Below are 288,358 nucleotides of genomic sequence, written 5' to 3'. Positions count from 1 at the left end.
ATAGCACATGGGACAGCTTTGAAGTTTGCAGGTAGAGTAAACGAAGGTCATGCATTCTATGTTACACTAACTGCTGGATGTTCATTCTGTTCCAGTACAAGATCCACATTTGTGTGCATTCCTTGTATAAACATTAACTGACCACCACAGTAGTCACAGAGAAAGTGAGAGTGACATACTTTGTGGCATTGTAATGCTGATGGACATATTTCTATCTAATGAACATTTCTTTGCACAAAATGTTTTAGAACATTTTTTGTTGTTTTTTTCAAAACAAAAACACAAATTACTTCCAAATCATAGTTCCATTTTACCAGTCTACTGGTCTTCAAATAAAGTATATGCAGACAAAAGACAATTTTTGTAATAGTATCAGAGAGGCAGGCCTTTGTAAGCGTCATCCAATGTAATTTGGGGGGAGTTTTAAGCCATAACAAGTCAGTCATCCCTGTATAAAGCCTTTGTAAAATCATCTTTGGCAGCACGTGCATCACACCATAAAAACAGGTGCACCTAGGGAGTATTAACTTTTTTATCAAATGCAATACAACCAATAAGTGTTCTTACATGAGTGTCTTCTTTTTCATGGTCAATATTGTTGCCGTGATCTTATTTTTTGGCATGTCTACAAACATTCAAGAATGCTTTTGGAAAAGTTGGGGCTCTTTACAAGTAAATACCATTGTAATGCAGAGGAACAATGCTTCGAAGAATATTAAAGAGTTTGGATGGTTTAAAAAGCTCCTTTTCAGGACAGTCTTTGAAATATTTGACTATTTAGGCGAAACAGCATTGACTATGCCTTCAAATTTACAATTTAGCACCATTTTATTATGTTAAACAAAATGTTGCATGGGGCCTGGCCTGTCCTTTGCAATCATCACATAGTAGTGGTAGCTTGTGCTTACATAATGGTTAACCTCAATGTGCTGCTGTCCACACGGCGGAAAAATTGTGCCCACAAGCATTCCATTGCTGCACACACAGGAAAATAATTAGACGAAACATTTGTTTTAATTATGACCTGGAGTTAAAAGACATTCTGGCTATTGATCAATAAAGCAGAAATGTCAGAAAGGTATCTTAAGGCCCCGAAGGCAGAACCATCTATCCAAGCTAAAGTTTCTGAGGTAGAGAAAGTGAATGGAAATTACTTCTTAAAAGGGAACATGCAGGTGGGCAGAATAAGCAAGGATGTGAAAAGAATCAAATGTGTTAACAGGTGCAATCAACTGGCCTACAGCAAATTCTTCCCAGGTATGAAGTCAATTTGTGTGGATTGACTTGTCACTATTCCAAGTTTTTTGAAAGAAGGAAAGTTAACGTTAAAAATGTGGGTGTAAAAGAAGTGTAAAAGAAGAATTGTCATCTAGTGAAGATGAACATTCAAATGAAAGGAATGTGCTAAATCAAGGAGAGTATTTTTCTTTAAATGTGAAAGGGGAAAAAATAAAAAGGAAACAAAAATTGTTACATGAGAACAGGTGGTATTGGTATGCATGTTGTTTTAGCTTCTGGGTCCCGGTGTACTACAGTAGAGGAAGAAGCGTGGAGAAACAGTTTTGAAGGAATCATTAGCAGCAAACTATTTGAGTCAGAAATAGGGTCAGAGGATTAAATTGATGAGGCAACCTATATGATATGGTACAGAATGCTGGTATTTAGATGCACAAATATTAAGGCTGCAGGAAAGTTAAGTGAAGTGTGATTAAGAAGTGTTCTTGCAAACCTCTTCATTGAAACCATAAGATATAACAGCACATCAACAGTTCTGTTTCAAACCTGCTTCTCCCATTACACCCACCACTCCATGCTGCTTCCCACAGTGGTCATCCTTCACACCCCTGTCTATTTAAGACCTCACCACCATCATCAGCTCCCTCAAACCGCCACCTGTGAAGATGATGTCTTACCCTTAACCATCTTTGAGTTCTCTATTGAGAAGCTCTCTCATCCACACGCACCATTGTCAGTGCCTCACTCACTCAAGATATCTTCTCAACACAGGCCAGATCCTCCTTCTCTTGAGGTAACCAACACTAGACCCTGATGATGGATACTCAACACTGGCTCACCCTTCAATGACTTCATGCACAACTCCAAGATCACATCAGTATTAAACATTTCCTCCATGACATTTACCCCTACTTTAGATAAAGCTGTGGCATGGAACTGCTTCTTTACAAATTGTGGACTCGCCCTCCTGACCAGAGGTAAAGATGACACTTGGCTTTATAGCTTACTAGATCCACAAGCCACCTTTGAGATATCGACAATCTCACCCTCATTTCCACTCTGATGTCTCAATTAGGGTCCTTGTGTGACAGCCTCCACTGGTTCTCCTACTACCGCTTTAAATAACAACAGTTTGTTCACATCACAACTTGCAGATCCAATAAGAGTATGATCACTTATGGAGCTCCCAAGGATCCATGGTGTTTCCTATCATCTTCAGCTTCCATACGGAGCTCCTTGGAGCTTTACTCACCAATAAAAGTGTCAAAGTCTATCACAAGGCAGAGAAACGCAACTCTTCATATTTTCTTCTGCTTTAAACACTAAAAACCTCAAGCACTGCCGGCTTGGATGAATATTTTTAACTGCACATTCCTCACATTTTGAATCCTCCCAACCACCCTGAAAGGTGGCCGAATTGGCCTCTGTGGTGCTCTGTCCCACATCATGACAAGGAGCCTTATATAGGTGCAACCAATGCTTATTATGTAAGTACCTCTTTTTCTGAGGGTCTGGAGCTCTGCTCCTAACTTTTTTGGTGTGTTTAATTGATTTACCCGTACAGGGATTTTCTCATCCTAAAATCATGAAATTCAAACCATTGTGCACCTGTTAGAAAAAGATGTTGGTCACAGACTGGTGCCAGTCTTTCTTTTGTCCTTTAGCTCCAAAGATGACTTATACTCTATGTTGCATCCAATGTCCATCAGGGAGCCTGAAGCCAAACTACAACACCAAACATAAGTTGCAACAGTCCCTGTTTGCGGTCTCAAGCCCTCTTCTAGTCCCAGTGACCCTCCTCAAGTAAATCCAAGTCAAATTTGGAAGACAAGTCTGAAAGTGATTTCTCTGCAGCACAAGCCTTTTCTTGGAAACCCATCCTTCCTGTTGCAACATCTGACACCAAGGCTTGTTGTTAAGGCTGTGGCAAACAAGATAATTCATAATGGTATCACCAAATTAATGCTGTGTAGACAGAAAAGTAATCCAAGCAAATGATTGCTGTCGGCAATAAAGTTTTTTAATCTGCCAATTCGGCCCTGTATTCATTAAACACTGTTGCCCCATGAACCGTAATACTGACACTCTTTGAGACATGGCAAGTAAGATCTTGCACACGCTTCCTGAGGACTTTGGGGCCCTGTTTCCTCAACCTGTGGCTAATGGACAGGATGTAGCTAAAGGCATCCTTAATGTTGGTCTGGAATCTACAGACTTTGTTGTCCTTGCCATGGGTATTAAAGACATTGTTAGATGCACGCTTCCGGGTTCTCCAGAGCTGTCCAGGCTTCACTGATGTGTATATCTTTTAACTGAGCCAGGCTGTTTAAAGAAAAGGTGGATTCTGCACTGGAGCACATTAAGGTTAGCCAGGCCATGACCCACTATCTGGAATTACTTAATCCAGCTCATCACTTAAACCAGCAGGATTAGAATTTCCAGGGTTACTCGGAGGACCCTGCGTACTGTCAAATGGTAGTCCTTTTGTGACTTCAAATACATGTTTTAGTACAAGAAGATAAATGACCATGCTATGAAAAATGATAGATGGTTAAAATAAAACAAAAATCAAAATGATTAGCATCAATTGACAGCCACTCAAATGTATCTATATCTCCATGGTAATTGCGTGGTACAGGAAGATCTGTGCAATGTTGCCGCAAGAAAGTAATCCTAAACTCTCATATCATAAGTGTCAGTATGATTTCTCTCATCAGATCCAATTTTTACGACTCTCTTAATGTTCCACCACCGACCCCCCTCAAACTCTGACTGCATTACCACAGACCGTCTCTATAACCACTGGACTACCAAAACTTTCTTCCTGTATTTATATAACAACAGATTTTTTGATACGTACAACATTTACATCAACTCGTTTAGACATCCACGCCAGAAAGAGGACAGACATGGGTTTGCTACTTCTCAGCAATTCAAACGGAGAGTGGGCAACCCTGTCAGGTGCCTCTCGTTGGTGGAAAAGCTTCAGAGAGTGTGCCATTTAGCCATAGGCGCGCCAAAGAAGCTTCATAAAGCATCAAAATTAGATCTCTAAACTCCCTGGGAATACCCAGCTTTATCAATGTGGCTCAGAGGAAGGACCATTCAAGGGAGTCAAATGCTTTTTATCATCTAAGCGGGTGACCGCAGCAGGGGTAGTAGGTAAAATCTGACTGATTACCGCAAACAACGTGCAGAGGTTGGTTGAGGTGGAGTGGTGTGGTACAAATCCCGACTCCTAAGGAAATATGGTAGCCACTTAGGGATTACCTCTTAATGGTGGACTCTCCAATGGACCCTGAAAATACGAATTAACACTTCCTATTAGAAATTGGTGCTCTGTATGCTATGTGAAATGTCTACTGACATGTCTACACAGTCCTTCTGTATAATGAATAGCATGCAGATAATGCCCCTCAAACTGTGACATCTCTATGTGCCGCCCCCAGTTTTTCCTCTTTCCTCTTTCTCTGCCTCCCCCTTTGCTTTATTATTCTCACCCTTTTTTGGAATGTCCGCATTACTTACCTAAATTGACAGAAAATGTAAAGCTGTTAGGTTCTCTTTATTGGAAAATGTGCTAAATAAAGTTTAAAAAAAATACACCAGGGGCCGTGGCTTGAGCGTCAAGATGGCGGCCGCACCCTAAAGGTGCTCCGGACCCCTCCGTCAAAGGAGAAGGGAGACAGCGGAAGGCTATGGGCAGCTCCTGGGACGTCTGATCTGCGTCCCGGAGCCCGCAGACCCAAGAGGAGCCAAAAACAAACGGAGCGCCTCGCATTCAAAATGGCGGGCGCACCGAACGCATAGAAGGCGGCCGGCGGACTGGCGGTGACTGGGCACCGCGGGCGGCCTTCCTGAAAAGAGGGGGAACCGCAGAGACAGCACGCGGGACCGGTGACACCTGGTCCGTGCTGCAAACCCGAAAACTGAGGGGGAAAGAAGAGATTCTCCGCATGGGGCATCCCGCGCACAAAATGGCGGACGCACCGATGGCGAGAAGCGACAGAACCTAGCGGCCGCGGCTAGGTGAGGCCTGTGCTCCCGTGGACAGGAGGGGAGAGAGGGCGACGCCGGACCAGAGAGAGGCGCGGGCGGCACTGAGGCTGGGGCGAAGCCGACGGCCCGGTGAGCACCAAGGAGCGCCCGAAGGGCGAGGACAGGTCGCGGTGGCCTCCCTGATCCTTCCCCCCCGCGCTGGTGAGTAACTGCTGCCCCTGGCCCCCCCCTTCCTGGAGGACACAGCGGAGATGACGCCGGGGCCCTGAGAGACAGAGGGAGCGATTTCTGCTCCTCCCACCCCCCGTGACTAATAACCTTTGGACACCGGGGGCCCCAGGACCTGGGGGCGTGAGGTGCACGAGGAGGGGAGCAGGCCCTACTGGGGATGCTGGCGTGACAGGAGACGGGGATCCCGGTGGTCAGAGGTGAGGAGTGTTCCCCCCTCCCCTTATCTGTGCCACGAGAGGGGAATTACTGCCAAAGACACATCGGCAGAGGTGGGCATTTCAGCAGAAGTTGATAAAAAACGCGGCATGGGGGTAATCTACAAGGAGGCCCCAGAAGGCAGTTAAAATGGGCAAAGATAGACAAACCCGCCCACCGCAGATGCGCATCGACCAATTCGCCACGGGCCCCGGTGACCGAAGGGCAGAGAGTGGCGAAGGGAAGCAGGCTGGGAACAGCGACCTGGCGGCTATCCTTCAAGCAATACAGTCATCCCAAGAAGCGGTGGAAGCCAAAATTGGAGAAGTGAGGGTGGATGTGGCCCTAGTGCGCGAGGATTGCGGAAACGGAGTCCAGAATCTCCACAGTGGAGGACGATCTGGCTGCCCTCAAAACACAGGTATCAACGCTAACAACCCGGACAGCAGAACTATACTGAAGGGCTGAAGATGCCGAAAACAGATCCCGTCGCAACAACCTCAGAATTGTGGGATTGCCCGAAAACACCGCCGCCTCCTCCCTGGCCATATTCCTGGAGGACTGGTTCCGATCCTGGATGCCCCGGGATCTTCTGACACCCTGGTTTGCGATTGAACGCGCCCATCGGGCCTTGCAGGCTAGACCCCCCCCCCCGGGCTCTCCACCGAGGCCAGTGATCCTTAGACTTTTCAACTTCAGAGACAGGGATGCGATACTCCAAGCGGCAAGATCAAAAGGAGACCTGCACTGTGATGGAACCAAAGTCATGGTGTTCCCAGACTATACAAAAGACGTTCAAATGCAACGCCGCTCGTTCACAGAAGTTAAACAAAAGCTGAGGGCGATGGAGGTGCCGTACCGCCTTCTCTTCCCGGCCAAACTAAGGATGGTTCACAACAACAAGACCTACTTCTTTGAATCCCCCGATCAGGCTTGGAAATGGCTAACCGAAGAGGTCCCGATGGGCCTTGGTGGGGAGGAGCAGCGGCTGGCACTCACTGGTCAGCAAAGGAACAGCCAGTTGCGACGACCGGAGGGGGGGTCCCGCCGGAGAACTCGTTCCAGAAGGCGCAAGGAGGGGAGACTCAATCTCAGGCTCCCCCCAAGGATCCGCGGAGGAGACAACCCAGGGGCCTGCGCAGAGGAGAGACTGAGAGACACGAGAGGGGACCGGCGACCCGGAGATTCTGGGGAACTGCAGAAGACACCGACCTCTCATGAAGCCCAGTGTTGTGAATCCCTCCCTGGAGAGGGGAAAGCTGGGCCAAGAGGGCCAGATACCAAGACGAGGTCACGGCGCTTATGTTTAAGCGTAACAAAACATAACACTTCTTAATCCGCAAGTATGGAGGGGTCCACCATAGCTCAGACACCAAAAGTTATCAGCTCGTTATGTTCGGGAATGAGCTGTTGGTATTGGGCGAAAGATGCTTCTGGGGAGAAGTATGGGGTGGGCGGGGAGTTGGGGGACATGTTTGGTTCTACCCAGCCAGCAGGCTGTTGTTATTGTTCTTTACAGTTAATGTAGGTCTATGGTCTCCACTACCGGCTGGAATTAATAATAGTAGGTCACTCCGACAAAGAATGCACACAGGCCGAGCTGAATTCTGTCAGCCCGGGTTCGCACGGAAGGAACCGAGGGAAAGATTAATGAGGTCAGTTTATGGATGGACGGGGGGGAGGAATGGGGACGACTCACATAATATCATGGAACGTTAATGGGCTCCGCGATAAGATAAAAAGGTCAGCGGTGCTTGCTTACATTCACAGACATAAACCCAATATACTCCTGATGCAGGAGACACATCTCATGGGGAATCAATGCCCCTTCTTAGCCCGTAAGGGATTTGACAGGGTATTTCACGCAGGGTTTATGAGAGGCTCAAGAGGGGTTGCAGTATTGCTGCATCACTCACTACCTCTGGTGGTGAGACCCTCAAGGGAGATACGTGGCAGTCTCAGGTACGGTAGAGGGTCAGACAATGAACATTGTGAGCGCATATGCTCCCCCGAACATGGTGCGTAAGACTGTAGGAGATCTGACAAGACTATTAGCGGAACTGCCCCCTGGGAACACGGTAATAGGGGGCAACTTCAACGCAGTCCCAAACCCAGGGTTGGATACGAGTGGAGGACCCTCAGCCCAGAGACAGGCCTTGGCCACTAGTTTGGAAGGATGGATGACATCAACTGGGCTTTGTGACGCCTGGAGGGCGTGGCACCCTAGACGCAAACAATTCACCCATATTTCGGCAGCCCACAGCACACAATCCAGGATAGACCTGGTGTTCATGTCGGCCAGGGACTGTGGACACCTTTCCCACATCGAGATTCTACCACGTGGGATCTCGGACCATGCGCCGGTTCGGCTCAAGATGGGCCTCACAGAACCGCTGATCCGCCCCATATGGAGGCTAAACGCATGGTCTTTACAGGACGAAGGAGTTGTTGATAGCTTGAGGGAGTCGTTACTCGATTACTCTAATCTTAATGAGGGCTCGGTGAGATCACCCGGAACCCTATGGGCGGCAAGCAAGGTGGTGCTGAGAGGGACAGTTAAGGGCCTAATCCGTGCACGGGAACGCGCCCGGGACTCCCGAATCGCCCAACTGGAGGCTCGCACCACTCTTCTTGAAACAGAGCAAGAAACACACTCGAACGAATGGATAACCAGACACCTCTTGCTGATTCAGGAGGAGATTCGTAGTTTATCCCTAGAGGCGGCAAAACACATGTGGCGCGCCTCCACGGCACGAGTGTACGGTTGGGGCAACAAGACAGGGAAACTACAATATTGGTTGATTTCCCAACAACTGGCTCCCCGAATCGTCCCTGAGATAAGCAACGAGCAAGGGGAACGGTTGGTTGAACTCCAAGAGGTGGCCGAAACGTTCGCTGAATTCTATAAGGCCTTATACCGAGCGAAAAGTCCAGAGAATACGGGCTCCCCAGACCGGTTCCTGGCAAATTCTTCACTCCCGGTTCTACCCACGGCAGACGTACGGGCATTGGAGGAACCGTTCACGGAGGTGGAGATCGGCGAGGCCATAGCGGCGATGGGAGTTGGGAAAACTCCCAGGCCTGATGGGTTTCCTCCAGAATACTATAAGAGATTTAAGGAGGAGCTGGTCCCACACCTAATGAATCTCTATGCCGAGGTAGATCAGAAAGGCCTCTTCCCGGACGGGCTAGATGTTGCCACCATTGTCGTACTGCCTAAGACCCAACCCCCCTCCCTTTCCTGCGCAGATTATAGACCCATATCACTGATCAACAGTGAAGTAAAGATCTACGCCACAATGCTGGCCTCCCGCCTCAAGAGGGTGGTGCCCATACTAGTGCACCCGGATCAATGTGGATTCATGACCGGACGTAGCACGCGCCACTGTATACGAAGGCTCCAGGTGGCCCTCGCAAGGCGACATCGATTGCCCCAGCACTTGGCTCTCCTATTTATCGACTTCGAAAAGGCGTTCGACTCAGTTAATTGGGAATTCCTTTTTGCAGTGCTCCGGTGCGCCGGTTTCGGTCCAAGATTCCGCAGACTGGTCCAGGCCTTGTATACCAAGCCCATGGCGTGGGTGCGGGTCAATGGAGTCTTGTCCTCGGCCTTTCCGATTCATCGGGGAACCCGGCAGGGTTGCCCCCTCTCTCCTCTCCTTTTTGCCCTGGCCATTGAGCCATTGGCGGGAATGATGAGAGAAGACCCGATTTACCAGGGTTGGAGGTGGGGCCTCTCTTGCGAAGACCGAGTGGCCTTATATGCGGACGATGTCCTGTTATACATGGCAAACCCGGGAGTGACCGGACCCCGAAGCTTCCATCTACTGCGGCACTTCGAGGAGGCCTCGGGGCTCAAAATGAACCCGTCCAAATCAGTACTGGTCCCTCTGACGTGATCACGAGACTGCTTCGACTGGCAGAAGGTGATCCCACTGCGCCGGCTAAGTTTTAAATATTTAGGGATATGGGTCGCACTGCTCCCTGATTTATCCTGGTCCCTGAACCTCAATCCACTGGTGTCTCGCGTACGGGAAGACCTTAAGCACTGGCATTGCCACTGAATATTTTGGGCCGTTTAGCTCTGTACAAGATGATGGTCCTACCACGTCTCTTGTATGTGGTCCAGAACTTGCCATTCATGATCCTGCGCTCGTGGTTTCGAAAACTGGATGGAATTACCACCTCCTTTATGTGGGGAGGAGCGAGACATAGAGTAGCGTCCCGGAGCTGCCGAAGAGAGGTATATGATGGGGGACTGGGCATGGCTGATCCTTACCTGTATTACCTGGCGACACAACTCCTGGTGGTGCACGACTGGTTCAATGGGGGTTGGTCAGACCCAGCATATCAGGTAGAATTAGACGCTTTGGGGTACTCCCGTATCCTGGATGTGTTATACGGGGCTCCGATCCCCAAAGAATTGGAGTCCATCACCAAGGCGGTCTTCTTAGCATGGAGAGCGGCTCTAAGGCACACTGGCTGGAACAAAGTGGTTACCCGGCAAACACCATTGTGGCACGGTAGCTGGCTGAGAGAGACAGCCAAATTGGAGGGATTCGGGAAATGGGACACACTGGGCATATCCTTGGTGGGGGATGTGTGGAAAGGAAGTTTGATGAAGTCCTTTCAAGAAATGCAGCAAGAGTTCCAACGAAGCAATTCTTTATATATCTCCAGCTCCGTTACGCCCTTGCTAGGCACCTGAGAAACGTCCCTTGTACCGGAGTTTAATCCATTCGAGGCTAAAACACTCATGGGCAGCCTGGGGAAAAAAGGTGTCTCCCAGATCTATAAAATGCTGGTCACAAATGCACCCGGGGACCTAGGCCACCTTAGGAAGGGATGGGAGAAGTGGGTAGGACCACTTGAGGAAGAAGACTGGACGGAGGTACTGATTGCTCCCCGGACGCTGGTGGTGTTGACGAGGCTGAGGGTGACACAATTCTATTTTTTACATAAAGCATATCTATCTCCAGATAGACTGTACAAGATGGGTGCCCTCGGTTCTGCTCAATGCCCACGATGCAGGGAGGACCAGGCCGATTTCTTTCATATGATATGGTCCTGCCCCGTGATTCGAAAGTTCTGGGAGGGAGTAAATCACGAGCTGAACAATGCCTTGGGATCATCACAGGTACTGACCTCCAAAATGGTACTACTGGGAGTGGTGAATGACATGGTGGGATCTAGAGCAAATAAGATGTTGGTCGGAACTGCGACTATGGTGGCCAAGAGAGACATAGCGGCCGCTTGGAAAACCGCCAGGGGCCCCTTCCTTCAGAAATGGAGACGGGGGTGGACTGGTGTGCAGCCCAAGAAAAAGTGGTGTATGAATCAAGGGGATGTCCCCATAAATATGAGAAAATATGGGGTAAATGGGCGGGACTGCTAAGCAAAAGGGGCTCAGACAAATGTGTACACATGCTCCTCTTTCCTTTCTCTCTGTACTGCCAAATTATGGTACTTTGGAACTTCCTAGGTATCCTGAACACAGAAATGCTAGACCAGAATTAACTGTCCTGTCAGTGTCAAATAGACAAAGGTTTGTAAGTTACTTGTATATTTTACCTGTACCTTCTTTAAAAACAATAAAATTTGGTTATAAAAAAAAAACAAATACACCAACTGAAGATTACAACACAGTGGGTCCTTCAAACTGGTCAGTCTGGTTACACCTTCCCTGTCTGTCCATCCTTCCATATATCCCTCCAGTTTGGGCTCATAGATTAGTAAAGCATCCTACCATCCTAATCAGAGACGTTCAGACCATGCTTGCCATGGGTGTGATTGAAATGGTACCCAAGGCAGAGAGGGGCACAGGATGTTGGTCCCTGAACTTCATGGTCTCCAAAAAGGGCAGGGGTTTGAGACTGATATTGGTTCTCAGTCCCCTGCACAGCTTCTTCAGGAAGAACAAGTTCAAAATGCTGATATTGGCTCAGGTCCTAGAGGTCTTAGATCCTGGAAACTTGATGGTTTCTTTGGCGTTACAGGATATATACTTTCAAGTAGTAATCCTGCATTCCAATGGATGTTTACTCTGGTTTGTCATGGGAGTTGAAGCACTTACAGTTCATCATCCTATCCTTTGACCTTACAACTGTCCCACGGGTGTTCGGAAAGTGATGTCAGTGGTTGTAGCTCATCTTCGCAGGTGTTAGACCTGGCATCCGTAGGGTGGTCTTACCCCAGACTTTTTGCCTTTACCTCCTCTTTTGTTGCTGTATCTTTTTGTTGGCCTTAAGACTCTGAGCATGTTACCACTGCTAACCAGTGCTAACTTGCATGTCCTTCTCCCCTAAACATGGTAACATTGGTGTATCCACAATTGGCATACTTAATTTATGTGTAAGTCCCTTGTACACCAGGTATTGTATACCACATACCTAGGGCAAGTAAATTAAATGCTACTAGTGGGCCTGCAGCACTGATTGTGCCACCCACTCAAGTAGCCTGGTAAACATATCTCAGGCCTGCCACTGCAGAGCCTGTGCGCAGTCTCACTGCCACCCGACTTGGCATTTAAAAACCCTTGCCAAGCCTTAGACTTCCCTTTTCGTACATAAAAGTCACCCCTAAATTAGGCCCAAGGTAGACCATAGGGCAGAGCTCCATGTAAGTAAAAGGCAGGCCATGTACTTTTAAGTTTTTCATGTTCTGGTAAGAAAAAAACACTCCCAAAGTCGTTTTTCATTACTGTGAGACATGCCCCTCTCATAGGCCAGCATTGGGAATTCCTTAAAATACCCTTAAGCTGTAATTCCTGATCAGAGAGGAGTTGCTGCATCATGTTTAGTATCATTGGAATGGTAAAGATAAATCCTCTTTAATGATAACATTGGATTTATTATTACTATTTTAGAAATTGGACTTTTAGAAAGTGGGCATTTCTCTGCTGTCACTGTCCTGTGTGTCTACAGCCTATCTCCAGCACACATCTGACCTGGGCAAGGTGACAGCTAGACTTGTGAAGTCCCTTCAGACACCAACAATACAGGATATTCAGCTGCATCTGCATTAGTCTGCATATTGATAGGGCTTCCTCAAAAGGAACTTGTGAAGGGCTCCCACTTACATCTCAAAGGGCAGTGGCCAGAGCCCACACAAGGGGGCTGATTAGCTCCCCCCACTCATAGTCTGGAGCTGGGACTGAGCTGAAAGGGGGACCTGTGCACTTCACAGAAACCTTTTGAAGTCATCCCCCACATCAGAGGCACTTTCTAGTATAAGTACTGGGTCTCTTACCCACTCAAATCAGTACTAAAGGGAACTCTGCTTGAGTCAAGACTACTGTGTGCCACAATCGCTACTCTACCAGATTTTACTATTCTCAGGAACTGCTGCTCTGCCCTGTTGTGCTGCCTTGCTGTCTGCTGATTTCTGCCCTGCACCCTAAGGTCTCAAAGGCCATCTCCTTGGAACTTAGGGTGTGCTGGTCTGCCCTCCCTGACAAAGGAATCTTGGGGACTTGAAAGACAATGATCTGTGACCCACGGCATTAATTCTTGCACTTTCATAACCTGTCTTAGCCAGCACTTCTTGTTGTGCGCTGCCTGAGTCCCAGCTTTACGGAGACACCACCTGTCGCATTTCCTGGTTGCTTGCACATCGGAGACACTTCTGGACCTGGTCAAAGACCATCGCTGCGCTCAGGGACAATCCTTCCTAGTACGTCCCCTTCACCGAACGAAGCATGCACCCCGGCCCAGATCGCGAGGAAACAGCTGCTGCCCGTAGGAAGAACTTCGGCACAGCCCCTTCATTGAACGAAGTGTGTAGCGCGGCTCGGATCACAAGGACACAACTGCCGCTCGCAAAGAGAACCTCAGCGCGGCCCCCACACTCTGACTGTAGCTCCCCCTCGTCAGAGCATATGCAACGACCAGTGTCATTGGAGCCGACACCGTACTGCAGAGCCCGTGCGCTCGACACCGGCAGCTCTAGAATAAATTCAGTACTGAAGGCTGTGGGGCTTATAGGATAATAACTACTGGTCCGCTTTTCTTTACCTACGGCCGTATTGCCACCTCACCCCAGTCTAAATGACTGGACTCGCATGCAAGGGACATCAGTAACTTGCTAACGAGCCCTTTAACTGACAATTCCAATTGAGACAACGCCGTAGTGATTTTAAAAACCGCTGTGATGGTAAGCAGATCACAGTACAAAGTCAGTAGTGATTTGACAGCAATGTGGTGATCATAATAATCCTAAAATTGCATAGCTCATCTTTCACTGATTAGATTTTTGTCATTTTGGTCCTCTTTTAAACAGATAAATATCATCAATTTTTCCAATCCTGTGTGGAGTCTCTTTGTGGTGTTTTTCATTGTATCATTGTTTGTGTGTTGCACAGATATTTTACACATTGCCTTTTAAGTTAAGCCGGCCTGCCTTTTTCCAAGCTACCAGGGGGTGAGCACAGGTTAATTTAAGTTTTGTATCCGACTTACCCTGACTAAGATTGTGGTCCCTCTGCCAACTAGAGACCAAATTTTGAATAGCAAGTCAGGAACACATGTATTCCTGTACCTCAAGTCTAGCTGTTGAAGCTCACCTTGTCCAGTGCTGGGCCACCTAAAAGCAACACTTTCATTGTTATCCACCCGTTGGTTTTCAGTCAATGAGCCAGAATACCATTTTAGTCTGTGCAGAGGATTCCCTGTGTAGGAACCGTCCTAGACACAGTGAATTTGAAGATGTTTCTGTGTTTGCAACCAATCCAGGCCATTAATGCTAGAGTCCATACGTATCAAGCTTGTGCCTTGGTTCTGACCCAAATGGTTCCGAGGCATCTTGGCCTTCAGACTTTGTGTATACTGCCTGTATCTCATGCCTACTGACATATGCTCTTCAGTGGAACCGTTTGCTTTCAGGGGTTCCAAATCTGGGAATGTCTATTAGACAGCATCTGCATATTGTACTTGATAGCTCACGACCTTCAAAGATAAATTACGGAGATCAGCCAGACGCACAATAGACCATTGAGCCTGCTTTATCCAGAGCTCATGATAGTGAAGGATGCATCCTTTCGAGCTGGGGAGTTCACCTGGATGATGTGGAGCACAGAGGCCTCTGGTCCCCAATGAAGCAGCGTCACCATATCTACCTCTGGGAGCTATGTGACATACACCTGGCTTTCAAGGGCTTTCTGCCTTCCTCCCAGGGCCGGTCAGTCCGGGTCCTGACAGACACCACAGCAGTCATGTTGTAGTGGGACAAGCAGGGCAGAGTACAGTTACGTCCCCTTTGGAAGGGCTATGGCTGTGTCTGAGCCCACACAGGTTATCCTGACAGTCACCTGGTAGTTTACTTGAAATTCAGGGCGGACAAACTCATCTGAGCTGATGTCATCTTGCTGATCATGAAAAGCTTCTACTCGCAGAAGTAGTTCAGAACGCCTTTGCACAATATGGCACACCCGCCATAGATATTTCACTACTGTCAAGAACACTCTTTGTCCAGCCTTTTGCATCCTTAAGCTCCTTCAAGAAACACATTCTGCTGCTGATCCCACTGGTCCTGAAGAACGTCAGGGCGGTCTGGGCACACTTTATTATGACAGCCCCATTAAGGCTTGGTGAGTTTGGTACACCGACTTGCTGGATCAGGCTGTTTGCCATCCACTATGCCTGCCACTTTGGGAGGATCCCCTGTCCCAAAAGGAGGGCAGAGTTCTGCACCTGAATCTCCACAACTTACACCTCAATGTATGGAAATTGAACAGAAACATCTGAGTGTCTTTGACCTCTCTCAAGAGATGGCATATGTGATTTTGGCTGCTCACTGCCCATCACAAAATCCATCCACTCTGGCTGCTAGTCTAAGCTTGTCACCGAACACAGGGACAGACAGGTTGATCCTCTTCAAAGCAAACTTTCTGGTCTTCTTTTTTGTATTTTGTCTGTGAGCTTTGGAAGGTTTTGCAGTGGGCACAGTTAAGGGTTACTTATTAGCCCTTTCAGCCATTCTAAATTTCCTGATCAGCCTCATTGTTCAAGTCACCTGTTGTGATTTGTTTCCTAAAAGGGCTTCCCCAAGCTCTGTTTATCATGTCACAGTGGAACTTTAATTTGGTCCTTACCTCTCAGGGGTTACACTCTGGCTATGGGCAGTTTTCGCACCCATTGGTTTACCAGAAAGGAGTGAAGAGACACATTGGTCATTGGCTGGCACCACTATGGGTGGCAGCCTTGAGGCAGATGCCATCGGAGCCCGCTGAGGGCCAAAGCATGGCAGCCCTAGCTCCAGAACTAAGTATTAGATCACAGGTCTACAAGTCCTAATGGGCCAAATGTGGTCACCATCTTAAACATGGCTCCATTATAAAAGGAACCGCACCCTGGGCTCAGGTGCACAGTATTAAAGATCCTTTCCAGAGTGAGGATGGGAGTGGTAAGAGTACTCACCGGAATTCTGTAAAAGAAGGTCTTCAGACTTGTATTTGGTGAAAGGTGGAAAGCAGGTAGAAACTACCAGAAGTTTCAAAGCTACAAAAGATCACAGACCTTACATTAAGGAAAGTGTAATAGGAGAATTTTAGTCCCAGGCAGTGTGATTTGTTTAAAGAAAGAAAAAGTGTCCTGAAACTTTAGACTATGAGTTAAAATGTTTGAAACTTGCCAGAAATGTGTATTTGGAAAGGCACAGTACCAACAATAATTTGCGGTAAAGGAAAATAAAGCAAATGTGGAAAGAAATCACTGTGCAGGAAAACTTTCAAGCAATACATAACTCTGAGCATAGAATCGTTTATGTGTATTGACATTTCTTGCCCTGAAAAACCTCCGACGTTTGGCAGTTGAGTCTTAAATTACAGAGTGAAGGAAATATTTATTGGTAGCTACAGTTAATTTAAATGTAATTTCTGTGTTTCTGTTTGTGACCAGTGTCTAAACTCTCAATCCTCAGCAACTGCAGAGGTTGAAGGAGTCTGCATATCAAGTGATTGTTTGCTGACGTTAGTTGAGTTTCTGTTTGAATGCATGAGAGTCCAAAGCCCAGTATAAAGTTGTTCTTGTCACTTGCAGGTCTCCTTCCCCTTAGATTTGTTTCCAAACCTATTTCCCCTTAATAAGGGCTCCATAGGCTGTGAATTGCAAAGTGCAGACTTGTAGCAGGCCGTTTTGAACATCAAACCAATCCCGAGGTATTGGAGACACACAAACAACGCTAAAATTACCTTTTAGATATGTTCACCATTTGAACCTATGGAGAACTGCACCTTGAGACTTTTGATTCCTAAAGTATTTTTCTTATTGCCATCAGCTCTGCGCATTGCATCGGTGGATTGTAGGCTTTGTCAGTACTGCTGCCATATACCACCTTTTCGCCATAAAGTTGGTGCTTCAGACTCAAGCCTTTTGTGACAAAAGTAATGTTGCATTTTCAAGTAGGGCAGCTCATCATATGCCCAACATTCTTCTCCCTGCTACGTCTCCTTATTGAGAAGGGGAAAAGGCTGCACAGGCTGGATCTCATGTGAGCCATTAGTTTCTACATAGAAGTAAGGAGCACTGGGTAGACAATCAATTCTTGATTGGCTCGCCAGTGCAAAGAAAGGAAAGGTTGTCCAGAAATAGAACTCCTTGAGAAGGATTGTCAGCTGTATTAAGCTGCGCTATACTAGAGGCTGTGTGCTCATTTTACCAGGGCAAAAGCTCCAGTTGGTGCCTTGGATAGAGGCATTCCAGTGCCAGACATCTGTCCGTCTGCGATGGACGTTTGACTTTACCTTCACCAAGCACAACTATATGAACTATCACATTAGCAGGGATGATAATTTTGTCCACTTCTCAGACTCACCGTTTTTCGGAGGGCACTGCTTTTTAATATAATGTCAAAAAGTGAGGATTATACAGTTAGAAGTATCTGTAAGAAGATCATGCTGCTTATTTTGGTAACCCTCTTTCTGGTGCAGATTCCTCACTGCCCGCTAGCCTCCCCATTCTGCATGAAGGGGGCTTCTGGTCATAAGGTTCCAAGCTACAGATCATACACTGTTGACATTTCAGTGTGTCAGTACCCCACGTCTGACGCTGTGGAAGTAATGGATGAATTAACGGATGTTAGTTCTCATGGGTGGCACTTATATGCATCTCCATTTCGTAACTTTCAGAGGTGAAACAGAAATCCCATATAGTTTTATGGTACCACCTATCAGTGACCAGGACACATTGCAGGAAAATATTACTGATCCAGTCTGGTGTTGGGGAGTCTGCAAAGGGTGAGGAATCTGATATCCACCATAGAACCTGCATTTATAAGGAGTACCCAGCATACAGTGCATCACCAACTTGTTCTACTTCTCCATACCTGATGGTCCAGCACCTACAGAACCTTTATCCACTCAAAAGTGAATTCCTCCTGTTTGCCAAAAAAAACAAGTTACAACTATTTCAAACCTGGCTCAGCAACAGATTTTGTTCAACACCCAGTCACTCAGATTCATCATTGACACCAACCTCATCCTCATGAAACGCATCAACAAGAAAACCAAGATGGCTTAGTACCAACTATGTCTACTAAAATCTACTAAAGAAAGTAAAACTATCCTTCCCAATAAGTAAATTCGGAATTTCGTTACAAGCATTCAAATATTTGTATGTGAATACCACCCCAGGCCCTGCTCTCCTTCTTCTCAGATTCCATTGTGGCCTCCCTTAAAGGCATCCAACATGCAAAAGAATTCTTGATCAAAGCCATGAAAAAATATGAAAACATCACCACCACACTAATGAAACTCCACTGGCTCCCGCAACAAGCCTGCACTACCTTCAAAGCCAGCTGACCGTCTATCAAGCCATCTCAGTCAGGGTCACTATCTCCAGTGCCTCTCAGCACACCCTCACGCACGTGTCTAGGCCAGTTGCAAAGTGAGTGATCTAGAGGCAGAATCAGCATAAATCCCCCCACTACTACTGGAGAATGCTCCTGGAACATCTGAAGGCTTGCTAGTGCATGCCAAGGTGAAAGGAGGGATCAAAGCAAGAGAAAGGGGTGAAGGCTGTACTCGTCATTGACTGGTATTGGGTGGTATCAGCTCTTAACTCAAAGCGGGCCTTCGCTAAGTCTCGTCTGGTAATCTATGCACCCTGGAGCACAAGACCTGACCCGTATATAGTGAAGAATGTCAATAATGAAAGAGTTAAACACAGGGTACTAGTTCACTCACCACTTTGCCGTATAGTCTGACTCTGACAAACCTGTGGAGTACCAGGACACCTCCTGGAATCTAGGAGCTGCTGAAAAACACCTACAGTGTGGATGACAAAGACAGCACAAACCCAACCGACCAACCGTAGCTACGAAACGAGAAACACAAGGGACCGAGAATGGACCCAAACAAACAAGATGTAGGAATGGAAAAGCTTTGTAAAGGATCAGGAACTACTACTTCCTGGAACGTACTTGTCTTTCCCTCAAATGTCATCAGCATATTCTCCAAAGCTGCCAGCTCTTGGGTCTCAGTCTTTTTTCTCATTTTACTCCTTGACTAATGTATCTGTAGGCCTAATGCTTTGGTTATCATCCCTATTTCTGCCCTCCTCATCCTCTCCTCATGTTCAAATGCGGGTGCACGACTCCCGCTCTCACTGTATATGTGTGATGTTTGTCTTGCAGCAGATTCCTTGACAGAAAACCACCAGACCAGAGTCCAATAATTAGGCTACAGCCTTCTCCATCTGTGCTTCTGTAATGACATCCCTATTTCAATTAGGCCAGCTCAATCCTTCTTCATGTTAACAAAGATACGAAGACACACTTCTTTAAAGAATGTTTTATCGAGCATATTAAATAGCCCACCTTGCAGCACCTATGCTATATTCATGCTTTAACTGTGTCTCCACCCTAAGTTCTGCACAATACTCTGCTGCTTTTCAGCTAGGTTATGCTACACAATATTGCATGAATACATAAATACATGCTGAATAATTTCACTGGGGTGGAGGAGGGTCTAGAATTTGATAGGAGATCTGAAGTTATCTTGTAATTCTTTAGTAGGTTTTCTTGTATGCGACTTTGAATGGCTAATTGCACAAGTAAATGAACATATTCTTCCTTCTAATACCTTTATTTGCAAGTGGCCCAGTTTTATGTCCAGGGGGTACGTGTTTATTGGTAAATAAATATCACCAATTTAAATATCCTTGATAAAATGGGAATAGCATGCAGATTTTAATGCTTTTTGTACCTAATTGCACTGTCCTTTGTGAATGAGGGTGTAAACATTTTTTAAGAGCAGGCAGTGATCCCACGGATTACTGCCTACTGTTAAAAAAATGAAAAAAAAAACTTTTCATTTTTCTTTTTGTAATGCATCCCGTTTTCCTTTAAATGGGCTACATTAAAAAAAACAAAAAACAGATTGCTTTATTTAAAAGCAATCACAGACATGGTAGTCTGCTGTCTCCAGCAGGTCACCGCCCCTGTGACTAACCACAATATTGATGAGGCAGGTCCCTTTGCGACCCACTGTGAATCACAACGAGTGTTGAAGACACTGTTGCACATTTGGTATTGCGACTTGCAATTTGCGAATTGCAGAAATTTGCAAATTGTGAGCCGCAATACCAAATGGTCGTACATCTGGCCCAGAGAGTGCAGAGACCTTTAAGATGTTAGTGGACTCTGAAGACTGTCAAAAGCTATAGTTTCGACTTATTTGCTTGACACTTATTTTTAGAATCCGTACCTCCAGTCCTTTCCCTTTGCTGTTTTTATCATTTATCGGTTTCCTCTCTGACCATGGATATCGGTTCGGTTGTAGTTTTACAGGGACTCATGACTTTCCTTGTACCTGGCTAATGATTTTCCCTTTTTGGTTTGGCTACTATGATTCTCCCTTCCAGTAGAGAGATGTGCATCTTATCTCCGGTTTGCGGGCAAGCTTCTTGGTTTGCATGGGGGGCTAGTTACAGTGATGCCGCCTCTCATAGGATTGAATGGTAGTGTACTTTTGTAACACTGTACCATCCTGAACTTTGGAGTGTCCAGTCCAGATTTTTTAATATCCATTGTGCTGGAAATTAGTGCCTTGCTCTATTTCTCTCTCTCTCTCTTATCCCTCTCTCCTTCCCCATCTTTTCAAAACAGGTGCTTCCTACTGTCATGGAGACTGATACAGGGAGTGAAACCATCTCTAAGGGGAGAAGGTGGGATTAACCTTACTATTCTTCGAGCCACATTACATAAGGGTCGTGATAGTCACCTAGTGATGAGACAAAAGGCTCCACATTGAATTTTGTGGTGGCGAATCCTTCTTCTATGCCACTGCAGTATCATGCTTCCACTCCAGTTTTTCGTAAGCTTAAAGTTTCTTCTGTGCATCCTTATAGGGAATTTTATTCTGCTACATCTCAGTGCCCAGAAACCCCCCGGATGTCGCTATATTAAAGTCACACTAAAAGATGCTATATCAGCCAAGGGTTCAGAGATTATACTCAACCTTTGGTCGCACCCCTCGCATGGATCAGGAATGCAGTTTAAAGCATTCGCTCAAACCTGTTTGAGTTCATAGGCGACCAAAGACACAAATCTTCGTTCCTAGGCTTCAACCCATGTTCTAAAAGAATCCTATTGAGAAGGGTTTGTAGCCTTACAAAATAATGTGGATTTTCTGACAATACAATTGCCATACACCATGCTTGAGGGACACTGCAGGCTCATCAACAACTAATGCACCCAGAAATAGGGCGTAAATATCTGAATTAAATATCACTTTTTACAGCATACTTTCTGGTTTTACATATTTCCCGATGGCAATTTCAGCCTGTAGTATTTTGTATAAAAACGCCCTTGATATTCCAGTGATTCCCTGTAAATTCCATGCTAGTCCTAACATTCAATGTATTACCACCAACTCCAGTTCTATAGGAGCGACTGGAGGAAGCTGCCGAAGAGTCACAGTGAAGCCTCAGTATGCCTCACCGACAAATGTTTCTATGATTAGCCGGAATATATTGGGTTTAAAATTAAAGTTGTCTGACACTGACTGGGGCATTTTGATAGAGACTTTAGATTTTTGTATTTTACAGGAAACATGGGCCTCTATACTGCATAGCGGGCTGTAGATATCTTCAAATCTTAGCTGAAAAACATGGGGTCGGTGAGTCATCGGGTGGCGTGCGCGTGCGTGCGCGCGCTCTCAAACATCTCTATCCTGTAATAATATAAAGCAAATTCAAACAGGTTAATTAGATTTGGTAATGCTAAAGATTATGCCGGGCTTCTGAGAAAGGTAGGAAAGACGAGGATGCCCTTTGGGGCATACCAGAACTAGCTGCACCCCTCAACCCACGAATTTATTCCTCTAGGTCGGCCCAGCAGCTAGTTGACATCTCACTATCCAATGGCCTTCGTGTGTATAACAGACGGCGCCTCCCCCCAAATACAAAGCAACACCAACTCCAAAACAAGCGCCTACAGGATCAACATTGACCATTGACTATGTGTTACTTGATGTACAGTTATGGTGGCAAAATGATCGACATGATGGTTACGTCGAGCCATGAGAGTGACCACGAATATTTGATCCTTCCTTTAACAGGCCATTTGATTCTCGACCTAGATTGGTAGTTCTAGTACAGAGAATAGACTCATAGTTATTACTAATGATAGAAAGAATGTTACATAGATAAGTATTGTTTACAGCCCCAAGGCCATTAGATGCGTTTACGATACTATCATTCCTGTATTAGATCTTAGATTAGTAACATCAGATTAGTAACATTTTAGATTCCCGTTCTTTGTTTCTTGAAGTGCCCAGCTTTCTATTTAGTGCCCTAAAATAATTATTTGCCAAGAACTGCAAGAAGGGCACTAGCAAACAAAGAGACAGTGAGTGGTTTAATTCTGAGCTAAGAAGTCCCATCATATGACTGCAATTAAATCGAGCTAGAATAAGACTGCTCAGGGTGCTGTCCTGAGAAACCATTGTGGAAACAAAGAGTAAGTGGAAAACAGGGAACTGGAAAGACTTATTAGAAGCAGCAAAAAGTAACGATCAAAACTTTTTGGTACACAAAAGGATGAAATAAGCCAACAAGACTAGACGTTCAGGCTAATGATTGTGTCACACCTCGAGTCTCTCTGTAATGATTATTCAGTGAATGGTATTTTAGACACCTCAGCAACCCCACACCCCCAGACCGAGTTTAAAGACTTTAGTTCTTATAACTTCTTATGAAACCTTTTATCCTGTCCTATACTACTAACGCTATTAGTGCCCAAAATTGTACAAAGTCCATGGCCTAGATAAAATTCCAACAGACTTTTCTTTCTCTCTGAACCTATTTGGGAGTCCCTATATAAATTCCCTATCCAATGCAGTAGCAGGAGGTGCAGTGATACCTGACAGGTGGGAGGGCAGCGAAGATACTCCCCATACATAAAAAGGGATGTTGTACTGTTCCTCCTATTTAGCATCCTAGTAGCCTGATTGACAACCTGCAGAATATATCCCGCAGGCCTGTTGTCTACAGGCTTATGGCCTAGTTGACCAAAAATGACAAGCCAATGCAGCAAGTGCACTTCCACTGTCAAGGGAAGCTGTTCTACCCTCAGTCTTTGGCATGCTAAAACAGGGGGTCATTCAAAATATATCCCTCTCGTCCCAGTACTCAGAATCTCACCACACTCAGTCCTACTATGTGCATGCAATCCTTCCTGTCCTGCCTGCTTCTCTTCACACATCCAATCTTCACTGTACTTCTTTGCACTGCTTGGTTAGTGTCAGACCCAAGCTTAGTCGTCAGATCTCCCTATCAAGTTCAAGCGTCCCTTTCAGTATTTTTTTAGGTCTGACCTGCTGCTTTTCAGTCATAATCACACTCTTAGCTCTACTGTGGAAAAAGCTCAACAATTACAAAAACTCATTAGTGAACTTAAAGTTGACCCACTTGGTATCACTGCAAAATGGGATATCAACAACCCTGTCTTAGTTCTTAACCAGTTCTCCTGCTGTTGTATCAAGGCCCCTCAATCAGCCGTACCAACAAAAGATGTGGTGGTGTGAACCTAATATTTTCTGACAATATCTATAGCAACCCTTCATGCCACTAACATGCAAACCCTGCTTCTCCCTTGAACACCAAATGCTTGACAGACAATTACTGTTCATACATAATATCTGTAACATACAGACCATCTCAACACAATAACCGCTTCAAGGAATTTCAGGAACACTGTAAAGATCAACAAAACATGTCTAATAGCTTCCTAATTCTAGGTTACTTCAACATCCATTTCAAAAGCAGTTCATATCAAACACTCAGTATGCTTGACATCATGACTGAAAAGTATTAGATTTTTTTATCAAGAAAAAAAGCCATGTACACTTGTACAAGAGCATTTTTTTGCATAGATATAGTCAAATTTCACATTTTTTACAACATTATTAACATTACAGATGAGCATCTAAGTACAACACAAATGTTTTGTCGGTTCAGTGCATCTTAGGGGGTCATTCCGAATCCCGCCGGCGGCGGTAACCGCACGCTCGGCGGGAGCCGCCAGAAGACCGTACCGCGGTCAAAAGACCGCGGCGGTCATTCTGAGTTTCCCGCTGGGCTGGCGGGCGACCGCCAGTAGGCCGCCCGCCAGCCCAGCGGGAAACCCCCTTCCATGAGGATGCCGGCTCCGAATGGCTCGGAGTGGAAGGGGTGCGACGGGTGCAGTTGCACCCGTCGCGATTTTCAGTGTCTGCTTGGCAGACACTGAAAATCATAGTGGGTGCCCTATCGGAACCAACAAAACTTGAAGCAGCGTGACCAGGACCTTGCAATTCAGCCTAAGTACACCCAGATACAGTGTCCAGCAGGCAGACCTCTATCCTGTACTCGGCCTGCGCCCAATTAGTGTCACCTGAACTTGTGACTTTGTCTCAGTCCAAAACGACTAGATAACGACAAGTGACGCTTTGCGCTTTTTGAATGCTACTTTTACTTAAGTCTTTTAAATTGCACCTCTCCAGTTTTAATGATAGGGTTTTTGTTGTTCTGGTATCATTGTATTTACTACAGTTCACACTATTTTTCTAGATTGGTGTGGGATTTTTCTTGTATTGTGTTTTCATTTTATTACTGTCTGAGTGCGCATTAATACTTTACACATTGCCTCTAAGTTAAGCCTGACTGCTTTTGTGCCAAGCTACCATAGAGTTAAGCACAGGATAATTTAGTGACTTTTTGTGGTTTACCTTGACAAGGATTGTGGTCAGTGGTCGAGAAGTGTTTCACCCCTGTTAATCAATGACCCAGTTACTCACAATGCAGATCCTAGTTGACCGTCACCAAGAAAACCTTGATTACTCAACTTTCAGTCGTTTCTCAGTGGCAACAAAAGATTAAATTGACAAAAATGCCCCCTGACTGCATACAGATAAAACAGAAATTCTATGTCAGACCTGGAGGTGAGGAGTATGCATCAAACGTCTTTTATTTCAACTCCTGCAAAATTCAAAATATCATTAATTACAAAAACAGTATTCTCACAAAGGTCAACGTGAATAATTTAGAAGCAAGCTACAAATTCCTGAACAGCTTGCTTTAAATCCTCAACAGTCAGGAGCCAACACTCCCCATAACAGCCACAGATTTTTCCCAGATGTCTTTCTTTCTTCCTGCTCTGGCAGCAAGATAAGTACTTCTTGGGGATGTTGTAGTTTGTATACCAGTTTGGACTCTCCCTACTGGATTTACTTGTGCCTATGTTCTTTTGCTTAGAGAAGGGAGTGTCTGTTCATTCATATACCCTGACCATCCCCAGCTGCAGCAGCCCCTTGTGAAGTTTGGAGATAAACCTGTGATAGCTGGATAATCTGTAGACATGGCAATGCTGCTCTTTTGTTTGTAGTGAATTATTCACTGGGGTATCCTCAAGGCAGGAGAAGGTCTCTGATTCCCAAATCCCATAAAGGGCTTGCCCCCAGTAAAAGAGCCTATCCCTAGTGCCAAGTTACTCCTAGTGAAATTTCAAGGAGAGGCTTTAGAAAGGTAGCAGCCCTCCAAGTTTTCCCGGGTTAACATTTGAAGCCTGAGTACCCTTCTATAAGTGCTCTGAGTACTATGGCTGAGATTTTAGATAGAAGATGACCTTGCAGTAGACAGGATCAGGGGCCGACTAAAAGCGGAGTCCCTCCTTAAAAGGGAAGTTAGCAGCTATTCAGGAGATCTGTGGTAAAGCTGCCACTTTTCTGTCCATATTTGGGAAGATCTCAAAAAGGGGATCAACAGGTCCTGGAGATCATGTTGGTGCAAGCCATTTCACTAAAATTGAAAACATGATGGAGGAAACCAATGTGATGGGTGATGCCATTGCTTTGCAGGTCTTATCTGGTTGGGCACAGCAGGCAATTTACCTGTTAGACAATGTGAGCTGTGCTCTCCCTGTCTAGCACAGATGATCCCTTCTAAAAAAAAGTGATCTTAGTTTAGGGTAGTTCTCTTCCAGGGGATCCTCATCAATAGTCATAAACATTGAATATTCCCGCCCTTGTGCGGGGACCCCGGAGCATACATATATAAAATACATACATATTATCATGTGTAAAACAGCAATGCAGGCTATAATCATAAATAGGCTAAAATGCTTTATTTCTATGCAAGTTTTTTTTTTTTTTTTTTTTTTTTTTTTTTATATTATAAAATCACAATAGATCATAAATATCTACCTAAGCCCCAAAAACTGGACTTAGGGAAGTAAACAGCAGTAAATATCAGAGAAAAATAGAAAAAAACACATTGAAAAACAATGAAGCATTCTTAGCCAATAGGCTGCATGCAGGTTAACACAGGAGAACCATAAAAACTTTGGCACCGTGCCTTTAAGACCCTGAGCACCTCCAGTATCCCACCATGCCTCAGGGGTGAAGGGAAGGTGACAGTTGGTTCACAGTTAGGTCAGTTCTTTTTTCCGGCTTCTTCTGAGAGGATCCTGGAGCATTGAGCTCTCAGTTTTTCTGAGTTTTTTCTTCAGAAAAATTCCTAAAAATAGTGTTTTTCCTGTTTACTCGACAGATAACATCTTTTGTCTGAGTTTGGCAGTCTTTTCTGACAGAAAATGCCATCTCTTTTTGTAAAATGTCCTTCTTGTGGGAAGAAGAAAGCCCAGTCAGACCCACACTCTCTGTGTATTGTCTGCCTGCCACAGAGTCACTGTCCTGACACCTGCAAGTATTGTAAGAAGATGTCGAGGAGGACACTCAAGGACAGAGAGAAAATCAGGCTACATGGGCTTCAGGAGAGGAAAAAGTCAACATCCTCTTCACTTCCTAGACCTACAACAGAAGGAATGGCCAGATCGACGTCGACAGGTAGGATTGTGCCTGTTTGTTCTCCATCGACGTCATCGGCGCCACCGTCTCACCGGCATAGATCGCCGTCGACGGTGACCAGACCGGCGTCAAGGGACAAAGCGTCGAAGCATTAACAGCACAGGGGTACATCTCCGTCGACGGCAGGCCGCCGTTCGGCGTCGAGCCATCTCCGGCGCTCCCGTTCGCCGTCGAGAACATCTCGCCCCTTGGCGTCGAAGGACACGACGCCAAAAACACCACGACGGCATGAACATCCGCCGTCGACCACTCGCCACTCAACGTCGAGACACACGACGGCGAGTAGGTCCAGGTCCAGGTCCCGCGATCGGCGTCAAGACATTCAACGTCGAGGCCTTCGACGTCAAGACCTTCGACGTCGAGAACAGACCAGCCAGCGCAGCTTTCGACGTCGAGGATGCAATCGACGTCGACACAACCTTCAGCTGTGTCACAGGCAGTAGAGCCAGCGGAAAAAGCTCCCTCACCGGTGGTCTCTATACGGAGTCCATCATCCCATTCTAGAGCGGGCTCATCGGGGCATGTTTCTCCCATCACTCTATCACCTAGTTGGTTAGAGAGCCTGAATAGACCGGCAGCATCCCCGGATTCCCAATACTCTAGGATGTATTCTCCTACTGCCTCATTGCCTAGAACGCCATCGCCTACAGCTAGAGCAGGACGGGCTCGTTCTGCTTCTCGTCAGCCGACCACAAGACCTGCACACTCTGCTACAGCTTCTCGTAGCAGGTCTCGTTCCCGAAGGAGAACCAGGTCGCGAACACCACACAGAAGATCACCTTCTTGGTCTTCTTCAGGATCGTCTGTTGGGCGCTACTCCCCCACACTGACAGATTCTCCACCTGCTAGGATCTCACCGGTGGATGATATCACCACTTTTAATGAGGTTCTTTTAAGGGGAGCGCAGAAACTAAATATTGAGGTACCGGAGCCGGCCACCTCATCCTCAGTTATCTTTGAGACCCTACAACACAGATCAGTCTCGAGAAAACTGCTGCCACTAGTACCGGGTTTGCTGCAACCTACTATGGACACCTTTCTGACTCCAGCCACTCTCAAGTCTGCCCCGGCTAGGATTCAAAAGAAGTACAAAGCTCCGGAGCAAGATCCTTTATTCCTGCGGAAGGATCCGCCACCGGACTCTGTTATTTTAGCCGCAGCCAGAAAAACACACTCTGTGGCATCATCTTCCACAGTCCCCCCGGATAAGGAGAGCAGACACCTAGACTCCCTGGGGAGAAAGATGTGCGGTACGGCGGCATCTGCTATGAAGGTCTCCAGCGCCTCAGCACTTCTGGGCAGATATGACCGCTCTCTGTGGGACTCACTCCACAGATTTACAGAAAAGTTGCCCAGGGAAGATAGACAGGACTTCCAAGAAATCTTGCAGGAAGGGGGCCTAGTATCTAACCAGGTCATCAGCGCGGCGGCGGACGGGGCAGATTTGGCTGCGCATGGGTATGCGCACGGAATCTGCGCTAGGAGGTCTTCCTGGCTACGGCTCACGGGTCTGAAACAGGAAGCACAGCAACGCATTTTAAACCTTCCATTCAGCGGGAATTCGTTGTTCGGTACCCACGCGGATGAAGAGATGGCCCGAATGAAAACGGTGGTGGACACTATGAGGGCAGTGGGTCTGGAACGTAAGAAAGACTTCAGGCGGAGGTACAGGCCGTACGACAGACGACCATTCCAGCAGAGGGTTCAAACCCCTCACTGGTCTCAGAGGCCACAACAACGACAGGGACGTCCCCTGTTTCAGGCACGTAGACCCACAAGAGACCGAGGGGCAAGTAGACCTCAACAGTCTACAGCAAAGACACCAACAAAGCAATGAAGCATTGCTTCCCTCAACACTGTGCTCCACTCCGGTGGGGGGAAGTATTACGCATCATCTTCACGAGTGGCACTCCATCACAAGAGACAAATGGGTGCTCAATATTGTCGAACATGGCTATTCTCTCCTTTTCAAAAAACCTCCGCCACACTTGCCGCCAGCAAGATGTTTTCCTTCTCATCTCAGCCTGCTACGCAAGGAAGTTCTTGCACTCCTACAAAAGAAAGCGGTAGAAAAGGTTCCTCCGGCACAAAAAGGAAAAGGGGTGTACTCCCGTTACTTTCTGGTGGCGAAAAAAGGTCAACAGGGCATCTTCAGGCCAATTCTGGACCTACGGCTCCTGAACAAATACATAAGAAAACAGAAGTTCAGGATGCTAGCCCTTCACCAGATTGTTCCGCAACTGCATCAGGGAGACTGGATGTGCTCCATCGACCTACAGGATGCATATTTTCACATCCCAATAGCATCCAAACATCGGAAATTCTTACGTTTCCAGATAGCGTCACAGCACTACCAATTCAGAGTCCTACCATTCGGCCTGAAGTCTGCACCCCGAGTCTTTTCAAAATGTGTAGCAGTGGTAGCGGCACATCTTCGAAGGCAAAAAATATTCGTCTACCCCTACCTGGACGACTGGCTATTGAAGGCTTCCTCTCCGGATCAGGCGAGAAAACATCGAGACATTGTACTAAGAACTTTCGAGTCTCTAGGTCTTCAAATCAACCACAACAAGTCAACCTTGATTCCAACACAAAACCTCCACTACCTGGGAGCTATACTAAACACAGAGCTCCAAAGAGTGTATCCTTCGGAGGAACGACTTTTATCAATCCACAGGAAGTGTCAACAACTATTAACAGCCGATGCACCTACTGCTCGTCAGGTGACATCGCTTCTGGGCTCCATGGCTTCATGCATCTTCATAGTCCCGAATGCCAGGCTACACATGAGGCCCCTTCAGGAGGCATTAGAGAACAACTGGAGCCAAAAGACTGGTCGCTGGGAGGACAGAGTACGACTACCAACAGCGGCTTTTCAATCACTACAATGGTGGATGCACAGACCTCACCTGTCGATAGGTTCTCCGTTTCACCAGACAATTCCAGCCGACACTCTGGTAACGGATGCGTCTCTTCAGGGTTGGGGTGCTCATCTGGGTTCCTTCCAAGCTCAGGGTCTGTGGTCCGACAAGGAAAAGAACTATCACATAAATCTACTGGAGCTCAGAGCGGTCCATCTGGCTCTCAAATCTTTCTCTCCATTGGTTCAGGGGAAATCTCTCCTAATTCAGACAGACAATACAACCACAATGTATTACCTGAACAAACAGGGGGGAACAAGATCACTACCTCTGTCTCGAGAGTCCCAAACGATATGGCATTGGCTCCTGGCCAGGGGAATGTCTATCACAGCGGTACACCTGCCAGGTCAGCAAAACATAGAGGCAGATTTCCTGAGCAGACATCTAGAAGACGCGCACAACTGGGTCCTACACGACGAAGTCGTCGAGGACATCTTCGGTCAATGGGGTCGACCCCAGTTGGATCTCTTTGCAGACGAAGCAAACAAGAAATGCCCAGACTTCGCATCCAGGTTCTGCCGTCCGGGATCTCAAGGGAATGCCCTGTTGATCAACTGGTCAGGGATATTTCTCTACGCCTTTCCACCGATTCCCCTCATACCGGCAGTAATCAACAAATTTTACAACTCCAGAACCAGAATGATTCTGATAGCACCACAATGGCCCCGCCAATTCTGGTACACGGATCTACTCAACTTATCGGAAAAACCTCACAGGAGGTTGCCGTGCAGACCGGATCTCCTGAGCAGAATGGAAGGCAGAATCCTACATCCCAACCTTCCCTCTCTGAGCTTGACAGCATGGCTCCTGAATTCCTACAGTATGGGCACCTAGGGCTCTCACAGGAGTGTATGAACATCTTGAAAGAGTCAAAACGACCTTCCACGAGGCGTTCTTACGCTTTTAAGTGGAAGAGATTTTACATCTGGTGCTCTCAACAAGGTATAAATCCCATACGAGCTCAGGAGGATGTCATACTGTCCTATTTGCTTCATCTGGCGAAGTCTGGTCTGCAGGTATCTTCTATTAAGGTTCATTTGTCTGCAATTACAGCGTATCGTAAGTCGCCTTCTCAGGAATCCTTCTTTACGATACCTGTAGTCAAGGATTTCTTAGAAGGCTTGAAAAAGGTTTTTCCTCCCATTCGGAGACCTTCTCCTCCATGGGAACTGAATGTAGTCCTGTCAAAACTTATGGGCCCTCCCTTTGAACCTATTCACAAGGCCTCTTTACAGCACCTTACGTGGAAGACGGCTTTTTTGGTGGCCATTACTTCGGCGAGGAGGGTCAGCGAAATTCAGGCTCTGTCTTGCAGAGAACCGTACACGGTTTTTCACGATAATAGAGTGGTTCTGCGAACTCACCCATCTTTCCTTCCGAAGGTGGTGTCAGAATTCCATATCAATCAGACTATATCTTTACCGACTTTCTTTCCCAATCCGGAGACTCCGGCTGAGAAAGCATTGCATTCTTTAGACTTAAAAAGAGTGCTGAAATTCTATTTGGACAAAACAAAACCGATTAGACATTCTAACCATTTGTTTCTGAATTATGGTCATTTAAGAACAGGAGAGGCAGCGTCTAAACGAACGATATCAAGATGGATTGTGTCTTGTATTGTTAACACTTACCAACTGGCTAATAAGCAATTACTGGCTAGGCCAAAAGCGCATTCCACAAGGGGAAAAGCGGCTACTGCTGCCCTCCTTAACAATGTACCAATTTCCGAGATTTGTAAGGCTGCTACATGGAAGTCTGTGCATACCTTTACTAAGCATTACTGTTTAGACTCGGATGCAAGAGCGGATGCCCAGGTGGGGCAGGCCTCTCTTAGAAATCTATTTGCATGAATATGTATTCTTTCCTGCACTTCTTTCGGACAGTCCGCAGAGTTTAGGGATGGGCTTGCTAATCTATTCAATGTTTATGACTATTGATGAGGATCCCCTGGAAGAGAAAGATTAGTTACTTACCTGTAAATCCTAGTTCTCTTCCAGGGGTATCCTCATCAAAGTCATAAACAACCCACCCTCCTCCCCGGACTCAAGTCTCCTAGAAGTGCAGGACAGATTATCTTTCTGATCAGTTACACAGATTGTCACCGTAAAAAAGTACTGACCTAACTGTGAACCAACTGTCACCTTCCCTTCACCCCTGAGGCATGGTGGGATACTGGAGGTGCTCAGGGTCTTAAAGGCACGGTGCCAAAGTTTTTATGGTTCTCCTGTGTTAACCTGCATGCAGCCTATTGGCTAAGAATGCTTCATTGTTTTTCAATGTGTTTTTTTCTATTTTTCTCTGATATTTACTGCTGTTTACTTCCCTAAGTCCAGTTTTTGGGGCTTAGGTAGATATTTATGATCTATTGTGATTTTATAATATAAAAAAAAAAAAAAAAAAAAAAAAAAAAAACTTGCATAGAAATAAAGCATTTTAGCCTATTTATGATTATAGCCTGCATTGCTGTTTTACACATGATAATATGTATGTATTTTATATATGTATGCTCCGGGGTCCCCGCACAAGGGCGGGAATATTCAATGTTTATGACTTTGATGAGGATACCCCTGGAAGAGAACTAGGATTTACAGGTAAGTAACTAATCCTTAGCGACCTTCGGGCGTCTCTTTGAGGAACCTTTTCTGAGGGAGTTCAGCAGATTTCCCACTACTTCTGTCTTCCTTGGGTAATGCGCCATCATCAATTAAGTGAGTCTTTGCACCTAAGATTTTTGTGTGGGCTAGCAGAGATAAATAGTGCTCAGATGGCCACCAGTTCTCTCCGTGCATCCAAAGAGTTCAGCTGACCAGAAGATCTGCCAGCTACAGGTTTGACTGTTTTTCCCCTCCAGAGGAAGTCAAGATAGAGGCGGTCATGGCTCCACAGGAAAGAGTGACACCACAGGAATTTTGGTCAGACTTATCCCTTCTTTTCAACTTGCAATAGGTAGGATGCTAGACAATTTCACCCTGCCTGCTGGGATTTTACTTAGATTGCTTGGGTCCTAAAGACTGTGATGGGGTTCTGAATGGAATTCTCTGCTACCCTAATGCAAAAAGTTGCCCTGTACACTGATATTTTCGGAATCTCTTTTTGGTGCAGAAGAAGAAGGGAAAGTTTTAGCCAATGTTGAGCCTTCATTGGTTGGCTGGGCTATCTGCATTTTGAAATGCAGGGGATTCACCCCCTCAGGTATATTCCTCTGCCAAATGATTGGATGGCCGCCTTCCTTACTGTTTGATATTCAGTCCTCAATGACATTTTCTGCAGTTTTCTTGGCATGGTCAGTTTATCAAATTTACAGTTTTTCCCTTTGGGCTCTTCTTGGCTTCTTGGTGCTTCACTAAGCTTGTGAGGCCAGTGGTAGAGTTCTTGAAAACAGGAGAAGAATGGCTGATTGTGTAGCTAGATGCCTTGCTCCTTAGCCACGGGAACAGCTGCTATCCCATCTGGGAATCACAACTACTCTACTTCAGAGTCTTGGCTTTGTGATCAACGAAGATAAATCATATCTGATTCCCACCAGTACATTACCTTTTTAGTATTCATGATCAGGCCGAGTGCTCACTCTTTACATCTTCAGAGAGCCAAGATTCTGGCCATCAGGAAAGAACTGCAGAATGCTCGATCTCTGTACAAACGCCTGCTGTACAAGGAAGCGTACCTCGTGTGTCTTCTCTCATTCTCCGTTCAGACGATATTCGCCTGCCCTCTACACTACAGGGCCCTTCAGAGGTAGAAGGCTGCCCACATTCGAAGTGGCTTGGGATATGTGAAGCTGGTTCGCTTTTTTGGAAGAGGCCAGAACGGAGATCCAGTGGTGGCTCGACCATATGGAGGCCTGGAATTGTAGAGCGATCTTTGCAATGCCCTGAATCTCATCATGGATTAGGATGCCAGCTGTTGAGGCTGGGTCAGCCTGGTGTGGTTACCTTCCAAAGGTGATCAGTAGCCAGGGGAGGAGTTGGATTTGCACATCCGCCTCCTTGTGAACTGTTGTCAGGTTCCTTTTCAGTGGAAACACATGCAAAGTACTGCTCCACATGCTGTGTTCTGTTGCGGTTGGACAACATTTCCATTGCCTACTTCATCAAAAGACTTAGGGGCATATTTATACTCTGTTTGCGCCGAATGTGCGTCATAAATTTTGACGCACAATCGGCGCAAACCCTGCCCCATATTTATACTTTGACGTCCGACCCCGCTGGCGTCAAAATTCCACCATGTGCGTCATTTTTTGGAAGGGGGAACCAGCCTTGCATTAATTATATGCAAGGTAGGCGTTCCCTTCCAAAAAATGACTTTAAGGCCTGTGCCCCATATTTATACTCTGATGTCATTTTGACGCACACGAGGGGGTGGGCCTTAAAAAACGACGCACAGCCTGATGGGCACCGTTTTTTAACGCCTAGGTCAGGGCAGATGTTAAGGGACCTGTGGGCTCGGAAGGAGCCCAGAGGTGCCCTCCCCTGCCCCCAGGGACACCCCCTGCCACCCTTGCCCACCCCAGGAGGACACCCAAGGATGGAGGGACCCATCCCAGGGAAGGAAAGGTAAGTTCGGGTAAGTATTTTTTTCAGATTTTTTTTGTGGCATAGGGGGGCCTGATTTGGGCCCCCCTACATGCCACTATGCCCAATGGCCATGCCCAGGGGACATGAGTCCCCTGGGCATGGCCATTGGGCAAGGGGGCATGACTCCTGTCTTTGCTAAGACAGGAGTCATGTCAATTGAGGTTGGGCGTAAAAAAAAATGGCGCAAATCCGGTTTGAGGCCTGAATTTTGCCTCAGACCTGACTTGCCCCATTTTTTGACGCCCAGCCTCCATTTTCCCATACGCTGGCACTGCCTGGTGTGAGTCATTTTTTTTTACGCACACCAGTCCGCAGCGCCGGCTAACGTCATTCCATAAATAAGGCGCCTGCATGGTGCGTTGGAATGGCGTTAGCCGGCGGTAAAAGTTTTGACGCACAACTGCGTTGGCGCAGTTGTGCGTCAAAAAGTATAAATATGGGCCTTAGTGGGACAAAGACCCGGGCACTGATGGAGTTGGCCAATATTTTTTGTCATCATTGTCTAGCCAGCAGAATTTCAGTAGTGGGAGAACATCTCTCAAGGTCTTCCAGTGTGGCGTGGCTGGGAATTCCAGATGCCTGGACAATCCCATTGATTGGATGTTAGCTTGTTCTTTCTTCCTGAGGCCGATAGACAGGTAGGGACCTTTCCAGATAAATCTCTTTGGGCCAGATGTAGAAAGCTGTTTGCATGGTGCAAACTGTGAAAATCGCAGTTTGCGCCATGCAAAAAGCCTTTTGCAATGCACATTCACAATTTGCGAGTCGGTACCGACTCGCAAATTGTGAATGCGACTCACAAATAGGAAGGAGTGTTCTCTTCCTATTTGCGACTTGCATCTCAATTCGCAGTTACCACCAGTGTCACACTGGTGGTAACCCATTCGCAAAAGGGAAGGGGTCCCCATGGGACGCTTTCCCCTTTGTGAATGTTGCCAAAAAGGGTTTTTCAGAGCAGGCAGTGGTCCAGTGGACCACTGCCTGCTCTGAAAAACCGAAACCAAAAGGTTTCGTTATTTTTTTTTATTTTGCAACTCGTTTTCCTTTAGGGAAAACGGGCTGCAAAATAAAATAAAAAAAACTGCTTTATTTAAAAAGCAGTCACAGACTTCAGCAGGCCACCATCCCTGTGAGTGCAGGGACTCGCTATGGGGTCGCAAAATGCGACCCACCTCATTAATATTAGTGAGGTGGGTCTTTGCGACCCCATAGCGAGTCGCAGACGGTGTCTGAGACACCGTTCTGCATCAGGATTTGCGATTCTGACATTGCTACATCTGGCCCTATGTTTCTTGACTAAATTGTCAACTAGAAAATGTCTTCAGGTGGCATCCAGATCCAAACACCTGGGACATGGATGCATTTCTTCAGCATTGGCAGAAGATGCACAACTATGGCTTTCTCTGTGATCACAATGGACAGCGGGCCCAAATCAACGCTGGCAGAGGTGACCCTAGTGATGCCTGTTTGATGCCCCTGGTTGGGTTTCCAGTTCTTATGGAACTTTTTGGGGATTCTTCAATCTTTCTCCCCCATGAGCCGAACATTCTGCTGAATCATTGAGGACACCCATGCCATCTAGTCAGTCAAGCTTGTCTCTGCTTCATGCCAGGGAGAATTTCCGGGTGCGTTGGTTGATACCAGGCATTTTGAGATAACCTGAGGTCATCATCTCCAGAGCATGGGCCAACAGTATCATCAAACGCTACAGTTCTGTGTGGCAAATGTGGTCTAGTTGGTGCCTGGGAATGTTTGGATCCTGTGGGGGCAGGACTTGCCCACATCGTGAACTTTCTGGCCACACTAGCGGAGGAGGGCTTGGCTTACAATTCGGGCAATGTCTCTCGTTCAGCCATCGGGGGACATTAGCCTCTGCAGGGATTCCATGTGGTGGCACACCACCTGGTGTGTATGCTGCTGCTAGGAATTTGTCTTTCCATATCCCAAACGTCAGAATTACTGTTTCAGATATAGTCAGGCACTCAGCTCAGGTTAGGATTGCCACCTGGCTGATGTTTTAGATGGCTGGCCTGTATTTTTAAGTCCAGGCCCAAATAAATATTGGGAATGAGGGCGAAATCTGGTATTTTTCCCCGTCTAATTCATAGACCTAAAACGGCAAACACATTACGGAATGACTTAAAATATTTCAGAATGGTGTAAATCATTTCAGAGAGATTTTTAGAGCCAAAATAGGGATATTTACCATGAAGGGCTGGCATGTTTGCCAGAGAAAAACGTCAGTCATCTGTTCACGTTTTAAGATTCTGCAAAGGACTGGACCTGTTTCTTAAATAGAACATTATATGAAATTGTTTGTATTTATTTTTAACGTGGTTGTTATGTCTGTGTTCACTTTAATTATCAATCAAGGGTCAATAAGGCAGCTATAGAACACATTTTTATTTTTAACCCCTTCGCTGCCAGGCCTTTTCCACCTCAGGTGCCAGGCCTTTTTTGGCTGTTTGGGGCAGTTTGTGCTTATAACTTTTTGTCCACATAAGCTACCCATGCCAAATGTGCGTCCTTTTTTTCCAACATCCTAGGGATTCTAGGTACCCAGAGTTTGTGGCTTCCCCTGGAGGAGACCAAGAAATCAGCCAAAATACAGTGAAAATTTAGTTTTAGAAAAAAGAAATGGGATAAGAGGGCTGCAGAAGATGGCTTGTGTTTTTTTTCCTGAAAATGACATCAACAAAGGATTTGAACAAAATCACCATCTTCCCTGCTTTCAGGAACAGGCAGACTTGAATCAGAAAACCACATTTTTCAACACAATTTTGGCATTTTACTGGGACATAACCCATGTTTTACTCTTTTTTGTGCTTTTAGCCTCCTTCCAGGTAGTGACAGAAATGGGTGTGAAACCAATGCTGGATCCCGGACAGCTAAACATTTCTGAAAAGTAGACAAAATTCTGAATTCAGCAAGGGGTAGATCCTACAAGGTTTTCCCACAGAAAATAACAGCTGATATAAAAAAAAATATACTGTTACGTCTGCTGGACTCTTCTGGCTGCGGGGACATATATAGGGCTTGTAGGTTCATCAAGAACCCTAGGTACCCAGAGCCAATAAAGGAGCTGCACCTTGCAATGGGTTTTCATTGTATACCGGGTATGCAGCAATTCATTTGGTGAAATATAAAGAGTGAAAAATAGGTATCAAGGAAACCTTTGTATTTCCAATATGGGCACAAGATAAGGTGTTAAAAAGCAGTGGTTATTTGCGCATCTCTGAATTCCGAGGTCCCCATACTGCCATGTGAATTACAGGGCATTTCTCAAATAGATTTCTTTTTTACACACTGTCTTACATTTGGAAGGAAAAAATGTAGAGTACGACAAGGGGCAATAACACTTGTTCTTCTATTCTGTATTACCCCAAGTCTCCCGATAAAAATGGTACCTCACTTGCGTGGGTTGGCCTAATGCCCGCGACAGGAAATGCAACATGGACACATCACATTTTTACATTAAAATCTGACGTGTTTTTTTCAAGGTGCCTAGTTGTGGATTTTGGCCTCTAGCTCAGCAGGCACCTAGGGAAACCTACCAAACCTGTGCATTTTTTAAAACTAAACACCTAGGGGAATCCAGGATGGGTAAACTTTTGCGCGGTTCTCACCAGGTTCTGTTACCCAGAATCCTTTGCAAACCTCAAAATGTAGTAAAAAACAAACTTTTTCCATACATTTCGGTGACAGAAAGTTCTGGAATCTGAGAGGAGCCACAAATTTCCTTCCATCCAGCATTCCCCCAGGTCTCCCAATAAAAATGGTACCTCACTTGTGTGGGTACGACAGGAAATTCCCCAAACTGACCTGTTTTTTGCAAAGTGCCTAGCAGTGGATTTTGCCCTCTAGCTAAGCTGGCATCTAGGGAAAGCTACCAAACATGTGCATTTTTTAAAACGAGACACCTAGGAGAATCCAAGATGGGGTAACTTGTGGGCCTCTCACCATGTTCTGTTACCCAGAATCCTTTGCAAACCTCAAAATTTGGCCCAAAAAACACTTTTTCCCCACATTTCGGTGACAGAAAGTTCTAGAAACTGAGAGGAGCATTTGATAAGATATGGTCAGTATGAGGTGAATATAGAGGACTGTAAGGGAGGGGCCTAGAGCCTAAGATGGTGTTGGGAAACAGGGAAGGGAGGAACCACTGCGTGGGGATAGTGGCTACAAGCAGAGATATGAGGCATACTACGAATAATAGAATCAAAAACTGCGATGAGATACTGTGTAGACATGATTGTTCTAATGAAAATGATACCTGTGACTAAGGTGTGTTTGTTGAGCATATTCGTTCATGCTGTACTGCACCGAGCCATGATTTAATAAAAAGATGTTTTAAAAAAAATAGAAACTGAGAGGAGCCACAAATTTCCTTCCACCCAGTTTTCCCCCAAGCCTTTTGATAAAAATTGTACCTCACTTGTGAGGGTAGGCCTAGTGCTCGTGACAGGAAATGCCCCAAAACACTATGTGGACACATCAAAATTATCAAATACAAAACGACCTGTTTTTGCGGGGAAGGGCAGCTGCGTTTTTGATCCTGGGCTCAGCAGCCATCTAGGGAAACCTACCAAACCCAGACTTTCTGAAAACTAGACACCGAGGGAGTTCAGGGAGGTGTGACTTGCGTGGATCTCCCAGAGTTTCCTTACCCAGAATCCTCAGCAAACCTCAAATTTAGCTAAGAAATCACATTCTTCCCACATTTCTGTGTGGGATCACTGCACCAGCACAAATTTCCTACCACCCAACATTCCCCTCAGTCTCTTGATAAAAATGATATCTCACTTGTGTAGGTGGGCCAAGTGCCTGTGACAGGGAAGAGCCAAAAACATGTCGAAAATGAGGGGAAACCAAAGCGGGTCCAAAAGGGCAGTTTGGAAAAAAGGTTTTTAGGCTGACAAGTGGGGCAGAATTTTTATTGGTATAGATGCGACAATGCTGGGTGGTAGGAATTTTGTGGAATCCTGCAGATTCCGGAAAGTTCCATCCTAAAAATCTCTGATAAATGTGTGATTTCAAGCAAAGTTGGAGGTTTGCAGGGCATTGTGGGTAAGAAAATTGTGCAGGGTGCATGTGAAGCACTCCACCCCAGACTCACCCAGATGTTTAGTTTCCAGATGTGTCTAGGTCTCGTACATTTTTCTACATGGCAGCATCCCAAAGTCTAAAAAGTGTAGCCCTCACCATTACAAGTGGGATGATTTTATTTTGAGAGTTAGACAAGCTCTCATGGCCCAATTGTAAAACCAAAACCCAAAATAATCAAATGTCCTCTTGCTTGCCATTGGAAAATATGTTTTACTGTGCGGGGTGGGGCATAACCATGCCCATACTGAGTGGTAGCCACCACCCCACTATTTTTTTTTTTTATTCCATGGCATCTAGTAGGCTTTCTGCCCCCCGGGGAGTGGATCAGGGGTAATTGCCCCATATGCCCACCGGTGGGCAGAACAACATTTCCTCATTTATTTTGGGTGGGGGTATGGCCATACCCCTACCCTCTTTTTTAAAAGAAATCTTCCCTGGTCTCTGGTGGGCTTTCTGCCCCCCCCCCCCGGGGGCAGATGGGCCTTCCAAAAATAGTCCGATCTGCCACCAAGGGGGGCAGAAATGGCCAACAGTAATGTGCCCCCATGGGGAGAGACCCTTGCCCAAAGGGCTACCCCACCCCCCAAACAAAACACATACACATGCCAATCCCTGGTGCCTAAGTGGTTTCTGCCCCCAAAGGGGGCAAAAATGGCCTAAAATACATTTACCCCCTCAGGGGAGCGACCCATCTGTGAAAAAAATAAATACAAATTCCTGGTGCCTAGTGGTTTCTGCCACCCTTGGGGGCAGATCGGCCTAAGACAAATAGGCCAATCCCCCCCCCCAGGGGAATGACCCTTGCCTGAGGGGTCGCTCCCCATTAGTAAAAAAATAAAAATCCCTGGTGCTTAGTGGTTTCTGCCCCCTTAGAGACAGATCTGCCTAATTAAAATAGGCCAATCTGCCCCCAAGTCGGGCAGAAATGGCCTAAAATAAATTTGCCCCCCAGGGGAGCGACCCTTGCCTAAGGGGTCACTCTCCTTTAGTGAAATTGTCATTAAAAAAAATGCCTGGTGTCTAGTGGTTTCTGCACACCTTGGGGGCAGATTGGCCTAATTAAAATAGGCCGATCTGCTCCCAAGGGAGGCAGAAATGGCCTAATAACAATTTGCCCACCCAGGGGAGCGACCCTTGCCTAAGGGGTCTCTCTCCACATGTATAAAAGTAAAAAAAGAATTATCCCTGATGTCTATCGGCCTAATTAAAATAGGCTGATCTGCCCACAGAGGGGAAGAAAAGGCCTAATAATAAATTTCCACCCTGAGGAGCGGCCCTTCCGAAAGGGACCCCTCCCCTTAGACATAAATTTTAAAAAACATCCTTGGTGTCTAATGGGCATTTCTGCAGCCCCATCGCTTCACGTTCGGGCTGCAGGAATGCTCAAAGAGACATCAAAGGAAAGGAAAGGCCTTTCCTTTCCTTTGATGCCTCTGCCTGCCCACAGCCCCTAATCAGAAGAGAAATGGATCTGCGCTGGAAGCTGAGCTTCCAGCGAGGTGGGAGTGGCCTCTGATGAGGTCAGCTCGTGATTGCATGCTGACGTCATCAGATGTCACTGGGAGGGGTTTGGGGTGAAATGGGAAGCGATTCCCTTTCCACCCCTGCCGATGGGAGGGGGGTGTGAGGCCCTCAGGGGGAGCGCTACCACTTCCCCCGAGGGCCGGTACCAGGATGAGGTGGTTATGTCCCTGGTGCCTGAGCGCCACGGCAGAGGACCAGACCACCTCATCCTGGGCACCCAAGGGGTTAAACGTCTTACGTTTACTATTTAAAGTGTGTACTGATAAGGGGAAAAAACTGCTTAAGGTGATTTTCCACAATTTATACCGGCTAGGGCATTAAAATACCGACTGGTCATGCCGGTATAAAACTAGCCAGATGTCAACCCTATTGCCATGTTACAAAAGAATCCTCAGAGTTTTACACAAATAGCACAATATAAACAAATATCCAGTATTTATTTCTATGAATGGTGCCAAAGCTCATGCTTGCTTACTAGGGAAGCGAAAATGCACTAACACAAAACATAGGTGGAATTACTCAAATACTGTTGTGTCAGGCTCTGTCAAGTACAGGACTCTAGTTTATGATGTAGACCCCAGTTACACATCTGTACATGATAGCTTTGTATTTGCTTTCTTTCCTTAACTTCAGTGTAGGTTTAATGGACAATCACAGTCCCATGATTTGTTTCATACATTTCATTGGGTCCTTAATTAGTAGCAAAATGAATCACGTGTAGGCACTGTATTCCCCAGCAAATAGATATTTGCTATACAAAATTATGATAACATTGGATGAGAGTACCTTTTCATCTGTCTTTAATATTATTCTCTCTGTAAAAGGGAGTGGTTCAAAGCAATTGTAATATATCGTTGTTGAAAAGACAAACCAATAAATCATTGTTCCTTGTGGAATAGCTTAATTTTCAGCTATGCCTCTACATGTTACAGAAGTAACACCAAATATAGCTGTCAGCGTACATCATGTGTGACCTAACATTGGTAATGTAAAGTGAAACCTCAAACCTTATTATTGAAGGTACATTTGCTGTAGGTCAGTGTTTCCCAACCTTTTGACTCCCGAGGACCCCCACTGAATCACTACTGGAAGCCGGGGACCCCCAAGAAATTTGTACGATTTAAATTTCAAACATTAAAACTGTAATTTGCAAAAAATACACGCCAAACAAATACTCAAATTAGTAAAGATATCATTATTTTATATTGGAAAAAATTGCTCAAATTGGAAAACTTTAATGGGATGGTTGGTGCTGCATCTCGGCGACTAACTTTTCAATGTTTGGTTTTATTTAGGAAAGCTGAATCCTCAAGTCAGATTCTACATTTCCGAAGCAAATTTTGTTCTTAATATTTTAGATACATAAACTTTTGAATTAAATGTGTGGTGGGCAAAGGAAGTAAAACCATAAAGGCCTCTCATCTCTCCATAGCCTCTCTGTCACATGTATTTAGTTTGATTATAGCACCTCTCATACTAGGGTGTCGAAACACTTTACAGGGGACTACAAGGTGTAGGATTCACCTCATCCATACTGTTACGCATATTCTAAGAGTTCGTGGTCTGGAAAACCACAAACTCAGGATTCAGAACATAACACAGTGGCTAGCCTTGACTTTAATAATAGCGTACTCCTATGCAATCAAACCTTTTTTTTAGCAGTAGTGAAAGAATTCGAAAAAATATAATTTTCTAATTTGTTCCATGTAGTTCTTTATTGGCAGTTCATAACTCACTGTGCTAGATTATGATTGTGAGTTATGAACTGCACAATAACAAAAGAATCTTTGTGACAAAAGCGGTAACCCACTGTGCTATGCACCTAAAATGTGGTTCTCTTTGCATGATGCACGTTTTTTGCATCTGGCATATTAACCATCTGCACTACCTCCAATGGGTCAAAACTGCCACTATTAGAGAAACTCCCATCTCCCCAGTAGGTACATTAATTACCAGAGTTATCTTGTCACTTTCATTCATGTGGGAAAGCTTACACTGAACTTTGCAGTGCTTTTAAAGCTGCCACACAACTGAATAAACAGATAAAAAAGCACGTTTCTGTAGAGGGCCCAGCTGGGGGAAGTGCCTTTTATGCCAGTCCAGGCCTGCGGACCCCCTGGGAATGTGTCTCGGATCCCTGGGGGTCCGCGGACCACAGGTTGGGAAACGCTGTAGTAGACAGAAAGAAGAGATATTAATAATACAAGGGAACAATTTACATATTTGCATATTTACAAAACTGCAAGAGGCCCGTGCCTGTTGTTAGAGGATATGTGAATGAAGGGGGAGGCACCTTTTCAGTACACAAGCGGGCTATTGTGTTGGCCTGTACTGCTAACTCCCTATGTAGCTTTTAATATTGCAATTTTTGCAATTACTAAACGAATGCAATGGCAATCCGTTAACCTCGGAGAGATAACAGGCTGGCTTGGCCAGAGAATTCAGTGCCCATTTCGACAGATTTTGGGAATCACGTAGGAGATAATGTTGGTTAAGCAAAAGACTAACAGGAGAGGTATTCCGCAAGGTAGTAGGATAGGTATTAGAGTTTCGTATATACGAGCGTGCTCCAATGTTTGAATTTAACTTTAGCTTGATGATTTGTGGTTATTCACGTTTACACTTATACTCTGATGTATTGCATTTACTGAATAGGCATTTCATTTGTAGTCATGGGTTTACTTATTCATGTTTGAGTTTATTTTAACATCATGTTAGAGTGATCAAGTTTAAAAGAGTGAGCATTAAAAAAGTTAATGTGACTAGGCAGTTTTGATTAACGTGGAACATATTTTTCCTCGCTTCTTGTTTTGTTTTTCTTTGCAGGTGCACATTCCTAATTGCTTCTCTAGTGAGCGGAGTATTGTGTATGTGTAAGCAAGGTCGGAGCAAGAAAATCTTGGCACAGATTGGATGATTTAGTGTACATTCTGTTCATTGTGTATCTGGGAAAAAACCACCCAACGTCGACCTGTTTGTTTGCGTTCCGCGGGATAGGAGAATCGCTTCATTTTGCAAGTGTGATCTGTGAGAAGGAGAAATAATTGTGTCCTGGTGATGTGTTCAGAAGATATGGATGTCCCTGGAACTTTCCACATTAATTTAATACTGACACTGTTAAAATGACGACGGAAATCCTTTAGACCCCAAGAGGTGCAGATCTCTTAGACCTTTTGTCCAGTGCATAGCTTCATGCTAGCATTGAATTATTTATTTCTCACAGACTTCTACTGAGGTCTTTGCAATACTGATACCCGCTTTACTTTGTCCCAGACTTGTTAACTTTATTTAGTCCAGTTGAGCCTAGAATTTAGCTGGATTGCCCACTTATATTCTTGCTGACTAGAAAAAATCGGAATTCTTTGCCGAATGCCAATTGCTATAGTTAAGTTTTTGCATTGTTGTGACGGTAACCTCCATATGCCTTATACTGAAGGGATTGAATTTGTTTCAGTGTTTTAGCTTGCCTATCTTGATTTTATATCTTTATAACCTGATTTTGATATCTTTATATATTCGACTGATTACTAATTTGTAAGAAATCTACTAAACTTCAGTATTGATTATTGGACCTTTTTGTGTAGCCAAATGGGCTTCACTGTATTGTAATGTGGATTTGACACTAACTGCTTTGCCCCCGCCAAAACTATGAAAAAAAGATCAAAAATACTGACCGCCGTTTCAAGGTGAGCTCCTGCACTTAGACTTGTATGTCCTACATTTAATATTTGCTACAAAATTAATCACATTTATGCCCCAGCAGATAGATATTTACTGTACAAAATGATGGTAATATTGGACAAGAGAAGCATTTCATCTGTTTTTAAAGTTATTTTCTCTGTAAAAGGGAAGAATATGTTAAAAGAATTGAAATATATAATTGTTGAAAAGACAAACCATGAAATCCTCGATCCTTAGAACCCTAGTATGTCCTAAATGTAATTTTTTTTTTTTTTAACTGCAGAGGTGCCACTGCAGAATACCGTGTTCACTGTTTACTTTTTTGGAATACAACTTGAATGCCTACGCGCATGCGCGGCACGCAGTGAAATACGTTGGTAGAGTATTCTTCAAAATTAAATGCAATCTCCGCTTCGCTTTGTCCAGCGCTGACAGGATGGTTTAGGGCGCCGTTAAAAGAAAACGACGAGTAGAGTATTATACAGTACCGTTTTATTTTAAACTATTTTTAAGATACCCGGTGTACGTCTATCTGGTTTTCAAAGAATCTGCACTAGCTATGGCCATATTCTGTCTAAACATATGCTACTGAACTCGTTGACATAGCGTCCTGTTTATCGGTGAATCTCTTGGCAGTTGGGCTTCAAGATGTCACTTTACAATGGCTGAGTATTTAGCGTGGAATCCGAGGATGGCGCCCTATCAGTGCCCGTCTTCAACTTCCACGATTCTGTAGGGGCGGAAGAGGAAGAGTGTTCGTAGGAAGCCACCGCGCATGTGCGAAAAGTCAATGTCAGTTGCTGTACTGAGGTTAGGTGCTATATGTTAACCTTGTATGTTTTTCTGCCGCATGGCAAGACTATGGGGCTGCCTTGTTTCGTGTCGCTGGTTGTCATGACAGCGCTTTCTGCCCACAAATGCCTTGCTATTTATATCTTTGTTTCCTGGCCTCTTCGTGTCTTGGGCTCCCCAGGATCTCCCCTCTGTGAAACAATTTAAAGGGGCATTTTGAAAACAAATATATATGAACTGTCCTGAGATGCGTGTGGAATGATTTGCGAAAACAGCTTTGCACTGCTGAGTCTTAGGTCACCTGCACGCTTAGAGACGTGTAAATCAAGTTCACCACATTATTGCTGATGCTCCGGATCACAAACAAATCATAGCTTTAGTACGCCTTGCTTGTAATGCAGTGCGATCCGTGGAAAGAAGCCAGAGATCATCACACTCCTATTTGATTCTGAATACAAAAAACAGGGATATGTCCTAAAAGATAAATTACAATATTTAGCAAATATATGTTTTACAATTCATGTGTCGTATAGAAACTGCAAATGGCTGTCCTTTGGTATTAATTTGCTAATACTAAAACATGAAGTCTATCCAGCCGGTGCCCACATATATTCAAGCCTGCACCGTTCACCGAGTAGTAGTACGCAAAGAACACAAGAGAAACTAATTACAACTTTAAGAGCTGATCAGTTGTTGCAAAGAGATGTACAACCTACTGGCTACCCGTGAAATCCCAATAGGCTAACACAGGGGTTTAAGCATCACGAGAGATGTGATTAGTAGATCAGAGGTAACCAGATACGAGTAAAGCAACGTGACTGTGTAAATGCATCTGGCCAAGATGTACTTGTTTGTAACCAGCAGACTGCGTTTTGTAATCCTGGCAAAATAATATACATACTGGAATATAGGAATTATTTTACATCTGATAGGTTCCTATCCCTGTAGGGTGGGGGTTTCCTACTGCTTGTAACTGCTGCTATCTGAAAGTGGCCAGTTACACACCCAGTTTAACTACTGAGTGGTTCACCTTGCAGAGATTTTTCATAGCCCGCAGAACATCGGTTTGAATCGCTGCAGGACTAACTCAGACTTTCACACCTGAGATTGCTAAAATAACCCCATTCGGTTGTGGTCAAAGAACAGCTTTTTTTTTTTTTTTTTTAGTTTAAATTAGGACTACGGAACACGTGTGTATTTAGCCTCTCCTTTATTGCTTATTAAAATATGAATGGAATTAAGTAATGCACACTCCGCTCCTCTACCCAAAAGAACAGAAGAGCTATAGAAAACAGAAGTGGTTGTAACTCTCACTGCAGCTGTGCAATTCCCTTCACTTTCAATACAGTCTGACTTGTTTATATCATTTTTAACATGGAAACTCCTCTGCCCCACTCTAATTTGTGGTGTTGGACTATGACCCCCTTTTGCTTTTGATAAGTGGACGGCTATGTGTTGGGCGAGAAGGGTAATATTCTGTCAAAGTCAGGGACTGCCGCAAAAGAGACAGGAGAAGTACTTAGCCCTGAATGACACTTTTAGATAGATTAGAGCCATTCACTTTTTTAAAATCATGAAAGATAGCAACCTTTTCCCTTGTTAATCACTGACCCCTTAGGACTGTTATTTAATAATCAGTGAAGGAAGGGACCACCTGGAGATGTTCCTTAGTAGTAGTGGGGCTTTCTTCCTTTATGTAGGTGTATAATTTGGTGTATAGAGTTTGTTTGTTTTGAGGAAATGTAGCAGGGGAAAGTGTTTTGCAGACAGGAGGTTCTTGTTGAAAGGATGGATCTCGCCAGGTGTGCTGTGTGTATTCTGTAAAAGAGCAGAATGAAGAGTGACGTGGTCTGGCCTGTCAGCGATGGTTGGGTGCTCCAGAAATTTACCCCCAGGAAATATATCTCCTATTTTAACTAATCCTTAGGTTAGTAGTTGCCGAAAAACCTTGTGCTTTATTGTGAGTGGTTGAAGCCGGTGGTGACTAAGCGATTGTTCTGGGCATATAGGATGAGATAAGTGACCCCAAGCAAGTTGAGTACATGTTACTGAGTTTATGTTACTTTAGCTACGCTCTAGGCGTCTCCAAGTAGAGCGTCGATTAACGTTGGACCTGCTGTGTCTTCCTTTATTGCCACATCAACCAGTAATGGGTGGGAATTTGCAGCAGAGGAAGACACAGCAGGTCCAGCATTCATCAGCATAACTCACTGCATATGTGAATTATGCTCACTTGCAATCATAGTATAATTCAAACGCAGGTACTGCAAAACCTCCAGGATCAATTGGCGGGGTGAGAACCCCCCACCGAATCCTGGGCCGCCTTCCAGCCCATGTCAGGTTCACCTTGAAAGACTGCAAGCTCTTAAAAAGTGTTCATTCAGGCGAGTTAGGATATTATAGAAAAGATAAAGCATTTTGTGGAGATTAATCGTTTCATCAAGGCTAATCTGCCCGCTAGTGATAATGGAAGTGAAATCCAATATTTATCCTGCTCTTCAGTTTTTACCCTCGCCACCATAGAGTTCCAGTATAATGGTGTTTTTATTCTGACTATCCGAAATATCAAGGTATTTTACTGAGGATGTGCACCAGTGAAAGAAATATTCCAATACACATCGTAGTGTGCCAGCTGTAAGTAGGAATATCCCATATTTATTCCAGGTCATGGAGAGCTCTGACAAGACCCCAAATGGAAAATTATATGATGACCGGGCTAATATTTATGGCTGGATTGTTAAGAAATACTTGGATATTATAAGTACATAGAGATATATTTAGATTGCGATATGAGAAATTAAGCCCTCTGGTAGCATGCTCCTATCTGACCTCACAAGTGAGAGGTTCAAAAATACTGGCAAACAAAATTGGGGCCGGAAGCAGCTGTGCCGAGTGCCTCTCTTACTTAGGTGAGGCCACTAAGGTGAATTTTTTGGGCAGTCTTAGAGCATAATAATCAGACCCAACTCGTAAACCTCGATGGTACCCCCATTCTGACCAGATTAGCGAATGGAACACCCCATTTCAATTAAACAAATGCCTTGGTGGCATCAAGGAATACCACTGCAGCATCAAGTTGTCTGGTGTAGTAGAGCAAATAAACTGTGCAGGTTGAGAACCTTTGACCCCCTCGGAATAAACCATGCCTGGTCTGGTAAGAATATGTCCGGTAACTTGCAACGTACTTATACACTACTCATCCTTGACCTAAAGCACTTCTGCTGTTTCATTAGTGAGAACCATGTTTTTAACTGCCAGCGCACCTCAGCTCTGGCCTGCAGCATCCCTGTCATTCCCAGATCCTGAAGCTGGTGTACAGCACCACCACCCACACTTGCAGTACTGGAACCCACAAAAACCCTCAATGTCTGGTAATTATGTTCTTTAGCATCAGTGCTGGCTTGTTGTCAATATCGCTTCATTGATTCTTACGCACTTTCATATGGGCCTACAAAAAACCCTGGGGTTGTAGGCTTGCGGCTCAAATGACCCCTTCGTACACGGTTTCAGAGGCAGACGTAGTGTAGATTTGAGTTTTCCTGGTAGAATGTTGGTTCTGTAAGTCAGTAGTTCATGGGGCAGGAGTTTTCATATTAGTCTTCCAAAGCACTTGTGCTTTATGTTATAATTTCTGCTTTGGTCAGCCAGCCCCCTTTGCCCAGAGCCGCCAATCCAACTTTAAGTAGCAGCACAATATGGAGCCATTTTAAGTTGTGACTCATAGTAAATGTATGTCGAATACAATATCATTGCTTATTGACATTTGAAAAGGATCTTTAAAATGAATTGTATCTATTTTATATCGCATATTATCCTTGTAAATGTATATTCGAGATTATACATGACGTAAGGGAAAATCGTTTAAAAACAAAAAAGTGGAAGTAAATTTGAGAGGTAAGCTTAGTCATTGTTGGATTCTATTTCCATAGCTTTCTCTGACAAAGCTGCAGCATGGCCTATGTGGCCTGGGCCTACCGTGTGGCCTGGGTAGGGGTGTCCAGGCCACCTGTCCGCTGCATGAGCACTTTATCTACCAAGATTGCAGAGTACCGCAAAATGTGGAAGCCAACACAACCCAGGGACTGGGACACGCAGTACAAAGAGAGATTCATCCCCTTCTCCAAAAGCCAGCTTGTGAGCACGCTGCTTCAGGTAGGAAGGGAAAGTTGGGTCAGTGGAAGGAAAGTGACAACGAAGACCAGGGTACACACCCATTTGGTGGATGTTGTTCGGGCACTTTGTTGCCGAAATTCTAAGACTATTTTAATTCTAAATCTTAGTGCTAAATGATCCTTCATAATTCTGAATTTGAATATTCATAGCAGTTAAATATGTGATTATGTACACAATGAGACAATATTATTTTAATTCAGCAATTTACATTTGAAACACACCAAATAGGGAGCTACCCTAGTTGTCCTTATAACCAAATATTTTGGGTGAACTGTGTTTTCCGAGTCTAATTTCACAGGTTATTAACTCTTATACTATTCGGTCTTTTGATACGTCAGCATGTGTAATACTGTAAGATGTTTGTCCATTTCAGAGATGAGTGCCACGCGTGGCATTCATCTGACCAAAATTAACATTGGGGTCTGTATTGCCAATGTTTTGACTCCTCATGTGTACAACAGCCTTTATTTAACTTTTACTTTCCAACTCAACCAAATACGTGTCTTACATTATTATATCAAATTAAAAAACGTTGATGGTTAACCATTCTGCTTTCAGGAATATTTCTCATTAAAAGTAATAATGTTCCTAAATTGGCTGTAAAGTAAAAGGTTTTGTCACTAAAATTGGGCATGTGCCATCGATCAAACACAATTGTATTCTTTATTCTGAACTTGCTTCATTAGAAGAATACATTTAATTTAATTATAATCAGCACACCATAGTGTATCTCTGCAGAACGTCTTGGAAGCTTTTCTTCCAGAAATTCAAGTACAAGTGATGCCCCAGCTATAAAAAGTCTCACTGCAAAATGCTTACTCAGAATATTTGCTGTTGACTGAAAAAATGACAATGAAAAATATCCTGTGTTGTTCCTGATTTAGGGTTGGACATGTCATTAAATATGGTGGCTTGACATTGCTTGATTTTAAATTTCATTTCTGGGCAGCCTGAATATTCACTTTCATTTAGCCATGCCTATTCTGATACCGGACACTGAAATGCAGACAAATTCAATATTACACTTTTTTTGGGAACAGGTTGGAACTGCATCAGAATATTGCTGGATTTTAAATGCTGTTGTTGCATAGTTATGTGTCCTTTTCTGCTCTTCCTTGAAGAATTGCTGTTTGACCTGCAAGCTTTGGCCTTGAAATATTTGAAATTGTTCTTTTACAGTCAGCTGCTGAGAGATCTTCGAGTGGCAGCTGTGCAGGCACTATGATACAAAATAAATGCCTTGATATTCTACTAATTGGGCACATGATTTCAATTAGTGGAAACGAATTCAAGCAGTGGTAGTTTTCTGTCCTACCGACCTAAGGACAGGTGTAGTGATAGCTGTGCAAACCCTTTTCCCACCTGTGAGTCTCTGTATTACGCCAGAATTTCTCGTACTCTTCCTGTAGGTAGTTTTTTTTACAGGGTTTGGATTATTAGCATTATTGCTACCTATCATTGCCTGCTATTAGTTGGATCTTTGTGTACCATTTGACTCATCGAGCCTCATTCAAAAATTGCACTTCTTGGGAAAGTTTGCTACTTTTGGTATTCATAAACTGCACTTTAGTTGTAACTTACACTTTTGTAGTAAGTCCAGCACTACACATGGCCAACCACTGGTATTGCAACACCATCCCATAGAAAATAATAGTGGTAGAGATATAAAATAAAACCCCATAGGAAATAATGTTAGATTAAATTATTTAAAATAGTTATATTTTAACTATATATTCATGTTAAGCTATATATCAAAATAGTATGTATTTCTCATTAAAGTTTAACATATTTTTATAAGCCATGTTAAATTTAAGAAATAATGTAACAATACGTTCTGTTAAAGAATATATTTTTCCTATTTCTATAACTCACATTCAACTATTAAAATGCATAAAAAATATTGTTGATCTTCTTTAGGTGAGACTTTTTTCAATTTAAACTTCAGAAATAGAGTTTAATTCACTATTTTTCAATTTCAAGATTTAATTCAGAATTAATTTAATAGTGCTGTAGCATTTTTTAACTTATGTTGGACATTTAAAGTAATATTGAAAACGAATTTACATTAATACTGAACATAAAATATTTGTAATATTCATTTTAGAGTTAAATAATTTTCAATATATGTTACCATAGAGAAATTCCGTAGTTGAGGCAGAGTATTTCAGCCTCACATGGAAGGGTGTGCAAAAAGAGATAGATGAACCTTCTGTTAGAGTCTACCTTTATTTGATCTCTCACAGTCTATTGATACGTTGTTCACTCGGTTGCACATTTCATTTCTGAATGCACCTCAAATGTCCTGGGGTCTTTGTCTTGGGCGCACTAAGCAGTGAAAACATTACTTGGCATCACTATTGAAAGTTAAGTCAAACAACTAATTTGGAAAATCAGGAGAGTGCCCCACCTTGGAGTACTTCTCCTTTTAGTGCAAATAGGGATCGGTTTTTCAAACTTGGAGTTGGTGCGAAACCAGCAAACCTTCCAACTAAAGCATTCATAGGTTTACAGCAAATAACATCTTTAAAAATTGACATACAAAATGACAACCCAAGATTAAATGGATTAGATCAGCTTCTTACAATTGAGCAGGTAGGCCAGTTGAGTTTATATGTTGAATCTGTGTTGAGTGGCTTAATTATAAAACTTGTTACTTCGGGCCAGATATACGAAAACATATGTTTCGCAATTTCCTAAATGCAAATTTTTGTGGTTCGGGATCAGTAAATCGGAAACAGCAATGTACAAATGTGTCACATTTAGCAATTCCCACTGGGTCGCAAATAGACCTACCTTATTAATATTCATGAGGTAGGTCACAATTTGCGACCCATTTGAAATGTCCAGATATCACGGGGATGGTGGCCTGCTGAAGTCACCAGACCACCATATCTGTGATTGCTTTAAAAAAAAAAAAAATTTCAATTATTTTGTAATGCAGCCTGTTTGCTTGAAAGGAAAACGTGATGCGTTTCAAAAAGAAACGTACAAGTTTTCTTTTCATTTTTGAAGAATAGGCAGTGGTCCATGGGACCTCTGGCTGCTCTTACAAAATGTTGTCATCCATTCACAAAGGGAAAGCGGTCTCTTGGAGACCCGTTCCTATTTGCGAATGGGTTACCAACTCCTTCAAGGAGTCGGTAAAATGTGACTGTTTTGTGACCGCATTTCAGTCACAAAACATTAACACATAACACTGCCAGTCAATATTAGGAAGGGATGCCCTTGACATGCCTCATCCTAATACCAAATCAAAAAATAGGGTTTTGTAGGTTCCATAAGGCTTTTTAGTTCTCGCAAACGGCCCGATTCTGCGAATTGGATCGCTTGCGACTGCTAAAATGTTTTGTACATCTGGCCTTAGTTAGCAATCTTTGATATTTTTAGAAACAAATGAGCAGGGAATTTTAATTAGGAACTACACAAAGTCAAGATCCATCTGTCAACATTGCTTGTAATTAGGCATAAAGCACTGTCATTAAAAGTGACATATACATTTATTTTTAGACTACTCCCTTAGTGTCAAAATGCCCTTCAACAAAGAGATTCCACAGGAGCTGAAAGGCCCTATTTACCCTTCAGACACTGTACAAGGATTGACAGAAGCAGAAATGAGAGGGTTGCACCAGATTATCAGATGCAAGCTATATCACAAGTAATCCCATACTCAAAGCCAGCATCTTTGTATGCACTTTACGCTTCACATCCAAACTCCGCACAAATTTGTGAGTTAGGAGGAATGCTGATTTGTTGATCACTCGTGAACCCAGTAAACTATGCCCTAATCATAACTGTACGAGGGCTGCCTGCACAAGACTAGCCATCCAACATGTCCCTATCCAAAGATTCCTTATAAAGCACTAAAAAGTCGGAAGGCACCCAAGTGCTGACAAAAGTAATAATAGTGTGATCAGGCATGTCTCTAGAAGTGAAAAGCTTTCATTTATTTAAAAAGATCATATAGTTCTGGTAGAATCCATTTCTATGTCAGGACCGGAGGATTCAGATTATTCTTTTCTCTCTCTTTCATAAGTCTTCAAAAGTCAGGGCAAAGCCCATTTCCACACCCCGTCTAGCATAGTGTCCGCTGAATTCAAAAGCGGATCTCAAAATCGAGCGCTACTACCGCAATCGTAACCAAAAGGAAACGATCTAACGCACGTAACGCTGACAAAAGAATTTGAAGCACCACAACGCTCTTCAAGCCCCGCTCCACGCACCTAGCATGAATAAATGTATAATACAATTGTCACAACAGAATAAAAGAAGGAACACTTATCCATAGGCTGCGAGCAGCAAAGAAAGAGGAAAGACTGTGTTAGCAGAGATAGATATACAGGGAGCAGACCTGTGATTGGTGGACATTATGTACTACAGAGGTTATGGGAAATGTAGTTTTTTGTTCTCACGTGTTTTAATTTGCTGCTGTTTGTTTGAAGTAAAGAGAGAGAAAAGCATAATCCTCGCCTCTGTGTACTTAGTAGAATTGAAAATTCTTGATGTGTAAGCTAGAATTTTTTTATTCATCATTCCAAATCCGTGTGGCATGAACAGAGACACCATCTGTTTTGCCTTTAAAAAGTGTTAGAATATACAAGAGGCTGATGATCTGTCTAAATATCTTGGCTTAGGAGTTGGGAGATCGGATTTCAACTTGTTCTTGACAGGGCATGAATTGTACATGTGTCCTCATAATAGCCAAGAGTTTAAAGATAGGCAGGCTGCTGTCTCTAAACATTTGAGAAATGCAGTCAAAATAATACTTTAGTTGAAATATGTCCTGTCTGATTTTGAACCATTTACAGATTGTGCAACCTGCCCTGGGGAATACATGTAAATAAAATAGAGCAGTAGTTCGATTTGATACCCCCAATGGTCCTAGCAATTGTATCTGACATAAACCTGCATGGTTTTGACCATGGATGCAGGGATAATATAAACACCGTTAAACTTAAATAAAGAGTAACAGATATTCAGTCATATAATTTTTTATCAGAAGATCACATCAAGTGTGGTTTTAGTGTCTTTTATTTTAAACTGACTGTATCTCACCCTGAATACATACAGAATGTTTCACGACAGCCTAAAGATATCTTTGTCATCCATGCAGTGTGGAAATGCAGCCGGAGACCCCCTAACGTCTTATGTAAAAGCAATGCTCAATCATTGAAAAGGGTAGGCAGAAGACAGGAACCCGATCGGACTTGAATTGAAATGTTGCCCATACTTCATTGTGTTCATGGGAATACTGCTCTTGTAATCCAGCAAAAAAAGCAAACAATGCTTTTTCTGCCGAGATCCCGCTGTAAGGTGCTCTAAAAAACCAAGTGGTCAAAGATATCAAAGGCAGTAAGTATATTATGTTCAATAATATAAAATAGCAACTTCCCTGACCAGGATCTCCTGCAGATTATTTTGCACTTTTGAAAGTGCCAGTCCTGTACCATGTCCCAGCCTAAAGCCTGACAAAAATTCGCCTATTATATGTTTGCCAGGAGATTGTGAAATGATTTTGCCACTACCATTTTGTGGATTTGCAATGGGCAAATGCTTGATGGGATCTGGTGATACAAACCGCAAGAGTAGAATCCATGAAGTTGACATAATCTACAGATGCTAGGTCAAAGGCAGCAAAATAATGACTCGGCTGTTCCAGCAGTTATGAGGATAAGAAGCACCTTTTCAGTGTGTGCAATATTAATAAAGTGAATCTGCAGTTGTATGTTCAAACTTACAAGAGCTTTTGGCAGCCATTTTCCATTGGAGCCCAATTCTCATGCTAGACATATCCGGCCATGTAGTGAAACAGTCTTGATAGAATAAATTGCTTCATTAACCGTGACTCTTACGTCAGTTATTTTATGTGACATACATTTTACTGTATTCTCAGCCCATTTCTGGGCTATCATGGCTAAAGTATCTCTTGGGCTTTCCATTTTACGAATATTCTCAAAGAAAGCCTTTGAAGTAAGAGCAACCTCAGTCTTGCCCTCAGATGGTTACAGAGGAAACATAATTTTCATAGTTATTGCAAAGTCCGGCTGCACTGTAGAGTATTTCTTACTACTTGTGGAGCCCCTTGATATTAATCCAGCTAGAGAGTTAGACAGAGAGATCAAACTTATGTATTAGGGAAGATACCTTGGCTACATGCACCTCTGCAACAGTTTTACTGTAATGTACAAGTCAATTTTCGAACATACTTTATTTTAGTTGAAATATAACTACATGGCCCAATGATATAAATGTACCAATAATATCATATATTCAGAAAAAACGCACCTACATTTTTAAATGCCTAATCAACTTAGCTTAGGCATAAACGTATAAACATTTTGAATTAATAGGAAAATTCATATTCTATTCTAGAGGTGTTTCTAGCAGCTTAGGCTGATAGAATGTAGCTATGGCAAAGCAGCTTAGGCTGAACTAGGAGACATGCAAAGCTCCTACTATACCACTTATATCATATAGCACAATATCATAAGAAAACACAATACTCGGAGTTACTAAAAATAAAGGTACTTTATTTTTATGGCAATATGCCAAAAGTATCTCAGTGAGTACCCTCAGTTAGAAGGTAAGTAATATACACAAGTTATATGTACACAAACCTAAAACAGGTAAGTAACAGTAAGAAAAATAGTGCAAATAATGTAGAATCACAATAGGATGCTATAGGCAAACATAGGTCTAGGGGCAACACAAACCATATACTCCAAAAGTGGAATGCGAATCACAAATGGACAGAAGACCTATGGACCTTGTAGAGGATCGCTGAGACTGTAAGAAAACCGTCAGGGTGTCCAAGATACCCCACCCCAAGACCCTAGAAAGTAGGAGTAAAGTTACCCTACTACCTCAGAAAGACACAATGGTTGTGATAGGGGGATTCTGCAAGAACCACAAGCACCAGCAAAACACTGAAGACGGATTCCTGGACATGAGGACCTGCAAGGCAAGGGGACCAAGTCCAAGAGTCGCGATAGTGTCCGGGGGGGGGCAGGAGCCCAGGAAACCCCGGATGAAGGTGCAAAAGGGCTGCCTTGGGGTGGAAGAAGCCGAAGATTCTGTAACAACTAAAAGGGCTAGGAACTTCTCCTTTGGATGGAAGATGTCCCACGGCGTGCTGGATGTTGCAGAAGTGTTTCCACGCAGAAATACAGCAAACAAGCCTTGCTAGCTGCAAGGGTCGCGATAGAGGTTTTTGAGTGCTGCTGGGGACCAGGAAGGACCAGGATGTCGCCCCTTGGAGGAGGAGACAGAGGGGGCGCTCAGCAATTCAGAGAGCCCCCGCAGAAGCAGGCAGCACCCGCAGAAGTACCAGAGCAGGCACTTAGAAGATTTGTGAAACCGGAGTCACAAAAGGAGGGTCCCACGATGTCAGAGTCCCACTCAGAGGGTTGATCACTGCAGGACGGAGTGCTGGGGACTCAGGCTAGGCTGTGCACAAAGGAATCCTTGGAGAAGTGCACAGAAGCCGGAGTAGCTGCAAATCACGCAGTACACAGGTTTGCAGTCTGGCGTGTGGAGGCAAGGACTTACCTCCACCAAACTTGGACTGAAGGATCACTGGACTGTGGGGGTCACTTGGATCTAGCTCCTGTGTTCCAGGGACAACACTTTTCAGGATGAGAGGGGACCCAGAGGACCGGTGATGCAGTCTTTTGGTGCCTGCGGTAGCAGGGGGAAGATTCTGTCGACCCACGGGAGATTTCTTCTTGGCTTCCAGTGCAGGGTGAAGGCAGACAACCCTCAGAGCATGCACCACCAGGAAACAGTCGAGAAAGGCGGCAGGATGAGGTGTTACAATGTTGCTGGTAGTCGTCTTGCTACTTTGTTGCGGTTTTGCAGGCGTCCTTTAGCAGTCAGTGGTCGATCTTTGGCAGAAGTCGAAGAGGGAAGTTCAGAGGAACTCTGGTGAGCTCTTGCATTCGTTACCCTAGAGGAGAGACCCTAAATAGCCAGAAAAGGAGGTTTGGCTCCCAAGAAAGGAGGTTTGGCTACCAAGAGAGGTAAGAACCTACCAGAGGGGGTCTCTGACGTCACCTGCTGGCACTGGCCACTCAGAGCAGTCCAGTGTGCCCCCAACACCTCTGAATCAAAGATGGCAGAGGTCTGGGACACACTGGAGGAGCTCTGGGCACCTCCCCTGGGAGGTACTGGTCAGGGGAGTGGTCACTCCCCTTTCCTTTGTCCAGTTTCCCGCCAGAGTAGGGCTGGGAGATCCGTGAACCGGTATAGACTGGCTTATGCAGAGATGGGCACCATCTGTGCCCATCAAAGCATTTCCAGAGGCTGGGTGAGGCTACTCCTCCCCAGCCCTTCACACCTATTTCCAAAGGGAGAGGGTGTAACACCCTCTCTCAGAGGAAATCCTTTGTTCTGCCTTCCTGGTCCAGGGCTGCCCAGACCCCAGGAGGGCAGAATCCTGTCTGAGGGGTTGGCAGTGGAAACCCCGGAAAGGCAGTTTGGCAGCACCCGGGTTCTGTGCTAGAGACCCGGGGGGTCATGGAATTGTCACCCCCAATACCAAAATGGTATTGGGGGTGACAATTCCATGATCTTAGACATGTTACATGGCCATGTTCAGAGTTACCATTGTGACGCTATACATAGGTAGTGACCTATGTATAGTGCACGCGTGTAATGGTGTCCCCGCACTCACAACTTTCGGGGAATTTGCCCTGAACAATGTGGGGACACCTTGGCTAGTGCCAGGGTGCCCACACAACTAAGTAACTTGACACTAGACATATAGGTGACTTATAAGTTACTTATGTGCAGTGAAAAATGGCTGTGAAATAACGTGGACGTTATTTCACTCAGGCTGCAGTGGCAGGCCGTGTAAGAATTGCCTGAGCTCCCTATGGGTGGCAAAAGAAATGCTGCAGCCCATAGGGATCTCCTGGAGCCCCAATACCCTGGGTACCTAAGTACCATATACAATGGGATTATATGGGTGTACCAGTGTGCCAATGAGAATTGTTAAAATTGGTCACTAGCCTGCAGTGACAATTTTAGAAAGCAGAGAGAGCATAAACACTGAGGTTCTGGTTAGCAGAGCCTCAGTGATACAGTTAGGCACCACACAGGGAACACATACAGGGCATACATATAAGCAGTGGGGTCCTGCCTGGCAGGATCCCAGTGACAGAAGGGCAAAAACAAACATACACACAGTGAAAATGGGGGTAACATGCCAGGCAAGATGGTTCTTTCCTACATGTACCACGTCTTGTGGGATTATTTGCACTTATGCCAGTTGCACTGGAGTGCCTCAGGATATCTTCAGCCATGGTCAATACATGTAGCTACTGGGTTGCAATATAAAATGTGAATTAGAAGAGAACAGCTAGTCCACTCCTAGACTCAAGTTTGGCAGAGTAACTATTTTAATCTTCATGGGTTTTCTCCAGTCGGATCAGTACACATGGCCAACGACACTATATATAACTTTTTGCAGTGTATAATGGTTTTGCAGAGGGTAATTCTCCGGTGAGATAATTGGAATTTGTTTCTATTTATATAGCTTCCTATAAAAAGTACAATATGTTGCTTTTGAGATACATTGCCCTCTCTAGTTCTGAGAATATCAGTGTCCACATTTTTGGGGTTTTAGGTCCACTTGAAAGGAAAGCATGGGCTGCAGCAGAGAAAGGAATCATTCGTTGGAAAATTTGTGATTTACCATAGGAATGGCAAACCATGAATCGAATATTTCGGCAAACATTTCTGAAGCAACGTGGATCGATCACTTCTTGAGAACTTTCAAAGATTATCCCTTTTCCTGCTAGCAATTGAAAATGCAGGGTGGAATATGTCCTAGCTCTAAATACTAAAATGGAGGAACCTCGACAGAGGAAAACCTATGCAGCTGTCCATTTTATATGATCACACAAGGAAAGCAGAATGTCGGCATCCACCAGAAAAAGCCCCAGGACCAAATAATGTTATTTTCTCTACCACCAGTGTGGATACCAGTTTTAAAGGTTTGCTTTATTTAAATAACAGCCAATGCTGGCTTTTCTAAATCCTGGCTATGTATACCATTATAGTTCCTCTATACGTGAAGAGTGTGAATTCCGATGCCTAAATGTTAAGGCCAGTCAGATTGACGTAGTTTGCAGGTGAATAATCATGAACAATCTGAAGACTTCAATCAAAATAGAGTATAGTGGAGGCAAGATCTCACGTACCTGTTCAGAATTTTTTTTTGCTAAATATCATCATGGCGTTGTATTCAGAAACCTCAAGCCAAGTGCGGATAGGCAGGAATGGAAAAATTACAAATACCAGACAAGGTGGGCCAAACAAGGATGTTTGTATATTTATAAGCAGAAATGACTGAGGGACAGCAGTCTCCACAAGAAAGTAATGGCTGCCACCAAAATGTTCCCATTATGCAAGATACCTCCTGTGCTCTCTACTCCTTTTTGTAGACAGTTCTGTGATTTTTGCTGGTGGAAGATGGTGGAGGTCTACGGCAAACCAAATGACCACTAGATAAATACCCTCAAATTAAAAGTGATGGATTTTGGTGACACCACTGATGCAAGTCCATGCTTATGTTGGAGAACAATTGGAGGAAATCTATGTGTACCCAAGCGTAGGGATTCAAGGAGCTAACTCCTTAAGCTGGTGCTGAAAGCAGAAGAAGTAGAAAACACAGCCAGACAATTTGTAATGGCAGTATTCTCTTCATTTTGAAAGCTATTGTCAGCAATATATGCCGACTTATGGTTATGGTCAGGAAGTGTGTGTGCTATACCCCAGTACCTTTTTAAATGGGGCTGAACCATTTGGAAAAAAACTCATGCTGTTTCCAAAACACTTTCCATCAATTACACTTGAAGCATACCTGGGGCACAAGTGGAAATTAACTGTCCAGCATAGTTTGAGGCAAGCAGAATGCACCCTCAAAATATTACCTGGTTTATAAGGGGTGGACAGACTGTTTGAAAAATCCACTGAAATATATGACACTCAAAGGAATCCAACATGAATCCCAGAAAGAGAGAGCAATATAGCACTACAAAAATTTGGAATCGATTTTCTATAGAAGAGCGAAAGAAGAAACACATTTGAAACAATTTGGCAAATCTTGGATGGCGGGCACTTTTATAATGAAAAAAGCTGGCAACGGCTTTTGTGAAGATGCACATAGACACCCAGTAAATGTCTTTTTGTCATGGTGAGATAAAATGTGTTGCTTGTAGCAATGAATCTGTCAAGGTAGGATGTGACCAAGTATTAAACATTCAGATGCCATATAAAGCAACTCGGAAGTGTGCAGCACTTCACCATAACTTATAATATTAAGCACTGTTGGGAAAAAGGATTTGTCATTTTGCTGATGAGAATCATCAATATCACTAGTACATCTGTTGTTCAACCAGGATAGTTCTGTGACATGGATGGGGGAATGTTTCCTGCTACTTCAATGGAGAATGTGTGTGAGAATCCATGATACTTTCCTGACACTGCACTAAGAAGTGACCTAAAGGACAAATAATCAGGTGCAGTATGGATGGGGTAGTTTAATCAAGTTCATAGTCTTCTCTTATGAAATTTAAAAATAAGTGATGATTCAGTGGAGATCTGAGCTGAATTACATTGTTCTGTAGTGTTTTGTTTTTGCTTGATATTTAATCAGACATTTTAATCTGTGTTATATTTAAGAATTTACATTGTTCTCCCAATATTATTGTGGTTTATGCATGATTCATAGAGTGAAAGTTTCCATTGTTTTGAAGGATACAACTACCTGTGGATTCCTCACCTCATAAATTCTCCCAATGCGCCAGCTTTCAACTGAATTTTTTTCTTAGCTCTCCACGTTGACGAGGATGTCACAATTGCTTGACTCGGCACGTGACTCCTTCTGACATCATCGGAGTCATAAGAAGTCCTCGCCGACGTGCTGACATCAGTTCCCCTTTTTCAACACCTTCGATGCTAACGGTTTTCTACCTCTGGTTTGTATCTCAGCTGTATTGAGGGAATTATTTTGTAGTGCTACTCTGTCTCCACCGAAGAAATCAGGATTGAAACCTTGTAGCCATACGTCAGTGACAGATCCGCATGAGAACTGCCTCTTGTGTTTGAGCTCCGATCACGACGTGGCAGGTTCCTTGTCCTGTCAACGCATGAACCCGGACGCTATGAAAGAGAGAGAGAGGCAAAGCTCTTTCTGTCAAAGGATAAGAAGGAAAAAAGAGATTGGCGAAGAATTCTCTATCAACGCCGTGTTTGGAGTCTAGACTGAGGTGTAGAAGGAATTCCTTCAGACTTCTGGAAGAGCAGCAGTATCTAGAGGAACAACAACGACAATGACGACAACAACAACAACAACAACAGTTGGAAGAAGAAGAAATCACTGGGCCCTCGGATGATTTCCAGGGATTAGATTCTGCTAGTGGGTTGGATATGTCGGTTGAGTGGGAGCTTTTATCCCCTGGAGGTGAACTCTCGGCAGAAGTGACTACCTACCATGGGATGATAAGGGAGGCAGGCACATTTTTGGACTTGCCACTGCCTGTGTCAGAGTTAAAAAAACAATATTCGGACAGAGGTTTTACATCCATCAGCTTCCTCTTCAGAGCCCCTGCTCCCATTCAATGACACTTTAACAGAGCCCATATTAGAGATATGGAAGAACCCGGTTACTACACCTGCGGTTTCAAAGACTGTATCCAGAAGGTATAAGGTTGCTCCAGGTGAACTTCAATTTTTGTCCCATCACCCAGTGCTGGAAAGCTTGGTGGTACAAGCTTCGTGTTCTTCAAGATCGGCTCCAGGATCATTCCCTACAACACCATCTGATAGGGAGTCAAAGCGCATGGAGCAATCAGCAAAGAAGTGCTTCTCCTTGGGAAGCATGGCCTTAAAATTGCTGTATGCAACTTGTGTACTGGGGATATACATTTATGCCCTGATGGATACGGCGAGGGAGGTAGTCCCTAAATTGCCGCCGGAAGTTCAGGAACATATTAGTGAACTGTTGCAGGACAGCCAAGCGGCAGCTAAGCAGGTGATTCGGTCAGTGCTGGACACTTTGGACTATTGAACTAAGAAGAAGACTGCATAGTCGAAACGCGTTGTTCTTTTTCTTTTTGCACCGAATAAACCACTTAAATTTATTCTGTGGCTGAGCGGAGTGCGTGGCATTCATTTCTTTTGTTTTTCATATATATATATATATATATATATAGTTGTGCTTGTAATGTCGGTATTCACCTATGTGCCTCGAAGGCACGGTAAAAAATTGTGAAACTGACGTCAGCACGCCTGCGAGGACTTCATATGGTTCTGATGACATCAGAGGAAGTCGCGTGCGAAGCACAGCAATTGTCCTCGTCGACGTGGAGAGCTAGAAATTTCTGTTGAATGCTGGCGCATTGGGAGAATTCATAAGGTGAGGAATTCTCAGGAATCCACCAGAAAAAGCATTACCGAAGGTTAGTAACTTGTTCTTTAAAGCATTAAAAAGATTTCATATGGGATTTGAGATATTTCTTATATCCCCTACAAGGCCATTATATATTCCATCCCATGCACTGCAAGCCCGCATCCACTGTGGTCTTTCTGCTCCATGGAAGTCACAAACTCCTCTAACCCTGAAAGCAAAGTAGAGAAGAGACAGCACTGCAGACAGCCATTTTACCAAGGAAAGACTTATGAAAGTATGCCAGTTGTGACTACAACAGCCCTGACATCAAATAGAATAGTGCGATAAAGCTGTTACATAGGAAACATAATTTTCATATCTTTGAAGCTGTCGTTGCTAAGCCCACCCACATTGTAGAGCTTATTTTTTGCATGTGCAGAGTTTCTTGTTATTAATCCAGCTTCAAGTGTATTTATTAGGGAAGAGATCTTGTCTACATTCATCTCAGCAACGTTTTTACTATCAATGCTCAATTCCATTTTCAAACATATTTTATTTTAGTTGAAATAAAGCTACATAGTCCAATAATATGACTGTATCAATACCTTCATATAATCAGAAACCCCACCTACATTTTAAGATGCCTAGTGAACTAAGCTTAGTCTTAGAATTATAAACAGTTTCAATTTCTAGTCCTCAAAAGTTAGAAAATTATGTTTTCATCCAATATTTCATAATTTTGTATAACCTCACTAAACCAGAATTATCTGATGTGGCATATCTTAACATATTTCTGAACTACATGCATAAGTATGCTACTTAGCCACACAACCTTACAGCTGCACTCTATCCTTAATGTGTTGATCCAGCAAATACTGATAGCTGATTGACCTAAATTTAACATATGTTTCATGCTGGTCATGGCCATTATTTACTGCAAGATACTGCTGTATTTTCTCTGGTCTATATTGTACAATCAAACTAACTTGATGTGGGCCATTTCTTTATCAAGGCTTCATTCTCTTTGTATGGCAAGCAGTTTGTCTTTTGAATGGCCTTTTAAAAGCAGAGTTTGCCATCTTACTGTCTGATATGATATTGTCATGACTACCAGTTTCAATGTAGCTTTCACACTGGTATATTAATTTAGCCTACCATCTATTTGTCCAAGTACCTCAAAAAGATATCCCTCAGATGCATATATGAGCTCTCACAACCACCCCATCACTGCTTCTGCCAAACCCAACTTAGCCTCATCACAGTTAGCATGCTGGTGGGGAGGGCCTTGAGTGATGATGGCCCATAAGCGTCCATCATATCATCAGCATAGTGAACATTACAAATACACTCAGCTTAAGGTGAAATTTTCTTGCCAGCAGAAAAAATATGTTCCCCCAGATCTGAGATAAACAGCAGTGGTACAAGGATATACTTCTATTTTACTCTTCGTTGCACGCCTAACAGTATAAAAGTAATGGCCTATTTTGACAGTAATCCAAGTGTTACTGTAAGTTCTGTGATCATATGTAGCAGTCTACCATATTATATCTTGCTTCCCCTGTATTCTTTGCATCACTGCTCCACTAGGAGTATGATACTACATTGAATGTTGGTATGCCATTTGGTGTGCTGCTTTGACATTTATAGCAGTTGAGACCAAAGGCATAGCAAGAAAGTTTTGAGCTCCTAGCATATTATCCTGTACAGATATATGTGTATCCAGCAACTGATCCTGATATTCAAGACATCCAGATACTCAAACACTGCTTGAACATTATCCAGACCTAGATCTTCAGTGCCTCCTTGAAACTCAGCCCAACAAAGACAGAATTTATGTTATTTGTCAAGAACAATAACAATAAGATACAGTACAAACCTGGCTGAATGATGTGAACCTTGACGGCTTCCAACCCCAACTTCCACCAAATGTCAAGTAACTTGGATTCACCCTGGACACCAACCTCACTCTAAAGGTGCACATTGCCAACAAATCAAAGACGGACCAGTACCACCTATTTCTTTGAACGAAAGTCAAATCATTTTTTCCAGATAGCAACTTCTGAACTGTTGTTCAAGCCCTCTGTACCCTTACACCTGGATGGTGATAATACTCTACTCCATGGCCTCCTAGACTTCATACTGACACTGGCATCTACAGCCGGAAGAGATATGATCACATCACTCCCATCCTGACAGAACTCCATTGGCTTCTTTTGCCAGCCAATACTATCTTTAAAGCATCCTGCCTATCTTGCAGAGGAACTCACAATATCTGGTGGATCGTGGCACACCAGCAGACAGGATATCATCAGACAACAGACTAAGAAGTGTATAAAAGAAAAAAACAGAAGAGCAGGCCTTTTTGTTTTTATTCACCAAGGATCTGGAACAGCATTGCTGCATCCAACAGGACTGCCCCAATGTTTCTCCAATTTAGGAAAGAGATGAAGACGTACCTCTCTAAAAAGCACTACATCTCAATGCATTAACAAAACACAGCCCTGCTTCTTCTTCTCTTACTGGTCAACTTGATGATTGTCTTTTACCATGTACAGCGCTTCATTGCCTTTTGGCTAGGTCTGCGCTATAGAAATGCCATATACACACATACCTTTTCTGAGCCCACCCTGAAATATAGATTAAGAAGATACCTACTTGTAATATAGCGACCAGACTTCTTACCATGTAGAAATGACTCCCTTTACACTGGCGATAAGGATGGAATCAGGAAACCAGTTATCCTTTAGCTCAGCAGTTTAGCCCACAGGCCTGCATGATCCACTTTACTGGAAACAGTTTTAAAATACACAAGTACACAGCCTAATGCTGTGGTTCTAGAGGACAACTTTCTTGCTACCACCACCAGTGCCCCTGGATTGTGTGCCATGACTCTTTGCAATGACTAGTCTGTATTCTGAGTGTTTAATTTTATCGCAGGACTGTGGTTTATCTGAGATTATGTTTTTCTGCATCCATGTTGTGTTTCAGTAATACATTATGTGTTAAGTTCATATTCTATGGCAGTTGTATAAGTTGTTAATATGGTACTTAGAGATACCTCCTCTTATTGATAGATGGACTGTAAGATAGAAGCACAATCATACCAGCGCCTGATCTGAAAAACGAAATGAGAGGGGAATGATGTGATACCTCACATAAGATTTCTCTCCGTTACTGTGATACAGTCTGGAGAGTAATTGACCATAGCTAAATAGAAGAAAAGAGGCTAAGCGTGTGTCCTAAGGACAAAATTATTAATACCTGATATTTATGATGCACAGAAATAGTTATTGTTAGCTATCACAGAAGACAAATCTTTCTATGGAACATATTGTGCTGTAGAGCTATACCCTAAGGCAATAGGATCTCACTCTGGTTCATGATGTTTATGAAAGGACATGCTCTAAACTGGGGTGACATGCCTTTAAAGGCCTGTAGCATAGCTTTGCAGGAGGGGGCTGGGGTTATGGTGTGTGTTAACTTGCTTTGTTAAATGTCAGTACATAGTTTAGATGAAATGATATTAGACTTAATGGGGTTGCCTTCTCCCACAAGCTATGCTGTCAACATAGCAGATCCTAAGCCAAAGCTAATTGGGATACTCTCCTGGAATGTCAGTGGCCTAGCAAATAGTATAAAGAGATGAATTGTATAAGATATTCTTCAAGGCCAGGGCCTAGATATAATTTTTCTACAACAAATCCACAGGAAATGTAACCACTGTGGTTTTCAGGTTATGGTGAATTTTAATTTGATGACTTTTGCTGGCTATACCTCTTATTGTAGGTGGCAGCCTTTTTTGATAAAAAATAAAATAAAAAAAAAGAATTGTAATAACTGAGACTTGGTGCGACCCCCAAGGTTGCTGTGCGACCACTAAAGGTACCACAGTTGGAAGGAAATTAGCTTTAATGTCTGTCTTTCTCCACCCAGGACTCCAAGTAGCTACATTGGTAAAATTGGCACAATAATGTTATCCCAAAGCTGTGTACAGATGGGCAGGCATTAGGGTTAAGACTTTTGCCAAGGCCGTTGAACTGGAAGACACACAGAGATTGGCCAGTATAGGAGGACATACGTTTTCTTTCTATTCTGGGGCCTATGATTTATTTTTCAGCTATATGGTCACTGATAGAGATAACTTATTTAGATTCTGTAACACTAGATTGGGCTGTTTCGGTCCATTCACCATTGTGGACTACATTTCAGTTAAGGAGACAAGAAGATGCAAGAGAATGTAGCTTGGACGTGTGGCTGTTGAATGACAGAGGCCTCCGAGGTTTTGGATGATCACTATTTTTAAAAGAAAATGTTGAGTCAGTGAAACCCTCATTAACTATTGCAGACATACAGAACAATAATGGATTAGAATGCTACCCCGAGTGATTGTCAGTGGTTAGACTTTTCTGATGGATACAACTACCTGTGGAGTCCTTACCTTATGAATTCTCCCAATGCGCCAGCATTCGCGGGAAATTTTCTTCCCAGCTCTGCACGTCGACGAGGACGTCACAATTGCCTGACTCTGTCTGACATCATCGTGGCAATAAAAGGTCCTCGCTGGTGTTCCGTGCCTTCGAAGCAGAACGCTTTTCTCCTAGCTCTTGGGAAAGGCTACTGTTGTCGAAGGTGTTGATTGTTGTTACAATGTCTCCCCCTAGGAAATCCGGTTTTAAACCTTGTCGGGAGTGCGGGGTTGCATGTCTGTGACCGATCCACACAATGATTGCCTGTGGTGCTTGAGTTCTGAGCACGACGTGGAGGAGTGTGGGTCCTGCCAGAAAATGAACCCGAAGGCGCTCAAGGAGAGGGAGGCCAAATAATTTTTGGCCAAGGCGAAGAAGGACAGGAGTCATCTGAGGTCTTCTTCCGGAAAATCCTCGAAGTCGCACAAGAAACAACGTCAACATCATTCCCGGCGCCGTTCGGATAGAGGTCGGTCTCGGTCGAGATCTCCATCCAGTCGGCGTCGTGCGACGTGGGAGGTGAGTCGGACGGTGACTCTGCAGTAGAGTCCTCCAGCCCGGTCAGTCTTCAAGGTGGTTGAGCCTCAGGGAAGACCTCGCTTCTCGCCTGGAGTGCAGTCAGATGTTCCGGATCCGGCACCGATGCCACAAGAAGAGCAGCATTATCCTGCCTTCCCCACTCCGGGAGCGGATCCAGCGGCATTTCTGAATGCCATGTTTAATATCTTTAACACCATGGCTCCTGGTGGTACACCTGCTGTTCCCACAGGTCCTTTGGCCTTTACATTGGGCGCTCCGGCTCCTTACAGGCCGACGCCGTTTATGCCCTTTTATCCTGCGGAGGGTGTTGGTCCAGCGCCGATACCGATGGTATTGCCTGGAAGACCTTTGGACGAAGGAGAAATTGCTGAGCTTCCGGGGGACTATCAGGGCTTGGACTCGGCAAGTGGTTTAGACACTTCCCCTGAGTGGGATCTAGCCTCTCCAGGAAAATACACAGAAGAGGCGGGCTCTTTTCATTGGTGGTACGAAGGCAGCAGAGTTCCTGGACCTCCGACTACCTGCTGCAGAGGTTAAGACCAACATCTTGACTGAGGTCCTGCATCCAGCTTCAGCTGCTGCAGAACCACTACTTCCTTTTAACAATGCTCTTACGAAGCCCATTCTGAAACTCTGGAAGAAGCCTGTGACATCAGCTGTCAACAAATCAGTGGCAAGAAGGTACAAGGTGGCTCCGGGCGATCCGGGGTTCCTGTCACAACATCTGACTCCGGAGAGTTTGGTAGCTTCTTGCTCCTCTCGTTCGGCTCCGGGTTCCTCCCTGCTACACCTTCAGATAGGGAGTCCAAGAGGATGGAGGATGGAGCAGTCAGCCAAAAAGACCTTTTCATCCTGCAGCATAATCTGCCAATGCGACTTGTGTATTGGGCAGGTACATTGATACCCTGATGGACGCAGCTAAAACTGTGGTACCTGATCTGCCTCTGGAATTGCAGGGACTTCTGTCGGAGGCGCAGGCTGCAGCTAGGCAAGTCATCCAGTCGGGCCTTGATACTACAGACTCTGTGGCCAGGGCGATGGGCACTTCCATTGTCACCAGGAGGCATGTGTGGTTGAGATATTCAGGATTCTCTACCGATGTCCAGATGACCCTTTTGGACCTACCTTTGTGATGGGGACAAATTATTTGGAGCTAATGCTGACTCAGCCTTACAGCATTTTAAGGAAAGCAGGGCTATTGCCAAGTCCTTGGGCCTACAGGCGCCCACTATCACCCCACTTAGGTCTTTCAGAAGTTTTAGGGGGTTTGGGAGAGGAACTTCCTTTCATGGGAGACCTGTCACCAGCCCAGCAGCCTTCAAGTCTGCCCTATAGGTCCTTTAGAGGGCAGTGAAGGGCTAGAACAAGAGGGTCCACCGAGCAGCACACTGCCTCCTCCTCTTCCTCAGGGGGGACGCAAGGAAAGCAGCCTTAGTTCTCCGCCCAATATGTCTCATGCTTCTCCTGTAGGGGGAAGGTTATTTAATTTTCTCCACGAGTGGGAGTTAGTCCCATCGGACTCCTGGGTTCTCAACCTTATGAGGAAAGGTTATGCCCTTCCTTTTGGGGAGTTTCCTCCTCCTTTCCCTCCCCCTCCATCTCCTGTTGTTGCAGCAGGAAGTTCTAGTCCTTTTATCGAAAGGGGCAGTGGAGTTGGTTCCGGAGCAGAAAAGGGGTCAGGGTTGTTATTCAAGATATTTCCTGATCCCCAAGACGGATGGTCGTTTGAGACCTATCCTGGACCTGAGGGTTTTTAATTGGTTCTTCAAACAGGAGAAAATCAAAATGCTGACCCTAGCACAGGTGCTTCAGGCGTTGAACAAATAGGATTGGATGGTGTCTGTCGACTTACAGGATGCTTACTTTCATATCCCTATTCTGAAGTCGCGCAGGAAGTGTCTTTGTGGTTTGTGGTGGGGTCGCAACACTACCAGTTTGCGGTCCTTGCTTTTGGTCTTACTTCAGCACCTCGAGTCTTCACAAAGGTGGTGGCGGTGGTTGCAGCAAATCTCAGGAAGAAGGCAATATCAGTATTCCCTTACCTGGACAACTGGTTGATCGAAGCCAAGTCTCCAGAGCTTGTGCTGCATCACCTGCAGATGACAACCCAGTTGTTGTTCGATCTGGGTTTTTCAGTAAACGTGCCCAAATCTCACCTAGAGCCCTCTCAGCGCCTCCTGTTCATACGAGCAGTACTGGACACAACGTTGGATTAGGCCTATCCTCCACCTCAGCGGATTCAGGACATTCAGGCGTTGATTCCAATGTTTCGAAATTAAGCGGTTGTTCCAGTCCTCAAGGTCCTATGTCTGCTCAGTCTGTTCGGTTCTTGCATTCTGTTGGTCACTTATGCACGCTGGCACACGAGGGATCTTCAGTGGTGCCTCCGCAGGCAGTGGTTTCAACACAAAAGGGATCTCAACGAGTCGATAACGATTTCTAGAGATGCTGCAGCAGATCTACGATGTTGGGCTGTGGACGGCAATCATTCACAAGGAAGGCCGTTTTTACTACCGCCTCCGGTGGCCACGGATGCTTCCACTGTAGGGTGGGGAGCACATCTGGGGGACCTGGAGGTCAAAGGTCATTGGTCTCCAGTGGAACAGATGTTTCATATCAATCTGTTGGAATTACGGGCGATATGTCTGGCTCTCAAGGCCTTCCTCCCCTCCCTTTGCGGTCAGTCGGTCCAAGTCCTGACGGACAACACTACCGCGATGTAGTACATCAACAAGCAGGGAGGAGTAGGGTCGTACCTTCTCTGCAGAGAGGCTCTGCGACTCTGCTCCTGGGCTCAGGACCATTGGATTTACTTAGTAGCAAACCATCTGGCTGAAGTTCTAAACGTGCGTGCGTGCGGACAGTCTCAGTCGGCATTTCTCGGCCGATCACGAGTGGCGTCTTCATCCAGACCTGATCCATTACATCTTCCAGATGTGGGTGTTTCCTCAGGAAGACCTGTTTGCCACTCGGGAGAATGCGCACTGCCCGTCGTTCTGCAGCCTCCAGTATCCGGTGCAAGGAGCGTTGGGGGACGCGTTTCAGATGTCCTGGAACGGCCAGTTGCTTCACGCGTTTTCCCCATACCCTTGATTCCTCGGGTTCCGAGGAAGATTTGCCAAGACCGGGCCCAAGTTATCTTAATAGCTCCGGATTGGCCAAGAAGGGTGTGGTACACAGACCTTCTCCAACTCTCACTGTGCCCTCCGCTCTGTCTCCCTCACAGGGTAGACCTCCTCTTGCAGTTGCAGTGGCAGGTTCTACACCCCCAGCTCTAGAGCCTGCACTTATATGCCTGGAGATTGAACAGGGCAATCTGAATTCATTTTCTCTCCCGCCAGAAGTGGTGGACGTTATTTTATCGGCGAGGTGACACTCCACCAAGACCGTCTATGCCGGTAGAAGGGTGAAATTTGTTACTTGGTGTGGAGAGAGACAAATTGATCCCTTAAAGGCCCATTTATCTGATATTTTGCTTTTTGCACTTTCATTGGCACAGAAGGGTTGCGCAGTTGCAACAGTGAAAGGCTATTTATCAGCGCTCTCGGCTTTTCTTTGCCTTCCTGATCAACCTTCCTTATTTAAGTCCCCTATAGTTCTTAGGTTCCTTAAAGGGTTAACTAACAAGTTTCCTCCCACTCCGTTTGTTATGCCTCAGTGGGATTTGAATTTAGTTCTCACCTTTCTGATGGGTTCATCGTTTGAACCTTTGCATTCTTGCCTGTTAAGGCTATTGGCTTTGAAGACAGTTTTCCTCACAGCCATCACGTCTGCCTGGCGTGTGAGTGAGCTACAGGCTTTTAGTGTAAAACCCCTTTTCACATCCTTAATTGCAGACAAGGTGGTGCTGAGAACCAGGGCAGCTTTCCTATCAAAGGTAGTTACTCCATTTCGTATGGGGCAATCCATAACACTCTTGTCCTTTTACCCTCCTCCCCATCCATTGAAAGAGGAGGAGAGACTGCATCGACTGGACACAAGGAGGGCTTTAAGCTTTTATATTGAAAGGACCAGAGAGTTTCGAGTGGACGATCAACTCTTCATTGGCTATGTGGGGAAGAGGAAAGGAATGGCTGTCTACAAGAGAACACTGTTCAGGTGGGTCATTCTTTGCATTAAACTCTATTATTCTTTGGCAAAGAAGGTTCCTCCTGTTGGTATTAGGGTCCCTTCCACCAGGGCTAAATCTGGCACTTCAGCCTTGGCAAGAGGTGTCCCGGTTGCTGAGATGTGTAAGGCTGCAACTTGGGCTTCCCTCCACACTTTCGCAAAGCATTATTGCTGGGATTCGGAAGTGAGGAGGGATGGCCATTTTGCACGTTCTGTGCTGCAGGATTTCTTGGTGTAACCATTCAGACACCCGCCTCGGAGTGCAGTACTGCTTTGAGACTCTATTCATAAGGTGAGGAATCCACAGGTAGTTGTATCCATTAGAAGAACAAGTTACTTACCTTTGGTAACACCTTTTCTGGTGGATACACTAGCTACCTCTGGATTCCTCACAGTCCCACCCGCCTCCCCGTCGCCAGTCTGGTCATACCAAGATTTCGTTGGGTGTATATGTATATTCGTTTTTGCTTGTTTTATTTGAATAAATACTATGTATTATATTTGATTGATGTGTATATATATATTGAGTTTGTGAAGTCGGTGCTCACCTGTTCACCTCAAAGGCACGTAAAAAGAAATGGTGAAAACTGACGTCAGCACGCCGGCGAGGACCTTTTATTGCCACAATGACGTCTGATGGAGTCACGTGGAGTCGGGCAATTGTGATGTCCTTGTCAACGTGCAGAGCTGGGAAGAAAATTTCAGTTGAATGCTGGCTTCTGGGAGAATTCATAAGGTGAGGAATCCACAGGTAGCTAGTGTATCCACCAGAAAAGGCGTTACCGAAGGTAGGCAACTTGTTCTTTGCAAACATTTCTCCATACCTTTTGTGTGGTTGGCTTTATGCTGTAAGGCGCTAAGGGCATGCCTAGACATGGGTCTGTTTCTCACTGTGCCATATGATCCATGCTATAGCTCACTAACAAGGCCTACAAGGCCGAAACTGGTCTGAGGTTGCTTGTGTTTCCTTCTGGAGTGGGCCTTGTCTGGCAGTTCAAGGTGGACTGTTCTATAGTGCGGACCTTTGTTTAGAGTGGCATAGTGGGTGAGAAACAATGGGTTGGAATGTTGCCCTAAGCATTTCCTAGTGGTTAGACTTTTTGCAAGCATTCCTCCCATCATCTTTTAAGCGGTTGATGTTATACCCTAAGTGGCCAGGAGTAGGCCTATATTTGGGTTCCTTGCTCACTGTGCCTTAGGGTCCAAGCTATACTTCACTGATGAGGCCTAACAAGGCCGAAACCGGTCTGGGGTTCCGTGTCTTCCCTTTTGGAGAGGGCCTTGTCTTACTGGTCAGGAATGACTGTTCCTATGAGGATTAGGGTCTGGATAGATTTGCATAATGCAGCCCTTTGCCTAAAGTGCCACAATGGGGGAAAAACAATGTGTGGAAATGCTAACTTGAGCAGTTGCCAATGGGTTGACGTTTTGCAGGCATTCCTCCCATCACATTTTTCTGTGATAGACATTCAGAACATAAGAGCTCAATCCATCGTCAGTGCTGAGGGTAAAAATAAATATTAGTTCAAGTGAGCATGGAAGATAGAGCAAGAGCTACTGGCTCCAGATGAAAATTACCTTCTTTAAAAGTTATTGAAGAAAAAAAAATAGAACTTACATCTCTGCTCGAAAACGAGACGAAAGCTCCATATCTGAATATTAAAAAATGATTAAATGAAGTAGGAAATATGGCAGGAAAACCTTTGGCCTGGCTTAGCAGGCAGTATGAAGGAAGTAGATAGATGAACACCAAGTAGGTACATCACTGTAAAACACCAAGTAGGTACATCACTGTAACAATGAGATAGCTTGTACGCTTGTTGATTAGCTTCAATAATTCCAGGGTCTTGAAACCTTCACAGGTGATTTGTCGCCCTTTATAAATCCTGATTGATTGATTCAGTCTTTTTTATGCATCCTATTTGACGGCAGGAGAGTTTAATCTGGATACTTTTGTGACAGAGTTATGAATGCCTAGCTTGTGAGAGACTGAATGATTAGCATAGTAATCCTTATGACAGAAGACGTAACAGAGATGATTAGTCAGATACCGACTAGTGAGGCTCCTAGGCCGAATGACATGTCTTTATAAGACATTTCCTGGACCGCTGGTAAGTACATATTGCATATGCACAAGAAAGCAAACTTAGAGGGGTGACTTCTATATTATGTACACCTGGCCATAATGTGTGTAATGTATTAAATGGATAAACTAACACCAGACTGCACCTCCTGTATAGCCCATATCTGTTGCTGCTCCTGAAGCCAGAATATTGGCAAAGTTGTTAATACATATGATTGCAGGTGTTATAACATCATTTGTTCCACAGGATCAATTGGGCTTCATGCCAAATCATTCCATGAGGCTCAATGTATGAAGTCTGCATCATTGCCAGGAATACTAACAGTCCTTAGATAAACCTATTATTGCCATTACCTTGGATGTAACCAGAGCCTTTAATTCTAATGAATGGTCTATTGGTTCTCGGTACTACAAAAAAAAGGCCGGACCCATATTCATATCTTAGATCCACTTACTGTATGTGGAACGACTTGCAGGGGTTATTATGAATGGAGTCTTGTCAAACAGTTGAGAAGAGGTATAGGGCAGGGTCGTTCTCCATCACCACTGCTGTTCACCTTGTCATATAAGCCATTGACATGTTTGAAAAGTGGAGCACACTTATCATAATTCTTAGATGTGCTTCAGCATGGGACAAAAGAATTTCTATATATATGCAGATGATATACTCCTATAATTAACTCACCCCATTTCCACCTTCACAGGATCCTTCACGTTTTCAAGATATTTTGGATTCAAGGTTACTTCATCGAAATCTCTAATATTTCTCTTAAGGAGATGCCACCCTGCACTCAACTGCAAATGTCCTTTTAGGATCACGCTAGAGCGATTTCACTGCATGGGTATGTGTTAGAAATGGGGTCTCTGGTTGGCAATCAGTTTGCACTCTGTCCAAAGAGGGTTAGGCAATGGAGATACCCCCTTAAGATAACCCCTGCTCATCCCCTTGGTAGCTTGGCACAAGCAGTCAGGCTTATCTCAAAGGCACAGTGTAAAGTATTTGTACAGTCACACATAGTAACACAGTGAAAACACCACAAAGGGACTCAACACCAGGTTTGAAAAATAGCTAATATTTAGCTGAGTAAAACAAGACCAAAACGACAAAAGTCCAACATACAGAAGCAAAGTTATGAATTTTTGTTAAGATTAAACTTTAATATACTGTCTAGATACACAAATGCTTTGAATTGTTGATATCACAGCGTCGTAACAGATTAATTCCCAACATTCCGATGCCAATGGCGCCGGTCACGGAGTCGCACGGACCACCAGGTATAGTACCTATTGAAAATAAGGAAACAAGCCGGTGCACAAAGTTGGTGATCGAGGTGTTGCTTGATCTGATGCGGCATTGGTTGCGGTCCTGGAGAGTGCTGGTGAGAGGAGTAAGGTCCTTGCACTTCCAGCTGGGTTGATATCCGGTTGGCCCTGGCGTGGGTGACATGGCACAGAGTCATGGACTTCAGCAAGGCTGCATCGGGCCAGCAGGGTCGTCACACTTCAGCGAGGACCATGGCCTCAGTTGCAGGTGGTGTTCCGGGATCCGGCGGCAGCGTCAGTTTGGAGTCATTCTTGATTTTTCACCACCTTATCCTTTCAAGGGCCCAGGGGCTGGATTAGGCACCACTTGGCAGGGTAGAAGTCTCAAAAGAGTTGCTGGCAGAAGAAGTATTTGATGGCCCTGAGACTCCAGAACAGGGGGACAAGCTTAGTCCAATCCCTTAGAGAAACTTCACAAGCAGGATACACAGCAAAGTCCAGTCTTTGTCCTCTCTAAGGCAGATGCAGCAACTGAAGGCCAACCCAGCAAAGCACACACAGCCAAAGGTCAGTACTCCTCCGCCAGCTCTTCAGCTCTTCTCCTTGGTAGAGGTTCCTCTTCGTTCCAGAAGCATTCTGAAAATCTGGGTTTTTGGGTCCACCACTTATACACCTTTCTGCCTTTGAAATAGGCAAACTTCAAGGGAAAGTCCCTGTTGTTAACAAGATCCTAGCTTGCCCAGGCCTGGCCACAGACACACCCCAGGGGGTTGGAGACTGCATTGTGTGAGGACAGGCAGTGCCCAGTCAGGTGTAAGTGTCAGCTCCACCCTCCCCACTCTAGCCCACTGAAGCAGTCTAGTTTACAGAGCTACTCATGGGTGGTACAATCAGTGCTTTAGGCCCACTAGTAGCATTTGATATACAGACCATGGGCACCTCTAGTGCACTTGGGACTTACTAATAAATCAAATATGCCAATCAGGGATAAACCAATCACCAATACAGTTTACACAGAGAACAGGTGCACTTTATCACTGGTTAGTAGTGGCCAGAGTCCTAAAACCAACCGAAACTGGTCATAACAAAATAAGAAAAAGGAGGCAAAATGTTTGAGGATAACCCTGCAAAAAGTGCCAGGTCCAACAGTATATATATATATTTATTTATTTTTATATATATATATATATATATATATATATATATAACATATTTGTTACGGACAATATAATAGCTAGAGGGATGTATGCTGGAAGCATAGCAATAGCAGACTTGCAAAAGTATTACTGAGCTTCCCGCTAGGTATTTGCAAATGTCAGGGGCATTAAGGCCAATACAATAATCATCATAGAGGATAGACGGGCATGCACTAAATAAGGAGGGCTACCTGGGAGCCTTTTATGATGACTGAATATCCCCACACCTGCCTTCACACATGGACAGTAATTCAGAATGGGCACTACACCAACAAAACGAGAGAGAGAGATGGGCACTACACCAACAAAACGAGAGAGAGAGAGAGGGGCACTACACCAACAAAACGAGAGAGAGACGCTCTCTCTCTCTCTCTCTCTCTCTGTCTCTCTGTGTGTGTGTGTATATGTATATATATATATATATATATATATATATATATATATATATATATATCCCTCCTTCTCATGTTAAAAAGACTACTGGATTTAAAAAATAGGTCATGAGAGGCATATTGTCTCTGGGAGATGTCTGGAGTCCAGCAAGCCCAGAACATGATTTGAACGGGAAGGACGTTTTTTGCTGTATCTGATTCGGACAAACGTAGCAGTACTTTAAAAAAATATCAGAACAGCGGCATGAATATACACCCATTAAAAATTAACAATTGGTTGTACAGTCATACCATAAGGGCCTGTCAGATGGTGATGCACTTGTAGAGGGAACTTTAGAATCAGATATAACTGATCTATTCGGAATGCATCTTGATAGAATCTACCATTATGATCCTGTTCAAGATCTCCACATGATAGCTGTGATTAGCAAAACATTTACATTGGACTCCTATCTGTGATTCAATTCCACTGGTTTTGACATCTACACATCTTGTAAATTGATACAAAGAAATATTTTACATGTATTTGTATACGTGACCTGGGTTTCTATTTGGTACGTAATATTTTGAATTAGAGTCCTTCTAGGCACTCTTCATTTTAATAATGTAAGTGAATTGAGGAGAAAGGTAATACAATGATTTAACTAAGGACTCTGGGTTACTTTTAAAGGAATTTTATTCCTTATGATTTTACTAAGTGTCTCCTGTTTACTCCATATTATTGTGCTGTTACTTTATAATAATACATTTAATAGAGTTGTGTGCAGAATGTGAACAAAATCCAAATGCGTTTTTCATTTTATGTAATGTTTATTCAAAAGTGTATGCTAAAAACGAAAGTTACTGTTGTGTAATCAATGTGGTGGCAATACTAGATAGTATTCATCATGTGGGAGAGAGTGTTGTTCCTCCTTCTCCTTGAAATACCAGTTGTTCATCAAATCATGAATCATACGTCCCTCACGCTGAGCATGGTTCACAAATAGTTATCTGCTCCTGATTTCAACTCCAGGACGAACAGAAGCAATCTGAAATTCTGACTTTCAGAATCGCCGAACTGGGATTAGTGGAATTTAAGAACCATTTAGAATCAGCATGAAAAGCACATTTTTACCATCTAAGTTTAGGGACGAAAAGTTGAGCATTGGATGGGTAAGTCATCCCAGCAGTATGCAATGAATACCATCAACTCATAAAGTTGCATAATTTTTCAAATGTTTGTGCAGGAGACAGAGTATCTCAACAGGGAAATTAAAATTTTAAAATAGTAAATGTACAGATGCACATTCTTTATTATTGCATGTTTTTCCTCTAGCGAGAAATATGCATGAGTAATGTTTGCACACTAGGAATACTCTTACTACTGGAAATCTAGGACCATTGTACTTCAAGACTGCTTCCTTGTATTCTTTGTGAATCCACAGAAACCCATAAATCTATTCCATATTTAGCATGAAACCTATAAGGGTAGATTTCTAAAGGCCTGCTTTGTCAGTTGGGCCCTGGCAAGTATGTTTGTCTTTACAAGTGATTGTGGGAAAGAAAATATGGCTACAAAACAGTCCTTTCATACATATCACAAACCATAATAGAGGACGTTTGCTAGAATAATGACTTGGCACTATTGTGCGCCTCAAGAGTTTGTCCTCTACTCAGTATGGTTTAGTATCTCAGTACTATTCGAGGCACCTAGAAAACGTTATCTGCATGTGTAAGCATCCACTCCAGCTGACTCTCAGCTTTGCATCAGGCTGCCTCCCAGGACGTCTTTTTGGACATAAAAGACTTTTAACTGAAACAAAATGCTACTAAAAATGTGTGATCCTTTTCAGTAAAAATACTTCTCAGTTCAAGTGAAGCACAACTTCACAATTCGGGCATGCGAGTTGTAAGTCACCTGCTAAGAGCTGTTGTCTGGCATCTACACATCACTGTGGCCAACAAATAGTAGAAGATTAAAACTGTGCAGTGACCAAAGTCAGTTTTTATAAACTCAACACCCACATGATTAATGAGAACAGTAAAATTAAAGTAAGCAAACAGATGAATCTGGGGACATATTGCATATACTCCAGAAATTAACATGAACCTTTGTTGCAGTGAGCTGCAGATCACACAACATTATTCCAGTGTTCAAACCATACTAGGGCCCAAGCAGGGCAGTGCTTCAATTTAATGTTTCAGTTTAATCAACAAGATACACAATTCCGAGGTGCTATGCTACCCTACCTCACATATTCTGCATCGCTCATCAACCAACAGGTATCTTTGCAGTTCATTAAAACTGACTCTGTGGATGGAATGACATTCTCGAGACAGGATCAGTCAACATGAACCCTACTCAAATGTAATTTCTATCCATACAGATATATGACAATATCCCTCCGCAAGGGGTGTTTTGGCAGTTTCATCCACCTCAATAAACTAAAACTCACCTGCTATATTCCTTCCCGATGGGTAGGCGTTGTATGGACCATCTACTGTACAAGATGATTGAACTTTAACTATTCCTCTCTCTCTCTAGTGCCAGTGTTTTATTTGTGCTACATGTGGAAACTGTATCCAAGCAAACACTTGTGATGTCATTCACCATTGTTAAAGATGGAACCTTGCAAAGCTCCTGCTGCAGTATTGCATGTCCAGGTTGCAGGTTTAAATTCTGGCAGGACAGGCTCTTAGAATTCTAAATGAGGAAGAGCAGGCTGCAATGTTGGGCACAGTGCCCCTGTTCATGAAGCACTTCTGTCTTGATAGCCTTGTCTTGCGATAGGGGTACTATGCCTGCTTGGTCCTGCAGAACTGTTTGGTCTGTGTCCACTCCACTAGCCATCAATGTGAGGAGTTACTGCTTTGGTTTCTATTCTGAGTTAAAGAATCTGCTGTTAGAGGCATTCATCCGAAAACAAGTTACTTTTGGTAACACTCTTTCTGGTGGATACTCTATCTAATCTTACTGCCCTGCCATCTCCCCGTTCTGTGGAGAGGCCTCTTTAAACATCTAAGAAGTTCACAAGTTAGTATTCAGCACAGTATTACCACCAATTATTCACGCTCCACATCGGAGGGCACAGAAAAGGTAAAGGTAAAGTCAGCACCCAGGGGTGTCGCTTGTATCCAGTTTTGGCCTGTCACTTCTGAAACAGTATGGCGCCAACGTGCGGGAGCAGTAATGGTAAATAGTGTTCCTTAGTCTGGCACCTGGAGAGTATTGTAGGGTAAGGACTCTGTGGGTTAGATAACAGTATGCACTCGAAACAGTGTTACCAAAGGTAAGTATCTTGTTCATGTGATCACGTACTTTTATTTTTTTGTGTCCCTAAGGTAAGCTCTTGCTTTTCAAGTGGTTGTGCACTTATCATACCTGACTATCAGTGGCTCTGAGTTGATTTTAGTGGTTTATAATTTTTTTGTTATCCCTCTCTAATTCATCTTAAAATACACTATTTTTTCACCGCTACCCTTTTTCTTACCCTTTCCTGGTGAATGTGTAATCAAATGGTCCAAGTGAAAGAAAGTATTTTCTTACTATAAAAAAGTATGTGGAACAAATTATTAGCAGAAAGAAAGAACTCCTTGTTAATGCATTGTTTAGGACGAGTGATAAGAGGGTTTTGATAATTTACCAGATCTGAGTGAAGATGAGACATTTATTTTGAAAAACTGTGAAGTATGCGTTATATGAACAACTTTAAAGCACCTGAAAAAGTTACAGTTCATCGAACGAAAGAATTAGGACGATTAAGTTTAAAAAAAAAAAAAAAAAAAAAAAAGGTATTGTCAACACCAGAAGTTGACAAATGTGTAAAAAACCTAAGCGTTTGTGGTTTGCTATGTGGGTGCAAACCTGAAGCAGCAAGAGGTGGATCCCTCTGCTTTGTCTTCAGTGGCATATGGCATGTATGAGAGTAAAGACCTTCTGGGAATTTGTTCCAAGGGACTTCTCCAGGAGCTACCAGATGTCTTGTGACGAATTGTGTAGTAGGATTTTTAGGTAGAGTCAGTAGTCTCTGATTTATGAACCAGTGTCTGAGCTTACTAAGTGAATCCCTTGCAGGATGCTCCAGACCTGGGCTCATGAAGGACTGACTGCCATACATGTTGTTTTAAAAAAAATATTAAATTGAAACAGGTTTGACATTTCAACCTTGGAAACAAGACATCCACTTCCTATAACACCCATAAGAATCACTTCCAGTATATATTGCACAGTAATCTGCAACAAGAAGAGCACACAAAATAAGTGAAAAGTAGAAAAGTAAATTGTAATGTTGAAAAAGGTGGGAACATGAAAGAATGTAATGAAGTGGGGGAGTTGGGGCAGTAGAAAAGAAGAACCCCTACAAGAAAAGAAACACAGCTGACCCCACGTCATAGAAGTAATATGCAGATTTTTGAGGAAAAATCAAAAGTACTAATGAGTTTAGAGGAAAGTGACACTGATATCACAGTAAGATAAAAAAAACACCAAATTTTAAAAGTCAGCAATAATTAAATATTATTCCAAAAGGGGCAAGTACTCATTCCAGCCAAGTCAAATTTGTTCAAAGATGGGGATTTTGTCCTGCAGCCTAAGACTGAGGGCCATAGATAAGTCTCTCATACTATTCCAAGCACTTTGCTTACACAAATCAGTCTGTATGGTTTGGTGGCTCTTGTATTTTCCATCACCTTTGGATCTTTGTCTTGGCTGTGGCCAAGGATAAAAGCTGGCCATTGTCTCCAATTGTTGGATGTGTCACGAAGGATAGCCACTGAGTCCAAAAACTGGATTTTCTCTCTAGTAGTTTCACTCTGTGCTGACCAGCACACATCCAGTTTTTTATTTATTGCAACATGTAGACAAGCTTGCCAAAAGAATCTTCACGACCCACGACCTAGGCTAAGAGCTGTCAGGTATAGCCATGCAGCAGCCCAATTCCAGCTGTATGTAACTTTAAAGACTAAAAAGAAATCTATCACCAAATTCTGAATGCCTGTAGCAACATATTAGGCTATAGTTGAGTGTACTGCCAAAGTTGTGAGACTTCTAAGTGGTAATCTGTGTGCATCATTCTGAAGGATTTAAACCTTCCTTTGCAGATAATGCCTCATATTTTACAGATATCCATGATAGACCATTAATCTGGTGTGCAGTTCCCCTTATCGTGCTGGGTCTAGGTTCTCATTGGTGATCAGAAAGAGGGATTTAGCTACCCTGTCCACCCTGTAAATGTATGTGGTAACCCTTCTATTGCAAAGTGAAAGTCTAGCCTAGCGTAGGCTAGCATTGAAGCCTGATAGTAACTTTGTTCTAATAGCCTGTCAAAGCATCCACCCTGGGATCCAAGGATCCCTCCTTGCTTCTGATGGCAGCAGGGCTCCAGCTGGGAACACACAGATAACTCCAAATGTCTTGAGCTGGAGAAGCATATGTGAAATAATGGGCTCCAAATTACAGTTCAGACTAGCCTGGACCAAAGGTTGTGTATGCTGTCTGTAGGCTTTTGATTGATACTGGGCGTGTCGTCCCCAAACCCAAGCCTATCTGTGACTAGGAATATAAAGTAAGTTTAATTCCTGGTTTTATCCATTGGGCCTAGAAAGATTATCTACTTTGGTGCCTTGGATACACTGCCTAAGCTCCCCTTCAATGACATGAAGCTGGAGGTTTCGTGTCCCCATAAAATGTTAGCCAGGAAGTAGGTGGGCAGTCATGTAGAACGTCTAAACTGAAGAAGGTAGAAAGGAGGAAGCAGTGATTAGAGGAGGAAGAACTTTGTTGAAAGGATAGACTCCATGCAGGTAGGTTTGGGTATGTGGATAAGTATTAAAGATAAGATACTCCTAAGCAGCGGTGCCAGCATGACCATCAGGAAGACCTTCACAACCCCAACTACCCTCCCCAACCGCCATACACAGACCATTCAAAAGCATTCTATTTTCCACCCCGACGTTCTACCCTCCTGTGTCCCACACACTTTGCCCCCAATACAATAACACAATAACAAAATACACGAAAAGATAAAAATAAATGAATAAAACCTCTTTAGGCAAAACAAGGCATAACTAATATGATAATTTGGACCCCCAGTGACCCAGGATCAACAATTATCTTAATTGATAATCATCAAAATGTACTGGTAGTTTCCTCACTCTTGTACTGCAACGCACAGATCAATTCATGCCACCATCATTGTTCTGCACATTCACACCACATCAACCATTTCTTCCACCACCACTTCCGTTACACAACACATCCACATCCTGCGCAACATCATACTCCATCATACCGCACCTTCCCATCTTCAGCGCTTCCCAAAAACCTTAATCACCTTCAAAGGTTCAGACCATCAAGCTGCCCTTTTCAACAAAAGCCAACTTCCTCACATGCAGATATTGACCCACCTCCATGTAGGAAAGTACCATCTTGCCTGGCATGTTACCCCCATTTTTACTTGTGTGTCAGTTTGTTTTTGCCTGTCTCACTGGGATCCTGCTAGCCAGGATCCCAGTGCTCATAGTTTGTGGCCTGAATGTGTGTCCCTGTGTAGTCACTAACTGTGTCACTGAGGCTCTGCTAATCAGAACCTCAGTGCTTATGCTCTCTCTGTCTTTAAAATTGTCACTATAGGCTAGTGACCATTTTCACCCATTCTAATTGGCACACTTGAGCACCCTTATAATTCCCTTGTATATGGTACCTAGGTACCCAGGGTATTGGGGTTCCAGGAGATCCCTATGGGCTGCAGCATTTCTTTTGCCACCCATAGGGAGCTCAGACAATTCTTACACAGGACTGCCACTGCAGCCTGAGTGAAATAACATCCACGTTATTTCAGTCATTTACCATTGCACATAAGTAACTTATAAGTCACCTATATGTCTAACCCTCACTTGGTGAAGGTTAGGTGCAAAGTTAGTAAGTGTGGGGGCACCCTGGCACTAGCCAAGGTGCCCCCACATAGTTCAGGGCAATGTCCCCGGACTTTGTGAGTGCGGGGACACCATTACACGCGTGCACTACATATAGGTCAATACCTATGTGCAGCCTCACAATGGTAACTCCGAATATGGCCATGTAACATGTCTAAGATCATGGAATTGTCCCCCCCATGCCAAATCTGGTATTGGGGTGCCAATCCCATGCATCCCCGGGACTCCAGCATGGACCCCGGGTATTGCCAAACCAGCTCTCTGGGGTTTTCACTGCAGCTGCGGCTGCTGCCACCCCACAGACAGGCTTCTGCCCTCCTGGGGTCTGGGCAGCCCAGTCCCAGGACGATAGATCAAAGGTTACATCCTCTCCCTTTGGAAATAGGAGTTAAGGGCCTGAGAGGAGTAGCCTCTCCTGGCCTCTGGAAATGCTTTGAAGGGCACAGATGGTGCCCTCCTTGCATAAACCAGTCTACACCGGTTCAGGGAACCCCCAGCCCTGCTCTGTCAGGAAACTGGATAAAGGAAAGGGGAGTGACCACTCCCCTGTCCTTCACCACCCCAGGGGTGGTGCCCAGAGCTCCTCCAGTGTGCCCCAGACCTCTGCCATCTTGAATCCAGAGGTGAGAGGGCACAATGGAGTCCTCTGAGTGGCCAGTGCCAGCAGGTAAGGTCAGAGACCCCTCCTGATAGGTGCTTACCTGACTAGGTGGCCAATCCTCCTCTGAGGGCTATTTAGGGTCTCTCCTGGGGGCTTTTCCTCAGATAACGAATGCAAGCGCTCACCAGAGTTCCTCTGCATCTCCCTCTTTGACTTCTGGCAAGGATTGACCGCTGACTGCTCCGGGATGCCTGCAAAACTGTAACAAAGTAGCAAGAAGACTACCAGCGACATTGTAGCGCCTAATCCTGCCGGCTTTCTCGACTGTTTCCTGGTGGTGCATGCTCTGGGGGCTGTCTGCCTTCACCCTGCACTGCAAGCCAAGAAGAAATCTCCCGTGGGTTGACGGAATCTTCCCCCTGCTACCACAGGCACCAAACGTTTACTTCATCGGTCCTCTGGGTCCACTCTCATTGTGACGACCGTGGTCCCTGGAACACAGGAGCTGGACCCAAGTGACCCCAACTGTCCAGTGGTCCATCTGTCCAAATTTGGCGGAGGTAAGTCCTTGCCTCCCCTCGCCAGACAGTAATCCTGTGTACTGCGTGAACTGCAGCTTCTAGGGCTTCTGTGCACTTTTGCAAGGAATCCTTAGTGCACTGCACAGCCCAGGTCCCCAGCACCCCGTCTTGCATTGCTCAACTCGCTGAGTTGAACACCGGCTTTGTGGGACCCTCCTTTGTAGTGTTGAGACGACCGCTGTGCCCAGTTTTTGTGAACCCGTGTTCAAGTACTTCTACGGGTGCTACCTTCTTCTGGGTAGGCTCTCTGTGTTGCTGAGGGCCCCCTCTGTCTCCTCTTCCAAGTGGCGACCTCCTGGTCCTTCCGGGGCCCAGGCAGCACCCATTTTCTTCAACCGCGACCTTTGCAGCTAGCAAGGATTATTTGCGGTCTTTCTGCAAGGAAACAGCTCTGCATCCTCCAGCATTCCGTGGGACATCTTCTTTGCAAAGGAGAAGTTCCTGGCATCTTCCATTGTTGCAGAATCTTCAGCTTCTTCCACCCGGAGGCAGCCATTTTGCACCTTCATCCGGGGTTTAGTGGGCTCCTGCCCCACTGGACACTTTCGTGACTCTTGGACTTGGTTCCCTTCTTTTACAGGTCCTCAGGTCCAGGAATCCGTCTTCAGTGCTTTGCAGTCAGATGTGGTCTTTGCAGAATCCCCTATCACGACTTTAGTGTGTTTCTGGGGAAATAGGGTAACTTTACTCCTACTTTTCAGGGTCTTGGGGTGGGGTATCTTGGACACCCTTAGTGTTTTCTTACACTGCCAGCGACCCTCTACACACTACACTAGGCCAAGGGTCCCTAAGTGGTTCACATTCCACTTTCTTAGTATATGATTTGTGTTGCCCCTAGGCTTATTGCAGCCTATTGTATTCTACAGTGTTTGCACTACTTTTCTAACTGTTTACTTACCTGATTTTGGTTTGTGTGTATATTTGGTGTATTTTACTTACCTCCTAAGGGAGTATATCCTCGGAGATATTTTTGGCACATTGTCACTAAAATAAAGTACCTGTATTTGTAGTAACTGATATAGTGCTATATGATATAAGTGGTAAAGTAGGAGCTTTGCATGTCTCCTAGTTCAGTCTAAGCTGCTCTGCTATAGCCACCTCTATCAGCCTAACCTGCTAGAACACAACTAATCTACTAATAAGGGATAACTGGACCTGGCACAAGGTGTAAGTACCATCAGGTACCCACTATAAGCCAGACCAGCCTCCTAAACTCCACAGCAGGAAATGTTTACATGAAAATAACACCCAACCATGGTTTTTCTGTATCCCTTCCACGATCTTCCTCATACGCCAAATAATTTCTTATTATTTCTCCTCAACCACCATGACATCAGCTTTGTAGAGGGTTTCCTTCCTCTCAGTAACTCAAAAAGCATCTTGCCTGTCGCAAAATGGGGAGTGACCTGATGTTAAAACTAACTGAATGTCTTCCTTTATTACTCTATTTAAAAGTTACAATTGGCCATTTCTTTCGGGATGGTACAAGGATGCTTTCACATGTTTAACACAGGAATTCCTCAAAAACAATTGCATTTTCTCAGAAGCGAGTTGCATGCCATTGTCCGAAACCACCACTTCCGGAATGCCTTCATGTGAAAAGACATCCTCAAGGAATTCTTCGGCAACATCCATGGCCACATTACTCACCATGCGTACCTCTGGCCACTTAGAATAATAATCAATGAGTATTATGGCTTAATTTTCAGTAGAAGATAGGATAGAAAAATGCCCCATGACGTCTATGGCCAATTTACGCCAAGGACCATCTGGCAATTCCACCACTGTCAAAGGTATACTCAGAGTGTAAACCACCTTATCGCTTAGACTGCATTCCCCACAATTCCTTACCCGATAGTCAACCGTAGCATCCAATCCTGACCACCAAAGGTTTTCCTCAATTTTCCTGCTTGTACTAGACATTCCTCCATGCCCCTCATATCCAAGTTTGATAATACTCTCCCGCACTCCACACAGTGGTACAATTCTGTCCCGTCTCAAAACTGTTCCCTTGCACACAAAAAGTTGTTCCTTGATCTTCCAAAATGCATTGCATTCTCCTCACAATTGCCCTTTTCTAGGCCAGCCGCCTGAAATGTACTCTCTAATATTCTTCAGTGTCACGTCCTTTTCCATTTCCTGTATCCACACAGTTTGTGCCAGTTTTTGCTTACATCTGTTTTCTTTGTCTCCACACATAACAACATCCTCATAGGTAAATACCACCTCAAACTCTTCTTCATTGGCTAAACACTCATCCATGTGATCAGAGGGTAATCGTGATAAGCAATCAGCAACAGTGTTGTTTTTTTAGGTACATACTCTTTCATTTGAAATGTTTGTAATTTAGATGACAATCTTGCCAGCCTGGCAGTAAGATTCCTTCCCCACCTGGTTTCAATATGTTGACCCAGAGCATATGTTCCGTACATATATTGAATTATTTTTCTCCGCACATACATTCTGAACCATTCCGCTGCCCATGCAAGAAGTTCCTTCTCAGTAACTGAGTAATTACGCTCAGTTTGCGTTAATGTGCGTGATGCATACGCCACAATCCATGCTGCACCATTGTTTTTTTTTTAGATAGAACAGCACCAACTCCATAACCACTTGCATCCACAGATATCATACATTCTGCCCCCATGACAAATGATTTTAAGCAAGGTTCCAAAGATATTTCTTCCTTAATCTCATTAAAACATGTTTGCTCTTGAGACCAACAAACCTTTGCATTCTCCTTCAACAAACTCTGCAACTGTTCCACTTTAGAAGCATAGTTTTCCACAAAACAAGAATAAAACTCATCAGCCACATAGTTCTGGTGCTTTAACAATTGAATTGCTTCAATAGGCCAAATTTCTTCTAGAAATCATGTGACCTAAATATTCTACCTTTTTGTTTTCCAAAGATGCATTTCTCATCTTTCACTGTCTACTGTTGAGTGCCACCATGACCAAATTGAAAGCAATGTCATGATCACATTGATATTTACCAAGAATTATAATATCATCCTAGAATACTTTGACACCTTTTATTCCAAGTAAAATTCTGGTCACCTCTCTTTGGAAAACTGCAGAGGCACTCGCAAGCCCAAGTGACATTCTTTTGTAGTAGGATATTCTTTTGGGAGTTATGAAAGCTGTACAGTGCTTGGATTCCTCCTCTAACTTAGGGACTGATTCAAGCCTCATCCTATCACAGCCACTGACACAGCCTCAGTTTCATCCTCCAGAGGACATCTTTTTTCCTCGCTGCTTCTACATTTGTTTTCATTAGCAGGACTATCTTAACTTCATTTTCTTAATGATGGCAATCGTCCTATCACTGTTATATACCTAACTGTTTTTACATGTTACTTTTTGGTTGTCACATGTTTGACTTTAGGGTGGCTCTACTCAGCAAACATCAGCTCTTCAATTAATCAGACACATAGGGGGCCATTCCGACCCTGGCGGTCCATGACCACCAGGGCCGGGGACCGCGGAAGCACCGCCAACAGGCTGGCGGTGCTTCCTGGGCCATTCTGACCGCGGCGGTAAAGCCGCGGTCAGAAAAGGGCAACCGGCGGTTTCCCGCCGGTTTACCCCAGGCCCAAGGAATCCTCCATGGCGGCGCTGCTTGCAGCGCCGCCATGGGGATTCCGACCCCCTTCCCGCCATCCTGGTCCTGGCGGTAAAAACCGCCAGGAACAGGATTGCGGGAACGGGTGTCGTGGGGCCCCCTCACAGGGCCCCATAATGATTTTCAGTGTCTGCAAAGCAGACACTGAAAATCGCGACGGGTGCCACTGCACCCGTCGCACCCCAGCAACTCCGCCGGCTCCATTCGGAGCCGGCTTAATCGTTGCTGGGTCTTTCCCGCTGGGCCGGCGGGCGGCCTTTTGGCGGTCACCCACCGGCCCAGCGGGAAAGCCAGAATGGCCGCCGTGGTCTTTTGACCGCGGTGCGGTCATTCGGTGGTAACGCATGGCGGGCGGCTACTGCCGCCCGCCGCGGTTGGAATGCCTGCCATAATCAATTCCCTGATTAGTGATGCACTGTAACATTGTACTATTTGATTGAGCCTAGACACTGTTACCCCTGCTACATGCCTTAGATGTTTGAAATGTCTGTTTTATCTTCTGCTACATAACGAATGCTTGGTCAACAGTATTCTGTGCAAATTAACACCCCAAAGGGCATTTCTAGTTGCTTCAATAATTGTGAACCAAGACCAGTTGACCGGAGCTGTGAGTGAGTCTCCCAACTCTCAACTCTGATTCCGAAACCCAATTGCTTCCTACCCTTCCACTATGCCAAATAACCCCCCCCCTCTCTCCCTGGCTGCCTTGTCCCACCAACCACCTTCCGAAGCTCTCACAGAATGGTTCTGTAGCAACCACTACCTTGCTTTCAATCTTGGCATGGGATTTTCTTTTTAATTTCTTCTCTCCTTGATTTCCTGTTCCTGGTCTTATTTCCTTTCTACCCTCTTACCCTCCTCTCTTACCCCAGGCTATCCCAAGCCTAATCTTCCAAGCCCTCTGCCCCAGACATCATACATGACGTGCTGTATCCTCAAGTATACCTCTCATGTCTCAGAACCCCTCTTACTCTACTGAAACCCCCAAACCATTCACTATGCTTAACAGTACTCTTAAGGTTCTTTCATTAAGCATGAAAGGGCTAAATCACCCTGTCAGAAGGTGGAAAATCATAAAGTACTGCCATAAACCGAAAAGTGATCTCCTTCTACTCCAAGAGACAAGAATAGATAGTGACATTGGCCCTAATTTCCTACACTACTGGTACTTGGAAATGACTTACTTCCATTACAGATCGGCAGGAATTAAAGTCATTAAAAAATGTACAGGACAAAGAAAGTAGATTGGTTATCCCTCAAATAACCAAACAGAATCAGGAAATTTTCATTGTGAACATTTATGTGCCCACTTTAGACTCTCCCCTCATTCTGGATCGATCTAAATAAGACTAAATCAAATCCTGAATGGCTCTAATATTCTACTAGGAGGAGACTTTATTTTCTCTGTGAACCTGTTGTTAGATAGATTATCCCCCTACAAATTTAGACCAGGGAAATTCCACAATCAAATGAAAAACCTATGCCTGTCACATAACCTAAAAGACACATAGAGGCTATTCAACTCCACAGGCAGCGCGTTCACTTTTCACTCCCACCCACAGAGCTCCCCCTCAAGGATTGATTACATTCTAACTAATTAGAAACCTAACACCTCCTGCTCCAATCTCATGTTTGATCCCCTGTGTCTCACTAGACATTACATTATCCAGAAACTCTCTTGGAAGCCATGAAAGCAACAGTCTGGGGCAGAATGATCAATATCACACTCATCAAGGAGGTTGTTTGTGTGTGTGTGTGTGTGTGTGTGTGTGTGTGTGTGTGTATATGTGTGAATGCGGAGGGGGGAAGGGGGCGTCAGTTTGAGTGTGTGCATGCAAGTGTATGTGTCTGCTTGAGTGACTGCATGCGAGTGTATGTGTCCGAGTGCGTGTGTGAGGTGTGAATGGGTGTGTTCGTGTGCATGTGTGTGGGTGAATGGGTGTATCTGAGTGCGTGTTTGGGTGCAAGTGTGTGGGGATGTATGCAAACGAATGCGTGGGTGCGTGAATGTAGGTGTGTGGGAGTGTTTCTGCCGGCAACAGGAATGGAAATTCATGTCGCCGGGTGAATGACCGCCAACATTTTCGAGGCAGTGCGACCGCCACGAAAATGCTGGTGGTCTGCCAAGTTGTAATACCAATGGCAGTGCTCACTTTCGGCTCGTCGGTCCGACCCGCCCCCCCCATCTCCCTCCCTGGCAGTATGGGAGTTGTAATGTGGCGGTCTTTACTACCGGCACGGTGGCAGTAAGACTACCACCCGAGTCTGGCGGTTTAAGGATGACCAGACTCCTAATGAGGGCCTTGGCCTCCCAAACACATGATCTGGTGGGTTAAACTGGATTGCACCAAAATGCGAATTGCACCGCAGACTTCATAACCGGCATGTTCCCTCTACAGCTTTCTGCTACTTTTTTCTGCAATGACAAAACTATCATCCAATTTATTTGGTGCAGTAAAAAGCCAAGAATTTCAGCGAACGTTCTATTACTGGACAAAGAGAAAGGTGGGGTCGGTCTCCCAGACTTCAGCAAACTACAAATGGTGTTAATTCTCAAATAATCCCTACATTGGAATTACTCGTACTTGTTGCTAACTCCACTTTTATGAGCTGACATTGAAAGAGGACACTTTTACCCATTTACCCCCATAGCTGCTATCTCAATGAAACACTTTAAACCTCTACCCTCCTCAAATATAATCAGAGACACAATATTGGCAGTTAAGCACAATAGACAATAAAAACAATGTCAACCCCAAACATTCTTCCTATGCCTCGTTATGTTGCAACCCATTAATAAAAATTGAGGGTAAAACTCTCCACTGGCATATCTGGTCATGATGTACCATTATATACATTAATGATGTGATTAATAGAGCCAATTCAATTCCCTTCTCACTCTTGCAGATAGCCTTTAATATCCTTGGCAAGGAATTCTCCAACTTTCTCCAACCCAGAGCTCCAATTAACCGCAACCAAACCTTCCTGAACCTGCACATCCCAATCATTTTAAAGAAGTAAACTACCTTAGTCACATCTCAAGGCCCCAAACTAGATAAAATTCTCCAAGAACATGCTCCCAATTACATACAAAATTCTCAAAACAAGTGGTCCACCTCCTGCCTTAAAGAACAATACATGAATCTTGATTAAAAACAAAATGGTCACATATATAGAAATATGTAACTAATCTCAAAATTTCCCCCATCATCACACAGTGTAAATACTGTCTGCTGCACAGATCCTTCTGGACCCCGGAAAAACTTTCTAGACTGGGACTCGTAAACTCAGATAAATGCTGGAGCTGCCTAACTGAGGTTGGAGACCTTGCACGCATGATTGTTTTCTTGCCCTGTGCTTCTGTACTGCGAAGAAATCAATTAAACATAAAAAACATTTTTGCATTGCAAGTTAACTCTGGACCCGGTCCTAACATGCTTAGGCCCCTGGATTATATCTAACCCCCACTTCACAAAGCAGAACTTCTACTTTTGGACTTACTACTCACCCTAGGAGTCAAAACAATCCTTTGTGATTGTAACAATATCAAATCTATTTCATACCATACTTGGTGAGCCTGGGTATGCTTTCTCAGGAGCTCAGACAACATTATTCTCAACCAAAACTTAACCACAGCAGATCCAGGCTGCTTTGGCTACCCCCAGACGCTTACTTACAGACCATCACACCCCTGAATGGAGGGGGTGGAATGCGCGCCATTTTTTTCCACCTGTTTTTTTTTCCCTTTAAGTATACACAACAGCAGACACAATGTACACCTCAATACGCCACCTCACGTCTCACCCACCACCAGTCTACACTTGAAGCATGCGTTACAAATTATCATCACCACCAGTAAATAATTGTATTGCAACCTATAAGCAACCTGAAGTGAATACTATAAAATGTCAAAGAAATATCACAGATATTACTGAAATGTTATGTATGAGTAGCTGTAAAGCTTTGACTCACAAGGATTTTGTGTGCTGATCACTGTGAAACCAGAACACAATGGGTGTGCCCAACACCGAAAAAAAAACTGCTGTGCCAATCTAGGAACCAGAAACAATCAAATGTGTGCTGATCATCGAAAACTGACGATAGGTGTTCCAGTCACAGAAGAACAGATGTGCCACGCAGATACTAGCAGCAGTATTTAGATGCACTCTTCCCCAGGAAAACTGGTCATGAGGGACCAGCACCCCAACAGGCGCCAATCCTGGACTCCACACACCTTACAAGTTCACACATTCAACTGACAAGAGTCCGTGTGACTTTAATAATGTATACCCACTTTGGCAACCAACGTCTCAATATATCCACCCAGTGTTACACCGTGACTCAGCTTCAAGGACTAGATTGTCACACCTGATGCTCTCAGAACAAAAGTACTCCTCGTAATGTGCTCCAACAGCACCCAATGGTTTCAGAATACAATAAGACATCACGAAAACTAGACCAGCAACTCACAATGGCTGCCCAGCGTGAGAGAGCGGCACTGTACACAACAATGGCCGCAAATGCAGCAGGATGTCACCTCGTAATGGCAGTCACCACCAATATGACCAACACTCAGGATGACACCAGGGAACTAGACCGGCAATTCAAGCATAGGCCGCACTTGCACTGTGCTACTCCTTTGGATTTCAATCAGCAATACGTCACCAAATGCAGACCGGACTCACCTCACATAGGACATTCCGAACACCCTCACAGACGGACCAGCGGGCCATATCGGCTTCTTGTGGAAGTCAGGTAAAAAATACAGAAACACACCAGAATATCACAATGCGATCTGACCGCCAGCACCACTCCATCTCATCCTCGTCACCATTTCTGAAAAGATGGAGTCCACACAGGTAGGTTTGGGTATGTGGTTATTTAATATAGATAAGACCCTCAAAAGGAGTGGTGCCAATGTGACCATCATGAAGATCTTCACATCTCCAACCATCAAACACAGCACACCATTTTCGAACATTCCATGTTCCACCCCAACATTCTACCTACCTATGTCCCATAAGCTTATTGATACAAGGGATAGGATAGGCTATTTTTCTCAAAACAAGGAAAGTGTTTATTTATGCAGTAATCATTTCTGTAGCCTAAAGCCTCAGTTCAACAAGTCACTGGTAGCTAAAAACCTCAACTCTGTGGACTTGCCCTGATGTCCCTCTACCTTTCATGGTTTATATATTTTGTCGTAAAGAGTTCCATTTCTCTTTTTGTCATAATTATTTATCTCAATTTTGTGGTTTATTCAAATAATTATTTGCTTGCTAAAATTCGTTTCTTTGTTATGTTCAGCAAGTTAATTCAGTCTCCTTTAATATTCTGGTCAGTTTCATTTCAGAGCTTCTACCTGAGGGATAAACTTTACACTTGTTATATCCTACAAGATTATCACTATTTCATTAACATATTTTACCAAAGAAACTTCTTTATGGATATATCTAAATTAATCCAAAAAGTTGTGTTTAGTATATCAGATTGTCTGTGTTTCATTCCAGTCATTCTGTGGCTGGCGTAGAAACAAAGCCAAAGCTGGTTCCCAAAAATTTGTAGAAAAGGCCAAAACTATTGTTGACAATACATTATCTACCAGTGATATCTCTGCACATGCTCATATTAAATACATACAGTGCTATAGGCAAATACTAAGTAGCAAGGATATTTATAAGATTTTGAGGCAGTGGAGGCTCTTAATTACTGTAGAATATAAGGGTGCTCCACTTATATGTGATTTATTACACACTGGCTCTAAGATGTGCAATTGTACCTACCTCAGAAATGTGTGTTGTGTATTTTATTAAACTACCAACGTTGTCGCTAGTGACTAGCAGAAGGTGTCTTTTCAGTGGAAAAAATATATCTGTCAACCTCTTAACTTAAAATTGTAGATCATGTTATGCCTTTAAGAGCATAATCCCATTTCAGTGAATGGAACATTTTCCACAGGTGTAGCCTGTTGAATTACTTTAAGTCCACAAACATGATAGGACTGTGTCACAATGACTTCATGATGACTGTATAATGTCGTCAGTGATATTGTCAATGATGTCATTTGAGATGTCATCAGTGACTTACCAGGCCATGATACACAGCTTGGGTTGGTCACTAATGGTGGTTTGGGTGCTGAGCCTGGAGTTATGGCATGGAAAGAGAAAGAGCGTGAGAGATCGATTATGGGTCCAGAGCAAGAGGGCCAAGTACACCTTTTGCACTTGACTCTCTGTGGTAGTGCAGGTCGAGCAGCCCAATGCTTCTCAGGAAGGGGGGCGGGAGTGGAGGTAGTGAACAAAGGCTCATAACTCAAAATACGTCCAATAGCAGCAATACAATAAGAGACTGAGCAGCCAAAAACTTGCTTTTAAGAAAAAAGAGTATTTATATACAAACACAAAGTGAAATACGGCTTACACAAATCAGTACTCTAGTGTTGGTAGCCAAGCCCCTGAGTCTCACTTCCATTTCCCTATAATGGTAGTGGTTATTCCCCATTCATGATAAACGATATTTAGGTTAGGCCTCACTAACATTCTGAGTCTTATGAGTCCCAATCCGACTCTTTCAAAGTCAAAGGTGAGGTGTTCCAGCATCTAAAGCATTATGAGGCAGAAGAAGTTCCTCTGGGCCCTTTGGCCCTGCAGTCATTCATACCTGATTCTGCAGGGGTTGCTCTACTGGAGTCTCTGGGAGCCTTCCACACTCAAATATCGTGGAGGACTGCAGACGCTGCTGATGGTGAGTAAAACTATCTGCTTTGTTAGTGCAGTGGCTGGTCATTCACAGCTCTTCCTCTGATGACACAATAAGTTCCTCTGACCCTTCTCACAGGTAGGAGGAGGATTGGTCGGGTTCTGATACTTTAGTTGGGGCTTAAGCACGCACAGGTCATCACGGCGTCGTTACCTCTTGAGGTCACTAAAACCAGGCAATGATTCTTGCTCCTCATGGTTCTGGAATATGGGGTCTCCAACTGTACTCTGCACACGGGATACGGTGCGATCAGCAAAGTTGTAATGCAATCTTCAATGCGGGGAAGCCACCTTTACTCCACACATGGGCTATCGCCTGATTGGCACTGCTCAAATGCAATCCTCAAAGTGCCCACCTCTGGCACACAGGCTTATTACCCTGTACACTGGTGATGGCCCAGTCAGTGCAGCAACTACCTCCTCACACCAACCAGTGGGGATCCAGCCACCAGGATCGGCCACTGGGCCTTGCTCTCTCTAAGCACTCTCCCCTTTCTCACAGTGCACACTGGTCTTAGCAAGCAGGCAGGTGCTGACGCTCCAGGTTCCAGGGCAGGCATTCTTGGTTTTCTGTGAGTGATATCCAGTCACCCAGCTGGGAGACTGGTATACCTTAGCCCCCAGTCCTAGTTGCAGGTAGAAGTCTTGCAGATATCTGCGGCCTGTCCTAAATGTCAAAGGGGCTACATCCCCTCACCTTTTTCTTGAAAAGAAGAGTGTCTGTCAGGCTGAGCAAAGGGCAGCCTGACACACTCTATTTTTAGGTCAGGCAGCCAGGAGCCAAACATCCGCTACATGTGCAGGCTTCTGGCTGCCTGAGCTAAACTTTGCTGGGCTGAAGAAGTCACATCTCCTGTGGGCGTGACATCACCTGCCAAGCAAAGGACCTCAAGGCCATCCTTTCATGACAAGGGGCAGCGTCACTAATTTCCTCGGACCTTGGTGCTTCAGTTCTAATCCCTGAAATGCCCAGGGCCCAGCGCTAGTCAGTGACAGATTGTCACAGAGTAGGGTGGAGTCGGCAACTCTCACTGATCCCATCTCACTCTGTGACGAGTAGGGACTGCTGCCTTCCCTCATTGGGGTCAGCCAATGAGGGAAGGCAGAGGTCCAAACCTTCATGGGACCTCTGAGGCAGATCTGCAGGCAAGTGTGATATTTTTGTTTTTTAGTGTTTGGTGCATGTGTGCATGAATATTTGTGAGTGAATGTTGTGAATGGGTGGTGTGTGCTTGTGTGTGAATGCATGGGTGTGAGTCAGTGTTTGTGTGCTTTTGTGTCCGTCCGCCCCCCTCCCTGCTATGTGTACTGGCCGCTGTTGCTTGCAGAGCTTCTCTTCCTTGACATACAGCCCTACTGGCTGCTTGACAGTTGACAATTTTTAGGGCCTCGAACTAACCTTCTTAGAACGTTTCCAGACATAAAATGTGATTTAGTTTGTGAATCTTTGAAGTTTGTGTTGTGTATTCTGTTATCTTTTGAAGTGCCCACTTCTCTGCCTTGCCTTTCCTCCAGAAAGCAGTCTGTCACAGCAGGAACGACTTCAAATCTTTTATTCCCACACACACAGGCCATGGGAGTGACGAGAGGGTCCCACTTGAATATCAACTACAGTGATTAGCACATCAAAGGGCTATCCGGGGGCATCAGCCCTACTCTCTAAGATGTGCTGAGGCCCCTCCCCAATGACCACTCTCTGAATCAAAGATCAAGTGCTGCATACTAACTTGATGTAGGCCAAGGGTGAGTTAAGCATACAGCAGCAGGACTTTACGTGAGTGGGCCTGTAGGCCTGTCTCCAGTGACACAGGTAAAAAGGCCTGATGCTGCCACCAACTTGCTCGTACTACTTAATGTCTGGTAAAGCCAGTAGCCTTTCTCCATCATGAGGGTAGCGCTGTGGACACCACTCTCTTTCCAACAAGACTGAATTTGTGAGATAGGCTTAAGTCATGTTGCAAACGCATGAGCCATGTTCGCCCATGACAACAAACATCAGCACCAGGGTTCCAGGTGTCTTTGTAGCTGTGGCTCTCTGGGCAGAGGGACTTTTCAGTCTCAACAGACACCTCTCTCAGATCAGACTACCTGAACCAGGTACTAACCTGGAGAGGTTGGGTGGTCAGAACAGCAAAACCGGCGGGAAAGTCAATTGCCATTCCTGTGGCTCAATCCACTCTGCCCTCCACTACAAAGTCTAACCCTTGAAGAGAAATAGACCATCTCAGCAACTTGGAATTCTCTCTCTTCATAGCGATCAGCCACTTCTGTGTTTATGATACATTTGCACTACAAACTTATGGGGTGATTTAGATATTGACGTTGAGGGAACTCTGTTGCAACAGTGACGGTGTTCCCTCCGCCCCCACCAGCACAGTAGTCAGCACACCTGATTTAAGTCTTATTGGGCCGTAGGTTTGACTACGGTGGCAACTACTCCATCACTGCCGTAGCCAGACTTCCCCAACAGAGTCCTAGAATGGCTCTCACTTCAGTCTGGGTAGTAGGCACCTCCCACTCCACTACAAAGTGAATCTTGGCATTCAGTGGGCAAATCTTCCCTGTCCCCACCTCATGCCCAAGGAAGACCATAGAGCACTGCCCGACCTGACAGTTTGATTTGTCTTGATGGTTAATTCCACCTCCTGTAAGCTTGGCAACACCTTGCCAAAGTGTTTCAGTTGTTTCTGCCGTTAATTGCTGAACACTGCGGTGTCATTCCAAGTAGGTCACACAGAACTCGTCCGTCCCTTTCGAAAACATGGTTCACCAGGTGCTGAAGTGGCTGGAATATTCTTTAAGCCAAAGGTCATCACCTTAAATTTGTATAGCTTGTCTGGTGTAGATAATGGGGGTGATTCTAACTCTGGCGGGCGGCGGAGGCCGCCCGCCAGAGTTCCCCCTCCAGAATACCACTCCGCGGTCGGAAGACCGCTGCGGTGATTCTGGGTTTTACACTGGGCTGGCGGGCGACCGCCAAAAGGCCGCCCGCCAGCCCAGTGTAAAACAACCGTCCCACGAGGACGCCGGCTCCGAATGGAGCCGGCGGAGTGGGAAGGTGCGACGGGTGCAGTGGCACCCATCGCGAATTTCACTGTCTGCAATGCAGACAGTGAAATTCTTTGTGGGGCCCTCTTACGGGGGCCCCTGCAGTGCCCATGCCATTGGCATGGTCACTGCAGGGGCCCCCAGGGGCTCCACGACACCCCATACCGCCATCCTGTTCCTGGCGGGCGAACCGCCAGGAACAGGATGGCGGTATGGGGTGTGTGAATCCCCATGGCGGCGCAGCGAGCTGCGCCGCCATGGAGGATTCAAAAGGGCAGCGGAAAACCGGCGGGAGACCGCCGGTTTTCCACTTCTGACCGCGGCCGAACCGCCGCGGTCAGAATGCCCTGCGGGGCACCGCCAGCCTGTTGGCGGTGCCCCCGTCATTTTAGCCCTGGCGGTCGACGACCGCCAGGGTTAGAATGACCCCCAATGTGTTTTTTCTTGGATATCTCATGCTAAGGCAGTCTGCCAGTGTTCACTGGTCAGATCGAAGGTGCTCAAGTACTTTGCAGAACCTAACCAATCCACAAGCTTATCTACTCTCTGGGATTGGTTGGCATTGGTTCTGGTTACCTTATTGAATGCTTGGTAGTCCACACAGAACCACATGTCAGTAGATCCTTGCTTAGGTACTAGCACCACCGGTCTAGACCACGGACAACAAGATTTTTCAGTTACCTTGGGATCCAACATTTTGTCAGCTTCCCTACTAATGCATCTCACAAACCAGTGAGATATTTTGTACACCATGCCCTTCACTTGCCGACTATTTTCTTTGTCATGTACACAGATAGGTGTCAACCCTGGAGCCAGTGAGAAGAGGTTGGAAACTGTCCATACACTGCTCTACACTCTCTCTGCTACTCAGGCATTAACTCACAGACTAACTGAACCCCTTCCACAGTGCCATCTCTCATGTCACTATGCAACAATTCAGGAAGAGGCTCACTGACTTCCTCCACTTCCTCTGCCATTGCCATGGATATTCACTGTGTAATCTCTCCAGAGGTGAGGCTTAATCCTATTCATATGAAATATATCATCTTGGGTTCCCATGTGTCATCTTTGTCCACCACGTAATTTACCAGAGAAACATGAACTACCTTGGCGGCACACATGATTTGTCGTCCATAGCCCAAGTACAAATAGGCTTTAGTACCAACACCTCCTGATATTTCCTCATGGCTTAGGTTTTAGAGCATACCGCTCCTTCAGCTCTAGGCTAACCTTAAGGGTTTCCTCTGTCTGAGCCATGTATTGCACCATCAACATCCTAAAGCCAATCACATAGCCTGTAATATCCTTCTGTGGAGACTCAGAGGTTCCTTTCCACCTTTCTCTGACTAAGTTGAGTAGACCATGAGCCAGGTGTCTATATAGAAACTGAAAGGGACTGAACTCTACCCTTATTCTGCAGAATCTCTCAGTAAGCAAAGAAGGCTGGAGAAGATCCAACTTCTTCCTGAGGTTCTCCTTCAGAGTTCCATCATGCTCTTCAGAATTTTGTTAAACGCCTCCATCAAACCAATTGTTTGTGGGTGATATGATTTAGAGAAGTAGTATGTCACACTAGCTTCCTCTGACATCTCTCTCCTGTAAGACAAGATGAAATTGGTTCCCTGGTATGAAATTGACGTGATCCACCACAAACAAAATATATTTGATTCCTGGCTTTGGAGCGTCACATGAATCAACTACGTCTATTCCCACCCACTCAAATGGAATACCTTCAATTGGTAGAGGCATTAACGACGCCAGAGTCCTCCTTCCTGACTTAACCATACACCTGGCAAGCAGGTCAGGTTTTACAGAACCGATCTGTATCTCTGCGCATCTCTGGTCAGTAGAACATATGTTCCAATCTGTCCTAGGTTTTCCTAATGCCCAAGTGTTGTGCCAAGGACACTTTATGGGCCAATGACACAAGAACTTCCTGTGCACCAACAGAACCACTAGCCTCTTGCTAGATCGTGGCTCATGATTCACTGGCTCACAGTACAGTAGGCCATCCTTCCAGCCAACATAGTCTTTTTTCCAACCAGTCTATTGCTGACCTGCTCCTGAGTGTGCTTCAGAAGTACCACATTTATAGGGCACACATCCTGTGGCCTGCGGAAATCTGCCCGGGTAGGCCCTCACTGTATCTAACAACTGTTGCAGCTCTGGATGTGCCGCAGACAACACCACCTGACCCGCTTCAGAAGCCTCATCCTCCTCTCCCTTGGAGCAGAAGCTATGACATCCAAAGCCAGTGCCTTCACCAGAGTCTGTCCTTTCTTGCAAACTACCTTATTCCAGTCCCTGCAAATCTGTAATGGTTATAGTCTCCTCAAGAGACTGATGTGCAGCCTATCTTCTGGTCAACGCACCTGATATGGTCGAAGCCATAAAGGCTTCTTGTCCTGGCACCAAGCCGTGGGCAATCAAATCATTGCCCAGGAGACAACAGCACCTTGCTTTTCCCTTAACCCAGCAGTGACCAGGGCGTCTTTGCCATTGAGCTTAATCTCAGTTCGGGCAAGTGGGTATTCCATGCCCTCTTCACTGGCTACCAAAAGCCAGGAAGAATATCCTCAGTCTTAAGTTATTTCCTCTCAACCATCGTACAGAAGGCTCCAGTATCCATCAGGGCAGAAGTTTTCCTACCATTGATCCTAACTTTCTGCACAACCCCACTGTGTTAGGATGAATGTGCTATAGAGCATCTGAGTCCTTCTCTCAAATGCCCATAGTAAAAGGTTGAGCGCAACCTAAACCCTTGGGTTTCTTTACCCACATGAAGCATACTAGCAATTATCGGTGGAGCTGATGCTAGGTCTTTCACCTCACAGCCTCCTTTAAAGTGTCCCACCCTATGATACTTGTAGCAAGTCACAATCTTGGACATTGAAGAATTTCCTTCTCCTCCTTTCTCATGATGCTCCACACTGGACACGCCATTACCATTTTTCCTGTGCCTTCCTCGGGCCCCATTAAAATTACCCTGGCCCTTTGATTTGGCACCAGACTGGGGAGAGCTCTTGCTCCCCTTCCGCTTACAACCTTGCTGTTCCAGCCTTTTGTTCTCCCTGTTAGCTAACCACTTGGTATTCAGCATGCAAGCTTCTCTGAATCCTTCTCTGTGTGATCTTACAGGTATTGCCTAAGTGTGGGAAAGCACTCCTCTTTGAGTCACTCTGTGACCATCATCTGGTTGAGGGACTGAAAAACCATGGCCTTCATCCCCGTCGCCCATTGATTTCACTCTTACAATACTCCATGAAATCATGTGGCAAATGGAACATCATCTGCTCTCTTTCATTCCTTTTAAGTTTAAAGAAAAAATGTATTGAATATTCATAGTATTATATCAAAATACTATACATCTTAGAAAACATTATAAGTATGAGTATCATAAAATAGGAAGGTGAAATACCAAAACAAAGTATAGAAAGGAGAAAATAAAAAGAGTAGAATAAAAAGAAAAAAAAAAATATTTGAGTGTATCTTAGTAAAAATTTGATAAAAACAACTTCATTGCTTAGAAGGGAAAAAAGTTTAAATTAATATCAACAAATTAAGAGCAACATTAGTTATATATAAGAATTCAAGGGGGTGTGGGGTACCTCCTTAATTTGTGAGTTATGTAAATTGACAAACTGTGTAGAGGAATCTAGAAAAATCACTGGTACCAGAGAATGACTCTTTTGATAGCAAGGGAGAGAAGACTGATATGCCCTCTTTCAGGTCTACGATTATAACTAGGGCTCCCATGAGAGATCATGAATTCATTCCAGGCCATCAGCTGATGAGAGAGACAGCATGGGGAGTTAAAAATTAGGATGATATTTCCTTAAAGGCAGGCATATTTAAACAGATATTTGTATGTAATGCTAATATTTACCTAAGGGTGTAGTGTTTTGCTGTATTGGCTGTTTAATTTGCTAAAATGCAGCAGGCATCAACGTATGAGTGCATGTTTTTCAGTTAAATAAATGTGGAACTATACCATTTTACTACTCCGTTTGTTCTTAAAACACAAAACAAATATGAGTAAATACCAATAAGGTAGGCATAAATTAACATGATAAATACAGACGGAAATGTTTAAAAAAATAACATAAATCTGGGAGCCCTAATTATAACAAACACCTTACCACCAGGATTGAAATTAGATATTGGAGAAATCCTTCCAGGGTTTAGTTATTTGTTGAGAGGCATCTGCAAGTAGTAATTGTAAATATTTACTTTTACTGAATGACAAGGCTAGTCATCGGACAAACTGCCTAGAAATATAATTTTAAAATGAAAGGGTACTTGGGAATGAAAAATTGTGTTTATCAGTTTCCAAAACGTCACCCAAAATTGATAAGTGGAAGGACATTCAAACAAAATACGCTTTAGGTCAGAAGACCTGACATTTCATAATCAACAAGAGGAAGGGTTATTCGATTTAATTTTTTGCAGAAGAGCTGGCGTGACCAGGAGTCTATTGTTAAAAAAAAAAAAAAAAAAAGTTTGAGGATCTCTGTATTTTAAGTCAAATTGTATTCTGTAAAGGAATTGGAAAATACAAATTTAAATATTTTTCCTATTGTAGTTCAACATCTGTCTTATCTTAGTTATCTAGAGGAGTAGTGGTATTAATAAGGCATGCTGAAGGGAATGAAGACAATAATGTTGTTAATTGAGGAATACTGTTATTATATGAGTGATTGGAGTAAAGTTGGTAATATGCTGTGGAAATTGTAGAGATCAGTAAAACATAATTAGTGTTATAAGAGGAAGAAAGAGAAAAACGTGATTGAAGTTGAGTGAATGAAAGGCAGGAAGCTTTATCAATCAGTTAATGTACCCATAGTAAGCCTTTCTCATTCCAGGTCCTCCAAAAATAGTTCTGTTGATCTTCTTAATATGTTTGTTGAACCATATGAGAAAATAAAGAAATTAAGCTTTATCTGGAAGATAAGATTAGAACATAGCACATAGGAATTTACATGCAATTTAAGAATACGGAGGGACATAGATAGAGGTTTCCGATTAAAGGATACAAATTCTTGAAAAGAAAAAGGATGAATGAAAGAGGCCTAAAATTCTACCCATAAAGAAGGGGAGATAGATTCGTCTTCAGATGTGGAAAACAGGCTTTTTTCATAAAAAGTGCAATGTGAAAAGAGAGAGAGGCAGGAAAATTGACTACTCTTAATTGTTTATGTCATTTTAGTTTTGAAAGGCCATTCAAGCTTTTTGTTATTCCACAAGAAGGTTGAGAGAATAGAAGACTTTTGTTTTTAAAAATGTAGACATGAACTATTCATAGGAATGTGGAGATATAAAAAAAGTATCACAGGTACCAACATCATCTTGAGTGTACCTAATCTTCCCACCAGGATAAGGAGTTCCATCTAGTTGTAAGGGTTGTTAAAGTCAAGAGAACCACTTTCATACTAGTCAAAGCAATTTATTTTATTGAATCAGTTAACCAAATACCTAGGCATTTGACTTTATCCTTATTCCAATGACAATGAGAGGAGATGAAATCTGAGTGAAAACACCATTTATTGAGCGGAAGTATTTCACATTTATCTGAATTTAGTTTATACCCCGTGTGAGAAATGGGATCTCTAGTTGGCAGAGGTATGCACCCTGTCCAAGTAGGGACCACAATCCTAATCAGGGTAAGTCGGATGCACACCCTAAATTAACCTGTGCTCACCTTCTGGTAGCTTGGCATAGAGCAGTCAGGCTTAACTTAAGAGGCAATGTGTGAAGTATTTGTGCAACACATAAAATACAGTAACTTAATGAAAATACCACAAAAATACACCACACTTGTTTGGTAAAATAGAGAATATTTTTCTGAGTAACACCAGACCAAAACAACAAAAATCCAATCATTAGAAATCGAGATACTGATTTTAAAACATTAAATGTGAAGTAGTGCTTACAAGTCACTACCAGTCAAAAGGTTACTTGAGATTGTGAGGGACCAGTGCAAATCCAAAGTTTCGGCCTGACTGTGATGGAGGGTAGCCTTGCTACAGAACCCACGTAGGGTTTGCTGAGAAAGTACCTTGTATGGAACAGAGCATTGACGCCGAGGCACAATGTGTCAGTTTTCTCCATGCAGTTGGGTTATTGCGTTGTTGTCGGGCTCCATAGAGATGAATGCAATGCATTTTCGTCAAGCCGCGCTGAGCATTGTCGTCTGGCCGCGCAGGCTGTGGATCTGATATTGTCGACTAGCCTCTGTGTCAGCATTAAAGGGCGATGTGGCAACATTTTACACACACATGAGGCGATGCATCAGTTTTTCGCACGAATCAGCTGCAGAACACACCTATGAGGTCCAGGACTGGAGAGGGGCACCTCAGGCAAGGGAGGCAGAGTCCAGCAGCACCACATGAGTTGAAAGGAGTCTTTGATACTCCTGAGACTGCAGAAGAACAGGGGGCAAACCAGCAAGCCATAGGTGACACTCTGGTTCAGTAGGATGGGTCCAGTTCTTGTCCTCACCAGGGTAGAGATCATCAGGCAACAGCGGAGTTCAGCAATGCTGAGAAGCTGTTCCTTGGACCAGTCAGTCCAGGCAAAGATGCAAATCCTTACAGCACAGCAGTCTTTACTTGCAGAGTTCTTCCCAAGTCCAGTAGTGATCTGATTTCAGGGGATCAGAGCCCCAATATTTATACCGAAAAGTGCTTTTGATATGGGGGATTACTTCAAAGGATCTCTCTGAAGTGCGCAGCTCCCCCTTTCATCCCAGCCCTGGCTCTCGATTATCAGCAGGGGTAATCAGCCCTTTGTGTGGAGACAGGCACTTCCCTATTGAAGTGTAAGTGTAAGCTCCCCTCCACCCTTAAAGCCCAGGAAGAGACATCAGTATGCAGATAAATGCAGATACAGTTGAGTGTTGTGGGTGTCTAGAGGAATGCACAAATGTAGCTGTCGCCCAGACCAGAGGTGTATTTGAGACAGGCTGTCAGGCACGCAGAACAGTGAGAGCAGAGAAATTACCACTTTCTAAAAGTGGCATTTCTAAAATAGTAATAATAAATTTGACTTTACCAGTAAAGAGGATTTATCATTAACATTCCAATGATATAAAACATGATGTAGCTACTCCTTTCTGATCCGGAATTACAGCTTTAATATATATTAAGGAATTCCCATTGGTAACCTATGAGAGAAGCAGGCCTCACACTAATGAAAAACACCTTTGTGAGTTTTTCATTACCGGGACATGTAAAACTTAAAAGTACATGTCCTGCCTTTTGCTTGCACAGCACCTTGCCCTATGGACTACTCAGGGCCTACAAAGGGGTGACTTATATCTAATGAAGGGGGGGGGGTTACAGCTTTGCAAGAGGTTTTAAATGCCAGGTTGAAGTGGCAGTGAAACTACACACAGGCTGTGCAGTGGCAGGTCTGAGGCTTGTTTACCCGACTATTTAAGTGGGTGGCACAATCAGTGCTGCAGGCCCACTAGTAGCATTTAATGTATAGGCCCTGGGTATATGGTATACCACATTAGAAAGGACTTACATGTAATTTAAATATGGCAATTGTGGATACCTATGTTACCATGTTTAGGGGAAAAGCACATGCACTTTAGCACTGGTTAACAGTGGTAAAATACCCAAAATCCTAAGGCCCACAAAAAGATACAGCAACAAAAAAGGAGGTGAAAAGTGAAAACTCTGGGATAAGACCACTCTGAGGATGCCAAATTTAACACTCCGAAAGAAAAAGGCTAAATTAGTGAGTTCTACCAGAATAGATGGCGAAGAGGTTTATGGATGAGACACGAATAAAAGAATATCATCTGCGTGTACAGAGTATTTTACCTGTTTGTCACCATATTAGAAGCCACAAATGTCTTTATTTCCTTTGGAGATGAGACAGATTAAGGCATCTTTAAAGGAATCCCTAGCTTAACCAGAGGTCGTAAAATATGTGAGAAGTTGACGTAGTCTCAGAATTTAAATGTTTGAGAAATGGAGATGTCATTCAATAGGAAATCCATCAGGACCTGAAGCATTTTGCTTTTTAATGGATTGTACGGTAGTAAGGGTATATTGAATGGTAATAAAGAAAAATCCACATCTATATTAAGAGCCATCATGTTGGTGGATAAATAGGGAAGAATAGTCTCTTGATAAGGGTTTAAATCAGGAATATAAAGAGTATGATAATAATAAGTACATTCTACTAAAATATCTTTATCTCTACGCACTATATTTTTATCTCATAAAATAGAGTCAACCTTGAGGTCATCTTTCTTAACTTTTAGAAATGTTTCCCAGCTTTGTTTTGACCTCTGTAATACTCTGTGCTGGGTGTAAGAAGGTAAGAGACAGCTTCCTTTGTTGAGACCCTATTATAATCATATATAGGGGCTCATTAAGAGATTGGCGGTCCTAGGACTGCCAATGCCACAGTGGCGGTTGGTCAACCTCACTCCAGGCGGTCCGACCACCACATTACGTCCCTGGCAGTCGGACCGCCATCCCTGCCAGGAACATGGTTCCCGTCAGGCTGACGGCGGTCGGAGTTGTGGTCAGCCACGGGGGCGTTGAGTTCAGTTTCCGTCAATCTTTTCATTGTGGGGACTCCGCCATGAAAAGGCTGGTGGGAACACAGTGCAGGGGGCCACAGCGGGGCCCCTACATTGCCCACGACGATGTTGTGGGCAGTGCAGGGTCCTCTGTGCCCCAAACTCTTGCAGACAGTGCGCATTCCGAGGGTGCTGGTGTGCGCCAAGACCAATATCATAGCACTGTTCCCGCTGAGCTGACCAAAGGGAACGTCATAATATGATGTTCCCACTGGTCAGCCCAGTGGGAACTTCGTAATACGACAGTGGATGAGGCAGCCAGGTTGATGGCCACCTCATCCCTGCAAGTTTGGCAGTCGGCTCATCCAAACTCGTAATGAGCCCCTGTGCTTTAATCAACTCATCCAAATATTTTAGATTTAGAAGTGTAGTATATGTGTTTCAGTTGTTTAAAATGATTCATGATCTGTAGCGATTTTGTGGAATAAAGTCACCTTTCATTAAAAGCAAAAGAAAAATTTAATCTCTAGAGGCAGCCTTGAACGTGCCTTGTACAAACTGGGGGGAATCATCTGGTGTTTCTTTAACTTGAAAAAAATAATAATTATAAAATCTCAAAACTATGTGTGAAAATGGGATCAAGCAAAACAGAACTATTAAATCTCCATCGTTTGTTACTATGACTTACAGGGAGAAAGCCTGTATCTAATGTGACAGTGGCAAGATCAGATATTAATATAGCAAATTTCTGCATGTAAAATATGTTGGGAGAGAGAGGTTTGGAAACAAACAAATAATCCTGGATTTGGGGATTTGTGCAGGAGAGAAACATGTATACTCTTGTAGAATAGGATTAAATATCTCTAAGTGTCAACTAAAGATCTATGGATTGTAGTGAATGTGACTTGTGAATGCATAGGTAAAGGAATATATGTAGATTTGGATTTGCGATCGATAAAGGGGTCCATAATCATATTACAATCTCCACAAAAAATGACATATTCATCAGTAATTGACACTAATTTAGACAAAATATTGGTTCGGAATGACCTGTCTGAATGTGAGGGCGCATAAACATTAAAAATACCAAAAGTTATGTTATTTATAGTAAGAGATACTGATTCCTAGCTTCCCTCATAATCAGAGTCTTGGGAAATAACTTGAATATAAAAGGTTTTGTTGCAGAGAATGACCACACCATTGTTTTCCCTTGTTCTTGGGGAAGCATAGTTACAACTATCCCAATTCCTTTTAAGCTTGTTGACCTCTTTCTTTAAGATATATGTTTCTTGTGACAAAACAATATCAGCTTTCAATGTGGATAGATGAGACAATACCCTTGGCTATTTTATAGGAGACCCCAAACCTTTAATATTCCATGAAATAACTCTGAATCCTATAAGAAGTAAAACAATATTGAACATGTTGTCTATTAGAGTAACAGGTAAGACCAAAATGTTAGTATAGGTTATAAAGAGTAACGAAAAAGGGCAACAGAAGAATATAAAGGGGAAAACTGGTTGATTTGAATAAGAAAGAAAGTAGGAAAGATGAAAATAAAGAGAAACGAGGTAAAGGAAGAAAAAATTAAGAAAACAGAAAACATAAATGACAAAAAAAACAAAAAAGACATACCTCGATGACAAACAGATAGTTGAAGGTAATGCAGCTACATGAAGCAGATGATGCAAAGGAAACCAAACATCAAAAATGGAGACCGTACCACATAAAACGGTATTGTTGTACACTCCAAGACATAGAAACAATGCCTTAAGGGAAGTAAAAATGAATTAGCCTCACAGGGTCGTACAATAGGGAAAAAGTAGAAGATAAGGTACAAACTGTGGCTATAATGTGACCAACTGACCAATGCGAAAGTATAGAACAAGGTTTACATAAATCCACAAATTCAAGTGACAGAATCATCTTGAAGTATCTACTGGTTCTCCTTTACAGTTGTCTAAAAATTTTTGCTAAAGCGCAGGATCCTCATAGGTCATAGTTTTGTTCTTATGAGTCACCTTTTATCCTTCCCTGAGTAAACAAGGAAGGATGAAAGAAAGCAAATTTGGCATTCAAAGAGCAATGAGCTGGTCACATATCAAAGAATCGCTTTGGTCGGTCAGCTGTAGATTTGACAAAGTCTTGAGCAAAAAAATAGGTTTTTACCAGACCATGAATTATGATCTTTGGTTTAGCTGCGTTAATACTTTCAAGGAGGTCAGCGTACTCTGAACAGAAAATGATGGTTCCTCTAGGTTTTTTGAGAAGACGATGGATGACCAGAAGAGAGGTTGAGTCTCTGCGTCCATTGTATATTTAAAAGAGGGGAGGCTGGCGTATCCAGAGCTTTAGGTATGAATAATTGAAAGAAAGAGATGAGATCCGAGCCTTCTAGCCCTCTGTCGGACCATAAATGGGAAGGTTGTTTCTTCTGTTATGTTTTTCCAAGTTTTCAGTATGTTTTTTCAAGTGCTATACTTGAGATTGAATGTTTGAGTCTTTGTAGTATCCTGGAGATCATTGAACCTTTGTTCCACTTGAGTAACTCTATCTTCGGTAAGTGACCATAAATCATCAAGAATCAGAAGTTTTTCCTCAAGTATAAGTTCCATTGAAATAGTAGCAGGAGCCTTTGTGGGAGACTGAGGATCTTTTTTTAGCTCTTTTACTAGTTGGGATGTGTCAAATTAAGTTTTGCAGTTATTTTAAAAGTACCAGATGGTATCAAACCAACTGTGGAAGTAGGAGAGTCCTGACAAGTGCCCTTAGGACCCTCTATGGTATTGTTCAATGTGGAGGAAGAGTTTGAAGTGTCAATTTTGAAACTATTAGAGGAAACAGGTCTGGTTGGTTGTGAAGTTTAAAGCTTCTAGCTTTCCCCATAAGGTGAACTGTAGGTAAGTGATGTGCGCGCAGTAGTTGTCTGAAGGCAGCAGTGTGTAAATGACAGAGAGCAGTCACTATGATAGACAAATAGAATAGTTTAGCGGAGGAATGCCAGAATTAGTGGAGAACCATCGCCTTATATTTTCCTATAGGACGTCTGAAAAACATGAGGTGCTGCAGGGGCGAGCATGTGGAATACCATTGCAGTTTCATAAACAAAATGCTGGTAGCGACATTTCTGTCAGAAAGCCCGCCATCCATGAAGAGAAAAAAACTACACCGTGTGTAGCAGCGGACTAAAAAATTTACCTGGTTCTAGAGAAGAGGTTCTCCCCACATGTGCAGCTGAGTAGGCGTTCCGGTTAGTGTCCTGGTAGACAACTGCTGGGCCCCTTCCCAGCCACACTGCAGCTCCTCAGGTGACGGCCATCTCAGTCCGGCGTCAAGCCACACCCCGCGAGGAGAACCTATTCTACATGCATGTGATCCAATTATGCTACATACTGTCCCAGACTCCATTTACCCTTAAATTTAGTTAGTTTGCAGTTATTATGCAGCACAATAACGTTGTGAAAAAGTATGGTTCACTTTGTTTACCTTCCGGATGGCTTTGAGCTGTACTACTACATGAATTTTCGATGACCTCAGCATTGGATTACTTCAATGCTAAATTAATAATTTCACTATCAGGACCCCATTAAACCTATGAACAGTTTTTCACCCTCAAACATTCTCTAGCACTTCCCCAGGGCATCACCTCCTTCGGATATATAATAGTTTAGCCATGCTCACAGCATGCTTACATGCCTGGTACGATCCCCACCTCCCCCCATCAAAGCTGGTACCTCACTCCTTCAGTTTTGCAAGAAACTCAAGAACTGTGCCTTTGACAAGGTCCTAGCCAGGACCCGCAGGCCTACACCCCTGGGTGACGTGCAACGTACAAATACTTTTAACATAACGTAACAACCTCAATTCGTTATTTTTTGGGAAATCCATCACTTCTTTTGAACCCCAACCTGAGCAGTATATTTGCGCACCAAGGTATGCCCGATTATTCTTTATTATTTAACACAAACAGATAAAAATTAGTACCGCACTGATTACATATTCCGATGTATGCAGTTTGGAAATGACGCACACATACTCACTGGCTGGATTCAGGACAGAGTGACATTGTTTCCTGTTTTTGAGTTGTCATTGCTAAAGGTTAAGCAGTAGATATCTCCTAAATTCATTAAGCAGAACCCCTGAAAGTCTTGGCCTTGCTGGGGCATAGTTTAACAACTTGTTGCATAATTGGCCGAAGACCTTAGGCCCGCCCAAAAGACTCATTACCTCACTACAGTTGTGAACAATCGTTATATGAACACTGATTATGAGCTATCGTTGTCCAAATAGGTGTCCTTGCTACTGCTTTTTCTCAACTCCCATATCTTGGATATCCCCTCTGCTTCAGTTTGCCCTCCCTGTAACGTTGGCAAAAAACGTAGTCATGCCAATAAATCATTTTTTCATATTTGAAGAATCAGTAGTGCCCTACAAGTTTATTATTGAATTCGAACTTTAAGCCATATTTCAGCAGCTTAGACAGCGCTGTACTCTTTGTTTTCCATGTTAAGGTGTCCGATGAGCTCGGGCTCTTTCTTTCAGGAGAGCCTTGGAAATCCACTCGATTGTTAAGAGTTTAGTCATTTTACCTATCTTAGGTCATAGCATCACATTTCTGGTCCTTGGGTAGGACATCGAGTTGGTCAACAGTAGCACTTGTCCAGAAAACAATCTGTAAGTCAAAGTCTCTGATTTCTAATGCGTGAAAGCCATTCAGTATTCGGCGAGTTCAGCACATTCTTGATGCCATAATTGGAAGTTTGGGTGTGGATCTTCATTATTAAATGTTATGCAGGTATTTGGAATGTTGGGAACTCTCCTTCACAAAATTACTTTTATTTAATTATTTTCAGTAAGTAACCCCTTCATGTTGTTGTGTATACATGTTTAATTACGTTTTAGATTAGTTTTCCTGTGATCTACATTCACATTCTTGGATCTTGCTTTCCTCTTCTTTCCACTATATGCCAGTAGGTTTCATGATGTTATTTACAAGCCACCTATTCCTGTATATTCCTCTATTAAATGAGTTTCCTGTGTTATATTGCTAAAATCTCTCCGGAAGTTTGGTCGAGTATTTTATTGTTTTTTTAGGTTTGGGAGAATGGAAAGGGGCTGAGGAAATATACGATTAGTAAGGGCGCAGATCTTTAGACGTATTTCTACCTAGCAGGTTAAACATTTGCTGACTTTTTTGTGCATTTTCATCGAGTCAAATAGGGGAGATTGATGCATGTCCTCTCTCACATTCCCCACTCACCTGCAGTCTATTCTGGCTTCTGTGACAGACTACAAGAGCTAGAGCTGTTCCTGCACCAGGGCTGAAGGTGATTTGCCTGATCCTTCCAATTGAGAAAGATTACCACAATATGTGTGGGTTCCTGGGCTGCCCTCTCTTTACTCGTCTATGTCCATCCCACTGATAGATTGTAAAAGTGGGACATAAACTCCAGGAGGTGCTCAGGTAACCGACAATGAAGCCCTTCTCGTGCCTCGGATAGCCATGCTTTACGGCATGGTTGTCATTTAGTGGTGAGTAGTGGTAAGTACTATTCAGTTAGCATTTGCATGATTCATCTTAGTCACTTTGAAGTGCCACTTGCTGTGATGTAACCAAGGTCATAGGTCATGAGAGATCACAATTTATGTCATACGAGTTAAAGTCATTTAATGTCACCCCAGGTCAGAGTGCCTTAATGTTAACTATCATGCCGCAATTATTTATTTGTTTAAAAATATCTGAAGTTTTTTTATATTTAATTGATGCTACTGGATACATTTTTAAATAATATTCCGCGTACTGCATTATATTGAACATGCTCTGACTCTGTTTCCAGGAACTCCACTCGTCGAATGAGGCTGACAAACACTCCTTCTTGTCCTTTGTGGAGCATCTTGATGCCGCCCTTCTCCCTCCCTATCACTCTATCATGGAGCGCCTACAGGTAATTGCTTTCATTGTGAGGGCCACCTTTTTACCTAAGTTGGTGTTCCAAACCACCTAGGCTCACTACCTTGTCCTCTTTTCTCTAAGGGTCACAGCTCGCTTGCATTTGTCTCAGCGAGGCCACGTTAACTAGCAATTTGGTCTCAGAGGATTTAGAATCACTTTACTTGCAAATGTAATTTTGTGTTACATTTTGACCATTTGGTTTGTATGCAGAGGATAATAATGTTATTAGTAATAAATAGTTGTAAGGCCTCCCCAAGCAATAACAGTTGTCTTAATTGATAGCCCATTTGCTTCGTTTTATTTTCCAATTTGTTTTATTATCCACACTAACTGCTCTGACCCTGGTAGGCACCTTCCCACCCTTGTTGCCTGCACATAATCTGACGGGCAGGCTTACTTTCCTTAATGATAGCATGCGACGTTCTAATGGTCAAAGATTGTACCCAGTTTCCCTCATGTAGTTAGCCACTTCCTAATTCAGCTCGCCATCTTGCAAGAAGGTGCCTTCTCAAGGACTGCTGGCTGTAGTTTTTTATGCTTGCCTGGAATTAGGCCCACCCTTGACCTCCTCCCTCTGCTCTCAACCACACTCCTTGTCAGTCAGCTGATCTCCCCCCCTCTTCTTCTGAAAACAGTAGAAGTACCTGTTTCATACTACATAAGTATAGCACCACTAAAACAACAAGCATTTGCAATACAGTGGGTCTCGCCTTTGCTCGAGTAGAGCTAGTAGCATTGTAAACTCCTAACCGGACTTTTCTTGCCACATAAACTGAAAATGGAAAGTAAAACAGTTTTACATAAGCAAGCTGATGGCCACCATGAGTGTGTAGGAGACACACAAAAGGAAACAGAAGTTAGCTCCCAGTCAAACGTATCAACAAAAGTGCAATTATTCATGTAACAGGGTCAATGGCTTGACTACTGCCCAGCGAGATCGCGCTACGTAGGAAATAAAAAGAAAAAGTAGTCCAGGTGCCATGCGGAAAACAAGGAGCATCGTCTGTTTTTAGTAGTTTACCAGTGCTCTCGATGGAGGGCTAAACACTGGAAAAGGCATGATGTATGCATGCCTTTCACTAACGAAATCAGGGGAATTTTAAAAGGCAAGCCCACTAACCAACCAAACTGAAGGATGTGGTTAAAAGCCCACAGAGAGATTATAACAGGGGCCAGAGCGCCTGCGCGCTCAACCCTAAAAAAGACAAACATACACACACTAACTCAATCTCTATCTTTTTCCCTTTTCCCCCCTTCTCTTCCTGTCCTAACACCCCTCACGATTGGGTCACCTGGTGGGTTGGGGAGTGAGTGAATGGGTGGAGATCAAAAGGTATTTTTCCTGCTCTAAGTGCATAAACAATATATGGAGCAAAATGACGTGGAGAGAAAAGGGAGTTGGTTAGTAACAAAGGAAAAGGCAAAACTATCGGAAAGGGCCTGTTTGATTTTTGCTGCACTCTTATGGGAAGCATTTGCAGTGTTCTGTGCTGTTCCCCAGGCCACAACTAAAGTATTTTTTCCAGTTCAGAAGGCTACATATTGGGTATATTGTCCACTTCGAGAGCAATTTGACGTTTGCTGAGGTTACATCTAGAGTATTCTGTCTTGTTAGTGGGTTTTCAGAAGATGAAAATTATATAGACACTCGCACCTGAATGGAAATGGTCATCAGGACTCTGAAGAATACAGATTGCAGGAAAAGAGGGATATGATTGGGACTCTGCAGTGCTTAATTTGTGCTTGTTGATTCCGGTGCTGAGCACCGGCACTTATTTTGAGGGCCGGGGCTTAGTCTTCTGCCTCAAGCATTTGCTGCGACAAAAGACACACATGGGAGGAAGAGAAAAACGAAAACGTGTCGCAATGGGAGAAAGTAGAACGCTACAAGAGTGAGCTGAAGCGCTGGGAGTGGCTTTAAATGTATTAAAGAGGCCCGAGATTGCTTCAGGATTACGCTGCCTCAGTATTCCGTGTTCACACATTTAACTGCAGCAGCCTCGTGTTTCAGAGGAGAGCTCTGAGCACCGGCACTTTTCTATTTACAAATTAAGCACTGGGACTCTGGAAGTTGAAAAGAAAATAAACATAATCTTTCAACAGACAATTCAGAACCAGCAGATTTAGTAGACTGGAAGTAGGTAACCTCCTTGTAATAGCTGTTCAGCAGGGTCCAGCAGTGTATTAGTAAAAGACAAGCCTACTGGCTTTCTCAGAGGTTCATCATATTCATAATTTGCGGAACATGTCATTGAACCATTTCAATATTATGAAACATTCCATATGTTACAAGAAACATACTGAATTTACCTTTCATTTGTCTACCAAGAACAAGCAAGAAGAGTGGCTGCTGTAAAAGTTTAATGTGGCTGTCTTATCCAAGTTTCTGTGTCGACCAGACCAGTCTTCTTTGTTTAATTCACCACTATTGATGCATTTTCTGAAAGTTTACCATACTTGATTATACTATATTTGACTCCTTCCAATCTGGTGGATATGCCCCCCCCGCCTCCTCTGTGATTTAGTGCCATAATTAGTAAGATCCAAGGGTATGCAAAATATAATTTGCTGCATTGTCGTTGGCTCTCAGTTCTGCTCTGCACACCTGATAGGGTCTGGAAAGAGAACCATGAACAGACAAGGTTTGGCACCTTTTATACTCCTGTGTCATCACATACAAGACGAGCGCTACCTGGTGGCACTGGAGAGTTATTGCTGCCAAAAAAGTTCCCAAATCTAATATGGCAACTGGAGGGTATTATAAGATAGGCAATCTGTGGGAAACTGTAGTATCCACCAGAAATATTGGACTGAAGATAAGTAACTGTTTCTTTTGGTTCATCAGAGAAAAAACAGGGGCAAGGTACTTGAGATAGTCTTTCGGCTCTAACTAAACGCTCAACTCACTTCCAATTCTGCAAGCAGGGTAAGCAGCCACATACATAGCACTCGTAGATACCTGACTAAACACAGAATATAGAGCCCATCCTGCATGATGGTTTTGAATGCCATCCTGGTGCCATATAAAGAAGGTGCAGGCTCTGCCATAAATGACCTATCCAGCAAGTATTGCATTCTTAGGCTCACTGATCTACTCTTTTTCCCCCTGCCTGCTCAGCCTTCCACTCACCTCTGTTTCTGCTTCTGCATTATCCTCTGCTCTTCTCACCATGGATGTTCCAGTTCTAACCCACATTCTAAGCCATTTTATCTGTCTTCTGTCTACGACCAACCTCTCCCACCTCATCTCCTACTTTTCGTAACACTATAAAGGCCCTTCTCGACATCCTGGAGGAAGACAATAAACCTTCCAACTCTATCACAAATACCATTGCATGCTTTCGTCTTACTCCTGAACCTCAACAGCCCATTACTACTGAATACCTCAACCTCTTCACACCTCAGTCTCTCCTTTGCTTAAACATCTACAACCGGATCTTTGACTCTGATCCAGACTTACTATCGTCATCAAACCTTTGATAGTTAATAACACAGCCTAGGTCCTCCATGGCACCTTCCCATTTGGATATCAAATGCTTACACTAAATCACCTCAAGCGAAACAAAAATACCAGTGAAAGTTTTGCATTATTTGCAAGTACGACTTACAGACCACAAGCTTTAAAGTCTGTGACTCCAGAAATGTGAATTTCTTATGTTTTTTTTTTTACAGTACCTCACTTATCTTCTCTTACAGTCCTCACCTACTTTCTCCTGTTCATTCCTATTGATATTCATACCTCTGCCAATCAACCGAAGGTTCACAAACATCTTCCTAGATGTCAGACATCATAGTAAACCACAACAATCCCTCCCTCCCGTTAGATCTGAATATCTGGTGCAAGCATCCACACTTCACCCTACCAAGGTTCCTCACAACAACTCTAGATGCCCTCTACCTATCCTATCTTGTCTGTGGACACAATATTAGTCCCACTAAGACATATCACCATAACAAGTCTGGAATCAGGGACAAGTTCCTAGCAGTTACCTCCCATTTCATCACCACCACTCCCCACAGCCAAATAGACATTAAGTAGCTCTACAACTGGCATTACAAAGGGTTATGTGAACTGAAGACCTCCACACCCCACCCACTGACAGATGACGACATGGTTTACCAGAAGGTAAAGAAGCTCCAGACAGAATTGTGGGGTTTAAGGTGCCAGCAGAGGAAATCAAACTACCAAAATTACATAACACACCTTGAGTGTTAAAACAAGATATACAAATCATGTGTTAGGAATTTAAAACAGTTCTACTCATCTCTTTAAAATGCCCTTTCAATAAATTACATAGGGGGTCATGTTGACCTTGGCGGTCTTTTCACAAGACCGCCGAGGGACCGCCGTGCTGAAGACCGCCAGTGGTGGCGGTTTTCCGCTCGGCGTATTATGACTGCTGGCAGCCTTCCGTCCTTTTCCGGATGGAGAGCCGCCAGCAGCCATACTGGCGGGCGGCGGGGAAGTGGAGGTTGCTCCACCTCCACCGCCACGTCAACAGAACACCGCCCACCGAATCACGTTCTGCGAGCAGCCCCCATGGATCCCGTCCCCTCCCGGAAGATCAACGGACAAGGTAAGTTGATCGTCCGTTAGGGGAGGGGGGTAGAGGGGTGTTGTGTGATGTGTGCGTGCATGGGGGTGTGCATGTGAGTATGTAGAGGGGGTGTGTGAATGCGTGCATGCATGCGGGGGTGTAGTGTGAATGGAAATGTGTGCGTGTCTGTCTGCATGTATGTCTATGGATGTGTGCGTGTATGTCTGAATGTGGGTGTGTGCGTATGACTGTGTGTGTGGCTGTTGGCATGTATGTTGGTGTGTGTGCGGGTATGTGTGTTGGGGGTGCCTGCGTGCGTGTCGGGTGTGAATGTGTAATGTAATGTTGGGGGTAGGGGTGGGGAGGGGGGTCCTGCCACCTTTGGGGCTGGCAGGGGTGGTGGGGGGTGTAGGGGAAGGACTCTGGGTGGGGAGTGGATGAGACCCCTATCAGTGCCAGGGAAGGAATTCCCTGGCACTGATAGTTCTAACCCCATGAAATCCATGGCGGTCAGCCAGGTCATGATACCGCCGGCGGTATTGTGACAACCTCCGGGCTGGAGACCCAGGTCTCCAACCCAGCGGTCGTCGCCGCCCTGGTGGTCGGATTGGAGAAGTGGCGGATGACCATGGCGGTAACCACCATGGTCATAATTTCAAAATTTTTACCGCCAGCCTGTTGGCGGTAAGACCGCCGCTTCTCCGCCAAGGTTGTAATGAGGGCCATAGTATTCTCTCAGAATCATGCAGCCCAGAGTCTACTGCCACCAAAATCATGTTCTTCCAAGTCTTCTGTAATGCCATCACAAATCAAGAGAATCAAAATGCCCACTACCCAGTCTAATGAGTTTAGCACTAACAAGAGAAAGGGATTACGCAGTTAACAGTCTTTGGCCTCCTTCAAACTATTCTTGAGTTCAAGGAACCGATCGAGGCAAGCAAGCCATCTACCCAGCACATCTTAATATCCATAGATGTGTCCTCCACAGCAGAAACCACCTTCATCAACTCACTATTTTCTGCCTGTCCCTCTCTATACTCTCAGACTCTTACATCAGGCCAATCATCAAAAAAAGACCCTCGGACCAGTAGTTAAAGCCAGCTGCTGATCGATCACCAGCACTGATTTCCATTTGGTCTGATGTGAAAACAAACAGTGAACAGAAATGTGTGACTTCACTATCACTACTCAAACTGTCCACTAGTTTTGACACAGTACACCACTACACCATACTACTGCAACTAAAGAAACTTGAACAGTGTTGAAGCATCAACTCCGTTCAACATTGATTCAGGAATACTTTAGGTCTTGGGCATCGCACAAATCCTGACTATGTTACTCAGCCTAACTTGCACCAGTTATGCTCAGGACCCATTTCATCCTAAAACTTAAAAAACATAAAATAAAAGGCTGTAGACTGCCCAGGACTGAACCACTGTCTCCAAGCCATCAAAGTCTTCCAAATTGAGACCCTACTCTGTACATAATGGAAAAAAACTATAAAAATCAAAAACTACAAAATTATAGTTATTTGGCATTAGGAACTCAAACCTCCAGCTGTACCGTAAACTAAAGTAATATGTAATGTAAAAGAGACTTTTAAAGCGCAAACAAATACCCAGAGGTGTCAAGGACCTAGCTCTGAGTGAGACAAACATTAAAACAACCTTGACTGGAGAATAACCAGGTTTTTAATTCCTTCTCGAATGCTAGCAGGTTAGGTTTAGTTCTAATATGAAGCGGGGGTAAGAAGTCTGGGAATTATTATGCACTCCTGCTTTACCGTTGAATCTAAGTGAACGAAGTCACAAAAAACACGTTCTACACCTTGCAGACTTTTTCATCTGTCTCTGCTCATGTAGTTTCTCCGTAGAAGCTGAAGGCCACTGTCTCCCTAGTCTTGTCTTTACTTTGCTATGCAAATGGTGCCTACCTGAGAGGCCCACTATTCCTAATCTGAAAGTCTGCAATGTATCCAAAGTGTAGCAGCAAGGCACTGTTTTCATTTCCACCCATTGGAATGCTCAACACTATCGCTGCCAGTGCTTCACTGGTTCTCTAGGGCACGATGCTCCACCTTAAAAACACATGGCCATCCACAGCTAAGGCTAATCCACTATAAGGACCAACTTTTCATTCAAATGAAACTCCAGAGATAGACAACAGAACACGTTTTTAGATGAACAGTTTGGCTGATCATTCTCCCCTACAAGTAGATTGTTTAAATCTCATTGTCTGTATTGGCTGCAAAATCACGGCGTCCTCTCCTTGCAAATGCAAGAAATATTCAAAATAATTTGAATTTCAGGAAGGATGTAAAGTACTTGTTCCTCCCTCACAGATGATGATGTGTCACACCGACTAATGAACAGATTCATCTGCCTAAATGAGGGAAGAATGGCGAATAGATGAATGAGGACCATACCCCCTCAAGAACCAGAATTTACTACTCCGCAACAATGCTAGGCTAAACATCTTTCTCACTCCACTTCATATGTCTCCAGAGAAAAGCATAAATACATGATTGCCGTGACACGTGAATGTAGGAGGCTGGCCTGGATTATAGTGGGTACCTTATGGTACTTGCACCTTGTGCCAGGTCCAGTTATCCCTTATTAGTAGATTAGTAGTGTTCTAGCAGTTTAGGCTGATAGAGGAAGCTATAGCAGAGCAGCTTAGGCTGAACTAGGAGACATGCAAAACCCCTACTATACCACTTATATCATATAGCACTATGTCATAAGAATCACAATACTCAGAGTTACTAAAAATAAAGGTACTTTATTTTAGTGACAATGTGTCAGAAATATCTCAGAGGATATACTCCCTTAGGAGGTAAGGAAAATACGCAAAATATATACACAAACCAAAATCAGGTAAGTAAACAGTTAGAAAAGTAGTGCAAACACTGCAGAATATAATAGAATGCAATAGGCCTAGGGGCAACACAAACCATATACTAAGAAAGTGGAATGCAAACCACTTAAGGACCCCAGGCCTAGTGTAGTGTGTAGAGGATCGCTGGGAGTGTAAGAAAACACTAAGGGTGTCCAAGATACCCCACCCCAAGACCCTGAAAAGTAGGAGTAAAGTTAACCTACTTCCCCAGAAACACACTAAAGTCGTGGTAGGAGATTCTGCAAAGACCACAACTGACTGCGAAGCACTGAAGACGGATTCCTGGACCTGAGGACCTGTAAAGGAAGGGGACCAAGTCCAAGAGTCACAAAAGTGTCCAGGGTGGGCAGGAGCCCACTAAACCCCGGATGAAGGTGCAAAATGGCTGCCTCCGGGTGGAAGAAGCTACAGATTCTGCAACAACGGAAGATGCCAGGAAATTCTCCTTTGCACAGAAGATGTCCCACGGCGTGCTGAGGGATGCAGAGTTGTTTCTATGCAGAAAGACCACAAACAAACCTTGCTAGCTGCAAAGGTCGCGGTTGAAGAAGAAGGGTGCTGCCCGGGCCCAGGAAGGACCAGGATGTCGCCACTTGGACGAGGAGACAGAGGGGGTGCTCAGCAACAGAGAGAGCCCACGCAGAAGCAGGCAGCACCCGCAGAAGTACTTGTACACGGGTTCAAGAAAACTGAGCACAGCGGTTGTCTCAACACTACAAAAGAGGGTCCCACAAAGCCGGTGGTCAACTCAGCGAGATGAGCAATGCAGGACAGAGTGCTGGGGACCTGGGCTGTGCTGTGCCTGAAGGATTCCTTGCAAAAGTGCACAGAAGCCCTAGCAGCTGCAGTTCACGCAGTACACAGGATTACTGTCTGGCGTGGGAAGGCAAGGACTTACCTCCACCAAATTTGGACAGATGGACGACTGGACTGTCGGGGTCACTTGGATCCAGCTCCTGTGTTCCAGGGAACACGCTCGTCACAATGAGAGGGGACCCAGAGGACCGGTGAAGCAGAAGTTTGGTGCCTGCATTAGCAGGGGGAAGATTCCGTCGACCCACAGGAGATTTCTTCTTGGCTTCCAATGCAGGGTGAAGGCAGACAGCCCCCAGAGCATGCACCACCAGGAAACAGTCGAGAAAGCCGGCAGGATTAGGCGCTACAATGTCGCTGGTAGTCTTCTTGCTACTTTGTTGCAGTTTTGCAGGCGTCCTGGAGCAGTCAGCGGTTGATCCTTGGCAGAAGTCAAAGAGAGAGATGCAGAGGAACTCTGGTGAGCTCTTGCATTCGTTATCTGAAGAGAAGCCCACAGGAGAGGCCCTAAATAGCCCTCAGAGGACGATTGGCCACCTAGTCAGGTAAGCACCTATCAGGAGGGGTCTCTGACGTCACCTGCTGGTACTGGCCACTCAGAGGCCTCCATTGTGCCCTCACACCTCTGGATTCAAGATGGCAGAGGTCTGGGACACACTGGAGGAGCTCTGAGCACCACCCCTGGGGTGATGATGGACAGGGGAGTGGTCACTCCCCTATCCTTTGTCCAGTTTCTTACCAGAGCAGGGGCTGGGGGATCCCTGAACCAGTGTAGACTGGTTTATGCAAGGAGGGCACCATCTGTGCCCTTCAAAGCATTTCCAAAGGCCAGGAGAGGCTATTTCTCTCAGGCCCTTAACACCTATTTACAAAGGGAGAGGGTGTAACAACCTCTCTCAGAGGAAATCCTTTGTTCTGCCTTCGTGGGACTGGGCTGCCCAGACCCCAGGAGGGTGGAAGCCTGTCTGTGGGTTGGCAGCAGTGGTAGCTGCAGTGAAAACCCCAGAGAGCTGGCTTTGCAGTACCAGGGGTCCATACTGGAGCCCCGGGAATGCATGGGATTGGCACCCCAAAACCAGATTTGGCATAGGGGGACAATTCCATGATCTTAGACATGTTACATGGCCATATTCGGAGTTACCATTGTGAAGCTACATATAGGTTTTGACCTATATGTAGTGCACGCGTGTAATGGTGTCCCCGCACTCACAAAGTCTGGGGAAATTGCCCTGAACTATGTGGGGGAACCTTGGCTAGTGCCAGGGTGCCGTCACACTTAATAACTTTGCACCTAACCTTCACTAAGTGAGGGTTAGACATATAGGTGACTTATAAGTTACTTAAGTGTAGTGTAAAATGGCTGTGAAATAATGTGGACGTTATTTCACTCAGGCTGCAGTGACAGTCCTGTGTAATATTGGTCTGAGCTCCCTATGGGTGGCAAAAGAAATGCTGCAGCCCATAGGGATCTCCTGGAACCCCAATACCCTGGGTACCTAGGTACCATATACTAGGGAATTATAAGGGCGTTCCAGTGTGCCAATTAGAATTGGTGAAAATGGTCACCAGCCTGCAGTGACAATTGTAAAGGCAGAAAGAGCATAAGCACTGAGGTTCTGATTAGCAGAGCCTCAGTGACACAGTTAGGCACTACACAGGGAACACACATTCAGGCCACAACTATGAGCACTGGGGTCGTGGCTAGCAGGATCCCAGTGAGACAGGCAATAACAAACTGACACACAAGTAAAAATGGGGGTAACATGCCAGGCAAGATGGTACTTTCCTACAGTGAAGTCCAGTGCACTGCTCATCTAGCTCAAGCGTTCAGTCTCTCACTCCTCTTTGGTCCACTTGCCGCATAAGGGCACCAAGGGGTAATAGGAGTTGGCTCAGCAATGTGGTCGTCACACACGTTGTCAAAATACTCCCCATATAGGCAACAGTGAAATTCAATATCCTTCCATCCGTCCTAAGGTGTAGCAAACTATGGGGATCATTACAACCCTGGCGATCCAAGACCGCCAGGGCTGTTGTGACGGAAGCACCGCTAACAGGCTGGCGGTGCATTCCGGGTCATTACGACTGCGGCGGAAGCGCCGCAGTCGCACCACAGGGCCGCCGGTTTTCTGCCACAATGCAGCGCTGCCCAGGGGATTACGAGTCCCCCCTACCGCCAGCCTTTTCCTGGCTGTTTGAACCTCCAGGAAAAGGCTGGCGGTACGGGGAGTCGCTGGCCCCTGGGGCCCGTGCAGCTTTTCACTGTCTGCTGCGCAGACAGTGAAAAGCGCGACGGGTGCAACTGTACCCGTCGCACGGCTGCAACACCGCCGGCTCCATTTGGAGCCGGCTCCTGTGTTGCGCCCGAGATCCCCGCTGGGCCGGCGGGCGGAAACGAGGTCTTTGCCCGCCGGCCCAGCGGGGATCTCAAAATGACCGCGGCGGGAGTGCGGCTGCATTGCTGGTCAGATCTTGGCAAACGGCTATCTGTCTGATAGTGCACTTCAGCACCTTGCCGGGACATGTAATATGCAGTTCAATGCAATAAGTCAGAAGAAGTCTGTTGAAAGTAGATAGAGCATACTCATAGCCAGAGAAAGAAAGCTTGAAGTTAGCATGGACATGTCAACACTATAATCTGTTCCCCATCATCACAAACTATCAAGTGTTGCCAGACCTCTTCATCCATAGGCCGATATGCATTTAGGATTACAGCAGTGACTAATATGATCACAAGCATATGACTGAGTTAATTGGGTTTGAACGTCAGGCAAACACCCAAAGCTATCTGATTACCTTTTAAGCTACCCTCTGGAATCTACATAATCATTCTGGTTACTGATTTCACCTCTTGGTGGCTCTACTAACTCTTTCAATACAGCAAGTTAAAGATTTCATAAACATGAATGAGAACCTATTTCAAGTCAAACAGTCAATTTCATAACAAATGTAGATATAGCCTAATGATTGAATAACCATGCCCCAGTGCATGGGCAAAATGAAGTCAGATCATTCAGCAACATTCACAAGGCACCTTTGATGGCAGCTCATAAACCGCTTCTTTCTTAATCAAGAGTTTATGGACACAAACATTAGTTCTGACACGAGTGACATGGGGGACTTTTTACCAATAAAGAGCAGCGAGAGAAAGAGCAATGTTGGACAAAATGGTGCGAGAGGCGTCACCACAACAATGACACCTGTGTTAATGCACCACTATTGTAAACAATTGCCTCTACGGATCATCACCCTTCTTGCTCATGCATGGGACTTAGAGGCCATTGATTTCTAGGGCCCATGAAGTTTAGAAAATGTCCTATTGTAATACTAGATGAATAGTCGTGGTTGCCTTTAAATAAAATTCTTCTCATCAACATATTCCTTGCTTGGGGCCTACCTCAGTACGTCTAATCAGACAATGTTCCATCTTGCACCGTTGATTATTTGCAAAAAATTCTCAAGCCCTTGGTTGTATGACATTAGAGAAAATCATCTCTTTGACCTCAAAGGGAATGTTTAAATCATGTGCAACTGTTTTAAATCAATCATCCTACACAAATCTTTCCTAATGGACATCATTTTCAGAGGATTCTAAACAATATCAGGGCCAAATATACAGCGACAAAAAGAAAACTGATGCTTTTTGCCGGTTCCAAAAGATGACATACAACTGTGAATGTGTGATGTTGCAAAAACACCATAAAACAAAATTGTGCTCTCAATATGAAATAGAACTACTGAACATCTCTGCTGACAAAGGCAATATATTCACCAGTACCATACCAGACGTCAGCACCACAAATGAGGTCTTGCAATTTAAGACTGTAATTTGATTTTCCTCACCAGGCGAGGATGAGAACAAAGAGGACCCTATAAGCAACACCACGGGGGCCAACAGCTAGCAGTCTCTGGCTGAGTTTACTCAATCAAAATGCACTGCAAAAATACAGCAATGACTTATCAGAGATATTTCACAGATCGGTCTTTTATGCTGACAGGAGGACATCTAGGTTGGGAGGATAGGACCCTGCAAGAGTGTCAGGAACTGGACGCGATGCACTAAGTACTATGACCACTTCCTGCTTGATAGAGGTATAGGCGTGCACACCAATAAAGGGAGCACAGTGGGAGCTTAATAGAGCAGACTAGTGACTAGATTTAATGTATGGCTTTACTGATGCTTGTCTTTTGTTGACTGTCCTGCACTTGCTAACCTCCATTATTACAGTGGAAGATAACTCAACAGTAAATAAGCATTTGCAATACAACAGGTCTCGCATTTGCTCAAGTTAGAGCTATTAGCGTTTTAAACTCCTAACCGCTCTTTTTCGTGCCACATAAATTGAAAGAAAAAAAAAATGCAATTGCGCTGTGTGGAAAATAAAAAGATAAAGTAGTGCAGAAACCAGACTCGAAACGTGGAGCCTCGTATGTTTTCAGTGGTTGGACGGTGCGCTCGAGGCGGGCTAAACACGGGAAAAGGCATGATGTATGCATGCCTTTCACTACTGAAATAAACCGGATTTTAAAAGCCAAGACCAAAAACCAATGAGAGTGACAGGAGTGACATGGGCGTGCTTAAAATCCCAAGAGAGATTACAACAGGGAAGGAGGGCTTGTGCGCTCAGCCCTAAAAATGTACTGACTTCCAAGTTATGATAGTAACTGAATCCCCTTTGGACCACTTTGATGATGTTTATATGTGCTAAATTGGTTTCTAGGGTCCTGGAAACCAGAGAATTGACTCCTACTGCTAGCATAGGACCAATGCATCAAAATCCATTCTGAAGTCAGGTTCATATTTGTTTATCTATAACAGATTAAGCAACTTTCTGGGCCACTTTAGGAAACTGACTCTTTCTGACTGGGTTGTGTATGGGAGAGATTAATTGTTTCCTTATGCAACAACATTTCAGAAAACAGTTTGCTTACTTTGTATTATTTCACCAGTTAATCCATTCAGTGCAATAATTTCTTCATCAGTAATTTCACATAGAAAAGATGGAGGAGTTCCAGCTAAACCTGGTCCCGAATTTACTAACACCTTGATTTGGGTTTTAACCACAAACCTGTTTTACACTAGAGAGTAGCCCTAATGTAACACAAAGTGCCAGTTATTGCATCAAGGGGGTGCACTATGGGTGGTATATGAGTATTTGCATGCAGCCACCCATGGTTTGTGACACAAATCCCTACCTACTAAAAGAAAGCAGTTACATCAAAAAATTATGCCTCTTGGAGTCAGGTGTATCATGTAGCCTGTTGTGCACCAGCAGTAGGGGAGAAAATTCTGCACAAAATTATGCCTCTTGGAGGCAAGCGTAACACGTAACCTAAAGTGCACCAGCGCTAGGGGAGAGAGAGCAACAACACCATATTTTAGTACGTCGGTTCCCAACCTTTTGACCCCACTTTATCATTACTGGAACCCAGGACCCCCCATTGAAACATTATTGTAATCTAGTGACCCCCCAGTGAGTCATTATTTTTAGCCTCCAATTTCAAATTCCTTGACATTTACAGTACTTTTTTAAAATGTTAAATGTACAGTTAGGCACATTATTTAACTCTGTTAATATTAGCGAATTGTTTGAGCAGTCACTTTCACAGACCCCAGGCGTCCCAGGCCACAGGTTGGGAACTACTGTCTTAGTAGATATGGTGTTGTCCTGCTCTAACCTTTTCACACAACTCAACAAAACTACTTTTTTTGCTGTGCTGCTCTGGCACTTAGTAAATCAACCCTGTGCTAATGTCAGTGCAAATGGAGTCAGAAATGTTAGTGACTTTAAATTGCTAACCAAAATCTTTTTTAAATCATTGGCTGAAATACTAAAGACAATTTGAAAAACCCAATTTTCCTTACTTGTCTGTGGCAATGAACTACAGTGAATATAACTGAAGGTCACAGATTCAGTGCTCGGGATTAGCCCTCCTCACATCTTATTATTCTTTTTTTTTTTTAAGCAAAGCAAATAAAGTTATTTTTTCACAATTACAAAAATGGATTTCCGGAAGAGATGATAGTTTACCTTTTGCAGTACTTTAATTCAGGAGCACAAGTTCTTTTTTAGCAAACCTAATGCAAAAATTCTACATCTCGAATTACTTCTCCTGTGTTGAACGTACCTTTTCATTTCAGCAAACGTGTACAGGCTGCTCACTTTTAATGACTACACTTCGTGTTAGAGCTGAGTTTGCAATTAAAGACTTCACTCTGCTAAAACAAGAATTAGTCCAGAAGAAAACAAATCCATTTACGCCTAAACCACTGCTTTTCTGCAGTTTAATGAGAACCTTAGTTTAAAAGCTTTTAGTTTCTGTCTGCATTTGCCGTTAGTGAATCAGAACCTCGCACACAAAGTAAGAGTATAGAGCATTTATTTGGATTAGTCAGTCCATTCCTGTGTTCCTGTGCAGTCATAAGTAAGTGCTCACAGCGTTCCTATTTTTACAGTGTAGTGCAAAACCGTATTGTTTTTCACAAGAAGAAATTTAGGGGGTCATTCTGACTTTGGCGGGCGGCGGAGGCCGCCCGCCAAAGTCCCGCCGGCAGAATACCGCTGCGCGGTCAAAAGACCGCCGCGGTTATTCTGGGTTTCCCACTGGGCTGGCGGGCGACCGCCAGAAGGCCACCCGCCAGCCTAGCGGGAAACACCCTTCCATGAGGATGCCGGCTCGGAATGGAGCCGGCGGAGTGGAAGGGGTGCGACGGGTGCATGGCAGACACTGAAAATCTTGGTGGGGCCCCCAGGGGCCCCACGACACCCCATACCGCCATCCTCTGCCTGGCGGCCAAAACCGCCAGGAACAGGATGGCGGTATGGGGGTCGGAATCCCCATGGCGGCGCAGCAAGCTGCGCCGCCATGGAGGATTCCCCAGGGCAGCGGAGAACCGGTGGTACACCGCCGGTTTTCCGTTTCTGACCGCGGCTGTACCGCTGCAATCAGAATGCCCAAGGGAGCACCGCCAGCCTGTTGTCGGTGCTCCCTCGGTCGTTGGCCCTGGCGGATTTTACCGCCAGGGTCAGAATGACCCCCTAAGTGAGAAAGCAATCAGTTTGTTCCTCTCGCATTATAGGAGAAAGTAGTAAAGCAAGGAAGGAGAATGCAGTGTACTGCCATGTGTGATTGGGGAACTGGGTGGCCCTCAAGTTACGGCTAACATATGGCGGTGCACTGCCACATATCAACAGTGTTGTTGACCACAACAAAGTGATCTAGAGATCCGCGCTGTTTTACTTGAGGTATTTGAGGCCTGTTATCAGGTCAGGTCGCTCCCCACACCGCGCAGCTCCACCAGCTAGTGCGCGTGTCCCTCGCTGCTCGCTACCCCTGCTGTTGCAAGTTCGAGCCTGCCTGTAAGTATTCTGTGTCTGCTGTCTTCTTCTTGTTTTCCTGTTTTTGCCTTTTCCCCTTTTTTCTCTGTGCCTCTGTGTCTCTTTCTTGCCCTTTGCCTCCTGCCTTTTGCCAATTTCCCTCTTCCCGCTGCTGTGTCCCCTGGGGCCCCGCCCCCCTCGTTCACTCGATTGTCCCTGCTTCTCGCCTCCCAGATGCTCCTCCCTCCCACCTCCCCTACTTAATGGCGGCCGCTGCCTGGTGAGAGAGTGACCCCTTGAACCTGTTGTCAGGTCAGTTCACTCCCCACGCTGCTTAGCTCCACCAGCTAGTGCACTTGTCCCTTGCTGCTTTGCTGTTCCTTGCTCTTGCGAGTTCGAGTCTGCCTGTAAGTATTCTGTCTCTGTGGTCTTCTTCCTGTTTTCCTGTTTTCTGTGTACCTCTGTGTGTCATACTTGCCCTTTGCCTCCTGCCTTCTGCCAATTTCCCTCTTCCCGCCGCTGCGTCCCCTGTGGCCCCACCCCCCTCGTTCGCTCGATGGTCCCTGCTTCCCACCTCCCAGCTGCTCCTCCCTCCCTCCCACCTCCCCTACATAATGGCAGCCGCTGCACGGCGAGAGAGCGACCCCTTGACCCTGTTGTCAGGTCAGGTCGCTCCCCACGCAGTGCAGCTCCACCAGCTAGTGCAAGTGTCCCTCGCTGCTCCTGCTCTTGCGAGTTTGATCCTGCCTGTAAGTATTCTGTGTTTGCTGTCTTCTTCCTGTTTTCCTGTTTTTGCCTTTTGTCCTTCTTTCTATGTGCCTCTATGTCTCTTTCTTGCCCTTTGCCTCCTGCCTTTTGCCAATTTCCCTCTTCCCTCTGCTGCATCCCCTGGGGCCCCGCCCCCTCGTTCGCTTCGTTCACCGAAGACCAGCTGATCACCACCCTCTCCCAGAACCCACCAATCGACCCCACCGACACAGCCACCCGCAACCTCAGGCAAAGGATCAGTGACTGTGCCAACACTCTCACCCCCATCAAGAAACCTTCAAACAGACGCACTGACAGAAAGGCCATCTGGTTCACCACTGACCTCCAAGAAGCCAAGCAAACATGCCGAAGACTCGAGAAGAAGTGGCGACAAGAACAGACACCGGACAACCACACAGTCTTCAAGAACCCCATCCACAGACACCACCAACTCATCCGAGCCACCAAAAGAACCTCCTTCAAAGAAGACATCAACGCACACAGCTGTAAGGAGCTCTTCAACAACGTGAGGGAACTCTCCAACCCCAGTTCCAACCCCAACGACATCCCGCCATCTCAAGACCTCTGTGACTCCATAGCCACCTTCTTTTACTGCAAGATTGCAGACATCCATGACAGCTTCCATACCCAGTCCCCGCGTCAACTACCGACACCACAGCCTCACCGCCCCCCAGTCACACCAACCTCCTGCTCTTCTAGACCCACATCAATGACAACTACACCATCAAAATCATGAACACCATCTTCTCCATCTCACCATCTGACCCCTGCCCTCATCACATCTTCAACAAAGCAAGCTCTGTCATTGCACCTCAACTCCGGAAGATCATCAACAGCTCCTTTGAGACGCCACCTTCCCGGAGAGTTGGAAACACACTGAGATCAACGCCCTCCTCAGGAAACCCAAGATGGACCCAAAGGACCTCAAGAACTTTCAGCCCATCTCCCTGCTCCCCTTTCAGGCAAAAGTCATCAAGAAGATTGTCAACAGACAACTGACCCGCTTCCTCGAGGAGAACAATACTCTGGACTCATCCCAATCTGGATTCCGCAGCAACCACAGCACTGAAACCGCCCTCATCACCGCCACCGACCACATTAGGACCATACTTGACAACGGCAAGACCGCTGCTCTCATCCTCCTGGACCTCTTGGCTGCCTTAGACACCGTCTGTCACCACACCCTACGCACACGCCTCAACAACGCAGGGATCTGCGACAGAACCCTGGACTGGATCACCTCCTTCCTCACCGGCAGAACCCAAAGAGTCCGCCTCCCTCCATTCCACTCCGAAGCCACCAAGATCATCTGTGGCGTACCCTAAAGGTCATGCCTCAGCCCAACCCTCTTTACCTCTACAGGACACCACTCGCAATCATCGTCAGATCACACGACCTCAACATCATCTCATATGCTGACGACACTCAGCTGACCCTCTCCCTCACCAAGGACCCCGCCACTGCCAAAACCAACCACCATGAAGGAATGAAGGCCATAGCCGAATGGATGAAGAACAGCTGCCTGAAACTGAACTCTGACAAGACTGAGGTCCTCTTTCTCATCTCCACCACCCCCGCCTGGAACATCTCCTGGTGGCCTGCTGCACTGGGAACCGCACCGACACACACCAACCACGCACGCAACCTCGGGTTCATCCTGGACTCATCGCTATCAATGTCCCAGCAAGTCAATGCCGTCTCTTCTTCCTGCTTCAACACCCTACGCATGCTTTGAAAGATCTACAGATGGATCCCCCACGTAACCAGAAATGACGGTCGCCCAAGACCTCGTAAGCAGCAGACTGGACTACGGCAACACCCCCTACTCAGGAACAATGGCCAAGCTCCAGAAAAGACTGCAACGCATACAGAACGCCTCCGCATGCCTCATCCTGGACATTCCCCTCCACAGCCACATCATAGCCCACCTGAGAGACCTGCACTGGCTCCCCGTTCACAAGAGAATCATGTTCAAGCTCCTCACCCACGCTCACAAAGCACTACACAACGTCAGACCAGAATACCTCAACAGATGACTCACCTTCTACGCCCGCTGACCTTGCCCTCGCCACCGTTCCACGCATCCATAGAACGACCGACGGTGGCAGATTTTTCCCACTTCGCCGCCAATATGTGGAACACCCTTCCTATCCACCTGTGACAGACACAAGACCTACTAACCTTCAGGAGTCACCTCAAGACCTGGCTGTTCGAGCAGTAGCAGTACCCCCTCCCCTCCCCTCAGCGCCTTGAGACCCTCACGGGTGAGTAGTGCGCCTTACAAATGCTATGATTGATTGATTGATTAATTCACAGAGAGGTAATGCTCCGCAGAAAGTTACATTTTGAGGTGTAGATGTGCGATGAATATAAATGAGGATCAAACCATATTTTCCACATCAGAGGTTCCAACAAGCCCACGGCCCCAATGAAAGGTGACGGAGACACACAAAAGGAAACAGAAGTTCGCTCGCAGTGAAACGTACTGGTAAAAGTGCAGTTATCCGTGTAACTGGCAAAAGTGCAGTTAGCCATGTAACAGTGTTGATGTCATGCAAAGCCCTCGACTACTGCTCAGCGAGATTGCACTGCCTGCGAAATAAAGAGAACAAGTAGTCCAGAAAGCATACGGCAAACATGGAGCCTTGTATGTTTTCAGTAGTTGGTCGGTACACCCGAGGAGGGCTAAGCACGGAAAAGGCATGACGTATGCATTCTTTTCACTAATGAAATCAAGCTAATTTTAAAAGACAACCCCACGAACCAACCAAACTGATGGGCTTGACATGGGCGTGGTTAAAAGCCCGTAGAGAGAGATAACAACAGGGACAGAGCGCTTTGCGCTCAACCCTAAAAATAAGATTATTAAGCTTCTTGTAGTGACAAATGTGATTTCAACCATTGACTATTTAGATCATCGCTCTTTTAACAGTCTGTTTTCTGCCTTTATCTTCCGGAAATAAATTGTATAATCCTAGTAATGTGTAATTTGTCTTTTGTAGACTCAGATCTGTGCCAATGAGTTATACATTTTATTCTTTTGGGTGGGGTTCCCTCTGCAGGGCCTCTATGATCCAATTAATCCTGACCGGGATACACTGCAAGACGTTTGCCCATCTGATGCAGAGCGGCTCAATCACGAGCAGCAAGTTCTAGAGGAGTTACAGCCTGTTTTGGAGCAAGCCAACTTCAACAGTATTTCGGAGGATGTGCTGGCCTATGCTCTAACAGTGCATCACCCACAAGATGGCGTGCAGGTACAGACAGATTGTCTATCGACATGCATATTTGTCATCTATGGTTTTTACTTGGCTATAACTGTAATCAGAAAATAATTCCTAGAATGTTTTTTTGTAAAAAAAAAAAATTTGGGAAACTTGTAGTGCTTTGGGATAAAGTATAAGATGAATGTGCTGTGCATACCAGAATTCCATGTGTATCTCAGACCTTTCCTGAGTGACATGTGGCATTGGCTTCAAGTCAACCACACCTATCTCCTAAAATGCTTCCACAGGCATTTTAAGGATATTTGTACACAAACGTCCTTTGAAAATTTTAAAAGTATTTAAATGAATGTTACACCCTTGGTAGTCCTTGTTAAGAAAGCAGTGTCTCAGTATAGCATCTATCATTGAAATCTACCTGTAACTCATCCCCCCCGTTTTATAACCCGATGTCTAGAAAATCAGGTGGATGTGCTGAGAGCTTCAACCCTCCTCGGAGACAAGTGTTAGATTTTCTACTTCATTAAAATCTGTCCTCTCCCTCTCCCCTTCTCTCCTCTCCTGTCCTCCAACTATTATCGCCTTCTGTAGAAACTGAGTCTTGTACTTTATTTTGTGGCTGCATGGCTGATCAAGAGAACAGTTTTTTCTTCAACATGGCACAGTCTTCCAAGAAGAAAAAGTCTGTTAAAACCCTGTGAATCATGTGGGGCTAGAAAGGTTTTGTAGACAACCCTCACACTTTGTCTCCATTACGATAGACATAGGGCAAAGAAGTGTTCCTTTTTGTAAGAAATTAAGTTGAACAATCTTACAAGACAGAGAAAGTCAGCTTCTTTTGACACTTAGAACATGTTCGACTGATGGTGAGTCTGTTAAAAGCATTCCCCAAAGGATAAACCGAAGAGCACAAATTTGATACTGATACCTTCGAGGTATGTAGTGAAGCTATTATCATCTCCTTCTAAAGCACCCTCCAGCTCTCTCTGCAAGTGCCACATTTCTGGTGCTGGTGACAAGCCCTTTGTCATAGGCCATATCCAAAAATGAGCAATGGGCCTTTTAAAGCTTCCCTTAAGAGAGCTCACAAATATTCTAGCAGTGTCATCTCCAACTAGAGTTGAACATATTCCAATGATACCATCAAGGACAAAGATTCATGATCCACTCCACCATAGATGACAACCAAGACCCTGTTGACAACTCTAAGACACTGGGAATGACAACCAAGTCCCTGTCAATGTGATGCTCACCAGCAATGACATCTCCAACAACAATCTCAATGATGACAAGAATACTGACAATGATCTTGATGATGAAGCAACCATTGACAATCGTTCCGATGACCTGGTCAACAAGGACAGGGTCAGTGGCATTGATGACAGCTTTGATCTCAATACTGCCAACTAGTGCTTTACTTCCTTTCATTCTGGTTCAATGAATTTTCTCACTGACTCCGATTATGCCAGAGCCCCATCAAGGCTGCTGGAAGGAGATGATTATGATACTAACATTTTAAGTGACAACAAGATGGAGGAAGAGATAATTCAGGTCAATTGAACACCAGTGACAGTCAGAAAGAAGATTCTTTGGCATACTTGCATAAGGACTACTTACAAATGCAATTTATACATGATGATGGCTCTAAAGAAGATTAAAATTAACATTCATTTGCACAATCATGACAAGAAGCGACACATTGGGGTACATCCCCATCATTCTGTATGACAACAATGGGTCAAGTGCCTGTTTAATTCCTGAACTTATTAAAACAAATGATTCAGGATTTTTCTGATAGTATGCCTTTGCATGGACAGCACACATTACACTACATGCCTCAGCCGGCTGTTTCAGCAGAACAACCTAAGGATCTCCTGTGAGAAAGTAGCCTCTTCTAGCCTTGTTACCCCCACTTTTGGCCTGTTTGTGAGCACGTCAGGTTGTTTTCACTGTCTCACTGGGATCCTGCTAGCCAGGGCCCAGTGCTCATAGTGAAAACCCTATGTTTTCAGTATGTTTGTTATGTGTCACTGAGACCCTGCTAGCCAGGCCCCAGTGCTCATAAGGTTGTGGCCTATATGTATGTGTTCCCTGTGTGATGCCTAACTGTCTCACTGAGGCTCTGCTAACCAGAACCTCAGTGGTTATGCTCTCTCTGCTTTCCAAATTGTCACTAACAGGCTAGTGACCAATTTCACCAATTCACATTGGCATACTGGAACACCCTTATAATTTCCTAGTATATGGTACTGAGGTACCCAGGGTATTGGGGTTCCAGGAGATCCCTATGGGCTGCAGCATTTCTTTTGCCACCCATAGGGAGATCTGACAATTCTTACACAGGCCTGCCAGTGCTGCCTGAGTGAAATAACGTCCACGTTATTTCACAGCCATTTACCACTGCACTTAAGTAACTTATAAGTCACCTATATGTCTAACCTTCACCTGGTGAAGGTTGGGTGCTAAGTTACTTAGTGTGTGGGCATCCTGGCACTAGCCAAGGTGCCCCCACATCGTTCAGGGCAAATTCCCCAGACTTTGTGAGTGCGGGGACACCATTACACGCGTGCACTGTACATAGGTCACTACCTATGTACAGCGTCACAATGGTAACCCCAAACATGGCCATGTAACATGTCTAGGATCATGGAATTGCCACCCCAATGCCATTCTGGCATTGGGGAGACAATTCCATGATCCCTGAGTCTCTAGCACAGACCCGGGTACTGCCAAGCTACCTTTCCCGGGGTTTCACTGCAGCTGCTGCTGCTGCCAACCCCTCAGACAGGTTTCTGCCCTCCTGGGGTCCAGCCAGGCCTGGCCCAGGAAGGCAGAACAAAGGACTTCCTGAGAGAGGGTGTTACACCCTCTCCCTTTGGAAAAAGGTGTCAGGGCTGGGGAGGAGTAGCCTCACCCAGCCTCTGGAAATACTTTGATGGGCACAGATGGTGCCCATCTCTGCATAAGCCAGTCTACACCGGTTCAGGGATCCCCCAGCCCTGCTCTGGCGCGAAACTGGACAAAGGAAAGAGGAGTGACCACTCCCCTGACTGCTCCTCCAGTGTGCTCCAGACCTCTGCCATCTTGGAAACAGAGGTGTTGCTGGAACACTGGACTGCTCTGAGGAGCCAGTGCCAGCAGGTGACGTCAGAGACTCTTTCTGATAGGCTCTTACCTGTGTTGCTAGCCTATCCTCCTTCCTAGGTAGCCAAACCTCCTTTTCTGGCTATTTAGGGTCTCTGCTTTGGGGAATTCTTTAGATACCGAATGCAAGAGCTCACCAGAGTTCCTCTGCATCTCTCTCTTCACCTTCTGCCAAAGGATCGACCGCTGACTGCTCAGGACGCCTGCAAAACCGCAACAAAGTCGCAAAGACGACTACTGCAACCTTGTATCGCTTCTCCTGCCGCCTTCTTGACTGTTTCCTGGTGGTGCATGCTCTGGGGGTAGCCTGCCTCCTCTCTGCACCAGGAGCTCTGAAGAAATCTCCCGTGGGACGACGGAATCCTCCCCCTGCAACCGCAGGCAACAGAAGACTGCATCACTGGTCCTCTGGGTCCCCTTTCAGCACGACGAGCGTGGTCCTTGGAACTCAGCAACTCTGTCCACGTGACTCCCACAGTCCAGTGACTCTTCAGTCCAAGTTTGGTGGAGGTAAGTCCTTGCCTCCCCAGGCTAGACTGCATTGCTGGGTACCGCGTGATTTGCAGCTGCTCCGGCTCCTGTGCACTCTTCCAGGATTTCCTTCGTGCACAGCCAAGCCTGGGTCCCCGACACTCTAACCTGGAGTGCACAACCTTCTGAGTTGTCCTCCGGCGTCGTGGGACTCCCTTTTGTGACTTCGCGTGGACTCCGGTTCACTCCTCTTCCAAGTGCCTGTTCCGGTACTTCTGCGGGTGCTGCCTGCTTCTGTGAGGGCTCCCTGACTTGCTGGGCGCCCCCTCTGTCTCCTCATCCAAGTGGCGACATCCTGGTCCCTCCTAGGCCACAGCAGCATCCAAAAACACTAACCGCGACCCTTGCAGCTAGCAAGGCTTGTTTGCGGTCTTTCTGCATGGGAACACCTCTGCAAGCTTCTTCACGACGTGGGACATCCATCATTCCAAAGGGGAAGTTCCTAATCCTCTTCGTTCTTGCAGAATCCACAGCTTCTACCATCCGGTGGCAGCTTCTTTGCACCCTCAGCTGGCATTTCCTGGGCATCAGCCCTCTCTCGACATTGTTGCGACTCTTGGAATTGGTCCCCTTGTTTCACAGGTACTCAGGTCCGGAAATCCACATTGGTTGCATTGCTGGTGTTGGTTTCCTTGCAGAATTCCCCTATCACGACTTCTGTGCTCTCTGGGGAATATAGGTGCACTTTACACCTACTTTTCAGGGTCTTGGGGTGGGCTATTTTTCTAACCCTCACTGTTTTCTTACAGCCCCAGCGACCCTCTACAAGCTCACATAAGTTTGGGGTCCATTTGTGGTTCGCATTCCACTTTTGGAGTATATTGTTTGTGTTGCCCCCATACCTATGTGCTCCTATTGCAATCTACTGTAACTTTACATTGCTTGCATTACTTCCTTTTGCTATTACTGCATATTTTTGGTATTGTGTACATATATCTTGTGTATATTTGGTATCCTCATACTGAGGGTACTCACTGAGATACTTTTGGCATATTGTCATAAAAATAAAGTACCTTTTTTTTTTTTAGTATATATGTGCATTGTGTTTTCTTATGATATTGTGCATATGACACTAGTGGTATAGTAGGAGCTTTGCATGTCTCCTAGTTCAGCCTAAGCTGCTCTGCTATAGCTACCTTCTATCAGCCTAAGCTGCTAGAAACACCTCTTCTACACTAATAAGGGATAACTGGACCAGGCACAGAGTGTAAGTACCCCTTGGTACCCACTACAAGCCAGGCCAGCCTCCTACATTGGTTGTGCAGCGGTGGGATAAGTACTTGCAACTACTTACCACTTTGTCATTGTGTACTTTTCATAAGAGAATAATATACAAAACAAGTTCAGTGTATGTACACCTAACCAAAAAGTTTTGCTTTTCTTCTCTTACACTATCTGCTAAGTGCTGAAAAGTACTCCTAAACTTTCAAAAAGTTTCTAAAAAGTTGAATTTTTTTTTTTTCTGTTTCCTTAAAAAGTCCTGAAACTTTTTCTCTCTTTTATCTGTCTCCAAACCTTTTTCTATCATGTCTGATGTAGGAACTCCTCTTAATTAGGTCAATTCAGCTTATGACCACCTTAACTTTAAGAGCCTAAAGAGTCTCTGCATTGATAGAGGTTTAGTGGTAGGAAAGATTCCCTCTAGAGAAATATTGTCTAACATGCTTATTGAAAATGATAAGGCCTTAGCTGGCAGTTCAATTGAGAAGTTAGGAGATAGCTCACACTCTGACTCAGGGGAACCCCCAGTAAAAGTGTTAGAGGGTGCCCTTCCTAATCTGCCCCTTAGCAGACCACCTAGCAATGCTGGTAGTAATAGAAGCTCCCATCACAGTAGGGATGTTTTTGTTCCTGCAGGCCAGGTTGCTAGGGTGCCTACTGTTAGGGACAGGTCTCCCTCTGTTCATTCACATCATTCTTCTGTGTCAAAACATTCCCTACCCACCCACCCTGAGGACAGGATGTTAGAAAGGGAACTCAATCAGTTGAGAGTGGAAGAGTCCAGGCTGAAGCTTAACAGCAACAGCTGGCTCTAGACAGGAAATCCCTAGACTTAGAAAAAGAAAGACAGAGGTTGGGGTTTGGACCCCATGGTGGCAGCTGCAGTATTCCAGATAGCAACCCTGTGAGAGAACATGATTCTACGAATCTACATAAGATAGTTCCCCCTTACAAGGAGGGGATGACATTAACAAGTGGTTTGCTGCACTTGAGAGGGCCTGTATGGTACAGGGGGTCCCTCAAAGGCAGTGGGCTGCTATCCGATGGCTATCTTTCAGTGGAAAAGGTAGGGATAGGCTCCTTACTGTGAAGGAAAGTGATGCCAATAATTTTACAGTTTTGAAGAATGCACTCTTGGATGGATTTGGCTTAACCACTGAACAATACAGGATTAAGTTCGGAGAAACCAGAAAAGAGTCCTCACAAGACTGGGTAGACTTTAACTATTCAGTGAAGGCCTTGGAGGGGTGGTTACATGGCAGTAAAGTTTCTGACTATGACAGTCTGTATAATCTGATCCTGAGAGAGCATATTCTGAATAACTGTGTGTCTGATTTGTTACACCAATATCTAGTGGACTCAGATCTGGCCTCTCCCCATGAATTGGGAAAGAAGGCAGACAAATGGGTCAGAACAAGAGTGAACAGAAAAGTTCACACGGGGTGACAAGGATGGCAAGAAGAAAGATGGTGAGAAATCTCAGGGAAAGCATGGGGATAAGGGTAAAACCAAAGATCCTTCTTCAAATCCTAAACACTCTTCAGGGGGTGGGGATAAATCAAATAAATTCTTCCTCTTCTTCTCAACATACACACATTAAAAAGCGTTGGTGCTTTGTGTGTAAAAATAAAGGCCATAGGCCAGGGGATAAGTCCTGTCCAGGTAAACCCCCTGAACCTACCACCACTAATACATCAAGCTCTAGTGCCCCTAGCAGTAGTGGTAATAGTGGTGGGACTGCTGGCAACAGTCGAGTTAAGGGTGTAGTTGGTTTCACTTATGGGTCCATCATAGAAACTGGGGTAGTCAGTCCCAAGACAGTTTCTGTTGCACCTAGTGGCATTGGCCTTGCCACACTGGCTGCTTGTCCCCTTTCAATGGATAAGTACAGGCAGACAGTTTCAATAAATGGTGTTGAGGCCCAGGCCTACAGGGACACAGGTGCCAGTATCACTTTGGTGACTGAAAACCTAGTGCCTCCTGAACAACACATCATTGGACAACAGTACAAGATTATTGATGTCCATAACTCCACTAAGTTTCTTCTCTTAGCTATAGTTCAGCTTAGTTGGGGTGGAGTTACTGGCCCTTAGCAGGTGGTAGTGTCACCTAGCTTACCTGTGGACTGTCTATTAGGTAATGACCTGGAGACCTCAGGTTGGGCTGAGGTAGAGTTTTATACCCATGCAGCCATGCTGGGTATCCCTGAGGAATTGTTCCGTCTCATTTCTACTGAAATGAAAAAGCAAAGGAGAGAAAAAGGCCTGAAAACTCAGGATCCCTCTCCAAGAACAGGTAAAAAGAGTATCACAGTATACCCTACCCACCCTGCCATTCAGGATACCATTCCTGTGGTGGGAGAAACCTCTCCTGGGGTGGCACCTGTTCCAAGGGAATCATCAGCTGGCATAGCTGTACTCCCTGAGGTGGAAGTACCTCTCTGTGGGATAACTAATATTGATGAGAAAAAGAGCACCATTTTAGTTAACATGGAGCATCCCTCCAACCCTCCCAGAGAAACTTTAGTACAGAAACCCTGCACTGCCTCACAACACTTAGGACAGCAGCCCTGCCCTAGTGTGGAGCTGATAGGACAGCATCCCTGCCCTGCTCCAACTCAAGAGAAACAGCATCCCTGTTCTCTTTTCCAGCCATATGGACAAAGTTTTTGCCTAGCTATGGCTTTACTGAGACAGAATCCCTGTCTGGCATTCTCATCACTAGAAATAGGTTCAGTGGACAATTCCCACTGCTCTAAACTAAACCTTACTGATAGAAACTCTGAAAATATACCTTCACATTGTTGGTTAGCTAAAAAAACTTCAAACAGGGTGGTTTACATCCCCACAGGGAAGTAACATATAGTGGATGATAAAGGGAGTAACCAGTCTATTGCAGAGCTACTCTCCACTTATCACCACTTAGACAATAAAGTCTCAACTGGCCAAGGTTAGCCTTATTGTCCTTCGTTTGGGGGGGGGGGGTTGTGTGAGAAAGTGCCTCTTTCTAGCCTTGTTACCCCCACTTTTGGCCTGTTTGTGAGTATATGTCAGGGTGTTTTCACTGTCTCACTGGGATCCTGCTAGCCAGGGCCCAGTGCTCATAGTGAAAACCCTATGTTTTCAGTATGTTTGTTATGTGTCACTGGGACCCTGCTAGCCAGGACCCCATTGCTCATAAGGTTGTGGCCTATATGTATGTGTTCCCTGTGTAATCCCTAACTGTGCCACTGAGGCTCTGCTAACCAGAACCTCAGTGGTTATGCTCTCTCTGCTTTCCAAATTGTCACTAACAGGCTAGTGACCAATTTCACCAATTCACATTGGCATACTGGAACACCCTTATAATTCCCTAGTATATGGTACTGAGGTACCCAGGGTATTGGGGTTCCAGGGAGATCCCTATGGGCTGCAGCATTTCTTTTGCCACCCAGAGGGAGCTCTGACAATTCTTACACAGGCCTGCCAGTGCAGCCTGAGTGAAATAACGTCCACGTTATTTCACAGCCATTTATCACTGCACTTAAGTAACTTATAAGTCACCTATATGTCTAACCTTCACCTGGTGAAGGTTGGGTGCTAAGTTACTTAGTGTGTGGACACCATGGCACTAGCCAAGGTGCCCCCACATCGTTCAGGGCAAATTCCCCAGACTTTGTGAGTGCAGGGACACCATTACACGCGTGCACTGTACATAGGTCACTACCTATGTACACCGTCACAATGGTAACCCCGAACATGGCCATGTAACATGTCTAGGATCATGGAATTGTCACCCCAATGCCATTCTGGCATTTTGGTGACAATTCCATGATCCCCTGAGTCTCTAGCACAGACCCGGGTACTGCCAAGCTACCTTTCCCGGGGTTTCACTGCAGCTGCTGCTGCTGCCAACCCCTCAGACAGGTTTCTGCCCTCCTGGGGTCCAGCCAGGCCTGGCCCAGGAAGGCAGAACAAAGGACTTCCTCAGAGAGAGGGTGTTACACCCTCTCCCTTTGGAAAAAGGTGTCAGGGCTGGGGAGGAGTAGCCTCCCCCAGCCTCTGGAAATGCTTTGATGGGCACAGATGGTGCCCATCTCTGCATAAGCCAGCCTACATCGGTTCAGGGATCCCCCAGCCCTGCTCTGGCGTGAAACTGGACAAAGGAAGGGGAAGTGACCACTCTCCTGAACTGCACCTCCCAGGGGAGGTGCCCAGAGCTCCTCCAGTGTGCTGCACACCTCTACCATCTTGGAAACAGAGGTGTTGCTGGCACACTGGACTGCTCTGAGGGGCCAGTGCCAGCAGGTGATGTCAGAGACTCTTTCTGATAGGCTCTTACCTGTGTTGCTAGCCTATCCTCCTTCCTAGGTAGCCAAACCTCCTTTTCTGGCTATTTAGGGTCTCTGCTTTGGGGAATTCTTTAGATACCGAATGCAAGAGCTCACCAGAGTTCCTCTGCATCTCTCTCTTCACCTTCTGCCAAAGGATTGACCGCTGACTGCTCAGGTCGCCTGCAAAACCGCAACAAAGTAGCAAATGTGACTACTGCAACCTTGTATCGCTTCTCCTGCCGCCTTCTCGACTGTTTCCTGGTGGTGCATGCTCTGGGGGTAGCCTGCCTCCTCTCTGCACCAGGAGCTCTGAAGAAATCTCCTGTGGGACGACGGAATCCTCCCCCTGCAACCGCAGGCAACAAAAGACTGCATCACCGGCCCTCTGGGTCCCCTCTCAGCAGGACGAGCAAGGTCCCTGGAACTCAGCAACTCTGTCCAAGTGACTCCCACAGTGCAGTGACTCTTCAGTCCAAGTTTGGTGGAGGTAAGTCCTTGCCTCCCCACGCTAGACTACATTGCTGGGTACCGCGTGATTTGCAGCTGCTCCGGCTCCTGTGCACTCTTCCAGGATTTCCTTCATGCACAGTCAAGCCTGGGTCCCCGACACTCTAACCTGCAGTGCACAACCTTCTGAGTTGTCCTCCGGCGTCGTGGGACTCCCTTTTGTGACTTCACGTGGACTCTGGTTCACTCCTCTTCCAAGTGCCTGTTCCGGTACTTCTGCGGGTGCTGCCTGCTTCTGTGAGGGCTCCCTGACTTGCTGGGCGCCCCCTCTGTCTCCTCATCCAAGTGGCGACATCCTGGTCCCTCCTGGGCCACAGCAGCATCCAAAAACCCTAACCGCGACCCTTGCAACTAGCAAGGCTTCTTTGCGGTCTTTCTGCGTGGGAACACCTCTGCAAGCTTCTTCACGACGTGGGACATCCATCCTCCAAAGGGGAAATTCCTAGTCCTCTTCATTCTTGCAGAATCCACAGCTTCTACCATCCGGTGGCAGCTTCTTTGCACCCTCAGCTGGCATTTCCTGGGCATCGCCCTCTCTCGACATTGTTGCGACTCTTGGACCTGGTCCCCTTGTTTCACAGGTACTCAGGTCCGGAAATCCTAATGGTTGCATTGCTGATGTTGGTCTTCCTTGCAGAATTCCCCTATCACGACTTCTCTTCCAGGGGATCCTCATCAATAGTCATAAACATTGAATATTCCCGCCCCCGTGCGGGGACCCTGGAGCATATATAAAATACACACATATTATACATGTGTAACAAACAGTCATGCAGGCTATCATGTTAAAAACAGGCTAAAATGCTTTATTTCTATGAAGTTTTTTTTTTTTTTTTTTTATATTATAAAGACTACAATAGAGCATAAATATCTACCCAAGCTCCTAAAACTAGGCTTCGGGAAGTAAGCAGCAGCAAACTCTAGAGAAAAAATAGAAAAAACTGCATTGAAAAACAATGAAGCATTCTTAGCCAATAGGCTGCATGCAGGTTAACACAGGAGAACCATAAAAACTTTGGCACCGTGCCTTTAAGACCCTGAGCACCTCCAGTATCCCACCATGCCTCAGGGGTGAAGGAAAGGTGACAGTTGGTTCACAGTTAGGTCAGTTCTTTTTTCCGGCTTCTTCTGAGGGGATCCTGGAGCATTGAGCTCTCAGTTTTTCTGAGTTTTTCTCAGAAACATTCTTTAAAAAAGCATTTTTTCACTTTTCATTCGACAAATAACATCTTTGTCTGAGCTAGGCAGTTTTTTCCTGACAGAAAAATGCCTTCACTTTTTGTCAAATGCCCTGCTTGTGGGAAGAAGAAGGCCCAGTCAGATCCCCACTCTCTGTGTAAAGTGTGCCTGCCTCAGACTCACTGCCCTGACACTTGTAAGTACTGCAAGAACATGTCTAAGAGGACTCTGAAAGACAGAGAGAAGATCCGGCTACATGGGCTTCAGGAGAGGCAAAGAACATCGTCCTCCTCACTTCCCAGACAACCAGAAGGCCATTCTAAGGAGAGAATGGCTCGGTCGACGTCAGCAGGTAGGAAAGTACCTGTTTGTTCACCGTCGACGTGGTCGCTTTTCCGTCTCACCGGCATAGATCGCCGTCGACACACCCGACGTTGAAGGAAACGGCGTCGAGGGAACAACATCGCAGGGGCAGGTCTCCGTCGACGGCAGCCCGCCGATCGACGTCGAGCCATCGCCGGCGTGCCCGGTCGCCGCCAAAGGCTGTGCGCCCCCGACGTCAGGACACACGACGTCGAAATCACCACGACGGAATGAGAGACATCCGCTGTCGACCTCCCGCCGCTCCACGTCGAGGCACACGACGGCGAGCAGGTCGAGGTCCAAGGATCGCCGTTCGACGTCAAGGCACTCAACGTCGAGGCAGGAGCAACCGGCTGGGCGCCCTTCGACGTCGAAACAGCCATCGACATCGACACAGGTTTTACCTGTCCCACAGGGAGCAGAACATCGCCCCACGCCAGACAAGGCGCCATCTCCAGTGGTCTCCATACCGAGCGACTCTTCTCGGCCAAGAGCGGCATCATCTGGGCATGTCTCGCCCATCAATCTATCTCCGAGATGGCTGGAGAGCCTTAACAGACCAGCGGCCTCCCCAGATTCGCAATATTCGCGAATGTATTCGCCTACTGCCTCCCTGCAAAGAACGCCATCACCGACAGCCAGGGCAGAACGGGCTTGTTCTGCTCCTCGGCAACCGGTCGCGAGGCCTAGGCGCTCTGCTACAGCGTCTTTCAGCAGGTCTCGTTCTCAACGAAGATCCAGGTCTCGTTCAAGAAGAAGATCACCCTCTTGGTCTTCATCAGGTTCATCTGTCGGGCGTTACTCACCCACCCTAACAGATTCACCACCTGCTAGAGTCTCACCGGTGGATGACATTACCACATTTAACGAGGTGCTGCTAAGAGGAGCGCAGAAACTCAACATAGAGGTTCCAGAGCCATCTACCTCCTCATCAGTCATCTTTGAGACTCTACAACAGAGATCAGCATCGAAAAAGCTGCTGCCTCTAGTGCCTGGTTTGTTGCAGCCAACTATGGACACTTTTCTGGCCCCAGCCTCGCTTAAATCTGCCCCGGCTAGGATTCTCAAAAAATACAAGGCTCCCGAACAGGACCCTTTGTTCCTCAGGAAGGACCCGCCACCGGACTCGGTTATAATAGCTGCCGCCCGAAAGACCCACTCGGTGGCATCTTCATCCACGGTACCCCCGGATAAAGAGAGCAGGCATCTAGACTCTCTGGGGAGAAAGATATGCGGGACGGCGGCTTCGGCAATGAAAGTCTCCAGTGCATCTGCGCTCCTGGGCAGGTATGATCGTTCACTGTGGGACTCTCTCAGTAGATTCACAGAAAAATTGCCCAGAGAGGACAGACAAGATTTCCAGGAGATACTGCAAGAAGGATGCCTGGTATCCAACCAGGTTATCAGCGCGGCAGCAGATGGGGCGGATTTAGCTGCTCATGGGTACGCGCATGGAATCTGTGCAAGGAGATCTTCCTGGCTGAGGCTCACTGGTTTGAAACAGGAAGCACAACAACGCATCCTGAATCTCCCATTCGCCGGGAACTCTCTATTCGGTGCCCATGCAGACGAAGAAATGGCCCGCATGAAGACTGAGGTGGATACCATGAGGGCGGTGGGCCTGGAAAGAAAGAAAGATTTCAGGCGGAGGTACAGGCCGTATGACAGGCGCCCTTTCCAGCAGAGGGTTCAAACCCCTCATTGGTCTCAAAGGTCACAGCAACGACAGGGACGCCCTCTTTTTCAACGGAGGAACACAAGGGAGCGAGGGTCAAGTAGACCTCAACAGTCCACTCCGAAAGCACCCACCAAGCAATGAAATCTCGCTTCCCTCGAAACTGTACACCACTCCGGTGGGGGGAAGTATTACAGCTTATCTTCACGAGTGGCACTCTATCACAAGAGACAAATGGGTGCTCAATACTGTATTGTCGAACATGGCTATTCTCTTCTTTTCAAACAGCCTCCACCACGCTTGCCACCAACCAAAGACAATCCATCTCATCTCAGCTTGCTACGCAAGGAGGCTCTCGCCCTCCTAAAAAAGAATTCCATAGAAAAGGTTCCACCCGCACACAGAGGACAGGGGGTCTACTCCCGTTATTTTCTGGTGGCGAAGAAGGGTCGAGAGGGCGTTTTCAGGCCAATTCTGGACCTACGGCTGCTGAACAAATACATAAGGAAGCAGAAGTTCAGAATGCTAGCGCTTCACCAGATTTTCCCTCAACTGCATCAGGGAGACTGGATGTGCTCCATCGACCTGCAGGATGCGTACTTTCACATCCCAGTAGCTCCCAAACATCGAAAATTCCTGCGCTTCTGAGTAGCGTTACAGCATTACCAGTTCAGAGTTCTACCCTTTGGCCTGAAATCTGCCCAAGAGTTTTCTCGAAATGTATGGCAGTGGTGGCGGCGCATCTTCGAAGACAAAGGATATACATATATCCATACCTAGACGACTGGCTACTGAAGGCTTCTTCTCCGGAGCAGGCGAGAAGCCATCGGGACATTGTACTCGGAGTTTGCGAAGCTCTAGGTCTTCAGGTCAATTACCAAAAGTCAACCTTGATTCCAACACAGAATCTTCACTACCTAGGAGCTATCATAAACACAGAACTCTAAAAAGTGTATCCTTTGGAGGAACGACTATCCTCAATAGACAGGAAGTGTCAGGACCTGTTGAGAGCCAACGCACCTACGGCACGTCAGGTGACATCGCTGCTGGGCTCCATGGCATCATGCATTTTTATTGTCCCAAATGCCAGACTCCACATGAGACCCCTCCAAGAGGCATTGGAGACCAACTGGAGCCAAAGAACAGGTCGCTGGGAGGACACGGTGCAGCTACCGGCGGTAGCACATCAGTCATTAAGATGGTGGATGCACAGACCTCACCTGTCAGTGGGTGCTCCGTTTCACCAGGTGCTTCCATCCGACACCCTAGTAACGGATGCGTCTCTTCAGGGATGGGGGGCTCATCTGGGTCCCTTTCAAGCGCAGGGTCTGTGGTCAGACAAGGAAAAGCAGTACCACATCAATCTGCTAGAACTCAGAGCGGTCCATCTGGCTCTCAAGTCTTTCATACCACTAATTCAGGGGAAAACGCTCTTAATACAGACGGACAATACAACCACGATGTATTACTTGAACAAACAAGGGGAAACGAGGTCCCTACCCCTATCGCGAGAGGCCCAAGCGATATGGCATTGGCTCCTGGCCAGAGGAATGTCAATTACAGCAGTTCACCTGCCAGGTCAGCAAAACGTGGAAGCAGATTTTCTGAGCAGACACCTAGAGGACGCTCACGATTGGGTCCTACATGGCGAAGTCTCAGAATACATCTTTGCGCAATGGGGTCGGCCTCAACTGGATCTCTTTGCAGACGAAGTAAACAAGAAATGCCCAGACTTCGCATCCAGGTTCTACCGTCCGGGATCTCGAGGGAATGCCCTGTTGATCGACTGGTCAGGGATATTTCTCTACGCTTTTCCGCTGATTCCCCTCATTCCGGCAGTAATCACCAAACTTTACAGATCCAGGACCAGAATGATTCTTATAGCACCACAATGGCCCCAACAATTCTGGTACACAGATCTCCTCAACCTGTCGGAAAAACCTCGCAGGAGGCTGCCGTGCAGACCGGATCTTCTGAGTAGAATGGAGGGCAGAATTCTACATCCCAACCTACCCTCTCTGGGCTTAACAGCATGGCTCCTGAATTCCTGCAGTATGGGCACCTAGGGCTCTCATAGGAGTGCATGAACATCTTGAAAGAGTCCAAACGGCCTTCCACGCGGCTTTCTTACGCTTTTAAGTGGAAGAGATTCTACATATGGTGCTGTCAGCAAGGTCATAATCCCATACGGGCGCAGGAGGATGTCATACTGTCCTATTTGCTTCATCTAGCGAAGTCCGGTCTGCAGGTATCATCTATTAAGGTACATTTGTCTGCTATTACAGCCTATCGCAAGTCACCTTCTCAGGAATCCTTCTTTACGAAACCTGTAGTCAAGGATTTCTTAGAAGGTTTGAAGAAAGTTTCTCCTCCATGGGAACTGAACATAGTCTTGGCAAAACTTATGGGCCCTCCTTTTGAGCCTATACATAAGGCCTCTTTACAACACCTTACGTGGAAGACGGCTTTTCTAGTGGCCATTACTTCAGCGAGGAGGGTCAGTGAAATCTAGGCCTTGTCTTCTAAAGAACCGTACACGGTTTTTCATGACAATAGAGTGGTTCTACGAACTCACCCATCTTTCCTTCCGAAGGTGGTGTCAGAATTCCATATCAATCAGACCATATCTTTACCGACTTTCTTTCCCAATCCGGAGACTCCGGCAGAGAAAGCATTGCACTCCTTAGACTTGAAAAGAGTGCTGAAATTTTATCTGGATAAGACAAAATCGATTAGACACTCTAACCGCTTGTTTGTAAACTATGGTCATTTGAGGACAGGAGAGGCAGCATCTAAGCGAACAATATCAAGATGGATAGTTTCTTGTATTGTTAATACTTACCAGCTAGCTAATAAACAATTACTAGCGCGGCCTAGAGCGCATTCCACAAGGGGAAAAGCGGCTACTGCTGCCCTCCTTAACAATGTTCCGATATCTGAGATTTGTAAGGCTGCTACATGGAAGTCTGTCCATACGTTTACTAGACATTACTGTTTAGACTCAGATGCAAGAGCGGATGCCCAAGTGGGGCAGGCCTCTCTAAGAAATCTATTTGCGTAAGACCTATCTATTCCTGCACTTCTATCGGACAGTCCGCTGGATTTAGGGATGGGCTTGCTATACTATTCAATGTTTATGACTATTGATGAGGATCCCCTGGAAGAGAAGGATAAGTTACTTACCTGTAAATCCTAGTTCTCTTCCAGGGGTATCCTCATCAAAGTCATAAACAACCCACCCTCCTCCCCGGACGCACGTCTCCTAGAAGTGCAGGACAGACTGTATTTTGAATCAGATATACAAATTGTCACCGTAAAAAGAACTGACCTAACTGTGAACCAACTGTCACCTTTCCTTCACCCCTGAGGCATGGTGGGATACTGGAGGTGCTCAGGGTCTTAAAGGCACGGTGCCAAAGTTTTTATGGTTCTCCTGTGTTAACCTGCATGCAGCCTATTGGCTAAGAATGCTTCATTGTTTTTCAATGCAGTTTTTTCTATTTTTTCTCTAGAGTTTGCTGCTGCTTACTTCCCTAAGCCTAGTTTTAGGAGCTTGGGTAGATATTTATGCTCTATTGTAGTCTTTATAATATAAAAAAAAAAAAAAAAAAAAACTTCATAGAAATAAAGCATTTTAGCCTGTTTTTAACATGATAGCCTGCATGACTGTTTGTTACACATGTATAATATGTGTGTATTTTATATATGCTCCGGGGTCCCCGCACGGGGGCGGGAATATTCAATGTTTATGACTGATGAGGATACCCCTGGAAGAGAACTAGGATTTACAGGTAAGTAACTTATCCTTCTGTGCTCTCTGGGGAATATAGGTGCACTTTACACCTACTTTTCAGGGTCTTGGGGTGGGCTATTTTTCTAACCCTCACTGTTTTCTTACAGCCCCAACGACCCTCTACAAGCTTACATAAGTTTGGGGTCCATTCGTGGTTCGCATTCCACTTTTGGAGTATATGGTTTGTGTTGCCCCTATACCTATGTGCTCCTATTGCATTCTACTGTAACTTTACATTGCTTGTATTACTTCCTTTTGCTATTACTGCATATTTTTGGTATTTGTACATATATCTTGTGTATATCTGGTATCCTCATACTGAGGGTACTCACTGAGATACTTTTGGCATATTGTCATAAAAATAAAGTACCTTTATTTTTGGTATATCTGTGTATTGTGTTTTCTTATGATATTGTGCATATGACACCAGTGGTATAGTAGGAGATTTGCATGTCTCCTAGTTCAGCCTAAGCTGCTCTGCTATAACTACCTTCTATCAGCCTAAGCTGCTAGAAACACCTCTTCTACACTAATAAGGGATAACTGGACCTCGCACAGAGTGTAAGTACCCCTTGGTACCCACTACAAGCCAGGCCAGCCTCCTACACCTCCTCCCCTGAGCCTGTCTTCTTTTCTCCTCAATGGGACACACCTGACCCTGTCCTTCTTGGTCTATCTTGTGCACACCTGTAGGATGAAGAATACAGACCCTCTGCCTCTGATGATGGCCATGATGAGGATGGCAACCAAATAGGTAAGCCATCACCTACAGACTTCCAAATGCTTGAGTGAGATGCTTTTGATCCTTCTGTGGATGCTACGCAAAACTCCATGCCACCCTACTCACCTCCCAAAGTCATTGGGGAGTTCCACAGTCTTCTAGCTCAGGCGGTTCAAAAGTTTAACATATCAACAGAATCTGAAGAGAAAAAAAAACTGCCTTTGAGTTTAAAGCTAAAGCAAGAAAGTCCATCAGAGCTGTCCTCATCTTGAACTGCTTGTAGAAGGAAGAGTTTATACTGGAGGGGAAGGAGGGGGAGCAGGGGTCGTGTGTTTGGACAAGATTTAGGCATTCCTTCCCGCCTGGCTGAACATCTCTTCTCACCTCTGGATTTTTAAACGTAATAGTGTCCCCTCCACAGCTTGCAGAAAAGAAAATCATCTTAATATAGAGATGCTACAAAAAGAAATCCTGACGCTCCTCCTCAAAACCACAATCAACTGTGTCCCAAGAGTGTAATTGAATCAAGGATTTTATTCCAGATTCTTCCTTATCAAGAAAATGTCGGGAGAGTGTCGCTCTATCTTACACTTAAGGTTTCTCAACAAATTCTTCAGAAGACAAAGCTTCAGAATGTTAACATTATTAGATATACTTCAGTCCATCGATACAGGAGATTACATGGCGTTCATAGACATGGAGGACTCATTCTTTTACAGGCCAGTCCATGCTCACCAATGGAATTACTTAAGAATCATAGTCAGCTGTTACGAGAGTGGTATGAGACACTGCTAACGCAAAACCGGGACATTTGCCTGAGAGTTCAGGTCAAAGCTTGAAAATACAAAGTACTGCTGGGCATTATGTCATTTTGCATTCGCTTAGTGCCACAGTGCCATTAGAAGATGTGCGCTTTGAAGAGGCATTAGAATCTCATTTGCAGCAAATGCGCAGTCATTGTGATAAGCCTGTGGTAATAACTCCACTCATAAAGAAAGCACTCTCACAGTTGATGTTGGAGGGCCGTATCTTTGCAGAACAAGATCTGCATGTTCCAAATCTTTAACAATGAATGCATCACTAAAGGATTGGGGATTCCTGCCTTCAGGACCTGGCAATGAGTGTGCTCTGGAGTTAAAATGAGCATTCTCTCCAGATAAACGAATTAGAGTTAAGACACAGCATTAAGAGCCTGTCTGCCATGTGCTGAAAACCAAGAAGTATTGACAAGAACAGACAGCATGACCTCTTTACATTACAACACCAAGCATGGTCATAATCTCAAATTCTCTCTCAGGAAGCTCAATGATTATAGCATTGTTTACTACACAATGCTGTCTTGCTAACAGTAGAACTAGGACTGCACAATGGTTGGGGAGATGCTTTTGGTAGAAAGGGCACAGACTGCCATGAATGGGAGATAGACTCCAGTCAGCTGCAATTCATATTTAAAAAATGTGGAACTCTAGAGTTACATCTCTATAAAATGCGCACTTTTGCAAGCACATTGTGCTATCAAGGAACCCAAGAAGAAGCACTTCTGATACCATGGTCAGGGATATTTCGCTACACTGTTTGACAATACCATTGATTCTCAGTATTCCTGGTAAGGCCATCCTTGTGGGTCCGGCATAGGACAGACCATATTTTATTAGATCAACTTATTTCATTAAGTGAGCATAATGTCCACCTACATATTATTGTTATGTAATGTACTGCTTTGGTAACATGTACACCTATGAAAGGTCTATTGCTGGTGAAGAAAGTTACCTGTAACTACAGCACTTCAGCATTAGTACCTTTCATAGATTCACATGTGCTACCCTCCTCCCCATTCATGAGGCTGTCATTACTCCAGTATTGGAACTTTCATAGATTCACATGCTTGAATCATTACCCGTCGTCGAGATGGGGCCCTCCAGTGCAATACAAAACCACATTAAATTGTATATAAAGCTCAGAGGCCCTAGGCCTCTTAATTTAGTAACATCTCAGTCATTTTATAAAAAAGGACCAAACTTGAGAGACAACCAATCAGCTCTCACCACCCCTTAGAACCCTCCTGTGAGGAGCTGATTTCCCTAAGATTTTCAACCGCACGTTGTGCTAAGGAGTCTCCTCTGAGCTCTGCTCAGTTTTTCTCTCACAAACACTGTTTGAGGTGAATTTGGATTTTTCTCTCTTGAGGATTACTTCAATGTGATTCAAACTGACTACTATGTCAGAGACACCTAAGAAAGGGCTCTTCAGAGCTTGTGCGACATGCATGAATAAAAGGCTGCATGTTGATGACCAGCATAAAGACTGTATTTACTGTCTCTATCTGACCCATATACCTAGAGACTGCAAGGTATGTAGAACTTTTTCTTCCAAGACCCTTAAGGATAGGAAGGGTCGTCTTCTCATCCAGCTCCAGAAATTGAAATCCAGGGACAACCCTGTCTCTGATGAGGATAGTGCCTCTTCGTCTGTTTCTATGGCAAAGACACCTGTGAAGTGAAAATCTGAAGTCTCTTTAGAAGAAACACCAAGAAAAGTGGCTAAACAATCTGCTGAGGCACCCTCAAAGTCTGGTAGCCCTTCAAAGATGAAGATGAAAGCTTCTGACTTTAAGTCTAAAAGGAAGCCTGTTTCTCAGCCGTCAACTCCACCACTTAAGGTAAAACATACCTTCAAAAAACCAAATTCCGTGCCATCGACAGGTTCATCGTTGAAGACGGCGCCAACGAAGGGTCAGGTATTGACGACGACTTCTACTCTCGCTACACTGTCTGTCTATGGCAAGATCCGGCTCCTCGTCAACGATATGTTCCTCCTCGTCTACTGCATGCCCTATAGCTTCACCAGCGGCGGTCACACCGCTGACGCTGTTTTCGCCGACGACGGTTTCAACGACGGAACACCAGCCGTCGACGGCATCGTTGATGACACAACATCCGCCGACGACAATCCTACTGTCGACGACGACTCTACCGTCGACGTTCCCACCGTCGACGACGACTCTACCATCGACGTTCCCACCGTCAACGACGGTCGAGACAGGGATGCTCTCGTCGACGATGCCACTGTCGACTAGATCACCGTCAATGACAAAGACTGCCGTAAAGGAACAAAGACCAGATTCGTTGCCTCTGATGTCGTCAGGGGACCAGGATACTGTTACATCGCCTGGCAAGGTTTCCAGCGTTTAACCCTCGCATCTTTTGGATGAAGATGACTCCAATGAGGAGGGTATTTTTGGAGTCGCCAGCAGCCCTTTACAACTAAGGGTCAAGTGCCAAGAGTACTCTTGATGATGATGAGGCTTCATACTACACCCAGGGCTATTATGAGCAGCTGCCATTGGTCGGTATTAGTTTCTGACTTACAGGCAATGTTGGTGGATTATCAGGAACGTTTTCCACCTAAACCTTCGTCCGCACAACAGCCGTTGCTTCCGCCCCCGCCGGCAACTCCTCTCTTGCAACAGCCGCATCTTATCATGGAACACTCAAACATCATCTACATTGCTGGCAACAAATAACCAAAGACAAGTGGGTGCTGGATGTGATCCTTTTCGGACACCTATTAGAATTTACCCAAATGCCCCCTTTGATGCCTCCATCGCAAGTTCATCAAAAAAACCTACGTCTACTTCGCCTGGAGGTAGCCACCATGTTGAGGAAAGGGGCTAAAGAGTCTGTTCTGCATTCCCAGAAGGTAAAGGGGTTTTACTCCTGTTTCTTTCTCATCCGAAAAAAATCCTGCCTCTGGAGGCCAATTCTGGACTTACGGGAGTTAAACAAATACCTCAAGAAGCAGACATTTTGGATGGTCACCCTCCAAGACGTCCTCCAGGTTCTAAACAAAGCAGACTACATGGCCTCTCTGGACCTTTACGATGCGTACTTTCACATTTCCATTCATTTGTTCCACAGAAAGTACCGGAGGTTTGCGGTCAACGGCAAACACTTCCAGTTCAAAGTTCTTCCCTTTGGCCTACGTTCAGCACCACGAATCTTTACCAAATATCTAGCGTCAGTGGTGGCCTACTTGAGGAGAAACAGACATCAAGTCTTTTCCTATCTCAACGACTGGTTGGTAAAAGCTCCAGATATCCAGACAGCAGAAAGTTCAGTCAGGGCGACTGCGCTTTTTTGAGGAATTAGGCCTTACACTCAACAAGCAAAAATCGACTCTACTCGTCTAGCCTTACTAGGGGCTATCTTAGACACTCAGCGAGTCAAAGCCTATCCAGCGCCGGACAGACAAACAAAGCTAACACAGCTGGCAAGGCGCTTCCAAAGAAAAAGGTGTCTTTCAGTGCGGCAGTACAAGTCCTTGCTGGGCATGATGTCATCATGTATCAGCCTCATTCCATTCTGCCGCCTCCGAATGCGTCCGATTCAAGAAGAACTGGACAAGCAGCAGTGGATACAAGCGGGAGGTTCCTTCGAGGATACCATCCGCGTCACGCCATATTTGGTTCATTCTCTGAATTGGTGGACAGTTCCCGAGCACATTTCCTAAGGTCTCAGTTTCTTGGCACAAGTTCCTCCAATGACTGTCACGACGGATGCAACGCTCACAGGATGGGGCGCATGCTTGCAGGACCTTTGGGTGAGCGGCAAGTGGCCACCCTCTCACTGGTCGTTCCACATAAATCTTCTCGCGCTGAGGGTGGTCCATTATGCCTTGCAAGCCTTTCTTCCAAGGATACGAGGGTCAGCTGTGCTTGTCAGAACAGACAATACCACCACAATGCTTTACCTGAACAAGCAGGGAGGAACGCGGTCTTGCATACTCTTCCGAGAAGCACAAACCACCTGGAAATGGTGCATTCACCATTCCATCCACATCACTGTGGAGCATGTCCCAGGCCTCCAGAATACCATCACAGATTCGCTAAGCAGACTTACCTTATCCTCCCACGAGTGGGAGTTACACCAGAAGACGCTAAATCGGATATTCCACCGGTGGGGAAAAACTAATCTGGACCTATTTGCATCCTCCCGGAACGCCAAATGCCAACATTATGCAAGTTGGCATCACCAACAGGGGACATGGGGGATGCATTTTCAATTACATGGTCAGGGATCTATGCGTACGCTTTTCCTCCGATTCCTCTCCTCGCAAGGGTGATCAGGAAGAAGAAGTCAGAACCCTGCCAACTGATCCTCATAGCTCCAGCGTGGCCGCGTCAACCGTGCTACACGGAGTTGCTCCTCCTGTCCACCTCTCCGTCCATGAGGCTCGGACCAATCCCGGATCTGCTTACCATCAATCAGGGGCAAGTGAGGAACCTGGATCCCAAATCGCTCAGTTTGCACGCATGACTCCTGAGTACAATGAGTTTGGACATTTAGACCTATTGTCTGAGTGCAGAGATGTGCTAGCTAATGCACGTGCAGCTAGTACCAGCAAGTCCTACCGACTAAAACTGAAAAGATTTTGTATTTGGTGCGAAACCCAAGATGTCCATTCTCTCACCTCCGCACCAGAGGCAGTGTTGCCGTATTTGTACAGCTGGCATGTTCAGGACTAGCCCATTCCTTAATCAGAGTCCATCTAGCTGCCATCTCCAGAAATAGAAGAGTGCCAGGCAAACCATCCTTATACTCTCTCAGATTGGTAAAACAATTTCTCAAAGGTTTCTTCAGATCTTTTCCTCCAGTGAAACCTCCGCCCCCGGCATGGCAACTTAACATTGTTCTTGGCCAGCTTATGAAGGAGCCTTTTGAGCCGATCCACAGAGCAGACATTATGGGGGTGATTCAGACCTTGGCGGACGGCGGAGGCCGTCCGCCAAGGTTCTGCCCCCGAATGACCGCACCGCGGTCAAAAGACCGCGGCGGCCATTCAGACATTTCCGCTGGGCCGGCGGGCGCTCTCCAAAAGAGCGCCCGCCGGCCCAGCAGAAATGCCCCTGCAACGAGGACGCCGGCTCAGAATTGAGCCGGCGTAGTTGCAGGGGTGCGACGGGTGCAGTTGCACCCGTCGCGTAATTTCAGTGCCTGCAAAGCAGACACTGAAATACTTTGCGGGGCCCTCTTACGGGGGCCCCTGCAGTGCCCATGCCATTGGCATGGGCACTGCAGGGGCCCCCAGGGGCCCCGCGGCACCCCCTACCGCCATCCTGTTCATGGCGGGTTTCCCGCCATGAACAGGATGGCAGTAGGGGGTGTCTGAATCCCCATGGCGGCGGAGCGCGCTCCGCCGCCATGGAGGATTCAATGGGGCAGCGGTAAACCGGCGGGAGACCGCCGGTTTACCCTTTCTGACCGCGGCTGAACCGCCGCGGTCAGAATGCCCTCGGGAGCACCGCCAGCCTGTTGGCGGTGCTCCCGTGGTCGGTGACCCTGGCGGTCACCGGCCGCCAGGGTCAGAATGACCCCCTATGTACCTCACTTGGAAGGTGGCTCTCCTTCTTGCCCTTACTTCGACGTGCAGCGTTAGTGAAATTCAAGCTTTCACTCTACAAGAACCTTTTCTGCAGTTCAGACAGGACAGAGTGATCCTGCGCACCAATCCTAAGTTCGTGCCCAAAGTACCTTCCGAGTTCCATATCAATGAGCCAGTGTTGCTCAAAACTCTATTTCCGAACCCGCAAACTGCTGCGAAAGAACTCTGCATTCGCTTGACTTAAAAAGATGCATAAAATTCTATCTGGACAGGACAAAGTCGTTCAGACGATCCACTCAGTTGTTTTTAGCGTTCAGTGCTACTAGGAAAGGTCATTCGATAACCAGACTGCATCCCAGTGGATTAAGGACGCAATCATATTTTGTCATCAGAAAGCAGGAAGGCCATTGAACACAACCGTAAGAGCGCATTCTACTAGAGCTATCTCTGTATCCTGTGCGCTGTTTGCTGGTGTCTCAATTAAAGACATCTGTCGTGCTGCGACATGGAGAACAACTCACACCTTCATGCAGCATTACTTCCTGGACACGGAGTCACTTCGGGATGCAACCGTTGGTCAAGCAGTCCTTCGAAACCTGTTCCAATGACGGTGAGCTGAAATATTTATTTCCCTCCATCCGCTTATTTTCTACTATATCACATTTTCTTTGGTATAATGTTGTAGATCACAGTAAGAAGTGTATGTACATATTATCAGACCAGTTTGCATTTCAGAATGCTATCCTATTGTTTGTAGAATGAAAATGTGTTATTCACTGCTTACTATTCTGATTCAAGCATGTGAATCTATGAAAGTTCCAATACTGGAGTAAGAAACAAGTTACTTACCTGTAACTGTATTTCTCCAGTATTGGAAACTTTCATAGATTCACATGCGACCCACCCTTCCCCCCCTGGGGAGGTCACCTTCAGTTTCTGAGCCTTAGATTATTGTTGCACTTGTGCTGGGAAAATCTGGGGGAAAATAGGCTCCTCACAGGAGGGTTCTAAGGGGTGGTGAGAGCTGATTGGTTGTCTCTCAAGTTTGATCCTTTTAAAAAAAATTACTGTGAGATTTTACTAAATTAAGAGGCCTAGTGCCTCTGAGCTTTATGTACAATTGAATGTGGTTTTGTATTGCACAGGGGACTCCCATCTCGACGACGGGGAATGATTCAAGCATGTGAATCTATGAAAGTTTCCAATACTGGAGAACTACAGTTACAGGTAAGTAACTTGTTTCTTATCATTAAGAGACAAGCTACAAAAATCTGACAGTTAATGCCTCTGAGGACGGGTGTACACAAACCTCAAAAACAGTACCCTGTATTCTGTAACACCACACTTCTGCCTTTGTACCTAAGGGGGATTCCTAGGTTCAGATTAGATCATTGAAAAATATACCATCATGGTAATCAAAACTGAAAACCTCAATTGTGATACCATTGATTCAGCATGAGAGTCAGTTAAAGAATGCCTTATGTCTTATGAAACCATTTTTAACTCTATTACCAGCTCGAACATAAATTCTTCAAAACTACGCCCAGGTTCTTTAAAACCCAAATTAAAAGTATAAGTAGCAGCATAAATGTGACTGCCGAACCCTGTCTTCTCCTATCTTGTAGACTGTTCTTTCAAGTGTTTCCACTACTCAGACATGCCATTCAAGTTCTAATACATGGATGTACCTTGATTCCCAGTTTATATTTCCCGTCATCTAAAATTCAGAAATTGTGCCCACGCAAAGGGACGGAAATAAGGCATGGTTCTACCTCTGGGTGATTACTCTGGCATTTTACACACCTCTTCCCAATATATGTCACAGCTATCTTCAGTTAGTCAGTATTAGAGGGTGTGATTCCAACACAGCTAAAAGAAACCATTATCTAATCTCTCTTTAAAAAGCTGCGAGGAATCTGTGAGCAAGTTGCTTGGATTTTTTTCATTAGGCCCAAGGAATTATGGTGAAAAGCATGTAATTCAAATGAAAACTTTAGCTTGCTAATAGTATAAAAATACCCATTAGTAATGAAATCGGGATTAGTTCAAATCATTTGGTTTAGAATTACTTCCATTTCTAATGTTTTAATCTCACGTCCTCAACATCCCTCATAATCCTGTTACTAGCACGTTAGGATAATTGATTCTAACCAGGGAAACCTCCATTTGGTTTGCTCTCTGACCTCTGGCATTTGATCCTCATAGGTATAGTAAGACTTCCTAATTGAGGCTCAGACACTGTGAGGTTTCTTTCAATTAGATTATGGCCTGCAGCTTTGAGCACCCACCTTCCAACCACTGCTTCGTCCCTCACACAGATTTACAAAAAGCAGCACTCTCCAAACCCTCAAGAGAGGGCACGCAGCCTAAAACAACTCTAAATGATACACTCTCATAGCCCACCCACCAAAATGTTATCATGCCTACAATAATAAAAATAGATTATCCTAAATAAAGAGTTCATACCTTCCTGAGTTCTCTCTCTTCACAGAACAGCCTCATGTCAGAACAACAAAGATAGTTCTTGGATGGCTTGAAGCAGAACATGGTATCTATACGTATGTATGTTTGTATGGATGGATGGGTATTTATGTAACTCAAACCAGGTGGATCACGGCCCAGTTGAAGTGGAGTGGTAAAACGTTAGGTAAATAAAACCTAAGTGCAGATTGGAGGGTTCTCTTTGTGGGGGGTCTGTCAGAATTTAAGAGTGATGATGTTATCGCCCAATTGCAATATAGCCAGCGGCTCCAACCATCTCTCTCGTCCAACAAAGATATTGAAAAATGAAAATAAGTTGGTTATGACTATGCGGAAAAATTAGGGTGTGGGGGGGCTAGTTGGGGGAAGGCTTCAGAGAAACTGGTTTGCAATGGCACCGGCAGTATCCTAGGATCGTCTCAGAACCACTGGTTGGATACTTACGAGAGAGGGAAAGACAAAGAAGAATCCTAGGTGGCCACAATTGAAAAAGGCAGCATGGCAGCTCTGCAATATTATTGCAGAGGTTGCCACAGGAGTTGATACAAATTCACAGAGGTACTGTTGAGATGGTGAGCAGCAGCACACTTCTGGACACAGAACTTACAGAGATAAACAAAGGACAGAGACCAAGAGATGAGCAGATGTGCAGAACGACGAAGGGTAAACATAACAAGCAGTAAGGCATTGCTAATGTAAAGTGACTAACTGGTAACGTTTGATGCAAAGTAAGATGAATCAATTGGGAGATGTTTCCAGACACTGACTGTTCATAGTCAATGACCCATTTGGCCCCAGATGACCTGTTCACAATTTGAAAGTGACTTCCAGCCTAGCTTCCATGTTGCTGTCCTCTAATGTGCCAAACTTAACCTCTTCTAAAAATATAGCAGGGTGTAATCCCGATATACCTTTGTAAAAAGTACTAGGCTAGCGGAGTCTTTCCTTGTATATCGGACAATACCCCTTCCCAAAGAACTGTCCTTCTTCCCTGTATCGTATGCTGGGAGCTAGTTCTTTGGATACAGTTGAGGAAATTGTGTCCCCACTTGAAGAGCATGTATAAAAGAAGTCAGCTCTCAAGATCGTTCCAAAGCTTCATATCCTTTCCAGAATGCCCAGAATACTGGAGTAGACCAAAAGTAATAGAGGAGTCAAAAATAGCTTCCATTTTATATCCATAGAAGCCATCAACAAAAACAGGCGGTGTTGTTCCTCCCTTAGTGACGGTAGGTTTGATCCAGGACACATGGAACACAGAATGTATTTTTCACCTCTTAGGTAATTCAAGGTACATGCAGATTGCCCTACTAATCTAAGAATAGAAAAGGGACCTACAAACCTGGGAGCAAGCTTAGTGTAGGACCCTGGAAGATGTAAGCATTTGTAGACAGCCATTACCTTCCCTCCAACGTTGTATTCTGCAGCAGCTCTATGATGATGATCACCCTTTCTCTTGTATTCTGCCTTTGCCCTGGGAAGGTGCTGATAAACTCTTTTCCTAACTTCCCTGATGTGTGACCAAGAAAGCTGTGGTAGGAGAAAGACATACAGGAAAGGTCCAGGGTGAATATGACCGGAATCAGTAGGAACAAGAGGTTCCCATGAAGGAGTTCAGAGAGTTGTCGTTTTAGGCAAATTCTGCCATGGAAATTCAGATGCTCCACTCATACTGATGCTTATCGTTCTAGCACTTGGTGAAGTCTTTCTATCTGTTGATGAGAGCTGGTAGACAGAAAACGAGTAACATCTATGATTTTTATCTATTCTTTTCATAAGTGACAATGAATTGAGCTCCTCAGTCAGTAATAAATAAATCTAGGATTTGTAAAGCGTGGCAGATCACCCGTGAGGGTCTCAAGGCATTGAATTGTAGGGACCGGGAGATTAACTGATTTGCCCAGAATCACAGGATGTTGAGCCGAGACTCGAACCTGGTTCTGGATGATAATCCAGAACTATCAACAATGTCCCATACTTTTTGACCGATCTGGACATAATTTAAGGCATTGTTCTTGTATAGAAATGTTACCATCTTACTTCGATTTTGCAAGTCTTTCTGTAGCCATTTTTTTTACCATTGTTTTGTCCTTGTCAGATCAGAGTTGGTTCATAAATTGAACTAAAATGTCTCTTACTAGAGTTGCAGTCGATAAGGTGTCATGAGCAGGCATCAGTTCTTCTCTCTCTCTCCCTTGTTTAGACAGTGTGTCAGACTTGCCATGTCTGTCTCCTGGCTTAAAGGTGGCTTTGTTTTGAAATTGGAAGAAGAACAACACCAGTCTTGTATGTTGCTTTACAGTTTTTTTTTAATAGATCTCAGGTATATACCAATTTGGTGTTTGCACTGTGTGAAAACTCTTTAATCACCAAACATTCTCTATAGATGACTTTGGAAAAGTGTTCTCAAGTAATATGCTGCCATATGCAAATCGTATTTCTCGGGCTCTCTTTGAAACAGAACCTTTCCAATTGTAAATGCTGAAGTGTCAGTTTTTATAAAGGTATCTGGAAAATAGAGGTTAGAGACCAAGGATTTTAGAGTTCAAGAGCGGGAGCAGGGAACCAAGAAACGTAAACATAATAATTAGTGATGGATGGCAAATGCCAAGTGGCGAACTGATGGAAGCAAAGTGAGCTGAATTAACTGGGAGATATTGCCAGGAACTGACTCATTACCTACACTGCCCTTTTATAATCACTGACCCATAAGTCCTCAAAAGTCTGACCCACAAACCATAAGTGAGTACTAGCCTAGCTTTCATGTTTCCATAATCACCTAGCCTGACCACTTCCGAAAAGCAGGGTCTTGGTTTAAACTCTTCATGTCTGGGTAAAGATACTGTACTAGCTCAGTCTTTTCTGATATCCCTGACAGAGTTCATGTGGTTCTAAACATGCAAAGTGGTTAATTAGGACAAGTTAGCCGTTTAAAAGGAGGTGATTCACCTCCTTTTACAAGTAATATCACCTTCTCTTACACTTTGTACAAGTGGAGAAATGAAAGTGTTAATCGGATCTGTGTTATTATAGAGTTGCAGATTCTTGGTGCATAGGAAGAGAAGGCCTGTCTTCTGTTTTTTTCCGGTTTCAAGTCTTATGTTATTCAGGCTTTATGTGTTGGTTTCACAATTGGAGATCTTAATCCTTTCTGGTATGAAGGGTCGTCTGTTTGATGGTGTAGCTTCAATGATGCTGCAGATCTAAAAGAGCTCTGAGCCTTGTAGGGGAGCTAGTGTAGTTTCTGGGTTGTATGTGTTATCAGCCCTGTTGTTTTTTAGTTCTCTAATGACTCTTCTTGCTGCTTGAGTGATATGAGGTGGATGCCTGGCAGAAAAATGAATGGGGAATTACCGCTAACTATGTGTGACAGGACCAGAGTCAGAAATTTGTTGTAAAGTCCTGCTCTTGGCGATATACTCTGACTTTGTGGTGAAGGTAAAGCTGGAGCCCGACAGTATTGCCTTTTAGCTGTGTGAGTCTTGAAGCAGGGTTGTTGGTGCATACATTGAGGGACTTGGTGCAGCTGGTGAGTGAATCAGTCAGGCTTAGTTGCAGTATCATTCGTGTACTTGAACTTGTTGGTTGGCAATCAAGAAGGCATATGTTATGTGAGGTTTACCATCAAGTAGATATTCAACATCAAGGCTTGAATATTAAGCAAGCAGTTCTTTACGTGTTCAGTTTGTTGGTAGGCTAACTGAAAAGGTGTGGCATCTACATTTTGGCAAATTTTGATGCTCTTGCTAGCCCAGAGTATTTCCAAAGATTCTTTCTACAAAGGTTCCACGTAAGGATGGGAACATGGAGTATGCCACAGGCACTGAAATGCTTTCTGATAGTGAGGAGTTTTTATGGACATGGATGCAGAGGTTTCTTACTCTCCATTTGACTCTGATGTATTAGATGATCTCTAGTGAGGTGGGGCACACTGCTTGATTGCTGAGAACAGCACTAATTGTAGTTGCATTAATTGGGTTAGCAGGTTGTTTTTCTTTTTGTGATGAGTTTTGGCATGTAGAGCAGAGTGTTCTCAGGACCCCAAGATCCTCCTCGAGCTGTGATCTAGAGTTTGGGTCTTGTAGAGTGTGCATTCATGTAGGCTGAGCATCTACATGGACCTGGATATGGGTGTGGGTGCCAGTCCGGAGTTAGCATCTGTCAAGGGTCCGATGAAGTGACTATTTTTTATTACGTCTTGCTTCAGAGTGTCGTCTCCGTTGCATCAGACAGACTTTGAGTAATCAGGCATGCAGCACAGAGTGCTTTGATTAACTGATATGCATTCTCTGAAATGGGTAAAGTTGTGGGAGACAGCAGTGTAATCTGTCCTTTCTGAGGGTAGGGTGACAGGTATGGGTGGTGTTGGACATTAGCTCTGTGGCCTGCACAAGTAACGGGTCCGCACTTGGCCACCACTGGGAAACAAACACCCCATTGTAACGCTTGACTCTCAAAGGGTAATGTTACAGAGGAGCAGTCCGAGGCCTACTCAAGGGAAGTGGTCTGGGCTAGTAAACACCATTCACAAGCACACAACAATAACACTCAATAAATGATTGTTCATTCAGTGCTTTTTCTTTTAATAAATGTATTACACATGCACTACTCAATACTGTGCAACAATTTACAAATATACACAAGTTGATGGAATTACTTTTGTATGACATTGCGTAATCGTTCTTGTCTCTCTCAAAGGGAGATATAAATCAACAACCCACATGGCAAAGCAGTCACTTGGATTCCAATGCGATATTTGTCTGTTTGGAGTGAAAGCAACTAATACAGGCAAGAAAGTACATCTACTTTGGCCACTAGTAGATGTCAGTCTCCTTACTCAAATAAGCATCAACAAGCAACATGTTGAAGTGATTTGTACTGTTTACGATTATTCTCAGCGTGATCTTCACTCCTGAAGGGTGGTGGCAAAAGTGCATCATATGTCACATTGAAACATTCTGCATAAAAATAATGCACCATTGACAAAGTTCCTAAAGCACATCACTTGTTTGTTAACAGATGTGTAATACCATCTTTCACCCCTAGAGGGTGCCTTTTCCTATGACCGTACACATGTCTTATAATTGGCCACAATGCTGCAGCCATACATTTTTAAGCACATTCACACAATATGCTACACTTTAACCATAGTCTCTCAAGAACTCCATTTCTGTCAAAACACCTGTACCTACTGCCTTTTACCTCTAGAGGGTGTTCTCCATTGTAACAATCCGTTGTTAGCACAATTCAAGCCACAAGGTCTGCAGTCATGATCTTCATTCCTAGAGGGTGTAGTTCCACCACCTTGGAAAAAAGTTCTGTCTGGGACTAAGCTTGAAAACACATTGGAAACTTTGTGGGGTTATCGTTACCAAGTTCCCCGAAACTGAGGGTGGGGCATTTGCTAACTTCTTGGGGGGAGGATGCCCTCCTCCAGGAGCGTGCATATTTGATTAACGTCTCTACTGCCGAGCGGGGGAGAGCCGCTTCACTTTTCATTTGTTTCTCTGTGGGTTCTGTTGCAGCCTTGCACCGCGTCGTAAGGCCTTCTGGGGGACCTCTTCTTCAGGGGATCTCTGCTGTCACCAGGACCCCCCCCCCCACACACACACACAATCAAGTGAGCTTCCAGTTGGAGAGCAGTATGGAGAGCCCACCCGCGGCTGCTCCTGCTGGCTTCCTGCCGGCTTCCTGTCTGTCCCGCGCATTTTCACGGGGAGCGCAGTGCCACATGTGCTCCGAGGGACTCAGCCCCTCCTCCTCCCTAACACTTCTGCCAGGACCCCTCCCAGCAATTCCTCCAAGGAGTCCCCCCACATTGAGGGGCCTGGGAAAGGACCAGTTCCTGGTACGGAATGGCAGCTGGCTGAAGTAAGGCCCTGTTTGTGCAGCTGGAGAGAGCAGTAATTGGCCCTGATCCTAAGCAGTGTCAGAGAAAGATGACATTACTGGATGATTCATAAGCTGTAAAGATTTGTAACCTACTGCATTGTTCTTTCATGCAAGTTAAAGTGTACATTGGTGCGACTCTGGAGTCTGTGGACCCTAGGGAACTGGAGTTGCACCCTAGGGTAGCCTTTCCCATTGGCATATAATGGACTGTCACTACAGTGAAGACAGTAAGTACACTGGCTATCCCTCACATGCGTGCACCCATCTCAGAAGGCCTACTTCAGGTCACCACCCACTCTGCATGGTCCCTTCTGCGCCAGGTTACCTAGGCACAGTTCTTGGGCTGCGCACAACAGAAGTCCTCCAGTGTGCAGCCCTCACAACGGTACATGTGTGTGTGTGTGTGTGTGTGTGTGCACGTGATCACGTGTAACCAGCCCTGGGCCTCCTACCCTTGCTGCATCACAGCAGCCTTTGCTTAATAATGGGGCACCGGCAGTAAACATGTGCAGTCCATTTTACCATGAGTTTACTGTGGGTGAATCCCAAACTATGAGGCTCCCTCACAGTAAAAGTTAAAAATCCAGGTGATCCAAAAGCAAAAAATCTGGGTGGACCAGGTAGACAGGACCGTCCTCTCACAGGTGGGCATGGAGGAGAGTACAAGTTTGAAAGTTTTGCTTTTCCTTTGGCTCGGGAATGAAATTTGTCATCTGATGTTTGCTGTATTCAAGAGCTGAATGAGTGTCGTTTTTTGGATCTTGGTGGTGGCCCAGAGAGGATGCAAACTCTAAGGGCAAAATATTATTGAAGTGATTGATTGAGACAAAGGTTAACAGTACTGTCTTTCTCTTCTTGGTCGCCTCAGGTGCAAGTTAACTTGGAACAGTATGAATACATCCAATTCTGGGCCCTTGGGCAGAGAGTGGGCCCCTTAGCTGTCCAGGTGAGCAGTGGGTCTCAGAAGAATTACTTCTACAAGTCTCAACGACAGCCACCCGACAGGCAAGTATTCAGATATTTAGCATTATAGTCTTGGGTTTTGAAAGCCTGGCTAGATCTGGGTTTCCAGCTAAGAAAGCGCCACTTATCTCACTCGTGCAGCATAGATGGTGGCAGTGAGTACCCCTATTACACAAGTTATTCTCAAAAATTATGCTTGCCCATTTTATTCGCAAAACAAGGAAGGAGTTTTGTGTTACAGGGACTTCAAAAAGGATGTCTCAAATTTCAAATAATACACAAACCTCATGAGTAGTACTTTTGATGGATACTTTTTTCTATAGATGCATCGTCTTATGAATAGCCTTAAGGTGCCAGGCTGGATCTGGAAACGTTTTCCACATCAATAGTTCTCCAGCGCTGCTACTAGGTGGTGTTGTGTGGCCTCTGCCTCAACTTCACTCATCTAGGATGTGATAAAATTGGGAGATGTAAAACATCTTCTGGTGTGCTGCTATCAGTTTCTGTATTCCATGCCTCGTCTGTGTGGCTCTTAAGCTCTCTTGTAGTTTACAGATGAAATACCTCAGCTTTTCAGCAATGACTAGGTCAAAGATCTCCTAGGGGTTCAGTGTTTTCACCCTTTTGTGGATGCTGCAAGAAAATGTTTGTCTCTTATCCATATGGTATCTCCATCCGGAGTCTAGGCATAGAACATGACTCCGAGGTCTGCGGCTCCTGCTCATTGATTCATCCGAAGGCCATTGGAGAGCGGAAGACCGGCCTGTTTTTGGCCATGATCAGCTGGGAAACGCCAAAGCCTTCCCTTTTCCTTTGAAGTACGTCTCCTGACAGGGAACTTTCAGAAAATGTATCAGGGTTGCTATCTAGGCCTCCAACTTACATGCTGCAAGAAGTGTGTCTTGCGTACTTCACTACAAGGCAATGCATAATTTAGTGGAGTTGATGTATGCGTCTTCTTTGCTGCCTGTGTAATCATTATCCCCTCCTTCCTGGTTTTTTTTGGATGCCGTCGTATTAACTTACGTGTTGGTAATGGTTGAGATACAGGTTGTAACAATATTATTCTAGTCCTTAGGCACCCTCTGCCTACCCTTCTTCCAGTTGACAGAATCATCATATGAGTAGACTGACTTTAAAGTTGGAAAGAGCAAAGGTGCACAGCTTTACAGGGTAACATTGTGTGGCTGAGTGTATGTTCTAGCATGTGCATTGCACCAGTCATTCTAAGCTCTGAATTAACTGCTTTTGGGGCTTTTTGTTATTCGGTGACAAATGAGCAGTTTATCCATATTTTGAGAAGTGAAGAGACTTTACAGAATACGACTAATAGAGCCACCTTAAAGTTACCTCGTTGCTTTTGCCGTAGCAAAATGTGGTGACATTAAAGTTCATGGTCAGTGGGCTTTATGAAGTGGGACTTGCGAATTGTGTTTTGGTGGTCAGTACCAAGGAGGGTCATTGGTATGGTATGTAAAATGATGTCTATCATAGATAAACGAGTGAACTAGGTAAAATAAGAATATGACTTAAAAATTACCATGAGATTAACATTTGTAGGAAGACTAGGAGGATGTGGTACAGAGAGGCAATTGCAATCACGACACTGATATCAATTATTTAATTTGAGGACATGATTAAAAGAGAACACTGTAACAAATATGTAACCATTACAGAAATGTCATTAGAAAAGATTATGTACTCCTTACATGACACGAATGATCATTGTGTGAAGAATGGATAGTCACTGGTTAATTTTATGATGAAAGATAAACAACATGAATCCTATACAGAAAGACTAAATATCCTTAACCTCCTTATCTTGTTGAAACAATCTATAGACGGAGTTAAAGAGAGCGGATTTACATAGTTAACGTGCTTTGTTGCTGCTCAGAATGGCTATATGACTCCTTATCCCCTATGTGAACTTTAGAGAGCATAGATGGTGGGATGGAATTATGGGTCTGTAATATCTGATTTAAATGTTATAAGTCTTATAGGAAAATATGTTTACAATTTTTCCCACTGCGACTCTCCTAACAAATCTTCCAATCCAGTGCAACTTCACGGGAGATCAGACTTTCAGTATTAGAGTATAACTTTGAGAGCTATGCAGATGAGGTGACATGCTTGGAGGAGCATGCCAAAGTTGTGGGAAAGAGGGGTTGAAGAGTGGGTTCAGGAAATGAAAGGCACAGTGAAATATAATTGTAAGGATGGGTTGCTAGGTTGCGCATGCCAGGAACATATAAAGGGAATTGACAGACACACCTTCTGGAAAGAACATGTTAGAGGAATAGGGAGTGGAAGAATGTGTTGATACGAAGGACAGAGGGAAACAGGATGGATGAGATGGTGGAAAGGGAACTCCAGCAACATGAGAAGATGGGCTTCTAGGAAGAACAAACCAGGTACAGCTCAATCAATCAATCATTCAAATATTTTCCTAAGCGTGCTACTCACCCTGTAGGGTCTGAAGGCGCTGAGGGGAAAAGGGGATGGGGGTGGTCGGTTACTGCTCGAAAAGCCATGTTTTTAGGTGCTTTCTGAAGGTTAGAAGGTCCTGGGTATTGCATAGGTTGGTGGGGAGGGAGTTCCATGTCTTGGCGGCGAGGTGGGAGAAGGATCTCCCGCCGGAGGTGGTGCGTTGGATGCGGGGGACTGTAGCGAGGGCGAGGTCGGCGGGGCGGACCTGTTGAGTTGGTATGTGGAAGTTGACTCGTTTGTTGACATAGGTCGGTCCAGTGTCGTGGAGGGCTTTGTGAGCGTGGACAAGGATTTTGAAAATGATCCTCAAGGAGGACTGAGAAGACAATGTGTTCATAGGAGATGGAAATAAGGACTGGAACAATGGTATGATCTTAGGAAGAACAAACGAGGTACAGCTCAAGTAGGACTGAGAAGACCAGCGGTACATAGGAAATGGAAAGGAGGACTGGAACAATGGTATGATCTTAATAGCAAGCCTAGAACATATGAATGGAACTGGTAGTAGATGCAGATGCCTTTGAACAGTAGGGGTACATGGGAAATGGGGCTAAAATGATGAATGTAGGAGTGAGTATAAGAGGAATTTCTGAGGACCGTAGGGAAGGGGCACTGCAAAGCAAGATGTTAAATTTGTGCTTCTTTTTCATTCCAGGCGCTACTTCAAAAGGGTATTAGTAGCTGCACGGCCAAAGAATGCACATTTGGTGCTGAAATCGTTCAAGGACATCCCGCTTGAGGGCCTGGAGCAGGTACTGCCGGTGGTGAAGGTCCGCACCTCCAGCTTTGACCGCACCCTGCTAAACGCCATGCTGCTTGTCAGTGGAATGGTGCTGTTTGTCAACGTGGGCATGGTGGTTTTGTCAGACTTGAAGATCGGCACCTCATTGTTGCTCTTTCTCTTTGCTGGCTTCATGGCATTCCGTGTCTGGAAGGTAGGAAGGAGGAGACAGTGAGTATTAATAATAATGCAACTGATGGCTCTGAAAGAGGAATCATTATCTGTGGGTCAGGGTGTAAGGGTCTTCCATAAAGTCAGCAACATGCACGTTTCAATGTTCTTCGTCTTAATGGTTCTTCATCGCTTGTGATTGTCTAAAAAATATTTACATCTGGTAGACAAGCCACCATCCTTAGATTATGGCATTCGCTGTGGTGTTATTATAATTTTATTTTCATATTTTTCTTGACCCTTGAAGACACTAGTTTTGACAGTCTTGATTCGAGAATCAAATCTCTCTATACAGGATTGCTGAGAGAAATGTGAATTTCCGTAGAGAGTATATTTTTTTCCGCAGCGCCTTAGCGTGAATCTTTCTTACTACTTTAAGTTCTGATCAATTTGTATGTTATTCTAGTATTGGTAGTTTTTAGCCCCCTAGAATCCCGGTATGGCGATGTTGACAAGGTAGACCTGGTTTATGTACAGCAGAACTTTCCCTATTCTTTTTGTGATATCAATACATCTTAGGGCCTCTAGAGAAAAGGCACGGTCCTTTCTGAAAAATGGCACTCCAGTCCTCCCTATCCTCCTACTTGTGTTTTGCCATTGTTTAATGGAACTTTATTAATCGAGCAATTACTTACTTGTAATGTTAAAAATGTTTTACTGGAAATTGGAAGAATGAATAAAAATAGCGTAAAACATTACATGGGGATTATAAAAAAAGAATATTGCCTTTTGCATTTTTGAGGATACGTATCTTCCTGATCTACACAGTTCGTATAGTTCCTATTCTAGCAGAAATTAGAGAAGACATTTAAATGGGAATATTGGAATGATTTATCTCTCTCGTGTTTAACTTAAATAAGTGGTAGACAGGCTCTCTATTTTTGTGTTGTGTCCGGACAGCCATTCTTACACAAGAGTTGTAAACTGTGTTGTGAATGGGGGGTTTGGTAAATTAAGGCTTTGCATTCAATTCTTATACATTTTGGAGAGAAACCATTGCAGCATGCAGGGGTACGCAGTACTGGAGCGGTCCAGGATCCCTCACACTGCCCAGCAGTGTGAGATCCTTACTTCTTTCCAGTGCAAGATTCTACAGCTCCCGCTCATTAACAGTAGCCATCGGGTCCTTGGGGCCTTGAGAGAGAAATGTGTAAAGGAATGGCAGTTTCTTGCTGTATGAGATTTTGGGTCTATATCGAAAGAATTTTAGTTCAATTTAAGGAATTTTGGTTCAGAGTAAGGATATGGGCCATTCCCAAGGCCACCCATATTTCTTTATAGAACAGTTATTATTTCCTTTCTACCTAACATTCTTATTTGCGAATGTGTTAGTTTATATATATTTTGTTATAGTTACCTATATGTTGGTATTGCATTTTCCATGCTGGTGAGTTCCAGTTATGAACCTCGGTGTACACACTCCATTGCATGTAAATTTGAACGTGGATCTGATCCTGCAATTTCCACATATGGTCAAAAGTAGCAATCAGTACAGGAACTAAATGAAGGACGAAGATGATTTCATGCTAATGGTGGGGCACATGTCTCTTTGGGTTTTGTTGGCCTCGTTTCAGATAGCTGTAGCTGTCTGGTGTCACACTTTTCCACAGAAGTGTCCAGGAAGACAGTTTTCAGATGAAAAAGACTCACCTTCTGTCTTTACAACAGGAATGTCCAGAGCTCAGACGGGACCTGTAAACAGGAAGGGAGGGTGTCTAAACTAACTCATTCGTGCTAAGAAATGACCCTTTGCAAGATACCTTTTCTCTAACAGTTTCCTGGCTAAAATACAGAGGTAAAATCCTAGAGTAGGAATGGCTAACACTTTACCAATATTTGCTCTTCAGAATTCCTTTTTACCCTACAATTTAATCTTTGGTAAAAATAAGACAAAAATCAACTTGAATTCCAAGGGAGGCGAATCAGCTCAATTCCCCCCCCCCCAAAAAAAGAAAATAAATAAACTGACTACCCGACTGGTCTGCAAGTAAACCCTAAGTCCCAGTACCTTAGGAATCCAGGCCGGAGACAGTCTAATACAGGGAACAATTCACTGAGTGGAAGATTCAGATGGAGAAATACCTATTCTGCCATTAAAGACACTACACAAAAGTATTCTAACAGAAGTAGACAAGGAACAAAATATTAACGAAAAAGCAAACACAAGTATCTTCAGACAAACATGAATGTGTTAAAAGATAGCAGCACAAGCTTAAGGATATTTCATGCAGAACAGGAATCCATGAATTAATAAGTAAGCAGAGGAAGCCGGCTCCTTGTATGTGTGAGCAAACCAGAAAAGCCACATGGTAAGAGAAAGGGCCAGGATTACTAACTACCGTACATATTATTAGATGGTAAACCAGGATCAAGAAGCATGTTGTCTCTGGCCAAAGCTCAACTTGCTGTGGAAGCTCCAGTCGGTAGGAGTGTAATACGAAAAGAAGGGCTCTCGACAGAGGAAGACTTGGCATCTCACAAATGGAGCCACAACAGAGGCTAATGGATAGCGCCTGAGTACGGCACTGCGTGAGGAAGCATAGTACTATATGATGGCAGGGCCCAACAAGTGAGCATGCAAAGACCCAGTGCCATAGAGATAGTTGCAATGCCTCCACCCCGGTGAGCGTGAGACAGTGACACGCTGTTACCAATATTTGAAGAAAAAGTAGTAGAGATAGTTTGGGCTATATGTCAGTTTACAGTAATTGAATCCCATGTCTTCTAATGGAAAAGCTGTTTATCAATCCTGTTGCATGTCATGTAAGTTTACAGTGTTCCATTATTTTTCCCAGTACGGTTTCGTGATGGGACATCAAGCAGTAGTCCTACACAACTCTGCTTCCTGTTGTCTTAGTCATTGTTCTGTTGCCTATCATAGTATCCCTTGCTTTCTCTTTTCCTGCTGCCTTACGCACTCCAGGCGCTCTTACTTTTCCCTTTCTGCCCTCCTCCCACTTCATGGCTTCCTCATCATTGTACCAGGCTGCTGGTCCCTCCTTCGCACCTCCATACATTGCTCTTGCCTGGAAGCATGCATTCTCGCTTCCTGTCAATTTCTAACTTCCTTGCTCTGCGTGTTTCTCCCTGTTCTACCATTCATTGCTCACTGTGTCCTGCTTTCCCATCACCTTTACTTGCTGTCCTAGGTTCACCTCCTTTTACTTAAACCTTTTCCCAGCCCCCATGGTTGCCTCTTGGACCCCACACTTCTATTCAGGTTGGCCCCTGCCCCATTCTTCCTTTTCCGTCTGTCCTGCTTTTCGCTTACACCTCCGCCAGTTATCGATCACAGAGCACCATCCTCAATTTTGTTCACACCATCCTCGCTTTCCTTCACTATCACATTGACTCTCTCTTGTGGTTTATTTCCTTTCACCATCACCTCTCCTTACTCCCATGTTGGTTCCTGCTTGGCGCCTCTTCCTCCAGTCATTGCTGCAGCCTGCCACCTCCTCTCCCAGTCAGCTTACGCCTGCTCCTCCATCCCAGTCCTACATACTAGTGGGTGCTCTGCTCAGGAGCCTCCATTGCCAATGTAGAGATGATTTCAAAGGCTAAACAGCTGTTGTATGTAAATACACAGTACAACTACTTTTTACATACACGAGTTAGGTTTGGAGCCTTAAGAATGACTTCCACCATTATATCCCAGTCCTGGCAAACGTATTTTGGACACAGAAAACAATAAACAATAATTGGAATTACTAAAGGTGAATATGCACATTACTCTTGACACTAAGCCCTCTCTACAATCTTGCCTGTTGAAAACTGAAATAGTCGTTTTAGGTTGTGCCTGCTCCAACCCTCCCTTCCAGCCTCTCCATGGCTGCCTATCCTTGTTGGGTATTATTTGTTTTGTTTTATTCTTCTCTTTATTTTATGCTTCCCCAACCAGATACTTGCCCCTATCTCCCTCAACCACTCTTTGTTGCTTCACCATCCCTTCCAGTCCCTTTTGATCTTTTTTTCAAACTTCTCTCAAGAAAGAAGGAGTTGAGCTTCCCTACTTCGCCATTCAAATTCCACGCTGATTTCTACAGCTAATACTTGTTTTAGAGTTCTACCACTTTTTCAAGGCTCAAATTGTATTTTAATAATAATATCTTTGTGTGTGTTGCTTCTATAGTTAGATAACCAATAGAGATGCAGAAATGAAGCTGCATCCTCATACGTCTTTAAAGAAGATTCTACACCCTTATCAAGTTCCACAGTATAGGGGCAACCTCTAATAATAATCAGACAGGTTTGCTTAATCATTATATGAGGATACTCTTTGGTCAAAGACCTTATTTGATGCCCATATTTAACTGGGGGATGTAGTATTTTCCAGAATATTTTCATAAGTATTATCGTTAGCCATCCCTGTCAGTGCCTTGGACATTGAACTCCTCCACACACTGCCAGCTCAGTGATGGTGAACACACATCTGCTCAGGTTGAAACTGTGGAGGGACAGCTCATGGCAGCCACCTCATTGCCTCTGCCATTTGCTCTTTCTCTGTTCGAGTCTAAGTATTTCTAATTTTAAATTTTTTAATTTGGTAGAAACTCAGAATACAGAATACCACTTAGGAAGAAAGTATATTTGTGGTGACCTGGGAGAAAACAACAGCAACATTGTACATACGTAGTGCTAATTACACAGAAATTACACTCAACCATTAATACAATGAGAGGGTAGGGATCCCTGTCCCGGTGGGGGAGCCAGGAAGGTCGTTACTAGTAAGGGAGCAGCCAGTTGGGGAGAGGGGGTGGTTTAGCTCCAGGGTCAAACATAGGGTACAAGTGCTCATGAGATGTTGTTTCCTGCCAATGCATGGAGGTGAATGAGCAATGGAGGTCGAGAGACCCTGGGTCGCATCAATAGTCCATGCAGGTTGTCACAGTTGAGAAGGGTGAGATGTGGCGTGGGGGTGGAAAGGGAGCTCCGTTAGAAGTTATCATCAATATAAGATGATCATGAGTGGGTTCAGATGGAGAATTAGGCAGTGGAGCACTAAGTCTATTATGTAGAGTATTGGTATGCTTGCAAAGTAATAATATTCTTGTGTAAAAGAGTATGACGCAGTGGAATACAGTACAATATGGAATTGCACTGATGTGGAGCCCTTATACTGCAGGGGGAACATAGACGGTATAGGGTAGGTGAGGGGAACAAGAACTGGGGAGTGGCAGGTAGGAGGGATAAAGGACGTGGGGTAATGAGTAGGGGGTCATCATGCATGGGGAGTAGAGGGGAGGGCCAGTGTCTAAGTATGCAGAGTTTGGCTGTGACAAGTGCTGCATGAAGGAGTCGCGTTTGGAGACGCGTCAAATCCTGGGAGCCAGTTAGGTCGTGGAGGAAGATAGGCAGTCAGGGTAATGGGTTCGGCAGTGGCAGCGTCTCCTGCAGAGTTTGCCCTACTGCTTCCCAGTAGGGCATAACTAAGGGGCAATCACGTAAGATATGTAAGAGGTCACAGTTCGGGTGTGGGCAACGCCAACATTGTGCATGAGGTAGGAGGTCCGCCATCTTCAGTTTAACATTCGTCCAATACCAGTTATGGATTGTTTTAAATAGACAAAATTTAATCCGGGCTTCCAGTGCTCTGCGATTGCGGGATTCCAGGAGGTCTGTCCAGTCGTCCTGCTCGAGTCCATTCCTAACTTTAATTGCCAGGAGAGTCTGAGGTTATGGAGGAGTGGTAAAGAGTAGGGTTGATGGACCAAGAGGGAGTTGATGCCAGACATCACCCTGCGAAAGTGGCCCCAGGTTCTAAGATAGGAGAATACCGGTGAGGACTGCAGGATCCAAGGGCGTGGCCCCAAACTATGGGCGCGACAGTGGTGGAGTGGAGTATGTTTCCAGGCTTGCTGAGTGGGGAGATCATATTCCTCCCGTATCATGGCAAAGGACTTCAGATGTCCATCTATTAGGTCCTGGCCCAGGTGAGTATTGCCAGCTGCACGCCATACGTTCCACTCGAGCATCTTTCCACCAATCTGTAATTTGGTGTTTCCCCATAATGGGGCATGTTCGTGGAGATGAGCATCCATTCCGAGCAGGTTGTGAACTTGTTTCCAGGATTTTACCATAGCTTGCACCATTGGATTGTTAGGTTGTATTCCAGACTTTCCATCTCTATAAAGTGGGTTCAACCCTGAGGACAGTGTAGTAAGTCATGTTCCTTTTGCAGCGGGTCTCTCGTCCCGGGGAGCATGTACGCCAGCTCCCGGATCATGGCAAAGGACTTCAGATGTCCATCTATTAGGTCCTGGCCCAGGTGAGTATTGCCAGCTGCACGCCATACGTTCCACTCGAGCATCTTTCCACCAATCTGTAATTTGGTGTTTCCCCATAATGGGGCATGTTCGTGGAGATGAGCATCCATTCCGAGCAGGTTGTGAACTTGTTTCCAGGATTTTACCATAGCTTGCACCATTGGATTGTTAGGTTGTATTCCAGACTTTCCATCTCTATAAAGTGGGTTCAACCCTGAGGACAGTGTAGTAAGTCATGTTCCTTTTGCAGCGGGTCTCTCGTCCCGGGGAGCATGTATGCCAGCTGCGAGAGATGTAGTGAGAGTCTCTACCGAGGGCATGCCTAAGCCACCACATCAACAGTAGGCCATCAATTTGGCTTTGGTTAGGTGGGGTCGAGGGGACCCCCAGACAAAGGAGCGGATATTTCTGTCTATAGAGCACAAGAGAGGGAGGGTGGTCAGCAAGGTAAGCATACCCAGGACGTATGCAAAGCGGGGGCAGAGTCACCATGTGCATTGCATGGACTCTTTCCCAGAAGGAGAGGCCTAGATGAGACCATTTGGTGAAATCCGGTTGTGTGCACATTAGCAGCGTGTCGAGATTGTCCGTAATTATGCGATATAGGCCTCAGTTGATGTAGATCTCTAGATATTTAAGATGGGAAGACGTCGAACAGACTCTTAGGCTCACAATGGCCATCTTTCTGGTGACGCACAAGATGTGTAGTGCCTCGATCTTGTCCCAGTTCACTTTATATCCCGATAAGGCTGCGAAGTTGGCAAGGATGTCCTGTAGGCTCGGGACTCAGCAAGGAAGATGCGTGGGTGTAAGTAGGATGTCATCCACATATAAGTATACAGTAGAAGTGCCACCCGGGAGGAGAATTCCAGATATACTCGGGGTATGCCAGATCGCAGCGGCTTGTGGTTCTATGGCGAGGAGGAACAGTAAAGGTGATAACGGGCAGCCTTGGCGGGTCCCACGTTTGATGGGAAATCTGATAGGAAACCTCCACAGTTCACCTGTGCGGTGGGTGAGTCATAGAGCCAGAGAACCTTGGCGATAAAGTCAGCGCTTAAAACGAAGCGTTGCAGGACTTCAAAAAGGTACCACCATTCGATTCTGTGAAAAGCTTTTTTGGTATCCAAGGATAAAGCGAGGGCGCCATATGCCAAAGTGCGGAGATGATTTCTAGATGATTATTGTCTGGGCACGAATCCCACCTAAGTATGGTAGATAAGGGATGGGATGACTTTACACAATAGGGCTGCCAGCACCCCCGCCAAGATCTTAATATCTCTATTCAAGAGAGAGATGGGCCAGTAGCTTCCACAAAACAGGGCGTCTTTTCCCTGTTTGGGGAGGACGGTTTTGGTTGCTTTGTTAGAAATGGGGCCCAAGGTGTCAGTACGTGCCGTGTCCTGGAAGGCTTCGTACAGGGAAGTTACTACATACTCTCCTGACCATTTGTAAAATTCGCAGGGAATCAATCTTTTCCTGGGGCTTCATGGTAGGAGAGTTTAGAGATAGCTTGGGCAGTATCGTTATATGCCGGGTCTGGTGGCTTAGTGGACTAGTGCGTCCACTGTAGGGGTCTGTGTTTGCTCTCAGGGTCACAGGTTCAAATCCCGGCAGGTCCAATCAGCCTTTCATCCAAGTTCTGAGGTCGATAAAATGAGTACCATTGAGTTGGGTAACAATAAACATCTGTTATTCAGCGTCAAGAGGCCTATGGGTGAACGTGCACTTTACAAATACACATGTTATGTTATTGTGGATTTCGCCTTCCAGTAAGCTCCTGCCTTCTCTGGTGAGGCTAGGTAGTGGGACGTGTGCTAAGAAGCCAGACAGTCGAGCAGGGTCTTTTTGGGAGTGTGGAGGGATCAGTAGAAGGTTGCAAATTCATTGAAGATGTATGTACGATGTTTCCAGTCGAGTAGTGAATGGTTGGTATAGCTAGGGCTGCTTCTTGATGGTGCAGTTCTACTACCTTTTCCCCTTGTTCATAGTGGCGTCCCTTCATTCTTCAGAGGGTGGACTCCACCTTGGATGCGAAGAGGGCATTGAGGTCCATTTTAGCTCCCTCAAGGTGACAGCTAAGGGCGGGGAAGGTTTTGTGGTGTATTGACGTGTGAGGGTCACTATCGTGTTCTCCAGACCTGCTTGATTTGTGCGCCTTTGGCCGTTTGCAATTGCTGCGTCCCTCATCAGTTGACCCCGAATTGATGCCTTGGCTACGGCCCACAGGACTCAGCTGGAGGTGACCGAGCCTCTGTTGGCTGCCAAATAGGTTGCAATATGAGGTCTGAGTTGGGCTTTCTCCTGTGGTGTACGGTAATGCAAGATATTCAGATGCCACACCCTGGGTTTGCGACCCCAAGGTTAAGGGTGAGGAGGACAGGGAGTGGTCGGAGAGTGCAGCCACCAATATACGGGAGTCCTTGACAAGGGACACTGTTCTGTGGGTTATGAGGATGTAGTCTAGTCGGGAGTGGGTATCATGAACAGGCGACATGAAAGTGTATTACCGATCCGATGGATGGGAGAGGCGCCAATGGTCTTTCAGGCCAGGGTCCAAGATAATATCATCCAGGAGGGCCCTGTTGAAAGCATTTAAGTGATCTAGGGCAGTGGTTCCCAACATTTTGATTTCTGTGGCCCCCCACTTTAACATTAATGGAACCCAGGGACCCCCACTAAATCATCATTGGAATCTGGGGACCCCCGCCTTAGTCATTGCTGGAAGCTGGGGACCTAATTTGTCAATATATGTTAATATTTTTTCATTTTCTAGGCTCTCACTGACCCCCTGAGAAGGATTCGCGGACCCCCAGGGGTCCCCGGACCACAGGTTGGGAACCACTGATCTAGGGGACTGGTGTGGTCAAGGATAGAATCCATGCCAGATTCCAGTCAACCTCCAGAAGAAAGTGTGCGTCCCCAACCTCCATGAGAAGACGATTAAATTGAAGGAAAAAGGAGCACTTAGTCCCCACAGGAGCATAAACTGAACCAACACATACAACGTGGTCACCAATCCTTACTTCAATGAGGACATATCGGCTGTTAGAGTCCAGTTTTAAGGCTGGTAAGGGGCATGGACCCATGTAGGAGGATCCCAACTCCGCATTTCGTGGACAGGCATGACTCTGAAGGTGCAGTTATTGGGCAGCTATTGTATATCGTCCGTCCCACACAGTCTCGACGCAGTTTCTAAGATTCATATGGGGAAAGGTGGGTTTCTTGTGAGAGAGCTATGTCTACATTCTGGGATTTAAGATAGGCCAGGACTTTTTTCCGTTTGATGTAGTGGGTGAGGCCATTAACGTTCCAAGAGATCATAGACAACGTAGACATGATTGTAGGTCCTGGAAAGGACACCGTAGATGGGGGGATAGGACTGAACCGGGGATGAAATACGGAGGGACCCAGGCAATAGGGTGGTGGGGGGAGAATAGGGCGAGAGGTGGGGGAGTGATAGATTTTCACAAGGAAGGGGCCTCTCGGTCACAAAGATGGGGGTGGAGTCTACTGCTTCGTGTGAACAGAAGAGGCCTGGGAGAGAAAATAATAACATGAGGGGCAAGAGAGGGAAAAGGAGACAAGTGGGGGAAATGAGAGGGGAAGAGGTCAGGAAGACAACTCAAGCGGGGGGAACCCTGGAGCGGGCCAAGAAACATCTAGCTGCAGGTCTAAACGTGCACTGCTCGCGAGCCAAAGGCCCCCACCCGTAACGTGGGGGCGGGTGGGAGGGGGACAACAAGGTGTGGGCACGTGTTAAGAGAAATCCATGTCAGTGACGGAGCAGGAAGGAGGCTGCGTGAGGGTGACTTGTTTTGGAGAGCAATGAATATGGAGGGATGGGAGCATTGGATATATGCACAGATATATAAACATGGATGCATACATATATATATATACACACACACACATATATATTTGATGGCGTGTAGCTGCAGATACACATGCTATGCATAGGTTGGGCTCGGAGTGTTACGAGTTGTTTTTCTTCTAAGAAGTCTTTTCAAGTCACAGAATCCAATGACTCCTCCTTTCGGTGACAGAGCGCATGGGCATCGACTCCTTTGTTAGATAGTTTTCTTTCCGCTGTCGGGTTCGGATGTGTTTCCTCTCGCTCCTAGACTTTCAAATCGGAAACTTTATAATAACTTTATTCTACCGTCGGTATTGTTTCGATCGCTTTTCCATCTGTAATCGAGCCGATAGTACAGTCGGAAACCAGAAAACGCCTTTTTTGGGCCCTCGCGCCCTATTCGGGCATGTTCAGTCCTACCATGCCGGAGCCTAATGGATCGGACTCCATTCCGATTCTGTCCTCAATGCCATGCAAAATTCCCCTTTACAGATCAACATGTATGTAATCTCTGTCTCTTCCGAACATCGAGAAGAAAACTTTGAAGCTTGTCAGTCGTTCCGGCTGAAAAAGACACTGCGTGACCAGAGAGCTAAGAGACGCGAAATGGCGACGAGTAGCATACAGAGTCCACCGACACCTTGGAAGAAGAACAGGCACAGATGGCTGTTTCGATCCAGGACACCGACTCCAAAGCAGACTTGGATGAAGACAGCCAACCTATCACTGCGGCTCAGCATGTGAGTACAGCTGCAACTACGCCCACTTCCAAGAGACCTATTAAGGCCATGGGTGAACCACTGCCAGAGAGCCATGGTTCCACCCGCAAGAAAATCGTTGGCGACCGACCTTCGAGTTCGGCGCCGAAAAAGGCTGCACCTGTTTCGATGCCATAGCCGAGCAAATCTATTAAAAGCTCCACATCTGTGCCGAGCCGACATCCACATTCTTCGGAATCAAAATTTCGACGTCCGGCTTCGGAGACGAAACCACAGGCTGTATCTTCGGGGCTGAAAAAGTTATCCACCACTTTGGAGCCGAAAAAATATTTTTATACAGAGGTACAAGGACTATTGAGCCGATTAAAACACAGCTCAAAGACAATTGATGATCAATCCTCTAAAACAGCTGGAACATCAGAATATCTTTTTGAAGACTCGGATATTCAGCCTATTCTTGAAATCATGGACATCAAACAAATAAGGATACATTATTCAAAAGGAGACTGGGAAGATTATTGCTTCACCTCCTCCACAAAGCAAGAGAAGCTGGTGTTTCAAGAGACTCTTGACACTTCTCCACCACCAGCAAAGATATTTAAAAGGAAGGAGAAACCATCACCTTTACAAATTTTGCCACAACTTTCTTTCTCTTCACCACATACTACCCCACCACCTTTGCCTTCACCAACACATTCCCATACATATTTGCATGGAGATACAGTTGAACTCTGGGACTTGTATGATCCAGATCCCATACCACTGAATGACCCAGACCTCTATCCGTCCAAACCTTTGCCACCAGAGGATAGCATGGCTTATACCCAGGTCATTTCGAGAGCAGCTGCGTACCATGGGGTTCAAATGCATGCTGAGCCTTTGGAGGAGGATTTTCTTTTCAACACATTGTCCTCCACCCACTCACAATACCTGTGCTTGCCGATGTTGCCTGGTATGCTTAGACATGCAGATGACATATTTAAAGAACCTGTTAAAACTAGAATTTTAACTCCCAAAATAGACAAAAAATACAAGCCTGCACCAACAGAGCCAGTTTATATTACACAACAGGTACCACCAGACTCTGTTGTAGTCAGCGCTGCTAGGAAAAGGGCCAATAGCCAGTCTTCAGGGGATGCCCCTCCCCCTGACAAAGAAAGCAGAAAGTTTGATGCTGCTGGTAAGAGGGTAGCTACACAAGCAGCTAACCTATGGCGCATTGCCAATTCACAAGCCCTGCTAGTTATGACAAAGCACACTGGGATGAAATGCAGGACTTTTTGCAATACCTGCCAAAAGAACATCAAAAAAGAGCTCAACAAATTGTTGAAGAAGGTCAGGCAATTAGCAATAACGAAATAAGATCTGCTCTTGACGCAGCCAATACAGCAGATAGAAGCATAAACACTAGCCTAACCATCCGTAGCCATTCATGGTTAAGATCTTTGGGGTTCAAACTAGAGACCCAATAGGCAGTGCTCATTATGCCCTTTAATAAAAAACATCTATTTGGACCTGAGGTTGACACAACTATTGAGAAGTTCAGGAAGGACTCTGCCACTGCAAAAGCTATAAGAGCTCTATACACTACACCTTATAGATGTTCCTTTCGTAAACAGCAATTTAGAGGAGGTTTCTAGTCCCAGTCTGCAGAGGCTTCCAACTCGCCAGCTAAACAAGGTCAGCAGCAATACCAAAGAGGAATATTTAGAGGCTCCTACAGAGGTCGACATTTCAGAGACAAATTTCACGCCTCAAAACGTGTCATCACTCCCTCAAAACAGTGACTTCCGCAATATACCACAACCCCACTCATCTCCTGTGGGGGGCATTTCCACTCCCAATGGCAAAACATCACCACAGACAAGTGGGTGCTTTCAATTATCCTCAGTGGTTACTGCCTAGAACTCATTTCTACTCCTCCAAACATTCCCCCTCGCTATCACATGCTGTCCCCAGAACACAACGTTCTGTTACAAGAGGTACAATCACTATTACTAAAAGAAGCAATAGAATTGGTTCCAAAATCTTAACAGGGAACAGGAGTATATTCACTATATTTCCTCATACCCAAAAAGGATGGTACACTCAGACCCATCCTGGGTCTCAGACCACTAAATCTATATATCCTGTCAGAAAATTTTCACATGGTAACTCTGCAGGACGTCATTTCAGTACTGCAAAAACAAGATTATATGATTGCATCAGATCTCAAAGATGCCTATTTTCATGTCCCCATACATCAAGCTCATCAAAAATACCTAAGGTTTCTAATAGCAGGAAACCACTTCCAATTCAAGGTTCTTCCCTTGGGCATAACAACAGCTACAAGGGTTTTCACAAAATGTCTAGCTGTAGTAGCAGCTTACCTAAGAAGACAACACATACATGTCTTTCCTTATCTAGACGACTGGCTAATAAAATCAAGCAATATTATACAATACCAGGAACACACTTAATACACAATAGAAACCCTGCACACATTGGTATTCACAATCAGTTACCAAAAATCTCATCTTCAACCAGCACTGGTTTAACCTTACCTAGGTGCTTTTCTCAATACCCAAAAAGCCTTAGCCCATCCAAATACACAAAGGATACAGGCGTTTACAAAATCTTATATCACAGATACAGTCCAATCAACGTTACACTGTAAAGTTTATCATGAAACTATTGGGAATGATGGCATCATGCACAGCAATAGTAACGCATGCAAGATTAAACATGAGAACACTACAACAGTGCCTCTCACAGCAATGGTCTCAAGCACAGGGTCAATTGCAGGATCTAGTGTTGTTAGACCCCCAAACGCACAAATCTCTTCAATGATGGAATCACAACAATTTAATAAAGGGGCGGTCATTTCAGGACCCTGTCCCTCAGATCACGATAACAACAGACGCATCAATGACAGGTTGGGGAGCTCACCTCAAGAACCTTACCATACAAAGGGAATGGAATTCATTGCAGTTATCACATAAACTATTTAGAATTGTTAGCTGGGTTTCTCGCCCTAAAAGCTTTTCAACCCCTTCTCAGGCACAAGGTCTTGATAAAAACAGACAATATGGCAACAATGCATTATCTGAAGAATTCATCTCAATTGTCCCTTCTAGCCCAAACAATATGCGAATGGGCAATTCACAATCACATTTACTTGCTAGCGGAATACATCCCAGGGATACACAATCAGGTAGCAGACCTACTAAGCAGGATGCACCAACAGATACACGAATGGGAAATTCAGTCTCAGGTACTTCAACAGTACTTTCAAATGTCGGGAACACTAGACATAGACCTATTTGCAACAAGTGAAAACGCAAAATGCCAAAACTTCACATCTCGACATCCACACCCTCTGTCCAAGGGCAAAGCTCTATGGATCAACTGGTCAGAGATATTTGCTTACGCTTTTCCCCCTCTCCCGTTAATTCCATTTCTGGTTAACAAACTGCATCACACCTCTCTCACCATGACACTCATAGCCCCCACGTGGGCACGGCAACATTGGTACACAAAACTCCTAGATCTGTCAGTAGTACCTCATCACAAACTTCCAAACAGGCCAGATTTGTTAACACAGAACAAAGGCTAAATCAGGCATCCCAATCCCAGTGTTCTCAACTTAGCGATTTGGCTCCAGAAGTTATAGAATTTGGATACTTACACCTTCCTTTAGAATGTATTGAAGTTCTAAAACAGGCACGAAAACCTACAACTAGGCAATGCTATGCTAACAAATGGAAACGTTTTGTTTACTACTGTCAGCCCAAAAATATAGACCCACTTAAAGCATCAATACAAGATATTGTATGCTACCTGCTTCATTTACAAAAAACAAATTTAGCTTGTTCCTCTATTAAAATTCATCTTACTGCTATATCAGCATACTTACAAACTATACAACATACTTCTCTCTTTAGAGTTCCTGTTATTAAAGCCTTTATGAAAGGACTTAAGCGTATTATTCCACCAAGAACCCCACCAGTTCCTGCTTGGAATCTGAATATTGTACTCACAAGATTAATGGGACCACCATTTGAGCCCATGCATTCATGTGATATTCAATTTCTAACTTGGAAAGTTGCTTTCTTAGTAGCAATTACTTCATTACTTCGTTAGTAAAATACAAGCATTCACCCTGGAGGAACCATTTTTCCAAGTTCACAAACATAAAGTAGTATTCTGATGGATACACTACCTGTGGATTCCTCACCTAATGAATACTCCCATTGCGCCAGCATTAGACGGAAATCTTCTTCCTAGCTTCTGCACGTCGACGAGGACGTCACAACTGCCCAGGCGACGCCGTCTGACATCATACAGGCAATAAGAGGTCCGTGCCGACGTCAGTTCCCTTTTTTCCGTGCCATTTGAAACAGTTATCTTCGAGGGAGCTACTGTTGCTGTTTTTTGGCGATTTTTACTTTGCGAGATTACAATGTCGCAAAGGAAGTCAGGATTCAAGCCCTGCCGTGAGTGTGGTGGCAAAATGTCGGTAACAGACCCACATTCTGACTGCTTGTGGTGTCTTAGTTCCGACCATGATGTTGATAAGTGCGATTCTTGTCAACATATGAATCCTAAGGCCCTGAAAGAGCGTGAGGCCAAGCTTTTTCTTGCGAAGTCGAAAAAGAAGAAGAGACATCATCGAAAGTCGTAGTCACCGAAGTCTCATCGGCGTCGTCGAGATTCACGGCGCCGGTCGAGTAGGGAGCGGTCTCGGTCAAGGTCTCCATCAGCTCGACGTCGGAAGACTTGGGAAGTCAGTCCCACTGTCACTCCTCAGCCGACGACGCCGTTACCATCTCCGGCTTCACCGACTTCACCCATGTCATCGGGCCATCCTCCTTCAGTGTTCGAGGTTCCGCAGCCTCAGATGTTTTCTCCATCCTTGCAGACGTCGAGGTCGGTGTCGCCTTCGAACCAGGCACCCCAGGGACACTCTTCACACCTTCCGGCTCCTCGATCGGCGGTGAAGACACCTATGGTGCCTGTAGACCCGGCGTCTGACGGATCGGACGATCGGCATCATTCTTCGATGTCTGCTGACGCCATGTCGACGCCGAGGATAGAGAAGAGGCTGCACTCGAGGAGGCTTGCTCTCCGCCTCCTTGAAGAACAGGAATACCAGAGGCAAGCCTTGGAGGAAGGGGAGATCGAGGATTCTCGTGAGGGTCTCCATGGACTTGACACTGCTAGTGGCCTAGATACCTCCCCTGAATGGGACTTGTCATCACCTGGGGAGTACACAGAGGAGGCGGCCACTTTTCATTCTGTTATCAGAAAGGCAGCTGGCTTCTTGGACCTCCCTTTGCCAATGACTGAAGCCAAGCAGAACATATTGACGGAAGCGTTGCACCCTGCCTCTACATCAGCAGAGCCACTTTTGCCATTCAATGAAGCGCTACTGGACCCCATAATGGAAGTCTGGAAAAAGCCGGTGTCTTCTTCAGCCGTCAATAGATCTGTGGCTAGGAGGTATTGGGTTGCACCGGCTGACCCAGGTTTTCTTTCCAAGCATCCAACACCTGAAAGCTTGGTGGTCCAGGCTTCCTGCTCAGCAAGGTCTGCTCCTGGGTCTTTTCCAGCTGTACCCTCGGATAGAGACTCCAAGAAGATGGACATGTCATCCAAAAAGGTGTTCTCTTCATGTAGCATGGCATTGAAGTCCACCAATGCTACATGCATTTTAGGAAGATACATTTATGCCCTGATAGACGAGATTAGATCATCGAACACAGAGGTTCCTCAGGAATTATTAAGCCTGGTATCTGACGCTCAGGCAGCTGCAACTCAGGTTATCCAATCTGGGTTGGATACAACTGACTCGGTTGCTAGGGCAATGGGCACTGCTGTAGTTACGAGGAGGCAGGCCTGGCTTCGTAACTCAGGATTTTCCTCTGATGTGCAGTCGACCCTACTGGACCTTCCTTTTGATGGTGACAAGCTATTTGGTACCAAGGCGGATTCGGCCTTAGAAAGGTTCAAAGAGAGTAGGGCCACGGCCAAGTCACTGGGATTGCAAGCCACTTCTTCTACTTCCTCCAGATTTTTTAGGAGGTTTCGAGGATTTGGTTGTGGTTCCTCCTCCTCCTCCTTTCGAGGAAAATCCAGCAACCCACCTCTGCTCTCTCCTATAGATCTTTCAGAGGGAGGGGTAGGATCCGTACCAGGGGAGCCACTCAGCAGCACTCTGCCTCTTCCTCTGGAGGGGTGCAGCAGGGGAAGCAGCCTTAGGATTCCACCAATTCCCACTCACTCCACTCCTGTACGGGGGAGGTTACTGAATTTTCTCCACAAGTGGGAGGTCATAACATCAGACTCCTGGATTACCAGCATTGTGAGAAAGGGCTATACCCTTCCCTTTCGGGAGTTTCCGCCCCCCATCCCGCCCCGCCCAGCTTATTGTTCAGAAGAACACCTCCTGTTGTTAGAACAGGAGGTTCAAGTCCTCCTTTCAAAGGGCGCGGTGGAGTTGGTCCCAGAGCAGGAAAGGGGTCAAGGTTGTTACTCGAGGTACTTCCTGATTCCCAAGAAGGATGGTCGGTTGAGACTAATCCTGGACCTAAGGATCTTGAATTGGTTCCTCAAACAGGAAAAGTTCAAGATGCTGACCCTAGCTCAGGTGCTTTTGGCGTTGAACAATGGAGATTGGATGGTGTCTGTCGACTTGCAGGATGCTTACTTTCATATCCCGATACTCAAGTAGCACAGGAAGTATCTCCGGTTTGTGGTGGGGTCGCAGCACTATCAGTTTGCGGTCCTCCCGTTTGGTCTTACTTCAGCACCTCGAGTCTTCACGAAGGTGATGTCGGTGGTTGCGGCAGAGCTCAGAAGGAAGGGGATAGCAGTATTTACTTATCTGGACGACTGGTTGATCAAAGCCAGGTCTCCGGAGCTCGTGTTGCATCACCTGCAGTCGACAACCCAGTTGTTGTTCAACCTGGGCTTTTCGGTGAACGTGCCCAAATCTCACCTAGAGCCCTCCCAGCGCCTCCTGTTCATAGGGGCAGTACTGGATACAACATTGAATCGAGCCTTTCCTCCGCCTCAGTGGATTCAGGACATTCAGGCGTTGGTTCCAATGTTTCAAAGTGGAGCGGTCATTCCAGTCCTCAAGGTCCTACGTCTGCTCGGTCTGTTTGCCTCTTGCATACTGTTGGTCACGCATGCTCAGCTGGCACATGAGGGCTCTTCAGTGGTGTCTCCGAAGGCAGTGGTCTCAACACAAAGGAGATCTCGAAGGCTTGGTGAGTATCTCCAGAGATGCTGCCACGGATTTGAAGTGGTGGATTGCGGACGGCAATCTTTCCCGAGGAAGGCTGTTCTCGCAAGCTCCTCCAGTGGCCACAGTAATAACGGATGCTTCCACTCTAGGGTGGGGAGCTCACCTGGGGGACCTGGAAATCAAAGGTCTTTGGTCTCCAGTAGAACAGATGTTTCATATCAATCTGTTGGAGTTACGGGCTGTACGTCTGGCTTTCAAGGCCTTCCTCCCATCCCTTCGCGGTCAGTCGTTTCAGGTCCTGACGGACAATACTACCGCGATGTGGTATATAAACAAACAGGTAGGGGTAGGGTCATACCTTCTCTGCAGAGAAGCTCTTCGGCTATGGTCCTGGGCAAAGGACCATCAGATTTGCTTGGTAGCAAATCATCTGGCCGGGGTCTTGAACGTACGTGCGGATGGTCTCAGTCGCCATTTCTCGGCCGATCACGAGTGGCGTCTCCATCCAGATCAAGTCTGTCTAATCTTCCAGATGTGGGGGTTTCCTCGGATAGATCTGTTTGCCACCCGGGAAAACTCACACTGCCCGTTATTCTGCAGCCTCCAGTATCCGGTACAGGGAGCATTGGGGGATGCGTTTCAGAGGACCTGGTGCGACCAGTTGCTTTACGCGTTTCCCCCCATACCCTTGATTCCTCGAGTATTGAGGAAAATACGCCAAGACCGGGCCCAAGTCATCTTAATAGCTCCGCATTGGCCAAGGAGGGTATGGTACACGGACCTTCTCCAACTCTCACTGTGCCCTCCGCTCCGTCTCCCTCTCAGGGCAGACCTCCTCTCGCAGTTGCAGGGGCAGGTTTTACACCCCCACCTCCAGAGCCTGCACCTTCATGCCTGGAGATTGAACGGGGCAACCTGAGTTCTTTCTCTCTCCCTCCTGATGTAGTGGATGTCATCTTAGCAGCCAGGCGACACTCCACTAAATCTATCTACGCTAATAGGTGGTCTAAATTTGTGTTTTGATGTGGAGAGAGGCAGATTGATCCCTTACGTGCTCACTTGTCGGATATTTTATCTATTGCATTGTCTCTAGCACAGAGGGGTTGTGCAGTGGCTACGGTTAAGGGATACTTGTCTGCTCTTTCAGCCTTTATTTGTCTTCCAGACCAGCCTTCTTTGTTTAAATCCCCTATAGTACTTGGGTTCTTGAAGGGTCTTATGAATAAATTCCCTCCTACTCCTTTCGTTATGCCTCAGTGGGATTTGAACTTGGTTCTAACTTTCCTTATGGGGTCCCTTTTTAAGCCTATGCACTCTTGCCCCTTGAGATTATTGGTCCTAAAGACGGTCTTTCTGGTTGCAATTACTTCTGCAAGGAGAGTGAGTGAGTTGCAAGCTCTATCTGTAAAACCCCCTTATACATCTTTTTATGGGGATAAGGTGGTGTTGAGGACCAAGGCTGCTTTCCTTCCGAAGGTTGTTTCACCCTTTCATATGTCCCAGACGATTACTCTTTCCACGTTTTATCCTCCGCCTCATCCTTCAAAGGAAGAAGAGAGACTTCATTGCTTAGATCCAAGGAGGGCGCTAAGCTTTTATATAGACAGGACTAAGGATTTCAGGCTGGAGGATCAGCTCTTCATCGGGTACGTGGGACAGAGGAGAGGAAAGGCAGTCCACAAGAGAACACTCTCCAGGTGGGTTGTTCTTTGCATTAAAATGTGTTACTCTTTAGCAAAGAAAGAATCCCCTGATGGTATAAGAGCTCATTCCACCAGAGCTAAATCAGCCTCTTCAGCCTTGGCTGGGGGTGTTCCTGTGGTTGACATCTGCAAGGCCGCAACTTGGTCGTCTCTTCACACTTTTGCAAAGCATTACTGTTTGGACTCTGAGGTCAGAAGGGACGGCAATTTTGCACGGTCGGTGCTGCAGGATTTCTTGGTTTGACCATTCAGGCACCCTCCACCGAGTGCGGTACTGCTTTGGGACTCTATTCATTAGGTGAGGAATCTACAGGTAGTGTATCCATCAGAAGAACGAGTTACTTACCTTCGGTAACGACTTTTCTGGTGGATGCATTAGCTACCTGTGGATTCCTCACGGTCCCACCCGCCTCCCCGTTGCCTGTCTGGTCTAACCAAGTAATTCTTGAGTGTGCTCCTCTTGGTTTTGAGGACTTGTATATATTCTGTATATATGTTGATATGTATATATATTGCTCATATATTTATTTATTTGTTTAAAAAAAAAAAAAAAGAAGAATTGAGTGGTTATAATGATGTAATTATTTAGAATATCATTAAATTTAGCAATTTGTTCTTTCATCTCAATGACCTATTATTCTCAGGCATGTAAAAAATGTTGGTACTGACGTCGGCACGTCGGCGAGGACCTCTTATTGCCTGTATGACGTCAGACGGCGTCGCGTGGGCAGTTGTGACGTCCTCGTCGACATGCAGAAGCTAGGAGGAAGATTTCTGTCGAATGCTGGCGCAATGGGAGTATTCATTAGGTGAGGAATCCACAGGTAGCTAATGTATCCACCAGAAAAGTCGTTACCGAAGGTAAGTAACTCGTTCTTTAGGACAAATCCACATTTTTGCCAAAAGTAGTTTCTCCTTTTCACATTAACCAAACAGTGGAATTGCCGGTCTTCTTCCCACAGCCAGACTCAACTGCTGAAAGAGCTCTTCATACTCTTGACCTTAAAAGAGCCCTGCTGTACTATGTTGATAGAACAAAAGAGTTTAGAAAAACTAAACAGCTTTTCGTTGCTTTCCAGAAACCACATAAAGGAAATCCTATCTCCAGACAATGATTATGGAGATAGATTGTAAAATGCATCCAAACATGTTACATTAAAGCAAAGAGACAACTTTTAATAACACCTAAAGCACATTCCACTAGGAAAAAAGATGCTTCCATGGCTTTTCTAGGTAACATACCAATGGCAGACATACGTAAAACTGCCACATGGTCCACTCCGCATACATTTACAAAACTTTACTGTGTGGATGTATTTTCAAAGGAACAGATCAATGTTGGTCAAACAGTACTTAAAACTTTTTTTCAAACTACTACAACTCCTACAGGCTAGCCACCGCTGTTTTGGGTGAAGGGCTGCTTTTTAGTCTATGCATAGCATGTGTATCTGCGCCATCAAACGGAAAATGTCACTTACCCAGTGTACATCTGTTACCCAGTCTACATGGCATGTAGTGCTGCAGATTCACATGCACCCCCCCTCCTCCCCGGAAGCCTGTAGTCGTTGAAGTATTTATTTGTACATATATATATATATATATATATATATATATATATATATATATATATATATATATATATATATATATATATATATATACATACATATATATACATATATATATATATATATATATACATATTTATATATATTGTACATTTACATGGACATCTTATTTACTTACTACATTTATTTGTACATGTATATTCTTTCACTCTGTCACTCCTTCCTACACCCTTCTGCTGGAAAACAATCTAACAAAGGACTCACCGAAAGGAGGAGTCATTCGATCCTGTGACTCAAAAAAAGACTTCTTCGGAGAAAAACAGCTTGTAACACTGCAAGCTTGTCCTGTGCATAGCATGTGAATCTTCAGCACTACATGCCACGAACAGATGTACACTGGGTAAGTGACATTTTCCATATATCTCTCTGCACATTGGGGAGGAGGGCCCGTCTGTGACTCCTGGCTTTGGTGGAGGGTAAGGAAGAAAGGCAGTGAAAGGGTCGTAATGCGCAGTTGGAGGCAGCAGAAGGCTCGGGATTAGTGTGGAGGTGGTGATGCTCCCATTGTCTGGGGAGGGGAGGGTGATTGAGGAAGGGTGGTAGCGAAGGGAGGAGAGGTTGCAAGTAACGACTAGTACTAACCCATGTGGAGCATGCCCGTATATATGTGATCTCGACGATTGAATATGGGAAGACGGTGAGGTGACACAGCTTGCATTTCTGTCATCTACGTCGCCTAGAGCATGGTGGGTGTTCGTGCATCTGTAGGATCCTTGGGTTAGAAGCCATATTGGGGGGGCACCATGAAGAGTCGGTATGCAGTAACAGTATACTCAGCCAGTCATGGGGGAGTGTCGCCAGGATGACCCTCTGGCAGTATTGATAGTGGAGCAGATTTGTGCAGGCTACAAGAGGGTTGGGGTCAGTTCCCCACGGGAGTGGGTTTCAGCAGAGATCTGGCCTTGTCTCTGTTCTGGTCCTGTGTGAGAGTCACTACCACCTGAAGAGCCGTCACTCTGCCTTCGTGAGACCTATGAAGTCTGTCCATGTTTCTGCTCCATTTCTGATGGCCACCTGCGGTCCATCTGTCTTCGGAGGCAGGGGTGGCAGGAGATGCCACCTGTGAATGTGTGTCAGCCTGGTTATCTGGTGAGGAATGGTCCATCGGCTTGGGAGGAGTTCATCCAGGAAGTGCTGTGGTGATCCAGGCTTAAGGAGATCGACTTTTATGTCACGTTGTCGGAGCTGTGGGCATAGAGACACGAAGGTTTTCCGCTTCTCATTCGTGTCACATGAAAAATCAGAAGCTATACGCAGTTCATGGCCCTCATAGTCTTAAGATCCGCGAGAGCCGGCAGCAGTTAATAGTTGGTGCACCTGTTCATGCTGAAGGAAGCAGGCTGTTATTAAACGTGGTCTCCTGAGAGGATCTTTGCGGGGGTATCCTGTGAACCCGTTGAAGCTCCAACAGGGAAGAAAAGGTAAGGCAGGTTGGGTATCCTTGAGAAAGGCTCTGACGTCCGTGCCTTCCGCCCGTCCAGGAAACCTGAAGAAGCCAACATTATCCCTGCTGCTTCTATCTTCGAGGTCTGTGAGCTTGTCTCCCAAGTATTGCAGTTCTTGGTCTTTACCCGACAGCTGATTGAGTTTGTCCTCCACCAAGGAGAGGCGGTGTTCCAGTCCCGTTACCCTATCCTGAAACCCAGCCAGGTCTGTGGGGATGGAGCGGGATTCCTCTGCCAGCTCTGAGATCTTGGTGTCCATGCCTTCCAAGCATTTGTCCACCGCCATGACTTTCTGCAGGATGCGGTCCATCACGGAGTCCAGCTGGGTAACTGCATAGGCGACTGTTGCATAAGAGACAGGTGGTGGCTGCTGAGTGTTGATGGGGAAGGGCATTAGAGAATAGCAACTGACAGGCATGTTTGCCATTGGATTTGTCAGCGGGCATTACAAATCCAGGCACTTACTCCAGACGGAGGTAAGTATGTGGGGGCTCAGGTGTTTTGTGGCCTGACGTCCTTAGGCAAGCAGCTGATATTGCAGGGTAAACACTCATTAGTAGCACTGCAGGGGCGTTTCCTAGTGGTCCGGAGGGGTGGCGAGAAGCCCTGAGGGAGTGAATGAACAAATGTCAGGCTGCTGGCGGAGGTGCCCAGGTTTCCTTAGGGCACTGCAAGTTGGTAAGGGTCAGTTCAGCACTTGTAGTGGATCAGAGAGGCTCAGGTAATATGGTAGTAGTATTCCATTTCTAGCAGCTCCCAAGTAGGTGCTTGGATGGCCGGCCTCGTGTCCTCGAGGTGACGGGCTGTGTGACCAGTGTTGTGAGGGGTCATGCTCCCAGATAAGCACCGGAGTCCATTTTTGTCCTGCAGCCCCTGATTCACAGGCAGGAATGGGCATGTGGTGAAAAGGGCCAGTCCTGTAGGTATAGTTACTTAAGGAGAAGGGCGAAATGTGCTGCAACGGCCATAATCGTGGGCGAGACGGAGACGGTGCTGCCTGAAGTGCCCTCCAGTTGTCCAAGGTCCCTCGGAGCACTACTGAGGTCAGTGTCAGGGGATGACCTATACGGAATCTGTGACAAGGCTCTGGTCAAAAGCATAGATCGTCATCCTGCTGAAAAGAGTCAGGGTGTGACAGGGCAGTCTACTTGCCAGTCCTCTACGTCGAACCACCAGCCTGCAATAACTCACTCGCAGGGCCCCACCAGTCAAATGGGGCGGGGGGTCAGTCCCCCTGACCTAGAGATGGGGCTCTCCTGTGCAAAGTGGGTCCTTGCGTCCTCTTTGGTGGTTGTTGCCAGTTGGCTTCTCAAAATCAGTCAGCCAAGTTGCGCGTGTCCGCTGTGCACATCCTGAGCAACTTGCTCACCGCTCGCCATTCCAGGTGGTGACCGGCAGTCGCTGGCTCCCAATCGGTGCAGACGTGTTAGGATCTGTGTCATGTCTGAAATGTCTCAGAATATGGAGAGGTGTGGGGGGGAAGCAGGGCACCTTTCTGTCGTCCCCCTGGGCCGCTGTGGTTACGTTGCCGGAGAGCCAGGGCAGCGAGCAGAGACGTCCGACCATGGCTTTGCAGGCCGGGGTCATCAGCCACTTAGGCTACGTGGTGCCGTCTTCCATCCTTCATGGCTCGGATGGACAGCTAGGACGGTGCTGATGGCATGGGGGATTCTGTGGAGGTAGGCCAATGTGTCCCCCTGCTCCTTGAGCTCTGCCGCCATTTCCCTTTTGCCTTCCGGTGCGCAGAGCTCTCCTAGCAGGCGGCGCTCGCTGTCGTGGGCAGACCATGGTCCCCACCCTGAGTCCAAGTATTTGTCTTCTGTTCCTTAGGTTTTGCCTGCATAGCGTGTGCTTGCGCGGTGTGCTTGCAAAATCTTCTGTGATGAAAAAAAATGTTTTTAACAGGGCTTAGAATCTGCCCCTTACTTACCCGAACTTACCATTGGTTGATTCCAACGTTGCTTATAATTTACTTGCTTCTCATTGGCCAGACCGTTCTCTGCTGTGACTTCCTGCTCTGCTTTTGCAGTTTATGCCGCTGAGTGGAGCTTGAACCAAGTACTCCTTCTGGTCACTGACCCAGAATTCCTCTCACCCGACACCCGGGACATATTGTTTGGGATCAAGGGCAACGAGTTTTCATGTTTATTTTGTCCTTGGGAAAAATAAGCGCAACCCCCTGCAGCACAAACCCTTTGGCTGACAGTTTACAGATAAGGGAACTGTCTGCAGTTGGGGTTTTGTGTGTGTTCATATGGTAATGCTGTTCAAACTTGTATTTATGGTTCATTAATAAAAAGCCTTCATTATTAGGGTGAGCGCTGTAAATAAATGTTTTAAGGTCTCACAGTACTTCTGACAGTGGTTCGAGTTTGAAAAAAAAAAAAAAAAAAAAAGGTGCCATTTCTTTGAAGCCTCATTTAGTAAAATGTGTTGATGCCTGCTAGTATTTCCAAAAAATATTCCTGAAGTAAAATCAGTGTAGCCATTTTCAACAAGATCCCGGAAAGCATGAAAATAAACAAGCATTGGCAAAGCCAACCAATCTGACATTTTTTTGTGAGGCTTTTGGTTTCGTCAATGTGTGTCTTGTTTTGACATGGCTTTTGTAACTCTTTATTGTTGTGGGAGCTGCCAGACCCTCACAATTGTAATAAACATTGGCAAAAAGATAATAAAGTTTCTGATGGATACAACTACCTGTGGATTCCTCACCTTATTAATTCTCCCAGTGCGCCAGCATTTGCCGGAAACTTTCTTTCCAGTTCTTCACGTCGATGAGGACGTCAAATTGCACTGCTCCGCACGCGACTCCGTCTGACGTCATCGTGACAATAAGAATTCCTCGCCGGCGTGCTGACATCAGTTCCCTTTTTTCCGCGCCTTCGACGCTAAAAATTTTTTCCTGGCTCTCAAACAGCTACTGCTTCGAAGGTGTCTTGTTGTACTTCTTACAATGTCTCTGCCAAAGAAATCAGCCTTGTCGTGAGTGCGGGGGTCGTATGTCAGTCACAGACCCTCATGAAGACTTCTTGTGGTGTCTTAAGTTCGGACCACAACGTGGAAGGGTGCGTGTCTTGCCAGAGGATGAACCCAAAGGCCTTAAAAGAAAGCGAGGCTAAGCTCTTCTTAGCAAAAGCTAAGAGAGGACATAAGGGTCATCGGAGATTTAAGGCAAGGGACTCTTCTTCTCACAAGTCATCGAGATCTCATAAGAAGCGGCGCCGGCATGATTCTCAACGTCGTTCGTCCAGAGATCGGTCTCAGTCCTCTTAGAGACGATGTCGTACGCGTGGGAGGTCAGCCCTACTATTACTCCCCAGCCTCAGAGTCCACAGGCTTCTCCCGCGCCATCACTGATTGAGGTCGTCAAATCCCCGGCAAGTCCTTTTGACTCACTTTTCACCTGTGTTGGTTCAGGAGCTGGTGGTGCAAGTTTCGGATCCAACCCAATCGCCTCAAGATGACCAGAGGTTTCCTGCCTTCCTGACTCCGGGAGCCTATCCGGCGGCTATCCTTAATGCTATGCACCGGCTGCTCCCACGGGTCCATTAGCGTTCTCCTTGGGTTCGCCGGCGTCGTACAAGCCAGCTCCGTTTGTGCCCTTCTATCCGGCTGATGATGTCGTCGCCTCAGATGATGGTGCTGATGGGGTCAGTACCGGCGCTGGATGGGTCCCGGTCGGGACGCAATGTATCTCCACTATCTCCTCCACCACGTCCATCTGCCTTGAGGCTGGCGTCATCAACGTCGGCTAACTCTCTGTCGACGCCGAGATTGGAGGCCAGATTGAGATCGAGGAGGAGAGCATTGAGACTCTTGGAGAAGCAGGAATGCCAGCAACAGTTGTTAGAGGAAGGAGAGATTTCTGAGCCTATGGGGGAGTTTCAGGGTCTTGACTGGATACCTCCCCTGAGTGGGATCTTTCATCCCCGGGTGAATTTACAGAGGAGGCAGCATCCTATCACACTGTCATAAGGAAGGCTGCTAAATTTTTGATACTTCCGTTACTAGCTTCGGAGGTAAAGGCAAACATCTTGACGGAGGTGTGGCATCCTTTTTCCTACTTCTGCGTAGCCCCTACTCCCTTTCAATTATGCTCTTACTGAGCCTATTTTAGACATTTGGAGAAAACCTGTTACGTCTCCACCGGTTTCCAGGACTATGGCAAGGAGGTACAGGTTTGTTCCTGGGGATCCTCGATTTTTATCCCAACACCGACTCCTGAGAGCTTGGTGGTCCAAGCTTCTTGTTCGACCCGATCTGCATCTAGCTCATTTCCCACTACTCCATTGAGTCCAAGAGAATGGAGCAAGCAGCCAAGAAACGTTTCTCTTCATGTAGTATGGCCCTGACATCAGTCAATGCTACCTGTGCGCTGGGGAGGTATGTTCATGCCCTGATGGACATGACAAGAGCTGTGGTGCCAAACTTGCTTCAAGATATGTAGGGGCAGTTTGATGAGCTCCTTTTGGACACTCACGCGGCGGCCAATCAGATTATCCAGTCTGGTCTCAGTAGCCAGGGCAATGGGCACTTCGGTGGCGATCAGGAGGCTTGCGTGGCTTACGTCTTCTGGATTTTCAACTGACATTTAAACATCTTTGTTGGACCTTCCGTTTGACGGCGAAAAGTTGTTTGGGTCCAAGGCGGACTCTGCTTTAGAACGTTTCAAAGACCGCAGGACTACTGCAAGATCCTTGGGGATAAAGGCATCTCCATCTACACCCTTTAGGTCCTTTCGGAGGTTTAGGGGGTTTGGCCATGGATCCTCTTATCCTGGAAGGCCACGGTCCAGCACTCAACAGCCTGCCAACCATCTCTATAGATCTTTTAGAGGGCAGGGGAGGGTTAGGACACGAGGAGTCACCCACCGGCACCCTGCCTCGTCCTCTTCCTCTGGGGGAACCCAACAAGGAAAGCAGCCTTAGTTTTCTATCTATCTTGGGTCATGCTTCTCCCGTAGGGGGCAGGATATTTCATTTTCTCCAGGGGTGGGAATTAGTCGCATCAGACTCTTGGGTACTAAATATTGTGGGGAAATGTTATGCCCTTCCTTTTCAGGAGTTTCCCTCTCCCATCCCTCCCCGTCATTCATTCTGTTCAGAAGATCATCTCCTGTTGCTTCAGCAGGAGGTGCAAGTCCTTTTGTCAAAAGGTGCAGTGGTGTTGATTCCAGAGCAGGAAAGGGGTCAGGGATGCTATTCAAGATATTTCCTGATTCCAAAGAAGGATGGTCAATTGAGGGCTATCCTGGACCTGAGGATTTTGAATTGGTTCCTCAAACAGGAGAAGTTCAAAATGCTGACTCTAGCACAGGTGCTTCTGGCGTTGAACATGGAAGACTGGATGGTGTCTGTCGACTTGCAGGATGCTTATTTTCATATCCCCATTCTGAAGTTGCACAGGAAGTATCTCCGGTTCGTGGTAGGGTTGCAACGCTACCAGTTTGCAGTCCTTCCTTTTGGTCTTACTTCCGCACCTCGGGTCTTCATGAAGTTGATGGCGGTTGTTGCAGCGGACCTCAGAAGGAAAGGAATATCTGTATTCCCTTACCTGGACGATTGGCTGATAAAAGCCAAGTCCCCAGAGCTTGTGCTGCATCACTTGCAAATGACAACAAGGTTGTTGTTTAACCTAGGCTTTTCGGTGAACGTGCCTAAGTCTCACCTGGAGCCCTCTCAGCGACTCCTGTTCCAAGGGGCAGTACTGGATACCACATTGAATCAGGCCTATCCTCCGCCTCAGCGGATTCAGGACATTCAGGCGTTGAGTCCAGTGTTTCAAAATGGAGCGGTTGTTCCAGTCCTCAAGGTCCTACGTCTGCTCGGTCTGTTCGCTTCTTGCATCCTGTTGGTCACTCATGCACGTTGGCAGATGAGGGCTCTCCAATGGTAGTGGTTTCAACACAAAGGGGATCTCGAAGAGTCGATAACGATTTCCAGAGACGCTGCAACGGATCTACGATGGTGGGCTGTGGACGGCAACCTTTCCCAAGGAAGGCCATTTTGTCTACCAAATTCAGTGGCCTCCGTCATAATGGATGATCCACTCTAGGGTGGGGAGCTCATCTGGAGGACCTGGAGGTCAAAGGTCCTTGGTCCCCAGTGGGACTGATGTTTCACATCAGTCTGTTGGAATTGCAGGCGATACGTCTGCCTCTTAAGGCCTTCCTCCCTTCCCTTTGCGGTCAGTCAGTTCAGGTCTTAATGGACAACACTACTGCAATGTGGTACATCAACAAGCAGGGAGGAGTAGGATCGTACCTTCTCTGCAGAGAGGCTCTGTGGCTCTGGTGCTGGGCTCAGGACCGTCAGATTTGCATAGTAGCAAACCATCTGGCTGGGGTTCTCAACATACGTGCAGACAGTCTCAGTCGGCATTTCTCGGACAATCACAAGAGGCGTCTCCATCCAGACCTGGTTCTTCACATCTTCTGGATGTAGGATTTTCCACAGATAGACCTGTTTGCCACTGGGGAGAATGCTCTCTGACCGTCATTCTGCAGCCTCCAGTATCCGGTACAAGGAGCATTGGGGGTCGTGTTTCAGATGTCTTGGTGCGACCGGTTACTTTACGCGTTTCTCCCCATACCCTTGATTCCTCGGGTTCTGAGGAAGATTCGCCAAGATCTGGCTCAAGTCATTTTAATAGCTCCAGATTGGCCAAGAAGGGTGTGGTACTCAGATCTTCTCCAGCTCTTACTGTGCCCCTCGCTCCGTCTCCCTCTTAGGGCAGACCTTCTCTTGCAGTCATAGGGGCAGGTTTTACAACCCCACCTCCAGAGCCTGTACCTACATGCCTGGAGATTGAACGGGACAAACTGAGTTTCTTTTCTCTCCCTCCAGAAGTGGTAGATGTTATCTTATCGGCCAGGCGACACTCCATCAAGACTGTCCATGCTAACAATTGGGCAAAATTTGTTGCTTGGTGTGGAGAGAAGCAAATTGATCCCTTGAAGGCCCATTGGTCTAAAGTTTTGCTTTTTGCCCTTTCCTGTGCACAGAAGGGATGTGCAGTTGCAACTGTGAAGGGTTATTTATCAGTGCTGTCGGCCTTTCTGTGCCTTCCTGATCAGCCTTCCTTCTTTAAGTCTCCTATAGTTATTAGGTTTTTGAGAGGCCTGACTAACAAGTTTCCTCCCACTCCGTTTCTCATGCCTCAGTGGGATTTGAATTTGGTTCTAACTTTTTTAATGGGTTCACCGTTTGAGCCTATGCATTCTTGTCTGTCAAGACTTTTAGTTTTGAAAACAATTTTCCTCACGCTGTCACGTCTGCTAGGCGTGTGAGCGAGCTCCAGGCTCTTAGTGTGAAACCTCACTTTACATCCTTTCATGCTGACAAGGTGGCGCTGAGAACCAGGGAGGCTTTCCTTCCTAAGGTTGTCACTCCCTTTCATATGGGCCAATCTATAACACTCTCATCCTTTTGCCCTCCTCCCCAGCCTTCGAAGGAGTAGGAAAGACTTCCTCGCCTACATCCAAGAAGGGCTCTGAGTTTTAACATTGAAAGGACAAAAGACATTTGTATTGATGATCAACTCTTCGGTGGATATGTGGGCAAGATGAAGGGCAAAGCTGTCCACAAGAGAACCCTTTCCAGGTGGGTCATTCTTTGCATAAAGATTTGTTATTCACTGGCAAAGAAGGTTCCTCCTGAAGGTATTAGGGCCCATCTCACCAGGGCTAAGTCTGCCACTTTGGCCTTGGCTAGAGGTGTACAAGTTGTGGATATTTGGAAGGCAGAAACTTGGGCTTCACTCCACACTTTTGTTAAGCACTATTGCTTGGATTCGGAAATTAGGAGGGATGGCCATTTTGCACGTTCTCTGTTGTAGAATTTCTTGGTGTGACCGGTCCGGCACCTACCTCCGAGTGCGGGACTGCTTTGGGATTCTATTCATAAGGTGAGGAATCCACAGGTAGTTGTATCCATCAGAAGAACAAGTTTCTTACCTTCGTTAATGCTTTTTCTGGTGGATATAGTAGCGTTGCCTGTCTGGTCATACCAAGACTTCTTTTGCTATGAATGTATATATGTTTTTGGTGTTTTTATATAAACATATATTGCGATTTATATTTGTATTTGGATTGGTATATCTGTTATCATATATATATGTTGTTCTTGTGAAGTCGGTATTCACCTGTTCGCCTCAAAGGCACGTAAAAAATGGTGAAACACGCCAGCGAGGACTTCTTATTGCCACGATGACGTCAGACGGAGTCGCGTGCGGAGCAGTGCAGTTGTGACATCCTCGTCGACGTGAAGAGCTGGAAAGAAAGTTTCTGGCGAATGCTGGTTCATTGGGAGAATTCATAAGGTGAGGAATCCACAGATAGCTTACTTTATCCACCAGAAAAAGAGTTATTGAAGGTAAGTAACTTGTTCGTTAGGTCTCAAAATGCACACACACGTTGCCACCAGTGATGTAACAAAGGCCCCAAAGCCGCCCTACTGGGGGCCCCCTCAGCACAGCATCTACCCTGAGTGAGTTTTTGAGGGGGGGGGTTCCATGTTCTTTGCAGGGGGCCCCCTCCAGCTTCGTTAAGCCACTGATTGCCACAGTAGTTCCTAGCACTGAACAACACTACTCTGCGTGCCAATATGCTCTTTGTGGAAGAGCAGAATGTGATCACTTACAGTAAAGTCAGCCGATAGATAGGAAAATAGAAGTTTAATTAAAAAAAAAATGTCTTTGTTAACACCAGACCTAGTTAGGCACCCAGTTCTTAAAGAAAGTCCCAAAAGTGCACCCAAGGTATACCTCTTTGAATTAGTGGCTTTCATGAATTCACAAGAACTTCCAGAAGTAGACCAGGAAATTGTACTTTTAGAAAAAGTTGTGAACTGTATTTAAGCACGAGCAAATATGCTTGTGTAGATTTGCTCATTTGAAAATCTTTTGAGCGTTTACAAGTTCATTTTCCCTTCAACCTCTTTTTTTCCCAACCCCGGTAGAACGTCTACTTCTGCCATTGTCAGGAGTAAATTTCCATTGTGGGAAAAGATTAGAGAAGAGCTGGTGAAAATCATTGAAACATGCAAATTAGTAGGTTGCACACCCAAAGGCATTCATGCCCTGGAACTATTGCTTACTGCTTCCTCCAGCCCCAGTATGTAGATATGCGGAATGGTGGCAAAATAAGGAAATTGCTATAGTAGGGATTGAAATTGCAAGTATTCAAGCCCTTCTGTAGCAGTAGCCCTGGCATAATCAGAGATGCTATTATCAAAGCTCTTACATAACGAGATTGCTGCCATAATTTGTTGCCGCACTGCATGGCACCAAAGGGACAAGTAGATTTTTTTACAGGACAAGTAGATTTAAGAAGCAGCCTGTCCCATGGACAAGTAGATATTTTATTAAATTCCACACCCCTGCTGGCCTCTGGCCAGTGTCCTTCCACTGGCTATTTCACTTTGCAGGTACTTTTTACGAACGGCCACTCTCAGTTGTGTTTGTTAGCTATCTTACTCAAAGAGAAAACCTGTGCAGCAAACTAGATGGGTAAATGTGCAAATTTGACCTATAACCTAACTCAAGGCTACTCTGCAGACAGCCCCACGGAATGCTTGAGCCCGTTCCGGAAGCCTAGTTAAAGCTGCTCACTGCATTCAGTTGTATTCTTCAGACGTGCATATTTTTCCATCAATGGGGTGTTTCAGTATAATGAGAAATAGTGGCCAAGCATTGTGTGTGCACTGAGGTGGTGAATGCTCTCTGGGGCACATGAATGAAGGACGTGACACAGCACTTTCTGCATGTTCGAAAACCAATACAAAAAATACTTCAGAGCCGGAATGGAGTTGAGACTTTTATCCCATACGAAGGGCTTGCATAATTTAGCACATCAGCACACGTGGCATTGTATTTACAGGCGACCATGGCATACAGTATTAAGAAATGGGAGCAGAGAGAATGCCAGTGGAAAAGAAGAGACCTGTGTGCTGCATGCGCCCCACAGGTGCCTTTTCAACATAATCAGAGGTGTTTAGCAACCTCTGATATATGGCAGCCATCTATTGTTACATGGGAGGGCAGGTCATCGCAGCATAAAGTACACTATAGCCAGGCACATCAAACTGGCATTTAATTTAAAGCTGTTAGCTGAGCCCTGGTTCATTAAAATGCTAGTGCCATATTAGTCACATCGTAATACACACTGCAGCACCACTGAATGCTCCCAGGGCTGTTTGACAACTAACTGCAGCCAGAAGCTCTTAATACTGCATGTGGCACTTGGCGTGCTTTAGGGAGACACCAAGTCTTTATTTTCACAACAAATGAAGTGGACTGAACAGTCACATTGTCTGCAATATGTTGCCATTATCTGTGCGCCCTTTCTGCATCCTTAGCGGGCGTTCCTTCCGGCAGAAGGTGGTATTGCATATTATAGTAAATGGAGCACCAATTGGATGAAGAATAAAAACTCCTTGCAGGTATAAAGTTTTGAATAGTTTCAGTTGCATCTTGAAGCGCTAAGCAATTTATCACTAAAGCATGACACTGCCTTTTGAGCAGGAAAGATAACTGTGCTGTGCAGCAGAGCATTTTAATTGAGTTGTTGCTGCATTGTCTGATAACGTGACACCGTTTTTACATTAATTTCCACAGTAAAGAGGAAAATAGCTTCAGCCAACTCTTCATTAGCAGCATAGACTGGCACAACGATAACTTGGTGCTGTTTGAATTATAGATGCTTCAAGCATGAAGACGTGATATATTGTAAGGCCTGTCATTGTTTATTTGTGTCAAAAGGGCACATTCATGTGCTATTAGTACCCTTTCTGCAGTCACATTAAAGTAATGTAACGCAATTCTTCTGTCACAACCCTAGTGCATCTTAGCAGACGTATCATTCAGTTCCTTGGAAAAGAGTTGTGCTTGTGAAACTATCATGGTAATCGTGTAACTGAAGGTGACCGGAGGCGCAAGTTTGTTCATCTTACCGCACACAGCTAATGCTGGGACAGAACATGCTTAAAGATTTTGCTTACTACACAGAGAGTATTTTCCCAGGGGGAACCTGAAAGAGTATATCCAAATATGTTTGCATTATTTGATTCCGCCATTGCTTTCAGGAAGCAAGGCAATCCAACTGCTCTGTTGAATTTACTCAAGTATTTACAGGCACCACACAGCACAATATGATCTTTTCACAAAATTGTGTCCCTCATGAGTCCAGATCTGTTCTATGTTCTGACTGTAAACCAGTTTGAACAAGCACACCATTTAGAAAAAACACTGACTGGGTAAATCTGGCGTCACCTTCTTATGTGACATTCATACTGTTTCTCCTCAAAATGTTCAAATTTTATACTAAAATCCTTTCATTAGATTTTTTTTGGGGGGATAGGGGGATTGAAACCAGCATAAGACTGTTTAGGGTGAAAAGCAGATACAAATAAAGAAGGCTTGACAAAAGCCAGTCAGTTTTATTTTCGTGCAACAATGTTAATAACTTTCACTAAAAAGCCCAAGCACAGCAACGGGTGTCGCATAGGTTCTCATTATCCTAATGTGACTACTGGATTCAGGCAGCAGAATCACTTGTACTGCAGGGGAGTGAGTCTGGTCCTGCACCATGTGACATCTGTCGGCCTCATCCAGGTTTGTTCCTGCTAACTAGCAGTGCCTCATCTCCACTCAAGAGCAGGGATAATTGGGGCAACCAGGCGCATGACATACATGACTCCTCAGGGGAATCATGGTCACTCAGATCTCATCCGTTTCTCTCAGTTACATTAGTCTCAGAAATGCAAGGACAATCAGAGGCAAAGTAAAGTTCAGTAAGGTTTTATTGAAGTAATTGCATCTTAGATAATAAAGCATGTATTGCAATAACTAGGACGATGAAGCACAATAAGATTAAAATTGTGACAAGGAGATTAAAAACACAAGAATAATGCTACCATACTGTCACTAAGGTTTGTAGGGATAGTTCCTACCTAAGCTATGTTAGAGCACAGCATGTTAAGCTCTAATTCTGCCTTTCGGGTTCCCCTGGGAAGACATCATCCCTCATACCTGAGTAAGAGGCCTGTTGTCTACATAAGCAGCTGTAGCGAAGCAATCGGTAATCAACATTCAGTTGTGGTCATCTGGCTTGAATCTCCCTCTAATGTACATGTGTCAAAGTAGCTACTGCTTATTTGGCTGCTTTATCAGCCAGTGCATTCCCAGCAGCGTGTATTCCAATGCGCTGGTGTCCAAGTGTATGTACAACATGGACATTTGGTAGCATTTCAGATCCGCTACTTTCCCCCACAGAAGTCTGTGTTTGATGGTGTTACCTTTGTAATCCCTGAACCCATTCTGGCGCCAGTAATGCAGATATTCATTGAAGGACTGGACACAATAGTATGAGTCACAGACAGTCAGTGTTAGCTGGTGAGGATCCGTATGTTCCAGTGCCATCACCAGAGCCTTTAGCTCTGCTAGTTTGCAGTGCAATCCCCTACGGTTTGCGTAAAGGTATGTTGTCGGTAGAATTTACTACCCTCCGTGTAGCTGCTTATGACTGTGCAAGCAAATAGCAGGTTGTGTTGATCCATCAGTGTACATGACTCTTTGATATTGATCAGTAGGCAATGTATTTGCCGGAACTGGGTATTCTAGTTCATATTGCAAAAATTCCTGAGTTTGTAACTTTGGGTCACAAATATAATCAACATCAGTGGTCGTCAAAGACGTTGCCCATTGGATCCAACGTGGATGTAATGCTTTAGCATTTGGAACGCTGGCTTTGGTGACAGCCTCAAGGGCTGGAATTGGAGATACGACAATAATGTGTTTCCCCTGGGCAAGTGGTCTTTCTTTAATGACAGCCATCTGAACAGCAGTGAGAATGTTCTCAGTGGGAGCAAAACGTTGTTCTGCTGTTGAATACAAATGTGATTTGTATGCAGTCGGGACTGCCTCACCCTCACTGAATGTTACATAGGTGAAATCAATGGCACCAGCAATTACTCTGATGACCAGATGTTTTTTATTGTCCCTTGTGTGTAGGTGTTGTGCTGTGAATTTTTTCTGGGAGCCTAGTGCACTGAAACTTGGTAGGTCTCTACTCTATTTTGGCAGAAGAAACAATTGGAAATATCCAATTTTGCTTTGTATTTTTTGCGCATTATGTTGTTCATAAGTGATGTGCTATGAGAGTTTTGTATAGCATATGCGTGTGTATGACTATTTAAGTGTCTGTAGTCTAAGACTATTCTGTATGAATGGACGCGTTTAGCTACAGGGAATAAAGGATTATTCATTCGTGAGACACAGGGGTCGATTACACCCTGGTACTTTAATTGTGTGAGGATTTCCCTCAAGTGCTTTAGCTTCATGTTTTATTGGGTATTGGAGTTGGGGTTGATTTTTAATTGGAATTACACGATAGGGGGAATCTTTATCCCACTCTATGTGGCTGCGGTATAACGCAGGTGCCTGCGCCAATGCCCAATCAATGGCGTAGGATTCTGCAAGCTAATCGGGAACAAGGAGCGAGAAAGAAGGTTTGATAACCTCTTCCCCATATGGGCAAGTATGGACAAATTCAGATGGCCAGTCCTTTTCAGCCAGTAACATGTCATAAATGTTAACAATGGGTTCCCAAAAGATTGCATCAATTGTGCGTTCACTGTCTCCTTGTAACCTTATCATTACTTTGTATACCCTGTCAGGCGTGGGGACACGTATGTCTGTAGTTTCAACTTGTAAGAAGTCATCAGTTGCTTTCAACTCCAGATGCTCTTGAAGATTCCGGTGAGCTATTGTGACCTCTGCTGCGCTGTCTAGCAGAGCTAGTGCTCACGTCTTGTTCTTCAATAGAGCCCACTTATTGAGTAGAATGACGAATCGCAACTGCTGCCACTTTCTACTTTTTAAATTGGGGTTTTTGTTGGGGACGTATCTCTTCTTTTTTAACATAAACTTCTGTTGAGCGTTGTGATTCCTGTCTCGGTTTCACATACTCAGTTCTCCGCTCTGACCGCCCACCTCTCTCACTGTGTTTTTCCGGTGAATCCTGAAAGGAACGAGATTGACGTGTATTAGTATATTGATATCTTCCAGGGGTCTTTATATTATCGCTGTTCCTGAGATTATATCTATTCTGAGGGGTCTCCGAATGCGGAGATCCTCCCCTTTCTTATTTAAGTGTTGTGTTTTTTATCCCAGCGTTTTTAGAACCCTCAGGTGCTTGCTTGGTAGAATCTTCATTAGATTTACCCCGAAACTGTGGTTTCATCGGTCTGGCCCCAGACTATCTCAACCAGTACTGGACTAGGTCTCCACAATAATCTTTGGCAGCTCACGTTCTTGATCCTGTACAGGAACATCCCGGAGCTGCATACGTAAAGCTAGTGCTACTGCTTCCTCTTTAAGGTTACTTAGTATAATGGAAGATACAGTGGCAAAATTGCCCTGAAGTTGCATCCCCAGGTCTAGGGCCGGGGCAGCCCCATATTCATCCTGAATTTGTTTTAACACTTCCGGAAGATTGGCAAGTGTCGGTATACCGTGTGCAGTAGGTGGCAAATACCGTGCCCTAAGTACTGTAGTTAACTACTGTGGGAACCATCCCAAATGGCCAGCACATAGTTAAGATTCTGTGCTTATCCTGAGGTCCCATGTGTGGAAATACTGCTTCCAGTGCATTTATTTTTTGAGCTATCTAAAACAGAATCTCTTCCCATTTGGCGGGTACCTTACCCATAATCGAATGTACAGTCGCAGGATTAATACCTGGTGTTGCTGCATGTTGTTGTACTGGGGCAGCACTTGCTGGGTTTGTATTTAATGTTTGCATTACAAACTGTACTAATAGTCTGTATATTGCCGTAAGCTCAGTATATAAGGGCGAACCTCCGCTACCGTCATGGTTGCTGCATTAGGGTGCGGTGCATATGTGGCCAATAAAGGCCAGGTAGGACCGTCGTTACTTAGAGGGCCTTACCTAACATGTAGGATTGTATGTGGTAGGGCGCCATCAAGGCAATTAATTTGTTCTTGATAAGATGGAGGTATTTCTAAATATGCATAAGCTCTATATTGTGTAGGTATGTTTGCTAGTGTATAGTGATGAAATTTATTTTTACTCCCATCGGCTGCTGGAAATGTGACACAAGAATAGAAAACTTCTGTTCTGTATGCCCTTCAACAACAAAATTTACTGGACCCCCTGGGCTGTGAGGCCATGTGCCAATAAATGTGCAATAAGCTTTTATTGAAGTAACTGCATCTTAGATAATAAAGCATGTATTGCAATAACTAGGACGATGAAGCACAATAAGATTAAAATTGTGACAAGGAGAGTAAAACACAAGAATAATGCTACCGTACTGTCACTAAGGTTTGTAGGGATAGTTCCTACCTAAACTATGTTAGAGCACAGCATGTTAAGCTCTAATTCTGCCTTTCAGGTTCCCCCTGTGAAGACATTATCTCTCATACCTGAGCAATAGGCCTGTAGTCTACATAAGCAGTTGTAGCGAAGCGGTCAGTAATCAGCATACAGTTGTGGTCATCTGGCTGGAATCTCCCTCTGACGTACATGGGTCAAAGTAGTGTTTTTATAATAAAACATCTGGTGTTCCAAGAAAGCATCCCCACGTAAGAGTGTGTATGTTTCTGTGAACATGGGAGATAAAACGTACCACTTTTGCCAGCAACCTATCTTACAACTAGATAGAAAAAATAAAACAAGACCACATATGTGGCTAATGTTAAAATAATAAAAACGAAGCTGAATAAAATATATCTGGGTTAAAGTGCACAGCGACAGGCCTAGTATGCTAAAATAACATGTATAAAATTATAGCTAAAATTGCTACACAACAGGGGCAACATTGCAAAGAACTTGAGTTACACAGGCGGAAGCAGAAGGTGGATGAATTTTATTAATTCACAGAACAGTTATGGCACAAGTAGTAGCAAAAGGCAGGCAGATCTGGCTTTTCGTCTGGTAGTGCCATGGGCGAAGCCAAACTCATGCTTACTTGTCCTCTTTATCAATGTATGTGTCCTAGTTAGGAGCGAGACCGCTGCAAGCAATCTCGTGGGTTCCTTTTAGCGCCTAGATTGGGCACCCGTATTTTAGCCTTTAGGCACATAGCCTGTTTCTTTAAGGCACACATGCATTTTATTTGCTTTCATTCATTTTATTTAGCACAGCTCACTTTTAAGCTTGTTGTTTTATATTTTATCAGCTGCCTTTTCCCAGAAAACACACTTGTGTTCTACATTTATCGGCCCCTTATTTCATTCTGTACCCTGCTCAAGGCTGCCCCATTTACACACAGTAGTTTATTTAGTATTTGTGTTCCAAGAGTGCGGAGTCAGCTTTCTAACCATGGACATACAATCACGTCAGACCTGTTCTTAGAACACAGCACCTTATGTTATATAAACACCCAATATACCTATGAAGGTTAGAGGGCATTCAGCCAGCCAGCCATCTACTGAGCGCCACTTCACCAACAGGTTTGCTGATCTTGGCCTTGTCTTTCCAGCCAACCAGGAGAACTGCCAGCAGACAAACAGGCAGACCCTTGCCTTCTTCAGGTATGGGGTCGGGGCTTGTTCCATGAGACTGGGATGGGTAGAAGGGCTAACACTGCTATGCTCTTATGTTGGACATTAGGGTGTAGGTGAGAATTCTCTGACTCATGATTACATCAGGATGTTGGGACTGTTTTATGTTTTACTCTAATGGTCACAATAATCACATTATTGTTTCATCCTCTTATTGAACACAGCTCATGATTTTATCATAGAATGCAGTTGCTTCAATAAATGCATTGAAACTTGCCCTGCATTTAATTGTCTGCCTTCGCATGCGTGAGACTTTGTATAACTGAGAGAAAAGGATATGATCTGTCTACCACAACTTCCCTGAGAAGTCAGAGCGTCATGTTTTCAGGCTGCTACAAATCACCTTTACTTTCTTGGTTTGATTGAGGTGCTTCTAGCGGGCTGAAGAGGTCACAGGACCGCTTCCAGCCAGTATGGGACAGACTCAGTAATCCACACCTGGTGATGCTGCTGCCCAAAACCAAGCAGTCTTACCCCCAAGGTGGGTTGCTGGTGTTGGGTAGCACAAAGGACTCACTGGATTGCATTTCTGCTTGTTGACATGCTTCTTGTGGCTTCCTGACTCTGTTTCACTAAGGCACTGCTGTGTTGCCAGGAGGCGCTATCCTGCCACTATTTTTGATGTGCTGGCCTGCCTGCCTGCTTCGTGCCCCCACCAGTGTTCTCAGCGCTTGGTCTGGGCTTCATTTATCACAGCCAAGTGCAGGTTTGGCCTAAGGCCTGCAGCAAAGCGCGCACTGGGCGCTTTTGGTTCTTTCCCCAGAGAAAGAAGAGTGCTTCATGTTTTGTTTTTATTGAGATCCACTAGCACAGGCTGAGTGCTCCCTCTTTTCTATGCCCATCAGTGCGTGGTAAGTGCTGGATCATCTGCCTTGCTTTGGTGATATAGCATGAAGAGAGCGTAATGTTTCTCATCACTAGGGCCGCTCTGCCGTATGGGCAACCAACCTGCCTCGCAGCCGCTGCATTACACGTAAAGAGAAGCTCCGCAACTACTGTATAACTTCTAATGGGAGCACAGGCATGCTGCGCTCTCTGGTGACCGGCGAATAAGGTAATTCCTGTGTTTTTTCCCCCTAGCCTGAAGAGCACCCCTGTCACTAACAGGGAGGTACGGTGGCGTGGTCTGGCCACGTAGCGTGATGGCCGCCTGATCCCTTCGCTCCGTGAGGCGGCTGGGCCACGCCACGGCTGGAGCGCAGCGGGGCACGAACACCTCCCCCCGGGGGCGCAAGGCTGTCTCAGCGGTGTCGGGTGGGCGGCGCCGCCCTTGAGGACTGTCGCGGAGCGGGGGCTCCCAGGAAACTGACGCAGAGGGGTGGCGGCCCGGGAGAGGACCTGAAGCCGCAGCCTCTGGTAGCGCTGAGACCCGACGCCGCTGCGGTGACATCCCGGAGCTCTTTCTTCCCCGGGGCCCCCCGCCATTGCGCTGATCGCCCTCCTTCCACCTGACTGGTAGAAGGCAGCAAGAGGTGGGGGCAGAGTGAGAGCTCCAGGAGCCTAGAGCTCTGGAACAACGATGCCCGGAGAGCTGGGGCCTGCCCTGGGAAGGGAAGAGAAAAAAAAAAAAGAAGGAAGAAAGAAAGAAAAAAGAGAAAAAGAGAGGACATAATCATACCCCCACAAGAGGAGGGGGCAACAAGCACCACCGATAGGAGCCCCGTGAGGGGCTGGGGGCAAGCAAGCCAGCAAGAAAGCAGGAAGAACAAAGAAGAATAAGAGAAATAAGGCAACAGAGGAACAAAGGTGGGAAAATAGGGAAGATAAGGAAGCATAAATACAAAATACAAAATAAGCAAAAACAAGAGAGAGGAGAAGAAACTTTGCCCTTTTCCCCCACTGGGAGCCTTCCTGTACACTTCTGCCCCCTCGTCCCCCTCCCCACTCCCCACGCACCTAGCTAATCGGGGGGGGGGGGACAGCGACCCAGTGAACCAGCGACGTATCTGGGGTCACAACAGTGACCAAAATGACCGGCCAGCCTACTGGACTTTGGTTGCCTGCCCCACACTACGCGCCCTGAGAAGAACGAGTGCCCTGGGGAAACTAACCGCATACGAGGGCCGGTGCCGATCTTCATGAGCTGACCGACACCCTTACCAGGCCGCCAGCTGAACTTCGTCCCCGCCCTACTATCCTGCTGGTCCGCTATTGTGGTTCAGAACCAGGGGGAATCACTACGCACCAAATTGAGGTGGGCACCAGTGCTACACTTACCGCAGAGCCCCCCGGTCTGCGTTTTTCTCCCACTGCTGAAGCACGGGTGACGCAACGGCGCCCGAAGGGACTGAACCACTTGTCGGTCAAACCACGACGAGACTGGGGATCCTTTCAACTTATCCCCCCTTATATCCTCCAATCACCCCCTGTCTGCGCGAAGTGGGATCAACCATAGCTCCGGGAGGGAGCCTCTGATACTTCTGGTCCCCCCTTTCTCCATTCTGCACTCTCCATTCCCCCACGCGGTCATCATCAAGTGCCAAGACGACGACCGGAGATGCCAGGCAAACGGTTATCCCACAAGACCACGGGCAAGCTGGCGAGACAGTTGCTTTTCGGGCCTTACTCCAGACGAAGGGGGCTCCCCCGCAGACAGCGACGCAGCCCTCTACCACATATCACGAGATGGCAAACCCGGCCCAGGAGCCCTCAATGGACCGTATCCTTCATGAAATTTCAGCAGTTGGCCGTAGACTGGAGGGGATGGACAACGCAATGGTTTCAATGGTGGTGGAAACAAAATCCATCCGTACGGAAATCGCAAGCTTTCAGACACGTGTCCTGGGATTAGAACAGCGAGTGTCGACGGTAGAGGCCCACGCTTCTTCTTTTCAGGACAGAGATCAGGAACTCCTCTTCCTTCGCACAAATTAACGGACTTGGAAGACAGGAGCCGAAGAAACAACGTTCGTTTTATGAGATTTCCTGAAAACATCGAGGGGGAGGACCTCCACAGATTCCTACGAGACACTCTGCCCAGGCTGACCGACACTGTCTTCGAACCACCCCTGGAGTTTCAAAGAGCCCATAGACTGGGCCCTCAGAGAACCGGTACGGATGCTCGCCCACGACCGATCATAGCCTGTCTTCTTCTTCGCCATACACAGACTCGTCAACTCATACAGAAAGCACGTACCCAAGGCCCCTGACAATTCGAATATCGGCAGACTTCTCCAAGGAAACCAGCAACCGACGTAGGGCATTCCTGGCCCTCCGTCCGCGACTGCGCCAGCTGGAAGTGAAGTACGGCCTGTTCGACCTGCCGAGAATGTGGATAACTAAAAACGGCATATACAAAGACCTGCATGCCTTCCTGGATGGCTTGTCCCTTACGGAGTCTTCCACCCTGACGCCTCACAGAGATATGATGGCTACAGATCAGAACACTTCCTTACAAGACCTTGCCCCAGGAGGGTCAGGGTCTGACCATCAATCTGTTATCCCCTGCCCCAGGGGACGAGACCTGGAGAGACTCCTCCACAGCCACGACGATAGGGGACAGGTGCTGCATGCGGTGGCGCTCCATACAGAAGTAGCGGACAGAGACAAATCCCGCTCCCCTTTAAAACCCCTAACAGAGACCACCTGAACCTGCCTTATCCTTTGTGACAGTTGGAACTGAGAACATTGAGATCATGACTTCTCCGTGGCCTGAAACAGCAGACCCGTCGACTGGCTGAGTACAGCTCTTTTCATTTCTATATATTGTTAATTGTTGTCTCTCCGTATGATACCCTTGTTATTCTTGCCAAGCAACGTGTCCTGTATTTACCAAATGAAGGCCTAGCAGAATTGACCTGTGTACTCTGGTAAAGCCTGGTTATACCATGTTGGATTTGATGTCATGTGGGACAATAAATGATTTTTAAGCCTTATGACCCAGCAATAGTTTTAACAACATAGCTGTTAATACAGTGAGGAATGCAATGCAGATTGAATATTTCCTGTGGTCATGCCTTCGTTATTTTTTATCTTCTTTTTTTTTTCATAGCCCCGATGCTGTCATTCACTTATTCTCTCTCTTTAAATTTAGACATAGTCACTTGTGCCCCCCCACCCCCCAGGTGTGCCTTTCCCCCGGCGGTGCGGTGTTGCTGTGTCTTACCTCCCCCCACCCCCCTCGTTAGGGTACATCAAGTCAAAGGATACCTTCTTGTGTCGCATCCCCCTCCCGGGGAGAGTCCGATTCCGGGACTATGGGAAACTGGTACCAATGTACAAAGCGTCCTGCGCTGCGCCTCCGCCCCTGGCCGCAGTCCAGCCGGCCTTGCTTCGTGCTAGGACTAATGCGATCTGGGTATAGACTCCCAGATTAAAGTTTAGGTTTTCTGGGGCTCTGGTTAGCTCCATTCTCTTTCTCTTCCCGCCTTCTTTCCTTCCTTCTTTCTTTCTTTTTCTTATCTTTGTCTTCTCTTCTGTCTCTTCTTACTTTCCATTCCCTATTCTCGCACAATTCTTCTACACCCTTATTTTCTGCCTCACGCTCGCTCCACCCCCTCCCCTCCCTGTTGTCCCCCCCCATTCCGTCCCTCTTTATTTTCACTATCCCCCTCCATACTCTACCGATCCAACCACACGTCACTTTACCCTAACTTACACAACATCCTGCGTCGTCTATACTTTGCCCCTTAAATCCTGTTCTCTCTCTATCTACCTCTCGCTCTCCCACCCCTCATAGCTCTCTCCTATGGCTGGACGCACGCTTACCCTGCCTGCCCGTTACGGATTGCCTCTTGGAACGTCAATGGTCTTACCCACTTCATTAAACGGAAGAAAATACTCTTGTTCCTTAACACCAAACGAGTGGACATAGCCCTCCTCCAGGAAACTCACCTGACTAAACTTGAATCTGATAAGCTACGAAGGGACTGGGTAGGGACCGCGCTATCCATCTGTAGCACTCCCCCGCTGGAGGATCAGAGCACAGCGCCAAGGAAATGTGGGACTACGATATTACTGCGAAGAAGCCTGCCCTTCACAATTACCAAATCATGGACCGATCCGGAGGGACGATACGTATTTGCCAAACTAAAGCTGGGAGGCACTTTGCTATGGGTGGGATCAGTCTACGCACCAATAGGCCACAAGAGACAATTTTTCCTCCGCATCAACCGTCTACTAACAGAGATCGGAGCAGCCCGGTACATTATTGGCAGGGACTGGAACCTGACCTGAGATGCCGTACTAGACAGGACAGGGCCTTTGGACACTATCAATAACGGAGATAGAGCCTTGCAGTCCGACGTAATGCACGATAACGGCCTGGTGGATCCATGGAGGCTGATGCACCCGAGTGATAGAGAGTATACCTTTTTATCCCCGGTCCACGGCATCCAGTACCGATTGGACTACTTTCTTGTTTTGCACAACCTCGTAGCACAAACCCAAGAATCCTACATACTGAGTGGGGGCCTGTCAGACCATTCCCCGATCTTATTAACCCTTCACTTGGGCATAGTGTCCCCAGGCCACAAACCGTGGCGCTTCGCTACCCTACACTAACAAGAATTTGCAACCTTCTACCACCGCCTCTATACCTCGGAACTACAGTCCTCCCCCACCCAAATAGAGGCTTTTCTCAGTACTATCACCCTGCCCTCCCTTTCCGATGAAGGCTGAGAACTGCTAGGGGGAGACATCACCCGTCAAGAAATTTCACAGGTTGTCTCCGGTCTCCCGTATCACAAATCGCCAGGTGAAGACGGATTCCCTGCGGAATTCTATAAATGGGGAGGGGCGGAGACGCTTGATGTTCTGCAAGGAGTGCTGGACGAAGCCGGTCAGACTAATTTGTTGGGTGCGATATCCAACTCCGCCGTCATCGCTGTTATACCAGAACCGGGCCGGTACCCTCTGCTCTGCGGCAGCTACTGGCCAATATCCCTCCTGAACGGTGATATTAAAATATTAGCCAGCGTCCTAGCGGCCCGTTTACGCAGGGTCATTCCGGCCCTTATACACCAGTCTCAGGTCGGCTTTGTGGCGGGCCGCAACTCACGGAATCTCCTTCGTACACTGTGTCATGTCCTCTCTGGGGTCAGGAATATGCCTGAGGCCGCCTTAGCACTGTCCCTCGACGCCGAAAAAGTGCTTGACCGCATAGAACAAAATTCAGTCTGGGTGATCGATTTATTTCCAAAGTACGTCTGTTGTTTGACCAGCCCACTGCACGTGCCAACTGTGGAGGCTTCCTCTCAGACCCTTTCCCTGTTGGCAGGGGAACAAGGCAAGGCTGCCCGCTCTCCCCCCTTCTGTTTCTACTGGCACTCGAGCCACTGGCGGCTACGATTCGCATATCCCCTAGGATAGCGGGCATCCCACTGCCGGGCGACGTCACCTCTAAGCTCTACCTGTATGCCGACAATATCCTGCTTACCTTAACTGACCTGGATCGCTCACTGCCCGACCTAATGGCTATCATAGAGAGCTTCGCTTCCCTTTCGGGATACTGGGTAAACTGGGAAAAGAGTGAAGCCCTCCCACTGTCGCGAGAGACGACAAAGTCCGCTATTTTGGCCTTCCCCTTCCACTGGACCCCGAAGCGTCTTAAATACCTGGGGATCCTGGTCAATCGCGGTCTGGAACGCATGACGGCGGACAACCTAGAACCTCTCATAGCCTGAATGAGACTTGATTTTGAAAAATGGGCGCAGCTTGGCCTCTCCATGTGGGGTAGGTTGCAGGCGGTGCGCATGGTTACAGTCCCTCGTTTCACATACGTACTTCTCCCTCTCCAAATACCTTTACCCACGTTGAGGTGGGTGGACACTGCTATCAGGGCCTTTGTATGGGGAACTACACGCACCCGCTTAGCATCGGCCAAGCTTATAGCACGCAGGTCACACGGCGGAATGGGACTTCCTTCATTGGAACACTATGCTCTGGCCCTACATCTTTCACCAATGGCTGCCACTCTGAATAGTCCTGCGGAATCGCCCCAATGGGTATCAGTGGAGAGGGAACTGCTCGCCCACAGGGGAGGGCTCAATGAACTGTACCGCAGGACCACTGTCCCCCACGATGACCCGAACCCGATCCTGAAGGCAACGAGTGTAGCATGGAGGAGGTCCCACCGCCTTTTAGGGGTTCACCCCTCCCTCCATGCACAGGCTCCCCTATGGTATAACGACAGTATACACGTGGGGGTGTGGCCCTGAACTGGTCACAGTGGAGAGATGCCGGCATAACTAGCCTAGGCCAGATATTGGAGACCAGCAGGCTCAAATCCTTCACTAGCCCGGTAGAGGAATTTCATCTCGACCCCACGCAGAAGTGGAAGTATTTCCAACTCCAGAACTATATGCGTCAAAATCCTGACACTATCCATTGGGGACTGCAGCCCTCGCCCATAATCGCCTACCTGAAGATATGGGGGAAACATAAAGGCGTCATGGCTGGCCTCTATGAAGTCCTTGCCAGCCGCCTATTCTCTCGACCTGTTTTGGACAAGCTGCGTCTGCAATGGCAAACCTGTCTCGAGCTGACTTTTGAGGAGGAGAACTGGACGGACACGGTGGAAGCGTTGAATAGAGGGACCCAGGAGGCTCGCCTAAAGTTCTGCCTTTTTAAGATTCTACATGATTGGTATTGGAGTCCTATGAAGTTACATACGGCCGGCCTCCTCCCGCATGCGTCGTGCTGGCGTTGTACGGAACCACGTTGTGACCAGCTCCACGTGCTCGGCAGCTGCCCATCTGTACAACCCCTATGGGAGGCGGTGGAGCATGCCCTGGCAGACTCCATGCAGCTTCCAACCCACTTACCCCTGCGTTGCTCATACTGCATGATATGACCCCTCTCCCGGCCCTATCACGACCCCAAAAAAGACTCTTACACACAGCCTTGACAACTGCCAAAATATGCATCCTGCGACACTGGAGGTCCATGACGCCACCCACGCCCGAGTAATGGACTGTGGCTATGTTTAACATTGCCGCGCATGAGAGAGTCATCTATAATCTTCAAGATCAGGCTGCCATCTTTGCTCAGGTATGGGCCCCCTTCCTCCCTGATGCTTTATCGACAGCATAACCAGTGCCGCTGCTCACCAGCTGGCGCCATGCATATGACTCCTGCTCCCCTCCTCTCTCCCCTATCACCCTCCCCTCCTTCTCTCTTCTTTCCTCCCCCACCCACACCTCCCCCCTTTCTATTTTCCTATTCTCTATCATCTCATATAATCCCCCTTCTCTGGTTTTTCTAGCTCTGGGATCAATGCACTTGACTGGACTTCGCACCACCTCCCACATCCCCTCTCTATTCCCTCTTACCTGCCTATCTAGCTATTTCTTCTTAGTCAACCCCCCAAACCCCCCTCTCTCTCTCCCCTCTCTCTCCCCTCTCTGACTCTAGGTACTCCCCCCCCCCCCCCACTTTCCCACTCACCCAATCCTTTTTGTTTTTTTCCCCTCTCCCTTCCCTCCTCTCTCCTCTCTCCCCGTTGCTTCTTCATTGTATCGTTTCTCATACTCTCCCCCCTTCTCTCCCTACCCCTTGCTTAACATTCTAAGACATGGTTGCACTACTCTTATACCATCCTTACTACCACACCCCTTACTATTGCAATTCCCGATTAACAGGGAACAACTTCTATTGTCCCCACTTATATAGTCTCGGATAGCCCCCGCTAATACCAGAAAAACCACAACTATAACGAATACAAACCTATCTCCCTAATCTGATCAAGTCAGGGAGAAGACGATAAACGGAGACGCTGGGCTCGAAAGGGGTGGACAAACAAACTCCCGAAAATTGCCCGAAGTCGTCAGCTATCTCTCTCCATACCCCTGTCTTCCCCCTCCCCTTCTACCAGCAGACATATGGAAGATCTACATCTTCCTGCCCATCCCTACCCATCCCCCTCCTCCCATTATTCCTCATCCCCTATCTCCCATTTCCCTTCCCTCCCACCCCAGCACGTGTTGATATTTTTTTTGATTTGTTGATTATTAGCGATTGCCTTTGATATTATTATTGTTATTAGAAGCATTAGCTCTATCATTATTACTATTGCTCTTATCCCCTGCTCCTTCTAGTTGGTCCCTGTTGCTATTTCTTCACCTCCCCCTCTTTTCTTTTTATTTTTCTTTCTCTTTCTTCTATCCTCCTTCTCTCCTCCAATAAATGTTAGGATCCACAATCATTGAGCCCTGTGACAAGTATCTATAGACCTATTTTGGACGACACCTCTGATTTCCGAATCGCTGTTTTCTAATTCAATCCATGTCGACTAACTTTTCTTTTTACCTTGTAAGGTTGTAATATGTCACACTATCTTGGCTTGCCATGCTATTTACTGTTAAATGCAATATAAAACTACAACACAAAAAATAAAAGGGAGGTACACAGTAATAAACACCACTACAGGACCTCTGGGGTTTATGTACCCATGCATATCAATTAGGATACCTGCAGGAACATTACATTGATGGTATGAGAGGTACAGTAATTATAGTTCAAATGCTTTATTGCTACACATGCCGAATTGATTTGCATTGTCATGATGTCACATATTGCGTCAGTATTTACCCAGTATGTACTGTATATTTGATGTGTGTCATTGTGGCCCACCTAGTATCCAGGGTCACAAATACTGTTTTGGGAGTTGCACAATCTGCACAACACTTAAGGTTTATGTTGTGATTTGTTTAATGATGTAAACAGTATAGAAACATATTTTTATATAGTATTGTGGAGCCTCTTTTGTGGTGCATTTATTGTGTCACCAGTGTGTGTGTTGTCTGGGATAAGCCTGACAGCTCTGGCCAAGCTACTGAGTGGGTGAGCAGGGGTTATCTTGGGTGTGTAGCCCCCTTACCCTGACTAGAGTGGTTTCTTCTGCCTGGCTTAGGTGCATACCCTAGCAAACCAGAAACCCCATATCTCACAGCTAGCACAAGCGGAAGATATCATTTTGTCTTCTTTTTGAGTCCTTGTTCCAGACAGAGTAGAAGAAACTTACTCTGCAGATTGTGCTTTGGCGCAAGCCCCAGTGTGGTACTGCAACCATATAGGGTGGGATAGGGATTCCTCCTGCCACCTTATTCCAATAAGATCCACTCCACAGATCCAACCTCGGTATCCCATTATACACGAGGCTAAAGCACCAGTGAAAGAAATTCTCTCACACCTTGAGTACCAGGGAGTAATTGCCCATGTGTCTCTGCAATGAATAACCTTTTGTTTCCCATAGCAAAACCGGACCATTCATACAGAAGAGTCTTAGATTACTGAAATGCACATTTGCAATACAAAATTCACATAGCACAGCACTAATGAATAACCTTGTACACAAAAAATATACAAAACAACCTTAGATATTTCCAGTGTTTTTTAAATCCAAAATCTAGTGCCTGAAAGCCGGAACTTACACCCTTTCTCAGCGCTAGGCTCTCAAAGAAGATTTTGCCATTCTCTGACTATGTGACATCAATATTGCATGATATTGATCCTAAGGCGTTGTCCTATGTGGATGACATCTATCTCATGGATTATGACCTCAGCACACATTTAGCCAGGGTGTATCGCATCGTTTTGGGATACGCCACACAGGGCTACAAATTAAATTTAAAGAAAACAAAGATCTCTTTTCTTAGTGTCCTATTCCTAGGATACGAATTGTGAATTAGGTTAAAAGTCTGGCTCCTCAATTTCTAGAGAAATTTGTGCAATTACAGCCACCAAGTACCATCAAGAAACGGCAGTCATTGCTGGGTTTCTTCAGTTGTAGCAGAACCTATATTCCAGAATATGCACAACGCATAAAACCACTCTATGACTCAATACGTCCAGACTTATCCAGTATACATTGGACACCACAACACACACAGGTTCTTAGAGCATTACGGATGGACATGCTTGAAGCAAAGCACTTGCACACATGTGACAACAAAATTAATTTGGTAATCATGGTAATTCCTGGAGCCCGCTGCTTCATCTATGTCACATTCAATGAAGGGGACACTGTACCCATAGCATACAAATCTCATTTATACGCCAACGCTGGACAGCATTTTGTACCAACATTAAAAATACTAACTGTTGTTCAGATGGAAACCGTCAACAAGAGACCATTAGCCCAAGGGAAATGCAAAATTGCAGATACCCTGCTTATCAGCCCATGCGGCTGTCACAAAAGCAAGCATTCTGAACGCAAAAGCATAAATTCATGTTGGATTCAATGGACTACCTCCCTGCCTGCCACTGATGTTGATTATGTTTTTAATCAAAAACTCAAGACCCTAGAATTCCTCCTGTATGAGCTAGTGTAACCCACGTCCACTAACATTCTGCCTCTTGATCAATACGAATCGTCATTTACACAGATTGCTCAACACAACAGGCTCTGGGTACCAAACACCAGTACTCTGTGGCTAGCGCAGTTGTTTGTGGATTAATGAGGGATGGTTAATTCCACTCTCAATAGACCTACATGCATTCCCTAGGGGACTGCATAGTACATCATGCTGAACTTAATGCTCCAATTGTGGCACTGGAACACACGCATCCTGTACTTTCTACTTTGATTTGTGTGACTCGTATTACTGTGTCCAGTCCTTTAATAAATATTTACACTACCAGCACGTTAATGGTTTCAGAGACTCCAAGGGTAACATCATCAAACACAAATTCTTGTGGGGAAAGGTAGCAGATCTTAAAGAGAAGCTGCCACTGGCCCATGTAGTCCATACATTGGGTCACCAACTTGGCAGATCTAAAAAAGAAGCTGCCATGGGCCCATGTAGTCCATACATTGGATCACCAACGTGTAGGAATACATGTTGTAGGAAACTCATTAGCTGATGAAGCTGCCAAATCTTCAGTAGCTATGACTTCTGTTGCTGCGATGATTCATCCTCAGACAAGGATGGACTATGAAACATTGGCTGCTGTGAAAGCTTCAGCAGACGGCAAGCCCTTATTAAAAGCATATCCTGCAAAACATTCCTACCACTTAAATGTCCAAAACATTGACTTTGCAACAATACCAGGGGTAGGAGATTGTGTGATCCCCTAAAGCAGCGCATTAAGTGTTTGCTTCTGCCCGTGCTGCTGTGATGGCTACTATCTCACTTCTGTTGAAAAGCTGTTGGTGGGCTGGTCTCTACAAACAGACCAAGCAGTATGTGCTTCGTTGTGACATTTGCCAACAAATAAAAGTTTCCACCGTAAAACGCCTACCGCAGCCACCCATGTTAATTTCTAACCAACCACTACAGTGTGTGTACCTCAACCATTGTGGTCCTTAATATCATCCCGAGGTAAATTTGAGTGTGGAGTGGAAAAAAGAAGCCTTAAAGCAATCCTTGACAGCAAGAGTATTAGGGTCCGGACGTAGTTGTCTCCATCACCTGTATGGAGTCCAGAGAGCACCAAGTAATCAGCCCAGATGGTCTTTGGGAGGACACACCCCATAGGAAGTCATGTTTGGAATATCTGTGTTTGTTTTACAGGAAACACAACAGTTCTGTGATGAGATTTCACCTGCATATACTGCCACCTTGGGAATAATGAATTTACCACCATCCACAGACTGGATTCTGAATGTTGGGGGATCTGGTTTGTGAAAAGATACCTGTGAAGGGGTTTGGCCCATCATACCGAGCACCCCTTTCAGTTCTGGAAATATATGTAACTAGAACTGTAATCCAGCACTGGTGCTTGGTTCTAAAGAAAGCAGATTTGCTTCAGTTAAGGTCAAATTTCACCATATGACAGATCCCGCACAGTAGATCATGAGGATTCCTGGGTAGTTTCAGTACCCCTTCACTACCCTTCAGGATATACCTCTTCAAGCACTCAACAATGATGAAATAATTTATCCAAGCTTGGGGAGGGCAGAGAATAAACTTGAATTGATTCCTGTCACCACATAATCGACAAGAAATGTTCAACAATAATTTACAGTTTTCCAATGCAACACAAACAGATGGAATCATTTATGATAAACAACATCCGATGGATACATCTACCAGTTCCCTTGTACCTGCACCAGCTTCAGTTTTTGCACAGACTGCTTCTGGTTACTTTGCTGACATTGATGACTTTTCATCAAACTCTTCAGCATCAGCTACCACACCTGTATCAAGAGCACGTAAGCTTTTTAACTGGCTTGAACATAATTGCTTAGTTCATCCATGGTACTATCTATGGTTACTACTGCCACTGCTTGCCTTTCTGCTTTGGATTGGTTTTGTCATTGTTTTCTTTGTTCTGATACATGGTCATTATCCTCCTGATCACTCTGCTGTTGGAGTGGTGGATGAAGTTTCAAAGCCTTATTTGTCCTCACATAAGGTCCAAGACTTCTCTCCCTTGTGAACATTTCAGCCGTTCCAGTTCCTGATGGGGTTGTTTGGGATAAAGCACTGTTCGCAATTCCAAATGTTTATAAAGTATCTGTGAATAATATTACTACACCAGAGATTGTGTCTGATGCCTGGGATGTAAACATAATCGTTTATATGCTTTCTGAGCTTGAATATTGCACTCTATATGAGAGTGAGGATGTGTATATAAACCCCGCAAATTATGAGGAAATGTTCTGTTATCACCATTATGGGCACCTTTTTTCTACAACAAGCTTGTACACCAAGAGTAGTTTATAAATACACACAATGAGAACTTTGTCCAGCTCCACCAGTAGGGAGTTCACAAACATATGTAGAAAAGTTTGCATATTTTACTGGGCATGATGTTAGAAATGCTGAATCCTATTATGTCAAATTACTTCCTTCAAAAGAGAGAAAAATATTGCTAACCAACACCAAATTGATTTATTCAGTGTTCTTTGTTTTCCAGTTGGCCATAAAAGGTTATGAGTATTGGAAGAAATCAATTGATTTAAAGAGTGCATGTGGAAGGAAAGATTGGCAAATACAAGGCACAGAAGCTTTATTTAGAGCTTGACTTGTTCTATTACAAATTATAATTTTAAATGATGCTGTGCAGCAAACAACTTGCCTTGGGTTAGCATAAATAAAAGAAATGTATGGGCCCAGTATTCCCGCTTTCTCAAAACACGACAATTGGTAAAAGGCTTTAAATGTCACTGAACAACAGCTCAATCGAGGGTTCAAAACGGTACATTTAATTCATCAAATTCTTATCCCAGCGGGTGGGTATTGTGGCCAGTGGACACAAATTATTGTCTTGCACGTTTTGTGAACTCCATATGGGGTTTTAGAACGAGCTGACCTGCTCCTTCTTACATCACCGCACAGCACTCTGGTATTGTCACAACATATAGCACGGGCAAACTTTGTCAACAATGGTTACTATCTTCCACATTAACAGCTGTAAAAACCTTTGTCTCCTTGCAGAAAATGTAGACTTACAGGATTTCTTGATAGGTCCTCGAAAGACACACTCAAGCGTTTCTTATATGCAACATATAATGAAATATGGAAGCTTTCACAAATGGAAGCTGCTGCTAGTTTAAGATAAATAGATAAGAAAAACATAGAGAAAGTTCTAGCTGTTTTCGATAATAATATGAACACTTTGTACAATCACATTTACACTTTAAATAGCAGGGTGCCACCTGCAATTAGCATCATTCAAAATGACATGTCACTTTTACACCCTGGACAGAGTAAACTTAGGTCCATTATGCTGTTGAGTTGGACGTGATAAGGTCTTAAAAATGGCTGCGTGCTTTGAAAGCACATTAACTCTAAGGAGTTATTTGCCACGTTCAATTTGACACGGAAACAACAGATAATGGCTAAGAAAGAAGCTAGCTACATCATGCTGAACATCCAAAAGTTAGAAAAGTTGCCTTTTACTGTGGCTGAAATACCATTGTCATTGTGGTTAATACATGGAGCGATCAGCTTGCCAATTTCAACTTTTCAGTTCACTTTGTGTTTGAAACATTTTCCTTTAGAGAAGTTTGAACAGTTAGGAGACAGTTACATTCATGAGGTGTGGGAGTTACCTATTGATTACAAATGTTTGAATGGCGAAAAAGAGGTCGCCATTCTATGATTTGTAAACAGATGGCCTTGCACGGCACATGCAATGCATTTGTCACAAATTTGGCTTTTTATCTGAAGAGTATTCCCAATCCTTTGTTTTACCCAGTGTTTCAGTTACTTTCAAATGGGAGTTACTTAATGCTGAGTAATCAAGGTTGCTGTGGGATGAGACCTGGCGTCACTTATGTGATTTCAGTCTCTCTGATTGTAACTTCTTGCAGTAATGTGCTATTTCTCCCCATGCAAAAGATAAATGTAACAGAATTGTGGCATCATATCACTATTCATAATGTAAATTTTGACAAGCTGAGCAGACTGAAAGCTCATTTGTTTAAAAAACATGTGGTTCTCACATCAGCCTGTGAAACCTATGACCTCCAAGTGGCAAGGTCGTCCGCAGAGATACAGTCTCGTCTAAATACCAACTTCCCAAAACATTTTGGTGAATTGATCAGCTGTATTTGTAATGCCTCCAGCACCTTGGGGATTGTACACTTTTGGTTCTGGATTTGTGATCACATTCCAGACTGTGTTTGGAGTAATATCTTCAGCCATCCATTCACTCTTTTCTAGTGTTTTTGGAGGATTTCTGATTACTTTGGCATTCTTTGACGGTAACCTGCTGTTGCTATTTTTGATTCGCAAGTGCTGCCCCATCTCAATAAAGAGACATGATGGAGCTCCCACCAGCCTAACTTTGTTGTGAAAGCATGATGCAGTATTTTGTAGCATCACTGTTGGAAGAACTAGACAAGAATTGGTCATTGTCATTTCGACCAGTTCTCCGTTGTGCGCAGCCTGTCTTCCTTTGCTTGTAGTGCCTCTACAAAAACACACTGGAAGCGTCTTGCCATGTGTCTTGCCCTACAATATGTACCTTCTTTGAACTAACATCTGCTAATGTTCTGGATAAGGGCTCATTGCGGTATTTGTCCATTTAGATTGTGGTTGTTGTGGGATGCCATCTATGAGCTGCCCTTTGTGGATTTAGTGGCTCCTGGTGCTTCAACATCTGACACAACGTGGAATTCTGCCCCCTTGGCCGGAACTATGACTGAGACATCAAGTCACATGTGCTCCTTCCACCTTTTGTCTATTGAGCTGGTGGACTTATTGCCTGCCGACATGGTGCCCACCTTGGATGCCCTTTCCATCAACTCTCTTGGAGACCTCCTGTAGGATCGTGATTGTTGCTAATTTGACATTTTGGATTTTGTTTTCTAAAATTCTTAAATTAACCTGTTTTATTTAGCCGTATAATCTGGGACTGGTCTGCTTGTCAACTTTGACATTTTTTTATCACTTTTATGTAAGTTTAAGCCTGCTTTAGGTTGCATTAGTGTAGCTTGTTTTAGGTCTTGGACCCTGCACTCTTGTACCAACAATGGGGAGGGTGTTGTGGGTTATTTTTAGCACCGAGATTGGGCGCCCATATTTTAGCTTGTAGGCCCACAGCCTGTGCCTTTAAAGGTATGTACGCATTTTACTCACTTTTATTATTTTTATTATATTTTAGCACAGCTCGCTTTTCAGCTTGTTGTTTTATATTTTATCAGCTGACTTCCTCAGAAAACACACTTGTTTGTGTTCTACAATTATCTCCCCCTTGCATACATTTCATTCTACAACAGGAAACAGATGGGCACACCCTGCCTCACACTCCAGCATGCAGTCAGCCCCATTGCATCATGGTAAATGCAGTACAAATTTGTTTTTACTCCATGAAGTAGTCTATAGTTTTTCACCTTAGTAGGAGCACCTAGTGCTGTATATCTCTGGACACGTGTTTCGGAGTTTGGCCCTTCAACACCAGAGAACAGTTTTGTCTGTGGGGTTGCTGGAAATGCTGCCATAAATCCTCTCAGGTTTCTGTACCACTCAGTGGCATGCAGGTGCTTCAACCAGAGCTCGTCAATTCGCTGGCTCAAGGGAGCCTTCTTAAACAGGAAACAGATGGGGAGCACCCTGCCTCACACTCCAGCATGCATTGAGCCCCATTGCATCATGGTAAATGCAGTACGAATTCATTTTTACTCCATAAAGTAGTCTGTAGTTTTTCACCTTAGTAGTTGCACCTAGTGCTGTATATCTCTGGACACGTGTTTCTGGGTTTAGCCCTACATCAGCAGAGAGCAGCTTTGTCTGTGGGGTTGCTGGAAATGCTGCCAAAAGTCCTCTAAGGTTTCTGTACCACTCACTGGCACGCAGGTGCTTCAACCAGAGCTCATCAACTCGCTGGCTCAAGGGAGCCTTCTTAGACAGGAAACAGATGGGAGCACCCTGCCTCACACTCCAGCACGAAGTCAGACCCATTGCATCATGGTAAATGCAGTACAAATTCATTTTCACTCCATAAAGTAGTCTCTAGTTTTTCACCCTAGTAGGTGCACCTAGTGCTGTAAATCTCTGGACACGTGTTTTAGGGTTCAGCCCTTTGTAGGAAGTTGGCTCTGTATATATTATCTCAAAGTGGAGATGGTGTGCACAGAGTCCAAGGGTTCCCCTTAGAGGTTGATAGTGACAAAATTAGATAATACTAATGCTCTATTTGTGGTAGTGTGGTCGAGCAGTAGGCTTATCAGAGGATACTGTTAAGCATTTGTTGTACACGCACCCAGACAATAAAGGAGAACACACACTCAAAGACTTAACTCCAGGCCAATAGGTTTTTATATAGAAAAATATTATTTTCTTAATTTATTTTAGAACTACAAGATTCAGAATTTAGGTAAGTACATAAATTGTAAGGTACTTCACACAGGTAAGTATGGAACTTTTGAATTAAAACAGTAATGTACACAGTTTTGGCAAAAATGGCAGTAAGCTATTTTGAAAGTGGACACTCCAAAAATCAACAGTTCCTGGGGGAGGTAAGTATTGGTTAGTTTCTCAGGTAAGTAAAGCACTTACAAGTTCAGTCTCCTGAACAGGCAGCCCACCGTTGGGGATTCAAGTGAACCCCAAACACTCAGCACCAGCAACACTGGGCCGGTCAGGTGCAGATGTCAAAGTAGGGCCCAAATAACATAGGCGCCTATGGAGAACAGGGGTCCTCCGGTTCCAGTCTGCTAGCAGGTAAGCACCTGCATCCTCGGGGAGCAGACAAGGGGGGATTTGTAGAGCACTGGGGGGGGTCCCAAACAGGCACACAAAATACACCCTCAGTGGCACAGGGGCAGCCGGGTGCAGTGTGTGACCAAGGAGTCAGGTTTTGTATTGGAGTCAATAGAGGGACTCGGGGGTCACTCTGGCAATGCAGGCAGGGCACAGGGGGTTTCTCGGGCCAGCCACCGACTGGGCTAGGATGAGGGCCGCCTGCTAGTCACTCCTGCTTTGTCCAGTCGTCGGGCTCCTTTGTTACCGGGCAGTCGAGGTCAGTGGGAGTCTCTGGATCCTCTCTGCAGGCGTCGCTGTGGGGGTGCAGGGAGGTCGACTCAGGGTGTCCATGCTGTTGGAGTCGCCTGGGGGTCCTCTCTGCGGTGGTGGCTTCTCTGGACACGGGCCGGGAACGTCAGGTGCAGAGTGTGAAGACTCATACTTCCGGAGTGAGGCTTGAGTCTTCTTTAAAGATGGTTAATTAGTTGTAGTTTTGGACACAGTCGCTGTCCTCTGGAGTTTCTTGGTCCTTTAGGTGCAGGTCGGTCCTCTAAATTCTCAGAGGTCTCTGGTCCCGCTGGATGCGTCACTGTGTAGGTTCTTTGAGTCTGGAGACAGGCCGGTAGGGCTGGGGCTAAGTCAGTTGTTGTCTCCGTCATCTCTGCTGGGCTTTCAGGTCAGCAGTCCTTCTTCTTTCTTCAGGTTGCAGGAATCTGATTTCCTGGGTTCAGGGTCACCCCTAAATACTCAATTTAGGGATGTGTTTAAGTCTGAGGGGGAGTAGCCAATGGCTATTGTCCTGGAGGGTGGCTACACCCTCTTTGTGCCTCCTCCCTGTGGTGATGGGGGCACATCCTTAATCCTTTCGGTGGGAATCCTTCAAAACAAGATGGAGGATTTCCTAAGGCAGGGGTCACCTCAGCTCAGGACATCTTAGTGCTGTCCTGGCTGGAGGGTGACGCCTCCTTGTTTTTCTCATTATCTCCTCCGGACTTGCCACCAAATGTGTGGGCTGTGTCCGGGGGGGGCATCTCCACTAGCTGGAGTGCCCTGGGGCATTGCAACATGAAGCCTGAGCCTTTGAGGCTCACTGCTCGGTGTTACAGTTCCTGCAGGGGGAGGTGTGAAGCACCTCCACCCAGTGCAGGCTTTGTTTCTGGCCCCAGAGAGCACAAAGGCTCTCACCTCAGTGGGTCAGAAACCTTGTCTCAATGGCAGGCTGGCACAGACCGGTCAGTCCTGCAATGAAGGATTGGGTAAAATACAGGGAGCATCTCTAAGATGCCCTCTGTGTGCGTTTTTTTAATAAATCTAGCACTGGCATCAGTGTGGGTTTTTTATTCTGAGAAGTTTGATACCAAACTTCCCGGTGTTCAGTGTAACCATTATGGAACTGTGGAGTTTGTTTTGACAAACTCCTAGACCATCTACTTAATGTGGCCAGACTGTACTTACAATGTCTAAGAATAGACGTAAACACTGTAGGGGCATATTGCTCATGCAGCTATGCCCTCACCTGTGGTATAGTGCACCCTGCCTTAGGGCTTTAAGGCGTGCTAGAGGGGTGACTTACCTTTGCCACAGGCAGTATTTTGTGAGCATGGCATCCTGAGGGGGATGCCATGTAGGTGTTGCATTTTTCTCTCCACCAACACACACAGTCTGCAATGGCAGTGTGCATGTGTTAGGTGAGGGGTCCCTTAGGGTGGCACAACACATGCTGCAGCCCTTAGGGACTTTCCCTGGTAACAGGGCCCTTGGTACCATGGTACCTTTTAGAACACTGCACATTTTGTTATAAAAACACCACATAGGCCTGTAAAGGTTAGAGGGCCTCCCAGCCAGCCAGCCATCTTAAGCTAAGCACCACTTCATCAACAACTTGGCTGACCTTGGCCTTGTCTTTCCAGCCAACTGAGAGGACTGCCAGCAGAACAACAGGCAGACCCTTGCTTTCTTCAGGTATGGGGTCGGGACTCGTTCCATAAGACCGGGACGGTAGAAGGGCTAACACTGCAATGCTCTCTTGTTAGACATTAGGGTGTAGGTGAGAACTCTCTGACTCATGATTATGTCATGATGTTGGGACTATTTATATGTCTTACTCTGATGCTCACAATCATCACTGTATCATGTTTCATCCGCCTAATAATCACAGCTTGTGTTTTTTTATCATAGAATGCAGTACCTGCATTTCTTTGTCTGCCACTGCATTTGTGAGACTTTATGTAACTGAGAGAAAAAAATTTGATCTGTGAACCACAACTTCTCTGAGGAGTCAGTGTTGTGTTTTCAGGCTGCCACAAATCATCTTTACTTTCTAGGTGCTTGGGTGAGGTGCTGCTAGCTAGCTGAAGAGGTCAGTCCGGCAGTTTCTAGCCTGTGTAGGACTGACTTAGTCACCCACATGCGATGGTGCTGCCACCCAAAATCAAGCAGTCTTGCCCCCAAGGTAAAAATCCAGCAGCTCATACACCTCTCTGTAGGTCGGCTCCCTGAACATGGGCCCATCTCGTACATGGTAAAAGCAAGGCCTGGTGACAGGTATTTTTTATATCGCTGATGGTCATACTGTCCAGGGCTGTGCATGGGGTTCTGGTGCCCTTGAGCTTGTTGAATTACCATATTGGATGACCTGAAAGTAGTTAGAACTATGAACAGGCCTGGTTTAAAGTGCAGAGCCACAATAATAAAAGCAGTAGCTAATGTAGACGTACAGTAGAATTGTAGATATCTTTAAGAAATCCACATGGAGTATTATTTCCAACTTTGAAGTGCTCATCTGTTTAGATCTCAAGTCCTTATCTTGCGTACATGTTGCCTCAGGTATATTATTTTCAAATTTTTAGGCTTTTTCTTAAGACTAGCTTCAGGTCCTCTAAGCTGCCTCAGGTTAGTCCTTGGCAGAGTGGCAGCTGTGCTTGTGTCCAGGGCCATTCAGAGTATTGCCAAGTATTTGAAGCAGTCTCTGAAATGTTGGATGGGTGGACTGGTAAATCTTTGTGGATGGATGGTTGGTAAATCATTATTTAGTATGCTATGAGTAGATGGTAAACGGATGGATTTCTGATGGATACAACTACCTGTGGATTCCTCACCTAATGAATACTCCCATGGCGCCAGCATTCGACGGAAATCTTCTTCCTAGTCTCTGCACGTCGACGAGGACGTCACTCTAGCCCACGCGACGCCGTCTGACGTCATACAGGCAATAAGAGGTCCTCGACGACGTGCCGACGTCAGTTCCCTTTTTTCTGTGCATTCGAAACGGTTATCTTCGAGGGAGCAACTGTTACTTTCGTGGTTACAGTGTATTTTTTGCTGCGTTGTCCTTCGCAGCAGTAATAATGTTGCAGAGAAAGTCGGGTTTTAAGCCTTGTCGTGAGTGTGGGGGCAAGATGTCAGTTACGGATCCTCACTCCGACTGCCTTTGGTGTTTAAGCTCCGACCACGACGTCTCGACTTGCGATTCATGCCAGCACATGAATCCAAAGGCCCTCATTGAACGTGAGGCGAAGTTGTTTATGGCGAAGTCGAAGAAAGAAAAACATCATAAGAAGTCTTCTTCGCCAAGGCATCGGAGTCATCGAGACTCCCGGCGCCGTAGAGAATCACGGCGCCATTCAAGCAAGGAGACTCGTTCCAGGTCTTCGGATCGGCGCCGGAGGACTTGGGAGGTCAGTCCCAGGGTCACGCCGCATCCATCGACGCCGTTGCCCTCTCCGGCGTCACCCACTTCACCTGGACAGGCGTCGGTGATTGAAGTGGTGCAGCCTCTGGTGTTGTCTCCGGCATCGCAGACGTCGAGGCCGGCGTCGGAGTCGCCTTCGATACAGGCACCCCAGTATCTGGCTTTTCCCACCCCTGGAGCCGATAGTACCGCATTCCTAAATGCGATGTATACCATCTTCCAACAGATGGCTCCAGGGGGTGCTCCGGCTGGCCCTTTGGCCTTTTCATTGGATGATCCTGCGCCTCTACGGCCGGCACCCTTTATGCCCTTTCTCCCTTTTGGGAAAGTGGGCTCGGCGCCGGTGGCCACTCCGGTTACTTCGGAGGGATTGGTCCCGGAGATTTCCATTCCGTCTTCGGGATTTCGTCCTGTGACTCCGGTGGGTCCATCCGCTCCGAGTGCTCTTTCATCGGCGCCGAAGCTACCTGTGGCGCCGGACGCGGCGTCGGTGGCTTCTGAAGATCGGCGCCGATCTTCGGCTTCGGCGGAGGCATTGTCGACTCTGCGTATCGAGCAGAGGCTTCATTCGAGGAGACGTGCTCTCCGTTTATTAGAGGAGCAGGAGTACCAACGAGTCCTGGAAGAAGGAGAACTAGAGGACTCGGGTGATGGACTGCATGGTCTAGATACAGCCAGTGGGCTGGACACTTCCCCTGAGTGGGATCTTTCGTCTCCAGGGGAATACACGGAGGAGGCTGCTTCCTTTCACGCAGTGGTACGGAAGGCAGCTAGTTTTCTGGACCTGCCTTTGCCGGTGGCAGAGACAAAACAGAACCTTCTGACAGAGGTGCTTCATCCGGCCTCAGCTGCGGCAGAGCCTCTATTGCCGTTTAATGACGCTTTGCTGGATCCGGTGCTAGAGGTGTGGAAGAGACCAGTATCTTCCCCAGCAGTTCATAGAGCCGTAGCCAGGAGGTATCGAGCTGCACCAACTGACCCTGGCTTTCTTTCTAGGCACCCTACACCGGAGAGCTTGGTGGTGCAGGCCTCCTGTTCATCCAAATCAGCGCCTGGTTCTTTCCCGACGGTGCCTGGGGACAGGGACTCGAAGAAACTGGATGCGCAGTCCAAGAAAATCTTTTCGTCCTGCAGTCTGGCGTTGAAGGCCACCAACGCAACTTGTATCCTGGGGAGATATATTCATGCTCTTATGGATGACATTTCATCATCATTTACGGAGCTTCCCCAGGGTCTTTTGGATGTTGTTTCAGATGCCCAGGCTGCCGCGACCCAGATTATTCAGTCTGGGCTGGACACGACCGACTCGGTGGCCAGAGCAATGGGCACGACTGTGGTGGCAAGGAGACAGGCCTGGTTCCGTAATTCGGGGTTTTCTGCGGATGTGCAGTCAACCCTATTGGATCTCCCTTTTGATGGGGACAAGCTGTTTGGCGCCAAGGCAGAATCGGCCTTGGAACGTTTTAAGGAGAGCAGGGCCACAGCCAAATCGTTAGGACTCCAAGCTCCTTCTTCCTCTGCCTCTTCCAGGATTTTCAGGAGGTTTCGGGGATTTGGGCGTGGCTCTTCCTCCTCTTCCTTTCGGGGTAGATTCCAGCAACCTGCCTCTTCCCATCCCTATAGATCTTTTAGAGGGAGAGGGAGGGCCCGCACCAGAGGAGCCTCTCAGCAGCACTCTGCCTCTTCCTCGTCCTCTGGAGGGGTGCAGCAGGGAAAGCAGCCTTAGGCTTCCACCATTTCCCACTCACTCCTCTCCTATAGGGGGAAGATTACAGCATTTTCTCCACAAGTGGAAGACTATTACAACGGACACTTGGGTTCTCAGTATTGTGGGAAGAGGCTACACCCTTCCCTTTCGGGAGTTCCCGCCCCTCATCCCGCCCCGCCCATCTTATTGTTCAGAAGAACACCTCCTGTTGCTAGAACAGGAGGTACAAGTCCTCCTTTCAAAGGGCGCGGTAGAGTTGGTCCCAGAGCAGGAAAGGGGTCGAGGTTGTTACTCAAGGTATTTCCTGATTCCCAAGAAGGATGGTCGGTTGAGACCAATCCTGGACCTGAGGATCTTGAATTGGTTCCTCAAACAGGAAAAGTTCAAGATGCTGACCCTAGCTCAGGTGCTTTTGGCGTTGAACAAGGAAGATTGGATGGTGTCTGTCGACTTGCAGGATGCTTACTTTCATATCCCGATACTCAAGTCACACAGGAAGTATCTCCGGTTTATGGTGGGATTGCAGCACTATCAGTTTGCGGTCCTTCCGTTTGGTCTTACTTCAGCACCTCGAGTCTTCACGAAGGTGATGTCGGTGATTGCGGCAGAGCTCAGAAGGAAGGGGATAGCAGTATTCCCTTACTTGGACGACTGGTTGATCAAAGCCAAGTCGCCGGAGCTTGTGTCGCATCATCTGCAGTCAACGACTCAGTTGTTGTTCGACCTGGGTTTTTCGGTGAACGAGCCCAAATCTCACCTGGAGCCCTCTCAGCGCCTCCTGTTCATAGGGGCAGTACTGGATACAACATTGAGTCGAGCCTTTCCTCCGCCTCAGCGGATTCAAGATATTCAGGAATTGGTTCCAATGTTTCGAAATGGAGCTGTAGTTCCAGTCCTCAAGGTCATTCGTCTGCTCGGTCTGTTTGCCTCCTGCATTCTGTTGGTCACGCATGCTCGCTGGCACATGAGGGCTCTTCAGTGGTGCCTCCGAAGGCAGTGATCTCAACACAAAGGAGATCTAGAAGGTGCTGTCAAGATCTCCAGAGATGCTGCTGTGGACTTGAAGTGGTGGATTGCGAGCAACAATCTTTCACAAGGAAAGCCGTTCGCGCAGTCGCCACCAGTGGCCACGGTCATAACGGATGCTTCCACTCTAGGGTGGGGAGCTCATCTGGGGGATCTGGAGATCAAAGGCCTTTGGTCTCCAGAGGAGCAGATGTTTCATATCAATCTGTTGGAGTTACGGGCTGTACGTCTGGCGCTCAAGGCCTTCCTCCCTTCCCTTCGTGGTCAGTCGGTACAGGTCCTGACGGACAATACTACCACGATGTGGTACATAAACAAACAGGGAGGAGTAGGGTCGTACCTTCTCTGCAGAGAAGCTCTTCGACTATGGTCCTGGGCAAAGGACCATCAGATTTGCTTGGTAGCAAATCATCTGGCCGGGGTCTTGAATGTACGTGCGGACGGTCTCAGTCGCCAATTCTCGGCAGACCACGAGTGGCGTCTCCATCCAGATCAAGCCCGTTTGATCTTCCAAAGGTGGGGGTTTCCTCGGGTAGATCTGTTTGCCACTCTGGAGAACGCGCATTGTCCGTTATTCTGCAGCCTCCAGTATCCGATGCAGGGAGCGTTGGGGGACGCGTTTCAAATAACCTGGTGCGGCCAGTTGCTTTACGCGTTTCCTCCCATACCCTTGATTCCTCGAGTATTGAGGAAGATTTGCCAAGACCGTCTTCTAAATAAATATCCTCCAAAACCATTCGTTATGCCGCAATGGGATTTGTCCTTGGTCCTGACTTTCCTTATGGGGTCCCCTTTTGAGCCTATGCATTCTTGCCCCTTCAGGTATTTGGTTATAAAAACAGTTTTCCTGGTAGCTATAACATCTGCAAGGAGAGTGAGTGAGTTGCAGGCCTTATCGGTAAAGCCCCCTTATACAACTTTTTATGGGGATAAGGTGGTGTTGAGGACCAAGGCTGCTTTCCTCCCGAAGGTTGTTTCACCCTTCCATTTGGCTCAGACAAATACTTTGTCCACGTTCTATCCTCCGCCTCATCCTTCTAAAGAGGAAGAAAGACTGCACCGTCTGGACCCAAAGAGGGCGTTGAGCTTCTTTATTGATAGAACAAAGAATTTCAGGCAGGAGGATCAGCTGTTCATCGGGTTCGTGGGCAAGAGGAGAGGAAAGGCAGTCCACAAGAGAACACTCTCCAGGTGGTTGGTTCTTTGCATTAAAACCTGTTACTCTTTGGCAAAGAAGGACCCTCCTGAGGGCATTAGAGCTCATTCCACCAGAGCTAAGTCGGCCACTTCGGCCTTGGCCAGAGGTGTTCCTGTGGTTGACATCTGCAAGGCCGCAACTTGGTCGTCCCTTTACACTTTTGCGAAACATTACTGTTTGGACTCTGAGGTCAGAAGGGACGGCCATTTTGCACGGTCAGTGCTGCAGGATTTCTTGGTTTGACCATTTAGGCACCCGCCACCGGGCGTGGTACTGTTTTGGGACTCTATTCATTAGGTGAGGAATCCACAGGTAGTTGTATCCATCAGAAGAACGAGTTACTTACCTTCGGTAATGACTTTTCTGGTGGATACATTAGCTACCTGTGGATTCCTCACAGTCCCACCCGCCTCCCCGTTGCCTTTCTGGTCTTACCAAGTAATCCTTGAGTGCGCTCCTCTTGGTCTTCAAGGTTGCAATAGATGTTGTATATATGGATACTTGTGTATATTTATCTGTATATATATATATGTGTATATATATATGTATATATATATATATATATATATATATATATATATATATGTATATATCTTTGTGTACATACATGATTTGCATATATTTGTTCGTTATATTAAATTTACAGCTATTCATTGCAATATTGTGTATTTTACAAGGTTATGGGATGTTGCCTTGCTCTTTCATTGCATTGGGTGGTTGTTCTCATGCACGTAAAAAAATTTGGTACTGACGTCGGCACGTCGTCGAGGACCTCTTATTGCCTGTATGACGTCAGACGGCGTCGCGTGGGCTAGAGTGACGTCCTCGTCGACGTGCAGAGACTAGGAAGAAGATTTCCGTCGAATGCTGGCGCCATGGGAGTATTCATTAGGTGAGGAATCCACAGGTAGCTAATGTATCCACCAGAAAAGTCGTTACCGAAGGTAAGTAACTCGTTCGATGGGTACCCAGTGAATATGTGCTAATTGCATGTTTAATGAATGGATGTTTAAACTGCTCCATTCCTTGAGCACACACATCTGAAACCCCTTGCTCCAAAATGAGGGAAAGTATCTTTAAGTCAGGCACTAAATCACAAACACTATAGTAACTAAATCAGTTAATGACTTACTGTCCACCATGTAAAAAAGCATTGACAAAGACAAATATATTTGGCAAAGGTGAAACTTATTGTCTGTGCCAGTGCCTGTTGCTGTTGAGATCAGCACAGACTTCTTTGCATTATTTGTTCTCAGCTGAAGCTTGTTTAGTGCTAACTTGTTCCTCTTTATAAATTTTTTACTTAATTTCAGTTGATGTTTATAAACTTTTGAGAGAAAGAGGAGTGTTTGCACTTGTTTTCTTGTCTGTTACTCCACCTTGAAGTTGCTTGCCTGGTGTGATTTATGTGCAAGTTGAGCCTGGGGTGATTTATGTGCAAGTTGAGTTCTGAAACAGCAGGGGTGGCTCCTCCATTAGGGCGTAGGAGTACGCACCCCCCGCCAACAGTGGCAGCTGCAAACCTTTTACCAAAAACAATAATAAACCTTGTTTATTATTGTTTTTGGTAAAAGGGGTGTGACCACAGCCTGCGACGAGAAGTGCACTCCCCCTCAGTGCGCAGGTATATTTGGCCGGCTGTCTCAGGTTGGCCAAAAACAAATGCGCAGTAGGCTGTCTCCAACCCAGCAACACAGTTGCCGGACTGAAGAGAGCCTGCACACGCTCCCTGCCAATCCTGACGCTGCTTTGAGCAGCTTCAGGATTGGCTGCAGGGCAGGCTGGGAGCCTGTGCCTGCAGCAGAGGAGCGGATAGAGCGGTGCGGTGGCGATGGAGGTGTTTTTTGTTTTATTATGTTTTATTTGATTTTTATTCCCCTCCATGCCTACCCCATCCCCCTCCACGCCTACTTCATCCCCCTGCCACCACCCAACCCCTCCACCAGGCCCCCGCATGCCGCCCGCCCCATCTGCTTGCCGTGACTGCGGAGCAGGACGCATTTATATCCTAGTACAGTAGTACTAACCTGTGGTCTGGGAAACGCTTGGGGTCCGCGAAGCCTACTTATCGAGTTAGCGGCTGTGTAGAAAAGTAATTGATATTAACATATTAATAAAGTATATACAAATAAAGAAAACAAGTTTTACACATGCAGGTCCAAGACTAAATGCCACAAACAGATGCTTTCTATACAATAGAACATATTGAAATGTTTTGTAAATGTGAAGGAATTTGAAAATGGAGGCTAAAACGTTAATATCCTCGGAGTAATTTGTGGGGGTAGTTCAGATCATAAAAAATGCTTGAGCTGGGGTCGTCCGCTTCCAGTAATGACTCAGTGGGGGGTTCTGAGTTCCAGTAATGATTAAGTGGGGTCAACAGAAGTCAGAACCACTGTACTAGCGTATTGCACTACTCTCCACAGCACAAAGGATTCCATCCACTGTAGCCAACAAATTGAAAAAACCCCACTGATTGCAGGTTAGCAAAACATCGAAACTCGCACTGCATTTGTTCACTTCACAGCCTTGGGAGCAGAGCTGAACAAGCTGTGTGTGAACTATCTTAATCTGAAAACATATGCCATGGTAGAACCATAGTCCTTTGACTGCTTTCCTATAGTAAGTGTAGGGTCTGAAGGTGTAAAGAAGGGCCAGATTAGTGGTACACTAACAGGACGGTGCCTCCCTCTGACACATCTTTGTGGAGTTTCTGTCATTTTGCAGAGGAACACAGATTGTATGCAAGCATCATTTTTTATTTAACTCAATAATTTGCTATAACATTTCAGTGTTCAAAAACACATCTTTTAGTTTATATATTTACTGAAGTTGCTGGGCTGAGAAGGCCTGTGCATACCCCTACCACAATTATTTAAAGTCAGTACTATTTCCATTGCTGCCTAGTTTCCTAAATATTACCCTTTCAATCAGTCTTGGTGTTTGAGCCAACGGCTTGATGCATCCTGGGAATTTTAGTTTCAAGTGTAATATTATATGTATGGGCTCAAAATCACAGCATGCAGCATGTTGTTATTTAAAATGTCATGTCTGGCTGAAGGTGGCAAAAATATAACCGCTGTGGTGCTTTTAATCAGATATAGCAAAAACTTTCATATGATGGGTCAATTGAGGACAAAATGATCCTATTTTGCATCCTCACATTTCTTCCTTACCCACAATGTGAAATTGCTGGTGCATTTTTTCAGCACTTTGGCAGCACATAATTGTAGAACTACCCTGATTTGCAACAGCAATCCTGAAACTCGATGTGTATGGCTACATGAAGTTAATGAATGCATTTATGCGAAGGGTCAGAAAGAGCGTCTTATTTTAAGGGAACACACTGGGTGATTCTTGGGAATTCTTCTAGGTTTTTATTTCATGTGTGTTGGGCAATGGTCTTTGAGGGGCGATCCAATGGCAATACTGACCTATCTAAAGTTTAGCCTGACTTGATGAATATACTGCACTAAAAGAGCTTTACATTTCGACAATTCTCTTCATTGTTTCACCTAATTCCTGTTAATATTTTTGCTCCTTTCTACTTAAATTAATATCGGGAGACATCCGTGTGCAGGACCTTTTGCCAGATCTCTTAATTGGTTTGCTGTATGAAACACACATGTGGTGTGCTGCCCCTGTGAAGAGGATGAGATGTCTAGAAATCATACTGGAAATCATGCCTGCTCTAGGGAAAAGGTGCAACCGATGCCAGAAGATAGGTAATTTCTCTTCCAGGGGATCCTCATCAATAGTCATAAACATTGAATATTCCCGCCTCCGTGCGGGGACCCCGGAGCATATACAAAACAGACATGTATATGTATGAACAATATATGAAAAACAACATTTTAGTAGATCATTTTCATACAAGAATCATGTATACATGCGCAAAATATCAATACAGTCTATGTTGATAAACAGGCTAAAATGCTTTATTTCTATGGATTTCTTTTTTTTTTTTTAAACATACACCAACACTCTTCCTTAGAATTACAAACTTTCTGAAGCCCAAGTGAATGTCACAGAAAGTACAAACAACACATCTGAAAAGAGAAAACTACATTGACAAGAAAAAAGCATTATTAGCCAATAGGCTGCATGCAAGTTAGTACAGCAGAACCAAAAATTTGTCACTGTGCCTTTAAGACCCGAGCACCTCCAGTATCCCACCATGCCTCAGGGGTGAAGGTGAGGTGACAGTTGGTTCACAGTTAGGTCAGTTCTTTTTTCTGGCTTCTTCTGAGAGGATCCTGGAGCATTGAGCTCTCATTTTTCACAGAAAAATATCCTAAAAACCTTGTTTTTTCCACTTCGCACGACGTCTTCACATATTTCCTGAGTGAAGTGATTGTTTTCTGTCTTAAAAATGCCTTCTCTTTTTGTGAAGTGCCCTTCCTGTGGGAAGAAGAAGGCCCAGTCGGATCCACACTCTGTGTGTATAGTGTGTTTGCCTCAGAGTCACTGCCCTGACACCTGCAGACATTGTAAAAATCTGTCTAAAAGGACTCTAAAAGACAGAGAAAAGATTCAGCTTCATGGGCTTCATGAGAGAGAGAAAACATCATCTTCTTCTCTTCCCAGACCTTCTACAGGCCACTCTCATGCACAAGGAGCTAGATCGACGTCAGCCGGTAAGAAAATACCAGCCTGCTCCCCGTCGACGTCATCCCTTCCGTCGTCGCATCACCAGGCCTTGTCATCTGCGACGCCGTCGATGGCGATTCGAAAGACGTCAAAGGATACGACGTCGAAGACTCATCTCCCTCATCAGGATAGATCTCCGTCGACAGCAGCCCACCGATTGACGTCGAGCAAGCACAGGAGTGCTCATATGCTGTCGAAGATGCTTCAACCCTCGATGGCAATGTCGAGGTCACCTCATCGTGTGGAGCCGAGGTGTCCCTCATCATTGGCCCATCGTTCAATGTCGAAACATACGACGAGCCATACCCAGGAAACGGGCCATCAGTCGCCATCGAGGCGCTCAACGTCGAGACCAGAACAGCCTATATCACACTCGGCGTCAGGGGTTCGTAGGCCTCCTTTGACGTCGGTGCATCATCGGTCGACGTTGGGACAGCTATCACCTGTCTCCCAAGGAGAGGAGAATCAGACACACGCATCGGCACAACCACCGGCCGAGAAAGATCTTGTCAAGGGCCTCCTCGCCCGGGCACATCTCGCCCATAAATCTATCTCCTAGATGGTTGGAGAGCCTTAACAAAACACCGGCTTCTCCAGACTCACAGTACTCCCGGATGTACTCACCGTCAGCGTCGTTACCAAGGACACCTTCGCCAATGACGCACACAGAGCGGGCTCGCTCTACATCTCGCCAGGCTAATCCTAGACATCGACGCAGTCCGACAAGATCTCGGAGCAGGTCATGCTCCTTATGGAGATCTAGGTCGAGGTCGTCGAAGTCACGCCATCAGCGGAGAACTCCTTCGTGGTACACATCATCGAAGTCTTCCATCAGGGAGTATTCTCCGACTCTGACAAACTCTCCACCGGCTAGAGTGTCCCCAGTGGATGACATAACAACCTACAATGAGGTGTTGCTCAGAGGTGCCCAGAAACTCAACATTGATGTTCCAAAAACCATCAACTTCCTCATCGTGATTTTTGAGACCCTACAGCACAGAATGGCTACCAGGAAGTTACTACCACTAGTGCCTGTTCTCCTTCAACCGACGATGGAAACGTTTCTGACACCAGCAAGCCTGCGTCCAGCACCGGCTAGGATCCTGAAGAAGTACAAGGCCTCAGAGCAGGATCCTTTATTTCTCAGGGCTGATCCTCCACCAGACTCCGTCATTTTAGCCTCAGCCTGCAAGACACATTCGGTGGCGTCATCGTCATCTGTGCCGCCAGATAAACAGAGAGCAAACATCTGGACTCTCTGGGTAGAAAGATGTGTGGTACATCGGTGATGAAGGTGTCCCGTGCCTCTGCACTTTTGGGCAGACACGATCGACCCCTCTGGGATTCCCTGAACAGGTTCGCGGAGAAGTTGTCTATGGAAGACAGGCAAGACTTCCAGGAGATCCTTCAAGAGGGGAGTTTGGTGGCCAACCAGATCATCAGTGTTGCTGCGGATGGCGCAGACTTGGCAGCCCCCGGATACACACATGGCATTTGCGCAAGAAGATCTTCTTGGCTGAGGCTTACAGGGTTGAAGCAGGAAGCACAATATTGCATCCTGAGCCTTCCGTTTAATGGGAACTCTTTATTTGACGCCCACATTGATGACGAGTTGGCAAGAATGAAATCAGAAGTCGATACGATGAGGGCAGTCGGTCTAGAGAGGCACAAGGACTTTAGACAGAGGTATAGACCTAATGACAGGCGTCCTTTCCAACAGTGGGTTCAAATCCCTCATTGGTCCCAGAGACCTCAGCAAAAGCAAGGGCGGCCTCTGTTTCAGTCTCGCAAAACTGCAAGAGATCGAGGACCAAGCAGACCACAACAGTCTACCCCCAAAAGCTCCGGCAAGCAATGAGGATTTGCTTTCCTCAATTCTGTCTACCACTCCGGTTGGGGGAAGTATCACAGAGTTTGCTCACGAGTGACACGGCATAACAAGAGACAAATGGGTGCTGAGCATTGTAGAGAATGGATACTATCTTCGTTTCAGATCCCCTCCACCTCCTCTACCACCAGCCAGATCAAAGTCTGCCCACCTAGCATTACTACGCAAAGAAGTTCGCATCCTGTTAGAGAAAAGAGCGATAGAAAAGGTACCTGCCGCTCAAAGGGGAAAAGGAGTATACTCCCGATACTTTCTAGTAGCAAACAAGGGTCGAGAAGGGGTCTTACGACCTATTCTGGACTTGAGACTGCTGAAAAAGTTCATCCGCAAACAGAAATTCAAAATGCTGGCTCTTCATCAGATTTTCCCTCAACTACACCGGGGAGACTGGATGTGCTTCATAGATCTACAGGATGCGTACTTTCACATTCCGATTGAAGGAATTTTCGATGTTTGGGTACAGTTTGTGATCGCCTCTCAACACTATCAGTTCAGAGTGCTGCCTTTTGGCCTCAAATCTGCCCCTCGCACATTCTCCAAGTGTGTAGCAATGGTAGCGGCACACATAAGAAAGCAGAAAATCTTCTTGAATCTTCTTGAACGTGGTGTTATCATGGCCCCTCCCTTCGAACCCGTCCACAAAGCTTCCTTGCAACACCTTACGTGGAAGACAGCTTTTCTGGTAGCCATTACTTCGGCTAGGAGGGTCAGTGAGATTCAAGCTCTGTCTTCGAGAGAACCGTACACGGTTTTCCATGATAACAGAGTCGTTACGAACTGCTGCGGCGGCGACGACCACAGTGAGTACTGCACCTAGCACACGGGGGGAGAGTGACACGCAACACGCCACACGCCCACCCCCACCCTCACCCACAACAACATACACACAAATACATGCAGCAACATTACATATACACCCCCCCCCCCACTCCCTGGAAGAACGCAAGACAAAAGGAAATGATTGTAATCATTAAAAATCCATTAGTCAAAACACCAAATTCAGTATATACAAATATGTACACCAACTACACAAGTCCGGATAGTGTACCAATCATTGTCCGTAGACCACTGGGCCCAAAATACATGGGCCAAGCCCACACATGATACCTGACACGAAACGGAGAGAACACTGCTGGGGCACCAGATCGAAAATACACAGGCACCTAAGGGGGTAGGGGGTGCACCTCAGCCTGATGAACGCACAACGCCACTGCTGCACGAGGGGGCTCCATGCCCATTGCTGTATCCTGGGGAGTGCAAAGCCACAGTCTCACAAGTCTCTCCAGTGGGTGGTTTGCCCACTGCCTTATCCTGGGGAGTGCAAAGCCACAGTTTCAAAAGTCTCTCCGGTGGTTGTTTTGCACACTGCTTTATCCTGGGGAGTGCAAAGCCACAGTCTCTCAAGTGGATAACAGTCTCCACTGGTTCTGGAAGGGGCTTGGTGCCCAGAGTGCTTCATCCTGCCACGGACTGAGGTAGTGGATGTCTTTCTCCACTGGTTCTGGAGGGGGCTTTGTGCCCAGAGTGCTTCATCCTGCCAAGGACTGAGGTACTGGATGTCTTTCCCCACTGGTTCTCGAGGGGGCTTTGTGCCCAGAGTGCTTCCTCCTGCCAAGGACTGAGGTAGTGGATGTCTTTCTCCACTGGTTCTGGAGGGGGCCTGGTGCCCAGAGTGCTTCATCTTGCCAAGGACTGTGGTAGTGGATGTCTTTCTCCACTGGTTCTGGAGGGGGCATGGTGCCCATAGTGCTCCACGTGCAGTGTGGCCGGTACAATTCCCTCACCTGGGTGTGTGTGCCACGAGATTGGCGAGGTTCAGGTAGCATGATACGCCATGGAGGCAGCGACATACCCCACACTGCTGCGGCTTCGCATTCCACATGCAGGTGCAAACAGTGATAGAAGTCATGCCTCATGGAAGCTGCCCAGGGTCCAGGAAGTCTCCTCCAGCCTGAGACGACTGACCACTGGGGATGGTAGCCATGTCAGCAGTGGTGCCAGTGTCCGAAGACACGCAGGGCCAATGGCGGTGCTTGCGGCGGTGCATGGGTCTGCACCTGCTGAGGGACAAAGCGGGACGTCTCCTGCAGCCTCGGACGGCTGCCCACTGGGGAAGAGGCTGGGAACTGTTGTTGAGGCTGTAGACGTGCCGGGGGCAGTGCAGGTGGCGGTGCAGGTAGCGGTTGTGGTGGCGGGGCAGCTAGCGGTGTTCGCCGCCATACAGGTTGGTATGGTCATGGACAGACACTGTGACACTGGTCCCTCAGTCGGTGCCACCATGCCCTCTCCTGACCTGCTCTTCAGCTTTTGTCCCTTCCCCAGTTTTGATGGTGCTGCAGTTGTCTTGTCACTATCCCCTTTTGTTTTTGCTGAGCCCTTGGTGGCTTGTGGTTTTGGCTATTCCCTCCGGGATGTGGGCACCTTCTTCACCTTGGCAGGTGGCGGAATGTCCTTGCCCTCGCTTCGTGGCACACTGGCAGCCCTGATGGGTGGCACACTCCATGACCCCGCAGTTGCTGGCACCACTGTGCCTGGGGATGTGGTGGCTGAGGTGCTGGGCTGGGACCTGGAAAGCCCTAGGTGAAGGACGGGGGGGAGGGGTGTAAGGAAGAGGTCAATGTTAGCCAGGAAGAGTTTTTTAGACACACTGGGACGGGAAGATGGAGGGGGTTTGGGAGTGGAGGTAGAGGTAGTGGCTGTAGGAGGTGTACGTCTGCTGAATTTGGGTGAAGGTGCATGGGCCGGAGGCTGTTGTGAGGTGGATGGCTGTTGGGTGGGTGTGTGCCTGTGTTTGTGTACTTTGGGAGGAGGGCTCACTGACACACTGGGAGAGGACACTGGGGATGTGTGAATGGTTGTGGGGGTCGTGGGTGCACGTGAGCAGTGTGTGGTGATGGGCGTGCTGGTGATGGAGGTAGTGGCTGAGGATGTAGTGCATGCAGGTGTGAGTGGAGATGAGACAGGGAGGGAGGGAGGAGGAGGACGTGGAGGAGGGGGACACAGTGGAGGCAGTGGATGTTGCTGTGTCTGCATGGGGATGGTGCTTGTGTGAGTGCCTGTGGGATGTGTGGTGCTTATGTTTGCCATGTCCACTCTTGTGTGTTGATGAGTGTGCATGCTGGTCTGATGGTGTGCTTGGGATAGGCTGAGGTACAGGGGTTTGGGTCTGGGTGGAGGAAGCTGGACGGGGAGGCTGGACACAGGGACAACGGCTGCCATCAGTGCTGAGGCCAGAGCCTGAAATGCTCTCTGTTGGGCTGCCTGCCCAGAATGAATGCCCTCCAGGTATGCATTTGTTTGTTGCAAATGCCTCTCTACACCGTGGATGGCATTCACAATGGTAGATTGCCCAACAGTGAGGGATCTCAGAAGGTCAATAGCCTCCTCACTGACCATGGGGTACGAGGCCTAAGACCAATTGCTTCACACCTGGAAGTCAAAGGAGCCTGACTAGGTGTAGATGGCTCTTACCACTGGTGGGATTGGGATGCCACATAGCCTGCCTCACAAGGGGCCTTGCCTACCAACTTCGGCCTGGCCTAGGGGAACTCACTGCCCACCTCCCACACCCAGACACCTCGTAATGCTTGCAGTCAGCTGAATGAGAGTGTACTCACCCCCTTGGGGCTGCTGTGATGCCCTCAAGCGCCCATCCAACCCTGGATACGCCACCGCCAGGATCCAGAACATCAGCGGGGTCATGGTGCGACGGGCACCCCTCACACGTTGGGAGGCCATCCCCAGCTGGGCCTCCACCGTCTTCTTGCTCCAGCGGCGCAGGTCCTCCCATCTTTTACTGCAGTGGGTGCTCCGTTTGTGGTAGACCCCCAGGGTCCGGACGTCCTTGGCGATGGTACGCCAAATACCCTTCTTCTGGTGGGCGTAGACCTAGAGGAATGGTACAGGGGGAAAGGAAATTACTTACCCGTCCGGACCGTCATACTCATTGCCCACCAGTTCCCATCCATGCCCTGACGCACATACACACCCCATCCGCACATGCAGGCCTCAGCCCCCCCCCAATGTATCTTCCATCCACACCACTCAAAACAGGCATTGCCCATGCAACATGCTCACAGTGTACTCACCTGTTTGTCTGGAGGACCGTACAGTTGCGTGTACTGGGGGAGGACCCTATCCACTAGTTTCTCCAACTCCTCCGAAGTGAAGGCAGGGGCCCTTTTCCCAGACACTGTAGCCATTGTTGCTTCCAGACACAGGCCACAGCAGCACTTGCAGTGTAGGTCCTCTCCTGTTGAAGGTCAGGTATCAAGTGAGTGAACAGACAGAAAATGGCGGTCACGTCCACGGCGGTGCGTACTGTCACCGCCGGCGTACATCGTCATTGGCTCCTGGGATCCATAGGGCCCAATATTAACCAATGTAGAATTGCTCTGCGGTCTTCAAACACCCGCTGCAATGGTGTACAACGCCAGCGCTGTTAACTCATATCCCCTTGTCCCACCTTACAGGTCAGGCAGCCGCCATTTCAGGAGGCCACATGGGATGGATGTTAACTGCGTCACACCTATCTAGGCCGGGAATATAGACAGATACCGGCACATTGCGGCTTGATGACGTTTCTGCAAATAACACATTGTGATACCTCAGTGTTGGATGACTCTCTGCTCGCTGTTCTCCTCCATAGGGCACGTCCGCTGGGGCAGGTAATGAGATGGTAGCATCCTCCGGTGTACAGACCCCTGGTGGACCTGTTGACAATGGAAGAGAGACACACCCTTGTCACATACAGACTTGATCGTGCAACAATCCAGGAACTGTGTGCCTAGTTGGAGCCAGACCTGATGTCAGCTATCCGCCATCCCACAGGAATCCCCCCTCCAGTGCAGGTGCTATCAGTGCTCCATTTCCTGGCCAGTGGGTCTTTTCAAACAACAGTGGCCATGGCATCAGGGATGTCCCAGCCAATGTTCTCTAACGTGTTGTCCAGAGTGTTGTCTGCCCTGCTGAAACACATGCGCAGCTACATAGTGTTCCCTCAGGTCGAGGATTTTCCCACAGTGAAAGGTGATTTCTATGCCCTGGGACATATCCCCAACATCATAGGTGCCATTGAAGGGACACATGTGGCATTCGTCCCCCCCGCAGGAATGAACAGGTGTATAGAAACCGAAGAGCTACCATTCGATGAATGTGCAGATGGTGTGTTTGGCAGAACAGTACATCTCCCATGTGAATGCCAAGTATCCTGGCTCTGTGTATGACGCTTACATTTTGAGAAATAGCGGCATCCCTTATGTGGTGGGGCAACTCCAGGGGCACCGTGTGTGGCTAATAGGTGAGGCCAAGGTCCCAATAGAGTTGACATAGGTGTCTGGGTATGGGGCTGTCCCTAAGGGATAGTGTGTGTCTAACAGTTCTCCCTCGACATTTGCAGGTGACTTTGGTTACCCCAACCTGTCATGGCTACTGACGCCAGTGAGGAATCCCAGGACAAGGGCAGAGGAACGCTACAATGAGGCACATGGGCGAACTAGGAGGGTGATCGAATGCACCTTTGGCCTCCTGAAGGCCAGATTCCGGTGCCTCCATATGAAAGGTGGTTCCCTATACTACTCACCGAAGAAGGTGTGCCAGATAATCGTGGCCTGCTGTATGCTGCACAACCTGGCTTTGCGACGCCAGGTGCCTTTTCTGCAGGAGGATGAGCCAGATGGTGGTCTTGTGGCAGCTGTGGAGCGTGTGGACAGTGAAGAAGAGGAGGCAGAAGAAGAGGATATCGACACCCAAAACAACATCATCATGCCATACTTCCAGTGAGACACAGGTAAGATGTTACTGCTTCCCACATCTCATACTATTGTTTGAGCTAGCATAAGTCTGTCATTTTCATTCAGTGTATGGACCCTGACTTGTCACTTTGACTTTCAATTTCACAGATCTGGGTCCTACTTCGTGCCCTATGCTATGTTTACTCCTGGCCTACAGCTGTGTTACATTGGTATGTGAACAAGTAAATTGACATTGCTATATTCCATAGTTATTGCAATTACACATTTGTGAAAGCACAGACTGACTCCAGATTGTTTTGTGATTGTAGTGTGTTTATTCCTGTGCAAATAAGTGGAGGGGTTTGTAAAATGGGCTGGGGTGATGGTGGAGGAATGTCCATGGCAGAGTCCAGTCTATTTGTTTCACAGGTGCATTGTCCAAAGGGGCATAGGAAGTTGAGCAATGGCAGTTTAAGGATGGACAGGGTGACCTAGTGGGACAGAAGGGTGACATTCAGGGGGGTCTAATTTCCTGGCGGGGGTCTTGGCAATGTTCTCTGTCTTGTTCCTGGATCTCAGGGACCGTTTGCGGGGTGGTTCTCCATACGCAGGGGGTGGGGTGCTGGTGTCCTGTTGTTCCTGTGGCGGGGCCTCCTGTCCACTAGCGGAGGTGGAGGGCTGTTTATCGTCCAGGCTAGTGTCAGGGGCCCCTTTGTTGTGCCACTGTATCCCTCCTGGTGTTGAGAAGGTCTTGCAGCACCCCTGCAATGGTGACCAGTGTGGTGTTAATGGACTTCAAGTCCTCCCTGATCCCAAGGTAGTGTTCCTCCTGCAGCCGCTGGGTCTCCTGAAACTTGGCCAGTACCATTGCCATGGTCTCCTGGGAATGATGGTAAGCTCCCATGATGTTGGAGAGTGCCTCGTGGAGTGTCAGTTCCCTGGGCCTGTCCTCCCCCTGTCGCACAGCAGTCCTCCCAGTTTCCCCGTTATCCTGTGCCTCTGTCCCCTGAACCGTGTGCCCACTGCCACTGCCCACAGGTCCCTGATCGTCCTGTGTTAGTGGGGTTCCCTGGGTTCCCTGTAGTGGAGGACACACTGCTCATTCACGTGTCCTGGGGACAGAGGGATGAGCCCGCTGGGTGGGTGCTGTGCTGGTGTTTCATGAGGGGGGGGGAGGGTCTGTGGTGGCTTGTGACAGTGGCAGGGGAACCGACTGTCCCGAGATCCCAGATGGGCCGGGCTGGTCATCTTTATCCAGGCGTGCAGAGCTGCTGTCATCACTGTGGGCCTCTTCTGTGGGGGGACTGGGTATGTCTGGCACCTCCTGTCTGGTGACGTTGGGTAGGGGTCCTGTTGGGGTGTAAATGCATAGTTATTGTATCTGTGTGTGCCATCGTGTCCAATGGGTGAGTGACACTCTACTCCTGTGCTTGCATTATTGTCTTTGCCCTTGTGTCATTGTTAATTTTGGGGCCTGGGTGAGTCTCTGTACTGGACATGCTTGGGTGATGGTTGTCCATGCATCGGTGTTACATGCAGGGCTTGGTTTTGGGATGCGTGGGTTGTGTTGGTGGGGTAACTGTGGGTTGTTGGGGTGATGGGTGTGAGGGTAAGGGCGGGAGTATGTGATGGCATGCAGGTGGGGTGGGGGGGATAAAGTAGTAAAGATATTTCTTACCAGAGTCCAGGCCTCCTGCTACTCCTGCGAGGCCCTCAGGATGCATAATTGCCAAGACCTGCTCCTCCCATGTCGTTAGTTGTGGGGGAGGAGGTGAGGGTCCACTGCCAGTCCTCTGTACAGCAATCTGGTGTCTGGAGACCACGGAACACACCTTCCCCCGTAGGCCGTTCTACCTCTTCCTGATGTCATCCCGTGTTCTTGGATGCTGTCCCACTGCGTTTACCCTGTCAACAATTCTCCGCCATAGCTCCATCTTCCTTGCAATGGATGTCTGCTGCAGCTGTGATCCGAATAGCTGTGGCTCTACCCGGATGATTTCCTCAACCATGACCCTGAGCTCCTCCTCAGAGAACCTGGGGTGTCTTTGGGGTGCCATGGTGTGGGTGATGTGTGAGGTGGTGTCTGTTGTGATGTGTGAGGGCATGTGTTGGTGTGTGTTGTTTGAGGTGAGTGGATGTTGTGTAAGTGATGGTGTTGTGTGTCTGTGGATGCTGGTGTTGTTTTAGGTAGTGTCTCTCTCTGGCCTGCTTTCAAATTTCTGGTAGTAAGGGTTTGTGGGTGATGTGGGTGTGTGTTTTATATTGGATTGGGTGTGTGGGTGTGTGGGTGTGGTGTGTGTATGTGTATCAGGTGTGAGTATTTTGAATTGTCCAATGTGGTTGTGTTTTGTATATGTGTGTGTATTTTGAGCGCGGCGGTGTGTACCGCCAATGGTTTACCGCAGTTGAAACACTGCCGTGTTGATTTGTGGGTCGTGATAGTGTGGGCGTATTCTTGTTGGCATGACGGTGTCGGTTTTGGTATCGCCAGTTTATCACTGACCTTTGGTGTGGCGGACTTGTGTGGGTGTCTGTATTGTGGCGGATTCCGGGCTGTGGGTCGTAATACCTGTAGCGGAATTCCGCATACGCAGCGGTATGTTGGCGGTCTTCTGCACAGCGATAAGCGGGATTTACCGCCAGGGTTGTAATGAGGGCCCATGTGTCTAATCTATAGAGTTTTTATCACCGTAAAAAAGTACTGACCTAACTGTGAACCAACTGTCACCTCACCTTCACCGCTGAGACATGGTGGGATACTGGAGGGGCTCAGGGTCCTAAATGCACAGTGCCAAATTTTTGGTTCTGCTGTACTAAATTGCATGCAGCCTATTGGCTAATAATGCTTTTTCTTGTCAATGTAGTTTTCTCTTTTCAGATGTGTTGTTTGTACTTTCTGTGATTTTCACTTGGGCTTCAGAAAGTTTTTAATTCTAAGGAAGAGTTTTGGTGTATGTTTTTTAAAAATAAAAATAAATCCATAGAAATAAAGCATTTTAGCCTGTTTATCAACTTAGACTGTATTGCTATTTTGCTCATGTATACATGATTCTTGTATGAAAATTATCTACTAAAATGTTGTTTTTCATATATATTTCATACATATACATGTCTTTTTTTGTATATGCTCTGGGGTCCCCGCACGGAGGCGGGAATATTCAATGTTTATGACTTTGATGAGGATACCCCTGGAAGAGAACTAGGATTTACAAGTAAGTAACTTATCCTTCCAGTCCATATGCTAAGGGTCTGTAGGATCTTCAAACAGACTGAGAATTAACATTACTGTTGCCAATAATGAGGGGGGTTTGCAGGAGTGTACTAGCAAACTTGTGAATGTATTACTGATGATAGATACGGGGAGAGACCATGTGTTAAGTATTGCCAAAAATATAAACATTAAGGAACTTTTTTTCTAAGCCACGATTGATGAAACTATTACTGTTATGGCAGAATCAGGTGTGCCAGTCACTATTCTAGCTGATAGCACTTTTTATAAGATGTGCCCCAAAGACACTTGTTTAATACCTGTTGACATCAACCCCAAGGCATTTGGAGAGCAAGATGTAGACTTGCTTGTATATTTCACGTCTTGTATGGAGACCCACACAAAAATATATGTTTCTCCTAAAGGTAGAGACATAGTAGATAGGAAGGACTTAGCAAAGCTAGGAATATATTTATGATTTGGTCATGATGTACCTATTGTGCTCAGATAGATGCCCATTCTAACTATCAATTCTAGTAGCAATGTGAAGCAGCTAATGTTACAAAGGTTTCCAAGTGTGTTACTGATACCATAGGGACTGTGAAGGGTTTTGAACACAGCATAAAACTTAAGAATGATGCTGCCCCAGTAGTGCATAAAGTGAGATCAGTACCCATGAGCGTGAGAGAGAGCTTGACTAAATTACTCACAACTCACAACTAAAGGGGTTATTGCGGCTTCGGATTCATCTGAATGGGTTTCCCCAATTCACAAAAAAAAGATTGGGTCATTTGAGGCTATGTGTAGACCTTAGGTCGGTCAATCAAAATATAGTAGTCGTAAATCTTCCATTGCCACGCATCCAGGAGATGGTGGCAAATATTGGAGATGCCCAATATTTCAATACCATTGACCTACACTCAGCATACCACCAAATTGCTCTCACTCCTGAGCCCCAGTCTTTAACAATGTTTCTAACACCATTTGGTGTGTTTAAATATTTAAGGCGTCCTTTTGGTCTTGCCTCAGCTGCAAGTGTTTTCCAAAAACTGATGGACAACCTGTTTAGTGGTGAAAACCAAGTACAAGCATTCCAGGATGATATCCCAGCTTTCACAAAGACTAAAGAGGAACACATACAATCATTCTGAAAAGGGTTTTCAACATCTTGGAGGAGCATGGCCTGACAATGAAGGTGGATAAATTTAATTTTATGGCAAAAGAGGTAGAATATTTGGGACCCACGGTTTCTGGTACTGGGATCAAACCGAAGGCATGTAATGCTAAAGTTATAATCGATGCACCCCTATCTATTGATAAAGACTCACTCAAGTCTGTTTTGTGCCTTTGCGAATATTATGCAAGATTTGTCCTTGGTTATGCTTTTTTAGTACAACCATTGCATTCTCTTCTAAAGAAAGGAGCAAAATTTTAATGGTCACAGGTGATTAACCAAGCTTTTGAAGACATCAAAAAACTAGTTCTATCCGCTCCCTCATTGCAACCGTATGAGCCAGAGGTTAATTAATTTATTACAGTGGATGCCAGTTTGAAGGGCATAGGTGCGGGAATTAGACAATGGGTTAGTAGAAAATAAAACACTGTAGCTTTTGCCTCCAGAACCCTTGAGGAGGCTGAGGCAAATTATTGCACTATAGAAAGAGAAGCCCTGGCCTGTATGTGGGCAGTGTACAAATTCAAGACGTATATTTGAGGATCATCATTTGATCTACATACTGGTTCTAAGCCACTTGGATATCTTCTGAGTGGTAATGGTCTGGGCAAAGCCTTTGTACATTTGATTTGTCTTCTTGCCAAACTTCAAGAATACAATTTCAGGGGTGTGGAATTTATTAAAATATCTACTTGTCCAGGGGACAGGTTGCTTCTCAAATCTACTTGTCCTGTAAAAAGATCTACTTGTCCCTTTGGTGCCACGTAGTGTGGCGACAAATGATGGCAGCAATCTCATTATGTAAGAGCTCTGATAATAGCCTCTCTGATTATGCCAGGGCTACTACCATAGTAGGGGTTGAATACTTGCAGTTTCAATCCCTACTGTAGCAATTTCCTTATTTTACCACCTTTCTGCAGATCTGCATACTGGGGCTGGAGGAAGCAGTAAGCAATAGTTTCAGGGCTGGAATGCCTTTGAGTCTGCAAACCTACTAACCTGCATGTTTTAAAGATTTTTACCAGCTTCTCTCTAATATTTTCCCATAATAAGAAAGGTTGGACATTTACTCCTGACAATGGCAGAATTAGAACTTCTTCCAGGGTTGGGAAGAAAGTGGCTGGAGGGAAAAATGCTCAATAGATTTTCACATGAGCAAATCTACACATCGTATTTACCCATGCTAAAATACAGTTCACAAATATTTTATAGGGGTACGACACATACCATGGGTGCACTTTTGTGAATTTCTTTAAGAATTTGGGGCCACATGTAGGTAGGTTCAGATTTGCGAACTGCAAATTGCGAGTCGCAAATCCGAATGTTGGATGGTGTCCTTGACACCATTTGTGATTCGCAAGGGCTTTGCAAATGCCCACCTCATGAATAATCATGAGATGGGTTGCAATTTGCGACCCCCTCGCGAATGGCGGCCCTCACAGGGATGGTGGCCTGCTGGAGACAGCAGACCACTATGTCTGTGACTGCTTTTCAATAAAGCAGTTTTTTTTTTTTTTTTTTTGTAATGCAGCCCGTTTTCCTTAAAGGAAAACGAGATGCATAACAAAAACGAAAAGTGAAACGTTTTCGTTTCATTTTTTCAGAGCTGGCAGTGGTCCGCCGGACCACTGCCTGCTCTGAAAAAATGTTTACAGTGACATTCACAATGGGGATCCCTTCCCTTTTGCGAAAGTGTTAGCACCCATTTGAAATGGGTGCAAACTGCGATTGGTTTGTGACCGCGAACTACATTGCACTGCGAGTCGCAATTAGGAAGGGAACACCCCTTACTAATTGCGAGTCGCAAACCCGTTTTGCGATTCGGTAACCAGGTTACCGAATCGCAAAACTGGGTTTGTGCATCGCAATGTGCTTTTTGCACGTCGCAAACAGCGAAAGTCGCTGTTTGCGACAAGCAAAAAGCTACCTACATGTGGGTCTTGGTCCCTAATTAGGTCTGGTGTTAACAAAGACATTTTGTTTTTATTAAACTTCTATTTCTCTCTCTTTCGGCTGGCTTTACTGTGAGTGATCGCATTCTGCTCTTCCACAAGGGGCATATTGGCACACAAAGTAGTTTTGTTCAGTGTCAGGAACTACAGTGGCAATCAGTGACGTAACGAAACTGGAGGGTGCCCCTTTGCAAAGAACATTGAGGAGCCCCCTCTCCAGACTCACTCAGGGCAGGTGCTGTGCTGAAGGGGCCCCCTGGAGGGCGGCTGCAGGGCCTTTGTTATGCCGCTGGTGGCAACGTGTGCTTTTAGAGTTCAAAAACATTTTGGTTTTTTTTTGCCAGTGTTTGTTACAATGTTTAGGGCCTGGTAGCTCCCACAACAATAAAGTGTTACAAAAGCCATATCAAAACAAGACACGCATTGATGAAACTAAAAGACTTATAAAAATATGTCAGATCAGTTGGCTTTGTCAGTGTTTGTTTATTTTCATGCTTCCCATAATCGTGTTGAAAATGATTACACTGATTTTCCATTAGAAATATCTTTGGGAAATACTAGCATGCATCAACACATTTTACTAAATGACACTTCATTTGCATCTAATCAGAGAGCATTCTGGGAGCATTATACTTAGCCTCATAGCCTAAACTTTTCAAACGTGTATACACGTTTTTTTTTTTTTTGTACTGGAACCAACGTCAGTAGTGAAGTGTGACCTTAAAACATTTATTTACAGCACTCACCCTAATAATGAAGGCTTTCAAATAATGAACCATAAATACAAGTTTGAACAGCATTATCTTTTGGAAACACATTACCTCAACTGCAGAGAGTTCCACTCCCTGTAAACAGGCAGCCAAAGGGTTTGTGTTGCAGAGGGTTGGGCCTACTTGTCCCAAGGACAAAGTAAACATAAAAACTTGTTGCCCTTGACCCCAAACAAGATGTCCCGGGCGTCGGGCGATAGGAATTCCACATCCCTGAATTTTAACATGAAACATAGTCAAGGGGAAAATTGCTGGGCAGATTGCTTATCACGTTTACCTTTAGCAGAGTCTGGTAAGATGATACATGATGAGGAAGTGTGTGTTGTAGCTTTGATGGATGTCATATCAGCATGCAACGATATAATTTCTAAATATGAATGGTTGTCCACCACACAACAAGATAGTATTTCACAAAAAATCTTACATTATATGAAAGTTGGATGGCCACCTACTAAATTGCTGCCAGGAGAATTGAGATGCTTTTATCAAGCTGCAGCTGAATTGTCATGTGAAAACCAATTGCATATGCAATAATTTATTTGTACCACCCATAGCTTTGCGTGAACGTATTGCAGAAATGGCACACAGTGGACACTTGGGTATTTCAGTTACATCTAAAAAATTAAAACAGTACTTCTGGTGGCCAGGTATAAACAAAACAGTTTCAGCCTTGATGGAAAAATGTCCACAGTGCATTGTGTCTAATAAGCATTGGAAACCTAATCACAAACCATTGTTTCCCATACCCTCCAGGTCCTTGGGTCAAAGTAGCAATGGACTTTTCTGACCCTTTTAGTATTTTGCCCAAAGGACAGAAATTCTTGATAGTTTTGGTTGATTATTTTTCAAAGCGGGTATACTATGATATAGTTAAATCACCCTGTGCCAGGTCAGCCATTGAATTTCTTGAAAAAATATTTTTGATTGAAGGTAGCCCTCAATATAATGGTACCCAAAACGGAATGCACTTTGTATCTAAGGAAATATCCAACTTCATGACCAAGTCTGACATTACTCATTTACAAGGGCTAGGGCTGGGGCTCTCTTTAGGGCTCAGTGTTAGAGCTGGGTTGCTTTTTAGGGTTAGGGCTGGGGCCGTTTTCAGGGCAGGGACTGTTTCTAGGTCTTAGCGTTAAGGCTGGGGCAGTTTTTAGGGTTGGGGATGTTTTAAGGGCTCAGGGCCAATCTTCCAATGGACTTGTTTAAAGAGCTAACCCATTACTTAACAGAGGGTATCCAAACTGCTATCTCTTCACATATTGATGTAAATGTTTTCTAAAAAAATAAAAAAACAGTTTGGGCATGTCTTACGACACCTCATTCCGCCACTGAAGTAACACCTTTCCAAAGTTTATGTGGCAGAGAGGCTAGAACAAAACTCATACCTGGATGGTTGTGAAAAAAACACAGGATCTTGTATCCAAAAATACCTGGGAGTTTCAGAAGGAAACGCATTTAGACAGAAAGTATTAGAGAATCAAATTAAACAGAAGGAGTATTATGATCATAAACACAGAGTACATGTATATTCCTTTACAGGTAAATGATTGGGTTCCTATAAAGACACCCAATAAAGTTTTGAAACGAGAATCCAAATGTACTTTACCTGTAAAAGTGGTAAGAACAAGTAAGGTTGCAGTGCTTTTGCAGGGGAAAGGTTTGTGGAATAGGGGCAGTGTCATAGCCAACTCCAAAGCAGAAGCTGAAATTTCTTCTAAAACTTGAGGAAATATTTGCGAAAATGATTCTGTGTTGTCTACTGATGTTTATATTCTATATATTCTATAAATGATTCTACTTTGTCTGTTAATGATACCGACTACATATACTGGATGTACTACGACTACTACTTCCTATGAAAATTCAGAAACTTCTATTAGAGGCAATCTCAGGGAAATTTCATACCACTCACTAGGTGGGAGACCTAAGAATTCTAGAGTGACAAAATACCAGCTAGGTTTCAGGATTTTAAAATGTACTAGTCTTTAGTATTCTTTGATATTTATGCATTTTGCCATATATATCAGTTCAAATGTTTTACTTTGTGGTAAGGGAGGGGGTGATGTAGTATATAGACTCCTCAATGGTGCATTTATTGAGTAGTACATGTATTCTGTAGCACTTTGATGTCATGTTCTATTTAGGATCATTGAGTGAGTTCTGGGAACTGCTACAGCAGCTATCCCGATGCTCAATACTGACTGGATGCTTAACTTGTGGGTTCGTTTCTCTTACTGCAAATAAAAGATACCTAATTATACAGAAGCTTGTGCTGGATCTGTCATCGCCCGCATCTGCCATACTTCAGCCGTATGGTAAATCTCCTACCATACAGAGTCTTTATGGCCCGCCTAATTCTCTTTCCCATTGATTTGTTTTGTGATTGTGAGTGCACTGGTTACTGGCTCCTGAGCTTAGATACCTCTCTGACGAGATTTCTATCACTCTCGTATGTCAGGATCCAACGTTCGAGTTAACAGCCAAAGCCTAATCTAGTTGTATTTCTTTTTGTTTCATGAGTGGCATATTTCTTTGGAATATCAGTGAATCATATGATTTCATTCCCCTCAAACATGCTTCTCACCCTTTGCAATCCTCCTGCCGCCATGTTTCAGTATTTTAGTTTCCAACGCCTACTGTAAAGTCTAGATTTCTACATTTGGTATCAAAGAGGATAAAAAGGTCTTGAAGTTTGAGTTTCTGGCTACTGCATGCCATACTCCCAAGGCATCCCTTGTTATTGGAGAAGAGTAGAGTCCCCAGCCTCTCTGTTTTTTGGAAGCAAAGGGACTCATCCTACGTACATCCGGGGCACCTCCTGATCGATAAAACACCAGTGTTTTTCAGTTTCTTCGTAGAGCCATTGAGCCATGTAGCACCATTGCAGCACCTGATAATATTTACTTATGTTGAGGAATCCTAGGCCGCCCCCTGTCCCATTTTGCATCTCGCTTGTGGACATTCACTGCATTTTCCCCAGCCTAAATAAAGTTGTCAGTAATGTTCTTTAGTTTGTGTAGCCTTCCATAAGAGACCGGGAATTTAATCCTTTGAAACAGAAAACGTATGCAGGGCAGTGTGGTTATTTTTATTACCACGATCCTGGTACACTACCAAAAGTCCTTTCATTTGCCAAGATTCCAGCTCCTTTTGAATGGCATGCACCTTAGAGTGTAGTTTATCCGACAAGTGTCTTAAACGAAGGGTTCTAGTTGGATGCCCAGGTAGAGTATAAATATGTTGGATCATAGGTGTATTTCTACTTCAGTTCCAGTACTTGCTGTGAAACCGATATGTTCACGATTTCTGACTTAGTTAGCTTGACCTTAAAATCCAACTTTCTACCAAAAGCTTTTATTTTCGTCATAAGAGTCAGAATAGACCGGAATGGGTTACCATAACATCCTCCACATATATAGTGAAATTTGTTATGTTTTTCCGTAGTTCCACTCCTTGCACACTAGCATTCCTCCTGATTTTTCTGCAAATGGCTCGATTGAGAGAGCAAACAGTAAGAGAGATCGGCAGCAACCCTGTTTCATTCCCAACTAATTGTAAATCCTATATACGACCGTTGACTGATAGTAAGAGCTACGTACCCAGTTCTTGAACCTGAAACTCCAGCCCAAACCTTGCTGACGTGATATGTGAACATTCATTTTACCTGATGTATGCTTTTTTCAGCATCAAGGTAGAGTCATGTGAATCACATGTGCATTCCTGCCAGCATCCAATAGTGCCTCCTTTTGAGATCTTTAAATTTCCTCTACCAGGCAGGCCAATCTTTATGTATTTTTCTGCACAATTTCTACCTGCTACAAACCTAGTTTTTTCTGGGGTCATCATACCTAGGAGGCACCCACCAATGTTCCCTCTAATATTTCTTCCTGATGTGTGGCAACACAGGTGCGTGCACACCTTTCTAGCTAGTTTGTGCAGCCGAGTGATCAGGTGTCAAACTAGGAAACTTGACTAGCTACCACTTGAAAGTTGATAACAAGCATTGGCAATATCAATAGGTCTGGCTCATAAATAAAAGTGCCTCCTTAGTCATTGATGAGTTTAGACACAGAATAAGTCATCATACATGCATTCTATTACTATCCTTGCACTCATGCATCCCCTCATCACTCACTCTTACATTCACTCATTTACACAACCACAATAAAATGAATACACAAACTCAGCAACAATATGCAAGATAAATAAGAAGCACAAACATACATGAAAATAACGTGCTATCCCCTAAAAATGTCAGACATATGCTTGCAATAACAAAATTAAACAAAGCAGAGAGTGGCTGCCTTGCTTTGGTACTGTACATACTGTCTATTGTTATTGTTCCATCTGACTGCCAAGTTTAAAAACCAACATGTTGCCTATCTTGTAATGGTAAAAACAATTAAACCTTTTATACAATATCCTTCTATGGTGGTCAGGTGGTTTATGTGGATTGGCTGTACACGTTGCTGTACACTGCAGATGAGATCAGTGGCAAGTAAATAGCCAATTAGAACTGTCTTTGGAGTTGTAGCATGCTTTAATGATAAAAATGAAAAGAGGAGGGTGAAAGAAATGAAAAGAAGCCTCTAACTAGGAAATGGAAAACTAAAGCACTGCCCCATTAGCCTTTGCACTGACGTGCTCTCATTTTCAGGTGGCTGTGCACATGTGAACAGATAAATGTCACTCATGTGGCAAGAGAGTCAAAGACTGAAGTGGTATGTCTATATAACTCCTATATATAGCAGTGGTATGTGTAGTATTTTTATTACAAGATCTTGAAAGACAACTTTCAAAGACTGTCAGACCTTTCAAAGAGATTCTAGGAAGACTTATTACAGTATAAATACTGTACCCCTAAGATTTGTCCAAGGGGTAATCAATGCAAACATTCTTGCCTGTGAGATTGCCTGTAATAATATACATCTGCAGGCTTTAACAGGGTGCAATAACAATCCACACTTAGAGGTCTATTGACTTTGAGAGGTGTGTTTTTATTTCATAATAAATACGTTGTCGTAGATTGACTCTTGCTCTAGGCAAGACTGCTGGTTTAAGGATGACAGTACTTATGTTTGTAGGCAACTATGCCAGTCCTACAACAAGTCGCAGCTGTCGTCCCAACCCTCCCAGCTCACAAGCAGCACCTCACCAAAAACCCAAACGGTAGAAGGTGATTTGTGGCAGCCTTTACGCATGGACTCAAGAGTGTGACATCTCAGGGAATGTTGTGGTTAAACCGAGAGTACCCCTTTCTCACATGAACAACATGTCTCAATCAAACACAGGCAACAAAGAAGATGCAATAAGGTTTCAATAGTTTTTATTTAACAAAACTGCAATCTCCGATAAGTTGCTTGGGCTGCAATGATTACAGTAATGAATAATGCAAGAAACAGAATGGTAAAGACAAGAGTCATCAATACAAAGACCCCCACCATCTTGCAATGACATAAAATGACATGAGATATGAAATATGTTCTAATACCCTAATGTCATGTACCTAATCTCTAACCTAAAAGTTAGCTAGGTGTGTTATACCTAATCTGCCTATGCCATGTTCATGGGAAGAGCCCCCCCAACCCTTGTTACCTTGGAATGAGGTCTCTAGCTCAGACTCCGTAGGGACACAAAGACTGGGTCAGCGTCAAGGTGACGTGCAGCATCAATAGCATCTGGTCGGAATCCCTCTATCTGCCTAAGTGAGGTACATTTATACAGATTTGCTCGGGCCCCTGATTTTGGTCTGTTTCCAAACAATAGATAATAAGACATGCTTCGGACGGCAATTTATGTAAACAATTCCCTCAAAAGCGGGAAAAGGGAAAGTACCTAATATTAACACCTACAGTTTATTTATCTTTGTCACTTGATATTGATGCCTTAGCACGGTGGTACTGATTACGTGAAACTAAAACATTGGCCTAACTAGAAACAAGGCAGCCATATTAAAAGATATAATTAAATAAATGCGCTAAAACAAAGCAAACTAAGGGCCTGATTCTAACTTTGGAGGACCGTGTTAAACCGTCCCAAAAGTGGCGGATATACCACCTACCGTATTACGAGTTCCATAGGATATAATGGACTCGTAATACGGTAGGTGGTATATCCGCCACTTTTGGGACGGTTTAACACCGTCCTCCAAAGTTAGAATCAGGCCCTAAGTAGGGTAAAAGTCACTGGGTGACGGGGGCACAAGTCTGCAAGCCAAAGGCTAAGCTAACTCCTGTTTCCCATTAAAACAAGATAGGATTTACTACAAAGTCAGGCCTACTGCCAATTTCAGAAATTTTCGCATGAGATAGAACAGAGTTATTGTATATGAAACAACTTTTACCATTAACCAATCTGGTCCATAGTTTTCGTTAGTGGCTCATCAGTGTAATAGAGGCTGGCCGGCTTAACTAAGCATAAACTTTCCTGCAAGGCACCCATCAATAAAATTGCAAATATAGGCAAAATTGCTGTTGTCGAATTAAAAAAAACAAAAAACTAAAAAGGCTACCAAGGATTATCATAGTGCAAATCTTCTATCTTCACAGTTTGGCTGAGTCATTCACCAACACCAAGACCCTTGCCTATTACAGTAATCTGTGAAATTCTGTGGAAGTAAAAGCTAGGTATACTGCCTTTGTCATAACGTTTTATAATAAACAGATCAGATGTATGGCATCAGACATAAGTTTTCCCAGTGAATGAATCAGTTCTATAGTCTTTTCTTTTGGCTTCACACCATAACCGGCACAGTGCGCAGAAGCTGATAACCAGCATGCATAAAGTTAAAAAATTACAAATGTGATTACAAATATCTATTGATCCTCTCTCACAGTTGTCAATGTTAGTAAAAATTACAATTAGCCCTGCTAAGGATTCTGGTTCTTGCTTTTGTTTCAAATCAGGCGCAGACTATAAGCAAGGCCACTGGAATTAAGCAATTTTGCAATTGCAGTATTCCTGCATATTTGTGTTTTCCCGTATTTGCCACATAATCTATCATCTACTACATAATCTGCAGATTTTAACAAAAAAAAGATTGTTTCTAGCTCAAACAGATCATATATTACTAGAACTGCAGCAACACGTTGTCATACAGAGGAAGGCCTTTTGCAAAGGTTGACTGGCCCCTTTTCTATTGCCTATTGCTGTATTTGGGTGTTACACTGGTACTAATAAGGTGATCCCTTTGTCCTTTGTCGAGACAGTGTTAAACCGTGCAAAAATGCCAAAATAAGTAAGCAATGCTATCACAAAATGTGCCACATTGTGCAGCATAATTTGCCTTTTCTTGCTGCATAATTCAGTACACCTTGTCTCATAATTTGGTTCTTCCTGGCTAAAGAATTCCAGTGGCGCTAACTGTAAGGAAATGGAATCGGAGTACCCATCTGTGTAACCCTTACTTTGGATGGAAAGAACTGAAAAGATAAATACCTGTAGTAGGACTGTGGGAATTAATTTTACTGAATATTTTTGAACTTATGAAAATTCGCAACAATGAAAATCAGAGGAGTTTTAAATTACACTTTAACTTAGAAGCCACCAGAGGGTACTGTGCAGACCCGGGCCCTGGCACCACTGCACCTGTGGCACAATTTCTATCAGTGTCGCTCTTTAAAACAAAACAAAAGGAGTTTCAGCTGTGTAAATACACAGCTCTGTCAGCTGGTGAGTTTTAAAACTATCAGCATCCCAAACTGATGGCCTTAAGTTAGTTATACACTTTCAGCCTCTGGGGTGCTACTTATAGCTGACACATGAATGGTAAATGTGTGTCCCAACTTCAAAGAAAGTTCATGTCTGGGATTCCCCAAGGTATTCCGCAGATTGGACTTTGGGCTGTAGTGAAGTCTCTGGGGCTGCTCTCCTGCTGCTTTGAGACTGCCTTTCACTACAGGTATTAACACTTCCTTGATTAGAATTTTTAAATACAAAAACACGTCTTTAAAAATGTATTCAGTAGCGCTTGTGCTTGACCGGGACCTAGTCACAATTTTGAAGCTGACCGTGATGGAGCCCTGCTCGGATACACTGAGCAAGAGGCCTCAGACAAAGTTTTACCTATTGACTTAGTCGTTTTTCTGGAGCTTTTTCTCTTGTCGTCGGGCGAGCCTTCTCGTCAGGCCAGGATCTGATGCAACGTTCTCAGCTTGAGTTTCAGCGCAACCCTGGTCAAATCCTGGAAGTCTAGACGACGGGGAAAAGATCCGGAGCTTCAGTGAGACGAACTTGAAATTCAATTCAGGCTAGCTCGTGGTTCGGCAGCGGTGGCTTGACTCTCGTCGACAGGTCAGTCACCATATGGAGCTTTTTCACAAACGTTCTGCAAACGCCTTCAAACTTCTTGGCTGCCTTTAAAAATGACAGTAGGCAACAACACAGTGCACACTCCAGTGCAGGAATTCTACTGGGCCTCTAAACCTCCCTGACCTATTATATACTAGGGACTTATAGGTAGTTTGAATCCCTCTTGCCCTATTATATACTAAGGACTTAGAGAAGCCTGTCACTGCCAATTGTATTTGAACCACATTACCATATACCTTTTGCTCAGAGCACTGACCCTGGGCCTGGTTAGCAGAGCCCAGGGCACAGTCTTCCAGGTTTTTGAATCACCTAAAATCAGTGCCTTGACATCAATACTGTCACTCCATCTTGATCTGAGAAGATATTAAAAAGGCGGGCCAGAATGGGAGCTATCTGATTGCAGAAGGTCTTCTTGTAAAGGGGTGTATAGGTATTCAGGCCAAGGGACAATTTAGTTTAAGCTTGCTGTTTGAAGTGATTACTTCCGCTATTTGGGTAGGAACTGTCAAGAATCTATGCCAGGTGCCTAGTCAAGATTTTGACAAATATTCATTATTGACCCCTGTACTTGGCCGTCTTCTGTAGTGTATAGATAAGAATAGAAATTGTGACTCTGCCATCTCTTGGTCATTAGTACAAAGATGCCCTACTTTAGTCCTCACCCCAGCTATTCTCTGCGTCTTCACCTTTAGCTTGCAGGCTAATAGTTTTCTGATTTATCCCCTCTATTATAATTACATTTTTTAACTCTGATTAGGGCGCAATCTGCTTTTTTCATATCTAGACTGTTATCTGTGCTCTAAGGCCTATTTAGTTATGCCACACCTTCGGTGAGCCTGTGCTTGTATGTATAATCTTCACATTTTTCAGTTGCCCTTACAGTTCCTTCCACTTTATTCCCCTTTGTGTGTTAGATCTGAATTAGTAAGATCTTGTGGTTCTTCTCACAATAGCTTTAAGGGTATCCCAAAGAGTGTTAAATTTGTTATCCCCATTGTTGTTGTTTGTCATTACTGATGCTGTTGCAAATCCCGTTCCTCTTTGTTATGTTAAAGAGAGACTTTTGGTGTTCAAATATTATTTTTGAGAGTCTCAAAGGTATTTTCAGGGCTAGTGTTATTGGAGTAAGGCTAGATATCGTTATGTGATCTACTTCTGTGGATATAATCTTTAAATGCATTGGTGTTAAAGCCAAAACGTGATCTTAGCAGTGTGCCTGTGGTCATTTCCATTTTTTTATTTCATTTAATATTCGAAAGTTTAAGGTTCATACTTAAAGGCGAACTCACTTGTTTTAAAGACAAATATTATTTTCTTTATAATTTGTCCACAACACAGGCATTTGTATGCTTCTCTTCAAAGTAGACCATAAAGTTCATATCCCTGGGGTGTTGAAAGCACCATATTTCATGCATTCCCATTTGTTTCAACCAATCCAGTCTTGCTTAGTGAAATAGCCTGTCTGTCCTACTTACTGCACTGATATATCTTTTGACCCATCCATCACCACATTTTAAATCTCCAGCAATGATCACGTCACATTCTGTATTTTTTATAAATGTTTTGTGTCCGACATTTGGCACATGTAGCAAGGACAACTTGATGATACAAGTACCCTGACAAAAGGTCACTTTTACTGCCTACCACCCTTGGTCCCCCACTGATGGATTACCTACCCTATAACGTCCTTTCTCCGGTAGATAAAACCCCTTCCTGTTTTGTTTGACCCTGATGCAAAAAACCTGTGTGAGGAACCATTTAGATTTGAGCCTTTGCCAATTCTTTTTCTTCTTTTTACAATACGTTTTCTTCAGATGTGTTTCTTGGAGAAGCCATATAGCCACAGTATTTAGAATTAGTAATCACTTAGGCAGGTAATTGAACCCTTGCACATTAAAGGTGATTACAACCCACTTCGTTATCCTCCTTGGTTATGTCTATCTATGTTGCTTATGGCAATTGCTATCTCATACTTTAATATATTGTTATTTCCTTCTACCTTTGCCTTAATTCATGTGTTGGGAAAGTTCCTTAAAAGGCAGTGCGTACATTTCAGACTTTAACTTTTGCCCCCCTACAAGTGAGGGGTATATATCCTGCCCCTTAGGCGGGCTCCATGGACATTAGGATGCGGTTCTCACATGAGGATTCTGTCACTGTGTGTGCCTTCATTCCTGGGAATTGCTTACAGGCTAGAGACCCCGGCCACTAGCCTAAGCCGGTATCTCCGGGTGGTGTCACTTCTCATCCTAGAAGACCGCAGATTCTCTGGAGTCCTTTTCACCTGGCCCCACTTCACCTGTTAGGCCACAATGCACATCATGTTGTCAAGCTCAGCGGCCCCGGTGGTCGCTACTCACTCCTTTATATACTCCTTGGTATGGCCTTGGGCTTGCTAGATACCAGAGGTCACTCTTGTGGGTTCTTCAACTTGAAGACCTTATTTCTGTGCTCTAAAATGCATTTTATACAAGGTATGGTCACAGAGGGTTTGGTCACCAACACCAGGCTGGGAAAGAGCCGCCTGCTTGCCAAGTCTCTCTTTCTCAGACCACCTGCACCACAGTGAACAGGTGACCTGTGCTCCCTGTGAGCCACTCCCAGTATCATCTACTCCACTGAATACAGTCATGTGGTCATCCTCTCTGTTGCTGGTGATCCTCGGTGGTCATCATTTTCCTCTCATGCCTGCTTTCCATTCCGTCTGGCCCTGCTATTTAACAGCCACTGTCATCACTTTCTTTGCTACTACACATAAGTTGTATCAATATGAGGACACCAATGCACCCTGTCAGTCTTGTCGCTTCCTCTCATGGAACCATTGAGTCTCCAAGCTAAGCACTGCAATCTTAATTTCAACCTAATTGGTCTTGCCACTTAATTTTCTTAGAATCTGCTTCATAGCAGGAGAATCCGTGACAGGATATAGTAGGCAGTTCTAGTGCACACTGCCTCCCTCAATTACATTGTTATATTTGTTGCATGCTGGGGAGAGCATGTTTCTTCCTGCCAGCAGGGAATGGGGGAGAAAGAAAACCTGTCAAACTCAGCTGCCATCTTGTCTACGCCCATCACGTTCAGCTCTTTTTTTTTTAGTGCTTAGCCAGGTTTAAATTGAATAGGACTGGCCCCTACTTCCAGTGGCAGAGTGAACAAAAACAATGAATTGGAATGAGGTCCAGAGTTATTGTCAGCGACATTATGTCAACCATTCAAATTCCTTGAGAATATCACTCAAGAGTTCATTGAGGCTGGAGACTGACATTTGATCGGCTGGATATGTATTTGTTATCAGATACGTCTCACCAGTGGCACAGTAGGGCCGAGAGACCTGAGGATCACACTGGACCATGATTACTGCTCATTTTACTACATGTAAAACAATAAAGGGCCACTTTCCTTACTTGCCCTTACCCTTAGTAGCATCCTTACTGTGCTACTAACTGTACTTTGAACTCTGTATTTGATTGATCTTGGTGCAGAGGGCTCACATGGAAGAAAACAATGTTGTTTATTTCTGTTGACCTTAATCTAGGTTCTGTTGGTTTACCGGGATTGTGTGGAAAAAGTGTTAAAGTAATACCAGGCACACATTTTTTCCCGGTGCATTGGACGTCAGGTTATTCTGGAGGGAAAAATTTGCATAATTTTGGTGTATCCAGTTGGGAAATTTGTCTGTCTTTCAAAGTGAGGTGGTAAAATCACCATGCTCTAAAAGCCTGATTACACGTCAGGTGGGTAAGAATTACTTTATGGCATTCTGCTCTGCCTGATTCTGAGTGTGCTCGTTGTCTCAAACCTGTTTTTTAGTTTTTGGGGAATCAAGCATAGTTTTTCCTGGCAGAAAAATCTAATGATACTGCAGGAGTGGCCAAGGTCTTGCTCTGATTATTTCTAACATGGTGGTACATTTAGTGCTTTGCCTTGCTAAAACCTACTTTCCTTTCACTCCTCTACTCCCTCTAACCCCACCTCATGCAGAGGCCCCACATACATTTACCACCTGCTGAGAGCCCTGCTAAGAGCAGGTGGTAAATAAAAGCTTAAGGAATAGGGAATTACGTATGGTTGTAAAAACTGTAAAAAGCAGTTTCACACAGCAGAATATGAGATCTTATATCTCTTTTACAATTGTGTGACAGTCTCCCTAGTTGAGATTTGTGTTTTTGACAGGATACATTCACATGGCTAGATGTATTTTCTCCAACTACATCATTTTGATGTTGCATAAGCAAGCATCTCTGGGCCCCTATTGTGCACTGACTGATTCCCAGTATGGGTCGATGTTCAAAATTGACCATGGAGGTGTCCCACTGTACTATAATACATGCATACATTTGAAATCATTGTGTATAACACCTAATGCGCCATTCAAATTAAAATATATTTAATAAAACAGATTCTGGGGAATGTCTGCAAATCTGTCTGATCGTCGTAGATTTTATACCTCAAATTGGCAGAGGATTTTTTAGGTTCTCTGATGCGATGGGCTCATAGCTTCATTTATTTAGTAAATTTCAGATGTACCCTAGCTGTCGAGACTGGGTCACTCACCTTAAAAGCAGGATGCCTGCAGGGGTGATGGTATGCCCGCTGACCTCCTGGAACACCTCTCGGCACTTCCTGGTGGACACAGAAACCCCGGTAGTGTCCCAAAAGGAAAGGGGGAGTGGACGAGAAAGAGACAAAAACACTGCCATGTCTTGCCGGTCCAGCCAGGCACCCTGTATCTTCGGGGGGCAGGTCGTTGTTGACAGAGTGATAGTAGAGTTAGTTCACTCAGCTTCCTTGAAACTGAATCTCTCTTTCTGATATGGGCAACGTACCGGTAGAAGAACACCGGGATGCTCCAGCACTTTTCTTGGATAATAATAACAATTTCTAACACTGCATTACCAAAAACCCAAACTGAGTACCATACCAATAAGTACTGCGACATTAGGGCTGGCTTCAGAGATTCACTGTTGCACACTACAATTAGAACTGTGGTTGCACTTATCATGCACAAGAAAGACAAACAAGGGCATTAATTATGTCACGTATAACTTTCCTGCATGCATAGGGTTAAGCTAAAAGGAACAAAAACAATTCCAAGAAATACAAATGTCCACTCTGGGTTTAACCAGTTAGGGTGGCACAGTTTGGTTTGGGTTCACTGTGTGTGTGAAAAACCCTTCAAAAGTAAATTCCTCAAACCTGAAACAAAGGCATGAATATCACAATTTAAATCCAAGAGTTATACTATTAGGAAAAAAAAAGTCACGTAAATGCTCTTTTAAATTTGCACTGTCACTTTTTGTAGTACTTGAGCTCAAGCAGATTTCCTGAAGCACATTTAGGCAAGTAACTACAATAATAATGTAGAATGTTCAGAAATGCATTTGTCTCTTCAAGATAAACACTCTGCCAAGATACGAGGTCTGAAATACACCAGCTGTTCTAGGAAAGCGCTGCGCTCAAAGAACAAACTCCCTGGAGAATACTAGTCACTTAGCTGCAGTCTTTTTCGGAGTGCTGGAGGAATGCCTGGTGTCAGCTGGTACAGGAACGAAGAAAATAATTGCCTCAAAAGTCCTGAATAAGAGGATGACAGCAGGGGATGGACTGCCAAATCAGATGCTGAGATCAGGAAGCAAAACAAAGCCAAGCAGGGTGGCATGCTTCACTCTGCTGTTTATAGCCAATCAGGAAAGCAGTTGAGTTTCCACATGTGGATGAGTCACTGCACCCAATTAGAAGCACATGTCTACACCACACCCAATTAGAAACACATGTCTACACCGGCTCACATTAGCAAACAAGCATTGGTAAAACAAACATTGATAAAAGCAATTGTGTAACACAGCACATTATGTTTACTTAGAAACATGAAGGTTTGACCAAGAACAGAGATATGATTTAACCCTAGTCCCTGGGGATGCTGACAGATAACGCAGGAGGCACCTTGGGAATTCCTGACACTAGCTTGATATGTTTGAGGACTGACAACATCGGTTAGGAAAGTGAGTCAAGTATAAAAACTGATGCAGAAAGCACTAATATTCTCTAAACACAAAATAGTTGTGCTTATGCAAGGGAGAGCCATAAGTTATCATTGAAAATACCATGTTGGAACTGCTTTAGGACGACTCTCATTTGCTCCATGAAGGTGGGCATGCTTCTTTCGCATAAGAGGAAATCTGTGCACTTTCTGCACCTCTGTCTCCCAGTCCCAGGGGGCAAGCTCTGGGAAGGCACTTTGGAGAAATCTAACATGAATGCTCCAATGCCATTGCTTTTGACCCCCTCTTTTATTCCGAGGAACCGTAAATTGAACCGCCTTTGACAATTCTCAAAGTCTTTGATCTTCCACATGATATCAGGAAGTAGTCCTTCTTGGTTTTCAACCTGTCCCATAAGGACCCCCACATCAGTTTCTGCTGCCGTTGTTCTTTCCTCTATGGCGTTCAACTTTTCACTAATCACTGCGCAGGTTTGGACACTTCATCATGCAGTTGTTTAGTGGCTAGTTGGGCTCTTTGGCTCTCTCCCTGGGTTTCTGCTTGGTGTTCTTGGATTATGCCATTTATACGTTTTAATGTAGGTTCACCTGATTCATCACCCATGCCAGTGTGAGTAGTGTCCTTAGAGACAAATGAGCTCTCATACCCGCAATCCTGATGCAGCAGACAAGTATCTGAATAGTCCCATTTTAAAGCAGCTATTGTCTAGGGCTCTTTGTCTCTTTACTGCTGGTGCAGCAGGTTTACCCTTTGGCATCCTTTGTTGCCTCTGCCATTTGACTGTAGCCCCAGTGCTGTGGAGAAACTGCTTTCACTAGCCTTGGACAGGGAGGCACTAGCTCCATTTGGACCCAGTGCCTACTCCGTCAATTGGGTTTGACCCTCTTTGCTTTGAAGGCTCGGGGTGCCGGTACCAGTCATGCCTAAAGACAGCTCAGATTCTCCACTCCTTCTTCCCCCAGGTTGTCCTATTACAGGCTCTGCATTAGCAAAGATCTCCCCAAAGCCTGTTCCACAGGCTTTCCAATCCGCCTCATTCCTTTGAGGGCATTCAAGCAGCTCTACAAGAACTACCTACGGGGAAGGTACGGGGAAATCCCATTAGAATTGTATAAGGTCTTTTGTACAGCTCTAATTCCCGATATGTTGGAGCTTTTTCTTCAAGTACAGAAGGGTCAAAAGGCTCCCGATTCTTGGTCTACCACCAACATCATTGTCTTCCTAAAGAAAGGAAAGGGCTCCTGCGAGCGAGGATCATATTGTCCAATAACCTTAATAAATAGCAACACAAAGGTATACACTAAAATGTTAGCTGCTTGGATGGACCACATCATTGCCAAACTGGTTCCTACCAACCAGCATTGCTTTATCCCCAGGAGGGATACCACCGATCATACTTGTTAGGTGATAAGACTCTTTGACGCAGCTGATGTTGCAAACAAGCCCATGGCAGTGGTCCTGTTGGATGCTGAAAAAGCATTTGACAGGGTCACTTGGGACTATCTATGGAAATTCATGAGCTCGTTTGTATTAGGAATGCGGTATATCAAGGCAGTGCAGGCAACAAACCTGTGGCCCGGTTACAAATGATGGGTGGCCAATTTATATCGGGAGAGGAACAAGGCAGGCTCCTGCTCTCCCTTGCTATTCACGCTATAAATCGATCCCTTCATCCACTGGCTAGAGACTAATACAGCCATATAGCAAGTAGGACGTTATGGCTGAGAGATGAAAATCTTAGCCTTTGCTGATGATATTGTAGTTTTTACTGAAGATCCGGATGCAGCCCTGCTTGTAGTGAAGGAGGAAGGCACCAGATTCTGTGAGTTTTCAGGGTACTCTCTGAATAGCAGTAAGACACAATTGGTGGTGAACAGGTGAACTACTGTTTAGGACCTGCAGGTGGTTGAGCAGGCAGTATATCTATGTATTATTATCAATGTGAAACTTGATCAGTTGGTTAAGATTAATATTGTTCCCATAATTGGGAATGCAAGACAGGACTTTGGGACATGGAATAACCTTCATCTATCCATTGTGGTTGGTGCAACATTGTGAAAATGCTATTCTTGCCGTAGGTTCTATATCTCTTCTGTGCTATCTCGATAGAGTTTGAAAACTTGTGGTATAAAGCAATGGACGCCTTGGTTACCAGATTTATATGTTCATACTGTAAAACGAGGAGAGCGATCAGGTATTTGACTTTACCTGGGGAGAGGAGGTGGTGGCTTTCCTGAACCTTAAATTGTACCAGCTGGCTGCCACATTCCAGTATATGAGACCGCTCTTCGAAAGCAATGAAGGGGGGCATGGGCCCATAGAGCATGTACCTCCAATTTTTGAGTTGCTAACTGGACCAGATTCTAAGGGATGCTTGATAAGGCTCATGGAACCCAGCTACTATAAAAAAAAGTTTGGTTTAAAGTGTTAGGATCAATGATTTCCAAATAGTGTTTTTCCGAATTGTTGTTGGGCAATCACTGTTTCTAATGTTCTTTTTCCATTAGCGATTCTTAGTGAGCTATAAATCGACCTACCATGAATATTAATGTGATAGGTGGCAATTTGCATCCCATTAGAAATGCCAGCCATCACTGAGATGGTGCCCTGCTGAGGTCCACAGACCACCATGTCTGTGATTGCTTTTAAATAAAGTAGTCTTTTTTTGTTTTTAAAATGCAAACCGTTTTCGTTTAAGGAAAACAAGAAGGTGTTAACAAAATTAACAGTATAAGTTCTGTTTTTTAAGAGTGGGGAGTGGTCCGCAGGAGCACTGTCTACTCTTAAAAAATGTTTTTGTCAACATTCACAAAGATGAAAGTGTCCCGTAGGGACTCCTTCACATTTGGAAATTGCTTACCACCTCTTTTGAGGAGATGGTAAAAGACTAATGCTATGCAGAGCTTGGTCTCAGAACATTAATACATACCACTACGATTTGGTATTTGGAATGGACGCCATAAGCATGCCCCTTACAAATATCAAATCCCAAACTCAAATTGCAATTCTGTACATAAAAAAAGCATTTTTGCAGGTGTAAAAGACCCGAATTGCAAAAGTATACATACGTTCTCATTGTTAATTGCTGTTTCCCACTTGGAGCATTGAAAAGATTTTATGCAACATTCAAGATTTGCAACAAACACACTTCCCACCTTCACAGTGATTCTGCTTAAGGCCAGTCCCCACCTCCGTCTTGCACCATGCACTGTAACTTTTCTGTCCTTCTTTGCTATAAGCAGTAAGGGTTATACCTAATTTACGAGTGTGACTAAAGTGAATATACAAAGCTTTTACTTAGTAATGTGCCTAATGTATCTAATCCTGTTGAAATCTGTTCACTGTGTTCTTAGCTATTTGATGCATTGTACAGCAGTGTTACAGTCTTAATCATGTGTGTTACTCCTTTTTTTTAGACCTTCGCTCAGCGACGGAGGGCACACTCCCTGGAGCTCGCCCATATGCTGTACTACCGCAGCACTTCTAATAATGCCGAGCTTCTGGGGGCTCTGACCATGCGGGCACAGGAAGAGCACGCCAAAGAGGTGATACTGGCACAGAGCTTCCTAATGCAGCTGAGAGCCTCCTCCAACACCACCAGCCTACATGAGTGTCCTACAGGTGTGTCTTAATAACTGCTTTGTCAACCCAGATCAATTGTTTCTGCTGGCTGCATGGTTGCTTCTGGGTGGTTCATCCTGGTGGTCGGGGACTACATTGAGACTGGTCATATCTCAAATCAGAAAGACATTACAAACTGAAGCATGTAGCTGATTCTATAAAAGGACCCAATGCAAGCCATAATTCTTCTGTTAGAAAATATACCATTCTCTGACCATACTTATAACATCTCATAAACACACCAAATTTTTAGTTTCCATATGAAGTTACAATATGTTCAGTACAGCATCAGTACCACCCCTCAGGCCCTTGTGGCATCGACTGATTCAAGTGACTTGAACCCAGGACAAAAGCCCAGCAGGTCCCTCCATAAGTTGTCCTCTACAAGTCACAATCACCAGCCCCCTCAAGACAGAGGGAGCTTGGGCCGGCATAACAGCTGGTCCCCCAAGCAACTGTGTCAGAGCCACCCAATACAGGGATTCCCCCTGGACCCACTGGGAGATGGGCCTTGTCAACCAGGCCAAACCTTGGTCCCCTGGCACAGCCACCATTCACCAATATACCCAGGGCCATGTAATGGAGTACCATGGGCGACTATGGACAATTTGTAGTGGGTGTCCCCAGCCTTCCAGTAGAGACTGTAGTATCCCTGCCCCCCGCTTGAGCTAAAGGGTTAAAATCCAATTCCATCTTGAATTTGCCTGCACTTATATTCTTGATGCCAAGGTTGACTACCTGTTTTGTGGCCAAATATGACTCCTTCCCTGCCATAGGCCAGGGTGGTTCCCCAACTGACCAGGCCTCCCCAGATTCTGTTGCTTAGCGTTGCAAGAAATGCCATGGAGCGAATGCCACCAAGCTTCTATGGAAAACTTGCGGCCTTGGGCTGACCAATTAACTCCATCCCTGTGAAACAACAGCTGTTGAGCGTTCAAGAGTCCTTCCTAACTTATTCAGGCCCTCAGGGAACTGGTACCATCTTGAGACAGCTCCTCTGGATGAGGTGGGACCATACAGTAGTCAAGCCCACACACTCCAAGTCCTCAAATAATGCACGTCTTCTAACATTGGTGATTCGTTGCCACCAACGTGGAGGATGATGAATGCTGCAATCTCACTGACAAGCTGGTGTTAACAAGCCATGCAAATATCACTACTTGCAGCCCAGTAGAATTGAAGGCCTGTTTCTGTTGCCTGTCTGTTAAACTGGATCTGAGCAAAAGTTGACTTTGAATGCCCCCTGAAAGCATGATCAAGGATCCATGCACACACTGTAGCCATGTGACCTAAAGAAAAAACTGAGAGAGAATAAATGTAATTACTTATACAGAGGCAGAACAAGTCCATTGTATCTACATCACTATAGGGAGCATGTAGCTTTTCTAACTCCTGCTTTCCAACCCCCCTTCCTGCCTCAGGGTAAAGCTCTGCTCCTATGAGGATGACACTGCCCCCATCCTAAAGGAAGGTTAACTGGTATTTAGTGGGTGGCACACCAATGATATGGACCTATAATGGGTGGCTGACACCTGCAGATGAATCTGCTGCAATTTGTGCATCACAGACACTTGGGGTCACCAATCATCTATGCTAGCCTCCTCCTTTGCTGTACTCGTGCTGCTCTCACAAATTAATGTAAGGCTAGCAAACACCGTTTTGTCACCAATGTCAAATCCCTCCACATTTCCAGACTGTTTAAGCTTGTAATGTTTGATTATTATATGCATGTATGTTTTAGTAATCTACTGAAATTGTTTAGTTTTCTAAGCCAGCTGCGGATCCACCCGAGAAAGAGTTGCCTATGCCAGGGGTCGATGACCTCCAAGTTAGTAACCCTGCATTTTAGAGTGATAATCAAGCCTTACCCGGTGTCCTCAGGAAAGGGAGGGCCGAGGCGGATTTTATTGTATTAAGGAGCGTTTTGAGAAGGCGGTTGTGAAAATTCAATCACCCTCCTTCATTTTGTCAGAAGAGGTGGGGAGATTAAATGCTGACTAGAACAGCACGTAGGTGACCCTCTTGGATTAATTTGCGGTCTTTAGGCTCCCTGTCGACCCTGACATGTTACTGCCCTGCGTGCCTGTGCGCTTTACAAGAGAAAAGAGTTCTCCTCAGTCAGCAGTAGAGACACACCCAGGCTGACAGACAGAACCAACCATTGGTGAGGCTGGCCCAGTCGGAGAGCATCATTGATCCCCGAAAAAGAGGAATTCTGGTGCTGAAATTGGGCAAAGGCTGCGCTGGCAGTCATCAGGGGCAACCAGGCAGTGATGTGTGATCAGGTATACTTGCCCATTATTTAACCTGTCCTGCTGCCCCAGACGACCACCCAGGAGACCCCGTCGGTCATGGTGCAATCAGTGACTGCTAACTGCGGGAGACTGCGAAATACAAAATGTGCCCACGGAACCTGACCGGTCCAGTCCAGCCCACACCCGTCTCCAGTGCTTGCGATCTAGCTCCTTTGCCCCTTGTCCAAACTAACCCTACTCAAAATTGTATTTCATTTAGGGCGATAAACTATTTACCTTCCGGGTGCTCATGGTTGCTGCACAATGACTTGTCTTGAAACCACCCATTTGACACACAATTTTTGTAAGTTTTTAGTTATCCTGTACTTTTTATTTCTTAATAATTACCAATTTTCAATTGAACCATATGCCGAAACGGAATTCAGCTTTTGGTAGTGAAGTGAGCGTGCAGATTTAGCTGAATTGAAGACGTTTTTCATTCCTTGAAGGAGAAATACAGAACACACAGCGGAAAGCTGAACTGATCAAGAACCACCAGGGGTTCCACAGTGACAACAGCACGAGTCACGGTGATGTTAAGACATCAAAATGTAATCGAAGCCCTAATAAAGAAATGCTGAATACTGTGAATCAAAGCGATGCCAGTGTAAAGAGGCAAAATGGCTGAGTAGCTAGACTAAAATGAAAATAGTGAGGACACAAAATAATGATTATGTATATATATGTCACAAATTGATACAAATTAGACACAAATCTTTTAAATCAAACTTAATAAGAACAATGTACATGTAAGTAAGGAGGAGAATGGTCTCTCTCATTTCACCCTGTTATATAATGCAGATTTGTCGGGCACACTGTCGCCCAGGAGGGTATGCTCCGCCCCCTTGCTAACAAATAACAACATTGATATATTAAAGATTTTTTTAACAACATTTGGGTGTTTCAAATGGGATTTAATTGTGGCTTCTTTCTGACACCACCCCCACCCCCCAATCTTTCCGACCTCCTGTACTCTGTGCCTGCTAGATATTTTTCTGCAGTGTTCTCAGTTCTGAGCCTTTCCTCACAAGGCGTACGGTTAAAACCAAATAGCATTTATTTTGGTAGCCCATCTTTGCACTTTCTCTGTGTTTATCCCGGTGGACATGTGGGGCCCAGAACTGGACACAGAGTCTAACAGTGGGCTCCAGCACTGGATACAATACGTGATGTGTGGGCAATTGAGTTGAATACTAATCTTTAAATGGGGATTTTAGAACTTAGTATCGTCCTGTGCCGTGCTATTTATGTGTCCTGTGGCCAACCACAGTCTGCTAGGTCTAACTTGTCAACCCAGCCAGTCTGCTAGTTATACCTCGTCATATGCACCCCAGTATTCTCTTTCATTTAATATTTTTTTTTAAATTCATAAACATTATAATATTCCGCCCCTGTGTGGGATCCCAAAATTCATTCGATTTCAGTTCTAATATTTTACATAAATTTAAATAGCTTTAATTTAATTAATTAATTAAATAAACTAATTAAAATCAGGTTTATGACACTATATAGTGATAATGGTCAAGGAAATCAAGTAGGTAGGTGATACTTTCAAAGGAGTGAATTTTCACGCTACCCCTTTATGGCTGCAGGGAGCACAGTCCACCAGTACTGAACCCTAAAGCTCATCAAACTTGGCTTTCAAATAGGAAGTATGTCTGTTCTCGAAAGCACCTTATCTAAATCATCATAAACGCTGAAAGGGTAATAGAATGCAAAGTGTTGTCTTTGTTTCAATCATACTTCTCCTCCTCCCTCTGATTGGTCTTTGAATGGATAAACCTTTTGAATAGAGTCCCTGCACCAGATAATTGCCTTTAGTGAATGGTTAATGGACGGGATTTAACACCTCTCAAACTCTTGGTGTCTCCCTTTAGGACGAATGGTCTGTACTTGTAAATGGTGGCATACTTTCTCTTTTTGCTATCATGTTTCACCTCTTACTGCACTAAGCCGCACCCCCTCAAGTCTCTCAGGTCTTTTAGCCACTTTCCTGGAGTTGGACATGTCATACGTGGTCATGTAGTCACTCACCTGCAAGTCGGCCTGAGACAGACAATAGCTTTCCCATAGTGAGAACATTGCACAATCCCCTTTCTCTTCCATTTTTTATTCCCATTGACTACCCAATGTCCTCTCAGAAAATCAAAATTGGCTGAAATACTGCAGCGTGGTGGTGGGAGTTGAGGGTGGCTTGGCTGGTGGAAAAGCTCTGAGAGTACTAATTCAGGAGCTCTACAAGACTGAGGCCTTGTGGTCGCCATCTGGATCACGCCCTCTTATCATACTTTCTAATGCAAAAAAAGGACTAAATAAGTAGTTCATGTCAACAGATTGATCAGTAAAGAGCATAATAAGGCATGGTAGCACCTTATCAAATGTTCCACCGGCTCAAAGTCGGAGAGTAGTCTAGTAGTTCTGCATGATACAGACTTTACATTCCAGTTGCAAGAAAACATAGCAAGTTTCAGAAAAAAGTCACATTTAGAGAATAATGTACTCTAATTTGGCCTCCAGTCAACCCACAAACATTATTAAGTGCACAGTGGTTATGGAGGCGGGAGGGTGTTGGCTTATCTGTGAAAACAGGGTATAGTCAGCTAACAAAAATTAAACAACTTGTCGCTTTTTAAGTTGGCCGATTATCCAGTAGATATGACCACATCTGAAGAAGCTCTATTTAGGCAAATAATTCCTCCACATATTTCAAATCTGTTTAGGCATGTTCTTATCTAACAGCTCCACTTAAGTCACTTAGCCAGTGAATCATTATTCAACTCTTTGCTTCTAAGACACTCAGCGTTGCAAACGTGTGCCTAATTTTCCTTTCTTCAAGTGTGCAATTATTTAAAACTGTTTTGGCTCTAATGAGACCAAGTCACTCACCACTTGCTGCAGTCTGATTCCATACTATCCCAATAGCCTGTATGTTGAGGCATTGCCACATTTTGTGTATAAAGTTTGTCTCCCCTTGTAATACCTAGGGCATGATGATGGACACTTCTTGGAAGTTAAATATGTTGTGTACATAGTTAAACAGAACCAGCTTAAATCTGAGAGTCTCCCCCAGCATATCTCAGAAGGACGCCCAACCTTGCATTGCTATTCTGGCTTGTCTCTCATATTGTAGAAATTGTTGTCAACTATTCCTGTGCCTCTTCAAAAATTTGAAATTGCTATTGGAGATCATGTCCACTTTTTTATCGCATCCACCTACTACCTTCTTAGAGATGTCTTTTCTCATTCCTCTTAAGGTTGGCAATACCCTAAGAGAAGGTCTTGAGTGAACATTGTCTTTCTAACTTTGTTAATCAACTCCCAGCCACACCTTCCCATAGGTAGACTGAGTCCTCCAACAGATCTTGCAGTTTTGAAGTTTCTTAATACGTATAAAAAAGTAATGCCCAGTCCTCCCTTTCCGTAGGATTGTTTCAGGAGTTCCAGTTATACTTTACGGTGTTTCCCTGCCCATGCTATCTTAACCAAAAAAAGGTCCAGTTCTTAAAATATCTTTGCTGAAAAGAGACACATAGTTTTATTCAGGACATACAGGCATCGAGATAGATTAATTATTTGTGGTACCTGCGAAATCTATTTCCAGAATTCTGCTGATTGTTTCAAGCCATCACTGCCCCTGCCCCTGCCCACATTCTATCTAAACACATCGGTTGTCACATGTGCCACCGGAATCCCTACATATTGAGATTTGTCTGTTTGCTATGTTATGTTCAGGACTAACAGTAATTCTCAGGATGTTCCTACTAGACCTTTCAAAGGTAGATAACATTATTTATACATATTGGTGTGCAAGCATCATCCTGCTCCAGGACTTTCAGTTACTAAAGTATGACGAGGAAAGAATTTGTCATGTCCAGCAGATATAGTAATGTATTGTCAGCATACATCAATGCCACCTTTGTAATCATTCCTGTTCAAGAGGTTCCTCCTTAGCCTACCAATAACGTTTCCATCACACACATGCAAACAGAAGAAACGAGCAGGGACAACCATGGTGATTACTTCTCTTCTGGTGACTACTTCTATTCTGGGTACATCCCTCTGTGATCACTATGTCTTTCCTGACCCTTGCCATGGACGCTACGTACACCAGTTGAGCCCTGTTAAGAAAGTTCACATATTGCAATTCTTCAAGCATCTTGCCAACTATTACTATATCAAAACCCTTTGCGATATCTAACACAGACACTACAGACTTGCTTCACAGACTCCCCTTCACCCATGCTCAGTTAATTCATTATTTCTGCTTCTGTGTTTCTGGGTTTACTAACTAAAAAATTACCCCCATAAGCCTCACCATTAGAGTTTTACTAAGAATCTTCATATCAATTTAATAATTGAGAGGGATCGATATGACAAGCAGCCTAATAGTTTTTTTTTTGTGGATAAGGAGTTTATTATCATCCCCCTCATTGTAACTGACAGCACTAGCCATCTCTTTGGCCTCCATTAAGTCTATACTCCACTACATATTGAGAAGCTGAATACGATTCTGCCGGTTTTGCCTCCATTCATCATCTTCTCTTCGCTCTTTGGTCAGCCTAGGAAATCCTGCAATCCATTTGAAATCAGGCTGGAGAAGCTTTGTGTACACTTGTTTCAAGTAAAGTCTAAAACATTAATACCTACTTGAGTGTTCAAACAGACCCCTGCTGCAGTTTGTAAACATAATATATTGTCACACTGTTGTTTCCTATTGAAGAGCCAAGACAATAATGTCACAGTTTTGTCTTCTTGTCTTGCAGACTGTTGGTTTGGTACATGTAAAATGTTTCCCCGGGTCTGCTATATCTATTGTGTAGCAGAGAGAAAAAAAAATAGGGCCTGATTCTAACTTTGGAGGACGGTGTTAAACCGTCCCAAAAGTGGCGGATATACCACCTACCGTATTACGAGTTCCATAGGATATAATGGACTCGTAATACGGTAGGTGGTATATCCGCCACTTTTGGGACGGTTTAACACCGTCCTCCAAAGTTAGAATCAGGCCCATAGTCTTGATCCATAGGGTGCTGGCCTTACTTTGTAATCATAGGGCCAGCTCTCTCTATAGCCTTTGTCAATACATTCACCATTTTCTTTCTAGGGTATATTTTTTGATAATGCTTATTCTGCATCATTCTATGTAGAGTTCATTATTTTGCTAAAGAAGTGGACAATACACTTAGCCCCTCATTGTGATATTGGCGGTCTTTTTGGAAGACCACCGTACTGGCGGCCGCCAAAAGACCGCTCGGTGGTGCGGGGGTCTCACGACTGCCGTATTACGAGTTAGAGACCGAAGCCCGCTAGATCACAGACACAAACCCGACACTGCCAGGCCGGCTGAGGGTGGGAGAAAGGCTGCTCCACGGCCAGCACTGCCACACCGCAAGGACTCTGCCCACCATATTACGAGCAGTAATTTGGCACAGCGGTCCTTGTACGGCGGTGCAGCATTGGCTGTGAAAGCGCCGACATCCACCCCCTCCCTGATGACCACCTCGACGTGGGCTGCTGTGCGGCCCAGACAGGTAGATGGAGCGACCAAAAGTGTTTGGGGGGTGTGGCAGGTGCATGTGTGTGGTGTGTGCGAGGATGTGCGTGTGTGTGTGTGCGTGTCGGAATGGTTGTGCCTGCGTGTGTCACTGTTTGTGTGCATGGAGGGGGAGTGTGTGAATGAATGCGGAGGGGGATATGTATGAATGCAGAAGGTGGTGGGTGTATGTATGAATGCGGCGGGGGCTGGGGTGTGTATGAATGCAGAGGGGGATGTGTATGTGTGAGAGCGAGTGGGGGTGTGTATGTCAATGTGAGAGTGAGTGGGGGTGCATGTATGTCTGAGAGCAAGTGGGGATGTTTGCGTGCAGTTGAGTGGAGGTGTTTGTATGTATGCATGCAGTCTGGTGGGGGCGGGGGTGTTTGCAACTGTGGACAGGTGGGGGGGTGCGTGTGCCGGCAATAGGAATGAGGATTCCTGTTGCCGGGTGCATTGCAACCAGGGTTTTCATGGTGGGGCGATGCCACAAAAAGCCTGGCGATTTGCTACCTCCTAATATGGCCAGCGGTCTTAGGCTTAAGACCACCGTCCCGGAGGAAATCACCAACGGCCTCGGCGAACTGGCCGGACCGGCGGGACTGGCGGCGTGGGTGGTGTTTTGGCTTCGGCCAAACCGCAAGACTTGTAATGCGGTGGTCTTTACCGCCGGGTCCACAGCAGTTAGACCGCCACCGCGATTGTGTCGGTCTTAAGGCTGCCACACTCATAATGAGGTCCTTAATATATCATCAGAGAAAAACTAATCATTTATATTTGCTGTATAGATTTACGAGTGGCCCTTTAATTGTGATACATTCACAAGAACGTTTTTGCAAGTGGATCAGAATTACAAATGGTGCAACGTTTATTGCACCTGGTAGTTACCAACTGTGATAAAGATCATACCATTCGTTAAATTTAAACAGGTCAAACCTGTTGGAATTTAAAAAGAGAAAAAAGGGTAGGGTTTCACTGGGACATCCAGATTATGATATGGTAAGCACCAAAATTCAAATTATTCCCCAAAAACTCAGAATATGCAATAAGTACTACATCCTAACACGTTGGTATCTGATTTTACCTATGCAAAAATTATCGTATCAAAATGCTGTGTCACTTATAACAAGGGCCCTAAATTGCAATCATTCTGACTGTCAAGCAGACCATACACAAGAGCTACTCTCTGCGTCTTTCTGCATCTTACTGACCCTGCTGCCATCCATTTAGTATTCTGTCTAGGATAGGTAGACTTTGAGGCTGAAAAGAGCTGTCATCCCCATTTCCTGTTCGGGCTAACATATTCTGGTGCCATCAAGTGGGGCTGCTGAAGGATGGCAAGCACCGTGCAGAGCTTTTGTATTTATGAAAATATGTTGTTAAGAGATGTATACTGTCCCACCGTCACAGTCATGTAAATGTGTGCATGTGATAAGTGCCTGAATGTGTAGAGTATGACCCTGGATCTTGCTCCTCTCTATATGTTTATTTCTCTCAGTGTCATTATGTAAGAGAGAACAAACTCTATAGTAACCTTTAGTCTTCCCTATTTTTTACTGTGGGAGTTCGCTACTCAGCTCAGCTAGCATTGTGCAGTACTATAACCCATTAGCTGCTCGTTGCCCCAGCATGCTATCCAGCTTTACTAAAGAAAATGACAAGACCTCAGAAAGATATATATGTTCTGGCGGTAGTCAGTAGGTAGGTATGGTTAGTACCAACTTTTCCCATAGATGAAGCATGTTTTGTTTTGATTAGAACTTTGGGGCCGTTTGACAAATCTTCATGAAATTTTCAAAACTAGTGTACCAGTTACTTCAGTTGCTGTGTGGAAAGTTTCAGGGTGGTTCGTCAAAGAGCGGCCGTGAAAAGGGGGTGTCTTAAAACGCTTTTTCCCCTTTCTACATCTATGGGAATTTTGCAATCTTTAGACACGGCTACAGCCCGAACCACTGAATGGAATTACACGAAATTTGGCAGGAAGCTAGATCTTGGTCCATAAATTGTGCTTTTTGGAGTTATAGTTTCGTAACATACGACTTAACAATAACAGCTGAATTTCTATGGTTCTGTGGGCAGCAACTCTGTTTCCGTCTGCCGGCCCTGTGGTGATGTCAGAATACTGCCGGCGGTGTCCTGACTCACTGACTCCTGGCTTGGCTGTGTCAGCGGTATTACTGCAGCGTTTCGGCAACGGTTGGAATGTGGAGGATCGGATCGCCACTACTGCAACGGTCCGATGGCCACCCCGAGTCTGGTGGTCTCAAGACTGCCAGACTCGGAATGAGCACCCGAGTGTACAGACAGCATTAAATAATTTGCAGAGACAAGTACTGTTTGACATTGAACTGGAAAACAAGATCCATACTATCTTGAAAGAAGTGACCTTGCTGGATGCTGACCTGAGGGAGGTAGTGTAAATTGTTAAGGAGCGGGAAGAAACAGTTGGGCACCTTAATGAAAATGTCTGGAAGCTGCGTGAAAATGTTAAATTACTGTCAGAGTCAGCAAGGCGAAAAATGCAAAATACTGATCCAAAAGGATAAAATTGTGATTTCTTGAGTTTCTGATCATGCAGAAGGGCCACAACTGTTACAATTTTGGAGAAGTATATTCAAACAGTCCTCAAGTGAAACCATCTGCCCTAATTGTAATCCAAAAAATGGGCATACAGGGAGGTCAAGCCAGGGCTATCATTGTTTGTCTATACCATTTTAATACAGAAATGCCATTTTGCAGCAGGGAAGGTGAACATATGAAACTGAATTTGAAGACTGCAGAGTTTTAATTTTTTCAGAATAAAGTCAACAAGTATGAAAACTGTGAAAACACTTCAAAAATCCAAAAGAACAAATTACTTGCCTTTGGTAACTACCTTTCTGGTGAATACACCTAACTACAAATTCGCCAAAGCCCCAGACTATATCCAGGAAAACCTTTTCCAGTGATTGATCCCTTGCACTGATAGGTGGCCTTCTCTACATATCTGAGGGGTGATGCAATAGTGTCTGTTAAAGCTGTGGATGGATGAACAAACAGCAGCCTGGCTAATGGCCTTCAGAGGGACACTCCCTGCTTAAGCAGTACTGTTGGTCCTTACGAGACTCCTCTTAGGATGCACATATGTATACAAAAGGCTATCTCTCTGGTGAAGGTCCATTTCTGGACTGCAGTTCCCTTTTTCGCACTAGGAATCCAACAAAAAGCTGGTAGTCCACCAGCTGCTCCTTGGTCTTGTACAAATAGAAACTAAAGGCTGTCTTAGGATTCAGCCGCTGAAGTCTCTCCTCCTCCTTAGAGAGATGTAGCAGAGAAAAGAAAGCAGGGAATGTTATCAACTACCCCACATGGAAGTGCAATATCAGCTTTGGCAGAGAAGATACCCAAGTCCAGAAAGAAGGTGGTATACGATGAGTGCACAAAGAGATCCCACAGTTCACTGTGACAGTGCCTTGAAGTGATTGTAATGAGTATAACGTCCTTAAGGGTCAGCAACCTAAAAGACCAATTGTGCACAGGCTCAAAATGTATGAGCTTCAGGAAAGTAAGTAACAGATTAAATTCCACTGGGGCATAATGAAAGGTGCAGGAGTAAACAAAAGTGTAAGCCCCTTCAAAAAACGGCATCACAACAGATGATTTAAAATAGGGAAGGTTGATCAGGCAGAGGAAGGCCGGAAAGGGTGGTGCCCATGTGAAAGCCTTGCTGGTTCAAGAACAGAACAGAGTGGTAAATCAGAGCGATTCACCTTAAGTGAATCGAACCAACAATCCTTGCACTAGGCATCAAAATGCCCTGCAGCTAGAATAGATCAACATGGTAGATGGGTGGCGAGCAGCCAAGATGACATCTACCACCTCTGTAGGCAAGTCAAACCCACTCCACTAATTCCACTTATTCTACAGGCATTAGGTGTAGGTGGTCGATATTTGCATGTATAACCCTTCCCTATTGCTGGAGGGCACATACATAGACTCAGACGCTAAAAGTAGCCGATTAGAACAATATTAGAAATTCTGACAGCATTCATTATATAGCCATTTTATGATGCACGTACACATGCAGTTAACTTGCTTCAAGAAGGGTTTTCACTACGAGAACAAAAGTGGAACGGAACAGCGGAGGAGCTCTGGCAGTTTGTCATGTCTGATTAGTCTTTTTAAATTGAATTATCAACACAAGGACTGGAATAATGAAAATGCTTAAAGAATTCCCTGTTAGTTGCTGGCTTTGCTATTTCCCCGATTACGTAACCTGCTGGGAGTGCGCTTTTGCAATAAATTACCAGACTGTCCAGCCGGTAAAGCAGCACCACTGCACATTGGAGCCGGTCTGTGTGACTAAAATGGATTGTCACATTTCGAACATCAGATTGGACATTTTCAGCAAATCCGACAATTTTACTTTGAATTTGCCTAAATAGGTCATGCACTTTGTTTTCATTATTTTGTCTGGATCCAGCAACCCACTTGGGGTAATATGATATAATGTGCAGGACTACCGTAACCAGCGTGCACTTTGTAACTCACTTCAGAGGCCCACTGGGGCAAGGCTGGTATTTAAACAGACTAATCAGGTGCCTGCAATTAAACCAGCTGAAGAGCCATGCACTCGGTCTTTTAACAAGGAAAGAGATGTCTGGAACACCTCCAGCAATGGCTGCACCTATGAGGGTGAAATACTGATGAAGGGATTAACCCACAAACACGTGTCCAGAGATGAATTAACAACACAAGGCCTGGAATAATGAAAATGCTTAAAGAATTCACTGTGAGTTGCTGGCTTTGCTATTTCCCCGATTACATAACCTGTTGGGAGTGTGCTTTCACAGAGGACAACCTTGTTTTGTAATATATATATATATATATATATATATATATATATATATATATATATATATATATATATATATATATATACTTGTGCAAGCTCTTTTTATAGAAGAAAAGTGCATATATAAAGAAATTGTGTTTGCAGCCTGAGCAAGGCTAGAAATGGCCAAGGTTGGACCGCCGTGCGGCATTTCAACATCCCCGCTGGGCCGGCGGGCGGGAACAGAGTTTCCGCCCGCCGACCCAGCGGGGATGTCGGCCGTAACATTGGAGCTGGCTCCTAATGGAGCTGGCGGTGTTGTGGCCGTGCGACGGGTGCAGCTGCACCCGTCGCGCTTTTCACTTTGTGCTGTGCGGACAGTGAAAAGCAGGGTGGGGCCCCCAGGGGCCCCGCGCCTCCCCTTCCCGCCAGCCTTTCCATGGTGGTCTCAACTGCCATGGACAGGCTGGCGGGAAGGGGAGTCATTATCCCCCGGGCAGCGCTGCAAGCAGCGCTGCCCTGGCGGGTTATAACCGCTGGGACAACAATGGCGGAAAACCTCCGGTCCCGGCGGCGCGACCGCAGCGCTACCGCCGTGGTCATAATATGCCAATTTGTACTGCCAGCCTGGTGGCAGTACAATCGCCAAAACAACCCTGGCGGTCTTTGACCGCCAGGGTTGTAATGAGGCCCTTAATTTCTTTTTTCACCCACAAACCTTTTTTTCTGAAAGGAATAATAAAGGGAATGCAGGGCAATTCTAACAGACTGCACAATCAAAAGCCATAAAACTGGCACTGCCTGTAAAGACTCCACCCTTCCTCCAGTGTCCCGTCTTTTACCAGAGGTGACTATTAGGTCAGTTCTCTTTTATGGCTCCTGGCAACAAGAATGTGGTGCACTGAGTTCAGCCTTTTGTGGGGGTTTTTCCTTCAAAAACTCTTTTGCAACCTGGATTATTCCACCTAACTCAGTATCCTTTAGGACTAGGGTTGTTTTTTTACCTGTTTTATGACTGGATTCATGATGTCCAGGAAGATCTGAAAGACAGGCAAAAAATAAGGCTTCAGTCCTCTGTCAGAAACTATTCTTGACTTTATCTGATTCACCTCCTCTGAGACGATCACCCGTTGATGACATCAGTACCTTTAATGAGGTATATTAGTAAGGGGAGCAGAAAAGCTTTGCAACCCTATTTAGACACCTAACACTTGTACCTTGGTAATCTTTGAGACGTTTCCTCACTGGCCATCAACAAGACCTTTTTTGCCTTTTATCCTGTGTCTTTAGGACCCAGCAATGCAGAGACTTGTTTCGTCAGCATCTGCAAAATCTGCTCCTATTAGGCTGCAAAAAATATATAAAGGTCCGGATCCGGACCCTCTGTTTTCTTTTCTTTTAAGGATCCACCTTGTTTTTCAGTGATAGTGTCTGCAACGAGGAAATCATGCAGTTGCTCCTTCTTCCTCTGTTCCCACAAGTAAATTATGCACTTTTTTATGTGCCTGTGGTACTGTAGTAGTGTAGGGTTGTGCAGCTCACTCGGTACACCTGGTAACAGCATATGTGGTTCTGCAGGCATGTGCTGCTGATGCTTAAAACGTCTAGTGACAGACTTTGGTACTGCAGGATTGTGCTGTTCACTATCAATCTAACCTTAGCTAAGCCATTAGGTCTGGGTTTCATGTGGTGAACCATACATTTAGTATGCATGTAACCACGCGGTTCAATGTCTTAACACATGAAAACGAAACCTATTAGCTTAACTGATTTGTGGTCTGTACCTTTATTTTCTGTATTTTAAGTTTGTTATTTTGTATTCTGTTTTTAGATGTTAATCTACAGTAATTCATATTTTTGTCCTCTAGATAAAAAGTAATTAAAAACAGTAAATAGAATTAAAAACCATGCCATGTTGATTAGCATTGTAAAGAAATGTCAAGGTTTAGCCGAATTTTGGATGGAGTCTTGTCACATATGAGAGCAAATGTTGTTTAAAAAGACACAACTGAAGACCTCCCTGTTAGCCACTGTTGGTTATTGCCAAATAATTACCGAATCATTGGTCGGCGTTAGGTTTGGAATGTAGTCCTTCTAATGCGATTTCATTGTTCAACCCTGGATGCCACTGACAACGGCCAGTGTGTTGCGTTGTCAATAATGCAGACTGAAAAGTGTCAGGGACCTAAATCTATGTTAAAATCCACCATGAAGATTTAAGGGTTGGGAGGTCAGTAGTCAGGGATATGAAGGCCTCCCAGGTAGGCAGCAATCCATTGGCACTATGTTCAGATGCATTTTTGTTGTTCCTGACTGAGCAGACAAGAAGGTGACTTGAGTAGGCAGAGAGATGGTTAGGGAGTTTATTGAAAGTCCATTATTTAAATGCTACGGTAACTGGTAAGGCCTGGCTTATACAGCTTTATGAATTAGGAGCACACAGGAATAGAATAAGCTTTAATGTCGATGTACCTGTGCTGTATAGAAAATAAAGTTGCAAAATGAGTTTTTCGATTTTCTTAGATAATGATTGTTGAAAGAGTTTAACCAGATCGAAGATGAGCATGCTGCATGCAATGAGATTTAGAGGGGTTGAGGGTTGTAAAAGAGATATCCATTGATGACTGTTCTCACTACATAACTCCTTGTTTTTAAGACGTTATAACCATGGAGCAAGTAAAGGCAGAAGTCGAATCTTGGCTTCAAAGAAAATCTGGCCTGGATATTACGTTCAACATTGATCGAGCATTTGAAAACCTGCAGAGACTTCACTTAGAGCCTCGGAAGAAGACAGAGAACAAGCCAGATCCAGCTTAAATCCCATCGTGCAGCCAAAGTACTTCGAGTGAAGCAACAGAGTTAATGGACCATCCTGGTGGTATACTGGCTTTGTTGAGCACACCAGAATCAGACTGTGTGCCTAAGTATTGCTAGACCGCTCTAACTTGAGAAGCCAGCTGTAGGATAAGGGTATGAGTACTCAGCTCTTGCATGCAGGTTCTCATCTGGTCACAGCTACACACAGCATAAGAGATGGGCTGCCCGCATTGTGTTGATACGTATTGCCCAAGGGGATAGGACTCTGCGTCCTGGTGGGATGAACTACTGCTACAAACATTTACGTTCAGCAACAACATTTGCATGTGTTTGCTGCTGCATTCTATGACACTTTACAAAATTTGGGGGGGGTTCTAGCTCACAGCAACCTGCATCTTAAACTTTGAAAAGCAGCTTGTTTTGAGTCTCTCCTTTGACTAGCCGCTAGTCTTTCTTACACATGTTTTTGCTTGACGTTCTTTAATGGTGTGATGCTAATTTTCAGGTGTACTATTGCTTTGTCTCGTTGTTAGCACTCCCAACATCCTCTCCATGATGAGGCATATGTAGGTCCTCCAACACTGTGTGTTTTGTAGGGTGAGATTCTTCAGCCGTCAGGCAGGATCAGCTTGTCTGCAACTTGTATTTCTGCTTCCGTGAATGGATCAGTGGAAATTAAACTACACTTGAAGAAGTATGCAGTACGTGGGGACATTATTTCCATTTTTGAGTTTTAAATTTGGTTTAAGTTATCCATTTTTGCAGTCACATTTGTCTCAGTAATTGTTTCACCACTGTATAATCCGTATATTATTGTTTTCCTTCCAAGTACTCCTTTTTATTTTTAAAAGCTACTTTTTGAAGCATAATTTTACTGTTTTGAGATGGGCACGAATTTAGCGTCGACTTGGTTTATATTACAAAAGTGAACTTTCAAGTCGATATGATAACCATGCCCTAAGCATTGGATAATAGTACTGTGTTTAATGTCAGGTCATGGCACTTGCCTCTTGCTTGAGAAAGGCAGATAGTCCCTGGGAGTCACCTTGACTGGCTGGAAAATGGTAGCATTTCCTTC

At 45.3% G+C, this 288,358-nt stretch overlaps 1 protein-coding gene across 1 annotated transcript; it reads left to right on the top strand.

Annotated features, from left to right (window-relative positions):
• Positions 1-45,527: 45,527 nt before the first annotated feature.
• On the top strand, positions 45,528-287,974 carry TMEM143 (transmembrane protein 143). The gene is made up of 8 exons (XM_069200678.1): positions 45,528-45,614; positions 49,526-49,748; positions 113,110-113,217; positions 132,624-132,818; positions 165,854-165,990; positions 169,091-169,370; positions 271,619-271,823; positions 287,120-287,974. Exons 2-8 carry the CDS (start codon positions 49,548-49,550, stop codon positions 287,278-287,280), a joined length of 1,287 nt encoding a protein of 428 aa, XP_069056779.1. The 5' UTR covers positions 45,528-45,614; positions 49,526-49,547; the 3' UTR covers positions 287,281-287,974.
• Positions 287,975-288,358: the final 384 nt, after the last annotated feature.

Source organism: Pleurodeles waltl, chromosome 7, assembly GCF_031143425.1.
Source record: "Pleurodeles waltl isolate 20211129_DDA chromosome 7, aPleWal1.hap1.20221129, whole genome shotgun sequence".
Taxonomy (NCBI): Eukaryota; Metazoa; Chordata; class Amphibia; order Caudata; family Salamandridae; genus Pleurodeles; species Pleurodeles waltl.
Note: the sequence above shows the minus strand (reverse complement) of the source record. Positions and strands in the feature narration are given on the sequence as shown.

Bases quoted from the DNA above. Each gene is read 5' to 3' on its own strand.
- TMEM143 (XM_069200678.1), top strand. From the start codon at position 49,548: ATGGCCTATGTGGCCTGGGCCTACCGTGTGGCCTGGGTAGGGGTGTCC. The intron at 132,819-165,853 runs GTACAGACAGAT...TGGTCGCCTCAG, and splicing joins ACCCACAAGATGGCGTGCAG to GTGCAAGTTAACTTGGAACA. The intron at 165,991-169,090 runs GCAAGTATTCAG...TTTTCATTCCAG, and splicing joins CAACGACAGCCACCCGACAG to GCGCTACTTCAAAAGGGTAT.